Here is a 278,797-nt window from a genome sequence, read left to right as displayed (position 1 = left end):
TCTTTCTATACTTACCTACCCTGTCTGTGGCTGTCAGCGCCAAGCCAATTGGTTCCTATTGAAAATGTTGAAAACTGTTGTTGGACTATTTCAGATGAAATCACATTTGGTTCTCTAGAGTACTTTGGCCAGTATGTCTGTTATGGATACACACACTTTACTTGCTTGTAGATACAAAAAGATAGAATCTCACCAGAATCCTTGAATATTTTCGACCATTGAAGGTATTGTGTTTTTTTTATATATATATTTGACCTGCTTATTAAGGGATGTTAAAAATGACACCACTAAATAGTCCCTTGATGTTCACCATGAAGATGTTCAAGTGAATGCTGTTTTATGTGCAGTCATGGCCTAATGTCAGAATAACTCAAGCTAACCTTCTGACCTCCATCAGTAGGACTTAACACTGCACCTAAGTGGACCCTCTGGACAGAGCCTTTGCCAGTGCTGCCCTAACCCTCTGGAACTCCCTCCTTCCTATCAAACATCTCAGAGTAATTTAAAATTCAACTCAATACCCACCGTTACAAGAGAACCTATACAATACCTGATTTCCCCTCCAAACTTTGTATTATGTATGTGATGTGTCAAGTCTATATAAATCCAATCAATGAATCATTATTATTAAATGGATAGCCTAAATTTAAGTACTTAAATGATGATAGTGGTTCCTTGCAGCTCCTCGTCTTCTTGGTCCATGTGTGAGTCTAAGCGGGTGTGACCCCGCCCTCTAGAGCCCGCCAGCCAATGGGAGCTCTCTGTGGATTATCCTGCTATTATAAAGTCTGAGGCTGCAAAGAGCGCACCTAAACCAAAACCAAAGCATCCATCAAAGCCAACTGTAGGTGAGAAAGTGATTCAACAAGTTGTCAGCAGGCAGGTAACTGAGGGGAAGAGAGTAAAAAGAAATAATGGAGCACTCCAAACAGACACAGTTGTACAACTCCTCCAACAACGAGAAGACAGACAGTAGTGGGGACAGCGGTTCCGTGATGAATGGACACTTTGACGGGCTGGTGAAGCGGCCGGCCGGCGCTCCTCCCCAGCCTCCGGGCGCAGAGTCCGGCTCGCACCGGCAGAGCGCCTCGGTGATGGGCAGCTGGAGGGAGGAGAGAACCAGGAGCGTGGAGGACAACGAGATGAGCCTGCCGTCCCTGGCCGCCGCTTACACCACCATCCTGCGGGGGCTCGGGGAAGACCCACAGAGGCAGGGGCTCCTCAAAACCCCGTGGAGGGCCGCCACCGCCATGCAGTTCTTCACTAAGGGTTACCAGGAGAAAATTGTCGGTGAGTTCTTCTAATTGTTTTTTTTAATCCACCAAGCCGCTCAGACAGAGACGCTCGGGATTTTGTCCTGTTAGGTCAACAGGTGGCTGAGAGGAAACTTCCTAAAATTCACTCCAGAAAGCACTTTTTACAGTCTGATGATGTAACTGTAGATTAGGCAATATGACATTCATCAGAGCGAAGGGAGGACATAAGAGGAAAATGTGGGCTAATTAAAAAAAAGTATTAAAGCAGAAAAATTTACAATATGACTGCTCTTCTATTAGCCTATAGCCTATTATATCATTAGATTATTATTACTCATAATGTAAAAGCAGGATTCTACTGTCAAGGTGGATCTAATGTGTAACTATTTTGAATCAGACTGCAACTTATTATATTCATAATGGACTCTGCTGATTAGGTTATTTCCCCGTAAATCGATTGAATTTATGATTTGTTAAAAAGTCTCCTGTCACAATGAGGAGTGACACCAATCTTGTTGTGTCCAACCAACAGTCCACATCTTAACATGATTACATACACATTTTAATTATTCACATCATTCAAAGGAAAAGCAGCTGATCTCCACATGTGAGAAGCTCAACAAACTTCAAATGTTTTTACAGGAAAACTGAACCATTCAACCTTCACCAGAAGAGCTGTCATTCGACCGATCGTTTCAGCTCTACTTGTATAAATGGTTGAGTAGTTTAATTTATTTAAAAAAACTAAACTCCTTATATGTTTCCACATTCATGATGTCAAATAAATCAAGTAGAGGGAAAAGTACAGGATGTCCCTCTGATATGTAGTGGATTAGAAGTGATGTGGACTTAAGTACAGAACTTGAATAAATGTACATAGTCAAATACCGCAACTGTTTTTTTTCAAAACAGTTGATCAGTTTATAAAACATTGTGATATTTTAAATGACAAAAACATAAGTAGTTTAACTGATCCCCATCTCCACTGTCTACAGAATGAAAATGCTCCCTACACAGTATTAAGACACTATTATAGGCTACATATGAATGTTAACTGTGGGGTAGTTCTACTACAAAAGGAGCTATTTTTGGAAACGTTGAGACCCAGACTATAGCATTTAAAATGGAAACTTTGTGTGTTTGAACTGTTGTGAGAAATTGAGACGTAATGTACTGTTTTAAAGCAAAGTGTATTTAATCAAACAAACAGAAGCTTCATGCTCTTCAGGATCTCAGAACATTCCCAGTTCATTCCGATCCAGGCAGCATGGTTGCTTCCAGGGTGAGAATAGCAAAGTTCAGTCCAGCGCTGAGGTCTCTTATCCTGCAGTGTTTGGGTTGGCCCGTCCTGTGAGGGAGGAGGAGAGGGGGGGTGAGGCACCGAGACAAACTGAAGACACTGCAGGGGGGGTTTATGAATGTAAAGGAAAGGTATGATTTGTCAGAGTGCTTTGTGGAATACGCATTCTTCTTGTGGGGTGGGGGATTTGGGTGTGTTCGAAATGTAGCAGGACTTCAAGATAGATTTCAGTTTCAGTATTATACAAGAGAAATACAGTGTTTCTCATTACACTAATGAGCATTTGAGAAAGCTAACATTTCAGTCAGGAGACATACAATATGCAATATTTCTTATTACAGAACAGTTAATAAAGATGCAGCAGAGGTGAACAACATTATATATTCCCCTGCATATTAAACAGCTGTTTCATTGGATGAACAACTCTTCTAACAAACTCTTCAAAACAGCCTTTCGTTGTGTCTGATATAATTGGGCTAATAATAATCTAACAGTGCCTGTTGCTTCGAAAAAGGTTTTTCTTATTTGATGAGCGTCACAGAATTTGACATGATGGTGCTACTAACAATGAGAGCTGCTGTCAAAACCTGCCCCGCAACTCTTTGAAAAGAGTCAGATCTGTCACATTAATATCCAGTGTCTGTGTTGTTCCCACCATGTTTGATCCGGTCAAACAGACAGGGGCGGGGGGGCGGGGGGGCGAGCTGCTGGCTGCGGCTGCTCCAGAGTCACTTCTAGAGAGGGTTTTGATGAGTCACGTGGTGCAGGTGGGAGGGCTGGGGTGGGGGAGAGAGAAGCACCTGGAGAGAGGTTGATACGGCAGTGTCATGGATCACGTGGGACGGCTTCTCCACACTACGGCGCATTGGACTGGCTGTAGTCAGGGAGCTGCCCCCATCCAGAACTCCATCTGGAGGCAGTTTGGCTATCATGGTGGGAGTCGTTTTTTTTGTGTGTGGTGTGAGGCTGAAACGATGAAAGAAGGAATGCAGTGGAGGGGGGAGAAAAAAAAATGTGAAAGCAGTTAAAGGTGGAGTCAGTAATTCTGGATCATTCTTGTTGTCCAATCAAAATCAGTGAATATCTCCTCATGATCCGCTACCTGTCCATATTGTGTGTGCAGCGTACTGAAAAGAAATCCGGGGGTTAATACACAGCCTAGGCCCTGTAAACTGGTATGTAAAGAAAGGGGGCCCACCATAGTTAGCAACATGGAAGTTTACAAAGCCTATAGGCTGTGTATAAACACTGGGTTTTTTTTGTGCCACACACACACAGTACAAACAGGTAGTTGATCGTGAGGAGACATTCACTGATTTTGACAACAAGCGTTCTCCAAAATGACTGACACCACTTTTAAATTGTTAAAAGGTGGTGACAGTCATTCAATGTAGACCACAATGACCAGAACACTCTTCTTCTAAAAACTGAAGAGCAAAGGATGGATGGAGAGTGGTGAAGCTGAACATGTGTGTTGTTCTTCAGGCCCCTCTGTCTGTCTGCTGATTGGCTGTTACTGGAGACTCCCCTTTGACTTGTTGAGAACATAAAAAACACATGTTATTTTGGACGCATGCTGCACGTTTGTGGAGAGTTGAGGCCTTTTTAGTGACTGTTTGATCCGTGTGTTCACATGTGAGTGTGTGTGTGTGTGTGCAGGTCATGGGTTCAGCTTTCATCCCAACATGAGCCTAAAATCCTCTTGTTGTCGAGCACATGACCAATACCAAACAGCACTGAGGTAAAGTTAAGCAGGAATTCTTAGCTTGGGATTTGACAGGATCCGGCATTACAGATTAAAATGTGCTTCTGTTTAGTGCTGCAGAGGTATGCGTGAGGAAACTGCTCTCTTATTGGTCAGGAATTACATTTGGGAAAACTACCGGAAGTGAACCATGAAATAAACAGAAGAGCAGACTCCCGTACAGTTCCAATAATTGATTAAATTGATTGTGTGTGTTAAAAATTTCACAATGGATCTTAGTCCTGGTCTTTGTTCATAACATCGTTTGTATTTATCCCTTTAGCCAAATGATACAAATTGAAAAAGTGGCGGGCATTATTTCTACCGAACATGTGACATGGCCGAAGTGGAACCTCCAAAACAAGGGTCTGAGTCAGGTTGTTTTGGCCTGCTGCCGGGTGTGGTTGAGGGGTTCACATCGTCCAAAAAACAAACTGCATCACCAGAGTTAGGGCGCCAGGGCTCCAATCAACAAAACTAGACAAGGCAGGTGTAAAGAGACTTTTCAAACCGGTTTCCACAATTCATTCACTGATCAGTCTGGGACCGTCCATCAATATCCCGACAAACAGACCCAAACGCACACACGCACGCACGCATGCATGCAGGCTCACACACACACACACACACACACACACACACACACACACACACACACACACACACACACACACACACACACACACACACACACACACACACAATGCATATGTAGCCTCCAACCAAAAGGCAGAACAGAGCATCAGGGAGACTTCAGATTAAGTCAATAAATGTATTTTTCAATAAACAGAAACAATTTCCCGAGCCTCAGCATATCTAAAAATATATATATATAAAACGCTGTGAATATTGAATATTATTATATGGGAACTTGGAAGAGAATAAACTACTTGTTCCTTGAACACATATGGTGTTTGTCTCCATGTGAATTTAAAGGAGAGGGATGTACAGGGGTGACTCATAAATACATGCCCAGGGTTATGACTATGAAAAGGAAGTGTGTGTGTGTGTGTGTGTGTGTGTGTGTGTGTGTGTGTGTGTGTGTGTGTGTGTGTGTGTGTGTGTGTGTGTGTGTGTGTGTGTGTGTGTGTGTGTGTGTGTGTGTGTGTGTGTGTGTGTGTGTGTGTGTGTGTGTGTGTGTGTGTGTGTGTGTGTGTGTGTGCGTGTGTGTGTGCGCGCGCGCGCGGCACATCTGGCTGAACAAGAAAGAAAAACCCTTCTTTTTTTTGTCATTCACCTTTTCCTACTTCATTCAGTGCGTGTCAACATGTCCCCTCTTCACTCTGTGTGCGTTTGTGGGTGTGTCCCACCAACACACCCACCAACACACCCACAAACACACACACACACACACACACACACACACACACAGGAGGCAGCACTATTGAATGGAGAGCGCAGCGGATGATGAGTAACACTGTCATTACCTGATGCATGCCTCGTCTTTCTGTCACTCCGGGCATCTGAACCGGCAGTCCTCACCAGCTGCCCTCACCAGCTGGCCTTTATTTAGTTAACGGTATACACCCTCAGGATGTGTGTGTGTGTGTGTGTGTGTGTGTGTGTGTGTGTGTGTGTGTGTGTGTGTGTGTGTGTGTGTGTGTGATTTAACTTTTACCGTAACTGGTGGTGTAAAAAGCAGTAATGAGTGTTGTTGCAATTAAGTATCCCCTAAAGAACAATAACTGTTTAGTACAACAATTATTTTAGTGATGTCGGCCAACAAGGTCATCAGTAATAATGACAACCAATCAACATCACAATCAAATAGTTTCAGATCTGGGAAAATGATAGCATTGTTAAGATCCAGCAGGACAACAATTATGGCAATGTATTGATCAGATTGAAATAATACAAACACAAACTAAAATGTATTAGAAATAAAATAAAAAAAGCCAAAAGAGTAACAAACCCTGATTATTATTGAAATGATTACAGCGTTTTAAATGTGTTTTACAACCTGACTGCTCACATTTGTTGATCCTGTCAGAGTTGTTTGTAGCAATGTTGACGTGTCCGCAGATCTCAGCTGTTCACACTGTCTAGTTTTTACTTTGTTCTTGATTACAACACCCTTAAAGCAGAAGCATATCTTTATAACGGTGTCAACCTGAAGGCAAAGTGAACCCAGAATCAGTTTTTCCTGTTAGTGGTTCGATAAGGTTTAAAGTGTGTCCAGGAGCTGATTAAACTGTGGTGTAGATCCAATGAGCAACAGGCTTCACATAAATGCAACATTCAGTTGCTGTTCAGAATTAAAAAGGACTGTGGCAGAAAGAATTCCCCTCCTTTGGCTCTTTAGACCCTGTCACGTCAAGCTAGGTGCAGTAATACATCAACAGCTATAGGGCTGATTTATTGTGACATTTGCAGATATGCACGGTCTCTAGCAGATGAATCGCTACTCACCAAATATCTACCACAAGAATTGGAACAAAAAATTTGGTACAAACAGTCAAGGTTCCCAGAATCCCCCCCAAAAAGAATCCTGATGTATTTGGTGATTTTGATTTCCTGTGAGGTTGAAATTTGTGATTTTTAGTGACATGTTTCTACATCTATTACCATGAAAGTTAGTTCAGAGTTCAGACATTCATAATCCCCTCAGTGTGAATTAAAACAACTTTGGTGGCCATTCAGCTTTTTATTCAGGACAGCGTTATTCCACATGCATCATAATCAGACAAACAAAGACTGTTAAAGAAAAGAAAGAAAGAAAAGAGTGTAAGACTAATCTTCTCTCTAGACTACCTTACCCCGGACTGCCTGCTACCTGTTTACACTACACATATACTCAAACAATAATCAACAGACACTGAAGCAACAAGTCTGACCCCCCCCTAGTCCTACCCGCCCTTTCTCCCTCTAACAGATAGGCTGGCAGGAAATTAAAAAGTGCCACAGTGATGGCAAGAGGCGCCTGCGTCGTCACAAGCAGATAAAGCAGTTTATTGAACTCCCGGCAACTGAAAAATGCAATAAAGCAACAACAGGAAGGAGTGTATGGAAGCGGAGCTATAATTAGACGGCCATGTTTGCCAGGGAGAAACGGCAAAAGTCCAAGAGAAAGACAGCGGCAGGTGAGCAGACGAGGTCTATTGGGGCGTCACTGGTGGTTTCCATCCGTCTGTCTTCACAGGGACAGAGAGTGATGCGGGACCGATTTTGTACACATTAAAAAAAAATCCGTATTAGTGTTAAAATAAAGATATTTCAAACATACACAAAAATATGGCTTTATAATCATTAAATTAGAAAAAGGTTTATTGCCAAGTTTTTTCAAATACAAGGAATTTGTCTGGTAACAGTCACATACTTACTGCAAATAAAGTATCACAAATAGTAGTGAGAGATGTATGTTTAATGATGAAAATGAAGATAAAGGAATGTGTAAAATATTGAAGAAGGAATTGTTCAATTTTTTTTTTAGAGTGATAGATTCCGCTGTTTCATTTAATCTCTCCTATGTTCTTTTCTCTGCAGACGTGATGAATGATGCCATCTTTGACGAAGACCACGATGAGATGGTGATCGTCAAAGACATCGACATGTTCTCCATGTGTGAGCATCACCTGGTGCCCATCTTCGGCAGGGTGAGAGCAGCACAACACACCAACACACCAGGAGGAAACAACAAGATACACATTGTCCCCGTGAAGTCATGTCACAGTCTAGGGATGTACAATGCGTCTGATTTTAAAAGAAGTAAAAAAAAAAAAATCTGATCATCAAGCTACACTCAAGAGTATTTCAAATTTAATAAAAGAACATGGGAAGAGATGCGTATCTTCAAAACATTTCTCCCTCTGATGTTTATGTGGAGGCCGCTCGCTGCTTTTGAACAACAGAGAGACAGAGGACAAGAGAAACAATCAGATTACTTGCGATCTGTTTATCCCGTGTTTGTTTTTTAGCCTTCTAATTTTCGTTCTCCTCTTCCCTTATCCCTCCATCTTCGCCTGCAGGTGCGCATCGTTTAAGACAATAGGGGCTGGCAGCTGATCCTTTTCCACCGGTGTAAATGGGCTCTTATGACTGCAGTGAATCACACCAACTGTGTTTGTGTGTGTGTGTGTGTGTGTGTGTGTTTGTGTGTGTATGTGGTGGCCATCAGGTGGCTGTTTATGTCTCTAAACCCCCTCCCTCCCCTGGTCATCGTCAGCAGCGTTGCCACTTATCCAGCCTCTCTCATCTGTCCGTCTGTTGTGTCGCTCGGTGACTCACCACACAGAGAGAGAAGCTGCCTCTTACCCCACCTCCGTCTATTGTTGTTTAGACGGCGTGCAGGTAGCTGCTGGCAGTTGGATCAACTGTAACTACTGAGTAGTTTATTTCATGCTGTCATTAACTTTGAGATCAGCAGATACCAACTGTTTCTAGAACCTTTCAAGAGAATATACATTTGGTTTCATAGCCAGACGTTAAAGCTTCCGGTCTCATAACTTCGTCAACGTGATGTATTTTCTCTTTAAACCGTTCATTGGGATCAATCTTAGGTTCAGACACGACTCTGTCTATGTGAGTGTCCTTATAGACAATATGTTGGTCTCAGAACAATCAGAGCGAGCACTCTTTCAAAACCTGCATCATGTCATTGGGAAGAAGGTGCTAGCGACTTCCAGGAACAAGACGCTCAATGGCGCCCAAAGTGGTGTTTATGTTACTGGCTGTTTTGTGTCTGTAGGGGAAAAAAAGACAAAAAGGGAGAAAAACAACTGTGACCTTTCCTCCTTCTCACAGTACCACCTTGAGGCACTAGTGACATCATTCCTCTTACATTATTTTTTCTGTCTGGACGTCGTGAGGCATCGGTTGGCGTTCCCCAGGAATCACTAGACAAGATGATTGGGTTTTGGTCAGGTACCGTACAGGGTTGTTTATTTGAGCTTTATTGCTGAAAACAAGGTTTGACGAGACCCTTAAAACCAAAGCTATTTACTGAAAGAGGCTTTAAAAAGCTCAGTAGTGTATGGAGATGATGTAAGCACGTGTTGGTCCCCTGGGCATTTCAAACACAACATGTGGCCCTGATAAGGAAGCTCAGCCTTGCTTGGGGCATGCTCCACATATCCACCCACATAAAAGCACTGGTGATCACAGCCTCCCAAGTTATTCATCTCTGTTGCTGCTGTATAGCTCTAATTTTATTGCTCTTTTATTCCATTCTCAAATAGATCAACCAGATTTCCCTTTCCTATTTTGTGGCTTCGGACCACACACTAGTTCCCTATCCAAAATTGTTCCTGCGTGGCTACAGCAATCTAACAATCTCCTGGTGTTCCAGATGGCTGATGGCCTGGTCTACTGTTTTCATCGCTCTCCTGTAAGATAATGGATTTCAATGGAAGTCTCAGGTGTTTCTCCCAAACAGTGTCATGTTGGACAGTCATTGGTTCCCTGCTTGGCGTTTCATTGTGATGTCTTGAAATGAATGAATTTAATAAATGACTTTCCAGGACCTAGACTTAATACAGACCCAGAAAAACATCAAATGAAGACAATTTTCTACCACACATTGGTTGCTATTAACCTTGATGATTCCTTCTCACCTCATCGTCTCTCCCAGCATGTGCCAGTTAATATGAATAACGTGAGTGAGATAAGTGAAGAAAGGAGTGGTCACGGTCGGCGTATTTGATGTGGATATGTCAGGCCTGCTGCAGCACGGAACGGAAGGAGGAAAATGGAGGGATAGGAAGAAAAAGGAGATCTTTGCATGCTTGTTGCCGCTGCCCTTTCTCTCGTCTTGTCAACAAATTGCGTCTGACATTTGAGTGGTGTGTGTGTGTGTGTGTGTGTGTGTGTGTGTGTGTGTGTGTGTGTGTGTTTTAGTGTGTAAGAGAATTAGAGCCTGCAGACATCCACAGATTCTCCAGCGGAAGAGTTTGTCTCTTTCTCCTCTCGTCTGTTGCTCATCCACCTGTTCTGCCCGCGTCTTCGGCTTTTGTTTTTTGTGTTTTAGTTTTCTGTAAGCCCAATGTTGTTAAACTAACGTGTGTGGCAAACTCTTGGTTACAATACCTTTAAATTAAAGAACGTTTAAGGAAACACACTTGTTATATTTTAGTGGAATTTAAGTGGTGCTCCCTCGACCTAATGCTCCACCTGCCTCGCCATCAAGCCGTTTTACTGGTTAACATTTGAACTGAGTTTGGATCAGATGAGTTTTACAATTCCAGAGATCTGTTTGTCTGTCTTGTATTGATCTGGATTTTTTCTTTTTGCAGGTTCACATAGGTTACCTCCCAAACAAGAGAGTCCTGGGCCTCAGCAAGTTAGCCAGGTGAGTACATTTAGGCTAAGTGTGTGTGTGTGTGTGTGTGTGTGTGTGTGTGTGTGTGTGTGTGTGTGTGTGTGTGTGTGTGTGTGTGTGTGTGTGTGAGAGTGTGTGTGTGTGTGTGTGTGTGTGTGTGTGTTGTGTGTGTGTGTTTGTTTTTCCTGAGCAGTGTTTAATTGGACAGCTTAAAGAAGATGTGTAGTGTGTGTGTTTGTGAGTTTGTGAGCAATTTAAGCCGATTACTAAAATGTGTGTGTGTAGCGTAGAATCTGATCCCAATGACCCCAATACCTTGAGGCTTACCGCACTAACACCCCTTCCTATTCCATTACTGGACATACACTCTCACATTGTGCTGAGAAACAGCTCAACCATTCACATCTTCAAGAAAAAAATGAAGCGTGTGGGCTTGTGTATCTCATTGAAGCATTGGCTTATGCTGCACACAGGGTGGCGCTAATTAAAAAATTATCAAATTGTGGTTTCTGTGCAACATTCTTTGATTACCAAATTCTCCTTCCTTAGGTTGTAATCTTTGAGCTTTTGCTATTTTTCTCCTTCCTTCCCACTGTAGCATCTTGCTATTCCTTTAAGTGTGTATAGAACAGTACAGTATGTACTTCCGCTCCTCGTGCTGACCTTTTTAGTCTCTGACATTTCCTTGGAGCTGGCTAGGTTCGAATTTGTCCAAAGTGATTTTTCTCAGAGAAGAGCAACAGGTTGAAGGTTGAAGAAACAGGTTGTTTCCACAGCATTTGTCATTTTGTCAGACCAGACAATACATTTGAAGTTGTTTTTAATGTTGTTGTTTATTGCGACAGAATAGCTTAATGAAGTTGGTTAAGGAATCTGGTTATCCTTGTGGTCAACTGCTCATCTGATGTATCCACAATATGACCACTTGTAACGTTGCAATATTTTTTCATTGAATAAAAGAGTAGATTCATACTTTAAAAATGCTTAAAAACATCATATAACAACCTTAACCATCTGTGGTGTCTATTCCAAATGTACAAACAAAAAAACTTGTTAACGTCACAAAAGTCACTAGCTGACGTAAGTCTCGGCTGACTATACTGCCGTAACTATTATAAAAAAAGAAAAATGTCTCCAACAAATATTTTTTTACTACTGTTAATTCACTGTCTTTGCTCTGCATCACTAACACTTGTTATGTCTTTTCTCTACTTCAGGATTGTTGAAATCTACAGCCGTCGACTACAAGGTACAGAGGGAAAGAGTTTCTGCTTTTAATCCACATGTTCTCATTCTGAGTTCAGCGGGTTTTTATTTTATTTTACTCTGTCAGCCTGGTTGCTGTTTGTTCTGTGCTTCATGTTTGTCCATGTGTCTGTCTGTGTGTCCACAGTTCAGGAGAGGTTGACCAAACAGATTGCTGTGGCGATCACCGAGGCCCTGCAGCCCACCGGGGTCGGTGTTGTCATCGAGGCGACGTACGTATGACGTCTGAAAACACTCAACTTAAGTCATTCATTAAGCCTAAGTCATCTACTCTTTTTATTTGTCTTATTTTCTGCTGCGTCTCCTTTTTTTACCTCATCTTTCGCCCTCTGTCTGTTTCATTCTTTCTTTCTTTCAGATTCATTTATTTTGAAATAGTGACAGTGCATATTATTATTGAACACTTAAACTTGTACAATTTTAGCTAGTGGCTTATTTACATGCTTAGTCCCTTTGGCAGGTTGGTGTCAAATCAATCAAACCGATAGTAACAGTAAAATAGTACAATAAACAAACATACAAACAATAAACAATGTTGCTCACGACATACCAGAAATTGGGGGACCAAACAAATTTGGTGTTAAGTCTTTCTTTCTTTCTTTCTTTCTTTCTTTCTTTCTTTCTTTCTTTCTTTCTTTCTTTCTTTCTTTCTTTCTTTCTTTCTTTCTTTCTTTCTTTCTTTCTTTCTTTCTTTCTTTCTTTTTTTCTTTCTTTCACCACTTTGAATTGAAACTTTACAATTGTTCTGTTATTTTTAACTTCACTTCCTTTCCTTTGGTTTAAGTCTCCCTCTCTTCCTCTCTGCAGTCACATGTGCATGGTGATGCGAGGCGTTCAGAAGATGAACAGTAAAACCGTCACCAGCACCATGCTGGGAGTTTTCAGGGAAGATCCAAAGACCCGCGACGAGTTTCTGACACTCATCAGAAGCTGAGGACAGAGCTCCTCATCCTCTTTCTCCTCTTGATGCCTGTGTTGACCTCCGCAGACCTGGATGCATGTGTGTGTGTGTGTGTGTGTGTGTGTGTGTGTGTGTGTGTGTGTGTGTGTGTGTGTGTGTGCGCGTGTGTGCGTGTGTGTCTGTGTGTGTGTGTGTGTGTGTATTCTCACAAAAGGCAGTGACAGAGTGTTTCCTATTTTTTTTTTATCATTTACATTTCTGTGAAAGTGGGATTTGATAGAAAGCTATTACTTCCATGTTGTTTACTTTGAGGACAGACTTTACCCTCTTCCATCCACACACATGTTGAGAGCGTGCTCATTAATCAAATATCAGTCATTTCCCCTGAAATACAGAAGAATACATCAAACTACTTGTCCTTTGTATAACATGATGCAACTAGTTTAAAGGCACTTTAAATAAAGCAGTGTGTCACAGATAAAGACAGTGATGTGAAATATGAGCACAGGACAACACATTATGAGGTTGAAGGCAGATTAAGAGTTAATAGAAATGCAAAATGAAACAAAAAAATAAGGAGTTGACTTGTGATGTGATGTAAAAGTAATTCACATATTATTTTAGTGCTAAAACAACATTTGCAAAATCTGAAATGTAAGAATGTTCTGTTTTATATTATATGAAATGTAATATCTTTAAGTTTCTGACTGTTGGGACCGAACAAGCCTTTAGAAGACGTCGCTTGGGAAAAGGTGACAAAACAACAGAATCAATCAACGGAAGAAATTATTCAAAGATCAATCGATAATAGAAATGATCGTTAGTCACAGCCCTTTTTACCTTATACATTTTCTTCCGCCTTTGTGTCAATCTTTGAATCCTATTTCTGTGATAGTCAACACTCAAACACTCTGTCACACCTGAATACAGTTCACAAATCAGTTTACACACTTTCTTTACTTATCTTTTTTGTGTGTGCGTCAGCTGAAACATCAGTTGATTTGAAATTGGAATTGATAACATGACGTTTGTATTATTGAACATTTAAATGTGGAAAGAACATTTCAAACAACGTTTTAAATATCAAAGATTGGGGGAAATATACTCATTCTTACATTTAACTTTTCAACGTCTTATTATTATTATTATTATTATGGTCCTGTCTAAGGATCTGCCTGTATGTGCCGACTCGCCTGTCAACTTAAGAAAAAAAACTACTTCACAATGATGTGATGAAGCAAATGAAGTATGTGTGTTTGTGTGTGTGTGCGCTGTAGGGAAGATGAGCGCCAAACAAATGACTCTGATGTTGTTGTTTTTCGTGGCCTTGTTGAGAAGGACGGCCTGTTCTCTGGCCCCCCTCACCATCATTGTCACTTCATGTACTGTGTTCATTTCAAATACTTTTTAATTGAAAGAAATAAATCTCTATGTGACGGCGACGACAGTTTGTTTCTTCACAGCTGCACACACGACATGACATGTATGACCTCATTACAAATGGACCTGCTGTTCTATATATATATTCAAGTCAAAGTGAAATCAAATCAAATACAAACAAAGTTGAATCCACTGTATCGACTAAACTAGTATAAATACATGTGTTTTTTTTAGTCTTTGCAGTATAGGCTTTTGCAGTTTTGGAAATACTATTTGGATATTTAACATACGTTGAAATACTATAGTGTAAAAATAGTGTTAATATATGTGGACTATTTAATTATGATACATTTGATATTATTGGATTATCATTACTGACGCATTTATGTGTTCATCACATTAATGCGTCAGCCTATTTTACTTATGTTATAAACTTAATCTATAAGAACTGTACACATAATGTATTACCTGATATACATTTAGTTTCTATTAAAATCTAGCCATTTAAGATGTCAGATAACAAACGTAGTGCAGTAAAATCTACAATATTTGCGTTCAAATCATAATTGGTAGAAATATTAAGTAGCATTAAATGGAAAAAACTAAACTAAACGTACGGCAAAATTGCACTCAAGCACAGTCCTTTGTCGACACCTCTGTGGTTATTTACTTCAGATATAATCACCGTCTCAGAAAATGAAAAAAACTAGGAGGCTGAGGTGGACACTGAGGTTTTACCACTCGGCTGCTCATGATTGTGGTTTGAATGATTTGTCTGTCCTGTACACACACATGGTGACATTTAGTATGGAATGTTCTTTTGTCCTTTGCTCACAAAAACATGTTTATTGACACTTCCATCAACAGATAATAAATACAGTATGTGAGCAACAAGCTTGGAACACGTTGCACCACCACCTGTATATATGTACAGTGTGGATTAGCAAGTGAGGAGCTTCCTTATGGCTTTATGTTAAAAGGAGTTAACGTACTTTAACTGAGACGGGAATGATGTGACCTCTGCAACCATAAAGTGTAAGGTAAGACCTCCACAACCAAATGCAATACACTCACAGCTCTCTAAAAGGCACTCTGGGAAAATGTACCCAACACTGAAGTCAAGTTTATTGAAATAAACAGGAAAAAACGAGGGGCCCACAGCTGGTTTGAGCCCAATTCTTAGAGGGTTAAACTGGCCCCGAGCCCAGAGTGAACAGCAGATCTGGATGTCTGACAAGGGGCATGACTCAGCAACTCCAGCCGCAGTTTTATAACATCACATTCAGGCTTTTCCTATAACATCAAGGTCACAGCAGCGAGGGTCTGGACCTGGTCAGCTGATGACACTAATGACATAGGCCTACCACTAAACTACAGTTAGAGCCTTATAAAAAGTTATATATGATCAGCTTTAAAAAATTAAATCTGTCTCTAAAAGGAAGAGAAAAGTCGCCTCACCATCAAAGTTTAGGTTTAGTATGTTTATTACGCAAAAAGTGATTTGTTATTTAGTTTTTTTGTATTTAAAAATAAATAAATAACAAAGATTATGCTTAAAGCTACTGTGTAACTTTGGTGCCATCTAGAGGTTGCATACAACAGTGCCTCAACACTTCCCATAACTTTTTTTGAAGGAGAGCCTTAAAGCTAGCCCGGAAATCCAGACCCTGATATCAACAGGCGCAGCAAATTTAATTTGCCAGCGCCTAGTGGCAGGTCTGGGAATGCCAGGCTACCTTAAAGCTGATTTCAGAGAAGATTTCTACAGTTCCGAGCAGACAGCATCTTGGTGTTTACAATGTTTCTTACTCAAACAGTGTGGGCTCAAATAAAGCTGAAACAATGTGTGGATGTGTATCGCCCTTTGTAAACCTGTGGGATAACTTCCTGCCTGACAAATGTGTTCACAAAATGTTTTTGTTTAAAACCAGAGAACATATTGAAAGCAGACAAGTTACAATTATCAATGAATTTTTGTACCTTTAACATGTGCGTGCATGTGTCATTCTAGACTTTCTTGATCACAGTATTTGTTCTGACTTGATTTTTAACATATTTCTGCCGATAGTTTAGAATTAGAAGCTGTTCAAGGATGAATCAGTGGTTTGCAAAATTTTGGCAAAACATTCCTTGTTCGATTAAAAATCAGCCCATTAAAATACGTTTTTTGTTTTCATACGTATGACATCAGACCCTCGATGTAAAATGGTGACAAGAGAAATCTATCTCAAACCTGCACATTTCCACTGGCTGAGTTTAGTTGCAACATACAGTATAAATACACAACAGAAGTTAAACACAAGTTTGATAACACACACACACACAAGGACACAAACACTTGAGGAGTTACAACTTTTTTTTATGTATAACGGGGGCATGCCAAGTCACAGCATTCTGGTACGTCGCGAAAAAATTACAGCAAAGACACAATGAAAAACACTTGAATGTATTCACTCACACACACAAACATCCTCACTGCCACACAGCCATTCACACATTTACTCTCTTTTTTTGTACAGACCAGAATCATTTCATAACTTCATATCAGCATTAAGAAGTACCTACAAAGTACAGAAACAGACCACAGGCCACGTTCACACTGCTCGCCTCACTGACCAACAGTTGCATGATTTTTTAAATTAATTGGGATTCTAAACTCAGAATATCAGCAGATACAGATGACGTTCATCCATGTTTAGCACTAAATCTCAGAGATCACTGATCTCGTCTGATTTTGGATAATTGATACATCTCTCTGCCACTGTGTCAAAAAGCTCAAAATCGAGGAAGGTATTCGTTAAAATTTTGCAGTTTTGAATTAAACATCTGAGGTGTTTTTCAGGCAAAAAGACCAAACATTTAATGGTAATGGCTCCTCAAATGCAATATTAGCAACTCTTCCTTGTGTCTTTTATTATAAAGTCAGCATCTTTGAGTTTTGGACTGTTGGATGTTGTCATTTGAAATGTTTCACTATTTTAATGAAATTAATTAATACATTTTTAAGTTTTTAGAGATTTTTGTCAGCCTGGTAAATGTGACATAATACCAGCACCAATAATATGGTCACATGGCCGTATAAGTTTGAAGATTTATATTTTTAATTATTAGACCGTACAGTTTCTACATTGAAATATCTGAATCATGAAAGAATGGGGGAGAAATAACTTGACTTTGGAATTTGGACTCTTTCTTTCTGCAGTGTGAACGTGACCCAACTCAGCTAGTTTCATCCTGTAACGTGACAGTTTTTAAAGTCCATACAAACCATTTACATTTGGGGTGAATGTCTCGAGTACAAAAAAAGGCACTGCCATTTGTTATTCTAAATATGACTTTCCCAGCCTTGTGCATGCAGTTTTTAAAATATAAATTACACCTTTTTTTTCAATGTTTTCCTTTTCTTTTTGCTGCATTTTCATATTTTTTTTTGTCTTTTTTGTGTTTTTTTATTATTAAACATACAATATTCTTTTGTCAAATATATACGTAAGCCTGCAGTCAATACAGGACATCGGCTCTTTGATAAAATAAAACTAAATGAAACAAAAAGGCGCACAGTCAAGCGGTAACACTTTGTTACAGAATGGATGCTGCTGAATTTACAAAAGAAAAGAAAAAAGAAATCCCATACTGACATAAACTGACTAAACCGCAGAATCTATGACAAAAATAAAATATATAAAACAGCATATATGTCTCGACTTAAAGTACATTAAATGTTTTTTTTTGGAATATCAAGGCGTTATCTAACTGTTAATACTGCAGTGTGCACGGCATTAGAAGCACTCCTGGACAGCCACAGAGCTGATATGCAATTGGAAACAAATTAAAAATAAAAGCATTTGGTTTGAAGAGATGTGTAAAGATCCAGACCTCAGAGCTGAAAGCATCCAATGTCCCGACACAGGTGTTTTCTGATTTCACATAGACGTCTCTTTGAGCCAGACAGGGTTGAGTAGAAACTGGAGGCCTCTGGTGTCATTCTAACACTCTAAATATAACACATGTAACTTTACTTTGTTATGTCACCTTCAACACAAATAAAAAAAATAATCAGGTTATTTAAAATGCTGTAAATCAGTATTTCTATAACACGTGGCACAGACATATCTCCTGAACTTTGTAGCAACACCTTTACAACTCAAAAATGGCAAAGTGATATGAAAGTAGATACAAAAAATACTACAGTTTCAATAATCCCTTTGATTACATTACTGACTGTGCAGGTTTGATCATTTTAACAAGTGATGTAAAACATGTTCAACGGCTGAGTCTGGTGATATTCTCTACTTGAAGGTGAACAAATCCCAGAAACTATTGAAAAAACACATGAGTGAGCTAATCTGTTGCACTGGGTGACATGCTCCTTCATCACACACAAACACTGTAGTTTACTGTCCTGATGCCCCAAATACTCACTAGAGCACCACATGTGGATTCATCCGCCGGTGAAAATAGTCCCCGATTGACAAACTACAGGGAGCAGCTTTATAGGAAAATACTGAGCCTTTCTTTTTAGATATATGAAACTAAATATTTTGACCCATTTTTTTTTTTGTTTTAAAGATTTACATTTTCAGTAGGAACCAATGGGCTTGAGGCTTAGCGCCACAGACAGGAAAGGGAAGTTAGAATTGAATCTTTTCATGGGATTTGTCGACACATTCGGAAACGATAGAATAATGCCAGCTTTATCCTTTTAACATACACTGAAACCGACAGTATCTGCATCTCCCACTCACGACCAGAGTTAGGTGGTAATACGCCCACAGCACCATGTTCAGACTCCAAATCAGAATGGACCAGTCTACTTCCTGGCCTTTCCAAAGTCTACAACAACACCAAACTGCTGTTTTGTGTACTGTCAGCTCGTTCGACGTGAATTTTGTGACCGAACATGAATCGATGTGTCTGCTATGGACCAGCTCCTGCTCTCAAGCTTCACATACAACAATCTCAACATGACACTAATGGATACAGACAAGGTAACAGTTCAACAGCAACAAAAAAAGAAAAGAAAACAAATAGTCAAAAATAACTATGTTAATATTTGAGATGTACGTATGGTCACCAGCCATAACATGTTAATACAAATGGTACTTTAAATAAAAATACACCTAAATGAGTAAAAGTATCACCTCTGCAAAAATGATGAAACAAAAAATAAGAATAAATAAATTGTATCTACTTTAAGTACTGATTCATATGGCAGTGATACTGAAACAGTCGGATAACGATGAGATCCCAAAGCTGCTTCTCAGTGAGGAGCGTCAGAAAAACGAAACAAAAAGACGTCAAAAGGTGTGACATCCGTTTCCCCGTTCAGGATTAAAACGGGTTGATGTCACGTTGGTGCTTTGGTGGAGTCTTCATCTTCGCAAACAAACGTTTGATTGGCTCTCAAAGTTCAAAGAGCACAAAAACACACACACACACACACTTGAAACACGGGAAAATCTGAAGCGATACCAACACACACGCACGCACACACTTTATCTGTGGTGTGTGGACTATTTGTCTGAATGTGCTTGGACCAGAATTCCTGCATGTTTAAGACCCTTTAATACAGGTCAGTGAATGCATTACTGGTGGGTGTTTTTAGTGTAGGGTCGTAATGTAATGTGTATTCCAATCATAGTAAATGGACTAAAACATGCACAGACATTGGTATGGCCTTTTAAATGCATGGGATCATTCGGTCCAGGCTGAAGTGGGCTGACTAGAGAGAGTGATTTCAACTCCCAACGTCCACCATCAGACAAACAGAAATGATTTTGTGTCAACGAGAGGCGTCTGTCCACTGAGGCTGTGGCTCTGAAGTGGAGAGCGAGTGTCAATCTTGTCTCTTTAACATTTGGATCTTTTAGTGTATCACATTATCGTAGCAAGTGCAGGATACAAAAGGGAGTCCTATAGAATTGCAACAAACAAATGAAGAAACTAAACAATACTAATCAATCCCCCTCATTGCTGTCCTTTCAGGACTCTCAGAGGGGGAGTTTCCAAACCAGCTAATTTCAATATAAACCTATTCCTATAAAGTCTGTATTCCAGACACACAAAACAAACTCAGGATAAATATTAAGACACAGAATAACCATGATATTCAGAAAAGAATAACTCATTTCATGTCGGCCTGCATTGACGGAACAGACTGAAGACCAAATTACCCAGGCAACCTTTGAGGGAATCCCCGCAGGCAGCACTGATATTTCCCCAAAACTTTTGCCCTTACATGATTTTTCAATCATCTGCAGAGTGCCTGTGTCTCCATGGGCTTCAGCATCTGCCCCGCCATGACTGTGTTTGGCCAGCAGGTGGAGGTAAGCACTAAAGAGACAATCTCTGGGAAAACTACCCTTCATGGATTGACACTGTGTGATTTCTCCAATGTTGCAATCCTCCCGGCAACACAGTCCGAGTGGAAAAACAAATCCACCTCCTGTTTTTTTCCTTCTTTCTGCCGTCTATAATCTTCCTTTTCCTCCCAGAAAGATATTCAGTTGTAACATGCAGCTTAAGCACATCACCCTGCTTTAGAAAAAACGACTAAACCCAACATCTGAACATGCAGGCGGATCCCACTGACGGTACAGCTGTATAAATCTCCCATTTTACACGTATAAAAACAAACAAACTACATTTTCAATGTATTGTGCCAACAAAGGGTCTGAATTCAAAGAGTTCATACAGTACATGCTATGGATAAACAATATGTAACTGACCGGGGGGGCCAAATTCACTTCCTCCAACAGACTCACAGTATGATTAGACATGACATCATCTTCCTCCCATCATCTTCAGCCAATCAAAAGGTCCTGCCTCTGATGTGGCTCTCCTTTAAACATCCGCTTCCCTTTCCACTATCACTTCCAACTTGAGTCTTTCTTTCTACTATTACTTCCTGTGGCTTTCTCCACACCACCTCTTATCCCTCACGTCTGCCTTACTACCTCCTCTCTCCCTCTCTCTCTTCTTTCTTATTCTCTCTCTCAGTAAATGTTCAAGCCAACACGTGTTGCTTTGCTATTGGTTGCCAAATATAAAGTATAAGCACGTCGGTTGTAAACTAGCGTGATGGCTACTCGTGGGACATAAGCTGCTGCTAGACAGCCAGCCAAGGCTTTACAGAATAATACACAATTCATACCTGAAATTCATTAATGTTTCTGTACCCTTTGAAAGTAGCATCAATATGTAAACAATAAATACATACAATACAAATAAATGACTTTTTTTTTGCCACCCAATACTGAGCCTTCTTGAGCTCTACCAACCTCTTTCACTGGACACTCAAGTCCTCACTGAAAAACAGTCAAGGAAATCCCAAACTTCCTTCTAGTCTTGTCTCATCTTGTTGATTTGGGTCTGAGGTACTGTTATATAGAGTTGAAAGATGCCACGAGCTGTGGTGGATGTGCGGGGGGGACAAGAGGGTTTGTCAGAGAGGGAAAGGGCCCCTCAGCCTCACTGGGTCCTGATCCACAGGCCAGTGTCTCCCTCCTGCTGACTGGGGCTGACCAACCGGACGGACTGCAGTGCTGCTTCTGGCCTCCCTGAGAGAGGGGGGCGCTGTTCACACACACTGTCCAGGCCGTGTTTCAATGCGTATTCTCTCTCTCCTCACCCGGACTACACGCAGGTGACTGTGAGCATGCTGGCGGAGCAGGAAGTGTGTTTTTTTTCCGACCCGATTGGACGGTGCCAATGTGATAGCTTGTAGTTCGCCGTTTGATGATTGGCTCTCTCTCTTGTGTTTCTTGGATCCCACTCCAATCCTTTGGTTGAGCTCTTACCATTGGCTACAAGGGAGAGGGGACAGGAGGGCTCGGTTGACCTCGAGGTTGACATGTCGTGAGAGAGCCTCGTGAGCCTGCGCTGTCCTACTGCTCTCACTCAGGTCCTCAGTTCATATTGTCGATGTGCGGTCGGCACCGTCTGAAGAGGAACGGCAGACAGAGAGGAAAAGGGGTTAACTCAGTGAACATTTAGGGTTAGTTTCTATCACAATGAAACAGTGAGAAGGGCAGGCGTGAGCACTCTTTCACCAAGTGCATGCTGGGAGAGGCTCCAGCTTTCCTGTGACCCTGAATAGGAATAAGCTGGTGCAGAGAGGAATTTCCGATCTCGTAGCAGTCAAGCACCAACTTTTGTGTCCAATTGGCTTGTTCCATGTGAACCAAACAACTGCTTCAGGTGACCCTGTGCTGGCTCTAACTACTATGAGAGTGTAGAGGCAGCATTCAACTTCTATACCACTATCTCTACCTTTGAACAGATCTCTCAAATTTGCTACATGAATTCATTTTTCAATTAATAAACCAAAATCGACCACATTTCCCATTCACCTTACTTCTTACACTACTCATTCTCCTGTCTACTTCTCTTGTGTTGCTAGTTGTCTTGTTCCTGGCTTTCTTCATAATGGCTGTACATTGTCCCTAACCATGTTTGTGATGCTCTTTGGGCTACAGACTATTTGTTATAAGCTTCGTATGAAATAAATCACATGTAATTTGAGGCTTGGTCTTATCGTGCCATGAACTGATTTATAAAGAAGGCCTGAATCTCTTCTGACTTGGTGCACAGCGAGGGCCCAGGGCCCACAGTGTCATGGTGAGAGAACAACACATCTGTCAAAATACTGATAGAGCCTTTCATAGAAAAACAACAGTCTGACAGCTGTTGCCTTTGGTCTTGCTGAAGAGGAAAATGTTATCAGGCTACACACTGGTGGACATTTTTATTCCACAGAAATAAAGCCTCTATGTCCTACCCTGTTAATGTCATTGTGAGCTGTTGTTAAATAGCCCAGCTAAGTGCACTACATGTATGTGTAGTTAGTAGCAGGATACCTGCCAATTCAAAGAACTGATCAGAAAGAAGATTTTGTTTAGGTTGATTGCCCATTGCCCAATAATAAGTGAGCAAGAGCTTGTAAGTCACTGCAATATGGACCATTTCACGATTGGACTGCACTTTAACATTTGTCGGTATATTTTTCCATCTCAAGAGTTTAAGAATATACATGATCAAAAAATGTATATGAGCATCAATCCAAAAAACGGTTTATTTTGTTACACTTAGCTTCCAAAAACAACCAACTGCAGACTGTCAACATCCTTTTCCTTATACCCACGAAACATTGGTTTTTAAATAATTTCCTGTAGCTGGTTTTCGTATTTAGTTACCAAGTTATGTTTCTGAAGCTCACCACATACAGCTGTATGTTTTGGTGGCAAAGACTAGAAAAAGGCAAACCTCTGATTAAAAGACTTAGAAACACACTCCTTCGTTCTACTCGCCATCTTACACACGCACACACACACAAGCCCACACACATACACACACACACATACGGAAGTACAAACACATACACACACAAGCGTACACACACAAAGCAGCACTTGTCCAGCGTTCTGTGCCGAGCACTGAGGCCCACTGTCTTCACCTCGGTCAAGTTCTGGGATGGGGGGAGTTGGCACTGACTTGCACCCAGACTAAAACTCACTGTACATGGTAATATTCTACACAGCTCACGTCACCAACTGACTGACTGACTCGACTAAGGAAGTGTCCACTACATTATAACACTAACGGGGGCGTTTTCACAACTGTGGTCCGTTTAGCTAGTCTGAATCACATTGAAATTGGTTCTTTTGGTTCGTTTTATATTTAGTCTGGCTGGTTTCACAGTTTACAAACAAATACAACAATACCAACATTAATTTCAATCAAGCACTGAGATAAAAAAATTAAAAAATGTATTCATACTTTTTATTATTATTCAGCTCATTATGTATGTAGCATGTTCTATCAGGCCTAGATGTCAGGCAAACAAGTTAGTCCTCTCCCACTCATGTGGGTACTTCTCAAAAAGTGCCCGCACAGGCAGCAAATAATCCGCTAATGTAGGTTTACTTCCTGCAAACTGTTTGGTCGTTTCGGGTTCAAATTAAACGGACAAAATGTTGCCCTAAAATGTTTTATTTTATTTTATTCTTTTCATATTTGCATTAGGATTTTCAAGTCAGTTTCATAAAGTTTTTTAAACCACAGAAAAAGGCTTGCATCTGTTCTAGTGAGCAATTTTGTTTAATTACCGTGAATGCCGCATAACAGCATTGTTGCTGGTTTGATTTGACAACCTGCTTTCAACCTGTCCAATAAAAGGTGAAAATGCCCTCCAAAAATGATGAAAAATAATATCAATGGTTTAAAATGGAAATCAAAAACTAGATGATAAAATCTCACAGGCTGCTTTTTTTGTCATTCAAAAATGTTTCTCCATTTCTTCCTGTGAGTTCAACAAACAGCAGTTTGTATTTCCTCAGCAGACAGGCCATAATTCAACTTAGTTTACTTTCATATTACATCACTGCATGATAACGCAGTTTGAAGAACTTTGTATGAGATGTCTTTTACTCAATGTATAAGCCTCAAAACAAAGTTGTATAGCTGGTCATATCTATTGAAGTAAATTATACTGTATTTGTGAGAAAAAAGGTTTTGCTACAGCAACTTTTCTCCTCTGGTGCCTCTCGTTTTATTTCATCCTGGGGACAATCTTCCCTCGGCGGTTGCCATGCTCCAGTTTTGGACCGTATTGGCCAGACTGGACCGACCAACTACAACACGTCTGAAAAATCCTTGTTGGGCTCCAACAAGTCTGGAGTTATCAATGGGCCAAAATCTACAGACTTGGAGCTGTTCACACAACAGGATAATTGTGTGGATGTGAAAGGGCCAGCCAGCCTTAAGATCAGTATCAAGATCAATTTGCAAAATCAACTTAATGTGAACACAACTCAGTTACAGACTGATACGACTTTTGGACACTTTGGAGTTTGCATTTAGCATTAAACATAACATTGAAATTCTGCCTGCCTTTAGAGAAGTTTTTATAACTGAAACTAGGGCAATGGCAGCAGGAGCATGTATCCTGTATGTTTATGGACAGGTATGTTACTGTTGTTGCCTGTTACAGAAGAAAACTAGGTTAACACATGATACTGTGGCATATAAACACAACACAGGTTTCTGGTGGCTGCCTGCAACCTGTGTTATACTGCAAAACACCATCTGGAATGATATCATGCTAAAACCTTATGACCTTAACATTGTGCTGCAACAATACCATTCATTGGTTCAACAGTGGTTCCTGAAGTGGGTGCATCAGGCCTCTAGGGTGCTTTGAGGACAAGACCAGTTTGATTTGAGATTTGTGAAAAGTTTTTAAATGTACATATTTAATAAACTCTTTATAATAGTTTGGGAAACCCTGATCTAGAGTGACACTGGCTAAAATGTGGCGATTAGCTTTTCTTTTTGTTTAACATTTAACACTTGACTTCCATTCGTGACGACAAAATAAAAAAATCAAATATACAAACAAGGCCGTGGCATCCAGGAACCAAAGTGAGCTGAGATAATTGAATTGGTACAAGAAGAACAGAGAGTGCTCATTGCAGTGCTGTGTCTTGGATAAGATAATTGTCTGTCTGACATCCCTGCAAGACAGACAATGATCGTATTGTTCATGGTTCAGATGGCTATGTATAGATGGATAAGAATAACCACATTACTTTATGACTAGATTAAAATCACATCCTGAATATGATCGAGGACAGGATAAGACTAACAACCAGCATAGTAGTGTTCACGGAATAAATAGTCACAGACTAACGGTAGGCAAGACTAACATGTTTTTCAAACACGTGACACGAGACAGATGATTCTGGTTTGAAAATAATCCGTATGGATTAAAAACTGTGTGTTACCTTCCAGGGCGTGCTCTGTCATACTGAGACACAGAGACTCAAGGCGGTTGTTGATGTCTGGCTCGGTCACTGGTAACTGAAGATCTGTGAAAAAACAGATTTTAAGCAACGTTAGTATAAGAGAAAAAAGTATATTCATATGTCCTGATGATGGTCGCAATTTTTTTGTAGTTGTAGTTTGTAATGACTACAAACAATCTTAATTTGGGCTTTGATCGTTATTAAGCAGAATCACGATGATGCTTAAACTTTTAATAAAGCAATGTCAGCTGAGTTGGCAAAAAGGAATTCATTCATATCTGTCGACTAAGACAATGGTGTCCACTCAACCAGAGTGTAGCTTCAATAATCAGATTATACCACACTGTTAACTCCAGCACTGAGACACATGCTACATCAAAACAATGACCGCACGGCTACACATTGTGTGTGTTTGAGTCTGTGTTTGTTTGTGTACGCGAGATAATGGATTGGGGACAACATTTGTATTCACTAATTCAAAGGACATGTAACATGACATCATTTGACATTATAAAGACTAAATAATGAATCGATTATTTTGAGAAAATGTATGAAGGATGAATCAATACTGAAAACAATCCTGAATTGCAGCACTCACATCATCAAGCCAGCCGAAATGACTTAAGACATCAGACATACAACACATACTGGATTCATAGTGAGCCACTTCTGAGTTTCTGACAGCTTCCATTGCTAAATATAGCAACGTTAAAATATTATTATATCGTTACTAAACGCTCATCACATCAGGTGCTAACTGTGAAAGGCTTGTCCTCAACTGTCAGAAGAGTGGGGACTGTTGAGGGTTGGGTTAACATTGGAGGCAGGAGCATGTGTGTGTTAGGGGATGTAAGGGGGGTTTATTTGGGCCACAGCACAGCCTAGCAACCAATTCTAGCCGTTTATTCATTAGCTGAGTCTTCAACACAGACAGCGCAGTAAAACTGCCTTGTGGTCAGGGAGAAAAGTTGAGTTAGGCCCAGTAGTCCACACTGGGCTATTTATAGGCTTCAAATCCCCCCCCCCTGCCTCACACACCCCTCCACCCCCTGTACACACAGCCACAAACACACACGAAAGAAAACTGCACACATAGGCACACACTTGTTCCTTCATCTCCTCTCTTTCTATGTTGCGTCTCACTTAATAATTCTCTTTATCCATCTGTTGGCAGAGAGAAAGCATATAAACATAGGAGGACAGAGGAGTGTAGGGGGGAGGGTCTAGTCTTTCAATTCAGTTTTTCTGGCCCAGACCCAGCTTTAGCCACTCTAGAGGGGGACTGCTGCTACGAATGCATGACTCTGCATAGTTGTCAAAGGAGGAGAGCTGGAGAAATGAGAGAGAGAGAGAGAGAAGAGAGAGAGAGAGAGAGAGAGAGAGAGAGAGAGAGAGAGAGAGAGAGAGAGAGAGAGTGTGAGTGAGTGAGAGATGGGAAAGTTAAGAAAGAGAGTGAGTCGGGGAGAGAAGGAAAGGAAGGAAAGCTAGCCAGGGAGCCCTGTCCCCTCTGCACAAAGAGCCTCATTGTGAGACCCTTCTGACTCCTTCCTCCTAACTCTATCTTTTCCTCTCCCACATACAGTCTGCACTCAGCCTCCAACTTCCCTCCGGCTTTTTTTAAATCTGTTTTTCCTCTTCATTCTAAAAAGAGGTGTATGTGCGTGTGCGTGTGTGTGTGTGTGTGTGTGTGTGTGTTTGTGTGTGTTTCAGAACGGAGGAAGTCCCAGTTTGTCCTATTAATGTCCACCGCTTTCAGGACGCGTCCAGGCTTGAAGTTCATTTTAAATGAGTAAAATTTAAGTTAATGAAAATTCTATGCTAGAAAGTAATAATTCAATCATAATATGTAATAGTTAATTGTAAAATGAATCCTGAAATTGTGTCAGCAACGAGCGTAAAACATATCAATAATACCCACAGGTCTGACAAACAATTCAGACAAGAGGACAGGAACAATCACTGGATGTGTCTTGTTACAGAAAATGTCTGCACCGACAGTCAGTGACGTAATCCATTGATTATAATGACAGCAATATTCAATGCAAAATAAAAGACACCATGTACAAAGTATATTAACTGGTAAGGGCTCCATAAATACAGATACATCTGTCACATTATGCCAATGCTGTGTTTTCTCACCAGATTGTTGGAACATGACCATGGTCTGTGGCGTGGTGTGAACTGGCAGGGAGCGGGTCCTCTGCACGGAGCTGTGGGTCCGACTGGGCATGCTGTTGCTTCCTCCGGGGTTGGCAAACCACAGACCCTGAGGCTGAGCACAATATTTGAACACATTAAAACGGATTTCTTGAACACCTCTGCAGGAATAGTGTCAGATAGTGACGGTTGAAAACTCAGTCCAATAGTTTTTGGGATGCCTTGTTCAGAGACAGACGTTGACACAATTGTTTTTGTTTCTGCTGCCAAAATGCAGTGACTAAATTCAAACATAACATTCTAACTGTTGTAGAGAAGACTTAGACAGGATCCATACTTTTTAAGTTGAACTTTTTTAATTGATGTTAATTGATGTTTTTTTTTTTTTTTTTTTTAGTTTTGTGTTAAAATGACAGTGACATTGATAACAGACGGTTCCAATTTTTCCAACAGTATTTTAAGCTCAAAGATCCTCTTTTGCTTGTTTGCTCATTCCCTGCCACACTGATTTGTGACAGATTGTTACAACTTTCACTGATCAAAAGTGGTTTATGAAATGTGCAAGCTTTAAAAGAAGTTCTGTTTAAGATCAAGGCCACCGCTTCTTCAATGTTTTCACCAACCACACTCTTGTCTGGATGTCTGGCCCACACCTAATGACAGTCTCAGATGCTCACCACACAAATTCCTCACGGTAACCTGCCTATTATACCCTCAACACCACTACCACATGCCCCTCCCCTCACCTCTCTCTCCCTCTGACCCCCCCGCAGCCCTCCAGTGCCACGGGCCAGGGAAAACAGGAAATGCCTGTGTACTGTTCTCACTGCTTCTGACTGGCTCTCTTACTCTCCCCCTCTCTCATATAAACTCTCCCTCTTTCTCTCTCATGGCCCCTCCTCCTCCAACACCACAGCTACCTCTTCCAAACTATGACTCACATATTTCCCTCCCACCCTCGTTCTCTCTCTCTCTCTCTCTACACACATCCACACTACAGTCCCACTCAAGAAGGTCCAGCGTGTGGAGAAGGAACTGAGGTATTTCCTACCATTGTAAGGGATGAGAGACAGAGAGAGAAAGAGGGAGGGAGGGAGTGAGAGAGAGAGAGAGGGAAAGAGGTTCCCAGACTTAAAGTGTGCCAGGATGGGCTCCTCCTGTTTCAGTGTTCAGCACTGACGCAGGGCCTCTGGTATGTGGGGTGACCTGCCTACAAGTTCCATCCACCTCACTTCATTCACCAAACAGCACCGCTGCTCCTCATCCTCACCGCACATTTTATTTGTCATGGAATAAAAATCCTATCTTAGGCACAATACGTGCTGAAGAAGGAATTCTGCTGCCCAGGTTACTGTAAACGTCCTGGAATGTATTATTACTCATTTGCAAAAAATGTGCGTTTGTACACGACTGCCATTCAGGGTTCCAGTCACTATATATACGCAAACACACACGCAGGATAATAACAAACAATTGAGCTCTAGGTTTTTCTGTATTATATAACGTACCTCTTCGTGCTAAATGTAAAAACAAACCAAATAAAACAATGTTAACAGTTTGTTGAACATGTTGTGAACAAACCATTGACTTTAATCAATGAATCATTTAGGTTTAGTTGTTTAGTCATCAAACACACATTTTAAATATTTACTGATTGCAGCTTGTTCAATGTAAAGATTTGTGTTTTCTTTGAATTTTGGAACTTTAATCTGGTGGAAAATGCGATTTGAAGACTTTGAGCTCTGGGAAATTGTGATGGGCTGTTTTTTTTATATGAATGTCCATCATTTTAGAATCTAAATCTAAATTCATAATTATGGTAAAACCTTAGCCGACCCTCTCTTGTTTAACTCTGATGTATCTGCTTATAGTTTCACCCTCTCATCTGACTCCCTTGACTCTCTTTGTGTTTGCTGGTTTAAACATTCTGCTGGATTGCCTCACCTGTCTGCCCTGCTTGGGACCGGTGGGTGTGCTGCTGGAGCTGCGCGGTGTGGGTCCCAGCAGTCCCCCACTGCCCAGCACGCCCAGCCTGGCACCAGGCAAGCTCCTGGAGGGCATCTGGAACTGACGCAGGCTCCTTCGGGCCGACACGCTGCCCCCAACACAGCCAGTGGTGGGGAGAGAGTTGGACTGGCCAAAGCGACTGAAAGCAGGACCAGATACAAAAGTGAGATATTGAAAACACAGGCTGAGGTTTTCTGAGCACAGGGATGGCAACTGTAGTGTGGTCAGAGGTCCTTTGTTAACACATGTGTTAAGAAGGAGAAGTTTCGCAATTAAGACTTACAAATAATGTAAACTGAACCCCCAAAAAAGAGCAAGAACATTTAAATAAATATTCCAATCTGGCAATTTTCCCTTTTTAATGTTGCTGTAGTGCTGGGAAGACAGAGATAAATGTCTGTTACTAAATTGAAATTATAGTAACAAATTAAGGAATAAATCTGTAATCCTGTACTCGCTTCTCTGTTTGTCTAGATGCTTTTGAAATTGTTAATGTCAATCAAGGAAAAGAGGGGGGAATCACTGATCTTCATAAACAGTTTTGTAAATGCATTTTGCATAAATAAAGTGGTGGCCATTTAAATTGTTCCAGTTGTTTCCCACTCGATCTTTACTTATACTTATACTTTACTTTCTGGTTGTTTTATAAAAGTTAAAGTTTCATTTGAAGGCTTTTCATAATAGACAATAAAAGCCAGAAAATTAAAGCTACAGTACGTCTGTGCGTTTTACCTCCTCTGCGTTCTGTACCCTGCAATGTCAAGGAGGGTTTTCCTTGGAATGGACCGGAACAGCCTCTGGACCTGTTGTTTCCATGACAGCAGCCTCTTCTTCTGCGTCTCAGTGAAGGACTGACAGGGAGGGGGAGGGGGAGGGGAGAACAGAGAGACTGACAATCAGGGATGAAATGAAGCGTGACCGCTGCAGAGCATGGCTGAGGATTGTGTCGCAAACAAGTGACTACTAATCATAGGAATCTCTTGATACTGCACCATGTCAATTTTTACTAAAACATAATGGAACGGATATTCTCCTTACAGAGAGTGGTCTACATGAGAGCATTCCTCCCTAAACTAGCAGAACCTCTCCATGATCCATGGCAAATGATACCGTCACTTTACAGCCCCAATATACTTCCAACTCACATTTTTAAGTTGGTGAATAATTTACTGAATTTTCCCTCAAAGCTCTTTCTAGATTTTTTTTTTCAAATTCGGGAAAACTTTGCCTATGGTCATTCTCTCTAAATTGAGCAACACTGTATTTTAAAACACAAATCTGAAAGAAATTAAAGAAGGGAAGGATAAATTGCTATTAACGATTAAAGAATGTTATATTGATGATAGGCTTAATAGTGGCGGAAATGTAGGTTATTGGAAATTTAGATTCCCATTGACTGATATCTGCCCTAAACATTCTATGTTGTCTGTAACAGAATCTACACGAGGTGATGCGTTGTTTGTTTCAGACATGAAAAGTGTCTGAAATACATGAGTGTATTCCAGAGGGAGTGTTTATACCTCATGGATAAGGCACTTGTCGATGAGTTGTAGGTAGGAGCTGATGTTGTCTTCGTCTGACCTCGACACCAAGAGCTGGGTGCAAACTGAGGAGGAAGGCAGCAATGGAAAATAAGGTTAAAAAAAACAAAAAAAAAAACATAAAAAACCCATGGAAACCCATTTAGTCCGTGAAAAATCTCAACTGAGTGCAGGTGCATGCAGCTCACCTTTGCCCATGACCCGAGTGAACTGGCCAGGTAGATCCCCCTCTGCAATGACGCTTGTGCCTGACTCGGCCTCCCCTCCCCCACCCCCGCTCAGGTGGGAGCCGGGCGCGGCACTCTTGCCCTCTGGGCTCAGCAGGTGGCGCTGTAGGGAGGCCTCCTCTCCGCCACGGAAAGCCTTGATGGGCGTCATGATCATCTGGTGGAGCTCCTGCAGCGGGGCGCGCAGATTACTGCCCTCCAACACATCCTGGTGGTTGTAGAGGAGTGAGGGAAAGTACATGGAGAATAAGGGTGGGAGTCCATCAGCAAAAGTCAAAAGAATGACAAAACCTATAGCATAACATCTTGACATTGGTCAAAGTGACACACAAGAAAATAACCAATTGCCTCTAGTGGGATTAATACAGTTGTTTGAATTGAATTGAATAAAGAGATAGTTCAGTATCATTTAAGTGAGGTTGTATGAGGTACTTATGCATAGTATGTCTGTAACCCTATGAATATGCTCATCAGTGAAGTCACTTTGAGGAGGTGACTCGTTGCGGTAGTGGAAGTCAGCCTTGTACTGTTACTGTGCCCACTCCCGTAGCTCTGAGTACAACAGTTGGTTGGCAGAGTGATACGCTGCACTGCACTGGGCAAGTTGGCGTAGTAATACATGGCCGAACTACGCTTAAAAAAAGGGGGGAAATAAAAGGATGTCTGGCAGGAAACAAATGAAAACAATCCTACATTTAGCGTACAATTGAACAGATATTTATTTTTTAGGCAAGCATTTATATATGTGGCAGAAAAAACTTTCTGCTGGCCACTTCTGCAACAGTTCAAGGCTGACTTCCACTACAGCGACGTCTCTGACACACTTCTTTAAGTGACTGCACCGACAGACATCTCCATAAGGTAACGGACTAACTGAACATAAGTAGCTCATGCAACCCCACTTCAATAATACTGAACTATCCATTTAATATGAAGAGACACAGGCTAACACAGATGGGGGAGGGATCCCTGACCACACTGCCATGTGTTGAAGTGGAGTAGGCTAGTATCAAAGTAATACCAAAAATACATACATGCAGTTTTTCTTAACATGCATCCTATTAGACTCCCTCCCACCCTTCACAGAGCAGTGCCGTACATGAGTCTGTGTAAACCCAAAATACCAAGCAACAGGTGTCTGGTTTCCCCCAGCCCTACCAATGCAGCGGGAACAAATTTTAAAATGAAGCATTGGTGAAAAGGTTAAGTCTGAATTTAGCTGGCCCAAGAAGTCCCTCCTGCGGTGTGCCCTTGAGCGCCATTGTCTTGCTTTGAAGGCTGAATAGAGGGGTGGGGGAGGCAGGATTGGTTTAAATTCGGAGCCCAAAACTCTCCTTCCTGGATTAGGTGTTCCCTTAGCTGCCATCTCCGATATAACACCAGACTGAGAGTGGCCACCCTTATCACTCTCACAGACAATCGTACCGGAAAAGAGAGGCGTGCGTCCTGTGGTGTCTGCCACAAGTACAATCACTATTAACGTGTCTAAAAACAAAACAAGACTTCCATGTTGAAGTAATTCCCGGTAGGACTGGAAGCTTAATGAGAATGTTTTGTTTTGTGTGAAGTCAGTGGAAGAGGAGGAAGAGGAAGAGACTTGGATGTGGTTCACAGTTATTCTTACCTTTTCCAAGCTGCGAAGTAGGTTCTGTCTCTCTCGGAGCTTTAGAATGCTGATAACAATCTTGTGTCTTGCTCCTTTAGTGACCTTCTGTCAGGGAAAAGGTTTTGTGTCAAACACCCCCTTTTTCTTGTTAAAAAAGACACTGGTCCAAAATACTGATACAAATGAAGGGTGTTAATTATTTGGTTCTATTTTAACTAGATGGTTTGGGGGGAAATATAACGGCAGGATATGCAGCCAGCGAAGCTAGGAGAGATGTGATTTATATTCTCATTTATGGTTGGGAGGGCATAAAGGGCTTAGAACATCTCACATGTCCCATTAAGAACTGGCACTAACAGTCCACATATTTCCAGGTTATGACAAAATCAGTTTATTGAATCCATTGTCACACAGGACACCTCTTTGTCCTTTTGTTGGATTTCATGCATGTTTCAGTGTAGCTGTGCATTATCTGAGGCTCAGACAGAGAAAGAGTTAGCAGCACCTGGAGGAAGTATACAGCTTCCCGGTGAGCGATGTTAATTTTAGCTGCATCCTCCGTTTCAGAATAGACTCGTCAATGTCTTTAAGCACAAGCACAGCAATCGCTAAATTTGTCTTGTATCATTTACTATTAAAACTTAGTATTGAACTTATTTATCTGGCTGAAGCTAGTTCCACAATGACATTGACTTTCCAAGCTAAGATTGGATAAAACTGGTCAAATTAAGATCTGTCTTTTTATTTACAGCACAGAGCAGCACTGACATCTTTCTGCTCTTATTTATTTTCTGCGTGTGTGCGTGTGTGTTTGTGTAACCTGTGCCTCTAGTTGATCTTCAGTCAATGACATCATCTCATCGTAGGTCATTGTGGAGAATAGCGCAGCATACTTATGGAGACGGAGGCTCTTCAGCCAAGCAGGAACATCTGTGGAAGAACGCAAAACACACACACACACACTCTGTTGTTAGATTCTGTCTATTTGAAAATTCTCTTAGATTTGTTCACATTAACTTCTAATACCATCACTGTTGCAGAGAACTACCAACATTGTATTTATTTGAGTTCAATATAGATACTGTATATACTATGTTGGAAATGAAAAAACATTACAATACGGTATTGGTGTTACACACATTTAGTTCCCCCGATAAATGCTCACAAGTGGAGAAAATATAAAATACAACATTGAAACTAAAAAGGTATGTATTCAACATAGATGCAACAAAAACACATATTATTAAAGTATGACTGTAACATTCACATGGTCTACATGTCACTTTGGTTCAGAGCTGGACAAAGAAATGTGTACATGCATTCATCAGTTTAATATGTTTGTCATAGTAATATAATTTAAGAATACAATAGGAAAGAGATTACGATTTATTTTGGCAAATGTGTATGTGAGATTACATCAAACTCAAATATAAGCATTTAGACAGACACCTTTGCTGACCAGAAATGCTTAAGCTAATTGTTAGCTAATTGTTGAGACTTGTATGACAATCATGACCAATTTGGACAATAAACATCTCCTCCTATTGTTTCCTATCCCACATGATAACGCAAGTTTAAACCCAAGTCTGTGATGAAATGTAATCTAAATAAATCAATGCTCTGGAATTACAGCAGGTTATTCCACTACATGATACTTAACACCAAGCAGAGCCTTTTCTGGGAGCAACCGACTACTAAAAAAACATGTGAACATTTTCCTCTAAAGAAAAATGAACAGTATTTGTAAAAAGAAGAAAAACTAAAAAGACTGAGACTACTCTGAGTCAGGTCATCGGGGTCAGGGGCAGTTCTGGCCTCCACTTCACCTGACAAACTGCTTTGACTGGATCAACAACTTGCTAAAGCCTCTAGCCAAATGCTTGTAATGCACACACAGCGGACAGTCATATGTTTATACAGTGAACTGCTCGTGTCACACTCCCTGTTAACACCTAGATCTAGTAGGGATGCCTACAGTATATCTAGGTATGTCGTAGTGTAAACAAAGGGCATCACAAGGCATTTAAAAACTTTTTACAACTTCAAGTGTACATAATATCATCAATGCTAAATAATCTTGCACAAACATTACATTGTTAAGTTTAGTTATTACATAAGACAAAAAGTAGATTACTTGTAGTCTTTATATTGTGATAGTAGTGGTATAGTACAACGCAATAAAAGTAAAGCATCTACAGTCTACCATCACTGGACAAAAAGGTGTCTAAAAAGTCCCCAAATCCAGAGACAGTCATTTAAAAGGTGGAATCAGCGATCCTGGAGAACGCTTGTTAACAATATAATTGTTTGTCAAAATCAGTCAGTATCCCCTCACGCTCCGTTGCATTACCATACTGTGTGTGCGCTGAAAAAAATCTAATATTAATACATAGCCTAGGATCTGTAAACTAGTATCTAAACAGGGGAATGTCAACAAAGGGGGCCCACCATATCTAATAACATACCCGTTTACAGAGCTTAAGTTGTGCTTTAACACTGGACTTTTTCAGCGCACATACAGTACAGACAGGTAGCGGATTGTAAGGAGATATTCACTGATTTTGACAAAAAAAAAAAAAATCCCACAACAAGCATTCTCCAGAATCGCTGACTCCACCTTTACGTTCATTTGACACCACTGGTTTGGTTTAACCTGTTGTGCATGTACTTTACACCAGAGTGTGTATCAGTCAGTGGAATTCATATTATAGGCTACACCTCTTTCACAAGTGTGAACAAAAATATCAGAAGGTAAACTTTGTTTTCCTAGGAAGATATAATAATTAGTAAGTAGTGAATTGTGCTACTACGACTGTAATACGCACCCCTCATGCCACTGCCCTCCTCATGGAAGGAACTGCGGTGCAGACCTGAACCTCCTCCTAAACCAGCCTCCTCCAGATGCTCGCTGCCGCCGCTGCCTGAGGAGGCAATGCTGCTCTGGGGAGAGAGGGGTGCGTGGTCTGGGGCGGGGCCTCTAGCGGTCCGGAGGTCCTCCTGGGACAGCCAGACGTGGCCCAGGGGCTGGGTGCTGGGGCCGCTCATGGGAGGCGTGAGGGACACGGAGCGCTTCAAGGGACTGTGCTGCTGGCTGCCACCTCCACTCGTCAGGACTGCAGGACAACAGCGAGACTAGTCAGGAAGGTGCGGACTGATAGCGAAAGCTTGGCTAAGACTGGAAAAAACTTATTTTATGCCTTGCATGTGGTCACTGCACAATTGCTTATCCGTGACTGACACATCATCTCCACAGCAATACTTGTAAAACTGAATCACAAGTGAAATTATAACACAGTATTTGTATGTGACTTAAAGGTGGAGTCAGCGATTCTGGAGAATGCATGTGGAAAAAAATAACTTTTTGTCAAAATCAGTACATTTCTTCTCACGATACCTGTCCGTACTGTGTGGGCGCTGAAAAAAAATTCAGTTAATACACAGCCTAAGCTCTGTAAACTGGTATGTAAACAAAGGGGGCCCACCGTAGCTAGCAACATGCCCGTTTACAGAGCCAGGACTGGTTTATTTTTCAGCGCACACGTGTACGGGTAGGGCTGTGTATTGGCAAGAATCTGGCGATACAATAAGCATTCTGATACTGGGGTGACTATGTAATATATTGGTATCTACAAGCAATATGTCTCTGTATCATAAAAAAGGATAAAAAGCTTTAGAAACAAAAATTGTGTGTAAATTATGGCATGATAGCAAATTTAAATCCATGGCTTACCGGCGGCAGCGAAATACATAAGAAAAATTATGTATCGATATAGTATTACGAAGATAGGTATTGCAATATTTACATGTATCCATATTTTCCAACACCCATATGTACAAGTAGCGGATTGTAGGGAGATCTTCACCAATTTTCGACAAAAAGTAATTTTGTCAATAAGCAATATCCATAAATACAACTGACATCCACACCTTAAAAACTACACCTACCAAATGGACAGCATTTTGATATTCTAAGATATAGGACGACTGCAAAATGTCTGCTCCACGGTCAATTTATTACGTTTTTTACTCTATTAAGCAAGGTTCTTTTACGTACTGTATATGTTTTCTGCCGTTCATATTTACTTGGTCTAGATCTATATTCAAACTTGAAGCTACGTGCAAGTAGCCTGGAAATCTAGACCTGCCGCTAGTTGCCCTGTTGGTCGGGACACTCTCCATTGAAGCTCATTAAATATGTCAAGAAATCCTGAACTACCAATCAAATCGTTCTTTCTGATATGGGCGCGCCAGAGCCTTATGTTTGGTGCTCTGGGGCGGACGTAACCGGATGACGACAGTGCGCCGTCGAAGCCGTGATAGTAAACATCAAAGATGGCTGCGGATATATTGTTTGAGTTTGAAACGGCTTTGGCCTCGACCCTTTACAATTTGGAAGACGGCACCTCAAATCTTTAATTAGCAATTAAGGGGAATGTTCTGTTTTGCCCACCGACCACGGCAAAAGTTTAATGGGCTAACGTGCAAGCAAAAAATAAATAAAAAAATATCTTCATGATAAACCTCTCTTCTCCATCTTCTGTCACCACATGTGTCTATTCATAATTAAAATCTGTGCTCCACAGGGATAATTAATGATGCCTACTGTATTGGGGTCAAACCAATGTTTCTGATACTACTGAGCTCCTAATATTTGAAACCCAATAAAAGCGGCTCTAACATCACATAAGTTTTCCTGCTAAAGGAGGTGAACAGAATGAAAAGGTGGAGAGCCAAAGAGCTTTTTGTGTCGCCACTCTGACGGGGTAAACTGCCACCAATACTCCAGTCTCTCTCCTCCTCCTCCTATATGCGGTACTCTTACTGTTGGCGCTATGTATAGGTCTTCATGGGCCCCGTTTAAAATAGGTGCCCAGCTAACATTACAAGTTCCAGTCCCTAAATATTAGCCATTTTCCCTAAATACAGTCTCCCACAAAGGCTGCCTTACAAGGGAAAGGATGGGTGGTATGTGCTGCTGCGGCTTGGGCTAAGGCTGAGAGTATGGGTGTGGGGTCAACAAGATGTGGTATCAGTAGCACACAGGTTGATGTGATTGGACATGTATACTCCTGTTATCATCATCAGCATTACCATCATCATCATCATCATCTTGACCAGATGAGCACAGTATGTAGGGAGAGGGGGGAAGTTATAGGAATTAAGTCCCACACATCAGTTTCAGTTTACTTGTTGTTGTGTAGTTAAGAAAAGCATCTGCTCAGAGTGTCCACCAATTCCGTACTGGTAGGCCCGGGGTAACTCGAGTTTATCAGTTGTGAAATCCTGAGGTGTTTTGTGTGGGACTGAAGCTGCTAGCAGTCAAAAATACAAGAGGGTAGTTCTTGGAGCAGTGAGCAAGGGCTTTAAATGTATCTGTATTTATAAACCCTCAGCTGTTTCTTTCATCTCCCAGAAAAAAAAACACAGAGCCCTTGCATTCTTGTCTGGAAATATCCTGCTCTGACCATAGTTATGTTCAATTCCAACAGCCCTGCCCTCTGTATGTGTGTGTGTGTGTGTGTGTGTGTGTGTGTGTGTGTGTGTGTGTGTGTGTGTGTGTGTGTGTTGTTCAGAGTGCAGTTGGTCTCATTTGGTGTATTTATTGTTGAGTCAATTAACCGTATTCAGGGTGTATTTAGTAGGTTTGATGGGTACTTTGTGTCTTAAGAGCATCTTTAATAGAAGTAAAGTGAAATTGAATGATGACCTTTGTTGTGCTATATACAGATGTTTTTGTGCATAATGTCAATTATTAGGGGGCCAAGCCCGAGAAGGGCTGGGACCGCGTTTTGCAGAGCAACGCGGTTCCCAAGCCCTGCGGGGCAGGGAACCCTATTGTTTTTGCTGGGATTATTCTTTATTCTTTATTCTTTATTCTTATTCTTCCATGCGTAAAAGTGGTGCTGCAGCCCAAACCGTAAAGGGTTGGGACATGCCACTTGCATGGCTTATCCAGGTCCATGGTACGTACGCAGACAAAAAATTTAGACATCCCGGCCACTAGGTGGCGCTCCAACAGCAGAAAAACACGTTTGGGGCTATAACTTCCACACCGAAAGTCCGACAGTCAAAAACTCTATATCCACAGATGCCCACAAGTCAGCTGCATCTTTTGAGATAGGCCACGCCCATTTGCGTATATATACATTTTTCGCTACATCGCAAAAACTGTGTCAGTCACCAAAACATACTCCTCCTACAGTTTTCGCCCGATTTGGACCAAACCAAAAGCATTATGCTCTACCGACTCCCACGAGCAAAAGTTGGTCAAATAATTTTTCTACGACCATCGGAAGACCAAACGGTAGCGCTTTAAAGATTTGCGAAAATCCGTAAAAAAAAAAAAAAAGAGGGATTTTCTTGAAACTCAAGGGAGACTATCATGGGGCATATCTGAGCCTATGGCCAAAATATGGGCAAGAAATTCCTTCGTGGGCCGGACTTATTAAAAAAAAGAGTTTTTCAATTTCTTTGCCTGTTTTCGCCATTTCCTAAGTCTTTCGGCGGGAAAATGGGAAAATTCAAAAAAGTGTCTTTACAATGGAGAGGATGACAATTTGATTTTGCTATAACTCCCCAACCGAACATCGCACATTCAAAAACTTCACATCCACTTGTTTGGTACATTGAGCTGCATCTTTCTATCTAACGTAGTTTTGCGAATGTCATCCATAGGGGGCGCCAAAACCACAAAAAGCAAAGGAAACGCGTTTGGGGCTATAACTTCCACACCGAACATCCCACAGTCAAACACTTAATATCCACAGATGCCCACAAGTCAGCTGCATCTTTCTACATAACACAGTTTTGCGAATGTCATCCATAGGGGGCACCAAAACCGCAAAAAGCAAAGAAAACGCATTTGGGGCTATAACTCCCACACAGAACATCCCACAGTCAAAAACTTTACATCCCCGGATTCCGTGAAGCGAGGGGCCGGCGCCGCGGACGACGACGCCCGATCCCGAGTCGCGTGGGAGGCTTGGCCCCCGTTCACAACTGCTTGCAGTTCTAGTTATCATTACAATTATTATCCGATAAAGCACTGATACCAAAATAATTCACAACCATTTGATTTCAACTACAACATATAAAAACCTTTGTGATATAGCTGCTCACTGTAAAACCAGACCCTTCTTTCTGAAGACTAAATCTGCCTTGCTTGATCTGTTTGCCACATGAGTTAAAGTTTAGAGAGCCTAGTGTGAAATTGTGCCTGGGTGCGGGTGATCAAATGGCGACCCCAAACAGAAAGCCTATCATCAGGCCAGCCCACTGTAGGTGGCTGAGATCCGTAGGTGTAGTGGTTTTCACAAACTTGACTTTAGAAGTTACACAAGCCTGTCTGCGTTAAAATGAAGCCTGTCTCATATCTGAAAAAATAATCAATGGAATCTGCAGAAATAAAAAGTTGGGTAAAATAATGAATGCGAATTGTGGGTGTGTTTTCCAAAAAAGGCCATTTTGGAGACTACAAAGGACCCATAATAAACATGGTCACATAACCTAGCTAGGATAATATCTATGTGATAGAAAAAATCTGAATTTTTGTCACTAAAGAAAGCTGACACTATTATATCCTATATCAAGTTATTCTATCAGTAGGAACTGAAACATAAACACATTATAATACACTTGCATAAAAAGGTCAAAACAAGTGAAGGAACAGCTGTTTAAATAACACAGCAAGCTATTTACATTATTTATTTAACTTTTTGTTTGTTCTCTGGTGGTCTGTCAGAGGTGTTGATTGTACCTGCTGTTGTGATTGTATACTATATGGACAAAAGTATTGGAAAACCTACACATTTCACCTACAGGAACTTATATGACATCCCATTCTGAATCCAGGCATTGGTATGAAGTTGGTCCCTCCTTTGCAGCAATAACAGCTTGCAGTCTTCTGGAAGGCTTTCTACTAGATTTTGGAGTGTGTCTGTGGCAATGTTTGCCCATTTATCCAGAGGAGCATTTGTGAGGTCAGACATTTTTGTTAATTGCCTGGCTTCCAATCCCTGTTCTAGTTCATCCCAAAGGTGTTTGGTGGGGTTGAGGTCAGGGCTCTGTGTGGGGCAGTAATGCTCCTCTACACCACTGTTCCTCTGCTTGGTGATGGAAGGCTTCACATGCCGCTGCTACGCCATGGAATCCCATGCCATGAAGTGTTATACTATGCCCCTCAGCACTCGACGACCACACTCTGTTACTTCACATGTTCTGCCACTAAATGGCTGAGTTGCTGTGGATCACTTTGCAATAATACCACTCACAGTTGATTGTAGAATATCTAGGAGGGAAGACATTTCCTGACTTGTTGCAACAGTGGCATCCTATTACAGTAACATTCGCAAATTCAGTGAGCTGTTTACAACCCATTATTTTACAAATGTTTGTTTAGGCAGACTGCATGGCTAGGTGCTTTAGTTTTTACAAATGTGGCAATGGGACTGAATTGAACACCTGAACTCACTGATTAAGAGACTAGGCACAATACTTTTGTCCATGTAGTGTATCTTGAAATGGTTTGCATGGATTGAATCACAAGAATCACAGCTTTCAAAAGATATGTCACATGAGTACCCACTTAAACTTAGCAGTTGTGTACACAGCATAGTTTTGTACCAAACAGCTGAGAGCCTGTCTGCATAGTTACATATGCTGGTGCTCTTTTAATATTTATATAGGGGCAGATTATTACATAATAAATGTCTCACTGGTATTTTAAATTTAAAATTTTATAAAAGTTGTGTCTGTTATTTCAATCATACTATTTCAATACATTATTGTATTCAGCGAACCAACCACACACCCTGAGTTTATCTATGTGTGAAATGTTTAGGAATGGGCTGAACAAAGTACAAAGCCCACAGGAGGTCAGAAGAGATTTCACTTACTAGTATTACCGCCTCCGCCAGTTCCAACCGTGTTGATGGTTGTCGGCACAGAGGATGATGGGTAGAGAAGAAGGTGCCCGTTCTCACAGCCCTGCTGCTGCTGATGCCAGCCTCCACCCAGCCCGGAATCCCTGGGGCTCTGCCACCCATTCAGGCGGTCGTCAGAGCCGTAGCGCTGGTGTTGATGCAAGGAGAAGAGAGTGCCTGATGAGGAGGTGTTAGTGGAGGAGGAGGATCCTGTTGAGGATAGGGTGGATGGAGGTGTGTGGTGGTGGTGGTGGTGCGGCCCAGAAGGAGGAGGCCTTTCCAGTGAGTCTCCCCGGGCAGCGGCCCTCTCCTCCAGGTGGTTGAGCCAGAGTGCCAGGGCGGCGCGGTCTTCCAAAGAGGTGGCAGGGTGGATGAGGGCGTAGGACAGGAGCTGGCGAGATTCCTCCAGGTGATGGCCATGCTCAATGGTGTGGGCCAGGATGCGCGGCAGCAGGCGCATGTACTCGCCCTTGGCTTCGACGTTTCCGGGTTTGAGCAGCGGGAGATGGGTGAGGACAAGCGAGATGACACGTTCCTTTGATTCAGCTTGCCACTGGCTGATCACCCCTGTAGGTAGAAAAAAAACACAGAAAGCATTACAAACCCACCAGTTATTTAAACAAGGCAAGAGTATTCAAATGTTAGCAGGAAAGCCTATCATCAGTGACCTGATTACACCACAGCAATGAAGAGAACAATGCTTGATACGAAATCTAAGATTTGACAAGATAAATAGTGCTGATGATATCCAAGGTGGTAGCACTAAGAATAATGTAATGATAGATGGACAAATGGATTAGTATACACATATGGTGAAAAATGTAAGGCACTAGGATAGACCAATTAAAGGCTTTTGACATAATGGGCATCGGCTGATAACTGCGCTCAAGTAGCCGATAAAACAAAAAATTAAAAATGTCTGCAAGCATCAGTGTGGCTGCTGTTGAACAATGTTAGTGCTTTTTTAGTTTAACTCAAATATATTTTACCTTGGATTTTATTCTATTGTAATAATTACAGACGGCTGGACAGAAATCCAGAAGTCCCTTATAGCAACATTTTACAGACCCAACCCCAGGGGAAGGCCAAGCGGAATTGACAATGCAAATTTTTTAATTTTAAAATATTTTTCTGTCTAGATTAATTTCATTAGTTCAAGTACAATTGTGTTTCTCATTTGTTAATACTATTCAATATTTTATTATAACAACAACTATGTGATATCGGCATTATATTTATATATATATCGGCCATCTGCATATCGGTCGACAATTAAAAGACACTATCATGTGTGAAAGGGGCTCAAGATGAAGTCAGGGCCACTGCACTGTCATACTTCTATTTTATTCTTACTCTAAACACCCTGACAGTGGCTGTACTGCCCTATACATAACCTGGAGATCATGGAGCTCTATTGTTGTCAAAGTCAGTAGGCCATTGGGAGCTCATTCCTATCATCTTGGACCAGTGCTATAGATATGCACTGGTCGGGCCCAACAGCTTTGGACATCCACACAAATAGAGCGGGACACAGGTCAGCTTCACTTCCTGCTTAGGAGATGGGTCATTCTTAACCGTAACGGTGTCGTCTCTAAATCCGACATACAAAGTGAACCTAGAAAATACATCTGCTAGCCCTTCGTCCAAAGATATCTCAATGTCACAGTCTTCTACTTTGTGGTGATGTACAGCTCTGTCTGTCCTGTCGAGTGGACAGCTGCAGCTCCGACCAGGCCGGTGGAAGACCCCAGACCCTGAAGCCTTCCAATCAAGGTTCACATTAATTTCATCCAGTGAAAGATGACCAGCACAGAGATAATACATTATTGAGGCTTGAGCCTACTTACAGCACAAGTTTAACAGTGTTTTTATATTAGTATACCAAAAATCTACAGCTTCAGGCTTTGTGCTTGGTAAGCGTTGTGCTTTGTAGTTCAGGTCAAAATCAAGTTTGTATTATCTCTTAGAAAACCATGGAGAAAAAAATAACACCTGATCGCTGGTTCCCACAATTACAGAACATGTGAACCAGTCAACCCAAAAATCAAGAAGAGGAAGAAAATAAAAAAGTATTCTCCCACTTGAATGTTTTGCCCACTCATTTCATGTTCGCATTTTTTGAAAAAGGTTGTGTGTGCTGGATTAGCAAGGGCCAATTTCACACAGTCTGGCTTCCAACAAAACAGGCACTTCCTTTGAAGGAAAGAACAGATCCATGTCAGATAATGTGAATGGGTGACATGAAGGGAACAGACGGAGTGAACTAGGCCAGGCTGTCCCAAAGCTCAGCAGACAGCCTACACTATATAAGAGTGACATGGAGCACAAGGAGAGAAGGGGTAGGGGAAGAATGAGTAAGAGAAGAGTCCGCGAAGGAGAAGGAGCGAGGTGTGTAAGGGTAGCCAGGGAGTTACTCCAATCTGCTCCAGGGATGATGTAATCCATCATTCCTCTGAATGAGGCAAGCCTTGCTCCATCCAAGAACAGGAATTGTTCCATGATTAAAACTAATTTATTTCCAAATGACTGGAAAACATTAAGATGTAACACATGAACTCTTAGAAATATTCTCTAAATCAGCTTACAGAAGCAGTGGTGCACCGCCAACTATTGAAACCAAACAGTGAAACAAAAAAAGTATTTTATCCAATAATGCGGTGTGTGCGTGTACACGCAGCGGCCCCTCTCTGTCCCGACCATCAACGGTGCCGCAGTGAAGAGAGTGAGCAGCACCAAAATACTGGGGGTACACATCAGTGAGAACATCCTCTGGACAACCAACAACACATCACTGGCCAGCTGTGCCTCTTTCTTCCTCCACAAGCTGAAGAGAACAAGAGCCCCCCCAACCCATCATGTTCTCCTTCTACCAGAGCACCACCAAGAGCATCCTGACCAGCTGCATCAATGTGTTGTAAGGGAGCTGCACCGACTCCAACCGCAAGATGCGGCGACGCATAGTGAATGCAGCTTGACGGATCATTGGTGTTCCACTCCCAGCACAAGGAAAAGTTAAAGCAGTGCTCTGTTGATTTGATTTTGTGTAAAGTTTTGGTACAATATTTTTATTTATATTTTTCTTTGTGGAAATGCATTGACTTCAGGTTAATACTGAGGATACATTTTTTATGCAAAGATTTGTACATTAGCAGGAATATTGCATAGTCGATCACATGGATATGAAAGCTGTGTTATGTTTACGTGACAATCCAATACAAATATTCTACTCACTAAAATTACTGAATAATTGTGGTAAAATATTGTGATATCAATATTGACCAAAACAATCGTGATAATCATGTGCAGCCCTAGCCAAAAGCAAGTGGTGTATTCCTTGAATAAGACATAATTTAAAAAATCTAAATTTAGAAGTGAATGGCAGTAGAAAGGTATGAAAACACCTAGATGTCAGGAAGCTACTTCAGGCTCATTGACCTCTTACTCAAAGATGAAAAGGTCAAGGAGGCAGCCTCGGAGCAGTTCCTCCCAGTGAACAAACACGCAGCTTCTATTAACCCTCAAAGAGGGGTCACAGTAGTCACACCCAGCATTGGTTAAAGGTCAACTGATGGGAGAAACATTGGGTTACCTATTACACAAATGGAATAGACTCTACCCAGCAAGACAGAGACAGAGATATAGATTAACTGTGCAGGTGTGAAACCAACTAACCCTGGGTAAAGAAATGTACAATTACAAGAAAATCCAGCAAACTCACAACCGAAGAAGCTGTAAACTGGTTATTTGTGTTCTGTATTAACACAATACAGCAAGCCAAAATAAATTAAAAGTGGACACTGAACAGGATGACAAAGACTTACGAAGCATGTCAGACTTTTTCCTTCCCTATTCTCCTAGCATGGCCACAGTGGGCCTTGAGGGGAAAGTGATTACTTCATCCAACTGGAGTGAAAAGGGAGGGGAGGAGGAATGAGGACAGCAATGGTTAAACTGAGATGACTAACATGATGGAGGAGACAAACACTTTAAACAATAGGAATACCTCCTTACACAGTGATACCAAGACCTCCTTTCCTGCTTCATTCTTTGTCATTTCTGACTCCGATTTACAACATGAACTTCATGTGAACTACTGTGTGGAACAACTGTCGCTCTGTTGAAATCATCTGCCTCTGCATTCCACAGAAAGAGGCCAGTTCATTTGTCATATTTTCATTCAACAATGTGGAGTAAATTTGGTCAAAATTAAAGTGTGACATGATCAATAAAAACAAAAAAAATAGCTATTATAAGAGAAAGCTAATTTGAAGTATTCAATGAGACAAGAAGTTAAGTTTCCTCTTGAGTGCCAGACATTGCGAAAGAGGGGCATGCTGGGAACTGATGAATCATATCAGCATCAAGAAGACACACAGTGAAAAAGAAAGTCTGACATGCAAAAACCAAAACCTCAGACACAGAGTCATTTGTTAAGGGGCTGACACAGCATTTCCCTGTTGTGGACAATGTCTGCCGGTGAACTCTGTGCCACCCTGGCACTGCCCTCTGACACCCTCACTGGCACTAAGACAAGGGTGTTACTATTAACAGAGCGTTGACTCTCCAAGTAGAATTCTTACCCTGTCAGCCTCACATGAAACTGCCCACATTTCTTTCACAAACTTGCCACTTTGTGGACAGATAGGGAAGTCGTGGCTCGCTGTGTATTTACACTTATGATAACTAAAAGCAAGGCAAGGCAAGGCAAGGCAAGGCAAGGCAAGGCAAGGCAAGGCAAGGCAAGGCAAGGGAACTTATTTGTACAGCACAATTCATACACAAATAAAGTCCTTATATTAGAAAAGGGACCAATTCAGATCCAATACTGGTATTAGATCCGATATTGCTGCAATTTAGTCTTCAGATATCGGACTGACACAAACCCAGATATCGCAAACCCAGATATTAGATCGGAACTGAAAAATAGTGGATCGGCGCATCTCTACCTAATATTATCCATTTGTTGATCTGCAGCTCCTGAAGTCAAGGAAACTTCACTTGAATTTAATTATTAGCAGAAACAGGTCAGGAATGATCTGACATTTGATTCTCTTACTTCAGAGGACTGGGAAACCTTTCGAAATGGGAGGGTTTGCTGAGTTTACTTTATGAACATCTGGTGACTTGTGGAAGATACTCAGTGATCACATTGGTGTAATCAAGCCCCAACCTCCGCAATTTTTACCAGCATCCAATAAGGAAGTGACCACAACTGTAGTAACCGGAAGTGCCACTAGGGGGGTGGTGCCAAGACCGAGCAGGTTTTCTTTGACTCACTTGTTAGACAGGCCGTCTTATTAAACCTATTTACAGCCTGGGCCACAAAACCATGTTAGTCTGTATGTTTAGGTCATATCTCCATGACAACACTGAGGGGGGTAAATTTTTTTCGGACTACGCTAGTTTTTATTTTATCGGAGGTTAAAATGTATTGGCGCGATCTCTAGAGTGACAGCTCTCCGCCCGTTGTCCCTCACTTTGCCTCGGAGGTATACGTCAGCTATCTCCCTCCCCCTCACAAAATGGCAATGTGCACAAACCAGGATTATTGGATGCCGTGTGAATAACTGAGGTCAGCCCGGATGCTACATCCATATTATTTACTATCTATGGGTGTAATACACACACACAGATCTGCTAACCCTCCTCTCGGAGGGCATCTTAAAAATATGGCATGGCAATGATTAAACTCAGTTTATATCTAAAGTTTGCTTTTCATGGTTATTCTAGAATCTAAGGTCTCTGCATGTTTATTTGTTGGAGTTTTAATAGTAATGGGGCAATGTTTGAGTTTTGGGTAAGGGGTGTGAGTCATGTGACTCATTTCTTCCTGTGCGTTGTACAAGTAGGTGGACACTGTTACATTGATAAATATTGCTGAGCAAGATGATCTAAGTTTTAGCTGAATGCCACAAGTTCACTCTCGTTCACTGAGGGTTGTTTAACCCCATTCGGGGAAGCATTGATGTAGAACTGAAGTATTCAAACAACTGAAAAATCTTGTAATAAACAATCACATAACATCTTCAAGTAAAATGAGCCCCTATCATGTAAAGACCCAGGAGCCTGAGAGCAGATGTTATGGATTGGCTTGAACTTTGAACCTGAGCTGAGTCACATGTGGCTCTGTGATCACAAGACACAAGTGACAGCAGTGGAAACAATGTGATTGTTTTAGCTCATTTGTACAAACAGACGCACACCAATAGAGAGAGAGACACACACACACACACAAACTTGGGAAGACTGTTAGTTTGACACATGATTCCTCTCATTCTAAATATAGACGGGTCAACAGCACACAAAGCCACAACAAGGCTGCTAGCACAACAGATAAGACACACCAGTGTGTGTGTGTGTGTGTGTGTGTGTGTGTGTGTGTGTGTGTGTGTGTGTGAGGAAGACAGACAAAATGAGTAAATGTATGTGGATGAGTGTGTGAGTAAAGATTTGTAAGATATGTAAACTTGACCCCAAACATCGAAGGGTTTCTGAGCATTCAGTAGATTGATTACACTTTGGTTAGTGTTAAGATAAAGCTTAGGCTGTAGTGTAACCAAGGAGGGATACGGTTAATGGCTGACTCTAGTCCATGGAAAATCCTTACAAGTCTGTGTGAGTGTGTCCTCTAAATCTCTGTCCTGTGCTTCTCCTGTTAACAAAACAAACATGAGGCTGGCTCACTTTGTCCCACTACCGCCAACTCGCTAAAGCTGTTGTTGATTCAACACCATGTCCGACACAGCGTTTTCCCTTTACCAACATGAGAGAAACCCCAGCGCAAGCTAAAGAGAGCTGACTGACAATACACAGATCCAAGAAAGGACCTGACATGGACAGTTAGCTTGTCAGTTATTACGAACTAACTGAAAAACCCAAAGAGAGAGAGAGAGAGAGAGAGAGAAACTGGCAGGGAGAAAATACAGAGATACAAGGTGAATTAAATGTATGTTTGAGAAATTCTGGAATTGATTGTGTAACCATAGACACATTCCAGCACAGATTCACATAAAGTACATAAAACAATACTTAATGGTTTAGACAAAGGCCCAGACTTTGTGGGGGAAGGAATTTTGACAAATAGTTTAGACAACTACAAGATAGGGTCCGGTTGGTGAGTTGAACAAAGTCAAGACAGAGAGTAGTAGAAAGGTGGAGTGAGGGGTGGGAGGGGGTAGAAAGGAAAAGTTCCCGCTCCTGCTTTCCGAGTGGATTCTCCAGCTCAGCAGTGGGGAATGTGCTGGCATACCACAGAGCCTGCTGCTGAAGAATGCAGTGATTCCTAACGGATCCACAGCCGAGCTAATACACACACACACACACACACACACACACACACACACACACACACACACACACACACACACACACACACACACACGGACCAAGCCCTAGTTCTATCCCTACTCTGTACTAAAGTTCTATATAACAGTATGCAAGGCGGGTCTTTTTAACACCACACGTAATAAGCTACAATATCACAATGTCCAATCGTTTTAACACTATACACTGGCATGGGATTCAGGTCAGGAATAACGGTATAAATGAGTGGTCGATGTAGGCTACTTGTCACCTGAGCTATTAGTAGTTTTGGTTTAAACTGGAAGAGTGAAAAAGCAGATTAAAACACAGTATAACAAAGTCAAACAAAAAAACATATGAAAAAAATGTCTTCTGTTCAACTTCTCATGAAGAGTAACCACGGTAGTTTTATGCAGAAATGCTATATAATAGCACAAATCCCTCGTGCCATTCATAGCACCAATCGTACATAATACTCAAGGGAGTGTAAAGCCTAAGTAGCAGGCAATGGAATGCAACTATGATACTTCGATGCTGGATATTGTGAAATATAAAGTACTTGTGGAGAATGCTTAAGGGCGTCTTCACACCTGATAGTCAGCTTCTAGTTTACTTACTTGGTCTGCACTAAATGCAAGAATGATACATTGTTTAGTTTTTCACCAGGTTCAGTTCCTACACCCATCGTTTCCTGTGATCCGATGAGTTGGTGAAGAGATGCTGCAGCATAAGCCACGTGAGAAAGTTCTTTTCACTCAATGGTCAGATGTGTCTGGGGCGGGAGCAATACTGTAGTTCATGAACTGCTTTACAATTGGTCAGAAGCCGGTCACGTTCTCACCATACGGTCCTTACCAGAGTTTGTTTGGAAACATACCGATACAACCTCTTCAGTTAGGTCTCCGTCAAATTGTTTGCACCTGAGTAAGATTGCTGTGTTGTCACCTGCGCAAACGAACAGCAGCAAACGGTGGAAACTAACTCAGGTTAATTTCAATCGGACCAAACAAGGCAGGTAGGAAAGCGCCATGAGTGTCCCATTAATTTGTTTGCCGAATAAAGTGAAGGGGAATTCTATTGTATTTCTATTTGCATTGTACAACTTATTTCAATGCGTGTGCAGTTGAGTTTCAATAGAAACAGTCCGTGACAACACCCGAAAAAGTGAGTCAGAAAAGAGAAAGTGAGGGCAGTGTATATACTGCATACACAGTGGAAGAGGTGTGGTACAAAAAATATATGATCTAATGCTATACGCTGCATTGCCCCACCCAGAGAGAGAGAGAGAAATTGAAGAAGTCCATGTCCTGACAAGAAGTGCAGGCAGGCTCCCACAGGCCCCAACACAAGCTTTGGGGCCCTGTACTTGCACACACACACACACACACACACACACACACACACACGCACGCACGCACGCACGCACACACAGGGGAAGGGGGTGGATACAAGATACCGAGAAACAGACAGGAGAGTTCACTAGTGTCAACAGGTTTTAACTGAAGGGAGAGAAAAGAGAGAGAGAGGGAAGACTGCAAAATAAACAAGACGGGCGATCAGACGTGCAATAAACAAGAGGGGAGGAAACAAAACCAAATAGCCAAGAGTGAAAACGAAAGATAAACAGAGAGAGAGAAAAGAGAACGAGAGGGGGAAACAGTGTAGTGGAATCACCCTGACCTTGGCCTCAGCCTGACCTACTGACACACAACCGATCTGAAGAGCCAAGACAAGGAGGAGGTGTGCTGTTTACTCCTGTCAATTTCTTTTTTTCTTTTTGCCATTTCCGAGAACGTCTTTTAACTATTCAGATTCAGAAAACTTTATTGTCATGACAGACAATCGTCCTGGAAGTAGCTTACCATAACACCTATGGTGCAAAACAAACTGACATGTGTTCCTAAAAATTTTTTTCCATAGGATTAAATTTACAATATATGTGTACAAAGTGGCATAGTGTTTTTGTGGGTGTGTGGATCATTACCTTTTATTTAAGATGTTTATGGTAGTGGGATAGAAGAAGATTTTGTAAGAGTTCTTGGCTCTTTATAGCGGTGGACTGATGTTACTAACTGGAAAGACTCATTCATGGGATCCAAAGGGATACATCTGTATTCATCTGATATTTGTAAAACTACTAACTGGGACAACATCTGCTATCAATCTCCATCACAGCATTGTTACAAATTTAAAGTTGGCATCACTCAAAAAGGAAAATGCACTACCATACAACAAAATGTACTATAAAAGACTATGTAGGTAGGTAGGTACGTACAATGAATTAATAAGTCCTAAAAGTAGAGCTGTTAGTATGGATGATTCTTTGCTGGTCGGCTTTAGTTTCAGAAGTTAATACAAGGAGATATGGCATGGATCTAAATTATGATGTGTCCGCTAGAAGAGTGGTGAAACTGCAGAAGGAGGAGAGCAGTCCATCTAAATAATGTGTGTCAGTCATTGTGTCAGACAGGTGGAGCTGAGTGAGAGGAAACAGGCAGTCAAGCTGTCAGGAACCCAGTCAGCAGGTGATTTACACTGGCTCTCACGGGCCGACTCTCTCATGCACACATGCTGCTCTGATCTTCATATTTGTAGACCGTTTTAAAACAAGCGTGGCCGACTTTGTGTTAATATGCAGTGCAGTAACCAGGTTTCTTAAACCTTAAATGAGAAACCTGGTTGCCATTAATCAAAAGAGACAAAATATATATTCCAGCTACAATACCTGTATTTATGTTTTATATGCTAGTTCTGCCCGGGATCCATGAGTGTGAAGGTATAGATAGTTGGCCTGTTGACATTGCCAGCAGTGGTGAGAAGCAATCACTCTCCTGTCAAATTATTATTTATAGTTTGTCAGTCACTTTTGGAAGTATGTCTAGTGGGAGGATATATTCACATACATCTTACAAGTTAAAAACGTTAAACTCAAGGTTTAGTGTATTATATCATCATTTGGGATGTTAAAACATTGAAAACAGTCAAATTAATTTAAGTGCCTGATCCTAGTTAGCAGACAAGGGCACAAACCATCATCCCATTTCCAATGAAAAAGCAAAACAATTGTATATTTCTTTCTGTGTTTAGAACATAGGAGTAACTTTTGCTGAATCAGTGAATTCCTTTTTTTCATCCCATAATAGAACAAGAAGAGGAACACCTTTTCATTGCAATATTGCATCATCACAGCCAGCACATCTGGTCAATTTATAGAACATAATATAAAGCAAAGCTCTCATATGGTTTTCACATAGTGTGTGAGTCTGTGTGTGTGCACATGCAGCAGTGCTGGTTTACAATAGGTGTAAGGTAGGTATTTTCCTGTTTATACAGTTGAACTTTTTTAACAGTGGCCAAGATGAGAGTGAGTGTATATGTGTGTGCAAACACGTGGACACTTCTAAAGTGGGAAGCACCTGCCTTATGATGAGTTCAACATGTTTGCCAGTGTGCGCATGTCTGCCTCTCACAGGAAAAGGAAAAGCATTATCAGAGCTACTGTACGCGCCAGCATCCAGCTTTACTGGCTTCTTCAAAGTGGAATGCTCCTCACAATGTCTGACATCATTTCACATCCACTCTGAGTCTCATTCAAACCAGGTCAGCCAAGTCAAGAAATCCAGGTGTTGCTCCATTCACAGCAAAGTCTGTGTCAGTGTTTCCCCTCATCATTAAAAAAGGGTTCATAATTCAGAGGAGAATCGTGACAAATATTGATACATTTGGGTGACTAATTTAAAAATGTGGAAGAAAATAATATTTATTCCAAATCACCACATGTTTTCAGGTCTTAAGCCATTTTCCCAAATTGGCAACCTTTCTGAACTTGTCAAAGGCCCATGGAAACCCAGCACACGTCATCGTACTTCACCTGGACATCACCCAACAGTTTTAGCACTAACCTTATCAAAAGAAGATAATTATTTTATTTTTTTTAGATGGTCATATTGGTTCACGGGTGCAAATTTATCCCTGCCCTAAAAATAAATTACCCTGTTTCCTTAAATATTTAATGTAAAATACTATACTTTTTTATAATTATTAAATAATAGGTGCTCGATCTGTACCACAATTATTTCTGTCTTCTTGTACTTCCTGGACCACTTGTTTTAGGCCGCTATCCTAATGTGTGTCTTTTACGTGAGCAAGACAGTTTTTCATTGTCTCATCTTTTCGCCAGCCGTGTGGGAGGTTTTCCTAGCAGAAGGACACGGCTGCTGTATGAATGGAGAACAATTCCTTGGTATGCATTACTCCAACCCCCCTCGGTTCCCACTTCCTCTTGAGTCTTTCATCAACATCCCCTCTTCTCCCCTGCTGCAATGGTAACTGGTGGTCTGGAGGAAGCAGGGTGGGGGCTGAAAGCAGGGGGGAATGATTTGCTCTGCAGTCTACCTGTGGAAGTGTACGTAGCGCTCCAGTGTTGGGGTTAAGCTCTGAATGTGGCAGTCGCAGCTATGCCGGGAATGTGAGCCTACGCTCTGCCAGGGCTGGACCGGAGAAGCCCACAACTCTATTTAAGGAAATGGCAGTCAGGGGCCTATCAGCCGCCCTCTCTGCCTCTCCAGTTCTCTGTCTGTCTGTCGCTCACTCAGCTCAAAGCCCGCTTTCTTCCTTATAAAACAATGATAATTATTTTTACTTTGTGAAAAAAAAAGGTTTATATCCGTACCTGCCTGGAAGAAGGAGAATACAAACAAGAAGGTGTGCGCTTAGACACAGCAGTGGATCACTGGTTGTCTGGTTTGGTTTGGGAAATCATTTCCGGTACATTTGTGAGCTTATTAGGGATTTGTCTTTGTAAACTGCTTTAATGCTGTGGTCTGCCAAATAACAACGACAAGAACATCAACAACAAGCCAGTTAAAGAGAAGGGAAGTTTAAAAGAAAGTGAAAGTAAGCAGCACTGACCTGGCCTTTGTACCAAATAATATAAAGACAAAACGCTATAACATAAGGGTTGGAAATCAGGCTTGCACTACATATGTGTTGCTGTCTGATATCAACTTTGTCCACTTATTATGATTGGGAATTGGGAATGGTCCTATTACAACAATTAGTTCATGCCTTTAAAATTCTAAACATACAGACTAGTGATGAAACATTAATCTCGGTTTTATACTGGCCTTCCAAATTTGGTGTATGGATTATAAACATTTGATCTCACACACATATGATTGTTGTGGGCAGCACTGCAGCTCAGCGTGTGCTAACAACATAGCACATACAGTATCTAACTGGTTTGACCACTTCAGTCTGCCTAAGTCTAAAGCCCAGTCAGCCCTTGTTTCTGCTCAGGGGCCATTGATAAGGTAAAGCGTGTTTTTCATTGTAGATTTTGATGTACTTTAACTTTTGCGTTTGCATCAGGATGTAAAACCATGTGAGTAGATAGAGTCCAAGACACACAGAGGCCCTTTCAGAAAAAAAAACACACCTGCACAACAGCCTGAGGCTACGAGAGCTCTACTCTGTATTCACTAGGGTCGATCAGTGGTTAAAGATGGCAGCCGGCGGGTTGACCACATTACACTATTCTCTGAAATATCAAACTAGAAAAAAAAAAATGGTTTTCACAAGAGAAAAAGCATAGCGACCTGCAAGCAAACGTGATGGAGGTCAGTTGACCGAAACATTGCCTTTCTTTGAATACATTTCCAGCGAGAAATGAGACAGTGTGCTGGAGGTTTTTATCTATTATAAACTTATAAGAATTAAATTTAGATGAGGAAACTCCAAGGTATCCAATAGATAATATTTCAATACCAAATTCATATGTAGGTGTATGTAGAGTGGGACAAAAGTAAAACATTTTAAATTAATTTATCAATAAAGTTTGAGATTAATCTTTTATTTTATTTTATACTTAAACCTGCAGTGTGTAGAATTTTGGGTTTTATTTCCTATCAGATTTTGTAGAAAGTAATTTTAATATCCATAAGTACATTTAATTTAGTGCATAATAGCTGAAATTTTTTTTTTTATTATTATTTTTTCCCTTAGAAAGGGTCTCATATATGTCCATATTTCTGCATATTTTGGACCAAGGCCTAGTGCCGCCATCTTGAAAGTGTCATAGTTGGAATGTCATCAGGTGCATTGTTTAAAATGTAGAATTGTTCTTGTCCTTGAAGGCCACTGTAGCTTCTGTTATTATTCGAAAGGGTTGGGGTTACCCAGGGAGTGTTGCATTCTAGAACTTTCTAGAACTTTCTTGATGATGTCATATTACACACTGCACCTTTAAATCAGTTCACCATCAGGACAGAACATAAACACAGGTTTAGGTGATTTGGGTAAATGCAACAGGGGAGAAATCTGAAAAGTAATAATTAATCATTTTAGCTCATGGAGCATGTAAGCAGGAGCAGAATTACAATAATTGATTAGTTGATATTTTAAAAAAGGTATACAGACATAGAATATCACTTTATTGTAATGTGTTTTTTCTCTACAATAAGTACATAGTCAATTCCTCGGTGAGTATGGAATCAGACAGTGAACACAGCTTCCTGGATTAGTTTGGTTTTTGGGTGAGATCATTTCCACCCACTGGGGATTCAAAGACTGCTGTTGTATGGCCGTCACGGCAACCGTTGCCCTGGGACTCTCTTACCGACTGGTTCAGCTGATGTCACTCTGGTTTGTCGTGGCCAACAGCTTGTCAACCAATCAGAAGTAAATGAGTGTGGTCGGCGGCGCCTTGCTGTGTCTCCACTGTCACCCACCATTCATGTGAGGACAGAGAGACAGTCAGAGACACAGTGCAGGCTGTCTCATATTAAGGTTTTGGCTCAGCTGCAGTGGGCTGGCAAATGTATAAAAAAAAACCCTGCCTAACTTTTTCAACAGTAGCCCTTCTAAAATAAAGATGTCCTTTTTCAAATGACTATTTTCTAAAAAAGTTAGAATGAATGTTTAAAGAGGTGGAGTGAGCGATTCTTGAGAACGCTGTTGTCGTTGTTGTTGTTGTTGTCAAAATTAGTGAATATCTCCTCTGCTACTGTATGTATTGTTCCTGTACAGAGATACAAATGTTGAGTTTTGATTGACACTGTCAAGGATTTAAAGGTGCAGTGTGTAATATGACATCATCAAGAAAGTTCTACAAAGTTCTAGAATGCAACACTCCCTGGGTAACCCCAACCCTTTCGAATAATAACAGAAGCTACAGTGGCCTTCAAGGACAAGAACAATTCTAAATTTTAAACAATGCTCCTGATGACATTCCAACTATGACACTTTCAAGATGGCGGCACTAGGCCTTGGTCCAAAATATGCAGAAATATGGACATATATGAGACCCTTTCTAAGGGAAAAAATTAAAAAAAAAAAATGTCAGCTATTATGCACTAAATTAAATGTACTTATGGATATTATAATTACTTTCTACAAAATTCTACACACTGCAGGTTTAAATTGATTTACTTTAGTTTATTATTGAGGTTTGATGTCAGCAGTTGTTTCATACTTTGTGTGAGCTGCAGGTGTAAACTTTGGACCTATTGATCATAGAGCACAGCTTGTGATAACTAGATTTTTGGGTGACACACAGTATAATATTAGGTCCTGCATAAAAGGTGTACCTTATGTTACATAACTTAAGCTGTTTTGGGTATACAGATCAACCTGTCTGTTGGAACTGGATGGCTCCAGAGCTTAAACAGCCTTTGTACACAAGAAGTGTACTGTATAGCACAGCCAGCTGCCTGAGAGCTGCGTGGGGATGGGGAAGGGCTGGGGGGCTATGTGGGGAAACATTATACGCCTGTATGTCTGGTCAGGACCAGACTGACTGGTCATCTATGACACAGACTGGGATCCTTCACCTGTTCTCACCCTCTCTCATTCTCTATTACACACTCTCTTTCACAAACACACGTGTACACACACACACACTGTGGGGTGACTGTACTATGGCTGACCCTGGGCTATGACCCCCTCCGAAGTGGAAAACTTGAGAGGGGATATGCCAAAGACAAATTTCAATGTGCACTGATTAGAATTGACAAACTTGACACGCGCACACACACACACACACACACACACACACACACACACACACACACACACTTCATTCTAAATACAATTCAAACTGTTTTCTGTCTGTTTGAAACACTTCCTTATCGCTAGTAGACTGGCAACTCAATCAAAACTGATGATAGTGGGGGCCTCTACGGATTCTCTTTTTTACATAGGAAATTTCCTTTCCTATCGAGATGACCCGGAAGTACTCGGCGGATAGGTGATTCGAATTCTCAAAATGCTCAGGAAAGGCATAGGAAAGGAGCCTCGATTCATCCTTTAACCCTCCTGTAGCATAGGTTACTCCGGACCAACCTATGCGAAAGGAAAGGAGATAGTGGTATCCCACAATCCTTTACGGCGGCAAGATTTAAAGCAATAGGCCACCGCCGGAGTTTACCGACTCTACACAAATACAAACAAGAGGTAAAACAGAAGAGAGGAGAAGAGAAGAGAGGAAGATTTAACTCGGCTAAAACAAAATACCCCCCCCCCCCCCCCCCCCACCACATAAAGATAATAAAGAACTCATAAAAGACCAGCATCATAATAGTTATTTTCGTAGCACATCATTTACACCATAAGAAAATAAAATACCAACTTCACATCTAATGAAGTTACTGGGGGCAGTTAATTTCAACATCAACATAAGTGTAGCCTCTTTTTATTCCACATGTGAATTGGGATATATTCCCCTTGGCCAAGTCCGATCTAAGTGATTCTCACTCTGTTGGCGACAACTTGATTAAAATCAATGTGAAAAGAACGCATGGATCAAACGAGCGCTTGTTGTAGTCCATTTTCGGAGAATAGTGTAGTTTCACGCTAGTGACTCACGTCAGCAATACCCGCCGTCGCGCAATGACGTCGGTTAGGAAAAGTGGAGTCGAATTCATTTGAAACAGTACTGTCTTTTCCTACGTTTGATAAGAAGCACCTATTCATCTCTCCTTAACCCCGATGACGTTTGGGGTTAAGGCATAGGAAAGGAGGTTTATAGGTTAGGAGATTGGACTATTCGTAGAGGCCCCGGGTCTTTTGCTTTGCTGCTTGGTGTTAACATACACAGATACAGCGTGGTGCACTATTCCAACTAACTGGGAAAAGCAAAGCTGAGATCAAAGTTATAAAGAAGCACAGAAGGGTCGAGTGAGAAACTAAACCTCAAGGATTTATGAAGCGCTAGATTGCATAATCCCTGCTATCAGTGATATGTGGTCCGCCTCGCTCAGAGACCATATCAAGAACCTGTCATGTCTGAGGCTTCGAGTAGCTTCCATCAGCGTGGAGACCTTTTGGCAGCTCGTCCTAAGCCCCAGTTATTGTCCATCCTTGTGTTTTCTCACACAGAAACACATACACAAAATTAGAATCAGAATCACACACACACACACACACACACACACACACACACACACCAACTGGAAGCAAGAATTCAAAAGTAAAAAGCCTTTGCTTTACAGCCGGAGAGGAAAAGAAGAGCTTTATTTCGTTTTCCCCTCTGGTCGTTTTGGCAGGTCGTCTGTCCCCATTCCTGAGGTTCAGTACAAGTTCACAGAACGCGCCGTCAACTTCCAGAAATAAACTGTTTGCTCATGCGTGGGTGCGATGAAATAGTTTGGACAAGACAGAGTTTGGACAGAGACAAGAGTTTTCTCTCCGTCTCTCTTTGACAAAATTAGATGGACACAAAGGATGTTGACAAACAGAGCTTGAGTGAATGTCTGAAAAAGGTTATCAGATCACTTCCATTTTAAACTGTGTATATTTATAGATATTCCCTTGGCGGGGAAGTCAACTACACATGCATTCAAGTTAAAGGGTGATACCTGAGTTTATTTTTGAAATTAGTAATCTAGTTAAACTTTCTGCTGATCACCTGACCCCTCACTGGTCTCCTCAAGGAAAAAAAGAATCTCATGTTTGTAAAATGTTTTAGATTCTGTCTTATATTAGTTGTTGTTTAGGACAGCTGATCATTTAAAGCTAGTTTTGACACCATCAAATCTGCACTAAAACAACTTGGGGAAAGTTAAAGGCAGAGAAAATGGTGAATGAGTTTCAGCTGTAAATGGCAGCAGTATTCTCTCAAGTCTTCATCTTTTCCCTTCTTGGCCCCACCCGTCCCTCCTCCCTCTTCCATAATCCTACTGTGTACTCAGGAGACCTTAGCTCCACTGAAGGTGGAATCACTTTTCCTTTTCCACTGTGTCTTTTCCCCCCACGCTGGAAAAGCCCCACGTCCAACTCTCGCTGAGTTGCCTAACTGAACTCAAGTGTGCTGAGCTCCGACGTGCCCAAATTCCTAGACAGTATCCCCAACACCGGAACCTTTTACCGCCTCAGCCGGGAATGCTGATTTCCAGTCCAGGCTTTCATCGGACCTAGTTTAGGCAGAGAGAGCAACAGGAATTCACTGAGTAATACTAGCCATTATACAACGCAGACTTTCCCTCCATGTCAGTCATCATACGCACAGACAAATGCACAAGTATGCTTTTTTTCTCTCTCTCTCGCTCTCTCCCTCTCTCTACAATATAGAAGCAATGCTAGTGCCAGTGGCTAGTAGCTCCTATGAAAAGTGATTATTTAGCTGGAAGTCATATTTTGACCTAGATTCAAACAGCTTTTCAAATTCAAATTCTCGACTCAGGGTAAACCTCCCCAGCAACCCTTGTATAATCCTGGCATTTCTGAGGATCTGGTGCTTCCAGATCTTAAGAAAAGGTGTTTTTCCATAGACATGCTTTGGAAAATCCTTTCATTATGACACAAAACAATAGAGCATTCAGGTTGAGCTGTCAGAGACTCATCTTGTTCTCATTTCCAGTTCACACTGTTGTTTTTCACTGGTTGAACATACAAAGAGCACATTTGATGTGCAGACAATGACTGCTTGAAATAATCTTATGTACAGTATGACGTTATGTTCCACAAAAGTTCATTGAACACTTCTAAATGCATTTCATTCACTCCTTTTCCTTGACTGGAACATCCTGAACAAATGACTATGCAAAAATAGCTTGCTTCAAAAGTTTAACTACAAGACACAAAATGTCTCCTAAAGTCCATTCTCATTGTATGCAAACTGGAGGCTTCAAGTTTCCACATTACAAAGATCCAAGTGGAGTAACACTAACCAAAACACATTTTTTAGTGGATGGGAACTTCAAAAATAGTTACTTTACTAGCAGCAGTCTGATTACAAGAAGTTAATCAACAATACATTGATATCTTATTTAATTTAAGGAACTTGTGCCCTGCTGATTTTAGTTCTTACTACCTACAGTATACTATATTATGCTGTATATGGTTTTTCACCACAGCAAAAACTCTTCAAGCAACACAAGACAGAGACCAATTCGAACAATGTGCGGGATTACCACGCTGAAATTAAGGAACTTTCAATTACACAGTGACATATATTATTGCAACTCATCCCAGACACACATAACTCTTTATCTGTCACCCAACACAGCTGTTTGTACATATTGAATCCATGTCTGCCTCTTTCCAGCTCAAACAGTGGTGCAGGCCAGGTCAGCAGTACACCACACCACACCAAAATGAAGTTAGTCATTCAGAACACCAGGCCCACTGTCCTGCCCTAACCCCACCCCTTACACTAACCCTACACCCTGTGAGAGAGAGAGAGTGTGTGTGTGTGTGTGTTTGTCCTTCAGACAGTATACGATGCTTGCTATTCATGTCCTCTCAACTTGATCTGATATTGTCCCTCTTGGGATTGTCTCAAAACGATCTCGACGTCATTGTAAATGAGGGTCACCCCTCAATTGGTCTCTCGAGGATAAATAAAAGTTAAATAAATAAATAAAATAAAAATAAGTGTTGTTCTCCTCAAAGACGAAAAACAGGAAGTTACATTCCTTAATAACCACAACTGAAATGCTACATGCCACCCGTCAAAAATCACAGAAGAAAACCAGGATGCTATCTCCTTCTGTGGTTTCTCCGTTAAAAACAGTCAACCCTGTGGGGTGATTAGCTAGGGGATGATTAGTGATTCCATCTCCTTGTTGACTTAGGGTTAGATCTGACCTGAAAACATCTGTAATTTGCTGTACAGATATACTATAATACTGGGGCTTATAAATGCACAACCTCTTAACAAAATTAGACACAGGAGTCAAGGAAATCATGACAATCTGAAAATAACATAAGAGAGTATGATAAAAATAAAAATCCGTCTGATGTTACTCCATCCGTATTTCAGTCAGAGAGTGACCCTGTGGACTAATATGATTGCCTCTCAAGTAGCAAATAAAGTCACATCACTTGCCGGGTCCCTAAAACAAGGCAGCTTCTCAGCCGCTCGGAGAAGTAGGTCACTGAGGATTCCATTCATTTGTACAACGCTTTCCAAATAGTTGCGCTTTTCCACTCAGCTCAAGACTTCCAGCTGCATGTTAACCCTTTAACAGCCTGCGGTCTCATTTCTGTAGCAGCAACAAATCACAATGCACTCATTACTAATTGATTGGTAAACTAACAATTGTGAATGTGGGGCTCGTGGTCTGAGAAAAGGTTTTTTCAACCTGTTAGCAAGTTGTTCCTAAACTGAATGAGGTTATGGTGATACGCAGGATTTTTAATAGCTATTTTTAGACAAACATTACTAATATTGGGATTCTTTTAAGTAATCAAAATACAGGGATTTAGTGTTTTATTCTGATGTGTGTAGCTGTGAAGAAACCAATGACAAACATTCTATAATCAATACAAGATTATTATTGGCTTAGTAAAATGGGAGAGCGATACATCTGCCTTACTCTGACTCATACTCACTCAAACAAGCTACCACAGCATACCAGAAGGATCATGTAACCAGACAACCTTCTCAATCTCCCTCTTTTTGAGCAACATGTGTCCTTACATTAGGTCTACAGCGCTGGAACAGGTCGGCTGATTCCACCTTACTTAGCTGAATCAGCGGACAGGAAGGGACCACAGGCTGACACAGGTGGGAGAAAACTTAAGGGTGTGGCCCCAAAATGTCCTCTAGAGGTAAAGAAAACGCATCAAAATCTCCTTAAGTGTGATTTCAACCGGACAAAGGTTGCTTTTATTTGGTCTTGACTTATGCTGAAATGACACATTCTTGTTCACTCTCTCCAACAGTGCACAATACATCATCTGTGCAAGTAAACATAAACTAAAGGGAATAATATTTATAAAATAGAAAAAAGTGTCTTTACATGACAGAAATATTTTTTTTCACTCCATTTCTATGTTATTTAGTCATTACAGTATGAGTGGACAGTAGAACTGTGTACTGTCTTTCACTAAGAATACTTTTAGAAACACATATTGATGTGTCCCAGTCTAGAGGAAGAGCAAGAGGAAAGCAGCCGCACTGTACAGAATTACTATATTATAGTAGTATATAATGACCTTACCTAAATTGATCAAATTGAAGCATTACCACATTTTTTTTTAAATAAATGTTTCTGGAGTTCTGACTTCCAAGTATTAGTGTTGATGTAAATGTAGTCGGCCATTGTAAAGGTTACCTCACATTGCAAATCCCTGACCTGATGACACAGAGATAGCTGGCCGGCATTAAGTCTGTTCAGAGACACAGAGCCTCAACCAGGAAATCTTCAATGATGTCATTTTCTCAGGTTAAACTCTTCCTACTGCTACAGCTCATTCTTGACTGACAATAACACCAGCCCTGATGCTGAATCAGAGTATTTTTAAGACAATGGATGAATTGAATAGGAAAATGTTCTGCATTGTTTCTTTGGGAATAATCTGGCTTCAGCAAACATGATTTATAGTAAAACATATGTATTAACAGGTAAAAAAGTATTTTTTTGTAAAAAGGAATTTGGGTCGCCATGATAATTACAATTTGTTCACAGAATGTGCTGAGTGTACAGCAGAAAGGAAAAAGCTCCGGTGGCCTAGCGGATAGAGCGCGTACCATATTGGCCCCGGCCTTCGTTGCAGTGTTCGCGGGTTCAAATCCGACCCGTGGACCTTTACTGAAGGTCATCCCCCTCTCTCTCTGTCTCCCCATTTAAACTCTGTACTATCTAATAAAGCTTGAAAATGCCAAAAAATTAATATTAATAACATTTACTCAGGGCCGCCGCTCCCTATACGCAGAGTGCGTGGGGTACCTGCCCCGTCAAAAAGCTTACATTACAGTAAATGTGCCAAAAGCAGTCGCACAAATCTTGCAAGGGCACGCGACCATATTGGTTACTTCTATCAGCCCACCTTAATCTGACTGGCTAGAACCAGCCCCGATGGCAAGTAAGAGACACCATGAATCTGCTGCTAAAAAACGAAAGAAGAGAAAACTGAGAGATGGCACCTGTGCATCCATTGCTAATAACATCGTGTTAAAAAAGCAATTCTGGAAAATCAAATTAAAAATACAAGGAAATTATTCTTCAACTCACAGACCTTTTCTCAATGTTTTTTTACACTATCGTCCAAAACGATGTCCATTCCATCCGTGGGCACACTTCCTTCAGTGACTTATTCCCACCTAATAAATCAGAGTCTTGCTAACTGGGAAAAGAAGATTCACAGAGTATAAGAGTGAAATACGTCTGTGACTCAAGTATCACCACAAAGATCACACAATACGGCATCTCTTTGACTCACACATGATGCACTGTATCCTGAAAAATCTAAAAAGACAGCTAAACCTTTTGTTGAGTTGTAAGAAGATGTCCCCCCCCCCCCTCTCTCTCCCCATGTCATCCATCTTTCTTTGATCTTTGACAGTATGAACCAGCTTGACTATGGGAGGGGTCCACTGAGGAAACTTTATATAGTAAATGTACTTTGATGTCTCCAGCTTCACATTAAACATTAACAAAGACCAACTTGCATTATTAACTGCAGCCACTGCCCATTGTAAACTCTTAATGGAAACTCTGTGTAATATGTGTGAGTGTGAGTGCAGGGAGGGGGCCATTATGTCACCCCAGTGTGTAAGCCATCAGATGTGTTAGCGCATACAGATGTTGCCATAGGTACACACAGACGCTGACTGCTCCCCATCGCAGCAGCAGAAGCCCTTCTTACTATTTTTCATGAGCCCAGTTGGTTGCCAGGGTTTTTGTTTCCATGACCACGCTGCAGTCTGATGCAACAAAACCTAGCCAGAAAGGCCCTTGGGTGCCCTGGCGCTATACCAGGGAGTTCTACAGCAGTGCTATAGGCTGGCACATTGACTGACTGACATGCCACAGTGCCAGCTGAGCTAACACTATACACAAACCCTCCTTCCACAATCACTTACTGACTCGCTACAGTTTGCCGTTTCATAACATCAATGATTCAGCTCTTTCTTTCTCTTTATGAATCTGCAGGAAGGTTTTGCACAGGAAATGTCCTCTAATGCCTGTGTGTGTGCAGCTTGTATGTGTGTGTGTGTTTGTTCCAGGGTCAGGGACTAGAAAAAGCCTCTAGGGGAACGTGTCCATGAAAACTAAAAAAAGAACTTTGAAAATGTGCGTGTGAGAAAATAGAAAAAAAGTAGACAGATTTGAATATGACTACTACTGTCACTATCTTTCAGATCAAAAAAGAAGTAAAGTGAAGCAGAAGTAATGTAAAAGCAGTTGTATCAACAATGACAATCATAAAAAACTTACTAAATTTAACTAAATACAAGAGGAATAATATCAGTTATATCGTTTCTGATACAAATGCTGCCAGTTCCCAGCAGTCTGAAATATGTTATAATATATGTTCAATGAACAGAATAAAGCTATAGTGTGTAACTTTTTCATATAAATGAATTTAAGTTACATTCAAGCCATTGCCAAATGTTGACACAAACAAAGTTGATTAAGCGTATCAGCTCAACAAAACTCTCTCTGTATTTCTCAGTATGGCATCATTTACAAACTGATATCGCCATATGAATTTGCCATATGAAGTGGAAATGTAGTGTCTTTAAGAGATCAACCTATTTATCATGCCAAATAATGTCATTTTGAGATAATTGGCATTGGCGGATATCTGTTCTCATGAGGTTGAATAAAAACATTTGTCTGCAGACACTGCAGGCAGTCTTGTCAGTGTGGCTGCCTTTGAGCAGTGTAAGCGCATACCGTTGGACAGAAATCCAGAAGTCCTTTATGGCAATATTTTACAAATCCAAAACCAAGCCCAATAGTGCAATAGACAATGCACTTTTTTTTTTTTTTTTTTTCTGTGTCTAGATTTATTTAATGAATTTTAATTAAAGATCAATTTGTTTTTTCATTTGTTATTATTAAAGTTTCTGTATTTTATCAAGTGCAAAAATAAATATAACAGCGTCATATCAGCATTATATCGGCCGACCTGCTCTCTAACTATCGGCATCAACCGATAACCAACTAATGAATATCATAAAAACTCCACTGCTGAAGTATAGAAGATGTTTTGCTTAAAAGGCAAGAAAAAGGAATAATACCGGCTTTATCACATTCTGTAACAATTACTGCCAGTTCCCAGCAGTCTGAAATATGTTATAATAAATCCATGAGGAACACATCAAGTGTTTATTTGCTAATTTGAAGTGTAAATACTATCCAATAGTTCATTGCCCTAATAAGAAGACCAGCATGAGGTCGTTGTAGGAGTGAAATGCAGAAACCATTGAAAGACTCTAAATGTGTCTTTATCACGTGTCAGTTGGGTTTTGTAGCGGATTTACAGTGCGTGTGTGCGGTCCTACCTGGGTTGTTGGCCTCTCCCTCCAGGACCTGCAGTTCGGTGCACTCGGCGAGGGAATGCTCCAGACACAGCTGCAGGAAGCGGGCCTGGGTCCGGCTCACGCGCTTCAGCAGGGACAGCAGAGCCACCGTCTGCTCGCACTCGTTCCACCCCTTGAACCAGCTGGCCAGCACGCCCACCTGGTCGCGAAACATCATGGTCTGCAAGGAGGCGCGTGGTGTGGGCGGACTGACTGTGGCGGTGGTGCCTGTGCTTGGGTAGTGACTCGGAGAAAGCGCGACCTCCACCAAACTTTATACTGATCTTTATTGGTTTTGGGTTAAAAAAACGGGTGGAGGGGTGGCGGTGATGTTATCGGCTGATGGCTGATATTTGTAGGTGGGTCAGTCAGTCAGTCAGTCGCTGTGGTTCAGCTGAAGTACTGAGATGCCATTCTTAGCTTTTGTCATGAGGACAAGAGTCACTGTTCGCCTTCTGGTGCCCAAAATCTTCTTCACTCGCAGACAGTGCTTGAGGGGGGATTCTGCACCTTCTTCCCCTGTCTGATAATCTCCTTTGTTGAGGGGGGGGGGTCAGGGTGGATGCGGGGTGGGATGTAAGGTGCTCTTCTAGCTAGGCATTAGGTGATACAAGCTGCTTCTCTGCTGCTTACGTCGCTCCCAGGGGATTTGATATTTGATGAGTCAGCGTTCTCCCAGTCACATCAGCTTTAGCATCACTGGCATTTTTTTCTTCAGGGAATCCCTCATAAGCCTGCAAGAGGATGTGAGAAGTTAGGGAGGGGTACATTAAAACATATCTTACAGACAGTGCAGCTATGTGGCTCTCTGTACTGTACACGTCTCCCTCGCTTTCATACATAAATATGCTATGACATGGTGACTACAGTTGCACTGTAGAAGACAGCCTCACTGGAAATGCGACAGTGTCCCTGTTGCTTCAGCTCTGCAGACTTTGTGCTGCTGCAATAGGAAGAAAAAAGAAGAAAAAAACAGCCTTCAAAAACCCCATACATGCATTTATAGGTTGCCTCCTTGCCGTCGCCTGTACGCATAGGCTTGTGGCATTCACCGCCCGAGACAAAAATAAATAATTTTCGTTTTTGGTATCCACCCATTCCTAAAAATACAGCTGTCGGTACTACTGGCGCTGCATCCCGGGAAATTTCCAAAGGGAAGGACGCCGGGTTACCGACGGCGGCGACCGTTAGTAAAAGGCTAAGTGTTGTAGAGACGTTAGAGACGACTTCCTCTCCATTATTTTAATGACAGGTTCGTCTTATAAAGATGTATTTCAAAGCTAGAGCAGGCTGTAGCCGTGAGTTTCAGCCAGAGAAACGGCGAAGAGTAAGCTAGGAGCTGAGCGTTAGCCTCTGTCTAAAACTGTCACTTTGCTTCATCAGCACACAGGGACTGACCGTAGGCGGATACGTTCTCTCTGAGTGAGCAGTCAGTAGAAGAAAAACGAATAATATAACTATCTCTATTGCTTTAAAGTGCTATGTTACTGGGACTTTAACGTAAGTTAATGTTGGCAAAGTTACAATTCCCTGCACCGTTAGCAAGAAGACTATAAACTACCAATCAGGTCTATAATAGTTCCCAGTGACCGTGGCCATTAACTCAAATGAAAAGCGTTTGCTAGTTAACTGGTTAAATGGTGCGAATTCAATGTGAAGGCTGCTTCTGATAGAATAGATTCCGTTAGCATTTTCTTCTTGGGTACATATTCAAGCCGAAAAGGAAAGTGGACAAAATAACGACATAAAAAGATTTTTGGAAACTTCAGTTTTGAAATATTTGAATAGTCGGAGAAACGGTTAGATGTAATTAACTTCGTGGTTCTTACCTGCTGGCGCAGTTTGCATCGTTAGGTTTGTCTCAGGTCGGGCGACAGGCTCAGCTTTTCGGGGAGCGGTGCCCCTTCACTCCGGGTCTGCGGGATTTGCCATCTTGACTAACTTTTCCTCTGTCTCTCCCCGGCAGACGGGCTGCTCGCCTTCTCTGGTCTAAACCAACGCGGTCAAGCTAGACGGAATGCAGTGCGTAACATCCTGTGTGAAAGCTTTCAAAATAAATCCTGAAGAGAGGCGCGTATTCCCTGACACCTATACATTATTGTGAAACATTTCGAATTTCTCTGTCTGTACTGTTGTTTTCAGTACCAAAACGAAATATATATATATATATATATATATATATATATATATATATATATATGTAGCCTACTAAACAGGAAAGACGGCTAATATAATAAAGATGCAAATATATAGAAATAAATAAAACTAGAACTATACACAATGCCAGGAAAATGAACATGATACAGTATTTCAAACTACTATCGATGACAGTTGGATTGATTATAGTAATCATATTTTACTTCACACTTTTGTGAAATTATTAAATTAAATTGTAGCGTTAGAGCAAATTATTTACAACATTACATACAGTCACAAATATTATTTAAAAATCAGTGAGTAGAACTTTAAATTCTCTTAGAATGTAATGGGTTTCTAACGTCAATTAGTTTTATAATCGTTTTAGTATGGAGCAAGAAAAACGTATCAGCACAGTTCAGACTTATTAAGTAACGTAAGTTCCAAAAAACTGTCCTCATGAAATGTGTTTTTATGTCCACATTTAATTAGAATCAGCTTTAAAGGCCAAATCTATCTAAACATACAAGACATTTCAAGTTGTTCTCAATGTTCTTACACACAGAACAATTTACAGGAAGATTTAAATACACCTGAGAACAAAGCTGAAGACGACATGAAAAAATAAACATATAGGCCTAGCCTAACTCTACTATGATTATTCTACACACTGCAGACACACAAGCAGGACCTGTTAACATGAATTTTAATGTATGGAGAGATGTCAGAGCGAGGCAGGCCCATTTGCCCACCCGAGCAGTTAGGGGTTCAGGGTCTTGCTCAAAGACCCAGGAGGTGAACTAGCACCTCTCCAGCAACCAGCCCACACTCCGTGATACTAACTGAGCTACTGCCACTTTCTTATAGGCCAATAGGCCAACCAAAACTAAAATAAACTGGTATTTTATGATGTGTATCTCTATTTTCCTCCAGCAACAGTTTGACTAACACCAACGCTCTTATTTTGAAGATGAGACCAACCAACTTCCGGCCGAGTTTCGGCCGCTTTGACGAAGGGAGGCTCGCGCTGCTCGTTTCCACATGCTAATCATTAACAGCGGAGCATTACGTCAGGGGCTTGGCAGCGCGAGGAAGCACCAAAATAGAGAGAGAGCGAGCGAGAGTGGGATCCTGGGACAGAGGGGCGTCCAGCCAACAGAGTAAAAGAGAGTAGGGCGACTAGCGACGAAACTAAATGAAAATGTAAGAAAACAAAACCCTTTCCACAGATAGCCTAATAAAGTTCAATTCCTAACAATGAGGAAGATCACTGTTCAAACAAAAGCCTACTGTGCTAAGAAGAGTATGCTAGCCTACACTTTCGAAGTTAACTTTCACTTTTTTTTTCTCCAATTTCTGCTTTTTGACATTTCTACTTCACTACATTCCAATTATAGCCTATATATTAGGCTAGTATCTTACCAAACTATGTTTTTTTCCTAGCTAAATTAAGAAGGTAAGGCCTATTTGTACATTACGCCTTTAAGTTTACCTAAAAGAAAACAAGTGATGAATTGTAAAGGATGTAGTCCCCCTCCTCTCAAGAATGTTTGGCTTTGATACAATGGTGGTAGAGGAAGCCTTCTCAGATCCTTTACTCTGGTTGAAGTAGCCTATTAATAGGCTACTTCACTGTGAATTAATGGTGTGGATTAATGGATAAGTAAGAACTAATTCCATAATATTTAAAAACATATATAGTATAGTAATAATAATAACATAAATATAGGCGTATGAGCATGAAAACTATCATTATGCAAGTTTACCACTAATACTGCTGAATAATTATACTTTTAGTAGTAACATATTTTAATGGTGTTGTACTTTAACTCAGGTTATAGATGAGATGATATTAGTTAAGAGCCAATTCAACTTTATTGTCACGGAGTACGGGTAGCCTAATACAACAATTAAATGCAACTGGCATCTAACCAGAATATTTAAGAGGGTGCTTTGAATATGAAATATAACTTTTTAATTCTATATCAGATAACTAGGCTTTAAGGCACTCTTCAGATAAAGCTTTTACTTACAGATTTGGTCACTTGGATTATTATCATTATTTTTTATTTATTTTACAAAAGCACAGTTAATGCATATAGGCCAATGCACTTCTTAGAAGGCCATTTTTCTGCTAACAGCTATATACTTCTGCGCTTTATTATACATTTTACCAATTATAATCTGCATAACCCACTCAGTACCAGTTCTTCTTTCAGTATCACTGGAAGTGTCCAAATAATCCAAAACAAATAATATAAATAATGGCCTCATTCTTATTGACATGGGATGGAGCCTTATAATAGGTACGTGGATGGAGCACAGCAAATTTTGGAGAAAAAAAAACAAGTTGAAGTTCAACACACAACATTTTCAAAAAAGAAAAGAAAAAAGGAGCCTTCTTTCAGGGAGTTTCAATGCAGCTAGTGTGTTTCCCCATCAACCCACTTGTTAGTGGGTCCTGGTTATTCAGTCAGAGTGAATTCCCTCCAGCAGAGAGCGCTAGCTGTCTGGGGTGGTCCCCAGTCAAAGAGATAAAGATTTCTAGCAAATCCCAAAGATGTAGAATGAGATAATAAATGGAATACAACCTTATGGGATCTGGACACAGTCACAGAGGATGCTTCCCGGATCACTTAGGCACTACATTACTGGTATCCTAATAGCAAGATTTCAGTTTAGATTGACTATTAGCATCAGCCCTACAACTATACACACCAAAGGATTTGATTATAGGATGAAGAGAAATAGATTTTCATAACCCTAAGTCAACCCTAACCCTGGGCTATTTACATTGACCTCCACTCATTTCCTGAAGAGCTAGGGTTAGGCTAAGGTTGCTATCTCCCACTAGGAAAGTACATACACGAAACTTACCCCACCTATGAGCCCGGGGGCAATTGTAACACTTTATGGTTTTAGTGTCATTGCTCAAAAACCTCTTGAACTATTTAGATAATTTGTTTTAATTGGGCAATCTGTATCTGTACTCCTTGTGAACATTAATAATTTTCTTTTACAGGCAATGTTACATTCACAATATCGATCTAGAAATTGCAAGTCAAACGTAACAATCGTCCCTTGGTGCGGGGGCAATTGTAACAACAGACCTCATAGCTTCATATAAAAATTAAGGACCACAAAAATCTTCCTATTAATGCTGGGAAATATAGGGGAAACTATTTATTATCAATTGGAAAATTGATTTCATATCAAAACAATAAATATTAGACATCGACAAAGTGCATGTAAAGAATTAACTTTACTGGAAATGCTTATTTCATTATATTCGTAATACATGCTTAAAAAACAACAAACAGTTAAAAACAAACCAACTTCAAACCATAACTTCAAAATTAACAATCAGATAGCTTTCCTATTACAATATATATACAGTCATATGAAAAAGTTTGGGAACCCCTCTCAGCCGGCATTATAATTGACTCTGCTTTCTCAAAAAAAATATAAAAGTGGTATGTCTTTAATTGACCAGGAACAGCTAAGTACTGGGATGTTTTCCAAACAAAGATTTTTTGAAAAGCAGTATTTGGTTGTATGAAATAAAATAAAATGTGAAAAACTGGCTGTGCAAAAATATAGGAACCCTTGTGGTTTTGTTGATTTTAATGCCTGTAACAGCATGTAAAACTGATGACTTTAAACACAAAGTTGGTTGGATTATGTTGTTAAGCCTTGAACCTCATAGAAATGTCTGTTTAATCATGAGAAAATGTATTTTAGGTGCCTAAATGCAAGTTGCACTTCTCTTTGACTCTCTGCTGAAGTGAGACAGAATGGGATCATCAAAACAGCTCCCAAAAGATCTGAAAAACAAAGATTGTTCATTGTCATGGTGACAATTGAAACCTTTGGGAAAGCTTCTTGTAGCCTTCCCCTAAACCATGACAATGAATAATCTTTGTTTTTAAGATCTTTTGGGAGCTGTTTTGATGATCGCAGTCTGTCTCACTTCTGCAGAGAGTCAAAGAGAAGTAGAACTTGCATTTAGGCACCTAAAATACCTTGTATCATGATTAAACAGACCTTTATATGAGGTTCAAGGCTTAACAACATAATCCAACCAATTTTGTGTTTAAAGTCCTCAGTTTTACATGCTGTTACATGCATTAAAATCAGCAAGACCACAAGGGTTCCCATATTTTTGCACAGCCAGTTTTTCACATTTTATTTAATTTCATAAAACTAAATACTGCTTTTCAAAAAATCTTTGTTTGGAAAACATCCCAGCACTTAGCTGTTCCTGGTAAATTAAAGACATACCACTTTTATCTTTTTTGTGTGAAAGCAGAGTCAATTATAATGCCGGCTGAGAGGGGTTCCCAAACTTTTTCATATGACTGTATATATATTTTTGTATTTTAATGTATAGCATTTATAGGGTTGGGGGCAATTGTAACACAGTGTACAATTGCTATAACAACTTAACACAAACTACCCTGGTGGCTAGAAACAATGGAGCTAATGTTTTACAAATTAGTCATATCTTACACAATAGTAATGTCATCAAAACAAAACAGAATTAATTTAATTGAAATAAAATGTTAAGACTGTATGAGAAAAATACTGTAGATTCCTTTCGTACCTCAGAAACGTGTTTTTTCTGAAAAAATATTTTTAAAAGGGAATATCAATTTTCCCGTTGTTATGCAGAGAGACATCATCAAAATACATGTGCAAAATAAATGTTGTGTATCTACTTTATTTCTTATTGGTGCAATTTGATGTGTTACAATTGCCCCCAGTTACAGTTGCCCCCGGTCTCCCCTATTGTTTACATTGGAAATATTTATTTATTTAGATTTATTTTTATCTTTCACTGTTCAGTAGGCTACTGTCAATAATGCTATGAATAATTTCTTATATGTTTATATTTAAATATTTTAAATGTGATGTTAAATTAAGTCCAATGCAGGTATTTAAAAAAGCCAATTTATGCAAAAATAAATAAATAGGAAAACTAAAAATCATATATTTTATTTTTTTTAAATACCGATTTATATTTGTTTGTTTTCATAAACCTGGACTAGCCTGGCACCGCCCGCCTACCTACTTCCGCTTAATTTTCAGTACAAATGAAATAAAGTAAGATGGTCTGGTACCATGCTAAACCTGGACGACACACTCCCTAGAAAACTTTAATTTGAGCGGAATGTCCCTTTAAGTGTGAAGGCCCTTTAGCTCCACTGTGTGGGCTAATTTTTACATCACATAGAATGAACCTAATGTATAACTGATCTGCCTTGAACAAATCACATTTCAATTATCTTAAAACAGAAGAAAATTGACAAAAAATTGTCGACGTGTTTGTGGATATTTTTGTCAAGAAAATGCTATTCATTAAAAAAATATATAGGCCTATATATAATAACATCCGTTTGGATAAAACAATACACATTTACATTTACATTCTAAGATATAGTTATGGGTATTTCTTCAATGAATACATTCTACCAAAGTCTTCTATAGTCCACTGAATGGCGAAGGTAGGCTATTAATGCCAGTGGAGATATGTTGGACATAGTGAAGGTTTTAGTCGGATTGTTTTACGAGCGAACAGGGCAACAACAACAACAATGCACTTCAAGTTTAAGATAGAGAAAAAAAAGCTAAACTAAGATTGTTGGGGCAATGGGTTATCTGTTGAAAACTGAGTGACTTCACTGTAAGAGATGACGAGATCTGAGTCACTGTAAAGCTGCGATCGACCAGTCACGTAGTACACGCACGTAGCGGATTGACAGGAAGCAAGTATCAGGAAGCAACCACTACTCTAAACCGCCTCCACCACGCAGCCTCTCCTATTACCTACTGGAGAAGTGCGTTTCATCAGATACGTACAGCCAGACGTAGGATATAAAGTGCGCTACAGTTTTCAAGCATCAAGGATCGTGAAAAGTGTCGAGCGAGGTCGTAATGAAGCTGGTGGTCTTCCTGTTCCTCCTCCTCCAGGCGTCTAGGTCCGCAGACAGCAGGTGCTTCTGTCAGGTGAGCCACTGTCACTGACTGACACCAAAATAAACATCCTCTTTGTATTTATTTAGCTTTATCTAATATGCTGCGGGGCGTGGAAGCTGTAAAAGTAGCCTACAAATACCACACTGTAAAAAATAGTCCACTACAAGTAGGCTACAACTCCTGCATTCAAAACCTGAATTGTATGATAATATTATCAACAAAATGTACCTTGAGAATTAAAGTAAAAACACTAATAGTGCAGTAAAATGGTAGCCTATCTGTCAGTGTTTTACTTGTTTCTGCATTTGTATTCCTGCTGTATGGATGTGCATTGATGTTGCATTTTACAATCATAGATGTTTATCCTTGAGTACATTTGAATTATACTGTTTGGTCGGGTAGTTTAATCATATAAATCGTAGTTTAATAATATAAAGGGAACACAACGTCATCCTTCAGTTTATCACAGACATCTGGAGATAAATGGTTTCCCTAGGCAGGAAGAGGATGAAAAACTGTACATTTGTAAAAAGTAACTTTTTTTTTAAAACTTTTATTTTGATGATTTTCTTGCATTTTTTTTTACATACAAACATAAAACAAACAAAAACAAAAGACAGACTAAATAAACACATGGACATTGGACATTGTCTACTAAAAACAAAAATAAATCTCAAAACGACCAATCGATTATCAAAATGGTTGGCGACCATTTCAATGATCAACCAATAATCAATTAATCGAGAAACAATTGACAAATCACTCGATTAACAAAATAATCGTTAGTTGCAGTCTTACATACAATACATACACCCCTCCCTCACATAAACAGAAGTGAAATAAATAAATAAGACAAAATTAGTAAGAAAATAAACTGTAAAAAAAAAAAGTAACTTTTAGCAGAAATAAAGCTGCCTTGAGTCTGAGATGTGTAGTTTAGTATAAAACTGCATTTAAATGGACAAAGTACTATGAAAGAGGGAGAAACTTTACCTTACATGAGTAAATCTTCCTAAGCATAAGCAGCTGTTTGGGTTTTGCATCTAACAAAGGTTACTGGTGACCTGGATGACTGTACCTGTGACGTGGAGACCATCGATGGCTTTAACAACGACAAGCTTTTCCCCAAACTTCAAACTCTTCTGGAGTCTGACTACTTCAGGTTTTACAAGGTGAGATGAATTGAGGGGCAACACAGTAAAACAGACACACACACACACACACACACACACACACACACACACACACACACACACACACACACACACACACACACACACACACACAGTTTAACCGTTGTTCTTTTTTACATTTTATTAACCTTTATTTAACCAGGAATATTATTCAATTGTTATTTTATTATTATTACTAATATAGTTTTGGAACTTTTGCAGGTGAACCTGAATAAGCCCTGTCCGTTCTGGACGTCCAGCAGTCACTGTGGTCTGAGGGATTGTGCTGTGAAGCCCTGTTCTCCTGTGAGTTCCTCCGCTCATCTACCTCCTGTAAACAAACCAGCCTCATGTATTCCAATCACACTGACTCAAACTCTGTCTGCTCATAGAACGAGGTGCCAGAGGGGATCCGATCATCGTCCCCCCACAACAAGGTGAGTCCATCAGGGTAAGCTTGAGGCAAAACAAAAATGGCTGATTTGGGTCTCAAAAACCAACTGATGTGGACTCTCTTTTACTTCTGTGTTACTAAGTAGTTGAAGAAAGATGTCCTAATGGCTTATTTAGGAGGTTCTTCAACACATTTGGTGTTTGTGACATGCAGATGTTGGGCTTGTTATGAATAATGTAGGGATCATAGGTAGAGATATAAATGTGGCCCTAGTGCACACATATCTCTCGTGAGTGAAAATTCGTAATATGGAATTATACATTTTAATGTGTGTGTGTTCAGTATTCAGCGGAAGCAAACGAGCAGCAGTCTGAGTGTGAGCAGGCGGAGCATCTTGGAGCTGTAGATGGCTTTTTAAGGTGAGTCTTGTCAAACAACATAACGCAAGGTCACTGTATGCAAACATTAAAGTCATTACAGCAGTGGTGGAATAAGAACTCAGATCTTTCACTTAATTAAAATGAGCAACACTGAAGTGTAAAACATATTCTGTTACAAGAAAAGTTCTGCCTTCCAAAAGTAAAAAAGAAAAGAAAAAAGTAAATAAATTCATGCAGCAGTATAACCAATTTTAGAATGAAATACATACGTAAAATAATTCTCTGCAATGTACTAGTAACAACAGTTTACAACAGTAACATAGTAACAAAAGTTATCAATTGAATAGAGTTGAGTAATTAGTGTAAGTAAATATTTTTCCTTATCTTTCCACCACTGCAATATACACATGAATACTTTAAAATAATTCATTAAAATACAGGGTCATATAAGGTTCATGTGTTATTCATTATAGTTCCCAGGCCCAGCAACTTAAAAGGATGTTTTTACTTGCAGCTGGAATCAGATCGGACTCAGCTGTGAACACAAAACAACTGAGTCGCAGACGATTTTTACACTGACTGTTTTCCTTGTGTGACCTTTGCACTTAGTGGTGCACACTTTTCTTTTGCTCTGTTTTTTATTTCCAGTGACAAAACCAAAGAGGCTCTGCTCAACTGGAGCAAACATGATGACGAGTCAGAGCGTTTCTGCGTGGTTGATGGTAAAATCTAATCTATCAGCAGAGGAAATGATTGACTGAATGAATAAAGCACTTATATGTCTATTGATTGCTATCACTTCGCCACTTCACAGTTATACAAGCAAAGTAAAACCTTATTATGTTGATTGACACATGGCACCCTCATTCCCAAAATAAATCTTCTATGTTTGGTTTTGATTTTTAATCAGAATACCAGTTTGGGAAAGTTTATCCAATATAAATGTATTTTTAAAGAAAATAGCCTATTTTCTGTGGGATTTGATAGTAAAAATGCCTAATATTTTGGGTAACACAATTTTATTCATTTTAATTTTGTACAAACGACATTTTCCAGACGAAGAGTCACCGGACTCGGAGCATGTGGATCTGCTGCTAAACCCGGAGCGCTACACGGGCTACAAAGGACCAGAGGCCTGGCAGATCTGGAACAGCATCTATGAGGAGAACTGCTTCAAGTAAACACTCACAATATAAAACACTTGCAGATTAGTGGATACCACTATCTTTATATAAACCTTTTACCTTGAAACACGAGACATGCTGCAACACGCTGTCAGAATAAGTGCTAGAAGAAGCCATACAGGCAGAGAAATAACAACTCTTTAATCTGCATTCATTGCCTTGATCAAAATAAAAAAAACAATTCACTGATCCTTGCAACCATAGTTTCCGTGGTTTCAGGCACAGCTGAGGCGGGTCTAAATGTAATTAGTTCTGCAGATTTCTGGTCATGAACAAAAGCATCTGGCATACTGAAATGTTGAAAGGAATCTCAAAAAACATTAAGATTTATTCACTGGGAATGTACAACATTACATGGCTATCAGCCCAATAGTTGTTCAAATGTTTACATCAGTGTTGCACAGACCAGATCACCATCCTTGGATCCACTGTGCCACCATGGCTTTAAGCCAAAGTGTGTGTGTGGTTAAGCCAGGAGAAAAAATATTAATAACCTGACAACCTAACTCAGCTCAGAAGCCCTGTACACTACTGCTTACATGTCTAATCCAATCTGAGAAATGTAGGACTTCATAAATGATGAGTCACCACTTTTCACTTCCTGCCCACAGGCCATACACTATAAAGCTTCCACTTAAACCCAACTCATTCCAGAGCAGCTCAGGAACTGAAGGTGAGAGCTCTTTACTTTGACATCGCTCAATACTTATGGACTGAGAGTTTCCTCTGCTAACTGACAACAATGGGTTTATCTGTTACAGCTAAGATCTTCTATAGCTGGCTGGAAGGTAAGCCTACAATATCTTAAGATAATGGTTGATTGAGGACAGACAGAAATGCTATTTTGGAAATTTTTATTAATTTATTGTGTCTGTTTGTCTCTCTCAGGTCAGTGTGTGGAGAAGAGAGCTTTCTACCGGCTCATCTCCGGCCTCCACTCCAGTATCAACATACACCTGAGCGCCCGATACCTGATGGATGGTGAGACACGCCAGCACTGGCACAAACTGACTCATAAAGCAACATTTACGCTCGAGTGGAGAGTCCAAATTTTTATTAAGGCGAGACACGTCAGGCAAAAACATTGTTTTTTTCAAGCACAGGTTCATGTTAAGATTCTTGGCTATATTGCTTACATAACATGTTTTCTTTCATACTAGTGTAATGTTTATTTCACCAAACCTTGTCTGTTTGCATCTGTCTATTTCTCCCATACAACCATCTTTAACGGCCATTATCTCAACAAGATGCAAACGTACACATAACAAGTTAGATATTGCCAAATTTGCACATTTATTCGAACATGTACGAAAAAAATTGTGATACAAAAAATAATTGTTTTAAAGTAATTAATCAACTGGCATATTTTCATGATTCATATCTGTAAATGAAATATTTTCCCCTTTTCACCTGCAGTGTCTCTGTTAACCCCTTTTGTACTTTCAGATGGCTTGTTCCAGCAGAAGTGGGGCCACAACGTGTCAGAGTTCAGGCAGCGTTTCGATTGGGAGCTGACATCAGGCGAGGGGCCCAAGAGGCTGCGTAACCTCTACTTCCTGTACCTGATAGAGCTACGTGCGCTGGCCAAAGCGCTGCCCTTCTTCCAGCAGCCGTCCTTCAGGCTGTACACAGGCCGACCAGAGGAGGACCAGAGACACAAAGAGCTGCTGATAAACATACTGCAGCTGGCTAGGTCAGTCTCAGGCAGGACACTCACGTCAGAATGGGTTCTCACAAGCTCTAAATATAACAAATTTGAATCCGAACCGTGGTCAGCTTTCTGCATGTCATTCCCCTCTCTGCCCCATTAGATTTCTGTCTCTCTGCACTATCAATAAAGCCTTGAAAAGCCCAAATAATGTAAATAAATAAATAATATTCAGGCAATCTTAGTGTTTAATTTTATTTTTTATTCATGCTGTTCTTTAATTTTATTTTCAAGTACAGTCAGCAATATATAAAACAAATAGATATTTTGTTCATGTATGCTATTATTACTTTTTTCACTTTAATTTTCACACATACAGTATCTCACAAAAGTGAGTACACCCCTCACATTTCTTCACATTTTTCTTTATATCTTTCCATGGGACAACACTGAATAAATGACACTTTGATACAATGTAAAGTAGTCAGTGTACAGCTTGTATAACAGTGTAAATTTACTGTCCCCTCAAAATAACTCGACACACAGCCATTAATGTCTAAACTTTTGGCAACAAAAGTGAGTACACCCCTTAGAAAAAATTTACAAATTGGGCCCAAAGTGTAAATATTTTGTGTGGCCACCATTATTTTCCAGCACTGCCTTAACCCTCTTGGGCATGTAGTTCACTAGAGCTTCACAGGTTGCAACTGGAACCCTCTTCCACCCATTTATGACAGCATCACAGAGCTGGTGGATATTAAAGACCTTGCGCTCCTCCACCTTCTGTTTGAGGATGCCCCAAAGATGCTCAATAGGGTTTAGGTCTGGAGACAGGCTTGGCCAGGCCATAACCTTTACCCTCAGCTTTTTCAGCAAGCCACTGGTCATCTTGGAGGTGTGTTTGGGGTCGTTATCATGTTGCAATACCACCCTGCGGCCCAGTTTATGAAGGTTGAGTGCACGTGGTCAGCGTCGTACACAGAGGTTGGCTTTGGAAAATAGACGTATGAGTGCTGCCAGCATTGCTGAAGGGCTTGAAGGGGTGGGGGGTCAACCTGTCAGTGCTCAGACCATACGCCACACTCTGCATCATACTGGTCTGCATGGCTGTCATCCCAGAAGAAAACCTATTCTAAAGATGATGCACAAGAAACCCCACAAAAAGTTTGCTGAAGACAAACAGACTACGGACATGGATTACTGCAACCATGTCCTGTGGTCTGATGAGACCAAAATAAATGTATTTGGTTCAGATGGTGTTAAGAGTGTGGAGCGGCAACCAGGTGAGGAGTACAAAGACAAGTGTGTCTTGCCTAGAGTCAAGCATGGTGGTTGGAGTGTCATGGTCTGGGGCTGCATGAGTGCTGCCAGCACTGGGGATCTACAGTTCATTGAATTCTAACATGTACTGTGACATACTGAAGCAGAGCATGATCCCCTCCCTTCATAAACTGGGCCGCAGGGCAGTACTGCAACATGATAACGACCCCAAACACCCCTCCGAACGACCACTGGCTTGCTAAAGAAGCTGAGGGTAAAGGTTATGGACTGGCCAAGCATGTCTCCAGTCTTAAACCCTATTGAGCATCTTTGGGGCATCCTCAAACGGGAGATGGAGGAGCGCAAGGACTCTAATATCCACCAGCTCCTTGATGTCGTCATGAATGGGTAGAAGAGGGTTCCAGTTGCAACCTGTGAAGCTCTAGTGAACTACATGCCCAAGAGGGTTAAGGCAGTGCTAGAAAATAATGATGGCAAAACAAAATATTGACACTTTGGGCCCAATTTGGACATTTTTTCTTAGGGGTGTACTCATTTTTGTTGCCAACAGTTTAGACATTAATGGCTGTGTGTCGAGTTATTTTGAGGGGACAGTAAATTTACAAGCTGTACACTGACTACTTGACATTGTATCAAAGTGTCATTTATTCAGTGTTGTCGCATGGAAAGATATAATGAAATATTTGAAGAAATGTTAGGGGTGTACTCACTTTTGTGAGATACTGTAAATAACTAGCTAAAATAATTTTTACATTTTTGTCCCACTAGTTTTATATATCACATCTTTTATATTTTACTATATTCTCTTTTCAGTGCAATAGTTATTTCTCTCTTTCTTTGCAACAGCGTTTCATTTTAGTTATAGTTTCCTGTTAAGTCCTTGTTCCACAGATCATTTTCTTACCATAGGTTACATCCAATGACATTTACATTTTTCCACTTGTCATTTGAAGGTTTCTTTTGATGATGTCATATTTCTTCCCTCTCAGGTCTTTCCCTCTGCACTTTAACGAGACGTCTCTGTTTGCTGGGAATGAAAAGGAAGCAGCCTTACTGAAGGTCAGCTGCCGATTGAAAACTTTGAGAAGGACAGAAGGCCTTAGTGGACATGACATGACAACCATGTTTAAGCTCTTAATAAACCAATAATCCCATCCACAAGTCTTAGTAGATATAATTATTTTAATCACAACATTCGCTAAAGAGTTGAGGGATATATCTTCCTTGCTTGGTTCTGTTAATATAAAATACGACTTCATAACTTCACACATTTTATTCAAACTGTTTTTGAAAATTGACTCAAGTAGCAGTGAATCATGGAAAGAATTTGAGTTTAACTTTAATGTAACACAGATAAGATGATATTGATCAAGAAAAAGGGTAAAGTGACAAAGTGCAGCCCAGCCTCAGTTTTCTTTCTTTCGTCAAAGTGAAACGTGCGTGTGCGTGTGCGTGTGCGTGTGTGCGTGTGTGTATGTGTATGTGTATGTGTATGTGTATGTGTGTGTGTGTGTGTGTGTGTGTGTGTGTGTGTGTGTGTGTGTGTGTGTGTTGCCATCAGGAGGACGTCAGACTGGCCTTCCTCAACATCTCCAGGATCATGGACTGTGTGGGCTGCTTCAAATGTCGACTGTGGGGGAAAGTGCAGGCAAGAACAATTTTGACTACAGTTCTATTTATGAATTTAAGCATGGGGAAATGATATGACTTGATGTGTGTGGTTAATGCTGAATGATGATCATGGAACCATTATATGCATATAGAAGGTTTAGTAGAATTGCATTGTGATTTTCTGCCCCTGACTCTCGTCATCAGACTCAGGGTTTGGGAACATCGCTGAAGATTTTGTTTTCAGAGCGACAGATCGAGGCTCTGCCAACGTCCAGCCACCAGCGACCCGCCTTCCAGCTCAGCAGACAGGAGATCGTCTCCCTGTTCAACGCCTTTGGACGGTGAGATTTTGCTTTCAAAGAAACTCATATACACACGCACTCAACATACAAAAAGTTGCACTTATTGCACCAGCAATGGATGGATGTGTCCATCTAGTATCACTTTTACTATTGGAAAATGATTTAAATATTTATAAGGTGAACATGTGGTTGGTTAATGTGTTCAGCATAGTAAAGAGGTACAGTAGAAATACTCTTGCAGTACAAAATAAGTACAAAAGTATTAGCGTCAAAATACCAAATTTAAAACTACTCATAATGCAGTATGGCCCATTTCAGAAGTATATATAGTATAGTACAATACATATATATATATATATATATATATATATATATATATATATATATATATATATATATATACAGTAACTCAACGTCATTGTAAATGAGGGTCACCCTTCAATTGGTCTCAAGGATAAATAAAAGTTAAATGAAAAATGAAATACATACAGTATATATATATACCTGTGTGTGTGTGTGTGTGTGTGTGTGTGTGTGTGTGTGTGTGTGTGTGTATATATATATTAATGCATACTAATGTAATATTAAACAAAAAAGCCAAAGCTTACCAAAGCTTACAAATACAAAAGAATTCTAATCCTCATTTCTCTGTACTACACAGGATTTCCACAAGCATCAGAGAGTTGAAAAACTTCCGATCGCTGCTAGCAGAGGAGCAATGACCATGTTGGAAGGAGGTGCACTCCTGTGCTTTAGTCCTGCTGAAATATCACTGTTAAAAGTCATATTCCTCTGAGAGGTTAACGATGTGTTATGAAAAAACTTCCAGATGAGGTTTAATACCATCTTCAAAGTACCAAAACATACAGACTAATTTCAAATCATCCATGTCATGATCTGGATAATGCACTTATCCATGTCTGAAGAATGGGACCCTGCTGTTATTAGTTGAACAGACAGAGACTCTTCAGTTTATTTTGACTGAAAGGAATTAAGTCTTTAAAAAAAATTGCACACTCCTTTTTCCAGGTGCCTGTTATTACCATTAAACTCTGTTAAAAACCAACAGGTCACGTGGCTACGTCCACACAGTCTATGATTATTACGATTGTGGTTTAGAGTATCTACTATCAAAAGTGCTTTTTGTATAAGGGAGGTAGGGTTTGCACATTGCACACATTACAGTGCAGTTTCCAGTTGCACAGTGCTTTTTTGATTATGTCCTGAGGGTGGCGCAGTTTGTAAAGAAAACAGATTTCTACTGCTAAATGTAATTGCATTTTGAAAATCTTAATTTACTGTAAAAAACAAAACACATGAAATGTGTCAATGTGAAGAACTGTATGGGAAATAAATTAATAAAAGTGAAAAAAAAATATTTATAACTATCATACATTGTCATAAGAACATGACCTCCTCCTTAACCAGTGTGTGTGTGTGTGTGTGTGTGTGTGTGTGTGTGTGTGTGTGTGTGTGTGTGTGTGTGTGTGTGTGTGTGTGTGTGTGTGTGTGTGTGTGTGTGTGTGTGTGTGTGTGTGTGTGTGTGTGTGTGTGTGTGTGTGTGTGTGTGTGTGTGTGTGTGTGTGTGTGTGTGTGTGTGTGTGTGTGTGTGTGTGTGTGTGTGTGTGTGTGTGTGTGTGTGTGTGTGTGTGTGTGCCTGTGTGTGCCTGTGTGTCCCTGTGCCTGTCATTAACCCAGTTTTATCAGTGGGTCTAGGGTTAATGGGGCCTTTATACACCCTCAGATTAAGACATTCTATATTTTGCTTGTTGCTTGACATTTATTAACTTGTTTATGTGCTTTTGTTACTTGCCAGCAGAAAATGTGACTGTTTTAATAAAATGTCAATTATTATATTCCAGTGAGGCACATTACATTTCTTGGCCAACTTTCCAAAAGTGACAAATATCATCACTGGGCTCTCTGTTGAATCTAGAAAATATGATAAGGACATTATTTCTTCTTTTTTTAATATAAATAATTTTTATATTTATATTTAACAACTGTACTGTAGAAAAGTAATTTTTTTTGAATGTCTAATGAACAATTTAATGGCTTGTAAAATAGGCCATGCTAAAATGTCCACTATCAAGAATATTTTTAACTGTCCGGATGTTTATTTTGTATGTATTTATAACAAAACCATGTATCTTACAATCAAAAGATAGTAAAAAAATAAATAAAAAAGGGTTAGGGTAATTTTTGTTTAACCCTTTCATGCATAGTGGTCAGTCACTATGTGGACAGCTATTCAAATGCTGTTTTCTTGAATATGCATGGGTGTAGATCGCCTAGTTGCATATCAGCCACTACAGTGGACTCTTTTGTGTCATCCAATGCATTGCCAACCAGTGGCCAACCTTTGTAAGAGCAGCAGCCACAATTAGTCAAAACCAAGATGGCCGACAGGGAGCAGAAAAGTTGAGCAGCTCAGGAATATCCTGTAAATACTTCTAAAATAGGAGAGCCTGGCAGGTAAAAAAAATATGGCAACATCAAGTAACATCTTAGGAGTCATATAGTTGTTAAAATGTCCAATTATTGATTTTACATTGGGAGGAAATTATGTTTAATCACCTGTCCACTAAATTGGACATCATGCGCACCGACTTCAATAAATACGAAGACTGCATATGTGTTGTGCTTGAAAAAGCTTACTTTGCTGTAACTTTTTGGTTTTAAATCAATTGATTTATGTTATTAGTATGTTATTAGTATTTTTTTTTCCAGATTATTCCATTATGTGTAAAACAGTTGGTGTCACTATGATGCCAATTTTCATATAAAAAAAAGAAAGAAATTGGAGAATCAAGGAAAAAGTTGTCTGTTATTTTCATAGAAAATTTGGATTGAAAAAATTATTCCACGCTTTTGCATTAGATTGAAGTATTTGAATATGTTAATATATGTGAACAGGCATTGAAAATATATATAAATTGTTTTCAGATAATATATCATTTTTTTCACTGTTTTGTTAAGTAAATAAGTGCAAAGTTGAGAAGTCAAAACGCATGGAGTCCACCCGAGTGGACATGTGTAAAACTCTGAAAAATGTGTGTTAAAAAAAATTAAGTTATATTTTTTTCTTTGCATGCCTAAATAAGTATAAAATCACTTGAGAAAAAAATCCGGACTAAGGATATCATTATTCATGCATGAAAGGGTTAAAAAAAATCAACAATTAGGAATACTTTTTTTGTATTAAAATCTTACTATGCTTATTTATGTAGGCTATTCAGTTCATCAGACTTGTTTACATTAATGTTCATGTGAGGAGGGACTGCCAGCAGATTTGGTTCTTCCTACGGTCCTGGAAGGCAGCATAAAGCCTGCAGACAGTGAAGGGTTAAACTCTGTAATAGGATGAATGGATATTGTGGTGAGCAGCATCTGATTACACAGACGCCAGTAGGCTTCGGAGGGGGGAAGAAGAAGAAACATTATTATCTATCAGCTAAAAGTGCCCTTCGTTTCGCCTTCGAGGGAAACAAATTTACTTATACGTTGATCCAGTTCACCCAGGAAATACAAGAAAACTTTCTCAGCGAGGAGTAGCCTACGCTACGGACGCGGTGTTGTCTTGTTGGAGAGTAGAGGGGGCTGCGGGTCGGATCTTCTCATGGTGTAAATGGCTGAGGGGGAACTAGGGAGGATAACTTGCAACATGTCGCAGCTCGTGGAGGCTTAAACAAGGAATAACCGCTGTATTTATTCACTATATCTGTGTTTAAAGAAGATCCAAATCGGAGTGTTAATCTGTGAGTGAGAGAGGAGAGCGGCTGCAGCAGCACCGGGGAGGACTGTGCCTTTTAGTTGGTTCCTCCGGATCGGAGCGAAACAGGTAAGAGCTCACCTGTCTGCAGCCAGCCAGACAGCACATGTTTACACCCAGCGGGCTTGTAACCCTGTTTTGTTTTAGGCTATAAAGGCCTATATTTATATAATAGGCATATTGCGTGTGTTACATCAGTAGCCTACTTTTACTAACTCAACTGTGTCTTAGCACCAAGTAGCCTAGGCTATAGCCGATCGTTAAACTGCCAAATCCGTATGCATCCAGATTCGGGTCAAGTTATTTGATATAATCGCCATGTTGATAACATATTTGTTGATTTCAACCTCTTTTTTAATATTAAAGGCTTGTTATAACATGTCTGGCTCGAACACTAGCCTAGCCCTCAATCATCACATTGATGCTTTAGCCTACCTGATAGTTGCTCAACACTTTAAAGCTGCTCTGAGTGATTTTTGACCAGTAGGGGGCCAAAGTTGTGTCTAGAAGTGGGCATACACTTGCATGTAGTGCACTGTGTTCACCGTATTTGAATGGTGCACTCATTTCTACAGGTAGGCCTATTGTCTCAAACAGTGTCAATCACATAGCCTACCTGAAATGACAATTGCATTTGACAGCTGTTCATCTTCTGCATAGTTTAAACTGCAACAGTCATCGCCTAAGTTTGTCAAACAATTATAACGTGCGAAAATATCTGCTGGTACACCCTTGACTTCAACTGTTGCCTGCATTGACATATGAAGTTGTAGGACTGCATGTGTGTTTCTAACAAGCAGTAGTCAAAAATACACTTACGTTTGTACAGCACGTATATGTTTTGACAGTGTTAAACATTTTCTCCGCTGCCATTTAACAAAGTTTGAAATGTATTGGTGGTCCATCGTTGCACACTTAACTTTTTTGACAGTTTTGAGTGCACCATCCAAATACTTACAGTGCGCAACTGTTCGCTTATCCAGTTGTTATGGCTATGTCGACAGTATTTACAAATCTAGCGTACATGGAGCAACTTTCTGACCCCGTAGGCCTTTTCCACAGCAGACTTACCTTTCCATAGTAGAAAAAGCACAGGCGTAGTAGACGTTGGCAGCTTTGAAGAGGCCGCTATAGCTTAATTAGGCTGTAGGCTATACAGAGTGCAATTCACTTTTCTATTATCAAAATACACCTTTAAAAAGACAATGCCACACTCTCATTAAGTAGCCTCTACAACATTTGCATTAACTACGGTATTACTACTGCTTTATTTTCCCATCTTCCACCAGATGTTCTATTTCCCTTACATAAATAGAAGTTTTAAATAACCTTGTCAACTTTGTGTGATTCATCAAAGTTAGTGTCAAAGCGACCTCATCATTTTGTGGCAATGTATTAACACTTCCCCTTAATCTACGGACGATTATTATGCCGTAAGAGTTGTTATTATATCATGAAGGCAGCTCAAAACTACAGAATAAGAGAAAGTTTTCCCTCTTTTCCATATGAAAGTAATGGGAAATGTCCATGATTGTGGCCACTCAAAAAAACCCTCTGATGTGTTTTAAATGTGGGTCTGCCGTTATTAATCATGGTTTCGGTTTTGCATCATTATGGTAACATAATGTTATGATGGTTCATTAAAAACACATTTGCAGGTTTTGAAACAGTGACATTTTCTCATGACTTTAACTTTGCAAAGCACGCACTTTACAGACCTGAAACCTTAAGAAAATCAATTCAAACTGCTTTTGTGAACCGGACACATCAAGATAGAAAAGGAGAAGGATCACCCCTGAGCAATTTCTGTCATGCTTTGTCTGAGGGTTGAATGGAAACAATCTCCACTACATTATCTCTAACTATTAAAGGTTTCATCAGAAATCCTAAACCTGCCTGTTGGCCAATAGGAATAGGATCTATAAAGGGGCGGGGCAGGTAGATGGGCATAAACCTCCCCCCAAGCTTCAGGTTTTCAAATCCTGCCAAGCAAGTGGAATTTCATAGAAACAAGAAATATGTCCATGCAGAACGTGAACTCCCACCCCCAGTCTGTCAATCTCTCCTCTGGTTGGCTGGCTCACTTGTCTGCTCGTGCTTCCTTTTAAATCAAAACTTTAAAAAAGTAACACCAGAAGTCAAACACTGAAGAGTGCAGGTCATTTTGGGACACAAGGATTAGTAAATTATAGGTGGCAACTAGGCTACCTCACCTCACATAAACCAGCTGAATGGTGTAGGAGCCTTTTTAACAAAACAAGTTCCCTATCAGAATCTTCTACTTTCTTTAAATCTGTTTATCAAACACAAGTTTAAATGGTTTGCCATTAGGTATTGAATATTACTTAAGGAGTTTTTTATGTTTTAGTTGGACCTACATTGAACCGAAAGAGTAAATGAAGTGACAGTGTATACTACTCAAGTTAAAACATTTTTAAATGATGTACTTGTGTAAAAAAAAATATATATACCTGTGTATATACAGTATATTAAATCTTATACGTTATTTTGAGCTTAAAAAGAATATTACATGAAAAGTATGAAAAATTGAGCCTAGAACTGTATTTACTTAACATTTTAATTTTTTTAAAGGGTTTACTTCAATCTATACATAGATGTTTGGCATTTTTGCTTGAAAAATTACATAAAATCCTATAAAAATAGTGGCCAATTAATGGCAATATTTTTGTTAAAGAATCAGAATCAGGTTTATTGTTAAGTTTTCACATACAAGGAATTTGCCTTGGCATATTGGTATGGTAATTCAGAAGATAAGAAGTAAAGCTTTTGTCAGAGAACAAGTCCTAGTTGTTTGAGTGTTTTCTTTTGTTGACAGCAAGGCTTAATGCGGTCACACTATATCCAGTCAAATGTGAACAGCAGGCAGACTAGGTTCTGGGTTAATCTTTTGCAGTGTTTCCTCTGGCAAAGTGCAGCAGATTGTGCCAGGCTGGCCTCAGCACTGCAGTCTGTACGGAGGGCGGTTCTGGCCCAACATGGCAAACACTGATGTGGTTATGGTTTAGAGATGGGCTGGTTAAGTGTGTGTATGTGTGTGTGTGTGTGTGTGGGAACAAGGCTGACTTGTCCTTTTCTTTCTCTGGTCGCCCGTACTCCTCCTCCATCTGATGATCTGCTTTCGTTTTGTTTTCTTGCCTGGCCTCCACCAGACAACCGTTTGTTGTCGGTTACATTCATAGAGAGTGTGAAATGTTTGACATAGTTGCCCAAGACCTGCAATTACATGTGATTCACAACTTAAGAGATCCTTGCAAGGTCGAGTTTCACTACATTGTTTCAATGTTTGAATACCGTGATGGGGAGAATTAGTCATGCTTTCATTGGATATTAATAAGAAACATGAAGGCTTTAAGTTTAAGTAAATTACAAGAATCACTTAATGGCTGTGATGTATTCAAAATCAGGGAAAGATTGCTTTAAATATCAGTTGATAAAGCTGCCAAGATACCTTTTCCTTACATTGATTTTTGATCATATAACGCTGTTTCTGTTTGGCAAACAAGAATTCAAGACCAGTGTTTTCCCAAGTTGTAAATCATGACTGTAAGTTTTACTCTCATAGAATTACATAGACCAAACACCTGATATTCTTCTGATCTTTTATGTTCATTTTGTTTAGTTTTGAAGCCGGATCGAGTCACTCTTTGTTTTTAGATAGTTGCGGTGTAGGGATCATAATGAATCCTCGTCGTTTACAAACAACTCCTCCCCCGCAGTGACTGGAGCATTAAAATGAATGACAAATGAAGTGAATAGATGTTCTGCTTCTGGTTTATTTTTCATGGAGCAGGCCTATCTTTGTTGCACGCTTCACCTGCGCTCTCTCACTGTTTTCTAAATATCTAACCCCCTCATGTCGCGGAGCAGCTGGTATATTGGTTTTTCCATTGTTTTATTTCATGTTCACACTACTAACCAGTTGCATTCAGTGTATGCAAAGAAGGAGGTTTCTCGGCTCTGGCTCGTGAACCCAATGTCAGGTCAGAAGTTACACAATCATCATAATGGGAGGCGCTCAGAGAAGCTGTCCTTCTTTTACATGAGGATGGCACCTGTTTTAATTCCAAGTTAGCTGAAGAGAACAAGATTAGATCATATTTTGCATTTTAATCCTGTTTATTTACAAATTATACCAACTTCAACTACTGACTTCCTTTCCTATCTTCCAAGCAGATGTTGGCTTTCCCGGCTTACTTGAACAGCATTTTAAAATTGACTTGTCAACTCTGTGTGATTCATCACAATTAGTGTCAAACCGACCTTATAATTGTGTGGCAATGTAGTTGTAACATTTCCCCTGGATCTACTGAATTTTAATCATGTTTTGAGTCCCTAAAAAGGAAGGAAATATTCAGCAAAATGGGTGAATACAAAATAACTGGTGTGGTCTTTATAAAAAAATCTGACACACCCTTCCCAACTCATCGTTAAGGCAGGTAATTTTAGAGGTGCGAGCTAACTGCTCTGACCTCCTCTTGAAGGGGGCCGCTGGTCTCTAGCTGTTTCATTAGCCCTCCACTACCTGGCTCCATGTGTGGCATTTCACCACGTCTCCCAGAATGTGCCACCTTCCAGCCCACACCGCGCCTTATAACGGGGCCGCCCGTCCAGCCCTGCCCGAACACTGTTTGTCTGCTGGGGGAACTAACCGCATGCTGCTTGACTGTCTAACAAACCTCTCTGTGTTTTTCCTTTGCTACCGCATCTGCTCCTGACGGGGATCCTCCATCTTTCTGTCTCTCAGGCCCTCAGGAGACAGAAAGGCTGTCTTCTGTTTGGACATCTGTCCATCCCTGTTTTCATCTCTAATAAGGTAAGTTCTGGGCTCTGTACCATTCAACAGGGCCTGCGTTGTTTGTGTGCTGTGTCTGTTGTTTATACACTGCTCATTATTAAGCTTCTGTGCTCCACTCATACATTAACATAACAGTAATATTTAACACGCTTCATTTGGGATTCGAGGAATTGCTTTCTGTGTTTTGGACCCGATGTTGACATCCACACAGCTTTCTGCCTGCCCCTGCTACCAGATAATCCTCTCCTTATCCTGATTTGTTGAGTATGTTTTGTTGAGTATGTTGTTGATGGTATCTTTTTGTAGTTGTGTCAAACCAGATTATATCTCCTGACATACTTTGAAAAGTAATTGAGCCTGACCATGTTCTTATCAGACCGATTCCATCAAGTAAGAGGATTTTCTACCCAAAAACTCATATCGCCACCTATCAAAACCATTTAAACGTAACATTAAAGAGATAGAAATAAGGAATTACTCCCCATTTCTCACTTAACATTCCTTCAGTAACTGATTTTGATTGATGGTTTAAGAGATTCCATTCTCCCCCGAACTGAATTCCCAAAGTAACTCTTGGCATAAAGCCAATGATTGTATATTTCCCGAAATGTCAAACTATTCCTTTAAACATCTTCAAACGAACTAGGCTTCTGAAGGATGCTTTTTTTTTTAACTATGTAAGACCTCTGAACGTGTTATCGAATGCCATGGATGGCATTTAACGTGTGCAAGCAAAAGTTACACCTTTTGTGTGTCTTAACGGATCAGATTTATTTAAAAGTGTGATCCGATTTGTCGGATCACACTTTGTGTCACAAAGTGTGACACAAAGTGCTGTTTCGTCATAGCACGAAACAGCACTTTGTGCTGTTTCTGGATACAGTATCACAGCCCTATAGAATTCAGCCGTTTGGTTGCATTGCTGTATTCAAAAAGACAGCTTGACAACATTGAACAGTTGAACTTTTAGTTTAGAGTGTGTTGCTGGCATAACATTTGAGGCTGGTTGGAGGGACTTCTGCCTTCTCATTGTTTACCCTCTTCACTCTTGTCTTGTGTGCACTTACTTGGCAGTTGTGTTGCACTGGGGGCGGTAGGAGCAATGACACTCAACTCCTCCTCATGGAAATTTTAGTGAAGCTACAGCCGCTACTGCTAGCGCTAGGCCACACACTGCTGTGGTCTGTAACATGGAAACAACAACTAATAAAACAGCATGTTGGTGAAGGCTCATCCAAGAAGGGACTCACTCACAAACATTTGAATACAATATCTCTTACATAAGTTGCCATTTCGAGGCGAAAATAGTTGTTAATCAAAACAACGCATTATAACTATCATAGATGTTACCCATAATGTAGTTTAGTTTTGCCCCCTGGTAAGAGCATGGTTATAATTTTCTTCCTTTTTATACACCGAATCTCTCTTCTTGGAAAGGGACACAGCAGCTTTCTGGTCCACAGCTGGTTCTCAGGCTCTGATATACAGCCAGCTGTTGGCAGAGGAACTACAGCATACAAAAAAAAATCTTAGAACGCTTCTGTTTATAGATGTTTTGCAGTCTCCAGGCCCTGGTGTGTGACATGTACGCCACATACCCTTCCAAACTGCTGGAATGCAGGCGTACTGAAAGCAAGAGGAGCTTATAGACTTATACTGGTGTCGTCCCTCCACGTGCTCGCTATGTAGATCTACCATATAGACCGAGGCTGGCTGCTAGGGGAAACTGGTGGTGTACATTAATCAGATTAATGAGCGTGGGTTTTCCAGTGAAGCTTAGGAGGTCTGGACCAGCCAGCCCCCCTCTCTCTCTCTCTCTCTCTCTCTCTCTCTCTCTCTCTCTCTCTCTCTCTCTCTCTCTCTCTCTCTCTCTCTCTCTCTCTCTCTCTCTCTCTCTCTCTCTCTCTCTCTCTCTCTCTCTCTCTCTCTCTCTCTCTCTCTCTCTATCCGTCCCTCCCCTTCCTCCTCCTCCCCCTACAATGGCTTGACCCATTTCTCTATAAACCAACAGCTAGAATCCTCTTCTGTCTGGCCATGACCCTGTCACCCACCTCTTTATCAGGGCCTGTACTGAAAGCTGATATTTGTACTGTCGATTCCCTGACCACTGAATATCACTTCTCTGATCCTCTGTGCGCTTGTGAGCAAAGATGTCATTTTTTTGTCTGGTTGTAAATCTTCCTTGAATGTGAAACGAGAAATGTCTGAGTGTGTTTATTGTCATTTAACTGTTAGGAGAATCAAAGCCAGCGGTTTTGTATTGGGAACAGTAAAATGGTGCTGTTTGCTGTGGTAGTCTGGGTTGCAGATCTACAGCTGTAGCACTGACTTGCAGCGGTAACCGCCTATTTCAAAATGTCTGAGCTCCAAAAATAGTTTTGAAGTTGTTTTTGCTAGTAGAACCGTTATAAAAATTAAACATCGTTTAAAGAAACACTGCACTGAAAGTCTGTATTTTGAATTCCTCTCTCTCTGTCTCTCTCTCTCTCTCTCTCTCTCTCTCTCTCTCTCTCCCCTTAATAAAATGTCATAGAAACTTCTCAAAGCCACAGAATAAACCCTTTCCCCAATGTTAAAATATCTGCAGAACTAATTACATGCAGATCAGCCTCAGCTGTGCTCTCTTGTCCAGTTGCCAATAATAATTAGTGCTGACACAGAAACTGTGCTTGCTAGGATCAGTGAACAAAGAAGTACTATTATTTTTCTAAATTGACCCATATATGGCTTCTCGTAGCACTTATTTGATCAGCATTTTTCTGGCAAACGATTTTTTTTTTTCAATTATGGGAACGAGCCATAAAATGTTTGTAATGTGAACAGCGACCATGTTTCTGATACCAGGTTCGTGTTTGATACCCAAAAAGACCAGTTTTCGGTTTGAGCATTTCTTTAAAACCCAGGCCTACAAGATATAATGACTGGTGCTTAAGTCACACCTCAGTTCAGAATCACAAAGAGAAATGGAGGTGTACAATTCTGTCATTTGATATCTGATTTATTTCTTTTGTTGGCGTGGCTTCATTAGTGTTTAGTTCATACAGCTTCCTCCTTTATTCGTCTGAGCATGACACAGCAGCTCCACTTGGCCTTTTAAAAGTTGTATCTGTGTCATTCTGTAACAGAAACCACATCAACAAATGCTGCTGTGTTGTTGTGCCATTAGACCCCCATTCCTCCTAAGGTATCTTTTCAACTCTTCATTTTTCTCAAAAGAGTCAGTGAAAAAGAGTTTGTGTTCTACCACACTTCCCTTGTGTCTCATTGCTTGTCTGTCAAAATCTTTGCTCTTTCGTTTCCTTAAGCCTCATTCCTTCCATCACTGTTACCCTGAGTCTTTCAACAGTCCTCCTGTTCTCTGTCGCTCAGGCTTGACAGTCTGCTGCCCTGCTCTGGATCAGGGACAAACCTGTATGTCTTCAGATGGTTAAGTGATCAGTGAAAAATAAACCAGATGTCATATTGACACAAACATCCATTTTTGAAGAAAGTTTTTAATTACTTGGTGCGGTTGAAAACATTGAGTTGATATGCTTGAAGGAAAGGTTTGACACTTGGAGATATGCTGCTTATTCACTTTTACCAGAGAGTTGGATGCAAAGGTTGATCAATACTCGCATCAATTAACTCTGTATGGTAGCCTGCATATAAATCCACTGCCAGCAGCCAGTTGGTTTAGCTTAGCGTAAAGACTGGAACATCTAGCCTTGCTCCTTTCAAAGGTAATGCTATATGCATTCCAACATGTCTTAAGCTCGATAATTAGCATGGTGTCACTCATTTGGTCAATACTTATAAAACAGAGGCGTACATGAGCATGTAAGAGACTGCTTCTTGGCCAGTAAATAGTCTTGTACATGGCCACCCATAACATTAGAAATTGGCCCTGATGTGTGTGTTTTTAAACTGAGGGGACTGAACCCAAGTTCATGATCAGTGGTTGTGGAATGTAAACATCCTCAAAGAACAAACATACAGAGAAAAACTCAGATCCATAGGGGATGTTGGCTGTCTGATGGACTCCACATAAACCGCACTTGACCATAAAAATGACCATATTTCATATCTTAACCTCATGCCAGTGTTCCATGGTGGAATCAAAGGCATTTTACAGCACACTATTTAATTGAGATTGTGTAATAATAACATTATTTGCAAAGTTTACCATGCTTAACTAAGATTGTGAACATTATTCTCAGCATGGTAGTATTGTCATTGTAAGCATGTTAGCATGCTGCTATGTTAATTTAGCTACAGTCTCACACAGATGGTATAAAGGCTATAGACAATTACTCTTGTATTCTAAAGTGCTAAAATAATATATTAACTGATCAGAATGAGTATGAATTTCTGTAAAACATTTTTTACAATGTACACACATGCCCACACACACATACCGTATTTTTTTTTAAATTAAATACTGGAAATTTTGTGATTTGTAATTTAGCGCAGTAGATGTTTGTTTAACTTTCATGGTCTGCGTCTGCACACCTCCAACGGGTATAGAAATAATAGCTACTGGCTCTCAATGAGCCGCACCCAGATACTCACACACACCACACACCACACACCACACACACACACACACACACACACACACACACACACACACACACACACACACACACACACACACACACACACGGAAACAAACATACACACGGAAACAAACACAATGCTGTCCTTTAGGAAATAGGAGCAGTAATTAGCGATCCGTGGCAAAGTCAGTTTTCTCATACTCACTCATGTTCCAGCATGCTGGTGGCAGATACCTCTACTGCTAGCATACTTGCCATTCACTTGTGACACACACACACACACACACACACACACACACACACACACACACACACACACACACACACACACACACACACACACAAACACACACACACCTCAGTCTTTCCTCTGATCTGTTGCCTCTACCTGTGATGTACAGACTATACCATGTGCAGAGAATATTAGAGTCCAGCTGTCTGAAGGGGATTACCTATAGTGTCTGAGGGATGTGATGTTGATGAACGTCACTGGTTTCGGCTAATCTTGAACGTCACTTGAACGCAACACACCAACAGCCCACGGACACACCTACAGCACCTACATTAAACCTGTTAGTATGGAGCACAAGTAGGTGCATGCTCCTTCTCCTGCCTCATAGCTAACTGCAGAGTTTATTTAGACTCACTCCCACATTGTTCCCTGCAGATATCACCAAGGCTACATCTAATTTACCACCGGCTTGCTCGCAGTGCAGTGCACAAGATCTACTGCTGTTATTTTGGGAGGCAACTAGTTGTTTACAGCGAGCGGGAGAGCAGGCAGGAGGAAAAATAGCAAGGAACTTCTCACAGTCCTGTCATGTCAAGCCTTGTTTTAGAGCACAATCTCATAAAGGAGATATTAATAGCGCTTTACAGTTATATAACTGTCAAAACTCTTCACAACACAGGAGTAGTCTTGTCTGCTCTATTCGGCACTTCTAACTGTTCCGGAAGAATCCATCTTGAATACTTTAAAGACTCTTCTATACATTTTCCTCCATATAAATTACACGTTTAGATGTTTAGAGAGATTTTAAATGATATCCAATAAAAAGTTGTCTCTCATTATACTGTCTATGCCATTTTTTTATTCAAACATGACTGGTGTAAACTTTTCCTTCACAACCCACATTTCCAGCAACTACTTTCTGCACCCACAGTAGCACATTGACCAAAATGCACTGCAAAAAGCTTAACCCCTGGCTCATTTCAAAGTGAGTCTGACAGGAGACTAGACTTCAGTAGGGTCCTGGTTTATTGCAGACTGAGAATCAGTGCACACAGCCAGGGCTTGGATAGTGGCATGTTGTTGAGGTCGGGTCACCGTGAGCTATTGACAGGCTTCATCAGCAGATTCACTCCAGAGCTGCACAGCTGAAGGAGACACCAACCTTCAGGTCACTTTGGTGTGTGACTGAAATTCAATTGTATGTTATTCTGTAGATTGCATCCTGTGATCTATATTGAGGACAAAGTAGTACGCTAAAGGTAGAATGTAGTTGTTTTTTAGGCAGACTTATGAAAAGAAAAAAACTAAAAGAAAACAATATGAGGAATATGGCAACCAAGAGGGGTCCAGATGATAGGAACTGCTGCTTTAAATGATACTTTAATATTAACAGTACATGTAACAATAATTTCTTGCTTGGATTTCTTACTGCAAAAATTCATAATTTTTCGTAATTTCCAGCGCCATTGTACATGTTTTACTATGTGGAGTGGATCTCCATCATTAGAAAACGTGTGAGCCGAGTTTTAAAATCATTCATAGTGATGAGTTCCTATTCCAATTTGAGTGTTTTTTGAAGAGTGTTCCAGGCGGAGGGAGCAGAGTACAAAGTTTAAAACACGTTAGAGGAAGGAAAATAATTCCACACATTTGTTAGAGCTCAAGGATAGACAGGATGACTAACACTGAATGTAAACATACCTTTTGTTTGTTTACAAGAGTACTCCACAGGGCATCCTTTTAAAAGTGCAGTACAGGTGGTGTAATCCGCAGGCCCAATCCTACTGTCGTTGCATGGAAGTTATTTGTGTCTGCAAGTTATTATCAGAGATGATTCTCTACAAATGTGTTTTCATCTTTTCTCTCTGATGAATGAGTTCTATTGTGGATGAACAGGCCTGGCCGGCACAGATTCCTGTGAAACGGATGTGTGAGACAGGGCATCAGTGTTTGTCGAACACACACACACACACACACACACACACACACACACACACACACACACACACACGGAGCTGCAGTATGCCACAGGCTGGAAACTGGAAAGCTAACAGTGGAGCAGTTAGACTGTTAAGGCATTAAACTCGTGACCTTTCAGAGGACATGATTTCTCTTGCAGTTGTCTTCTAGGCATATCATACAAGCCCCATGACTTCCCAAATACCATGCATGTTATTCAACGTTTATATCACATTTACTATTTTTATTTTTGTATTATCAGCTTTTTTTAAACGGTCTTTTAAAATGTGACATTTTCACATCAGTTTACTAGTAATGGTGAGTACTTAAACAGTTTGATTTCCCCTGAGGCTTGAGAGAAGCTTTGTCAACTCAGAAGAGAAAATCCTCTCAACAAACAGGTCCTGTTATTAGCTGTCTTGGAGCTGTCCATCATATCACATCCTCAGCAACAGAAGTCTTGGGATTTGTAAATGTTTAAAAATGTCTCCTCCATGTGCACTCAAAACATGTATATTTTCCCTTTCCCTCTCTCTGCAGTTTTCTCTCTAGCCGCCATCATTCTGTGCTGTAAGGAAGACCCCAAAATGTCTTCCAATGGGGACCTCAGCGACCTGGGGAGCTCTGACAGCTTCTGGGAGGTACAGCAGCAACACACACCACGCAAACACACACACATGCACACACACACACACTTCTGACACTGAGAGGAAACAAAGATGGCTTATTAAACCATTAGATTATACACTGGACTGGTAATACTTGTTCACATATTAATAGCAATTTAATCCAAATAACGTTACAGTTTACACACACACACACACACACAGATGGCTTTGTAAGTGAGAATGTGTTTTTAATAACTCCCTTGCCTGTAGAAATAAAGGATTAAAAAGAAAAGAAAATATGGTAATAAGCTACCTTGGTGCTAGCTATGCTAACATGCTGGTATCAGCCTCAATGGTCTTGGTACTTTAATTATTTAACGAGACTAAATGTATATGTACGAGCCGAGGCTATCGGAGCACATGCGATGAGTGGCGGAAGGTGGAAGCATAAGGCAGCAGCGTGTCGGCCTGTGGTGTTTAGATAGAGACACAGACAACATAATGAGTCCCTGCTGACTGACTGCCGGCTTCACAGCCCTCCATCTGGAAAAACTTCATGGCTCCGACTCCACTCACTCACTCTCTGTTGGGTCCGTACATCATCACTAGTCCGCTAAACATCCTGCCGTCGTGTTAACATGCTAATGTACTGCCAACCCAATATAACATGCATTAAACTGACGGACCAAGTCATGTAACAGCAGAACAGGGACTATCAATGCCCTGAACCAGTTCAGTCTTAGTCATGGCTTGTGTTGGCTTCCTCTGCAGCCGGGGAACTTCAAACGGACGGTGAAGCGGATAGACGATGGTAACCGGCTGTGTAACGAGCTGGTCAGCTGCTTCCAGGAGAGAGCAAAGATAGAGAAGAGCTACGCCGTGCAGCTGAGTGACTGGGCCAAGAGGTGGAGGGGCGTCGTGGAGAAAGGTAAGTTAAAATCAAGTTAGCAGCAGAACATCTGTTAATTGAAAAATACACTGCCAGGGTCTGCAAACAGGTCATTTAATCTAACTGCAAAGCTTTGAGGTGTTGCTGCAACTCATTTCATGAAATGATAAACGTTTTGCTGGACCTCCGTGGACATAATTTAAACAAATGCTTGCTGCTTGGCATCATTGATTTGCCGTGTAATTAGCAAGAACCCTAAAAAAAACATCTGTTGTGTTGGAATGAACAAACCTTGAGTGCTCAACATTAACTTGAAATGTGGCTAAAGGAAGTGAACTTTCATGTTTAAATCACCTAAGTTAACATTATCTCCTCTGCCTTGTCCCTCAGGTCCTCAGTATGGGACTCTGGAGAAAGCGTGGCACGCCTTCATGCAGGCGGCCGATCGGCTGAGCGAGCTGCATCTGGAGATGAGGGAGCGTCTGGCGGGCGAGGACAGTGAGAAGGTCGGCAAATGGCAGAAGGATGCCTTCCACAAGCAGCTGATGGGAGGCTTCAAGGAGACCAAGGATGCCGACGACGGCTTCCGCAAAGCACAGAAACCCTGGGTCCGCAAACTGAAAGAGGTGAGAACCTGTTTCTGAGTTTCTGTCTGTCAGTAGTATTTGCTTTATGCCCATTATGAGCCAACTTTGTAATTTGCGAAGGGAGTTTACTTGAATAAAGCCACGCGCTGCCAAAGGTCATTATATCTGACATAATACCATGAAGAGTGTTTGTGAGTGAATCAAGTCTCTAATATTAGAGCTCAAATGTGCTGATGAGGAAACTACACAGCCTTTTTTTTTAGAAACATCATGAATGTGTGTGAGATGTTGATTAAAACAGGAAATTAAAGTGTGTGTGTGTGTGTGTGTGTGTGTGTCTGTCTGTCTGTCTGTCTGTCTGTCTGTCTGTCTGTCTGTGTGTGTGTGTGTCTGTGTGTGTGTTATTGTGTGCGTTATTATGTGTGTGTCAAGGTGGAGTCCAGTAGGAAAGGCTACCATCAGGCCAAAAAGGAGGAGTGGACGGCACTTAACAGGGAAACACACGCCAAGGCCGACACGACCAAGTCACAGGAGGAAGTCCGCAAATACAGTGTCCGGGCTGAGCGCTGCACCCAGGAGTCTGAGAAAGTACGAAGCTTACACACACAGGGCCACACACTCACATACACTCTAGATCTGTACTAATATGGGTGTGTCAGTGACTCCAGGAAAACATACCTGTATGTCAGTTCTTTACTTTTTAAACAGGACCTGGCTTGTCTGCAGAGGATTAGCTCCAGGTCCTGAATAGGTAAATGATCAACTCAAAACTGGGAAATCCTGAGTTAAACTCAGGATAAGTCAATAAATAGTGTGTGTCTGTGTCAGGCAACTCTATAGGGCTCTTTAATTATTGTCCAGAAAATTAGATCCAGTATCTTGAATCATTTTTACAGTTTGGAGGTGGAAAAAAAGCCCTGAAAAACATTTGACACCAACACGTGGATCTTTATTTAACCTTCTCTCTTTCTTTGTGTCGTTAAGGGGTAAACGCAAGTAACTTTAACTGATAGCTTCATTTTCACCTGAACGCCCTATGTCACTGCTAATTCAAATCAATCACTCCCTGCCTTGTCCGTTAGTGAATCACATGGAGGCTTTGTGCTGGAGCAGCTGCAAAAAATATGTCTGATGTCAGTGCAAACTCTAGTTGGCAATAACTTTGTGTAATTAATAAGCTTTTACGGCAATGGTCTCTAGTTTTCTACATTGTAGGGAGTGAACAGTAGAAAAAAAGGCAGCATCAGCAAACAGGCTGTATAAAAGCTGCAGACGACAGGCTCACGCTACCAACCATCACATCTATTAACACGTCATCAGTGTAAACAGCGCTTAGCATGACATCCTGTTTGATGGAAAACCTTGCATGATACAACCGTCCCAATCCTGGAAAGATTGTTACGTAAACGTGGCACTGCAACATTAATGCGGTTTGTCAGTATCTAGTAGTCTTCAGCACACATTGACACAGGAGCACATACTCAAAAAATGTGGTTGAGGGAATTTAGAAAAAAATTCTGTTTTAAGATAGAGATATTAATTCCTGGGGCACCACGCTATTCAACACCTCTCAGCTGCAGCTGTATTAAAGTGACACTCCAGCTAAGAGGCTCACAGTGTGTAGACTGTTCACCAAGAGAGAAGTGATAAATCCTTAGGCTCAATGTTTGAACACTTGGACTCCTTCCTAAATGCTGAAACATAGGCACATTTGCTTCTCTTCATTTCAGTGTTGGCTGATAAAGGGACGTACAGTAGCTCAGTATATCCTCTCTCTCTGTGCGTGCGTGTGTGTGTGTGTGTGTGTGTTCGTTTGTGTGTGTATGTGTGTGCGGCAGGTAAAGGAGCGCTACACAAAGGCCCTGGAGGAGCTGAATCGCTGTAACCCTCGCTACATGGAGGACATGGAGCAGGTGTTTGACCTTACCCAGGAGGCCGAGCGCAACAGGCTGCTCTTCTTTAAAGAGGTCATGCTGGACCTCCATACACACCTCGACCTGTCTGTCAGAGACGGGTAGGACACACACACACACACACACACACACACACACACACACACACACACACACGCACACACACACACACACACACACACATCCTTAGGGAAAATAGGGTGATTAAGTGATTTATGATCCATGACCCTGAACGAAGGCATGCAGAGCTGTCTAAGTTTTAAAATGTGTGTGTGTGAACATGTGTGTGTGTGTGTACACAGGAGTTAATGGAAAACTCCAGTGTTGTCCATTAACTATTGGCCTTTCATGCTGTTTAAACAAGCCACTGTTACCATGGTGACCTAGATTGGTAAAGAAGACCAACAAGGTCTTTGTGTCCAAATATTGAACAGAAATTCATCTTTGATTACAGTTACTCTGTGAAGCGCAAGTCATCCAGTGATTTTAGGTTTATATTAAAGGCAGAGTTCAAAGTAAAAATGCATTTAGCTGATCGACTACTCCTGTCCAGGCCCAGCTAATGAAAGACCACCTGCCCCTTTACAGTGACCTCTCCCCAAACCCCTCCAGACTCACACACTTACTTCTCTCACAATCCTTAGTCTTTCATTACCTGAAGTAAATGATCACGCATGAAAGCGATCCTAAACACAGGATCCCAGCCAAATAAAGGTTAGTTTCTTATCTTTTCAAGTCCGTCTTAAAACAATAATCCCATGCCCATAAGTACATTTAAACAGTTTTTGTTCACTCTGGTTATCCCACTTCAATGTGATTCCAATGTAACTGCCTAGGAAAGAATAGTCGTTGTAATAAAAAATTTAAAAAACGCTCTACATGCTAAATTACAACTCGACAGTCAACTTAAGTCTATAAAGACTTTAAGGAAATACTGTCCTGGGAAACGCAAAGAGGAATGTTCGTATTAAGTAGTAAGGTTTTAACTTTGTCAAATAACCTCCAGACCTGTGCAAAATCATGAGTCAACGGGATCGGAAAACACTTCTTTTTAAATGTGTTGTATAATGTATAAAGAATAGTCCTCCTTTGTCTGTTGATTAGTTAACATGATACCAGAGTTCATACAGTCTTCAAACAGCCCTCGGGCATTTACCTGCAGCATCTAAATTGATCCTGGTTTTTCCATTATTCACTGTAAACAAACCAGCACAGAGCTGATAATGAAGATATGCACAGGAGTGTACATAATAGTCTTATCTGGAACTTCAATAGAGGCTTCAGGATTTTAGAGGCCCAGCCCTCAGAATACCGGATGTACTCGGGTACCTACTGCAGTCATTTGAATGCATAGTATACCGTTTAATCTTGATTAAAAGTGTAACATCTTGCCTTTTAGCTGTCTTTTAAAGATTCACTGATTGTTATTTTTAATGATAAATAATCAAATGGCTGTGTGTAATTTGACACACTGCCATTTTATTGTTTAACATAAAAAACATAGCTGTTTTAATTGTGTCCTACAAACATTATAGGACACAAAGTCATAAAATATAAATGATGAAGTGCAGACTGCTGTTAATGTTTTAAATCAACACCTGTCAACACATTTTGACTGAATTTAACATCTCTAATAATGACAGAACCTAAAGAAGGAGGGAAGTGTAGTTGTGATGATTGACAGTCACTTTGTCCAATAGGTTCAAAAGCCTGCACCGAGACCTGGGTCAGACCATCCAGGCAGCCAATGACACGGAGGATCTCAGATGGTGGAGGAACACCCACGGACCGGGCATGAGCATGAACTGGCCCCAGTTTGAGGTGTGGACAGACAGACGGACACACACACACACACACACACACACACACACACACACACACACACACACACACACACACACACACACACACACACACACACACACACACACACACACACACACACACACACACACACACACACACACACACACACACACACACACACACACTGGTCACTGTATTCACACTTGGGGATTATTTAGACTACGTTCATTCATTCAAGTTTTTTTTCTTCAAACGTCTGGAGTACAAGACTCTACAAAGAACAGTACAGTGCAGCACTGGAGTTGTTGTTGTAGTGTGTGTGTGTGTGTCTGTGTGTGTCTGTGTCTGTGTGTGCAGACATTCCTGACCCCACTCAGAGCTCTCAGTCACACAACAAGACTTTCACTAGTGGCCTGATTAATATTCAGTCTGAAACTCTCAAACATACACACACACACACACACACACACACACACACACACACACACACACACACACACACACACACACACACACACACACACACACACACACACACACACACACACACACACACACACACACACACACACACAGATGCTGGTTTATTTAGTTGTTTGTGGAAATCTACGGATTTCCCCTCAGCTCTGCAGACCAGGCCACTGAAGACAAACAAATATTTATAAATGTGGAAAAAAATAGACAACGGATTCTGGGAAGCAGAAGTACAAATATTTCCTGTCCTCTGTCTCCCCACTTACACATTGTTCTTTTAAGCTCAACAATTTTTTTTTTAAAAGGCTCTTATTTTATTATCAGTGGACACCATGTGTACATATTTTAACATATTTATTTACCTGTGGTACCAGCTATAGGTACTTTTCCTTCATCTGCAAAATTACAACAGTATAACTACAAAATACATTGCTTAATAAGCATGCTCAGCAAACTGAAAACACAAAGTGTGTTTGCACTGTTTAAGTGAATAGTTAAAATCACTTGTGGCTACTTTGCCTTCACAGAGTCACTCTTATCTCGGAGTTGAATAATAAGAGATGTCTATTTCTGCTGAGCGCCAGTTCTTCCCTAATCCAAGTTCTTTGTGAACTCTGCCTGAGGATGATTCAGCTGATTGTGATCAGGTAGACGTAGGAATGTCCACACCCTCTTCTCCCTGTTCCTGATCCACAAAGAGGGAATCTTTGTTTCGTCTTATTTTCTGTGTGTGAAAAGATCTACTGTACGGACCCAATTGTCAAGTCATAATAGAGATACAATAACCTGGATTCCTGCCTCCCACTCAACTTCTATTTTTGGCAGCTAACACACTAACACAGTGTACAGTGTACTGTGCCTGCACTGGATCCTTGGATTTCATATCATACAAAAGAGTTAAAATATAATACTTATAAGATATAAAATTCAGCAACTGGACCACGGAACGTCTCTTTGAAGACTTTAAGATGAAAACTCTCTGTTCTCTGCTTTTCTTTTTTTTTTTAAATCAAATGTCAGATGAACTAAGGAATGTTTGCTGCATTGGTAAAAAAATGTGTTGGCCATGTTCAAACAAATCCTGTCAAGTGGTAGCGCGTCTGATCAGAGTTGTTCATTTAAGGTGAACCACATGCCATCAAAGATCCCAAAAGACAAGGTTATATTGGCCCTTAATAATGAGGCACTCCTCTTTTCAAAGCTAAGCAGAAAAAACAGAAGCCTGGATTGATTCACATATTCTCTTTGTTTTCTTTATCAAGAGGACTGCATAACATATACCAGTGTTGGTAGACCAAATGTAATAAAAAAACATTTTGTACAAACAAACATTTAAGCAGAAGCCCAAACTACATAAGATGCAGGTGTATTTTTGGCTTCTTTGCTTGTTATGTTAGATGGATATTTGGTCAAGTCACCACTGACTAAAGCTTTGGCCACACTTCTGAGTGTTCGCTCTGATTCGCGACATTGTAAACAAAGGTACCCCTAACCACTCCTCCAGGAATCTGATAAGCCGATTTGAAAAGCATGTTTCTTAAAGGATCTTATGAATTCAAAACCTCCCTTTGATATCCATTCCTATTCTTCAGTTACTCAATTTCATGCGTAATGTATAATGGAATGTGTCAACTATTAGAACTACTTTTATGAAGACATCTTCTATTTCTATGTTTTACTAAAGTCATTTATTATGTTTATACACTTATGGTGGAGGCTGTTGGTGCTTCACAGCAGGAGTTATACGTGTTAACATTAATAACCACTTATATCTACTTACAATTAAATTATAGTGTTTATAAACCATTTATCAAAATGTATACACAACTTAATGGATTCTAATTATGGGGATTTAAAGTGTTACTATTTTTGGTATCATTGCCATCTAAACAGTGACAGCTTAGGCTCATACAGTATGTACTATACTGAACTTCTATAGGCGCAATTTTACGTTTGCTGAAAAGGTAATTGAGCAGTTTTTTTTTGTTTTTTTTTATTTACAGAGCACAGATCAGGAAGCATGTATTTTAAGAGTTTGTTGTTTTTTCAACTTTTCCACAGACTGTTAAATACACATCATTTTCTTCACTTTTAAAGTAGATTTGGCATTTGGAAATGTATTGAGATATTTCCTTCAGTGCAGTCAACGGTGAGATTCCTTCCTGTAATCACAAAGTGAGCTCTATTCAGCTTGGCCAGTTCACCCTAAATTGGAAAATAAGAGAGAGAGAGAGAGAGAGATGTTGGCAGAAAGAAATGAATCTCTTCTGTCCTCTGAGGAATCTCCTGGCGTTCCCACAGCGCTGCTGACACGCAAACAGAGAGCCTTTGTCCCAACACACACATGCACACACACACACACACACACACACACACACACGCATATGCATACATTTGGCTCGCTTTGTGGACTATAATCATTCATTACTATAACCTTAACTCCAATGCTTCATTTTACCCCTTAAAATTGTTAAAGGCTTAAGTAGTAAAATGTTTGTTTAATCCTCATTTTTCAGAGGTATGTAATGGTAATTCTATACCTGGTGAGGATATTTGCTACACACACACACACACACACACACACACAAGCACGCACACACACACACACACACACACACACCCACACACACACACACACACACACACACACTCCCCCGCACACACCTCCTGCAGTGCTGATAGTTTTGAGGTTCTTCTGTGCTCCACTTTGACTGTAAATACCAGTAACTCTATCCCCTGCCACCTATAGTTCTTCTGTCAGCACCCTGTTATTATGGCAAAAGTGTCTGTTTTTGTTATTGTCTGCATCCGATCTGATCACACTCTGATTTTATTAACCACAAAGCAACGGCCTTCAATAACTGGCAGCCAAGACAAAATATTTACCTTATTGTCAGAACAGCATATTCTGAGACGAGGGCCCACATCAAAATGTGTTGGATGATAAGGAGGAATCCATTTTGTGTTTTTTTTATAAGATATTTTTATACATTTTTTGTGATAAAAGACCCCAAATGCCAAGTTTTACAAAAAATCCTTACTGATTTAAAAAATCTAGTGTGTCTAATTGTGTGTGTGTGTGTGTGTGTGTGTGTGTGTGTGTGTGTGTGTGTGTGTGTGTGTGTGTGTGTGTGTGTGTGTGTGTGTGTGTGTGTGTGTGTGTGTGTGTGTGTGTGTGTGTGTGTGTGTGTGTGTGTGTGTGTGTGTGTGTGTGTGTGTGTGTGTGTGTGTGTGTGTGTGTGTGTGTGTGTGTGTGTGCAGGAGTGGTCTCCAGAGGCGAGTCGCTCCATCAGCAAGAAGGTCCGAAGTGCTCAATCGGAGGACAACGTGGTCACACTCACCAACATCGTCCCCTCAAGTAGACAAGACGCCCCGCCAAGCCCAAGTCCTATCACCCTGGACACTGGCAGGTAGGACAGGAGGGCTCTGTCTGCAGACAACAAACAACAATCATCCCTATATTACTGTGTTTGGTCGTAGGGCTGGGTTTGCATTATCCATCTGATGGACTTTCTTAACAAAATGCTAAATCACGCTGATTTCTATGTGGCAGGCTATGCTAGTTTTCGAAAGTACTAGCATAACACTAATTAATAGCACTCAAGAGGTTTCTAGTGGATGTGCTAATTTTACCCTAAATATTGTGTAGTCTGCATATACGACGCTGGTTTTCATGGAAGTCTGTCTGTCTCCCGTCTCCTCTCTCAGGGTGAAAGATTACTCGTCAGACTGGTCAGACGAGGAGAGCCCCAAGAAGCAGAACGGTGTGGGGGAGGCGGAGGAGGAGGATCAGGTAGAGGCAGTGCGAGTCCGAGCGCTCTATGATTACGTGGGCCAGGAGGCCGATGAGCTCAGCTTTAAAGCAGGTATTAACACCTACTAATGCTAATACATCGAGGCATCACAGGGGAGAGTGCTGATTTTTGGTCTGATTCCTTCAACTTTTATGACATCACATACAATGTGAAAAATGGACAAAATTAATAAATAAAATAGACCTCAGGGTGTTAGTGGAGTGATATATTTGTCTTCCTAAAGGGTTATAGTGTGGCATATTACCTGTCTGTAAAACCAATATGTACAATCAAATCCAATTAAGACTAACAGCCCTGCAGCATTTCCTGAAGGGATTAATGTTCAGTGTTTGTTGACTCTTGAGTCAGAGAGCTGTTGGTTCAACTGGATGCTAACTTTTAAGTCTATAATGAGGACTTTGAACCCATTTAATAGGCCTTTTATCTCAAGACCACCACTTAATCACATGTTAACCAATTGAAATGTTGACATAATGAGATAAGTAATTACCTCTGGATCACAGTACCACAGAAACGTAATACAGAAAAAGTCATAAAAATACTTTGCTCTGGACTTTTATCAACGGATTGTGTGTATTTATGAAATAAGATACATCCATATAAATTAATGTTAGCAACAAACAGTCTGCCCCGCAGTCTTCGTTGTAATATATTTCATAATCAAATTCGGAGCAATACAACTTAATGGACAAAAACATTACAGGCACCTAAGTACATTAGTATTAATACTTTGTGGGGTTGCATTGCAATATTTTCTCCATAATATGTCCACCTCTGTCTTTTTAAAAATCTTTCTTATGGTGCTTTTAATGTTCAAAATATAATCTTTATTTACTAAGTATTTCAGTTTATCCCATGCAACCCTCTGTTTAAAATAAATAAGCCTGAATATATTTATTAGAATATCAGAGTATATCCAATATGACATGCTTCTTTTTAGGAACAAATTTGCACATTTTAATTTGTTTTTACAGTGTCTATACACGTCCTAGTAGACACTTTTCAGTGCGCCAGTGATGCCTCGTTTTAACACATTTACACAAGCTCATGTCAAGCATATTGTTTCAGACATGAGAACTGATGATCTAATGCAGTAAGACTGTAATCTAATTGGGACACAGCCATTACATCTAACCTCAGTCTGCATGTGAGTCCCTGCTGTGACCTGCTCCAGCCAGGTCAAGTAAGTTCATGAATCCATTTGAGTCACATGGACACTTTTAAGATTTGGTAAAAATGAAAATTTAAATAGAAGTTAAACTGTCAAGATTTTTTTTTACCTTTGGTAGATTCATACGTTTTATTTTCTTAAAATGGCCACTGGAAATAAAATCAGCTTCCTCATTTGGTCACCATCTGTGTTTAGAAGTAGTAATGGACATAGCAACTAGTTTAAAGGAATAAATTTAACTTGGAAACAGAAAGAAGATATGTTTCTCAATCTCTTTGAGTTTTTTTTTTGTTAAGGTATAAAAAAAATCTGTGACTCAACTTAGATCATTATTGCAAAAGTTTCCAATGTCAAATGACAACAAGGGGAGACCTGTGTTTGCTGCTCCTCCCTGCATGGTGTGTGCGGCTGTGACGGTAGTTAACGTACTACTTAATTTAGCTGTCATCTGGCAGAACTGATGCTTTTATGTGCTGCTCTTTGAGTTGACAACTAAACACTTGCATTTATTAAATACTTAACAGTTAAGTATTTATTATTATGCATAATTATTTTTAGGAGTGTGAGGGGTTAAAACTTAACCCCTCACACACCTAAAAACCTGGTTATTCTTGATGGAAATGAAACCTATTTGTGAATGGTTTTATCTTCCTGATTTACTGGATGTTTTTAACATCTATCTAAATACCGAGAATGTGATTTGCATGTTGTATTCTAATTTAAGGGATTATCATTGAATAATCCAATTCCATGCTTGTCTGTCAGGTAAATCGAGTTAAGTTTTAGTTAATTACAAAAGGACTTAACATGCACAACACAGTTGATTAAAGTGATGAAAGTGAATACAGTTTGGTGAAAATACAGACTAAGCCAATAGTGTATCAACATCATTTGTTTGTCTGATCAATTTATGTCATTGAATATAAAATCTTCACTGTATAGACATGTAGTATTTACTGTTAACTGATAACTGTTTTTCCTGTCAAATTAGCTCAAATGTAGTCTTTGTGCACTATGTATTCTGAAGCATGTATGAAATATACTTACTGTGTAGTTCCTCTTTAACTACTTTAGCTTAGTTTGCCCCCCAAGCAGCAGAGATGCTCTGAAAATTCATCCCTACTGACCTTGATGACTTTACTGGGGTTTGAAGTCCATCTATAAAAGGAGGGGCAAATATTGGGGGGATGACAAAGCTCTGTATTGATTGTAGTGACTCTCATTAGATGATCTTACCGGAAGAAAATTAACCCCAACTCTAAAAGAGGTTAAAAAGCTGTTTGATGATAGGTTCCTCTATGAACTGGGCTCGCTGCATGAGGTACCATTGCCCTGGTTGGACGAGGTTAAACAGGCCAGGCTGCTTTGTGGAGCTTTAGTCCGTACTCAGCGGGTGGTGATGTTAGGCCGGTTGTTTGAGGTACAACAAGTTAATGGGACGTGATGGGATCTCTGGGGGAGAGACATTAGCTCTGCTTAGCCTGAATCCGGAACAGCTGACTGATAAACTGATTAAGCCTTTCTCCTCCAGGTTGAATATCTTCATCATTAATGCTTCCTTCTACTTTCAGTGCCCTATTCAAGGTGGAGGCAGCGATTCTGGAGAAACGCTTGTTGACTAAATCACTTTTTTTTCACAATCAGGGAATATCTCCTCACCATCCACTACCTGTCCGTATTGTGTGTGCATTGAAAAATTTGGTGTTAATACACAGCCTAGGCTCTGTAAACTGGTGTGTAAACAATGGGTATGCAATCAAAGAGGGCCACCGTAGCTAGCAACATGCCTGTTTACAGAGCCTAGGCTGTGTATTACCACTGGATTTTTTTCAGCATACACACAGTAGGGACTAGTTGTGGATCATTAAGGAGATATTTACAGATTTTGACAAAAGAAATGTTTCTGACAACAAGCGTTCTCCAGGATTGCTGTCTCCAATTTCTGATAGAGAAGTAACTTTTTCATCCCATTCGTCCCAGGCGAAGAGCTGCTGAAGATGGGAGAGGAGGACGAGCAGGGCTGGTGTAAAGGACAGCTGAGCAACGGCCAGGTCGGCCTCTACCCCGCCAACTACGTCCAGAGCGTTGCATCCTGATGGCGTCCCGTTCACCCTCCATATGGTACAACAACATTCAATAAGCCAGGACCAATCCAAAAGCTATTTCTGCTGACTTGTAGACATGCCATCTGTGACCGTTTTTTGGTAACTGACTGAAAACATTTGTTTTTTTCTCTATTCTGAGAGCTACTTTTTTTTTCTTAAAAAAAAGCCCACTTGTTGTGAAAGGCTGTTTACTCGGCCTGAGGTCAAAGACATTGTTTGAATGAAGTTTACAGGCAACGAGAAGTCTCCCACAGCCTGTCGACATGAACAGGCAGTTCACTGGAGGTCACCCATCGATATCTGACCAGGCATGTCATCAAACTCTCGGTTTCCTGTTTTCCAGAAAATCCACACAAGGCCTGGTAGGAGCTGAGCAGTAATGAGCAACCACCACGGCTGTTTGGCTGAAACATTTGACAGTCAAACACACTCCCAAAAATATGTTTCTTCCTAAAGAAATAGATAAATAATAATTAAGCAAAATACTAATATAAGAATAAAGCAAGCAGCCGCTTAGCTTAGCTTAGCATAAAGAATTGAGGTTTTACAGACTTTTTGCTGAAGTAACAAGGTGATGTACATTAAAAAAAAAATGGGTATTAAGAATCACCCAACTTGATATTCTGACGTTCAATACTGACGCCAGTTAGAACGCTAAAGATAACCGTTTTGAGAAAGCTAGGATTGCTTAGGTTGAGAAAGAGCTAGGCTAGCAGTTTCCCAATGTTTTCAGTCTTTATGCTAAACTAAGCTAACCAGATGATTGCTGAAGTCCTGTATGAGACATGAGAGGAAAACAATCTTCACTGAGAAATTTGTGTTTTTTATTTTTAAGCCTCAGTATTCTCATCAAATAATAAATCAGTTCATTAATTCAAGAGAAAACGATTTTAGAAATTTAATTTCGATCCTTGCACCCATGTGTTGGTTGCTGCTTGAATAGAAGATATGAAAAATAAACCCAATGAAAGACTGTCAGTGCCTTAATGATGAGGCCAGAAAAATATATGGCGGTGCCCTGCTGGTGACTTCAAGTCTGATCTTAGTAAAAACCAGATGTTCTGTTACCTGGACTTTACAATGTTTAAACTACTTGTTTAGCTTGACAACAGTATGCTTTGGTTACTTTGTAGATTTTCTGGTGTGACACTGAATTCACTTTCTTTCCATTTCTGATTTATTTTCTTCTTTTAAATGTGATAGCTGTATGTGTTTATTTTAACTCAAATGATTTTGATTATGGGCGGTGAGAACGGTTGCGACCTTTTTCTTTAAACTTTTTTAAGCATAGCATTTTTACAGTCAACTTACTTTTTAATTTGTTTTCCTCTTTCATTTACCAATCATTCCTTCCTTTTAGACTGACTGAGGCAGAAAGAGTAAAGTTGAGTTGTGAGCTTTGTGTCAATTAACCTGCGGAAGGTGCTTTGCTGGTTTGTCTTGAGATCACGAGTTACACGCACCTCAAACATCTAAAATAAGTGATCATATTTTGTCGGTTTTCATGTTTAAGTTTTATGGTTTTGTAAGGGAGCCTCCTCTGTCCTGCCGACCTGAGCATCGCTTCAGCTAACCCACGTAGAGGTCAAAATAATAAGAGAGAATTAATAATACTGAGTTGCTTCTTTGATTCTTTTCCTTTACAAAATTGTATCATGTACAGTTCATAAAGTGGGAAGCAATAATAAAGGGCTTTCTGCAGTGGGAAGATTTACAGACCTTCTTTTGTCTTCTTTACTTTCAGACAGTAATAATTGACATTGTATCCAGCATACATGTAAAGTATTTTACAGATTTGGGAAGTCGGAGGAAATATTTCACATGACAGCTGCTGAAAGTAAAATTCTCCTTAGTTTATTCCAAAGAAAATGTATCTTATCCCACAGTTGGTGCACTTTTAGGACTTGGATTATCACAGAATCTGCTTTAGAAAAAATCTGGTTCTTTCGTATGATAAAACCAAGTTAAATAAGTTGTGAAACTTCTGTACTGATTATTCAACCGGGAGAGTTTCATGCCGAGTTGAGCAATAAAAGCTGAACTGCGAGTCAATCTAGAACATGTTAAAAAAAAAGACAAAATCCCAATTTAAGGGGCGAAAAAGTATTGCTTGCTGTGACTTTCATGTTTGTGTTTGTGTGTGGGGTTTGAATGACCATAGTGCCATCTGTTGGAATAAAGTTGTTAGTAGTCAAAACATGAATATTTAAAAAGACTGGTTGAGCCAAATATATGAAAATCTGCAGACAGTTTTATTAAATTGACAAATTTTATCTGTACAGCAAAATCAAATCTCACAATGATAAATCTGTTACGTCTTCATATTACATGGCATCATTTCAAAAGAAAAAAAAAACTGCACACCGATAAAGTTTCTACACGTAGAGACTTACATACAAAACCTTGTTATGATATTATCTTTATTTCTTGTTGAATCGCTTCGGATTCAACCCCTGACTTCAGCAGACACATTCAGAAACATAAAGATCGTTGTTGAAGAGCTCGAAGCAGCGACACGTCAGTTCCTATCTGACCATGGATCGGCTCGGCTTTCAGGTAGAGGATGTTTCTTTTTGCTAAAAAGAAAGGTGTGGTTACTTTTAGAAATATTTTTTTACAAACGGATGAGATGAATGCGACTTGTCTTATTGTCAGCAAACAAAGCAACAAGCACTTTGATGCAATGCAGTACATCAGGTTAAAGTGCAAAATTAAACGTGTATCAATGAGAAAAAATGTTTTGCATCTTATTAGTTACAAATAATTAATTTGCCTGAAAAACAATAACATGTTTATGGCTTGAATGCTTGAATACTGAGCGAGTGATTTTACCATCTGGGGTTCCAACAATGATTCATGGGATTTTGTGGTAATGTCAGCATAAAGCCAAACATCATTTGAAACTTTCATTTCTTTCTTCAATATAATTATCATTTGATGCATCTGAAATTTAGCAGGTGATTTTTTAGATAAGAAAGCCTTTTAAACATTTAACTTAATCTGGTAAAAGTGACCCAGTACAGATATTTTGCACATTTACGTAGTGTAACAATTACAATTTACAACTGATATTTGTCAAGCATAAGATGTTCAACGTACATAGAAATACATCTGAATTATCTGCATCAGGCATTTGCAACTCTAAACACATTGATCAGATTATTCCCGCCAATTAAAGCTGCTTTAATAGAGTTTTGGCCACTAGAGGGCAGCAGAACTAGAGTGGGAGCAGGGAGGCGCTTAGCTTAGTTTAGCATAAATACTGAACGCTGGGGGAAACAGCTAGCCTGGCTGACTCCATCCAAAGGAGAAAAACATTGTTACAGTACAAAACTGCTTGTGAAAACACAAATGGTTGTCTCTACATTTCTGGTTGTGTACAGATAAAATAAAAAGGTTAATTGTTGAGCTTTAGAGTTGCCAAGCTAGCTGTTCCCCCCTCTGCCTTCTTACAAAGCTAGGCTAATAGCCTAAGAAGGCTATTCTCTTTCGACCCTGTGCGTTAGTGTGTGGTGTTTTAAATGGTGTTTTGAATACTGAAATGATTACCTCTGGCTTGTATGTGCTAATTCCAGACGACATTTTGAATCATGTCTGCAGTTCATCTACTGTTTGTACACATGCAGGTTGATTTGAGTTTAAATGCACTTTAAAGGTAGGTGGAAATACACATACAAAAAACAAAAGATCAAAATCAAAATGTAAAACAAGGCCTGAAGGGAAAGCGTCTCGATGGTTTAGTACGCATTATATATAGTGTGGTCTGACCTGTAGCATGCCATCGATACATATATTAAATTAAAAAAGGAACTTCATATGCAGAGAAAAAACAGCAGTTTTAGACATGTCTCATGTTTCTACAATATATCCATATTAATCCCTCACAAAACAAAGAAAACTGCACTGACATTTATAGAATGAAGCAGCTGTGTGTTACATGACAGATGTTGTTGTTTCATTAAAAGGCAATAGAGAACAGGGATTGGGGGACAACACAGCAGGTCACGGTGAAATTATCCCCCCAAAGAAATCTTGAAGGTGGCTGAACTGTTCCAAATGTAGACAGTTGTACGTACATAGCGAGAAGGATGAAATCCAGTGTGAAGGGGTGAAGCTAACGGGACTTCATGACCAATTAGAAAAGGTTTTAAAGCAACGGGAACATCTCAGAATTCCAAACCCCCAAAGTTTTCTTTGAGATTTTAAGTTGCTTTGTGTGCGATTCAGGCAGCCGCAGTCACTTACAAAGAAACAATATCCTGTTGCTCTACATGCTTCAGTCTCTATTAAATATCACAAAAAGCATCAGGACTCAACGAGTGGAAAGCAATCCTAACATCAGAAGCAGCAGCCCTCAGTCACTTCATGAACAGCGCTTTTTTCACAACTTAAAAAAAATGCCGGGCGACCTTGCATCCGACCGAAAAAACAAAGTCCTCGGCAAAAGCAGATTTGTTAGGAGCAAAAATATGATCATCAAAGGGGGAAAAAAACTTTTTTTTTTGTGAGAGACGGGGGAAGTTTTGCATTTGATGCAAATATTCAGCAGCAGCAGCCAATCAACAAAGGAGTTCCAGATGTGGGGCACTGGTGTTGGCACTGTGCAGGTTGGCTGGTTACAGACCGGGGGAGAGGAGAGGAGAGGAGAGGAGAGGAGAGGAGAGGAGAGGAGAGGAGAGGAGAAGAGAGGAGAGGAGAGGAGAGGAGAGGAGAGGTGCGAGGAGTCATTCTTTTTTCCAAAGTGCTAGAGCGCTCCGTCTCTACCGGTCCTTCAGTTCTCTGGTCACTCGCTTGGTGATGCGGCCGCACAGCAGCCCGACCAGGAAGAGCACGCACACGCTCAGTGCGATCATGAGCAGGATGTAGTTCTTGGAGGGCGATGTCATCACCTGCACAGCCAGGTCTGAGAAGCCCTCTGCCGGCGCCACCTACAGGACAGAGGGGGAGAGTTACTGATGCAGCAATGTAAAACAAGGGCTCGCGATGATTTTCAGTCTGTTGTTGTTGCCCTACACTTGGAACTAGAACTGAAATATCTTTACAATCGTTAAATGGATTACTGTGACCAACATGTTTTGTAGATTATATATCTTAGTGACTATGTTCCCTAGTGAAATCAGCAAGCTATCATTGGGGTTGTAAGTGAAATATCTAAACCTGGATAGATTGCCATGAAAAGTGGTCCAGACACTCAAGATGTATTTAAATAACTTTGTTGATCTCTTAATTTTTCCTCTGGTGTCATCATCATCAGATCCAACATTTTTATTTTGTCTAATTCTTTGGTTTATGATACACCTGCAAAACTAGGGACATGCTAATTCATAAATCTTAGCATGCTAATATACTAAACAAAGTTAGAATTTGGCTGAATGCACACCTGTGCCTTTGACTCAAATCTACCTCATGGAATTTGCTGCTTCGCAATTTAAGTTTGACCTAAAAGAATAACAATAAAAACAGTCTAATATTTTTTTTAAGGCTGCCTGCTGTTTACCTTTGCGGCGTAGCTCCACATGTCGATGCGGTCTTGAAGTCTTTTCTTACACTCGGGCTGCAGGCGGACTCTCTTGTCCTGTAAGGCCTCCAACAAACATGACATCTCTGGATGGAGAGAGGGAACAACACATGAAGACAATCAAACACTCGCATCATGAAATTCCTCCATCTCTATGAAAAAGCTCTGGAAAAGCTCTGCACAAATAGAAAAAGATATGGTGTTAGAGAAGCACCCACGTCTTCCTCTGCCGGGCGTGATGGCAGCACAGTGGTGTTTCAGGTCCAGAGCGCAGGCTGTGTGGAGGACCGGGTCCACAAATATGTCCGCCTTACTCTCCTTCAGCATGTTCAGGACTTCCTGTAAACAAGAACAACAAAGAAAGGACGAAGATGCAGAAATAAAAGGTGAGTTTCCATCAACAAATCCATTCAGACCACAAGGAATTATAATGCGTAATGAAGAACGGGTGGGGTCCAGTCTAGCCAGTCAAGATGAGCTGAAACTACACTATACATTTGCTTTGGAGAGTTTGTGACATCATCACTGAAGTCCTAGGAGATTTTGAGAGACTAACAAAACAATGTCTAAGACTCAAGCAGGAGATCAAACGATCCCCAACCCGTCCACATACTGTCTGAGGATTTTCAATAAAACATCAAGATAAAAGTCACAGTTGGCAATACTTTTTGACTTATGTTTGCACTGAACACAACAATAATAGTAAGTCATATACCTTCTTACAGCCCTCTTGTTTGATTTTCAGCAGGTTGACTTTCAGACACTCTTCCACCTGACCGGTTTGCTCCTGAGCAGCCGCCTCCTCCGCACACAACCTGGAGATCTGAAGGAGAGCAGAGGAGCAAGACACAGGAAAATAATAACAACCATTAGAAGTACAAACTGGGGAAAAAGAAGAGAGTTGATTTGATGCAGAGACAGAGATACAAAGATCCACAATATACTATAGGGTTGTGTGTGTGTGTGTGTACCTCATCTGAACAGTGTATCTGCAGCTGTGGGTCCAGTCTGTAGTCGAGCGCCGACTCCTGCAGGATAACTCTGATCTGGTCTTCACAGTCTGGAGACAACCTCTAAACCAAACCCCAGCCAGAAAAGACCAAATTTAAGCAAACAACCATCAATGTATCATCAGAATTAATTATCTTATTATTGCCTATGTATGTATGTATGGCTTAGAGAAGAAACAAATAACCTTATTGTACAGTACTAGATAGAAAGGCACTTTTGCCTGTACCAGAAATTGATTTGATTTTGATTTGATCCCCATCGTCTTGAGACGGGCAGAGGGGACAGTGAGGTGAACAGAGGAGGAGGAGCGGAGCGGTTCTAGTGATGATTCTTGCTGCAGAGTTTTGAACCAGTTGTAGTTTATGGAGGGTTTTTTGGGGGAGACCGAAGAGGAGGGAGTTGCAGTAGTCTAGTCTTGAGGTGACTAGATTGTGGACCAGGATGGCAGAGGGGTGAGGGAGGGCCGGAGACGGTTGATATTTTGCGGAGGTGGAAATAGGCAGTGCGGGTGATATTGTTTATGTGTGATTGAAAAGACAGTGTGCTATCGAGGATGACACCCAGACTCTTAACCTGAGGGGAGGGGAAAACGAGTATTATTGATTGGGATAGAGAAGCTGCTGAGTTTGGCGAGTGTGGATTTGGTACCAGTGAGAAGAAACTCAGTTTTATTGCAGTTGAGTTGCAGGAAATTGGAGGAAAACCAGGTTTTTAAATCGGAGAGACACTGAGAGAGGTGTGATGGTGGAAGGGCGGAGAAATAATCATTTACATTGCTTAAGAAAGACAAAGCTACTACCCTAGTTTGTTTAGGAAGCCAGCAGCTGAGGGAACAAATGATTTTAGATTTCTGTTTGTTTTGTTTTGGGATTGTTAGAAGGATTGTGCAAATCCTTCAGGTTGACTAGGCCTCTATCCCTAATCTCTATCAGGCTCCTTGTACTACTGTAGGTGTTAGAAAGCTGATGGTGATGTAGCATTGGACTGACCTGGTCAGCGTATTTGAGTTTGAGGCAGCCGACGACCTGTCCCTCCAGCTCACTGTCCTCGCTGGCCTTGTTCAGGATGGGCTGGCAGAACTTTGGGATGTCGGCTCGACAAGCTTTCCTCAACACAGGGTTCAGCCTGTAGTCTGGAGGAGAAGGAGGAGGAGGAGGAGGAGGAGGAGGAGAAGGAGAAGGAGGATGAGGTGTGTCACGTAGGGGTGGTGAAAACAATTGATTCATGTAAAAATCGCGATTCCGATCTCCTGTCATTTTACATCGATTCATAATTTGCCAAAATCTATTAAGAAAAAAAATATGTTATTATTATTTTTTTAAATATGTATTTTGCTGTCGCCGGTAATGTTGACTTGCCTTAAAATCACATGCATTACAAGCTTCAGGGATTCCAAAAACCTCACAGCCCTATGTGTCAGTGAGGGGACCGCGTTGAGTCAGATCAATTTAAACCCTTTGACTGACCTGTGTTCTGTGTGATCTGCCTCTTGGTGATCATCTGTTTGCACTTGGGATCCATCAGCTCGCTGTTCTTGTTCTGTTTCAGACATTGAAGGACGTTCCTGGCATCTGCATCAGGACAGAACCGCTGCAGGAAAGAGATTGTACATGCATCAGCCATTAAACTACTTTTAAAAAGGTACAGTGTGTAATTAGCAGTATTTAGCCACATCTAGTGGCGAGATTCTAGATCTCCTTTCTCATAGAATTTACAAAAGCTACAGAACCACTGGAATAAAAGTAAAAGTAGCTCCACCTTAATAAGTTTGAAAATAATTGTTTTATTTCGGGGTGGGGTGGGGGGGGGGGGGGGGTGGTAAAATATAAGTACATCCAGTTTTAATACTTTAAGAAAATGTATCCGATAATACTCACTACTTTTTAAGTGTAATCTTCTTACATTGTTGTTTTGGTGCACACACACAAAATGAAAGGCTCCAAAATATAGTGATAATGATATCCTTTAAGTTTCTTTAATCCTCCTCACCTTAATCATCTGCTTACAGACCCTCATGAGCTGGTAGTCCAGCTCTGGGTCTGTCATCTCCGTCTCCTGCAGTCTGAAGATCCTCTGGTGGCAGCGCTGACTCAGCTGCTTCTTCTGCTCCTTCAGACACTCGACCATCTGAGTGGAGAGCAAGGAGAGGGGTACAGGAAAAAAGGGTTATATATTTTGATTTTTTGATGATGTTTTTAATGTTTGTGATTATTTTCCAGTTGATTCCATGGTGTCTGGTGCTCCTTACCTGAGCGTTCCCAAAGGCCACGTTGGGACACAGACGGCTGATGTCGGACTTACAGGGATCGTACAACTCTGGCTCCAAGCGAATATCCTCTGACTGAGCACAGAACAGAAGAGAGGGAACTGAGTTAGTTGCATCCTACAAATGTGTGTGTGTGTGTCAGAGAGAGTCTGTGAGAGTGTATTACCATCTCCAGCTCCTCCACCCGCAGCTGTTTACGACATTTCAGTGAAACCCGCTGTTCCTTGGCCTCCTGCAGCGTGTCGTTCTTCACTGTGGTGCTGAGACAGATGACCACATCCACCCTGCCCAGAGAAAGACATGGAAAGTGTGAACTGTGTCCAATTTCTATCAGATTTAACTGGATCAATAAAACGGTTTGAACTTACTGCTGGCTTACACAGTGTTTCAACAAAGAACAGAACAAACGGATGAAGTGCGGTGTTCCAGTCTCCTGGATGTTTTTGGACTCACTTTTTCTTGATGTTCGGACACAGGCGGAGAACGTCCTCCTTACAGGCCATCTTGAATTTATAGGAGAACCGGAAATCCTTCATTTGGATCTGAAAGGTTGAGCAAAGAGTGTGAGAAAAAAGTATAAGTCTTCACAATAAAAACGAGAAAAACATAATTAACGAAGCAGGAAAGATAAAGAGTGTACAGAAAAGACAGAGAAACAGATGATAACCAACCAGCTGGAAGTGTGTGACTCCCACTGCACACTTGTCGTTCATCTCCTTCTGGTGCTTGTTCTGCACCAAACACTCCATGAGGTCACCTGTATCGATCTGGTTGTCAGCTACATCCTACACACATGCGCACACACATGCACACACACACACACACACACACACACACACACAGATTAACTATCCGAAACATTATCATTCACGGTACTAAATGTCAACTAAACGTAAATATGTAAAGTTCCTGATTCACAAATTTAGGATCAATTACACAGCTTCTATATTTTTCCTGCAATAGATCACCAGTTATTTTGCTTTTTATTTTGTGCGTGCCCCCCCCCCCCCCCCCTACATGTTTTTTGTGCATGCACTCACATGGCAGTGGGCCTGGGTGACAGGCTCACAAGCTCTGATGAGCAGAGCGTCAATCTGGATGTCCTGCAGCAAACAGGGAGACACAGAGAGGAAGATGAAAATGTGCAAAACTCGGAACAAAGAACGAATTCTAGTTCCCACTTTAATATGAATGACCTCTAACCTCTGACTCCAGCTCCGTCAGGTTTCCCACAACCTCCCTGCAGGCAGCCACCAAATCCTCCAAATGATCCTGCAGACACTCTAGCTCCTGGACACAGACACAGACACAGACACACAGACACACAGACACACAGACACACACACAGACACACACACACACACACACACACACACACACACACAGTATACACCATTAGTATTAAAAAAAATCTGACATGCAAAACCTCACCTAAGGTTTTCACTGTAAACAAAAACAATTAGCTGTAATAAGAGCCGCTACAACGAGCCAAACCACCAACAGAGGGCGCTCAAGCAACAATCACTGGCTCAGAGTAAACAATGAAGTAGGGACTGTTTTTCTTGGTTTCACCTGTCCAGTGTCAGTCTTCTCACTGCACCACTTGCCCAGGTCGGTCATGCAGCGTTTCTGCATGTCAGGGTCCAACTTCACATCCAGCGCCCTCTGGTGGAGAATCCTCTGAACTTCCACCTTGCAGTCCCGAGATAACTGCAAACACACACACAAACACATGCACACATACAGTATATATAAGCTTGTACAGGGGGGCCTAGTGGTACTGCATTGATAAGGCCGATACCAATATTGATATTAGAAACCTTAATACAAAAGCATGGGATGATAACAGTTTAACACATGGGAACATTTTAAATAAGGATCCCTTAAATGTGTCAGTGCTAAAGGGTCAGGCCCAATGGTGACACAAAAATAGTTTTCACCAACATTTTCTTGTTACTTATCAGCCATACGTATGTGCCAATACTGTTATACTTGAAAGAAGTGGACACAAGCTGATAATATTTGCTGTAGTTTTTATCTATCTATTAGTGAGGACATTCAACAGTTCACCCAGCCCCCAATGCCCCATACACACACAGTTACTATAATTACCAGTTTAATTAGCATAAATGCCATCATTTATGTCATACTGAATTTACGGCAGCTCTGATTCATGCACTTTTGCACATAATAATAATAATAATAATAATAATAATAATAATAATAATAATAATAATAATAATAATAATAATAATAATAATAATAATAATAATAATAATAATAATACAGAGGTGCCTGAAAAGTTAACTTTATGAAAGTTCATCCAATTATCTTTATTTTCTCAAACAATAATTTTTGCAATTACTCTCGGTCATGACATCTCACATTTTTCTTTATTTAAAGTAAACATCTTAAAAAGCATTCTCTTGTCTTCAAACTTGACTGGAGGGTCTGAACACACACACACACACACACACACACAAACACACACACAACGATTACTGAGGCCACATAATCATATCAAATCAAGCCGTGAAGGGTTCTCTGACTGAGTGTAATTACTAACATCAGGGCCAAGTGGAGCTTCTTACTCATTGTCTTTCGAGGAGAGACACATGGGTTACATGATTACATGGAAATCACGGCCAAGCGGGTTTCATCATTACAGTTATTTGGCAGATGCTTTAGTCCAAAGTCTATATTTTCCAAAACAAAAAAGATGTTCTGTGGGGTGTATGCTGAAAAGGTGCAGTAATTGTCAAGAGGCAGAGCAGACGCATTGTGGTGTCTTGTTCGGTTGTCTAAGTTTTGACAGTGACTTGAAGGTAGGAATGCACAGTCGGGGATGTGAGCTGCAGCGGGGAGCAAGGGACCTGTCACCTGAATCAAGAAGTGAGGTGTGGGACAGCCAGCGGCTACAGATGTCTGTTGCCGACAAGTATCAGATGACTCTTTGTTGTTGTGTGTGCAGACATTCAATATACATCCTAATAATTTCCAATCTCTTTCAAAACACTGCTGCCAGATTTTTAACTGGTAAAAAGCAAAGAGCTCACATCACTCTGACTGAATATAAAAGGCCCTGCATTGGCTTACAGTCACATTTTAACATTCTTCTTCTTGTCTATCATTTTGTTCGTGGACTTACCCCTGATTACTTGGTTGATAAACTGCACAGATACACTGTGCCATAAGAAAAATGACAATGTGCCAAGCTGCATTGTGTAAGTCTGGAGGAGAGCAACATCTTTTTTATGCATTATGTGCCTGTTTAAAACAAATGTTTAGTCTTGCTTTTACTTAGAATATGGTCTTCTAGAAGTATACATTTACATTTTTTATTTTATGCAGAACATCAAGCTGCATTTGTGTATGTACGTTGTGATATAAATATTACATTTTATTATCATTGCTATAATAACTTTGTTGATCCCCTATGTTTTCTCTATCTTAAGGTTGACTTAAAGGCCTACTTCACCGGTTTGAATATGAAGGTGTATTGAATTATGAGATCCTATGTAGTATAAATGTGCAAAAAAAAAAAAATCAGTTCATCCTAGCCTGAGAAAAGGCCGAAAGAGTGTTTTTTTTAACCCTATATTAATCTTACTGTGACATCACAGTAAGATAAATATAGGGTTAAAAAAAAAACTTACTTTGTAAATATTACTGTGATGTCACAGTAGGAGAAATCACAGTAATATTTACAAAGTAAGGTTTTTTTTAACCCTATATTTATCTTACTGTGATGTCACAGTAAGATTAATATAGGGTTAAAAAAACACTCTTTCGGCCTTTTCTCAGGCTAGGATGAACCAATTTCAATTTTTTTTGCACATGAATACTACATAGGATCTCAGAATTCAATACACCTTCATATTCAAACCGGTGAAGTAGGCCTTTAAGTGTTTACTTGTTTTTTTAAGTGAACAAAACTTTGGTTTCTGACGGAATACCTGCCCCAAAATTGTTCGCAATTTCATTGTAAGCGTGTTAGCATTTTAGCAGCTCTACAGAACTTCTAGCATGGCTGTGGACTGGAAATAACGAAGCCTGTTGTTAATGATAAGGCTACAACATGCACCAATTACGTTCACGGTTTAATACATTTCCACCAGAATTAAACAAGTGATTAAACCTGCTGTTGCTTATACTGTTACTGTACATTCAAGCAGACAAAGTGACAAACGGGCTCTGAAGTCTCATAAACACAACACAGCAAATCACCACGGCCTTTCAGTGATCGACACATAAAGATTAAATCACAGCCATCATTGTCATCAATTTAACCCTTCACCAGGATCGATACTGATTGATTGAGGTGGACAACCAACCACTTACCTGCTGGTCAGCCTTTACCTGTTAAATTTAAAAAACATTAGAGTTACACCTGCGGATGAAGTCCATGATACTGACGAATTTTAGAAAAACTAATCAAAGGCTCTCCACTTAAAGGAATCATTGTGTGTGTGTGTGTGTGTGTGTGTGTGTGTGTGTGTGTGTGTGTGTGTGTGTGTGTGTGTGTGTGTGTGTGTGTGTGTGTGTGTATGTGTGTGTGTGTGTGTTTGTGTGTGTGTGTAGCTTCATCTTACCCTGCGTCCCTGCTCCTCAGTGCGGTAGGCGTGGCGGTAGAGGCAGGAGAAGACGGCTCCTGGCGGCATCAGCTCGCTGGTCTCGTTCCAGCCGTGTGTGTGACACAGCCGAGCAGCGTCGCCCTGACACTTCTTATACAGGATGGGGTCCAGTCTGGGGGGACAAAGAGAGGGAGCCCATTTGTGTTCAATCACTGCCATGAGAGCAAAGTCAAAATTATTAATGAATATTAGCAAAATGATTATAGTCTGAAGAAACAATAGCTATATGTATTTATTATTATTTATTTATTTTCAAAATCTTTTAAAATACTTTTTTTTTATTTTTTTTACATGGCCCTAATACTCGGGATGTGATGAATTGTCTTTCATTCCTGGGGAGTGGTAAGCTTGCTCCTGTCACCAATTGATTATCACAACAACACATCACAACTGACTTCATCATATTTTAAACTCAAAATGTGCTTGAATAAAAAGTTGATGAAGATGGCGTAAGTGGGCCCTGAGTGAATAATCAAACTACTGTTTCAGAGGTCAAATATGAACCATCAGGTTCAGTGATAAAATATGTTTGTATTGTTGTTCTTGTTGTTCCAGTGCAGACTCACTTCCAGTCTCTGGATATGAAATACTGCAGCTCCAACAGCCGGTGTTCACAGTCCTCCACCATCTTCTCTGTGTACAGGTGCTCCATCAGACACGACAGGATCCTGTGTACGTACACACACACACACACACACACACACACACACACTGAACCAGTTTCTATTATGGACACAAACACTATCAATGTTAATGAGGTTAAAGAGAAAAAAAGTTAGTTGTTAGTATTGTTAGTTGTCCACACAGCATGTACATGGACTGTGTGTGTGTGTGTGTGTGTGTGTGTGTGTGTGTGTGTGTGTGTGTGTGTGTGTAACCAGCTCACATTGGGTCCCCGTTGCGGATGTGTTTGCAGGCTGTCTGGATGACAGACTCGCAGGCCTCATTCAGCGCTCTGTCGATCCTGTAGTCTGCTCCGGGGTCGGCAGACTGGATCAACGTCTGCAGCTGCAGCCGGGACAAGATTAAGAAAATATCAACATCAGCAGCTGGATCATATCTTCATATATTATTTATATGAATAAAGAACCTATCAAATCCCCACTGCCACGCAGCCTGTCACATCGTGTTCATGATGTATGATAAACTGGGATATATTGTTTTTCGAAAAAACATTTTTACTTTCATTCTAAAATAAATTTCAAAATAATATATCCCATAAATCATAGGTAATTCTGCTGTCACACAGTCTACTACACACTGAAAATCTCCATTTAAAAAAAAGCTGTTGAAGCTTTAAATTTAGTTTATTGGGAAGACTTCACACAGCCGAATGAGTCTTTCAGATTGTTTATTCATGAGAACATTTCTATGTGAATTATTTAGAAACGAAAGTTCCCCATTTAGCTTTGTCAGACCACAAACAAATAGCAAAGCTGCATTTCGTTCTGGTTTGTTGACACTAATGTCTCCCTTCTAAAACCACAGTACTCAGTGACCTCTCCAGCCACAGTCCTGCCTCTCAGCTCTTTCTATCTCTTCTAACACTGGTGTTTCACAGTCACAGTAACAGGTCTGTGGTCTTACAGCGCTCTGGCAGACACTGTCCACAGTAGCACTGCGGTCTCCTCGTCCTATCCTCATGAGGCAGTGCAGTGTGCGTCCTTTGCGGTGCAGGCCGGAGCAGTGAGCCTCGATCTCTGTCCGGCAGTGCAGCACGATCTCTGGGCTCAGAGAGAAATCCTCCATCAGCATCCGCCGGTAGTCCAGCATCTCGCCCTGACACTCCCCACTCACCGGACGACCTGCACAACACAAGATACAATTATTACTCACACAAGTAAGTCCTTTCGAAGTATTATTTGGAGTATATTTACATTTTGTGAAAGGTGCAGTGAAAAAGATGTATTTTTTAAAATCTCATCTATAGTACTTCTTCTTAGTCTTCCAATGGGTGCATTTCCACCAGACACCCACTATATTTAACAACACGTATTGCCGTTAAGTTATACCAATACCTTCTACACACTGCATCTTTTTTTTTTTTTTTTAGATATTTTTTGGCATTTTTCATGCTTTAGTAATAGATTGAAGAGACAGAGGTGAAATGGGGCAGAGAGGGGAGTGACATGCAGAGAACGACCGCGGGCGGGAATCGAACCCGGGTCTGCTTCTGGGCCCGGCCCGGGGGGGGGCGCCCTACCAACTGAGCTAAGGGCGCCCCCTCACACACTGCATCTTTAATAGCTAAAATACCTCTGGATTACCCTGCTTTGTCCCCTACATAAAACCGACAGAGATAACTACCCCCCTTCCACTCACCGCGGTGCACAGCAGCCTCCAGACACAGCAGTAGGTATGACAGCCGGGCCTCGCGGGCTCGGGGCAGGTTGGTGTCCAGGCTGCAGCGCTGCTTCCTCAGGTCCAGCTTACAGGCTTTAGCCAGAGAGTAACTGACCCGGTAGTCCTGAGAGATCAGCTTCTGACGGGTGGTCAGAGCGTCACGGCACTGTGGAGGGGGAATGAGGGAGTATTAGTGAGAGGATGTAGCACATGTATGCCCTACGGTGACATATAGGAGTTATTCCTACCTTTTCTGACATGGCTTCTTCAAACTTGTGATTGAACAGACACTTGTAGACTTTCCCTTCTCCTGCCTGGGTCTGTGGAGAGGAGACATCAACGTAAGGGCTTTCGGTTTGTTAGTTCAAAAGAAGAAACCTAAACATATGTATTTGTAAGCCGGTTGGCCAAGGATCCAGATTTGTTTTTAAACGATTCCTTAACACTGAAAGACGGGGGATTTATGTTTCTACATTTTCACAATTTTCTCATGTAATGCTGCATTACTTGAAGGTTAATCTGTCCGTCACTATATTTATTTTTATGCAGATACACTTTTCTACAATTAAAACCACAAATTCAGATTATAGAACACAATGCAATCTCAGAGTACTTTCTAGTTGATGCTTACAGACAAAAGTTAGTGTGAATGAAAATGAAAAAAAAAATGTATTTGTTTCTTTTTAACGTACAAATTTGGATGAAAACCAAAAAGCCAATGTGTGATACTGATTTTGAATCCTGATTGCGTGTCATTTCGATTAGTTTTTTGTCCTTACGTTCTGACAGAATCTCTCGCGGTCGTCTCGGCAGGAGAAGTAGAGGTGTCGGTCCAGGTGAAAGTCGTCTGACGACAGCTCGGCCACCCTCAGGATGGATCTCTTGCACTCCTCTCTGATTGGCCGAACGTGATCCTGCTGCTCCGCCTCCCTCACCAGGGCCTTCTCCAGACAGGAGATCACCTCGCCCTGGGAGTGCACGTCCTGAAGTGTGATAGGAGGAGACAAATAGAGAGGGTGAACAACATGGACCCCGGAAGACTGAGGCTGTGTTCGAAAAGCCATACTCACGTCCTCGCTCCTACATACTCAACATGTATATACTACATACTGTCTACCTAACGATCGATAATGTATGCGAGGTTCGTCGGACCGATTGCACTGAAGTATGCAGAAGCAATAAAGAATGAAAAAAAAAAACGTCCATGTCGTTTGAAAAGACGAAATGCATTGTGGGTCGGTTGAGTAGGAAAAGTAATTTATCAATCCATACACAAAATCTTCCCGGTAAAAGTAATCATCCGGGTATTTCTCGCCTACACAAACTCGCATACACAACCACAACATACTCAAATTGACGTCAAAATTGGTATGAGTAGGACATTGGTATGGCTTTTCGAACACAGCCTGATACACACACACACACACACACACACACACACACACACACACACACACACACACACACACACACACACACACACACACACACACACACACACACACACACACACACACACAACACACAAACACACCTTTTGTCCTACGTTGATGCTGCCACAGTGCAGGGTGTTGATGTCTTCTTTACATTTGTCCATGAAGCCACAGATGAGTCTGTAGTCACTGAAGATGATGCTGGTCATCTTGGTGATGTACTGGTTACACTGGTACTCGCTGATGTTGCCACGGTGATCCACCAGGCAGGACACCAGGTATCCCCTCCCTCTCTCCTCCTCGTTGCATTCCTTTATCTGAAGGGGACATGCCAAAAGGTACAGAAAGGATTGAACTAAAGTTATTAAAAAAAACTCTCTAGACAAACCAACTGTCTCAGTGATTGCTGTTGAAAATATATGGTTTTTAAAGCGATATTAAGTTTTAACAGATGCACATAATTATTTTGTTTCGGAAGCGAGTGAAAGAGAGACAACAGGATGCATCGCGATGAGGTAATGTATTTACAGTATATGTGACTATGTAACAATCATAATGGTTTAATAACAATGGTGAAGCAAAGTGAACTTTGATTTAGTAATGTTTGGAAAACACAGGATGTTTGGTTCTGCCTGTCGGACATTTTTTTCACCTGAGTTGGCGGGATTTGGACCCGAGCAAAGGCATTAATAATAATAACTACATTATTTTCACTGATGGTCTCGTTTGTTGTTATGTGTCATTTATAATCATCAATGGAAAAAATAGACTGTTACTGTACATTTAACAGTTCCTTGTCGTCTCTTTAAGGGAGAGAACTGCTGCTCCTTCACATTAAAAGGAGCCAGTTTGGGCATGTGATCAGGCTGCCTCTTGGGTGCCTTCATGAGGAAGTATTCTGGGAGCGTCCCACCCCTCCCCTGGAGCCAGACCCAGAACAGGCTACAGGGATTATATATCCCATCTGGGCTGGGAATCACTTCAGTATCCAGGAGGAGTTCAAGGACTTGGCTGGGGTTAAGTGCATCTGTGCTCTCTTCCCTTTGCCTGCTATCATTGCAATCAGCAGAAAATGGATGAACGGAAAGATGTAACTAAATTATTACATTAGGCCAAAATCAATGTTAATGCTCCTTGTCAATACAATGACTGAGTCGAATAATAAATAATAAAAATATAGTCGAAAACCAGTTTATATTCTGTAAATTCCCAAATAAAAGCTGGTATAACAGTTACTTCTACTCTACTAAGATTTCATTATATCTAATTGAACAATTCCTGTAGATGTTTTTAATTGAATGCCTGCCAGTAACATGACAGATAATGCAACCTTTGAGCTGTTGTGTTGAGTCCAAAAAAGCAAAATGGAAGAGACTGGAAAAAAGGCATTGAATTTAAAAAAGTAGTTTTGTTACTAAAATAGAAAGGGAAAGCAGTAAAGTGCTGAGTGTGGGGGCGCCTTTAGCTCAGTTGGTAAGGCGTCCCCCTCCCGGGCCGGGCCCAGCAGCAGACCCGGGTTCGATTCCCACCCGCGGTCGTCCTCTGCATGTCACTCCCCTCTCTGCCCCATTTCACCTCTGTCTCTCTGCACTGTCAATAAAGCATACAAATGCCAAAAAAAAATCTTAAAAAAAAAAAAAAAAAGTGCTGAGTGTGAAATAACTGTCTTTTGGAGAGTACTTCATAGTGAATGTATCAAGCCATGTCAAAGTGTAAGAGGTGTTGAGCTCATATAAACAGCAACGGTCCAAAAACAGGCATGTTGCCAACTAAAATATCTTAAATTAAATATACTGTGCAGTATGATGGTGTTGACCTGACTTAAACCGTATTGAAATGAATACACTGACTATCTACATCAGTACTGTAATGTATCAAGTCAGTCCTTTAGCCAAAACACACTGTTGCTACTCTACACACAACTATGAGGCATGTTAATTTATTCTCTAATAAATTAATAAAATTAGCAGTGAAACCCTGAGCCTCCGGCGGTGCACACTGACCTCAGCGATGGTGCTCTTGCAGACCTCAGTGGCCACCGACTCAAACTTAGAATCTTTGGTCAGATTGAGTTTATAGTTCCACAGGAGCTGAAGGGACAGAAAAATACATTTACATGTTCAGAATCAAGTATCTAAACACAAGCAAGCGATGTGACTCCTGTTTCAAGTTCCTTTCAATGCACAGACATAGAGCTACTGCTTAAACAATGTAGGTAAACAATGCTGGACAAAATTAGTAAAAATAAACGTTTATTATACATTATATTTGTTTCCACACCAATTATTAATGTATTTATGGACATTGATCTACTACAAATCACAATTGCTTGCCCGCTGCTGCTTCAGTGTTGACAAATGACCCAACTTTTCAAATCTAAGCAGATACAGACCGTGAACAGCATCACTAAAACTAACAGTCATTTTGGATTTGCTTATCGGTGTAAAGGAGTTTCCAAATGTCTCTTGGTATTTATATTATTTTCCCTTCTCTCTTTCTGTCCGATTTGTTATTTGTGATAATTGTTTCCCTGTCAGTGAAGCTCAAGCTGCAGCAGCCACAGATAACAGTGTGTGTGTGTGTGTGTGTGTGTGTGTGTGTGTGTGTGTGTGTGTGTGTGTGTGTGTGTGTCATGTTAATTTGCAGCCCCTTGCCACTTTCTAGTGCTGTCGTAAAGACAGTCCAAGTGGTCCATTAACCTTGTGGCGTTTTATAAACCTGTCTGTCGTTAACCGCTTTGAACTCTGAACACTGAAAGTTTATCATCCAGGACACACTCAGGTGAGGGAAGGTCCTACTAAAACTGGGGATTCTTTAAAGCTCTTTTTACTTTAGAGTGCAAACAGCAACAGTTAATGGGACATTATTAATGTCCAATAGAAAAAGAATATCACCATAGAGTAACTCAGCAGTAGAAGAAGTACCCTGATGTTTCACTTTAGTAAAAGCAGCAATAACGACAGTGTTTGTGTTAAATGTAAAAGGTCAATCTGTCTTTTAATTATTGATGTCTAACAAAGACACTGAATGTGATCTATAGCCATGCTAGCAGCTCTGTGAGGCTGTGAGCTGCATGCTCAGCAGCTTGCTAACCTGCATACGTTTAGCATGTTTCAATGTTCGCCTTCTTAGCCAAGAGAGATGGCATCTCAACATTAGCTAATTACGGCGTAAGTACAGCTTAGCTAGATGGGAATGTCATATGTTTTGTAGGTATTTTATCATAAACCAAAGTTTTGGACTAATCACGAATTTGAACTGATTGTGGCCCTAAAGGATGCACCAACATTGAAGTCTCAACCCATTTTCTGTCTTTATAATGAAATGTCTTATAAATAATAAAATGGCTGTGTGCATGCTAGTGCGTGGCTCTACTTACATGGTTACAGTCAGGAGCAATCTCAGGTTCCTGCAGAAAGACAGAGAGAGAAAATAAGTCAATGACTGAGTGGATTAGAACATTTAAGAACAAACAAACACAGCTGTAAAAAAAAACTTCTTGATTGAATGAGAAGTTTGATTAGATTCCTCATCAGAGGATGAGTATTCTTGAATTGTGCTCTGGCTTATCAGACCAGCACACACATCTGACAGTTAAACCCCAAATTACATCTGGTATTAAAGGAGTAGTTCAACACTTATTTGCTCCCTATTTTTGAGAGTCAGATGAGAAAAGATTGACACCACTCTCATGTCTGAATATATAACATGTACTTGGAGTCAGGAGGTGGTTAGCCTAGGTTAGCACAGAGGTCATTACAAACGTATAACTACAGCAGCAGGTGTTGACTGTGTGCTCCTTTCAGAAGTCCTGCGGTCACGACAAGGTACTAGGTTTACTACTATCGATGTGCAGACACCAAAACTAAAAACCTGTCCTCACAAACTGTATCTGGTAAGTGGCGGTGTAGTCTGATGCACTGCACTGAAGTACTGTGCCTAAGACTCATATTTTTAACATGATTAAACTAGATCAAACAAGATATAAAAGGTTTAATAAGAGAGTCAGCAACTCCAGTACATCTGTGAGATGAATGAAAGACAGCATTTATAGTCTGAACATTTCAGAAATATCAATTCTGATTTGATGAGGTGTGATCTTATTATTGATCATTGCTCAAAAGGTATTTTTTAAATAAACAAACTTCCAGTTTCGGATAGTCAAATAAAATAAACACAAATCGAGCACTATGCGAGTTTATGTGCATATGAGATAATAAAAGAGACAGAGTGAGTGAATTGGGGCGACTGTGGCTCAGGTGGTTAAGCGGGTTGGCCAACGATCCAAGGGTTGGCGGTTCGATCCCCGCCTGGCCACCTGTGTCATGGTTGTTGTGTCCTTGGGCAAGACACTTCACCCACCTTGCCTTGTGTGAATGTGTATGATTGCTGTATGTTTGAGGTGGTGGTCGGAGGGGCCGTTGGCGCTGAATGGCAGCCACGCTTCCGTCAGTCTGCCCCAGGGCAGCTGTGGCTACTCTCGTAGTTTACCACCACCGGTATGACTGTGTGTGAACGAATTGAACCAGGAACCCTGTAAAGCATCTTTGAGTGCCTAGGCAATAAAGCGCTATATAAAACCTATCAATTATTATAATCCCACAGAATAGATATCAGTCTATGTGTAACCATTTTAAGATGGCAAATTTAGTAAGTGAATTTCCCGGACTATTCCTTTTAGTTTGCATAAAAAAACAAGGCCAAACTGCCTTTGCTGCCTGGGTGTGCAATGATAACAGTACAGATATCAAACCAAATTGATGCTTTTCTCGAAGCGGCAACAGTTTAGTTGGAACAAACAGCAGAATCTCTTCACAGACATCCTTGAAGATCAGCAGGAGAAGCTTCAAAACACTCTGCAGTAACAAGAAATGAAAGCGTGTCTCATGTTAACTAGACACAAAGAGCCTCCTCTGTGACTTTAAACTGTCACTTACACTAACTGTTCCAAAGACAGAGGAACAAGTGAAATGAAGGAAGAGGCCCTCAGTGGCCCCCTAGATAAAAAATTACCAATTAGTAAGACTATGACTTATTAATTAATGAAGAGCTCTCACATTTACATCAAAGGCTTTTTGAAAACAAAGCAGATTAATCAACGAGGCGGATCAAACTGAAGCAGTAACAGAGACGAATCGTGCCTGTGTAAAAGGAGTGGGGGTAGAATGTGACAAAACTCTGTTTATATCATAGAAAACCCCTGGGCTAGGGCTAGTATATTAATAACACTCCAGACCAAATGTCAGGCACTTGTGTGAAACCGAGCTCTGCATGTTTAGGTTAACAAGGAGCTTTATTGTGGGTTTACTGTAACACAGTTGCTGGTTGTACAAAAGGTTCTTGGTGGCCTGCAGCACCAGACCGTACCAACTTTATTTCAATGTGAATAGAAGTCAATTGAATGACTATTGACTATTATGTTGAAGGAGTTTCGAGCAGTGACCAACAACAGCCACATAATTAGCTACAAATCTACAGCGCTACGGGAATTTGTGGCCTCTTCTGGTTCATTGTTGTGGTTTTACGGCACTGCTTTTGTATGTTATTACATATGATTTGCATAATTACATCATGATTGTATTATAATGTTTTTGTCATTTTGGAATTGCTGTTGATGAGTGTTTACATCCAAACGTAACAATCTGAGGCTTCATCAGTCTTCTGGTCTGAAGGGGGCAAACTGAAAAACATTTTAAGAAGGAATATGCAATGTTTAGGTTCATGATTTTATGTGAAGCAGGATTTTGATCAGAATCTGATAGAAATAAAAGCAGAATAGTCATTGACGAGTTCCGAGGATACAGTGATTGGCCAAGTGCATGCTGGGATGAATCAGAATTGGCATTGAAACATTAGCTTAGTTTTTTCTTTGTCAATGTATATCCATTGCGAATTTTTTTTCACTTTTTCATGTTTTTTTTTTTTAATTTAGTTTTACATCAAGAAAACCCACTTCCAGTTTGGGGACCGCTCACATAGACGGCAAAATTGTGATTAAAAAGCTGAACAAAATCCCAGCCGGCATCTGTGTGGCTAGTGAAAGAATCACAGTCAATCAAGAGAGAGAGAGATGCTGGCAACTGAGCTGCAGTGATGGGAAGCAGCCCTGCAGGCACCAAACTGCTCCACAGTCCACACACACAGCATCCTGTCACGCTGTCAATCCACACACACAAAGTGACAGACTGACTCAGTGACCGCAACTGGAAACGTCCACGTGCCAGTTTGTTTCTGTGGCAAAGTGACTTCCTGTCCAGCAGTTAGTCTGTGACTGCGGTGCTGTTTCTCAGAAGTCTCACAAGGGGTCGGATTTCGGGGGGCTAAGACCGCCACAAATAAATACTGAAATACTGCACTATAACCAGATGCTGCCTCACTGACACCGCTGCTGCTTGTGTGTTAGTGTGTTAGTGTGTGTGTGTGTGTGTGTGTGTGTGTGTGTGTGTGTGTGTGTGTGTGTGTGTGTTGGGGAAACGTGTGTGTCATTCTCTGGAGAACAGGCAGATTTATAAGAGCCATTACCTCTTCAGGAGGCCACAGCTGTTATTGAGCTAGAGCAATGTAATTATCTCAGTAAAGAGGACATCGCTCAGGCCTGCAACTTGACCATTTTTTTGTATATTGAATGCCTGACACCTACATTTCTTTCTCTGCGTGTGTGAACACCGCCAAAAATATAGTAAAACAAAATAAACGCAGATTGATGAATAATTCAACTCTGTTAATGAGTGTCTGTATGTATGTATGTGTGTGTGTGTGTGTGTGTGTGTGTGTGTGTGTGTGTGTGTGTGTGAGAGAGAGAGAGAGAGAGAACCCTGGACAGCCGTTTAAACTGGGTCACCAGACTTTTCATCAACACATCTGATGTCTTCCTCTAATAGATCAGTCAAAAACTCGTTCTTACAACACCCTCAAGACCATTAATTTAGACAAGGTGCCCCCACCTCCGAACAATGTCATTCTCAAGCAGATCAACAGAGGAATTGAGGGGAAATGGCATAATTTTAATATGGAAAATCAGGGTTGACACATTATTAGACAAAGATTATAGAAAAAAAATAACCAGCAATGTTAACGATAAACCAAGCTATCTGTCAATAGTCTGTGCCGTGACCTGGCCGGGTTGTTAAACTGCATTGACTGAAATAATTGCTGTCCATCGATTCATCAAATAACCAAAACAGATCGTTTCAGCTGTGGTTGAATAATGTGCCGCACCCTCTACTGTTCGGTGAGCATCAGTTTATACACACAAACACACTCGGTCTTGAGCTAAGTCAAATGTAGCCATACAAAAACACTCCTCAAACTCACTCCCCAAAATGAATCTGAGCATGTGGAAAGAGATTGTGAAAGGTGTGAAGAAAATATTTAGTTGTATGTTTTCATCTTCTCAAAATGAAACAAAAGCAGGAGAGTCCTGTGGTTTAACTTAACTCCACGAGTCATGTGACGGCTGGATGACTACGTACGTACGCACACACACACACACACACACACACACACACACACACACACACACACACACACACACACACACACACACACACACACACACACACACACACACACACACACACACACACACACACACACACACACACACACACACACACACACACACACACACACACACACACACACCTTACTCAGGTTGATAATTACCTTACATAGGTCGCAGTGCAATTTGCAGGCCGGAAAACCTCAGACCACATCAAACTTTTAGCCTTAAACTAATCTTGGACTTTAAAATGCATACCAGTTGCATGCATGGGGTGGAAGAAACTTCTGCTTTTAGGCCAAAAAGAGAATTCTAATCATGGCACTTACGAAGATTTTTGATTATGGATCAAACCCTATTCTTTTTCCACTATAGTCAATTAATCATTTGGTTTATAAAATGTCAAGAAATAGTGCAAACTGCTGATCACAAGTTCCTAGAGGTAATGTCTTCCAATCTGGCTTGTTTTGTTCGACCAACGGTTCTAAACAAAACAGTATTATTCAGGCATTGGCCAAGCCTGGGCTCAGCTCTGTCAGGTTCTCATCCACACTCTGGAGACATTGGAGGGCATCTTTGTATACTGCAAGTGTTGTATGCTGATCTCTTATTTTATTTTTATTTTATTTCTTTTTAATCTGCATGCATTGGTGTGCTTTTTGTTGTTATTTATGTATTGACTCTATTTTTTATACATTGTACTATGGATCTTCATGTGTCCTGAATAAAATCATATATATATATATATATAAACCTAGACAATTAATTTAAAACTAAACTAAAACTAAATAAAAGCAGCCAAATCCTTTTTTGAGAAGCTGCAAGCTTTTGGCATTATGGCTCGGTAAATGACTTAAATAATGCATTGATCATCAAACATGTTCATCAACTAATATACGAATTGTTTCTCCAGTTTATTTATTTTTTATCCTGGCAGAGTGGAAACATTCAGACCTTCTTGTTAGGAATTTAAAATGTACTTAAGAATAAATAAAACTAATAATAATCGCATTTGGGTAAACTGATGACAGGTATTTTCATGCATGGAGTAGTAAACGATTTTTCTGTTTACATTTTTTTAAATACCAATGGCTTTTGTCACTATTTAAACAAGATAGCCTAATCTACTACTCTTTGATTAGGCCTACATACAATAGGCCTAGGCCTATGTGACCATAGGCAACGATTAACAAATATAGGCTACCTTTTACATCTGGCTATTGTATATTAATGGCCTAACATAATATATTGTGGCATGTTCTTAATGAAGCCATATTTTGCAAATTGACAACAGTTGTTTCTGTCAAATACATAGGGTGGATTATAAGTAGCCCTACAGATGCATCAAACAATGTAAACATAGGCTAATGCATCTGTGACATAGGCTATATTTTTTTATTTATCACGTGTCTTTTATATGCTCAAAGAATAACAGGCTCTCTGATATGTCAGACAAGTATAAAATCAGGAGAAATATACGGACTTCTGGTGCCTGAAATCAAGGAAGTCGGCCTAAACGAGGCTGATGCAGGGTTACATATCCACCTCTCCATCATCAGCTGTTCACCTCTGCATCATTGTCCCGCTGACAGCAGGTGTGGATCTCCCCTCACACTGGGGCGACACACCCAGCTGATGCCCATCATCACCTGATGGGACACCGGCGTGAACCCTGCCAGGGGGTCGCTTACCTCTCTGCGGTCCTGTAGGCACTCCAGCACGGCCAGGTTGTTGGTCCAGGTGTGTTTGGGGCAGAGGCGGGTCAGGTCCTCCCGGCAGGCCTCCTCCTCCGACAGCTTCCAGCCCGTCGCCCTTCGAGGCGGTGAGGCCCCAGCAGCAGCAGCGGCAGCAGCAGCTGCGGCGGCGGCGGCGGCAGCAGGTGCATCTTTAACCGGGGGATCTGCGGCTCTAAGGACGGGCGGGTTGGGCGGCTCGGCCGGGCCGCTGGCTGTCTTCAAGCCGAGGACAGAGCCGAAGCCGCAGAGACACACGGACAATAATAGCAGCAGCAGCCGAGTGCGACTGTAAGCCGCCATCTTCACACCACTGTCAAGCTATACCTAATGACTTCACTTCCGGTCAATAGGTTCACAATAAAAGCTTTATTGGCCTCATTAAATAAACAACATCCGGTCATTTTTCGGTCCTATTATTATTATTATTATTATTATTAGGCCTATTATTATCATGTAGGCTAAATTCATATGAAATAGATCAGCTTTTTTCACTTTGTATTTTTTCACACTGATCGATTGCAATTGAATAGGCTTAGGCCTACATCAAAAAGAAATTGGGAATTTGATTTCACATCCAATATTATGCTTATTTTGAGTGGTGGATAATACTGGGATAATGATAGGCTTCTTGAGCCAAGATCAAACGGAGTTTAACAAAACAATTTGAATGCTTTAGTTGATGCCGCAGACAGTGTAAAAACATTAAAACTATTTGCCTGCAAGTCCTGTGGGTGGGGGTTGGGTTGGGGGGTAGTAGGTCTGTCTCATGTCTTGATTGTTGTTGTGTGTAGGCTATGTAGCCTATGTTAAAAATCAATAAAAATGTATTAGCAGAAAATAAATAGGCTAATTTAGCCAATATAAGTCAGGTAGCCTTTGCTATTTGTAGGCTACTTTACTTGGGTGGTGTGGTAACACGTTTTCCACCACTAGGAAAAGGCACACACTGACTGATCACATGATATTCATGAGCAAATAATATTTTCCACAATCAAATTTTGTAATAGCCTAATACTAATCAATACAATAGTTCATAGTTGACCTTTAAGTAGCATTACGTGGCCTGTCCAGGAAAGCCATATCAATAACAGGTTTAACAGTGTAATAGTGGACATGGGTCAAAGATCTGCCCAAAACTGCAGTTGAAAAAGGCTGGGGGTAGATATTCTGATCCAGAGGATTTTATTTTATAGTGTTATTTTTGAATGAGTTTTCTTTCATGTGGTTTTGATGAACACATTTAGTGTGTGTGTGTGTGTGTGTGTGTATGTGCTGTGTGGGGCTGTTTTCATGTCCTTCCCTCCCAGGGTGTTTGAGCAACTGATGGGAACCAGTAAGAGCAATAAATCCTCCCAGTTTAGATCTGACAGCTGAAATGTTTTTTCTGGTTCACCTCCAGCAACACATGTCAAGGTATCACATGTTTTATTTTGTTTTTGTTTTGCCCACAAACTAGTGACTGGATAACATCATCACAAAACTCTCTGTAAACAGTTTAAGCATTTATTTTTTTTGCTTCAGAGAAACTGTTCATGTATAGATCCTGAGTAATCAGGGTATCATCTCTGGAAAAACACAAGCACAACTCAACTTTGACAACATGATGAAAATTGGCAGTTTAAATTGTGATGGTTGTCTTTTTCTTTTACACGCGTGAGGGGTTAGTGTCTTTACTTTTACCCAGCTATGGATTAATCTATACTAAATTTCTAAATTGTTCAATAATAGAAAGGAAACAAACACAAGGAGAGATGGAAGGAGCAGTCAGCTGTCACAGACTACAGCTGAGCTGACTCAGAGGAAACCAAGGACAACAGGAAAAAAATTCCACCCCAGTTTGGGAAAGTTTATTCCCTTATTATAAGATTCAGCTTTTTCTCGACTTTGTCTGTGATAAGTTATCTTCAGTCTACTGGCTTTATAATATACTGTATTTCATTTATATTAATTACAGAACACTATTACAGTAAGACATGGTTCTCTTAACTCTTTGAAACCAGCACAAAAATATATAAAGTTTCGTATTTCAAAAAGTGTCAGTAATTTACTAAAACAGCTGCTCACTGTAATTTTCATCAAACAAACAAGAGGAAATAATCCATTTGAAAGGGACTATTTTCAGCGGCAGATGAATACACATTTGGTGCTGTAGTGAGTATTAAGGGCAGCAGGACGGTGTATGAGGTATTGAGTCAGAATACACGGTGTGTGTCCATGGTGATGAAAGAACATGTCACCGAGTGCAACAGTGTGGATTATTGAAGTGTTTTTAATGGAGCTCTATGGCTTAGAGGAAGAATATAAAGGCTTTGGAAGCACACACAAAACTTACATTTTGTAAACATAGAATACTGACAACCTTATCCTGTTACCACATAGAGTCCTTGTCCTATATTGTTTTAAAAAAAATCCTGAAGCATTTGTTCCCTTCACAGCTGCTGCTCTCGAGCCCTCAGTCTAGAATTAAACCGACAGCAACTGAAGACAACTGTTACTGGTCCATCTCACACACGCACATGCACGCACACAAACACACACACACACACACACACTTTTAAAGAGACCAGAAAGCTGTGGTATTTCCATTCAACTCTTGTCTCCTCTCTTGGCTGCAGGCAGGAATCAGCTGCTGGTCAGGATGGCAGAGTAAGTCCTGATCTGAACTCTATACTATATTATGGAAATCTACATCACTTACATAATTACTCTAATACTTCCTTCTTCTTTCATTCTGTTTCTCTAAAGGAAAAAGATGTCGTTGAGTCGGAAGAATCAACTCAAGGTAAACTAAGATTTTGTTGATGAAGGCCTGAGGTTCTGTTGGTTTTGTTTGAAAAAAATGACCATGTATGTGAGAAATCCTGTATCAACCCCATCATGAATGTACCGATGAAGCAGCTACTATGTGTTCTTTGATAAATTATGAAAACAATATACTGTAGAGTAGACTGTAGAGTAACAGCAAGATACTTGAAGTGAAATCCTTTGAATGACAAACCCAAACATGACAAAATTGAAAATATAATTTTGATAAAAGATCATGTTTTACTTTTGGATTTCTGCACCTATATGGTGACGTAAGTCATCAATTACACTTTTTCCTGTTTCATTTGAACTATATTGAGAGGCCTTTAAAAAGTAATTCACCAGGAAATTAGAGGAATTTTGTCATGACCCCTTCACATAAGCCTGCCACCACTTGGGGTGTCCCAGCCCTGTGTTGGGAACTACTTGACAGTTGATTTAGTCTCTCCAAAACATAAGTCCAGATCAAGATATCAAAAAAGTTGGTCTAAACGTCCATAACCCTCAGATGATTATTTCTAATGTTTTCTGGTTGAAATAAAGGGTTATGTCTTCTTAACTCTGTCCTTCTCTTGCTCTCAGAGCTTGCTGGTGCAGATTGGTGAGGCGCTGCTGGAGGAAGAGGCTCAGGAAGCTGAGAGGGAGGAGTTGACATACATGGAGGAGAACTGCCCTGGCCTCTCCATCCCAGGCTCCATGCAGGAGCTTCAGGTAAACCTCCACCACGGTAGCCACAAATTGTTTGGTAAAGCTTTCACACAAACATGGCTAATTTTAAAAGTCTTAATCTTTAGAGAACCTGTCTGGGAACCAACTGTGGCCTTGGGCAATAATGCATTTGTTTAATTCCTGGTATGCAACATTCAAACACAATGATGACAGTATAGGAGATGACAGGAAATTGGCTTTGTTACATTTCATATTGAGGAAAAGGATCCCCTGCTTAGTATATCTGTGTGTCTGTACCAGGAGCTGTGCCGCAAACTTAACAAGGAGATTGATTTGGTGGACGAGGAGAGATACGACGTGAACATCAAAGTGTTGAATTCCAACAAAGACGTAAGTTTATTTATTTTCCAGTTTGACTTCCTGCCACATGTTTTCTCAACCAATGTTATTTTTATGTTCAAGTGCAAGCCCATTGGTTTCACTAACCAATAACTTCAGCGAATACAGTTTTAACCATCCAAATAGGACTATTGCCTTAAATGTGATCATTTGAATTATCTGTCAGAGCCCCCACTTATTGCCTCATTCTCAAATGTATTATACTGGGTATCATTTTGTTTATTTCACCCCTGTCATTGTCTTCAGAAACAATGCATAAGAATATGCAATTATTTGCCTTGTAAACAAATGTAAATGGTTCCTCAAGTCATTTCCCACTTAAGCAGGCCGTAGATTTGTAAATATACACACAGGTCTGAGTAAGTCTTCTCTGTCAGGTCGACAACCTGAAGTTGACGGTTCATGATCTGAAGGGGAAGTTTAAGAAGCCGGTCCTGAGGAGGGTTCGGATGTCAGCCGAGGCCATGCTAACCGCTCTGCTGGGCTCCAAACATAAAGTGTCCATGGACCTAAGAGCAAACCTGAAGCATTGCAAGAAGGAGGTGAAAGAGGAGGTACGTGCTATACACTCTATATCAGACACTGATTACAATTGCATTAGTGCCTTTTTAATTTGATTCTGTTTATCCTTTGTGTTCCTCTAGTATCAGAAGTCCAATTTAAGATCACTCAACAACAAACCAACAGAGAGCATTTTAGATTATATAAAGCAATATAAACAGCAAAAGACAGAAGAGAATTCTTCATAATATGAGACTCTTCACTATCTTTTATTATGAATTATAATCTGTGATTCTGAGTGCTTCTTTTCTTTGTATTTGTTTCTCTCAGGATAAGCAAATAGGTGACTGGAGGAAGAACATTGAAGGCAAGGCTGGGATGGGTGGCAGGATGAAGATGTTTGAGACAGATTCTTAAACATGCTATTTTGCTGGTTACCATCATTATTAATTTCTGCGTGGTATATGTGTATTTTACGTGGTAAATTTTAATAAATTATAAAAGGAATACATCTTGAGGTGCTTTTGTATGTGACATGGTGAAATTTGACAAATCATGAATTTTATGAGAGTGCAACAGAACGCTGTGGGTACTATCCGTGGGTAAATTAATAGCCTAATCATTCATCAGCACTACAAATGGCAACAATTAGAGAAGTACATTAATGTGAATGTGTATGACTGCTGTATGTTTGAGGTGGTGGTCGGAGGGGCCGTTGGCGCTGAATGGCAGCCACGCTTCCGTCAGTCTGCCCCAGGGCAGCTGTGGCTACTATCGTAGTTTACCATCACCGGTATGACTGTGTGTGAACTAATTGAACCTGGAACCCTGTAAAGCGCTTTGAGTCACAGAGAAATAAAGCGCTATATAAATCCAATCAATTATTATTATTATTATTATTATTATTATTATTATTATTATTATTATTATTATTAATGCAATTAAAACCACAACAGGGAAATTGAATAAAATGCAACAAAATAAAGGTCAAAAGAATACATGAAACAAAGAAAACACTTATACAATGGCTGGGCATTGCTCATTGCTTATTTAATTTAGCAACTTGAGGAAAACTATAAAATGCAGAAAAGATATTTTTCTATTGCACAAAAATTATAGGCTACTATCAATTCTGTATTTGTTTATTTACTAACAAAAAATTAAAGAACACAGATAGTAGTTAAATAAGTAACAGTCAATTGAAATACTTGAACAAGTGTAGCCTATAGTGAACCAACAGATTGTGCACAGTTTAACAAATAAAAATATTGTGAAGTGGTATTGCACATGGTGAACATTGAACTGTGATCTTATTTAATACATATTTTATCCAGGTTTTTTATTGAATAAAAGAAAATAAAACAAAAATTATATGTCACAGATGCTGTTTCAAGATTTTAAAGTTGCAATAAAGTTTTTTATTTTTTTTCATAAAACTTCTTTTCCGGTCACGTGAGACAGCGTGACGTCATATGAAGACCCTGTGATACGCTGCTGGTGGTTTCGACTCTCCCATCGACTACAACAGCAAGAGGAAACGATTGGCAAAACTTTAAAGATAGGCTCCCGTTAATTTCCATGGACATATAAAGAAAGTTAATTTCTCTCTTTGAGGTGTAAGACAAAGCGCTTGCTTAAGGTCGTGCTGCTGGCCGCTGGTTTCCGCCACGAAGAGCCAAAATGACGGCGTCGGTGTTTTTCGGCTGCACCTTCATCGCTTTCGGCCCTGCCATCGCTCTGTTCCTGTTTACCATCGCCAGGGATCCGCTCAGAGTAATTTTCCTCATAGCGGGGTGAGAGTTAATATAAATACTCCGTAGTGGGGATATAATAAACATATTTTCACCACAACAGCCTGAAACCGACACTACTGTCGTGTTTCATTTGTGTTAACCCGGTGTTAACCAAAGCTAGCTTGCTAGCTAACATACCGCCGCACTAGCTTGCTGCTGTTAGCTTCCATTGTTTGACATACTGATATTCTTCTTCTTCTTTTTGTTTTTCACCCGTATACAAGTAGACCTCACACACAAACACAAAAGGGACTATACCTCAAAAATATCTTGCTATAGAGTCCAAACTTCTTCTGAGCGTAGTATTCAAACAAAGACAAAGCTTACTTACTGCCTCACGAGATGCCTATGTGCTATACACCTATATATCTGTTGGCATTGTTAATATGCGGAGAGCCTTATTCAGTGTACAGTTATTTTGGAGAGAAGGAAAAGTGATGTCGGGAAAAGGGACAAACATGATTAACTGCAGGTGACAATATATCTGTAATGGAGCATATCATGTGCTAGACTGATTGTCTATTATCCATCACTTTCAACAGGCTGCACAAACGGAACTAAACTCAACAACTTGAGTGGTTTCAGGGCAGCTTTGACATTTAGCCACCATAATATTCATATCTTCCGCTTTTTTTTTGGTTTTAGTGAAGTTGTGCCAAGGAGAAAACGGTTACGCTACATAAGTGTTGTCCAACTTTATGGCTGATCAGGCCTTTTGCATGTATTGTTAGGTAAGAAGATGTCACTTTGGGCTCTGGAGAGTTGATACATTTGCTAAAAAACATGAAAAAGGCAACATAGACATTAGGCAACATCTGGGAATGTACATATATTTGACTACCGTCTCATTCATGTTTTTTTTCCATATAGACTAACCAACTGTGCGTGTGTTTGTCATTTCCCCTTGCAGAGCGTTCTTCTGGCTGGTGTCTCTGCTGCTGGCCTCTCTGGTATGGTTCATCTCAGTACAGATCAGTAATAAGGACAGCGCGGCGCAGCAGAAAGGCCTCCTCATCTTCGGTGTGGTGCTTTCCGTCCTGCTGCAGGAAATCTTCCGCTTCGCTTACTACAAGCTGCTGAAGTAAGTCGCTGCCATGGTGTTCAGCTGTCCGCCATAATGATTATCAGATATCAATCATGTTGTTCATTGTAGAGTTGTATGTATTGGCAATGATTTACTTGCAGGAAATTTCAAAAATCAAGAGTATAAAGTACAGTGCAAACATTCGAAACCTGCTCAGATTATGGAAGTGGTTTTTAATTTAGACAGGGCTAATATGTGAGTACCAGTAGCCACAAGAGGCCACTGATGTTTTATAATATGTCTGTTATCCTGCAGTGAAGTCACTGGCCAGGCATGCGTTTTAACGGTTTTACCATATAAGATTATCAATTCATTGGTTGATCAATGAAATAGAAAGGAATTGTGAGGAATGGCCAACCAAATTTACACAGAACTCAAGGTGATGTCTTGAAATGTCTTTTCATATTCTAAAACCAAAAAAAAAAGTAGTTTACTATCAAGGTGGTTGTTGGCTGGTGATACCTTTTCTGTTCTTATAATTTAAACTCTAAAAATGTCTGACCTTTGTAATTAAAAGGTCCGATATACAAAGGTATTAGTCAGAAAAACAGTAAATTCTGCATGAAAGAACATCTTCATACCCACAACGCCCAATCGCCCATAGTTTCCCAGCCTTAGTGTCTTTGCTGGTGTCCCAGTTTCCCTCCTTTTCATATCTGAGGTCAGAGGCTCATTGTTGCAGCTTGTATCATCTTCCACTATGTGACATCTATTGTTGTTGTTTGAAGTGCACATTGAAACTTAAGGGCTAAAACACTGGTGTGTTTTTGTGTGTTTTCTCCTGCAGGAAAGCCAATGAAGGCCTTCTCACACTCAGCCAGGAGGAAACCATGCCGATCTCCATACAGCAGCTGGCCTACGGTACTGCCAGTCTGCAATTCACATCACTCTCTGTTTTTGCTATATTACTCTGACATCTTTGATCATAAAATAATATAATAACATTTCTGTTTTTTAGGAGGCACTTCAATGGATTTTAGTTATCAAATTTTGTTTTGCTTGTCATGGTAGTACTTGTAGTACTCAGCCGGTAAAACAAGTTGTTTTCAGATTTTTTTGTGGTTCTGAAATGTTTAATGGGAAGCCATTTATTTTAATATCAGTCTCAATTCCTTTAAATCATAGAAGCACAATGCTAACTTGCTTGAGTACATGAAGTCATTTTAGAGTTAAAAGATAAATGTCTCCGTGCTCAGTTTCTCTTTCTAAATGATCTTAAACACAGAGCAATTACTTGTATCTTGACTTGATCAAAATCAGCTTATCTGTCAGTCAAATTCTGGTGCAAAATGAAGCGGTGGAATAAAACACTCGCTCTGTTTCAGTTTCCGGCCTCGGCTTTGGCTTCATGAGTGGAGCGTTCTCAGTGGTGAACATCCTGGCTGACTCTGTGGGACCAGGAACTGTGGGGATCCACGGAGACTCACAGCACTACTTCCTGTCCTCAGGTACCAGTGCACACACTGACATTTTAACAGCTCTTAGACTAAAACAAATTCAACAGCTATTACCTCAAGTGTGTCTAATCCATTTTGATGTATGTGTCTTTGATGACATAATGTTAAGTCTGTAAACTGATTTGGCGTTCTCTCCTTATTCAAAATGAATGCTTCAGCCTTCATGACCATGGCCATCATCCTGCTTCACATGTTCTGGGGCGTGATCTTCTTTGATGCCTGTGAGAAGCAGCGCTGGTGGGCAGTGGCTGCTGTCGTCCTCAGCCACCTCCTCGTTTCCTGTCTGGTGAGTGCTGCCGTGTGTGTGTGTGTGTGTGTGTGTGTGTGTGTGTGTGTGTGTGTGTGTGTGTGTGTGTGTGTGTGGGCTCATGTGTGTTTTTTCTGTGAGGTGAGAAACTTAAAGGTAGTTCACTTTTCATGTGTTTGTGTTGATATCTGTTCCTCCTCTTCTCATACAGACCTTCCAGAACCCAGAGTACGTTGGCAGTCTGGTTCCCACCTATGTCATCTTGTTCCTGATGGGCATCTGGGCATTTTACGCCGCAGGCGGTACACTGAGGAACCTCAAACTCTGCCTCACCTGTAAAGACAAGGACTTTCTGCTGGCCAACCACCGGACCAGATAACGCAGCACACCAGGCAGTGTGCAGAACTGTATCCAAAGATCACCGAGTTCACACACGGAACACACGCACATTCACATGTTAACCCTCTGTTAATCTGATGGTTCACCTAAGAAGTGTTTCATCATCTTAAGTTTAAAAACAGAATTTTCTGCATTGAAAGAACAAAGATGGCAGGTGATTATTATTTTTGACCAGTTTAGTGCATTTTCTATTGATTTAATTTGACATCTAATGATATGATCAGGATCTCTCAAATAATACAAAATATCATTTTCTAGTTGGTAGTTTTCCCTGTTTGTTGCCTGTTGCTCTTAAAGAAACAACAGATTAAAAAAAAACCTACAGAAGGTTGTTTAATATCGCGACACTCTTTACATTCTGTACATATTCTAATGTTTTCAACTTTTCTGATTGATATCATCTTTCAAATGTGTCAAATCTTTCAAAGGATGAATTTATCATTCATGGGAAAAAAAACTCCATGTGTATATAGTTATGCATTTTTAATTCCCTGATGTGTAGATAATGAGAAGTTTTAAAAAATGTTTTCAAGATGTGATCACTTGGTTTGTGTAAGAATTTGCCTTTGATTTGAAATGAACCTAGATTCACAGAAGCTGAGAGGAGATGTGACTCATATTTATTTGTTTAATCCCAGTCATTTTGAGGTCACAACTCCCTTTCCTCCTTTGGACATAGAGATTAGAACTTTGGTTCCAAACTGTGTTATGATTCAACACAGAGGCGAGCGGCTCAAACTCAGAGCGAAGGTTTATAAACTGGAATTAGAAAATCTTAATTGAATCAGAGAAAAAGCTCTGCTACATTTCAGTTAATGTTTAATATGACCAAGTTACCAGATCCTGAAGTCCTTACCTGAAGGGTCAAATAAATACTCTCAGCTTCCATACAGATTGGATGTTGATCACGGTACACTTTATTGCTCACACACAATTACAAATTGATAAATGACGTTGGCTCATTGATATTTGAATGTTCAATCTCTTTGTTGCCTTTAGGTTTTTTTTTTATGTTCATGTGTTTGCGAGGAAGTGCAGGAGTTAACATGGGCTGCGTCCGACATTTAGAAATTCCAAACAATGTATGTGTTCCTTTTTTTGATTTACTTGTACAGTTTAAATTGTTAGTTAGGCTACAGTCTGCTGTGTTAAATGAGACTACGATGGATGTCAGCAACTGCATAAAGATGTAAATGGTACCCGTTTGCAATCAGCTTGTTGCTTTCCTACTTTGTGCTGGCACTTTTTTTTTTCTTTTTTTTTTAAGGATATTTTTTTTGGCAATTTTAAGCTTTATTGATAGTGTAGAGACAGAGTTGAAATGGGGCAGAGAGGGGAGGTGACATGCAGAGAACGACCGCGGGCTGGAATCTAACCCGGGTCCGCTGCTGGCCGAGGCCCATGGGGGGGCGGGCGCCCTACCAACTGAGCTAAGGGCGCTCCCTTGTGCTGGCACTTTACCCCAGATAGATTTGAATTTTGCTTGTTAACACAGCTAATTGAAGGGCCGCTCACTCGGAATCCAGTTTATTAGGTACACCTTGATAAATCTAATGCAGGCTAAGACAACCGACCTGCAATAAATCCTTCCTTTATTGATATAAGTTATGATCAGTTTGGAGGCTACGGTTTATTGTTATGTATATATGTATTGCTTTAAACTGACCTTTCTTTCAGTCATTTAGCCCAGCCTTCATTATATGAACGAGGTGGACAATATCATAGAAACGCCTTTCAGAACAATTTAACTGCAACATAAACAATATCTCCTTCAGGATGAATTGTAATAACGTTCCGATCTCAGTACCTTATATCTTTCTTGCGCCATTTTCCAGTTAAAATAAAAATGTGTTTCTTACTTTGTTTATAACTAAATACTTTTCAAAACTAATGACACTCCCATCAGTCTCAGTCCTACTTTGTGGTGATTGCTAATTAGCAAGTGTTGGCATGCTACGACATTAGGGTGAACATGGTAAACGCTACACCTGCTGCCAAACATCTGTATTTTAGCATGGAGATATTAGCATTAAGCCCAAAGCACTGCATGCTATGCAAGTTGATCACCACCCACAGAGCTGTAATTTTTTTACAGAAACATGAATATACAGAAAACAATCAGTCATTTCATTGGACCTTTAATGAGCAGTCTGCAAGGGTACAAAGCAGGCGCCAGTTTTCAGTACAGTGCATGTGTGTGAGTTCGATGGGGGAGGCTTGTGTGCTTCAGAGGGATGCTTCAGTTGTCATCTCTGTTAGGCCGAGGAGCTGCAGGTGTGTGTGAGAGAGAGATTAAAAAAGACCAACATACAAACCAGAATTCACTCAAACATTTTTGTTTAATGTTCCCTTTCAAAACCTTCCTCCATCCTGCTTCCCCCCTTTTATCCTGGTCCTGATTCCATTTATGAAAGCAGACACCTCTTTGGCTGGGCAGCACAAAGCCTGTTGGGGGTCTCTGAGGGCTCCAGTCAGTCAAAGGCCTTTTTGACCCAGACAGCAGACGGACAGACAGACGCAGGAAGCTTTTCCTCTGCCAAAAACCAGACTTTCACATGCTAATGCAAGTCTGTGCAGCCGGTGACACTGGGGTCACCACTGCAACATTTAAAAGGATTGAGTTTCATGTCAGGTGTCAGCAGGTCCACAACAGGTCGTCGCGGACTGAGCAGTGACCAAAGAAATGGACATCCAACCCAAATAAAAACTTCTCTCCCCTGTTCTGGAAAATCCCCTCAATGGCCAATAAAAGCAAGTTTTTGTTACATCTCCAATGCAAATGTTGGGTTTGTATTAAAGGCAGAGTCAGCAATTCTGGAGAACACTTCTTGCCAAAATCACTTTCTGTGAATATCTCCTCACGATCTGCTTACCTGACTGTAGCCTACTGTGTATGTGTGCTGAAGAGAATTTAAGTAGGCCTTGACTAATTTAGTTAAAGAACACTTTTGCTGTGCTTCCGTCAGTCCTCCAGCACATCTGATTGTATGATGATTTCCACAAAGGGGCACTGTTCTCATGGCTCTAGTTCAGTATCAATACAGCACTAAATAAAACTAATAGTTAAAGCTGTCAGTGTCCTCTTTGTTCTTTTTTTCATAAAGGCTCATGAGGTTTATAATTATCGGCAATGATTCCTGTTCCATTGAAGTTATGTGGTTGCATGTTGGTAGGAAAGTATCGACCGTATGATGTCTACTCAACTTCATTTGTACACACCCAATTGCTTACTAAAATAGCTATTGGTATTTGTAGCATTACATGGATTATGGAAAATACTGTGTTTATTGGGAGTTTATTACAACCCTCAAGCCCAATTTATCTGATGTTTTTTTATACCTTTAATAAAGAATATGCCACCTATTCATCTCTAGAATATGCATATATCCTGACCAAAACCTTTACAATAAGGTACACAACATTGTAGTTACTCCTGCATTGTTATGCATTACCTACTACTACATAGTTTTTTTTAGTAACTACTACATAGATATGCATTAACTACAACATAGGTATTTTTACTTTTTTTTAATAACTACCACAGTGTTTTTAATTTGTTTTAGTAACTACTACATAGTTATGCATACGAAAGAGGAGTTGGGCCACACCTTGAGGTTTGACTTTATTCTAAGAATTCTGACTTTAAACTCAGAATTCTGACTTTAATCTCAGAATTCTGACTTTAATCTCAGCATCCTTATGACCAGGAAAACTTTTTGTATTTCAATCTGTGGTGTAAGACTATGCAACAGGTTGAATGCAGAGATAAAGCAATGTCCAAACATGAAACAGTTTAAAATGAAATATAAAGAAATGATTTTCAGATGGCAGAGGTTATTCAATGGTGCTTACAGGGGTTACTGTTCATTTTTGCATCTGATTTCTCAATAATATTATTACCTTTGTTTATCTTTTTCTTGAATGTATACAATGTAAATAATAATGTATATTTGTATTTATTTGTTTAGGGTGTGTGTGTGTTGGTAAATGTAAATATATTTATACAATATCTTGAATGCATAATTAAATATTGTATATTAGATGTATCTATTTTATGTCATATTATATTGTATATTGTATATTTTATATGATAATATACCCATATAAAAAATAAAATAGATGGTCATAAGTTTTACTTTTAGGCTACTCTGAAAATCTTTAAATTCATGACGAAATCAGTTTCTAACCTTGATAGCATGGTTATTGTTGTAGCCGATCTGTCTAACCCATGCCATGGTGCTGGGTAAGAATGTTTGTTTGGTTATACATATGTCTTAAGGAGTCAGTCAATTGATGACATGCTCAACTGTTCTTATCTGTTTCCGTGTGCATTTTTTAGTGTTTTTTATTCTTCTAGTCTTTTGTGGTCATTTTAACATCTTGCCGAAGGACTGCAGTTGAAAATTAGCCTGCTGGCTAACACTGGCACATTTACAGAAATGTTGATCAATGTGCACTGTCCTTTAAATAAATAAAATTAAATGCAAAAACGCTGCCGTAATGAGAAATACAGAGAGTTTTTTTTAAGCTGATAGGCTTTTTCAACTTTTTGGTCAACCCATTTGGTGATAGCATAAATGTTTGGCCCATATGAAAAAGTTACACACTATAGCTTTAATGTGTAAACAGAATTGGTTTCCACTTCGATCATAGAGTATGAAATCCTCTACAGAGCACCTGGATGCTTGGCCCCGCCCAGATGCATATATTATGCTAATGAGCAGGTGCAGCGGCTCTAGAGGCGCGCGCTGGGCCGCTCCCGGATGAGCCGGATGGAGCAGCGCAGGGAGCAGCGGGAGTCCAGCCGGAGGGTTTTCACCAGGTGATGCTGTCCAAACCCGACTGACGGCGGATCCGCGAAACACGAATGGATCCTTATTTAAGACGTAGCTGGAAAAGGCTTTTTCACTTATCATCTTTGTATTGTATCCTAATTTATCAAGGTGAGTGACTCTGATCTGCTGTTTGCAGCGCAGGGAAATGATGGAGTGTGTTTCTTGAATGAAAGAGGGATATGTGGTTCCTTTTCTTGTGATAAGAGTTTAGAATAAAGGAGGAACTCAAATGTCAGCGGGGTTATCTTCCATCTTTCTTATTAGCTCAGTGGCTACTCTGCAGTTTAAATGTTTTCACTTCATTTATTCAGACTCTATTTATCTTGATTTCAGTGCACCTGTCCTCGGGTGTTGAGCGACTGAACAGTTCTAACTGGGATCAATTTAATAAGTAAGTTAATTGCTCATTTTGAAATAGCAATGCATGGTTTTTATTATGTTATCATAATTTTGTATGTTTTTGATGTTATTTGCATTGCACACACAAACAAACACACACACACACACACACACACACACACACACACACACACACACACACACACACACTCACACAAACTAAGTATAACACTTACGCTATTTGTTGTTATTGATTGGATGATCATATCATTTGTAGGACAGACACTTTATTCATAATTTATTCAATTATTTCTAATTGGCAAAAGTCATTACTTCTTGTTCAGAACTCATAAGTGAATATTTGCTGTGTTTTTTGTCTTAACATGAGAGTAAAGGGGGAAATTGCGATGTGCATTTGAAAAAAACACAATTTTCTGACATTTTACTGTAAATTCCAACAGTTTGATTAATTGTTTGAAAAAAATTATTCGCAGATCAAAATTAGTTGCAGCCCAACTTGTAACTTTAATTTTTGTGACCCTTTGTCAGATGGTTATGATTGTTTTTTTTTGTATTAGTTTTTTGGGATGTTTTATGTTTTTTTGGTGGTTTGGTTGCTGGTGGATTTGTGGTGTGAGGGGGAACACTGCAACAGGAACAAACCTCTCCTTGTTCTCTCTGTCCCCTCAGCGAGAGCAGCAGCATAAAGCAGCAGAAATGGGACACCGCTTCCCAGGGAGGGCAGGTAGGCTGCCGCATTGATCATTGATGCTGATGGAGCTGCTTTTGTATTAATTTATACTCAGTGTTCCAATATTTCAAGTATTAACTTCCAATGTGTTCAGTATTTGCTGACAGATGTGGCTTCTCAAACAATGTATGTATTTGGGAATAGGATGGAAAGTAAAATATACATACAATGTAATTCATATAGGATGGTATACAATGCAGAATGTAAATACCAGTATCCTAATGGTTGTATCATTATGGGGCAAGCCATTATTTTACAGATGCCTACGATTAGATTTAAATTAAGTTTCAATTCAATTTAAAAAATGTCTCGTCAACCACAGTATTTTTTGTGGTTTTATTCTGGTATTTAATGTGTTGTTTTCATTATTCATTGTTACACTATTATACACTATTATTCATAAGAGTACACTTGCTGCGCCAACCATTCTGCATTTGGTCATCAAACTAAAATACATGTGTTTTAAAAACAGGTATTTCTGTCCAAAAAATGTACATGATATCAGGCTGAAACAGCTAGACGAGGGAAAGTTTCAGGCTAGATGTAGAGATAGTCTAGATGTAAGGATATTAACTGATAATGCACATATGTCCCCACTGACTTGCACTTGAACATGTAAAAGAAAGAATCCTCCACAGTGACATGTGTTCCTCTGAAACAAACATGAGGGGGGTCCCAGCAGGGATATACGGTAGCTGGCCTGTTGTCTTTCTCGTGGCGTATCAGAGCCGCCATCAACCTGAATGCGGTCGCTCCTTTTGTCCGGCTTCCCTTTGGCATAGACAGGCGTGAGAATCCGGTCCAAACTAAAGGGGTTAGCTAACCAACAACGCAATTAGTAGCACAGGTTGTACGTCAGAGAGCAGATATATCTCGTGTCTGATCTCTGAGTGCACGAAAGCTTTAACTTCACTCATTGTTCAATCAATGCATCAGGTTTGACCTGCTTAGTCCGGACATGTTCATATACTGATCAGTGATCAATAATTCACAGTCACACACCCCTCATAGACCCCTACCCTTCACAATTGCCATCTGCTCTTTGAAATGAAAGCCTTGGTTGGAGAGCTCAGGTATCCAGGGAGGCTCAAAGTGTAGAAACACTGTTTAACAGATTTTCAATGAGTTTCTGAATGCCACTAGTTGCTTTTTTTCCCTAGATGTTATTTTTTAAATCAAAATCTTTTTATTTGGTTTAATGGTATTACAAAGTGCCAGGTTGTTATTTTGTTACATATAGTTGAAATTAAAAGAATAGATGAAGAACAACTTCAAAACAAACAATAAAATAAAAAAAACATCAAAATACCCAAAAAGAATCCCTCCCAAGTCACTGCCAGTTCACAAAGACTGGAACGAGCCTAAAAAAGGTCCCCATGCTTTCCGAAATCCCGCTTCCTAGATATTCTTTAGGCATTTTTTACTTGATAGTGGTTTAGAGAAGTGGACAGGAAATGAGGGGAGAGAGAGGGGGAATGACATGCATCACAGGTCGCAGGCTGGACTCAAACGGTCAATGTTGCCATTCAAAGGCATGAGCAGAAACCATTTGGCTACCAACAAGCTCCCTGAATGACACTAGTTCAAATACAAAGCTTCTGTCAATGTATAGTTTCAGTTCAATATCTGACCATCAAAATCTGACAATCTTCATGCCAAAATATTGAATAGTTTTGCTTTTCTACAGCAGTTTACAACACCCGCTCTATCAAATTGCAGGAAATCTGCATGGTAAACGGTTAAGCCTGGAAATCTGTTGGGATGGAGAATTCACATTTAAGTTAATTACACTTCTCAATTAAATTCCCCTGGCAGCATATCTCATGAAGCAAATATATTTTTAAAATGGTAAAACACTCAGGAGAGGAAGTGGGGTTGTGGACCTGGATGGAAAAGGCTGGATGACAGCTCTTTTCTCTGAAGTATTTTCTTTCACCAACGCTGTTTGGTTCCATCCTCACCAGTTGTTGCCAAACCACCCTGGTTTGGTCTGGCAACAATCAGTGTAATTCTGGGAGGAATTTTTGCCTCAACAAAACACATAATTGTAAAAGCTTTGGGTGTCTTACATTTTAATCAAATCTTCATTAATCTTTCACCTGAGACCTCAGCTCGTTTTCAGGTTTACTTTGATCTTATATTAAACTCATGGAGGTAATTAGAAGAATCAGACCGCGCAACAAGGATCTCATTTTAGTTTGCTGAAACTAGGTCCATGCTCTCTTTGCCAAAGTTAATATATAAGGTTGGAAGAGGCTTTAAAACCTTTGTTAGGTAGAGGATCAGATTATGGCTGTATGACTGAATGGTTACAACTGTGGCATGGAATATCTGTACATAAAGTTTCTCTCCTTGAAGGACCTCCAGACGACAGCTGCTGCGTCAGAAACCAACACTCCTCCCTCAAGACATCCATTGGCTGGCCGGACGTCCAACCAGATATCCTCCAACCTCACGTCCTCCAGCATAGGGAGGACACCCACATCCTCACGGACCCTCATCTCTGACCAATCCTCTACAACCACTGCACCATCTAGTCAAACACCTTCCAGAACAGTATCACACAGCAAATCACAGGACAGCAAAGCAAAAACCAGCCAATCGCCGACTAGCACAACACTGGCCAGTCAATCTGCAACCACTACAGAATCTTCCAGCCAAACTCAAACTAGTCGAGCACCAAACAGCCAATCAGAAACTAGACCAATACATTTAAATCAATTACCAGCCACCGCAGCATCAACGAGCCAATCACAAGGCAGCACAACACCAGGTAGCCAATCATCAACTAGCACAACGCAATCGAGTCGGTTACCGACCAGCACAGCACCAGATAGCCAATCTCTAGACAGTTCAACACCATCCATTCAACCTCAAACAGAGATAAGACACCCAAGCCAATTAACAAGCAGGACAAAACCACCCAGCCCCTCAACAATCAGCAAAGTATCTGCTAGACAATCGTTAGATAGCACAACAGAAACCAGCCAGACACCAACCAGTACAGTACCAGCTAGCCAATCGACAACAAAGAAGGCACCTCCTAGCCAGTCATCAACTAGCGCAGCAAAATTCAGCCAATCCCCATCCAACTCAGCAGCAGCCAGTAAATCAACAATCAGCAATGCACCAATCAAGACATTTTTCGACAGTTCAGCAGGGAGGGCTGCAGAGCCTAGCCAATCCTCATCCAGCCAAACACCAAAGAGCCAATCACCATCCATCTCAAAAACATCAAACCAATCGTCACCCACAACATCTTCCAATCCTTTACCAACAACTTTAAAACCAGCTGATCAATATATAAACAGCTCAAACGCATTACATCACACACCGTCCAGCTTAGCGTCACATAAACAATCACGGTCCAATTCGACAACGTCTGACGAATCCCTGACCAGCTCAGTACCTTCAAACCATTCATCTTCTGGTTCAGCATCAACGGGAAACTCGGTGAGTGGAGCCTTTCCACCTGATGAGCGTCCAGTTAATATCTCACAGCTCACCAGGCAGGCCAAAGAAGCCCTAAAGTCAGCGCTTCGTAGGGTTCCAGGTAGGTTCAGAAAGGTTGTATGGATGTTGAATATGTGTAGTGGGGATTTGGATTCATTCTTGCAGTCAGGGAGGGCTCTACATGTTACAGTCTATATGCCTCAGATTTCAAACCTAAAGCTTCAGAATTCATTGTAGTATTCTGCTGGCATACATTTCAGGAGAGAATCCTGGTGAAAACCGTTGCAGTCTGTCTGTGTATTTGAACCAGGGGAAAATAGCTAATTTGGCTCGGTCCAAAGTTACAAAAATAAATATTCATCTCAACACATCTACAGTTCATAAATGCTTTGAATTGGATGTGTTTAATCTGTACATCAACATATATAAAAAACAAACCTTTGCCCTTACCGTATATACTTGTGGCGCCCATTACTGTTGGTCACTGAGAAATAGTACAGCCCATATATCCCCCTAAAATCAAGACAATTTGTTGTATTTAGATGGTGTACAGATGAATACATTTTCAACTTTGGACAAAGCCAGTCCAGCTGTTCTTCCCTGCTTCCAGTGTTAATTCTTTTTTGTCTAAAGTTAATTTTTTGGCGTTTCTTCGCTTTAATAGATAGATTTGGAGAGACAGAGTTGAAATGGGGCAAAGAGGGGAAGACATGCAGAGAACTGACCATGGGTTGGACCCAAACCGGGTCTGCTGCCATGGGGGACGCTCTAATCACTACACCACCAGTGACCCCTCCAGTGTTTATTTTTCGCTAGGATAGATAAGGTCCTGGCTCTGTCTCCATACCTAGCACACAGATGTGAGAGTTGTATTGACCTGTCATCCAACTCTTGGCAATAAGAAATGTAAATCCTAAAATATCGAAAAACTTCCCGATGAAAAAGAAAAAATATTATATAGACGAAAAACTAGCCAACATTAATTGTATGTCTGAGATGGTATGCAAGACCAGTCTATGCCAGTAAGACGATATGAAACCCAGCCATGACTTGTATTGTCAACATGCCTCATAAACTGCACACCTGCACTGGCACTGAATGTTTGGCATAAATTCTTTGTTCTTTCTACTGTATGTTTTGTAGAAACATAGAATATGGGTCATTGAGCAGAACTAAAACATATGCATTTTCAAATGTCCAGATGCCATTTTTGCAGCACCAGAAAATTGTGCAATAGCTTTAAATAGAGCAACAAGTAGGCCTTCTTTGAACAGAAGTCAAATAGGAAACATACCCCGCACAAAACCTTCTATGGAACCTACCTGTGCTTGTGTGGGACGTGGCTGACTGGATACACGAGCGGTAAGCCCACTGAGCAGATGGTGTCACTGCAGGATGAGGAGCCATCGGTGGGTGTTTGGTGGTGCGTTCAGTGACTGGAACATTTGTTTGGGCCCCACAGCTCCATACGAGTATTGACGTTAGGGGCAGGGCAGATGGTTGTCAAATCTTTCTTAAAAGTTGTGACCTGCAGATACACAAAAAGTTATTTCCTGGTGGTTCCTAGTAAGGCTATACAGAGACAAGTTTGCAGCAGTTTACATACTTTTTAATGGGACACTTTTCAACCTCAGAAATATTTAGAAACCAGAAATCCTGCACAGTGTCTGTAATTTGTACTTTCTTTACTCAGTTATCATTTAAAAAATTAGCATAAAACCATCAATGATAAAACAGATTAAATTCGTATCTATCTAAAAACCTGGATATTATTTCTCCATCAGTGTGCTTAGTCTTTCTTCATGTGTCTTTTCAGACGAGCAGCATTGTAATTGTTTGTTTGTTTGTTTCCTCTCAGCAGAGCCATGTGTCGTGCCCTGTCTGAATGGAGGACTGTGCGTTCAGTCAGAGTCATGTGACTGCAGCTTGTATCAGGCCACTGGGCACAGATGTCAGACAGGTAAAAACACACACCAAACATCCTCCTATTTCAGTTAATTTAAATGTTTTAGGAGATGAAAGCTAGAGTCAAATTAAAACATGCACTTGCTCAATGGTAGCTAATTCATTATTTGCACCTGTTCAGACACTTAACATTACTGGTCTTATTTCAAAGGAACAGGTGTTACTACAAACTTTTAAATTTGATTTTAAAAACTCAACTCAAATATAGTAGTAATAATAGTTTAACACTTTAAATCTGTGATCTGGCCCATTACATCAGTTATACAATCTTAACTTTGTAAAACAGGCCAAAACCATAGTGAAATAATTTAAACAAAAATACAAATCAACTTTATTGTAATTTAGTGCAGTAATATACTGTATTGTCATCTGGTTTAAAAAATTTGCAAAAATCAACTCCATGTTTTAGTTTTACAGTTTGGTTCAGTCTCTGCCCCTTCATTAGCCCAATTTCCAGCATCAGATGGCAGAAAGACAAAGTAAGATACTAGCTGCTGAAAAAAGTGGGACAACTCAGCAGCTAAGCAACCATATATTTATTTTCTAAGAAATAATCAAAATTGCTGAAGACCAGAGAAATCAAAATCAAAATAAATGAATAAACAAACAAACAAACAAACAAACAAACAAACAAACAAACAAACAAACAAACAAACAAACAAACAATCAAATACATATATAAATCAATAATATATAAGGGTGAATATTGAACATAAAAACAGCATTAATATGATAACTTTAGGGCTGTTATGGCTAAACATTGAATTAATAAAACTATGAAATTAAAACGTTGCATGGAATCTAGATGTTTTTAAAGTAACATTTCCCTTCTGTGAAGTAAATTACCTTAAAACCGGATTCTAATTTTTTTCCCAACACTTATACGTATTTATGTCTCCAAATAACATTAGTGATGGGAAATCCAATTCATAATTGTGTCTTTTTCTTTCCCTTTTCTTCGGCCCAGTACCAAATCCTGGCTTTGAGAGGGAGATGACGTGTAGGACGTGGGGTCAGTACAACTTTGAGACCTTTGACGGTCTCTACTACTACTTCCCCGGCCGCTGCACTTACACTCTACTGAGGGACTGTGAGGAGAACACCCAGGCCAGCATCGTAGTCCAGGTCAGTTCAGACTCAAATGAACCGGGAACGAAATAAATCCTCTAGACTAGAGGCTGGCCAGGAGGTTTCGGTTCAGCGCCTGCTTCTACTTGAGAAAAGTTTGGACATCTCCTCCAAAACACACTCTCCTTACTGACTCCTGCTAGGCTCAGTCTCAGCCCGAGGAGAAGATTTTCTCCGAAGATTAGTGAAAGCTATCTGGTTATTAGAGTCAATTACCATTAAATACTGCAATTACCCACAATGCCTTGAAAGTATCTGCAACAGACCGAGACTTTGTTCCCCTGAAAAGGCAGCAGATACAGTATCTGTATATGGGAAAACGAATCAAAGAGGGAAAATTAACATTTATAAATATTGATTGTACATTAATATCAGTACTTGATAATGAGTAATGATTAAGACAACAAAAACATGACATAACTCAAAAATAAAGGTGATTAAATGTTGACAGGTTTATTTTTGTTTTTACTATTTGCAGGTCCACAATGACCCGGGCTGCAGCTCTGCCCCTTACACCTGCCAACGCTCAGTTAGCATTTTCCTCCCCTGGGAGGGCGAGGTTCGGCTGCACGCCACTACCGTGACTTTCAAAGGCCAAAGGTCAGCAGTCTAATACAAGACACAACAGAACATCTTGATATACTCAGGGGAGAACGGGGAATGTGAGCCATCGGGTAATGTGAGACACCCCCTGTATCTAGGCAATGGAAAACATTTTTGGTCATGTGAGATATATGTTTTCAAGCCCCTCTCATTTCCCATTGGCCATGAAAGAGAGGACCTCATGGTGATGTTGTCAGCATGTTTTTTTCACAAAAATGTATTTTTTGCATGTAAAAGTACATTTTCTTGCTGTCAACTTAATCGATTGTTGTGCTAAAACAAATTGATTCAGGTAGAAAAACTTACATCATACATGTTGATGAACTGCCAACATATGAAACCATGTGATGATGATAACTGAAGATTAGCCTGATTTGCGATATAGTTTATATAGTTATAGATTTGCGAGGTAGTTTTTTCTCAAATTGTGGCAGTGGGGTAAAGTGAGACAAATGCTGTGGGGTAAAGTGAGACAGTGTCTGTGCCCTCTTTTAATGAATCCATTATATTTGAGGTAGCAAGGAGACTAGTTTGAATAAGACAAAAGACAATGAGGGCTGGAGGTGGGAGTTGATGGTTGAAGGGGTGTCAGCAAGGGCATGGTTTGGCACGTATGTATGTGGGGGACAGGAGAGTGACCTTTAACACCAATAGACTCTATGTCTTTAATCAATGAATGATCCCAATAAAACATATGCAGAAAATATTAATCAAATACTCAAAAGATGACAACTGGGATTAGGAAAAGCTTCAGGCAGTTGGACACTTGTTTTGTTTTCAAAATGTAAAAACAAATTGACTCTGCTTTTGTCCAACATCTAGATTTTGGGGCTTTGCAGATATGCAAATTTACCCAACATTAGTAAGATATTGATGATTTTTCATATTTATTAAAACTTTTTGGAAAATACTGTAATACAAAAAGTTGTTGTTTTAATGTCAGTAATCAACTTGCAAAGTTTCATAATGATATCTATAAGTTCAAAAAATTCCCTATTAGCCCATCCCCATTCACTTAAACAGTGGTTCTGATTGATTGACTATCGGCCCGCTGTAGCTTTCCAGCAACTAGTTGACCAGGTTGTCCACCCAGGTTGGGATCCTTGAAGGTCCTCGATATAATTTCTGGTGAACAACCTTTTACAACGCTCCATGTCTGTTTTTTTTAAAAAAGGGGTTTTGCCCTTTTCTAGGAAACATCCTGAATTAACGGGAAATGTGTAAATTTAACTGATAAATCATTCTAGCTCCCTTGGATGGGAGCAAATGTAAAAAGTGTCTCACATTACCCCGTTCTCCCCTACATGTGTTTATTAATTCTATTTCCACCTTTATATCAGGATTATTATTTATTAAAATTTGTCGAAGTCTGATTGCTCTCTACATGTTTTATTTGACATGAATAAAAGAGTGAATTTATGTATATGTTTTTGTATTATGGCAGATTTAAGATAATATGTCTAAATTTGTTAAAGGATATGAAGGTAATTATTTAAATTTGTTGCTGTAAATAGTTATTGTAATTGTATACATCTTATTCTGTATTCAGTTTGCAGCTGCCCCATCACATTCATGACCTGCAGCTGGAGCAGATCTCTCAGTATGTTCTGGTGACACAGCAGCACGGCTTCACGCTGGCCTGGGAGGGACGCAGCGGCTCCGTCTACATCAAACTCAGCCCGGAGTTTGTGGGCCGAACCTGCGGCCTGTGTGGGAACTTCAACGCTGACGTCCAAGACGACCTGAAGACCAGTTATGGTACGAGTAATAGACTATTCAATTCAGCTGTACTTTGATAAACTGTTGGGTAGTTTAATTTATAGCTAAAAATCATATTTTATAAACTCTAAATTTTGTTTGTGAAAATCTTTATTTGAAGAGTAACTAGTAAGCTGAACTAAAGCCGTCAAATAACTGAAGTGTAGTAAAAAGCACTATATTTCCCTCTGAAATTTGGTTGAGTTGATGTAGAAAGTGGCACGAAAAACTATACACATTTAAATGTAGCAAGAGTCCCAGCAAGTAACTTAACCATGTTATCTTGTAAAATGTGACCGTGGGGCGTGAGAGCAGCTCAGCTTGTTTCAAAGCCTCAGAGGATCAGATTATCATCACTTAACCACAAACACAAGCAGACAGATAGTAATCTGATCAATCTGACCATCTGAGGACACATTTTTACAACACCGACAAAAGAAAACATTAGTGCAACAAATGCAGTAGAAGTGTAGTGAGTATGATGACTTTAAAAGCTGTCCATACACCACACAAAACATACCACATTCGACAAAAAATACACAGTGGTGTAATGGATTATCTGACTTAAGTCTTTACAAGCTGATTTTAACAGTGCACTAAAATGAACTGAAAATATTGGCTGCCCGCATTGTAGGAAGAAAAAAAAAATGGATTGTATGCCATAAATAATAGTCTGTGATGATGTTAACTAGGCGCAATTTGATTTTCTAAACAGGCAAACAAGTGGCCTGGTCATCATCCTCTCACTTCATTTCAGCAGACCAGGTCTTTATTAAACAGTCTCTTCTCTCCCAGGTGTGCTGACTCATGATATAGAAATGTTTGGGAACAGCTGGGTTGAGGCAGAGCCACATCAGGCCCGATGTCCCTTGGTGCCTTCTGGCTTCTCTTCACCCTGTGCTGCAGTAGAGGCCCACGTCCTGCTGGTAAGGCGTTAGATAAAAAAGATTCCTCTACAGCAAATACACTAACACTCATGAGTGTAGATTTGTGACAAAATGCGCTTGTTTGTGTTTTGTGGCCGCAGAAAGTGGAGGAGGTGTGTGCAATGTTGCTGGACCCGCCATTTCAGAGCTGCCACGAATTTGTCAGCCCGTTCTCCTACATGGCCAGCTGCTCCAACGACCTCTGCAAGTAAGAACACCAGAATCAGGTGATGGCAGGCGAAACGTCATGATGTTGGCCAAATCATCAATCATCATGGTTGAAAAGCCTGCAACAAATTTGATTGGTCTTAAGCTTAAGTAATTTGACAAATGCTATAATCACATAAATATATTGGTATTGTAAATCTTCAATTCAACAAATAAGGTTAGCTTTGCAGCCTCGTTCCACTTGTTCTCGGCTGACGGCTCTGAAGGTTGAAGCAGTGTTGAAATTGAATGGGTATATTTTCACGATAATGTTAGGTTCAGGTATTTTTGGTCATCACTCTTACCCAAGATGTGTTTTGAGAGATATTTTGTCAATGTCCACAAAGAATACTGCGGGCCATTCTAGTTTAAAGTGATCCCACTTACATCTTTCTCACAGTTGTGTCTTTTCGTGGCTAAGGTCCATGATCCTGAATGCTCCCTCCTTCTGTGGGTAACATAAGCCCTGGCACGCTGTCGCTGTTAACTGTTAAGTGATTTAGAACAGAGACTTGTGCTATAGACAAAACAGGATACTGTTTTCAGAGGCATGGATTCAATTTGACTGAGAATATTACAGATACTACAACAAAGCGTTCTTTCCATTTAAAGCCATTTGGAATATCTACTCATTAAAGGTGGAGTCAGCGATTCTGGAGATGGCTTGTTGACAAATTATTATTTATTTTCTTAAATATATTTTTTGGGCAGTTTTATGCTTTATTGATAGTGCAGAGAGACAGAGGTGAAATGGGGCAGAGAGGGGATCGACATGCAGAGAATGACCACGGGCGGGAATCGAACCCGGGTCTGCTGCTGGGCCCGGCCCGGCCCGGCGGGGGCGGGGGGGGGGGGGGGGGGGGAGACGCCCTACCAACTGAGCTAAGGGCGCCCAACAAATTATTTTATCAAAATCAGAGAATATCTCCCCATGATCCGCTACGTACGTACTGTGTGTGTGCTGAAAAAAAATCAAGTGTGAATACACAGCCTAGCCTCTGTAAACTGGCATTTTGCTAGCTACAGTGGGCCGCCTTTGTTTAAATACCAGTTTATAGAGCTTAGGCTGTGTATTAACTTGTGATTTCTTTTAAGCGTGCACACAGTAGTAGTACGGACAGATATCGCATCGTGAGGAGATATTCACAGATTTTTACAAAAAGTGATTTTTGTCATCAAGCATTCTCCAAAATGGCTGACTCCACCTTTAACCAACAGTTCTTGAGTTTCCACCAATGATAGACACACAGCTGGTGGGTGGTTATTTGTTTGAGCTACCTGTCTCCGTGGCCACTCCTCCCTCCTGGCCCTGCTCAAAGGCTCCTTCTCTCAGTTTGTTTCTCTGTTGAAGGTCGGGTCCCAACGGTGATGTGGTATGCCAGGTGTTCAGCCAGTACGCCCGGGCCTGCGCCCATGCCGACCACCCACTGCACGACTGGAGGCAGCACATTCCTCACTGTGGTACGTTTCTCCAGGTGTTTTAAACCGTCCACTGTCCACAGAGAGAGGACAAAACAAGGTGCAGATCTCAGTTCAACCTCTATGGAAACTCATCTCTGTTTAAAAAAACAAAAAAAACAGGGTGTATTTGAATTGTCAACATACATGAAGCACAATTCGATTTATTAGAAATAGAAAATAATGTCTATGTTTATTAAAGTTGATTGGCTTATTTTTTTTAAATTATCCAGTCCAGGTTAATTTTATGTGTATTTCAATGTGAAGCAATTGCTTCATGTCATTGTCTCATTGTAAATCACTTAAGCTGCATTTCTTATTTGAAAGGTGCTGTACAAATAAAATGTATTATCATCATTATTATTACTGACCGTCAAAGCTCAGCTGATGCACAATATGAATTATATATTAAAAATAGCAGACTTACAGACAAGCAACACAGCTTGTTTTCGATCAAGTCCATTGTACAAACAGTACATATCTTGGATTAGCTGGAGTGTGTTGTTAAAGCTGTCTATTGTTTGTCTGATTTGTCTGCTGCATGGGAAACCCCTATTGTGTCATTCATCTCAGTAGATAGTTTTGTGTTTTTGACATCAATGTTGTTTTTAATTTTTTTGCGACCAGCGAAGCAGTGTCCCCTAGGTCTGCATTACAGGGAATGCATCAGCTGCTGCCCCGAATCCTGCACCCTGGAGCGGACGTGTATCGACAGCAAGCTGGCCTGCCTGGATGGATGCTACTGTCCCGATGGTGAGTGGCTGCGTTGCATAAAATACTTTGCATGTCATAGAACAAAACTATGTTGGATCCAATCGAGGAAGCAGCATATGAAATATATACACAAACACCAACACACACTCGCACAAGCACCCATACTCCAGACAACATACCTGTATTAATAAAATAGAATGGAGAGTCTGTCCATGGCTCTGTGGAAAACACTTTGTGGCGGTCTGTTTGTGCGTGTGGTGGGGGTTCTCTCTGGCCGTAACGTCTTTTTAATAATATCTAAACTTTTATTAAAGTGATTACCAGTTTTCAGTTTGTGTTAATTCTAGCGACCCCTTTGGACAGTAGCGGTAGTGTTTTTACAACGCCAGCTCTTGTTCGCTGTTACATGTAATATGTGACCACCAGGAATCATGAGGAAAAATGAGACCGTTTCAGAAATGATTGAAAAGTTCCTCGTACCTACTGTAAGTAAAGAGACATGATAGAAAGATCCTGCATCTTGCATCTTGTCTCTATTCTGATGTTTGTTTTTTTAACTCCAGAAGATATGAAGCTGGGATCCTTTGTCTGTTGTCTCTCCTCAGGTCTGATCTATGAGGACGGAGGCTGTGTGACACCCTCTGACTGTCCCTGTGAATACCACGGCATGTTTTATCCTTCAGGACAGACACTGCAGGAGGAATGCAACAACTGGTGAGCATTGTTTACTGTGTCTCTGTCACCTCCTGCGCTATTAGCACAAGACTGTGAATGCAGCCGCTGGATAACAGCTTTGATTTACACTACTCTACGGTTCTTTCATCCCATGATACACGTTTGAAAGAGCGGGGAGTAGCCTAGCAGCCTCATGCTTTTTTCAGTATTCAAGCCAAGTAAAGTCAATTAAATATACTCTGGCAGCCCTCTTCGACTTGACTCCTCTTTTGTTTTCCCTTAACTTCCCATAACTTCAATTTGCTCCCTTTGGATCTTAAAGATATATTGCGTAACTTTTTCGTATAAAATGAATTTTCGTTACATTCAAGCCATCGCCAAACAAGTTGACACAAAGTTGCTTAAGGGTATCAGCGTCAGAAAACTGTATCTCTCAGCATGGCAGCGTTTTACAAACTCGTGTCACCCCTTGTCACTGGTCAAGGAGCTCCAATAAATGTTTCATTTGTTGTTTCTACTGCTAAGAAAAAACCTAGACATACAGCCAAAGGTATGAAAGCCATGCACTATCACCAAAGGCCTACCTCATAGTTGCGCCGACAGTGTTGTTGCTGTTATTCCGCACAATTCCTCATAAGGGCAACAGAAGTTACCCACTATAGCTTTAAATAACCCTGACAGCAATCTTTGACTTGACTCGTCTTTTGTTTTCCCTTATAACTTTCGTTTGCTCCCTTTTGGATCTTGAAATGAACCCTATATGGACACCTGACAGACCATATGAGACCATGTTTCATTACATATCATCATCATCATGTATAAAAGTAAACAGCATATTGTCCTGCTGGCTCCATACAGTAGTTTTAATCTTCTCAGATTTGACCACCTGGCCTGGGTGTGTCCAGTTTCTATCAGTGATCCTGCTGATTAGCTCTGCTCTCTGTTTCAGCACATGCGTGGGTGGAGTGTGGAACTGCACCGACTACAGCTGTCCAGGTGTGTGCCTTGCTCCGTGGGTGGTTGCAATTTTTATACTCAAACCGAACTGCAGGTCACATTCATCAAAGCACTGTGATGGGAGGTGGTTATTTTATTTCAACCCAAAGAGGTTCTAAGTGAAGAAAAGAAAGGAGGAACAATTGTGAGAAATGCCAAGGACAGAAAGTGTCTTTGGGAGCCAAGGAGACGAAAGTCCCTTGGAAAGGCTGGGAAGTACAAGGCTTTCTAATTAGGGGAACAAAAAAAGGAGCAAGAGTCATAATGAATTATTGTCTGTTATGTTCTCATATACAAGGAATTTGCATTGGCCTAACATAAAAGGCATCGAAATTAATATAGGTATAATATTTACAATATAATATAAAGAGGAAGCTTTCCAGTTTTAGAGAGCATGGAAAAAACAAGCTTTTGAATTAGGGAGGACATTTAGGTGAAGGTGTGTGTTTTGAACAAGGGAAAGAAAGAAAATAACTGTCTAGATAGGAAGAAAGGCAGGAGTGGGGCTTCTAAAGTAAGGAATCCAGGAAAGGAGATAGGCAGTGTCATGACAGTAAAGATGTATTCTCCAGGAGATCAAAACAGTTAAAAGGGCTTTTTTTAGTGTGCTGTCGAAGGGCTGTTGAGTAAGCAGAGTTAACTTGGATGAATGAAAGAAATAAGTTAAGAAAATAAAGTGTATCCCTCTTTCTGCAGGCGAGTGCTCGGTGACTGGCGATATGTATTTTCAATCCTTTGACGGGCGGCTCTTCACCTTCCCTGCAACATGTCAGTACGTCCTCGCCAAAAGTCGCAGCTCGGGGAAGTTCACGGTCACTGTCCAGAACGCCCCCTGTGGAGCTGTGAGTTTGCATGTTATGAATTGATTTTGTTTAGTTAAAAAAGCGTTCTTGTTGAGTTTTTATCTTACACACCTATCCCTCTGTATAGCCTCTGCAATCAAACCATTCTGCTGTGTCAGCTTAAATGTTGACACAATGTGTCTGTCATGTAGATCGTATCGTAGTTAAAGTGCCTAATAATCCCTGTAGTACACGTAACTTTTGTTCCAGAGCCACGCTTTGACAAAGAGCAATAACAGCCTCAAGTTAATCTCTTGATCAAACTGTGGTAGATAATGACATGAAAACAAAAAAAAGACAGAGGGGCTTCTTCTCCTCTCCCCTCCCTAAGTCGTCAGTTTCCCAGCAGCCTTTGGGGGACGATGATATAAAATGTCCCACTCATCAGAGCAGAGGCCCGAGAACCTCTAACAGCCAACTGAACAGGATTACCTTATCTGGCCTGAGTGACAGAGCTGCGGACGGCTTTGTAGTGAGGAAGGGAGGTGAAGAGAGGCGCTGGATGGGCTGGGGGATCTGGACAGAGAGAAGGTTATGCAGAAAACAGGAGGTGAATGATGGGAAGAGTAGAGGGAGGAGGGGGTTAGCTTAAACCTTTGGGCGATGGGGCTTATGAAAGAGACGATTCATAGGGGCAGATTACTTACTGTCAGCGACGCGCAGGATTTCTCACTTTAGAAATATCAGAGCGGCAGTGGAACTTTTTGTCCTTTAACTAAAGTGATTTTAAAGTGAGTTTTGATGTACTCACGAGTCAGACAACAGTTTTTTTTAAATCTTTTTGCTCTGATAATGGTTGACCTATGGATGGCCAATATTTGTCAGTCTGATTGCTGGTAGTTTTTTAAAAATGTTCGTATGCATTTTCCAAAATGGCCCATTTGGACTTTTCCTGAATTTTCTCATGCACAGTTTCTTAATTATCACGTACAGTATATGAATGTATGTAACATAACTTACTTGTTTATGATTAGGTTAGATAAGCTTCAAGTAGCTATAATTAATATTTCTATATCAAAAATGGATCACATGATCATTTCACATAATTATGAACCTGCAGAGAATGATCACCCGACTCTGCAGCTTGCAACCGGCTGTTTTCAGCAAAAGCTCTTAATCCTGTACATTATCTGTGAAGCGACAAACAGAGACAAAGTGCAATAGAAGCTAGAGAACATAGTGAGTTAATTAAAACTAAAAGCTAAAATGAGCATGACATGTTTGACATTATGTTAGTGATATGTTCACAGCTTTTGTTTCCGCTGCCTCGAAGTGGCCTTAAAAAATCTGTTATTGCAGACTGATAGGAGACAGAATAGGTAACAATATCTCCGGTAGCACATGCTTTGTAAACAAAACAAGGCCTCGTTAACAATAGCACTACATGGGAAAAAACAACCTCCTCATTCATTTCAATGAGACTACTACATTCCTGTGTGTTATCAAAACATATACCAAAAAAAAATTACCTGGGTCAACTTTTGTTGCAATGCCATGTGCCAAATATCTATGATGCATCAATCAATCAACCAATCAACCAATCAATCAACCAACCAATCAATCAATCAATCAATCAATCAATCAATCAATCAATCAATCAATCAATCAATCAATCAATCAATTCCATGGACACGCATATATTTCTGGTGAATAACTTCGTAACGTGAACTGCAAATTTCTACTGTTTACCTTGTTGTGACAAAGGTGAAGGAGAAAATGACAGTTGCCTAGAGTAGTAAGATCCCATCTCAAAATCTTATAAACCTCTGCAAAGGGCTTTGGTGTTTGATACACTTTCAGAATATTAATCAAACTTGACTACTGCCAGAATTTTAAATCAATCTTGTTTCAATTGCAGAATTTGGATGGGGCCTGCATCCAATCAGTTAACCTGGTCATCGATGAGGATCCAAGAAGCGAGATCACACTGAGTCACGTTGGAGAGGTGTTCATGGGTGGACAGTACCGCATCTCCCTCCCTTATTCAGACGGTAACTCCCTCATCTTTTATTACCTTTCAACATTGTTCACATCCAGCGCAGCAAATTTCTTTCAGGGGATGTATTGATCGATATGATTGATTTATTGCATACTTGTCCAAAAAAACTATAAAAATAATTATTATTTGCAGCCCTGTTAAAAAAAACAATAAAAGTTCACGTCTGAACTTTTTCTTAATATAAATATTATTTTTAGCATGTTTTAGCTTTGTAAGACAGATTTGGAGAGACAGAGATGAGATGGGGCAGAGAGGGGAATGACATGCAGAGAACGACCCGCGTCGGATTCGGGACTCTTACCACACTACAAGCCCCCATATATATATATATAATAGTTAATGTCTGAGTAACTGAATAACTGAGTGAATAGATATTTCAAATAACGTTAGATATTTCTATCAGCTTCACTGAAGTTCAAAAGCATACACATTTTCACTGACAAAAACAGGGAAGAAGACAATTGGTGGTTTCTGAAAATGGATATAAACAATGTAGGCTTTAAAATAAAAACCTTGCAAATGTTTCATGCACATGTGGATGCATATTTTCTTATCTCAACCTAACCTCATCCATTAATGTCCTCTTCCCACATCTCCCCCGCAGACATGTTCCACATCCAGGAGCTGTCGTCCATGTTCCTCCAGGTGCAGACAGTGTTTGGCCTGCGTCTGCAGTACAGCTGGAAGGAGTTCCGCCTCTACCTGCAGGCCGAGGAGCGGTGGAAGGAGGATACAGTGGGCCTGTGCGGCACCTTCAACGGCAACATTCAAGATGACTTCCTGTAAGTGTGTTCTCTGGCTGCCCTTTAACCCCTCCCGCGCCCCATGTTAACCCTCCCTCCACTGAGAGAGCATGCTCCTGTTTCAGAAGCAGAGAGGGAGGTGATGGTGAAGTGTTCTCTCTCTCTCTCTCTCTCTCTCTCTCTCTCTCTCTCTGTAATGCACACTGGCCTGGTGGCTCGGCATCAAAAGCCCTCGCTCTCTGATCAGCTCTTTTAGGCGGGCCAGATGAGCGCCCAACTGGACACGCCACTTCAACAAGGAATTTACTGTTAGTGGAATAGGGGCTCCACTGTACCGTAGCGTAATGGCCGACCATAAAGGGCGGATGTTGTCTTAACACCTGTAAATGGATATACATCACGGTTGGCGACTGAAGTGGTCATAAGCTACAAGAAAGGAAAACCACTTCACTTTTCTGCAACCTTCTCCATAAGGGACTAAATTAATGCATGATTGTAATTTTCAACACCTGTGACAGGATGGTACCTCAGTTATCTAATTTTGAGAAGAATGGCCATGCTTTTAAAGCTTGTTTTGATTCTGGGGGGAATTGAAGACCGGTTAAGGAGGTTAAAAAGACATTAGTAATGAATGAGCTATATTCCATTCCTGAACACTAAAATGTAGCATGTCAAAGAAATATAATACACTGGTTACTGCAATTGCATTTGTCAAAAAACTGTATTCATATAGCAGAAGGCCTACATCTGTTACACTGAAATACCAAAACACATTAGAAACTAAACAGATTTTATTTGGTGCACCTGCTAGTGTCTCGGTGGCACTAGCTGTCATCCGGCTTGGCAGCTTCACAGGAAGGTCTTTTATTTTAAAAAAAGACACTGCTTTGTGACATTGTAATAAATGTGTGCTCTGGTTTTTCATTCAGATCTCCATCAGGTATGATAGAGAGCACTCCTCAGCTGTTTGGAAACGCCTGGAGAGTCTCTTCAGCCTGTTCTTCCAGCCTGAGCTCGCCTCAGCTCGACCCCTGTGACACACACCAGCAGGCCGGTCAGTCTCTCCTCTCCTTTTAGCTTTTTCTGTTTCGGGAGTGAAAAAGAAGACAATATCAGTGTGATGCCCATGTTCAGCATCTTTAGATTGTAATCTGTTTATTTTAAATTTATTGTATATAATTGTATATAAAATATGCATCAGAGGAGTTTTGGGTGATACATATATTTACCCTGGCTCTGATTGTAGTCACTTATGTATGAATCAGTTTGGTCCTACTCTGTAAGTTGTAGACATATCCCTGTACATCAAACAAGGTCCTCAAAAAACATAGTAGACATATTGAAGAGAAAAGGCAAATTTTGTACAATATTTTATTTTAAGCAAAAGATTAGAGCTTAAATCACACATACCTCTGTACATTTTCAGGACTTAAGAATTATTGCCCTTGAAATAAAAACTTACCATCTTTCAATGCGTCTATATGTTTGTTGACCTGCTCCTTCCCCCTGCTCAGTGACCTATGCCTCAGAGATGTGTGACGTACTGAACCAGGATCTGTTCTCCGCCTGTCACGAGTACCTCAGTCCCTCATCCTTCCATCAGCAGTGTCACTCAGACACCTGTAAGTGTGGCACGCCTTGCCTCTGCTCTGCCCTCGCCCACTACGCTCGCCACTGCAGGAGGTTCTCTGTCATCATCGACTTTCGATCGCAGATACCAGACTGTGGTGAGTCTACAGCTTATTCACATTCTGCCATATGGACACATTTTTTCACAGCGTGCCATCCTTGAAATCTGACTGGCAAACCATGTTCCTTCTCAGACTTTTTTTTCTCTCTTTTCTTGTCGTTTAAGCACCCAATATCAAATCAAAAATCACAAACTCTCCTCCCCACTCTGTGTCAATGCCAAGAGCAGGGTTTCAAGAGCATACACATTTAGGTGGAAGGGGAACTCCACCGAATTGACAGATCATATTCTATTTACAGATGTCTACTGCATAAATATTACTGCATGTATGAAATGTTTTGTTTAACTGCACAACTACCCAACATATCACTAATTGCAGAATGAGTAGCTTCCCGCTCTGTAGAAATTATGATACAATTAAAAATCTTGCTTTAAGTCCCAAACACTCTCTCTTTGTAGCGGTCACCTGTCCTGCCACCATGCAGTATGGCACCTGTGTGTCGTCATGCCAGCGCCGTTGCTCCGCCCTGTCTGTCCCGCAGCACTGTGGGGAAGAGTGTGAGGAGGGCTGCGTCTGCCCTCAGGGATCCTTCTACAACCACAGAACACTCACCTGTGTGCACAGGTAAGGCTGAGGGGGTGGCGGCTTAAATAAGTTAATCAAGATAAAATAATCAAATCAACTCCATTTATCTTTTTTTTCATATGCAACACAAAAAGAGTGGTCTAATAATGATCACTTTTACAGGGACTTTTTGGCGACCAAGTGTCTTTGTGGGCAGTTGCAGCTGTGCCTGCTGCTGTTTTCGGGAAGGTTTAGAAGCCCCAGTAAACGGCCACCTGGCTGGAGTGACTCCACCAAAGAAATCCTCTCAAAGTGATATTTGTATCTGCTCTGAAGTTTAGGTCAGCCCTTAAGTGGAAAACCTTGTATTTCTCCTGCAGACGTTAGTTATAAAGCCAGAAGACCTCAGTAATTGTGCTCTCCCTTTCAGCCTGCTCTGCCCTAGAAGACATGCAGCTTAATTCCTCTTAAATGTCCCAGCTTTTTTACATCCTAGTGCCGCACGGAGCCTTACTTACCATGTGATAGGGTTACATCGAGGAATTCACCGTGAAACCCCCCTTTCATTCCCACTCGGGCTGGGGACGACACAGATATCTGATAACCAGTGAGAAAGAATTTGTAGTACAGAGGCCGATGTGTGGCGCTGCCCTATATGTTACAAGGCTTTCAGCCTCTGCTAAACACAGTTTATCAGAATGTATACACTGTCATTTTTGATTTTATAGAATGGATATAGAAGTTTTTTAAAGAGGATTTGTTTGGGATTTACAACACTTTCACCTCCTAAATCCTGTTGATCTGTCCCCTATCCACTTACCTGTAATACTCTGTTTAAGGTAATACAAAGCCCTCTTTAACATTATCCTCTACACAATAATGGACAATTTGAGCAGTGTCTGGTTTACATAACCTGATGTACAGTATGTGTGTTTCTGATGCCTGGACATCTGATTAAATCTATCAATGATCTGAGCTATGAGTATGTGTGTGTGTTTTCAGGAGCCAGTGTCCCTGCAGTTTCCTCGGAGCAGATTATGAACCGGGAGATGTGATCATGACGTCAGCAGGTGTACAGTAAGATCCTTTCCTCCATCTCTGTCTTCTTAATATTACACTTTAAAATTTCAGATTTTGCAATTTTTTCCCATACAGTGAATCCATACTTAATGTTTTTCTAGATCTTTCTATTATTGATTGATTGATTAGAAAAATGTTTCACTGACTTCAGTAAACAGTTCGGGACAGCAAAGTAAACAGGTGGAGGCTGTAATTCAGTTAGTAACGTAAAATGGTCTATGACTGTGAATGAGAAGCTACATCAGGACAGACACAAAGCCTGTTAGTTTATGGTTAATATATGATTGAATTTCCTCATGTGTCTTAAAAAAAAGCTTTGTGGTTGCATTAGGTTCCTTATGCTGACAGTCAAAACCCAGACAGGCAGACAAAGTGAGATAAAGAATAATGAAAAAAATTTAAGAAAAAAAAACAAGAAATGAGCAGAAACATCCTCACCCTGTCTCCTCTGTGTTCCCCTGCAGACTCTGTGTGAACGGTAAACTCGTGTCCCAAACAACAGACAGTGGTAAGTCACTTGTCAATCAAAAATGTTTTTCAGTTCATTCTTGCCATCTTTTCAGCTGATTTAAAGTGGGCAGCCGCTTTGTTTGACATGCCACATTAATATGTATACTTCTGTAATCATCTGTACTTGTACGTGTGCGTCTGAGTGGCTCAGTTGGTGAAAGTGGCAACTTTGTGAACAGAGGCACATCAAACCTGCAAGTCAACATTGTCCTCCAACTCTCTCCAAGACTTACACCATGGATAGGCACAATCACAGAAATAAACACAACCATGTACAAATTATGATATTTTAGTTTATTTAGTCTATTTAGCTGATAATTATTACAAGAAGCCCAGACTTGTGAAACACAAAATAATGGGATGTAAGAGGATTAAAGAGATAATACTTCTCTTGATCATTGATTATTGACTGAAAATCACTTTTGGCCCCCAATTCTTCACCTCTTACAGACAGGTTGTGTCCAGCCGGTCAGCTCTACCAGAACTGCTCGGAGGGTGAGGACGGCCCCCTGTCGGTGAGGGGCGTGTCCTGTGAACACACCTGTGAATCCTACCTGCTCAACCTCACCTGCTCCACACATGAGCCCTGCGTGGCCGGATGTACCTGCCCTCCTGGGTGAGTCATGCATGGCACAAATGAGTTTCGATGGTAAAGCACTGAACAGTTTGGTATGGAAGCTCACAACTGCCAATTCTACAATGCAAAAAAACTGAGAAATCCTAGATTTGCGATTTTTGGCGCAAATGATGTTTGACAAAAGAAAACATCAACATTAAAACTCACACTGACAGATATGTTTTAGTTTACACCCAACCATACAAGTGAAATGGACTTACTAATTGAAAATAGAAACTGGTCCAAAATGTTCCATTTTAAATGTAATCTCTAAAATATTTTTTTATTTTTACACAATCTAATGCAGTGCAGAATTTCATTATCACATTCATATCGCCTTAGAAATAACATTCATCACACACTCCTTCTACATAGTGTAGCCTTCCTTCATGTTGACTGGCTCAGAAGTTGATTTTTGTCTCAGAGCTGACTTGTTTGTGAGAGTTAGTCACAATGTGACAGTGAGTGAAACATTGCTGGTTTGAGTCCTCACAGGACCAGGGTCTTACTGCTACTGTTGTCTTGGTGTGAAGGTGTGTGATCATGGATGAAGGTGACTCAGGGGGTTTCTGGAAAAGAGAGTGACCTTTTCCTTGATATACTGTATAAAGGCTAAGAAATGAGTGTAGGTTTTTGTGAAAGCTAAAGCTCTGAGTGTACCAGGCTGACTGTGACACTTAGGCTGGGGTCAACAGGGTTTCCAGGTGCAGGCTGCTTTAAGACTCTCTAAACATGCCACATGAGCCAGGAATAATCCTCCCCCCTCCCTCCTGCTGCCTCTGCTGCCTGTAGGATTGTACTAGGTTAAAAAATACATTTGGAAAAAACCCTATAAACGGTGACACTGGATACCCTAGGGGAGGTGGAGTTCTTCATTTGGTCTTGACTCAATTTAATCTTCTGCAAATACAAAGAGCCATGTTGAAGTTTTCGTAAATCACAACAACAACACAAATCTGTGTTTTACTGCTATGCCTTTTCCTTTTCTCTTTATCTATATTTTATCTACGTATATAATGTAAAACTTTCTTTCATAGTCTGATGATCACAATGATACAAAGTTTGTCAGGCTCTTCCCTTGAGAAAACATGTCGGGCCAAAAGTAATTTGATCTATAGATTGAGAGAATGTTGAAAGTTCACTTGACTTGAGGTGAGATTGTACAGTTTATGTTGAGTTTAGATAATACAACTCCCTTTGTCTTGTAAGGCAATGGCAGTGATGCTCTGTACAGCTAGCAGACCTGGTTTTCTGCAAGTCTTAGATCATCTATATTAGACAAAAGTCCTTACAACAAGCAGATGAGGTTGACAGACATCATGGAGTAGATTGCAGTCATCTGATCCCAATAATCCCCTCTATGGCTGTCGGCCTGAAAGGAGGGTTAAGTGGTTTCATTCTGTGACATCAACCAAGAGTCATCCTGATAACAATATGCACAGTCAGGGGTCAGTTTAAACATGTCCTAGTTTATGACCATTTTTCACTGATTATATAGCTGATACATGGCAGCGCTTAACCTGACAACAACAAAAAAAAAATACAAAATGTAGAACTCATAGAAGCGTAACAACAAGAGCTGTACATAATTGAGAAATCAAAATGATTGATCTATATTGAAGTATTTACCTCTCTTTCAACATCTCATGACACATAATAAGTTAATATACAGTATATTTATAATATACTTATGATAAATAAATAATAATTGTTAATTTAAAATAAAATCTATGAAAGCTACGTCTATCTAATAAGAAGATGTGTAAGTTTAGCGATGTTTGCCTCTAAACCAGAGTGAAATGCTTAAAGTAAAACCTTTTAGCACAAAAGAAACAACCAATTACATTGATAGATAAAACAGTTGAGCATCGTGCAAAAAGGTTGATATTATATCTATTAATTAAAATGCTTAAATATGAATTTGATTATTAATTTCCTATGGTCAAATAAACTCCATTAAACACCTTAAATAAGCTTCCCCCTTTCTCATGTCCTCCTACTACAGTTTCTACCCAGTGCAGTGTACAGAGAAACCCTGTAGTCATGTTGATGCTGTGTCACTCCTGTTGACCTTCCCACTATGATTAATTGATTCCTTCTCGCTACTTAAAGCAAGATGACCTTATTGCTGACTACATCTCATGCACTGTAAATCCCATTCTCAGACTAGCCCGTCATGGTTCAAGTGTTTAATAATTATCTTCCTGGAACCCGATAGTTTGGGATCTAATTTAGTGGTAAATATGGACACAAAGAGATCTCATTCAGCTGCCTGATATTAATAAGTGCAGTGATCAGGAGACAATTTAAAAGTACAGCCAGGAGTTTGATCTTTAGAAACTTGTTTTGAACAGCTATGAGGAAATATCAGGGGATGTTATTATCTTAAAGAAGGACTATTGTCTTCCTCAGTCACTCTAATGCTTTGGGAATGTTTTCGCCAGCAACAGGAAGTCTGGTTTTTAATCACAACTTGATAGAAAGCGCTTTGACCATTTATAGAAATAGATAACGTGATATCTGTAAACTGATACTGTATATCTAAGGGTTTGACCTGCTCAGTTTCTATCAGTACCATTGACCTTTTCTTATGAAAAGTTCCTGTAAGGAACATAACAGGATTATTGCACCTTATTCTTCTCATGAGCATTAGCAAAAGACCACGACCACGATCACAAAATATAAAGACTTCAACGAGCATTCCTCCTTGTTTTAAATTTACGTTTTTCTTTTGTTTGACCCATTTTTGGCATGACACAAACCAGACACATATCTTCAACTTGTTGGCCCTTTATTTCCTTTTCCTAGACATCTGTTGATAAGCAGGTGTTCCTCATGTCATATCAAAACCACACTTTGATGATTATCATGAAAACACCGGGAAAAGTCCCAACTTGAAGTCAACTGCAAGGTATTCATCTGCAGCAGAACTTACACACGTCTTTTGGGAAATAATTAGTTGAGGTGCTGACAGAAGAATTCATTGTGTTTTCATTCACAAAGGCACACTTTGTTTATTATCAAAATGCAGACCATTCATTCATTCCTCATTCTGTGAAAATTAGCCCAGCTGAACTCATATGAACCTGGACTTTCAGGTGCAACACAGAACTATGTAGCATAATTTGGTTTTGGTTACAGTACGCACATGTTTACAACTGTAGAAAACAGTTCTTGGCCTGTTGACTATCCTGGAGAGGGCTGGGGGTGTTATGAATAAATACCGGTTTCTTGATCAGATTTCCAATGAATAACTAAATTCAAAGTTTTTTAGCACATAGGTTTGGAGCTAGTGCCTGATGGGAATGTTTTTTTGCATGTTTTTTTGTTCAATCCATCTATTGTGCTTGAAACTGACTGGGCATTTTCCACGCCGCACCTCCTATTCCCATGGCCAGCAGCAACCTTTACTAAGACATTTCCTGGGGGGTACAGAGATCCCTTGTGATCCGTGATAATGTAGGTTACAAATGTAGGCTGATTGTTAAAGCATATTACTGAAAAACAAAGTTAGGGATTTGGAGTTATGAACTGACTCGCCTGCCGTCACTCTACGGGACTACATCTTCCTCGGTCACTTTTACATTGTCTGATAGAATTCAATTCAAAATGAGGGCCGTGTTTATGAAGATTTATTCATAATATGCGCGTAGGTCGAGAGAATGAACTATTTCGGAATCTTTGATCGTGGTAATTGATACGGCAGCTTGGCGGGCAGATAAAGGAAGCTGTTAACACCGTTTTATCTGCGCTGTAACTCTACTCAGATGAACCTGAGGTTTGTGGCTGGACCATTCAGTATGTCACATCACTGTCCGCAGCCTCGACAGTGGATATAGCTCAACCCTGGATATTACAAGATACTTATCAGCCTCGTCTTGCCGAGTGCAAAGCAAATGGAGGCATCCAGACAAAGACTGTTTCTCTCTCTATCTCTGAGAATCCTAATTGTCTGGTTTTCTCATGTAGCTAACGAGTGTTACCGCTTTTCATCCACAGTCACTCACCCCTGAAAATCTCTCCCTCTTGTTTCATGGCAATCTCTCCCCTCTGGAAGCCAACCTGCTTTGGCTCTGCCTCTATCATTCTCTTAGCAAAGGAAGGTTTTCATATCTTGGTTAGAGATGAACACGGGAGCTCCAAATGATGATTATGTCATAACATGATAGCATTCTGTTCTTCAATAATAACCAACAGCATATTTTTACACTGATTGGCTTTTCATTGCAGATTTTTAGGTGATGTAGTGTTGCAGGCAGACCGGAACATCCTGTGTTTATGAATGGTACTAAATCAAAGATTACTTTGCTTCACCATCGTCATATTACCATTATTAAGCTTACAAAGTCATATATGAAAACCTTACCTCATCGCGATGCATCCTGCAGTATCTCTTTCACTCGCTTCCGAAACAAATGCATCACCACTGGCATGTGCTAGCAAAGCTCTTTACATGGTCAGACAAAGCAAAACATTTGAACTTTTGGGCTCCGGGAAATTGCGATGGGCAATTTTAAATATATTGTCACCACACCAATTGGTTGCATTCAGTGTGGAGACATTTTGCACTAGTTAAAAGGTTATTCTCTAATGTTCAGTGAGACACTTTGGAAAGCCCCAATGGTTTTCTTATTCATTTTTAGTCAGTTCAATCTAATAATCCGTAATTTTAGATCAGGCCAGTTAATATAATAATAAACGAAAAGATAAATAAGATATTACATTTTTTGTTTTAGGTAGTTCCCTGTTTAGGCTCCCTGTAGTTGGTCTGATTAAGTCCTTGCTACAGTTCTGTTGTTACAGTTGGCGTTTTGGAGCTGGTTATTGGTGAAAGTCATAATTCTCAGTGGACCATTCAGGCAAATTCAAATGAGAATTTTGTTTATGGGTGTTTGAACAGGAAACATTTTGCCAAATTTCTTGTTTTCCCCCAGATTGCTGAAACATGGCGACGAGTGCTTTGAACCTGCATCCTGCCCCTGTCTATGGAAAGGAAAAGAGTATTTCCCTGGTGACAGAGTCTCCTCCCCTTGCCATCAGTGGTGAGGTCATGCATTTCTTCATGCAGATTTCTATAAAACTTTGTTAAGTGAAATAAAGTGTGTGGTGTTTTCACATGATCTTATGCTTTCAATTTCATTCCCTCAGTGGGTGTTCATCCATTTTGTCATGGCTTACAAATTTGTATTACCTTCACCAATCACCCGCAGACAATATCTGTCAGTTTTAAGACAAATCTCCTACAACATCGCTAATTTTTCAAAGTCAGATTCAGCTTGAAAGCATTCAGGCCTGAGATTAACGGAGCAGCGAAAGTGGCCACCTGATATCCATAATTCTCTGTTATCACGGCACAGAAAGAGGCCTTGAAAACAGAGCCAGCCCTTGTATGACTCTTTGATTCCCTCTGCTTCGGACCGTTCATAAGTGGTGAAAGGAAACACTCTCCCAGTGATCTCAGCCATTCTCCCATCCTACCATTTCTTCTTCAGGCCATAGCCGGGGGGAAGAAGACGTAGATGACAGCCTAATAGCGCAATAAGCGCTGATTCAGCCTTTGACAATTCACTGGCCACTTTTCTGCCTGCTGTAAATCTGAGGTCTTCGACAAAAAGGAGGCCATTAGATGAGAAAAAAATGTCCAGGTACCAAGTGGGAACAAGTTGATGCTGAATCACTGGAGCTTTGCTGTCTTTGTAGTGTTTGCCAGCATGGAACGTTCCAGTGTGAATTTCATCCGTGTCCGTCCATGTGCATGGCTTATGGTGATCGCCACTACAGGACGTTTGATGGACTGCCGTTCGACTACGTTGGTGCATGCAAAGTCTATCTTGTAAAGGTATTGAACATATTGGTTTATTGTAACCCACTCACTATTCATCTGTAGTGTTGGGTGGTTGGTTATCAGATGTTAGGACTATAACAGATTTAACCTGGACTGCATTTCCCAACGCAACCAAAAGTTTTTCACTGTAGTTTAGAAGTAAAGAAGGCTGCTCATAAAATAATTTAGAAAATAAAAGATTCATTTGGGAAGAAATGCAAGTTAGCAATGCTCAATAAACGGTTTAACATATCTCAATTGTTCCTTTATTTTTTTACTGTATCATTGATTTGTCTTATCCACTTTTCACCTGTTTTTTGATTTTTACAATACATTGTAAAACAAATAAAGTAATAAACCAACAAAAAGTTCTTTACAAATAGGAGACAAATTAACTTTCCATTAGAAGCATAAAAGTAAATTTTCTTAAAATACTTTTTTTTATAATGCATTGTTTATTTGCTTGTTAACTTTTGATATGTTACCATCATCTGTAGGTCAGTAGAATCTGATAAAAAAGATAAACAAAAAGAGGATGCGCTAATAGAAAAACAGGTCCAAAGTCCTACTAGAGGTAAACAACTTTAACCCTTAACCAACTTCTCAAATTTAGATAAATGCCCGTCTACTATCATTTATTTATTTACATATATATACCATGATATATACAGTTCTCTGTTTGGTTCAGTGTCAGCAACATTTCTCTGATGTGAAGACTTTGTTAGCTTCTGTGATTGTGTTTTCTCTCCTCCACAGAGCAGCGCTGACGTGATGCTCAGTGTAGCAGCTGAGAACGTAGACTGTTACGACAGTGGAGTCATCTGTAGGAAATCCCTCCTCGTTAACATCGGCCGATCCTTCATAGCATTCGATGATGACACTGGGAAGCCAGTAAGAGTCACTTTGAATATATTTGTTAAAAAATAATGCAGGGGACCAGAATGAATTGTGGGAAAACATTTCTTTCATTGTCACTTCTGTGACTAATGTTGTTGACTCATTCTATAGATTATTTCACATTATATAAATGACCCTCTTCCTCACAGAATCCATCCAGTGTGATTGACAGGAAGCAAAGCATGTACATCTGGCCAGCCGGTTACTTCACAGTGGTTCATTTCCCTGGGGAAGATGTCACCATCCTTTGGGACCGTAAGACCACCATCCACATCCAGGTCGGACCTCGCTGGCAGGTAGGATTCTGCTTGAGTACCTTTTTTGACCCAGAAGAGGATTGTGATTTAGGAGAGGATTTAGCAGATGCTCCAATCTAAATGCTAATATATAGGCTATACATTTCAATGTTAATTCATTGTCATTCAATAAAAGTTAGCACATGAATGGAACAAACCTTAAGACTACATTTACCATCAGCCATGTTGCTTACAGAGGTTCCTGTCTCCCCTTGTCCTCCCTGAAAAGCATGAATAATATATGAAGTTGAGCTTGACAGTTCATTCTTAACTTTGGAAACAGGACGAAATAAGTGTGGTATTTTTGAAAGCTATGGAACAAGGAGAAGGTGGACCCTGAGTTGAGATTGTTCTGTCAAATATTTGAGTGGTTTGCTGTGCGCTTTTATGACGAGCATCGGAGCATTCACAATGACAGTATAATTTTGAGTATATGAATGTATGAAGAAGATATAAACGTGTTAAAAATAAAGGTTAAAGACAGAGGTATGGTGATGTGTTCAGGGGAAGCTCAGTGGACTGTGTGGGAACTTTGACATGAAGACAGTGAACGAGATGCGGACACCCGACAACATCGACTCCCCGACGCCACAGGACTTTGGAAACAGCTGGACTGCAGCAGAGGTGAGTAGGAGTCGGCCGTATAATCATCAAGCATGTGAAGCCTTTTACTTACTAACTTATTCAACCAGCAAATTACATGAGATGAGACTATTCCTAACCTTACTACTTAACCTCTTAAGATAAGTTGAAATTAAACACTACTGTGTATGTGTGTGTGTGTGTGTTCAGTGTGTGAACAGTCCAGATATCAGACACCCATGCAGCCTCAGTCCACTCCGAGAGCCCTTTGCAAAGCGACAGTGTGCGGTCCTGCTCAGTGAGGTCTTCCAGGCCTGCCACCCTGTGGTGAGTTACAATACAACCGCATCCTTTAGTAGCTCTCTTACTTCTCTCTTTAAGCTCCAAAAATTCTCATGTCAAAGGATCTAGATAATAGGTATGTGACTTTCAAACTCATAGCATCAAACATTCTTCCCCTAGGCATAGTATAGGCAAATTAGAAGAAATAGATAATGAAATAGTTTGTCAAGTTCTCATTTTTAAACTTGATATATATTGATTTTAAAGTGTTTGTTTTTCTTCGTGTTAAGGTGGACGTTACCTGGTTCTACATGAACTGCCTGGCAGACACATGTGCCTGCAGTCGTGGAGGCGACTGTGAGTGTTTCTGCACCAGTGTGGCGGCATACGCCCAGCGCTGCTGCCACCAGGGCGTGGCCGTTGACTGGCGCTCACCGTCTCTGTGCCGTAAGTCAGACTGCAGGGAGTGAGAAGCCTGCTTTATTTTTTTCAATCTATTTGATCTCTGTTTAAATAAAATAATGTTTGCCTTGACAAAAAGTATTTCCTATTTGTCTTGATTATGATGAAAATATATTATTATTATCAATATTATTGTTAACAACTGTCTCTGTGCTTCTCTCTACAGCTTATGATTGTGAATTCTACAACAAAGGTATGACTGTCTCTCCACTGACCTTTAGGTTATCAGAAATACATCACACACCCAACTACTCACACAAGGGCACCTCTGGTTTCAGAGGAAATTGGGGAATGATTTATTTTGAGTTTCATCAAAGCCATTCAGAAAAACATTGGGGGTATTGTTTTTCTACAGGCATTTTAATTAAGGTTTAAAAATCACTGTGATTGGGGGAATTACAGGAGTGAGTCTATGCCTTGTCGAAAGTTCAACAGGATTGTGTGATACTGCAGTGAAGTATTGGGGATGTTATATGAGCAAAACATGCATAAACACTATGAAGCAATATTCACTACTGCCCTCACATTGCCTCCTATTCTACAGTCTTGGGTAAAGGTCCCTTCAGTTTGATACCCTTCAGAGATCGCAACATGCTGTTGGCAGCTAGCAGGTCCAGTGGCTCTGTGTTCCTGCAGCAGGTTGACCTCAGCCCCACCGCGGCCCCTGGACTCATCTCACAGTTCATGATGACACCGGGCCTCAGCAGAGCACGACCGCACGGTGAGTTACTAGTGTTCAGACTGCAGGGGTCAGCTTGTCTGTACCGCCTTTTTTTTTTTTTTTACTTTTTTTTTTCAGCTGTCAGAATTCACAACTATTTATCTGAGAATAAAATAATACTCCTTAAATATTTAAATGTTCCTTAAAGTTCCTAACTACTGAAAGAGTACACTCAATATCCTAATGACCACAAGATGTTGCTCAAATACATCTTTGGAGCAGGACAACAGAACAAGCTGAAGACAAAACACTGACCTATGGTATATTATCTGCATGACTTTGTAATGGTTTGCAAACAGTATGTTATTCTTTACACATAAAGGTAGTTATCACTTATATACACTAAATTACACAACATAAAAATGTCTGCAGTCGAGAAAAAGGTGTCGGCTGAAGCTTAAAGTGACGTTTTCCTCCTGTTTGCCATATGCTCTTCCTCTGTCCACACCATCTGTCCTCCTTCAGCTAATCTGAGAATCCTAGATCCTGTTTCTCCTGCATTCAACAGTGTTGGGGATGATTTAAGCGTCTCAGTGAAAACAGTGATGGAGGAGATGGACTTCCATTCACTTTCAGAGGCAGGAGGGTTCAGAGATCGGATTGCCAAATGCTAATATGGCAACCTGAGCTGCAGGCTGGTCTGTAAGCCAAGACAAGAACAAGCTGCTCTCACTGTGTTCGGCATGTGCGCTGCAGTTCCGATGTATTTTGTATCCTCATCAACACTATTTAAATGTTTGCTTTTATGTTTTCTTTGTTACTACAAGAGGACTCTGAAATGCTCTTTATGTTGTTGATGGTATGCATTGCCAGCACACATGAGGGGTCAACAAGCCACTTTCAATGAATGAAGAGTTTCCCCAGTAAGACTGTATGGTGTACTGACAAAAATGTTTTTCCCGTCCACACAGACACATCGCGTGTTTCCTTCGAGGCAGCCGATAGACCTAACTACTTCCTGTACGCGAGCCCCAGCGGCCAGGTGAGGCTGTCCAAGTGGCAGGAGAGAGATGCATTCTGGGACGGAGCCACCTTCGTCCTCCACAGGAACACCTGGATCCCCGGCTTCGACTCGCTGGAGTCCCAGGCCAAACCCGGCTTCTTCCTGCAAGCCACGCTACCCCGCCTCCACCTGCTCAAATACAGACACACAGACAGCTTTCGCAAGGCCACGCTGTTCAGACTGACAGGTCAGTAGCAGCACTGAAATGACCAGCATGCAGCGAACACATCACACTCTCACAAAAAGTCAGGGTTTAAAGGTGGTCCGAGGAACTTTCAGTTTTTGTTCATTCTTGCATCACCATTCTTGGACAAAGCGGTAGTGTCTTTACTACGCCATCTGTAGTTCCAGGGTGAGGGACCCATGACAATGGCATTAAGAACAACTATATAAAAATAGCATTCTTTGCACTGATGGTCTCGTTTGCTGTAACATGTCATTTATGATTATCAGAGGAAAAACTGAGACTGTTTCAGAAATATTTAAAAGTTCCTTGTATCACCTTTAATCTCAGCTATTGACTTGTGCACAGTGTTGTCATGACAGTTAGAATTGATGGATAAAAGTACAAGTTCATTTGCTGTTGCATGTTTGCTTTGATCACGTATACTTCAATCAATCAATCAATATCCTTTATTTAACCAGGTAAAATTCATTGAGATTAAAATCTCTTTTTCAAGAATGACCTGGCCAAGAAGGCAGCACCATTATAAAATAAGACAATCAACCACAATTCTCATACACCACATTCAACGTCAGGTAAAGTACAATACAAGATCAGGGACAAGACTATATGAAAATTGAAATGAATACAGTTAAAAATTAAATAAATAAACTGGTGACAGATGAATGAATAAACCTGGCCGTTATCAGAAAATAGCTTTACAAACAATTGCATTGACCAAGAGAACTATCTTCTCTGTCCTTCAGGATTCCTTTGAATTCTCCCAAGGTGACCAGCTCCGGCAGCTTCAGCTGCTTTTGCACAGTGTTCCAGGCAGAAGGCGCAGCATATTTAAAGGCCTTTTTCCCTAACTCAGTTCTAGCTCTGGGTACCAACATCTGTAACACATCCCTAGAACGCAAACCATAGCTACATTTGTTTGTGGACATGTAAACACATAGATATGAAGGGATACTTGGTCCCAGGTTGTTACCATCTAAATGTAATTCCAAAAGAAATGGCCTTCAGACGCCATCAGCATTTTTAATGAGCCACAAAAACGTATCTCATTGTTAATTTTGACACGCCGGCAGTAAAATAACCTTTAACTTTTCTTGATGTTGAGGTACTAGTTAATTTAGGAAAACGTTGCACAGGGTTTGGATGGTCACCTGCGTTTCTCTCTGGGGTCAAAGGTCAAGACCAGTGAATTCCCTGCTTGCATACTCTGCTTAGAGAACAGCTGAGCTAATCACTGATGCTAAAAATACAGCAGCATTTGTTAGTTAGTTAATGGAAAAGACATCGCGCCAATAGCAGATTGGATTTCCTGCTGACAGCATTGAATGCCGCACACATCCAGGGCGAGACATGATATTAGACGGTTGCTAATGGCTTTCTAAGTTCATTGCATTACTTGTTTGCAAAAACATTTGCGGAAGCCGGTCTAGATTAGTAACAGCATATTCTTTTCCTACACAACTTTGCCATGCAGCATTAGGGTGATTTTTATTCCATATAAAATGCAACCACTGATGGGTCCATTGTTATACACTCATGAATTATTGCACAGAACTTTATTTTGAATTTATCAAGTTCATGAAGTCACATCCAGCATATTTCCATTGAATGTAAAGGTGCAACGATTAAAACCAATCTGGCCTTGCAAAATTGTACTTGATGTAAACAAACAGATTTGGTATTGTAATATAGAAAATGTTTTTTTATTTTCTTTGCTGAGCGTTGATGACAACATTTAAGGGGAGTTCAGCGGTTCAATAAGTACACTTCAGAAGTTTTTCCCCTAACCTATTGTATTTTATGGGATATCCCTCCTCAGATTAGTTTGTTTTTAAAGTTGTTTTCAGTTTTTAAACCAAAATTACGCTTGTTTGATTCTTCTTTTCTCACAACAGTTGCAAAGGGCTGGTCTTATAAATTGCTTAACAAGACAAATTCTTCAGACATAACAGTCTTGTGATCTTGCAGTAAAACAATTGAGTGTTGTGTGTTGATTATCAGTCTCGAGCTTGGACGCCCTGCCTGCTCCTGGGTGTCAGTGGAGGTATGATTCCTGCTTCGTCCCATGCTTCAAGACCTGCAGCGACCCGTCCGCTGAAGCCTGTGTCACCATCCCACAGTGAGACCCTTGACCTTTTCAACACAACTACAACTGTTTTATAGACTTGTACCGCTGGACTATATCAGGCCTGTGCTGACCTTAAATTAAATATCTGATGTCATCCATCTCTGATCCAACGGAGCTTCATTTACCATTTAGATACTCAAATTAGCAATGTTAAGTGCAGGGAGGATTTTGTTATGAGGTCAAAATAACAACAAGGTCACAGTTATAAGTGAATAACTATATATAGGAAAACTGTTCTTTTGCACAGTTCTAAAATAGAATATGTCTGAGATAAGCAACATTCTTGCTCACCAAAATATTCAATATTTATTGTAATTTGTCTGTTTTACTTTCTCTATATGTTCTCAAAAGATGTAGAGGTAATGTTTGAGATAATTAAAACCTGTGATTAATAAATCCAGTCTCTCTCTGATTCACACAAAACCAATATGTTCCTTAACTCAATGTAAGAATTAGCCCAACACATAAATATTCATCTAAAACAGAACATACACTAGATCTTCCCATCATGGATTGGGTTTTACAGTATTGTTTGACTTAGACAGTTTGCTGTGTTTTTTGTTCATGTCTGTGTGCTGCTCTCTGTACAGGGTGGAGGGCTGCCTTCCTGTCTGCCCCCCACACATGGTCCTTGATGAGGTGACCCGTCGATGTGTTTATGTTGAAGACTGTGAGTACCCCTAATCAATTCCAGAGGTGTCAGTAGCAGTTGAGAATATGTATTAATATGGGTTAGGTTGCATATTTGAAGCATGTTAGCCCATTTGAACTATTGAGGTTTGACTCTTCTTTCTTCACTATGGAAACCTGGCAACGATGGGGGGCACATCTTCATACAAAACAATACATTTTGATTCCGCCAAATCATTTAGTTTACATCACTACTGACCCAAAGTATATCTAATGGAAGCTGTATGCGTTCCTCTCAGTCACAAACTGTATATTTACACACTTGTCTCTGTTTGGGTTCAGGCATTAAAGTCCCAGTTGCTGTGAAGCCTGTAACACCATCCACTACTCAGCTGACCTCTGCAACTATCACTTCTGCAACCGCCACAAGCACTTCTGCCTCCACCACTCCACTCATGACCACCACCACCACCATCACCTCCACCACAGCATCCCCCACCTTTCCACTCATTGGTTCTACAAGTACAATCCTCACGACTACTCCTTCCTTAAGCACACAGACAACTTCTTCTAAGGCACCGCCCGCCCTTGACCAGCTAACCCGTCCAGTCACCATCTCTCCTTCTGCTGCTCCTGAACATCCCAGAACAACAGGACCGCCATCTCCCCCGACGCCCCATCCTGTCAGACCAGAGGTGGACGAGCCGATGTCTACTGTCAGAGTGACTGAGGCCTCACCCTCCACTGTAACCGGTACAACAACATGGACGACTACAGCTGTAAGCTCTACTATCGAGCCCTTTGGACCCACCACGTCCAGGACAAGCAGCGTTCCATTTGCCATCACTGCTCTGTTCTGGATCACCTCCTCCCACAAGCCCACAGAAGTTATTCACCCGCTCTACACAACTACTGCCACGACCCTAAAACATTCCACTACTGAAGAACCAACCACAAGCTCTATTGAAGGGCCAACCACCAGCAGCACCCCTCCTCTTGTCATCGTGCACACAACCAAAGAGACAACAGAGGCTACAACCCATTCAGCAGCCGCCACCACGATTGCAACTGCTACAAGTCCAAGCCCTGCTCCAGTCTCGGGGACGTCTATAGTTACACACAGGACTACTGTACCCAGTACAGCTCCCAGTGCATACACAGTCACCAGCACGCAGCCTGTACCAGTGGAGCATCCTCCGCCAACAGCAACTACAGCCATCCCTCCTGGTTCGCCAAGCACGACTTCCACAACCTCTTCACCTCTCCCGACTTCACCTCCCGTTGAAACAGGAACTTTGACGGGGCCCACGGTAACTTCAGTTAAAACCACAGAATCAGTCACTCCAGTTGCACCTTTCACCACCAGAAAAACAACACCATACATCGGCCCAGAGACATCAACAGAACCTGTTACCACAAAGAAGCACACCACTCCCGAACTGACCACTTCTGCAATAATTCCTTCTCCCCCAATTGATGCAGCACCAACTACAGCGAAGCCGTCTGCTCCTACCTCAGTTACTACAGACTGGAGAACAACAACAAAGAAGGTGACCATACTAGAATCCACTGTGTCTGGAGTACCCTCAGTTACCACAAGAACAGCTGCATCTCCACCTCTTAAGATTACAGAAACCACAACTTCTCCTTCGTCCACCACCATTACCTATTCTGAGAGAACCTCCTGGTCTGCTGACGTCCCAACAACAGAGAAAACCACTCAGACCACAACTTCACGACATCCAGAGGCTCCAAGAACATCCATCTTGTCCACAAGTCCTACTGCCACAACACAGACAACTGTTCCACCACTGTCTCTAACAGGAACCACCACTGTACCACTTCTACCGACAACAGAGAGTTCCACTTATCCTCCATCTCCTGTACACACCTTGGAGCCATGGGGTCCTTCTCATTGGGAGACGTCATCCACCCTGGGCTACAGCCCCACAGTGAAAACTACACCAGAGGTCATTGTCGTCGATGAAGTCACTTCCACTAAAACTACTGAAGTGCCTAGCCTTTCTTTAACATCAAAGCCAGTTGTCACCTCTGCAACGTCAACTGCTTCCACTACCACCGCCAAAGCCACAACGTTCCCCGAAATATCAACTCCAGAAATCGAATCTACAACAACCAAGAAACTAGTAACGCCCCCGCTTCCACCTGCCCCTGGTATTTCTGACACAACTCTTACCACGGTTGCCTCCACAGCTCCAGCAGGTGTTGCTACCACGACCCTCAGAACTGTCGTTGTACAGCCGATTACAGAGGCGACCCATCCGATGACTGGCAGGGTGGAGTTGTCAACGAGAGCTACAACCACCACACCGCCTCTTGATTGGTCTCAGCTGCACACAACTACTACCACCACTGCTCCAAGCTCGACAACTGCCCTGGACAAAGTCACCACCCGGCTGGTGTCTACTCCGAGAGCTACACCTACTACAGTAACTACCACCACTACACGGACGGCCACCATCAGAACGACACCAAGAACGCTTCCTGTGACCACAAGAGTTACACCCAGATTCACGTCGACTCAGAGGTCAACCATCAGACCAGTCACTGCCAGGGTTACAATACCAACAATACCCCCAGCTGTAACCACCAGATCAACCACTCTCGGCCCACCAGCCGTCATCACTCCACGCCCAGGCATGACAACCATGTCAGGAGTGCCGCCTACAACCATTGCGACGTCAACGGCTACAGCAATAACGACTGAACGTGTGGACACAACCGCAGCAGTTCCCAGCCCGACCACTATGACCACGCCAGTGCCCGTTCCCACTCTAACAATGGGTCCAGTATCCACAACTGTCCATGTGACAACCACCAGAGAGTTAGCCACATCCTGGAAAACTCCACTGTCAACCAAAGAGACTGACGTCTCTCCATCCACATCTCAACCAACCACGCTTCCACCCGACACACTGATCTCCACCAAGAGGCCCAGTATTCCCACTTCCACTACGGCTTCACTGCCAGCAGCCACCTCCCTACAAACTCCTGAGCAGGGGGATCAAACCAGTTCAGGTTCAACAACGCCACCTACACCGACTTTGTCTTCCACACCAGTTGATACCACCAGACACACAACTGAAGAGACAACGTCTATAGCTGTATCACCTACACGGACGTGCACTGTAAGTTCAGTTATTATTAACAATTATAATATTAAACATATTCCTAGAAGGACTAGTTCCATACTTACTTTATTTCCATTTTCTATATGTTGTCCATCTCTTTAAAGTAAATTGACTGATTAACATTTTATTTGTGTACCCAAAAATCTCACACAGGAACACTTTGAAAGCTCTTAAAAAAGCTAGTAATAAAAGTCTTGAATTTACAACATTTTATCACAGATGTATGTGAATGAATCTCCACACTCATTAATCAGTTTGTCTAATCAGAAATCAAGTAATCATTCTCCAAGACATACAAGTTTTCTTTTCTGCTTACAAATGTATCTGTGATCTTTTTCTTCATATATGTTTCTGTCCAGCCTCCGTATGCAGAGATTGTTGATGAGTGCACAAAGTACATCTGCGTTGGCAACCAGCTCATCCTTTTCAACAAATCCCAGAGCTGCCCTTTTACTTCTGATCCTCCGAACTGCGGCCTGCTAGGCTTTGCCATACTGGTCAATGGAGACAAGTGCTGCCCTCAGTGGGACTGTCCATGTAAGGAAAACTGACAACAGATTTACATTATGTTTAATTTGTGAAATTATCATTTTGAGACACTTAAGATACCCCCCCCCCTTTCAGTTTGAGACTGTCCACCACTCCACTTTTTGTATTTAACTGGACTATATGATGATGAACAGCTCTTGTTTTTGCATTTCTCCATTCCTGTGATTCTCTTAGATCAGTGGTTCTCAAAGTGCGGCCCGCGGGCCAATGGCGGCCCGCGGAAGCATATCTGGCGGCCCGCGGCCCGCATTGAATTATGAATTATTAAAAAAAAAAATATATATATATAGGGGAAGGTGGGGTGATTTGTGCAACTTTTTACTCAAAGTGATTTTAAAGTGAGGCCTTGACAGTTATGTCTCCAACTCAAATATGTACATATATTTCAGGATGTTGTGCATCCCTGGCAATAAAAACTTTGGATCTGGAATAAACTGTTTAAGAAATATAGCTTTCGGAAAAAAAGTTGTCTTGTCGCACAAATCACCCCACGTAGTGGGGTGATTTGTGCGTCATTGTGTCACAATGACAAAGTCACCATCATCATCTTTCTGGCCATCTGAACTCTCATCAGTGGTGTCGTTAAGTGGAATTGAGATGTCACTCTCTCCTGAGCTACTGTAGACTATCACTTTCTTTTGGTGACCAGCGTATACAGCCATGCCACTGGCACAACTCTCAGAAATGTACTTTGCACTAGTTGCTCCGTGCTTGTGGAACCAACTGCCACCTGACAAATGTGATTCCCCCTACATTTCTGCCTTTAAATCAAGGCTCAAAACCCATATGTACACCCTGGTGTTTCCTCCCCATTAACCTCTGCACTACTTACTTACCTCTGCACTACTATCTGTGTTTATGTGGATGTATGGGCTTTACGTCTTTTATTTTGGTTATTGTTATTTTACCTTCATTGTTTACCTACTGAATGCACTATGTACAGCACTTTGGACAGTGCAAACTGTCATAAATGTGCTTTTATAAATACATTTTACTTACTTACTTACTTATAACTCACCCAGGCCCTTGCGCACAAATCACCCCATCCCCAGAATTTTGGATAATAGGCATGATGCAGCAATTTAGGGTTGACATTGTGCTAACTATATAGACTCAAAGTGTAGCATACCAAAGCACTAAAACATGTGTCAAATGTTTTCAAACGTGTCTATAATTGTTCAGACACAATAATCAAAAAACCTTGATCATGGAAATTTTACTTTGAAAGGCAAAACACAGTTTTTTGAGCTTAAATGTGCTTATATCTTATTCCTTGTGTCTCCCTTCTTTACAGGATGAGTCAAATGGATGGCTCTTCTTAAATATGTGGTCACATTTCCAATTTCTTCCACGGTTTTCTAGAAACAAGGGGTTTTGCAACTTCCAAAATGCACAAATCACCCCACCTTCCCCTATATATAATATAATATAATTTTTTTTTTTTTTTTTTTATTGAAACGCACGGAGGGGATGCGTCCCCCGTAACAGTAAAAACAGTACAGGGGTCGAAACACTTAAATATCCCTCCTAATTGTTTGTATTCATTCCCCACTTATTAAACTTGCGAAGTTCGGCTGGCCTCTGCCTCTCGTTGCAGACGGCTGGTCAGCCTCCCGCAGTACAGCAGGCAGTGTAGTGGTCCCAATGTAAGTTGTTAGATAGTGAGCTTGTCAAGCCCAATACGATGCACTTTCTCACATTCAAGGTGAATTAGATTAGGTCAAGTGTCTAAGGATGGATGCTAACATCTGGTTTCTAACTCTTTTGCCTAAAGTTTAGCTAACAAACTAACGTTAGCTAGCTGCTGATAGCCATGGAACTATCTGCATAGTTGACTGCTGATAGCCCACCCTGTTTATTTCCAATGTATAGTGTCATAATAGTTAACACTGCTGCTGCATCATGAGTAGTGAGTCCTACAAAAAAACACTCCAAAAGGTGATACGTTTTCAATGTGTAGAAAGTTTTGAACAATAAAGTAGAATAAATATTTGAATGCAATACAGAATGCCTCAGTGCCTTGATTTATATTCCATTAGATGTGTGTCAATGGGAGCGAGTTGTCTTTTCCTTAACATTTCCACCATAAATAAATACAGAAGACACAAATTACTGCATAAAAATTAACCAAAATGCACAAAATGAAGTGTTCGAACCTCAAATTTTTCTGGGGGACAACCCCCAGACCCCCGCTTTTAATGTGTGTTCCCCAATGTTGAAATGAGACCTAGCCCTTCATTTATTACTTTAAATGCGTTAATTACACAGTATTGGATGCTGACCAATACATGTAAACTGTAAAGACACAAAGACGCTGGCCATTGAAATTATTTCAGTTTTATATATTTTTTTCCTTCGTCGGCCCTCGGTCCAATGTTGGGTTCCTAAATTGGCCCTCAGCTATCAAAAGTTTGAGAACCCCTGTCTTAGATATATGGATGTGGCAGATCTTTGTCTTCAGCTGTTTTCACTAATTTCTTCTGTGTGTTCCAGGTCGCTGCTCGATGTTTCCTGATCTGAATGTGATCACATTTGATGGGAACAGCGTCGCCATCTACAAGGCTGCCTCATACATCGTGACCCAGCTGCCCAACGAAACCGTCAGTGTTCTGGTTCAGGAGTGTCCAGCTGATTCAGAGTCCCCAGTGAGTAAATATCACACTAGGCTGTTTCCATTTGAGCGATTTGAATGTAAGTCACTGATTTGTTTCGTCATTGATTTGGGCCTGATTTTCATTTCTTCCTTTCCCTAGCTTCTCTGGAATTTTACCAACCTGTGTCTAGTTGCTCTCAACATCACCCACAATTCCAACCACATCATCATCAACAGGCTGCAGAGGAGGGTAAGAGGCGCTCCATCCCTGGCCTGACCTTTTTATTTGTCACATCAACCAATTTAGGCTCAATGTTGATTTCTAACACTGCTACAATCTATCTGATACAATGCACTCTTTTTTTCTCTTTCAGCTCTACGTCAACTCGCGGTACGCCAGGCCCCGATTCAAGAAGTTTGGCTTTGAGATCTACGACACAGGCAACATGTACCTGATCCGCAGCCCGGCCGGTCTCAAGCTGCAGTGGTACCACAGCACCGGCATGATGGTGATCGACACAGACAGCTTCAGCAACAAGCTTCCCACCATGGGCCTCTGTGGTAAGAGCAGTCTTACTCCTGCAGTAGTTCTCCATGCACATTGTACATTGTATTAGGTCGCTATGAAACCTTCCTTGCTTGTATGCTGTGAAAGTGTTGCACAGTTTGCTTATAGTAGGATGATCGCCCAGAAACAGGTTGCAAAACAACATTTCCCATGATGTCATGATGATGGGCATATCCTGAAAATGTGGTGACCTTCACCTTGTAGGCTCAAGAATTGACAAACTTCACAGATCTTAAGTAGTTACAGCGACCACATATGGCAGACAGATCAATTTTTTCCACTTCAGGGATACAGTTGTCATGACTGAAGTACATTTTGTGTTTTTGTGAATCCCCTTTCAAAACCCACCTCAGGTTTCTGTGATGGAGACCCTACAAATGACCTGACTATGGCCAATGGCACCACAGTGGGTGTAAATGAGGATCCAGCTCTGTTCATCGACAGCTGGCAGGTTCCCAACACCACTAGCTACATCAGCCACAGCCGCCGCCGTGAACACAACTGCTCCACTAGTGACTGCTCCAGCTGCCTGGTCATGCTGCAGAACCCCGCCTTTTCCCCCTGCCATGCCTTTGTACGTCAATCCATCTGTGAATTATCTAGGGCCAATGCATAAGAAGTTGCCTAACTGCAATATGAACCAGTTATCAAAATCCTACTGATGTATTTAATATAATGTAAAAATACATCTCTTCTTAGTACTCGTGAAGCACCAGAGGGTGAACTGCTAACACATTTCTTTAATAGAAATTATTTGATTGTTTTTATTTCCAGGTCCCTCCGAGCACATTTTGCGAGGTTTGGGTTCGAGATGCCGAATACGTCAACAACCAGTGTGTGGCTCTGGCTGCCTACGTGGCTTCTTGTCACAAATTCAACATCTGCATTGAGTGGAGGAGTCCAGACCACTGCCGTAAGATTTCTTACTGTTAAAACAATGAAATGCTGACAGCTCCATAGTGGGCAGACTGGGGCTCATCTTCATTTCCAATGAAATTCATTGGAAATGTCACTGACTCCTTAAACCTAAGTATACTCTAAAACACGTTGCAATTGGTGCATTTACAAAGCCAAATTGTGGGTCTGAGAAAAAAAAACAAAGCTCTGCATTTGGTGTAGCCAAAGCTGTCTAAATGTATGAAAAGCCTCATTCACTTGCCCAAACATGCCATGAATGTCAATTGACTCCCCTGCGACTCAAGCATCTCCAAAGGCCATTTTCACAACAGACATTTTAACAGAGAAAAGGGACAGGGATTACTGTGTGGTAGCAGATTTTGATATCTCTGGACTCAAATGTTGGAATATCTTGTATAGACCTTAGTGCAATGATATATATATATATTGAATGTGTTTTCCAACAAACCACTCAGACGGGCCTCTCTCTCTCCCCCCCCCCCCCACCATCCCTCCTCAATCTCCCGTGTGGAGAGTAGCCAGCCTGACTATACATTTGAAAGGTGACAATGTTCCTGCAGACAGCCTCCTGCTGTTCTAGGTCAGCCTGCCCCACCCACGATTATAATATGAATGTATATCTCAAACCTGTCTGCCTCCCAACCTGTCTCCCCCTCCTTCCCCCACCCAGCCTTACCTGTCTCCTTCCTGTCCCTACGATGTCCTTAAATAGCTCATGATTTAAGGGACATGTTGTCACTCCTTGTAACATACCCACGTGTGTTGGAACTAGTGACCACTCCGGAGTCTTCTTGCTATCTTGATTGAAAATAAACCTGATGCTATACAACATATCACTGTTTGCTTGATTTTCTCACTGCAACTGATAACATTAACAATGGTTCAGCTAACAACTGCTTTTCATACTGGGACAATGTCAAAATGTCACAATATGAAAGGGAACGTTTGAGACCGTACTGTAGTAATCACATCTGTAGTGTATTTTTATCTAATTTTACAAAATCACATCATGAAGGTAGAAAGTTACACAAATGTATGTTTAAATGTTTGTGTCTCTCCCTGCAGCCTTTGTGTGTCCTGACTCTCTGCAGTATCAGGCTTGTCTACCGGTCTGCACGTCGCAGTCCTGCCCCAACCACGACTACGACTCGGACCCAGACCAGTGTTCAGGCCTTACTGAGGGCTGCGTGTGCCCTCAGGGAACACTCCTCCACCGGCCCTACTCCGCCCTCTGCATCTCACCTGAGAAGTGTGGTAAGAAGACGCCAGGAATTGAACTAAATTTCACATTGTGAGAAGTCGTACAGTGGTATTGGGTCATTTAGGGAATCTGTAAAACCCATTACTTAATTATCATGTCTTAAATCATTTTCATTAATGCTTTTAAGGTTTTTTAATGTTTGAATAACTGATTCATTCACAAACTAGTGTTACTACAGAAATCTTACTTTGACATTGTACTGTCATCAGCTCATCAGCAATGAACTATGAACCATGTGTGTGTATGTGTGTCTGCAGCCTGCACTGACAGCTCCGGTGCCCCCCGTGCGCACGGTGAACTGTGGAAAGCCTCAAAGGACGCCTGCTGCATGTATCGCTGTGACAACGACAGCATCGTCCCAGTGGAGTACAACTGCTCCAACATGGCGGTGCCGCTGTGCCGCAGAGAAGGGGAGGTGATCATCAGCCTGGCCGACGACACCAGCTGCTGTCCACACAAAGTCTGCGGTGAGGCCTGGAGCAATAAAAAAATAAATTGAAACCAGAAAGAAAATGTGAGAATATCAGATAAACCATTTGATGATCTTATTTGTGAATCTGCAGTGTGTAACCAGAGCCTGTGTGACCTGGTCCCTCCTGAGTGTAAATACGGAGAGAAGCTGGTGTCGTACTACAGACAGGACTCCTGCTGTCCAAACTACGTGTGTGGTGAGTTTCCTCTCTGATTGAATTGAATTGAATTGAAAAAGGTTTTATTTCGAACAAGTAAACAATAAAAAACAAAAAAGCAATAATAAACAATAAAATAAATTAAACAAGTGGACAGTTACATTAAAGTAATATTTACACACAGTGAAAACCACAAATGAAAATAAACTGTCTTGCACTTGCTTTACCTGTTCGAAAAGGGGTGAGAAGAAGAAAACTTATTTAATCTCACCCCTTCTCCCTGATTTATATATCTATAATGACTATTGGCTTCCTTATTAATGATATAATAATAATCGAAAAAAAAATAGTACATATTAATATATATTAATTTTCAATATGATACAATTTGTTACCAATTGCATATTTATCTAATAATATTGTTGGATTTATCTTATAATATTGTCAAGTAATCTTATAATAATATCTAATTAAACATTCAATATTATATAAATACCGTCAAATATATACAAATATACATACATGTAAACATATACACTATGTTAAACACCTTCTTCATCCCTGTACCTTGTGAAAATAAATTCTTTGTATTTTATTTTAAACTGGTTAATGTTTGGACATTCCTTGATCTCCCCACTCAAACTGTTCCATAGTCTCACACCACATATTGAAATGCAAAACGTTTTCCTGGTCGTACGGACACTGTTCACTTTGAAATTAAATTTTCCCCTTAAATTATATCCCCCCTCACGATCATTGAATAATTTTTGTATGTTTAAGGGTAATATGTTGATTCTAGCCTTAAACATTATCTGTGCAGTTTTAAATTCCACCAGATGTGTGAATTTTAATAATTTTGACCGTATGAATAATGGGTTAGTGTGATCCAGATATCTCACATTGTGAATAATGCGGATTGCTTTTTTTAGAAGAATAGTGAGTGAACGTAATGATGTTTTGTACGTGTTGCCCCAGACTTCTGTACAGTAACTGAGGTATGGTATGACTAGTGAACAGTAGAGAATACGGAGTGATTTTTGATCTAGAACCTGTTTTACTTTGTTTAATACATAAATGCTTCTTGATAGTTTTGATTGTACGTGTGTAATATGTGATTTCCAACTTAATCTCTCATCTATTATAACCCCAAGAAATTTATTTTCGGAAACTCTTTCAATTTCAACTCCATTTATATTGATATTTATTTCCGTGTTCATTCTACAGTTACCAAATAACATTATTTTTGTTTTGCTTAAGTTTAATGATAGTTTGTTTTTATCAAACCATGTTTTTACTTTGCTCATTTCCTTATTGATGATTTCTTCCAGTTGTTTTAAATTCTCCCCAGAACAGAAAATATTAGTGTCATCAGCAAATAGAACCATCCTCAATACATTTGAAACATTACATATATCATTAATATACATGATAAACAGTTTCGGACCCAGCACTGACCCCTGGGGTACGCCACATGGAATGTCCAAACATGATGACGAACAGTCGCCCAACTTCACAAACTGCTTCCTTTTGCTTAAATAGCTTTTTATCCACTCCAATACTATCCCCCTTATTCCATATCTTTCCAGTTTATTGAATAAAATGTTATGATTGATTGTGTCGAAAGCTTTTCTGATATCAATAAATACTCCTACTGCATATTTTTTCTGTTCAATAGCATTTATAATTTCTTCAACTGACTCTATTAATGCAAGTGATGTTGATCTCGGGATGCACTGTGCGTCATTTTTTGCCTTTATCCAATAACATTACCAACATTATGTATCAACTGGTACAAGATTGTGTCTTTTTGCCACTAGTTTTATGGGGTCACATAACAACTCTATTAATCGACAACTTGTTATTTTTAGTTATGTGTTATAAACTCATGTGTACATATTTAGTGAGCTTAAGAGACGCCTTTGGACAGAGCCAGGCTTGCCATTTACTTGTATTTCTAGTCTTTATGCTAAACTAAGTAAACCGTCTCTTGGAAGTAATTTAATGTCCAACATAGAGATACGAGAGTATCAATCATCGTATATCATTTTTGATAAGACCGCGATTAAGCACATTTTTCCAAATGTTGGAACTGTTGCTTAAATGTATCTGCGTGTATGTGTGTGTGTTGCAGAGTGTGATCCTGAACTCTGTGAGTCGGACGTTCCCACCTGCAGAGAAGACCAAACTCTGATCGCCACCAGAGCTGACGGCAGCTGCTGTCTCGCTCACATCTGCAGTCAGTTCATAAATTAACCAAATGAACTTCTGTCTTCCATGTTTTGAGCAAGTATCAGCAGGTTACCTTGAATGACATATGTCTCTTTCTGCAGTGTGTTCGTCCTGTCCTGAGACGCCACCGCTTTGTGTGGACGGCGAGGTGCTGACGGTGGACAGTAACACCACGGACCACTGCTGCCCTGCCTACCAATGTGGTAAGAGCACACACACACACACACACACACACTTTGTTTCCACCCCTAACCCCCCCCCTCCCCCCGTTACCAATGTAGGCTACCTTGCACTTATTTATCTGTTATGCTTTAATGCAGACAGCGAAAAACAGCTATGAATAAGTTAATGATTGGCATGTTTTGTTTGTGTATGTGTGCTTTTGTGTGTGTGTGTGTGTGTGTGTGTGTGTGTGTGTGTGTGTGTGCGCGCGAGTGCAGTGTGTGAGCCCTACAGGTGTACTCAGCTTAGTTGTCCTGTTGGGATGTCAGTCGTGTCCGTGTCCAGTCCGGGTCGCTGCTGTCCCAACCAAACTTGCGGTACAACTCACAAACATTTTGAAATGAATTCAAAGGCACAGCTCAATCAGTATAAGATCAACATCCATTTCAACATACAAAAAGGGTTCTAATTTCGATTTAGGATGATACATAGTGTTGTTTGGTGTTCTCAGTGCACTGTGAGCTTAAAGCACAACCTAAATGTGAAGATGAATCATGTTTTTTGTTGTTTTCAGAGTGTTCCTGTGAAAAGATCTCCTCCCCAAAATGTGGCTTGGTGCGTCATGATTTTTAATATTCAATGCTACCAAAATTACTACTCTACTATTTTAACCCTGGTAGTCTTCTGTGCATTCTCTGTGTATTTTCGGTGACATTATGTGACCCCTTCGGTTTGATTCTATCTGCAGGGAGAGGCCGCCCAACTGGACCGGGCCTTCCTGTCCGACCCCCAGAACCAATGTGCCTGCAAAAGATACAAGTGTGGTGAGTCTCTTACGGTTTAGCTCAGACAGGGGACTTTGACAGGTTATACGTATATACTGCATCAGCTACTGCATATAGTTTATCATATTAGCAATAATAATGTAAGGAAATTAACATCGTAAAAAAAAAAAAGTTTAATCAAGCAAGATTTTTTTTTAATTTTGCCAATTTTTTCAGAAACTATAAAGTTCATCAGTACACTGCGACATCTGACCTAAACTCTGTGTGTGTGTGTGTGTGTGTGTGTGTGTGTGTGTGTGTGTGTGTTCAGTGCGCGAGGCGGTGTGTGTGTTTGGCGAGCGAGGCGTGTTGCGGCCGGGTCAGACACTGGTGGAGCACAACGACAACGGCTTGTGTCAGAGCAGGCAGTGCAGCCGCAGCCTGGATCCTGCCAGTGGCTTCCACCTGCTCCGTACCAACAGCCTCAACTGCTCCGTTCACTGCCAACAAGTAAGATCCTGACACAAGACCAGTATACCTAAACAGTTCATCAACACAAGATTACCCTTTGTGATAAATGATTCATTATTTAAAAAAAATAGCTGAATCTATGGTCTTTACATTTAGTTTCTGTTTTTGTTTAATCCCAATGTTCAGAAATGGTTTTTCTAATATAACTGATTTCACAACGTGATGTCATGTTTGACCTTGATTCACATAGACAACAATGAAAGGCAATATACAGTATGTGACTCTTAACAATAGCACTCATACTAGCCTGTAGTTGGGTAAATATTTAAATCTTTGGTTCCTTCTCTCTTTTTTGTAATCTGAGATTTTTTTATCCTTTCACAAACCAATCTTAAATGTTTGTGTGTTTCAGAATCAGATCTACGTCCCCCCGAGGGATCAATCGACATGCTGTGGTGTTTGTAAGAATATTTCCTGCCTCCACGAACATGAGAATGGGACGACACTTCTCTATAAGGTAGGTATACATTATAGGATGATTTCATATTTTCAGTAATCGTGAATAGTTTCCATACATTTTTTACAACTAATAAAACCTTTAGCTTTAGCCAAGCTGCCGTGCCAAAGTGGTCAAAGTACATGTTACTCAGGGTCCAATTTAAATTTTATTTTGGTTTAGATGCAATGTGCAATGCATTTAGTATCAAGGACGATCTTGGTTAAACAAGTCTCAGTTGATCCCTTAAAGTAGTGTTGGTATAACTCAGTGAATTACATAAGCGTCACATTAGCGAACAAGCTTATGTAGTTTGGCAGTTAAAATTGTTGATGCTGCCGATGTGTTCTCAGCCGGGGAGGTCCTGGGTATCCAACTGCATGAAGTTCGACTGCACGGACACTCTGTCCGGTCCCACTCTCATCTCCTACTCCTTCAGCTGCCCACCGTTCAACGAAACAGAGTGTATGAAGGTCAGTTTGAAGCAACACATGCACGCACGCACACATGCACGCACGCACGCACGCACGCACGCACGCACGCACGCACGCACACACACACACACACACACACACACATTGAAATTAGTATAAGCTTATGATACTGTTTTTGTTTCAAGACTCAAACATTGAGTTTAATAATCAACCTTAAAAGCCACACAGGCTAAAGAATGAGGGTGACATAAAAAGGGATTTCTCAAATTTCAAACTTAAAATTTTTTCTCTGCACTCAGATTGGTGGGACCATCGTAAGTTACATGGAAGGATGCTGCAAGACATGTGAGTATCTGATCTGAGCGTAGCAGCAGTTCTGTAGTTAGCATAGAGCTGTAGGCTACAGATGACACTGAAGAGCACCTTCACCTGCCGCTCAACATGTTCCCAACATGTTTGCCCTTCAGTTTGTCCAATTCAGTCCAAAATCTTCAACCACATTGTCTCAATTGGCTCGTGTCTGGATCCCAGCTGTTTTTCTCCGTTACATTTGTCTTCTGTTCATTCAGATTAGAGAGATCTGTCAGTGTGCTTTTCAGTGAACTCAGGTTTTTCAGTAAAAATGGCAACAGGTAACGCTTTCCAAGTGTCACTGAAAAGCATCTGATCACATGAAAGTGGGTTTGTGGTTTATGTGCTGCAGCTTACCATCATGTACCAATCCCACCAGGTACTGGATCCCCTCTGTTCCCTTTTCCCGTTAGCCCCTTGAGACCCACAGTTAACACAAACTGTGAACGAGGTACATAAAAACAACAAGGCTTGTCAGTGCCATTGTTGATATTCAACAATGTACTCCCTCCAAAACAAAAACATAACAATAAAATACACAGGAACCCTCGAAGTATGACTGCAACATAATCTCTCTGCAGAACGGTCCTCTCAAATGCTGTCTCATTTCAGGTCTCTGCAAAATAAAAACTGTTGAAATGACATGCAACAAAACGAAAACATGCTACCAAAATCAAAAACATTTACATGGATTATTATGTTGCATTCTCTAAATTCAGAGTCTTGCTTGTAAGTTCCCTTGTGTTGTACGTTTCCTTAAAAACCTTTCTTAAAAAGATGTCATATCAATGTAACATATTTATATATACACACATACTATTAATGAATAGGAATTTGCAGCATAAAAGAAGGCGGGGAGTCGGGGACACAATCCTTTGTGTAGGCCAAAAGTGATGTCACACTTGAGAGGACAGTAATAAGTATCCACCCCCGCCCCTCCCCGTGGATCACGTACATGTATACGACAGCTAAACTCTTTCCCCATTTAGCACTGTCTGGGCAGTGCATTGTTGATTGCCAACAATGTACTGTTGGTAGTGGCCCAGTAGTCGGGCTTAGACGTCTGCATGTGTCTGTAGATTCTGATGTGGGCTGGTGTCTGGGCTCTTCCCTCGGACATGTAGCTGCTGTAGAAGATCTGCATGCTCTTGCATCACAGCTGCTGTGCCACTTGGCCACTAAGGGGAGCTGTGTGGAAAACTGAAGTTGCTGTGTGAGGCATTTTCACCATTACATTACTTTCCTGTACATTTATTTAGAAAGCAAAATGTTTGAGCAACCAGAGTAAAGACAATCAATGCATAGACAATCTGTGACTCAAGGCGGTGGAATTAGAATATGAATTATTCTAAAATGAAACAATAATAGTTGAGTTGCTGCTTTGGACCAACCAAAGGGCTAATTTGTCACATGCGAAAACGACTATATGCCGCACACATGAGCTTCATGTCTTTTTATTTTTGTTATTTTAAAAAAAATTTAAGCCAAATTGGGAAAATGTTGTAGGAGCATGTTTATGGAAACAGTTGTTTTGTTGCATGCACTTCATTTATTTACACACCTTTTGAAGTACACATTTTGTGTGTGTGTTGTGTGCAGTATGAATGAAGGATGTCATCATCTCTCTCAGTTTTTGTTTTGTCCTATTTGGAAGAAGCTTTGTACCTGCTCACTTCATCCTCTGTTGCCTTCTAACTATTAAGCTTTTCTAATATAATTCCTTTCTAACTCATCATCCACCAAAACCACTTGACAGCATGATCTCCAGCCTTTGTGCTTCTGCAGACTCTTTCCCCTTCAACAGCCTTGTCTCCTTCCTGGTGTTTTGATGTGTTCTCTACATGCAGCCTGGCAGAGGTTTTGTTCAGCAGTTCTCATGTTAACTGTATTACAACTTATTTTGGCTTATTGTCGTATGAACAGGCAAAGAAGATGGGAAGTCATGTCAAAAGGTGACGGTGAGGATGACTATCAGGAAGAACGACTGTCGCAGCAACCGACCGGTATGTTTTGTGTCTGTTGTGTTTGAAGGACCTGAACTTTGTAAAGATTTCTTAAGGAGGAAAATAAAACAATCTGATAGGTCCAAACAGGGCCGCTGCTACGCTTTTGGGTGCCCTAAGCAGAAATTGTCAGTGATGCCCCCCCCAAAAAAAAACACCCTGAAGGTCGCGTCCGCAGGGCGCGAGCGAAATTTTTTTGCCATTGCAAGATCTCTGCGACTGCTTTTTGGCACATTTGCCAGCATTTACTAACAGAAAGAACAGCTTAACTTGTGAAAAAACTGCCTTTGCAAAGGAATTGAGTGATAGGATCATAGACTGATTATGAGATAATGGGCCCCTGGGCTTACACTCTTAAAGGGCCCCCCACTTGTCCCTATCCAGTCAGGTACACTGAATTTTCTACACGGATACATACAATTAATGGCAAAAACATATTAAGGAAGTCAGTGTTTCCCACAGGATCTTGGGGTATTGTTGGAGGGTGGGTGGAATTTTTTTTTACCTTTTTAAAGTAAAATGCATCAATCTGGTGCACTTTGTGAGGAAATTTTAGAGACTAGAGAGATATCAAATCCTGAGATGCAGAAGGAACATTATTTTTCAGATTTTTCTTAAACAGGCAGCACTCTTTACTCTGCAACTGTAAAAACAGTAGATTGGTCTGCAGACCCATGTTCTATGATGGAGAGGCCCATTTCAACAGATAAAGGGTGGATATGAACAATTTAGAATTCACACATATAAAGTTTATTTGTGTATGTGTGAGGGGGCCTTCAACCCCCTTAGACAGAGCTACTAATGCTGTTGTTTTTAACTTGCTTTTGTATTTCTCCCCTACTAGTTGAGGGGCCCATGATGATTTCTATCTTGTTACATTTTAATGAGTACTTATATTTAGGCTATTCCTTTTTGGACCCTGTTATTGACATCAGTGACTGAGCTCTTTGACTATGCAACATGAAAAGTTACTATCAGTATCTCTGGCTAAGGGCCCCCCTGAGCCCTTGGGCCTGTGCCCGGTGTGCCTGTGCAGTAATCCACCCCTGGATAGGTTACACAATTAAGAAAAAACAACGATGGGCCTGTTCATAACTAATTTATATATTTTTTGTAATGTAATGATTATCATGAACTTTAACAAAAAATAAACTATTTTGGGGGGCCCCCAGACCATCTCTTTTTCCTTTTTAATTAAAAAAAAAAAAAAAAAATTATAATTGTAATTTTTTTTTTTTGGGGTGCCCCCCCCAGGAACTTGGTGCCCTACGCAGTCTGCGTACTCTGCGTATAGGGAGCGGCGGCCCTGGGTCCAAAGGATACACCATGAACATGCCAAAAGGAATGACTAATTGAAGAAAGTTATTGAGGAACAGTAGTATATCATCCATCTACTCAATGGCCTTTTGATTATACCCTTGAATATAGACATTTTCAGTTTTTCCATCAGCGCCAATATGGCAAACATAAAAAAACTAAAACAGGCAGTGAATTTAGAATCACCCTTGAGGATTTAAAAGTTGGCTATTTTAAACAGAATAACTATTATAAATCAAGTTTGCTGCTTTTTGTATTCAGCCCTGCTACCTGATGTACTGACTCTGTGATACCTATAGGTGAACATCGTGTCATGTGATGGGAAGTGTCCGTCCGCCAGCATCTACAACTACAACATCAACACGTACGCTCGCTTCTGCAAGTGCTGCAGGGAGACGGGGCTGCAGAGGCGCTCTGTGCAACTCTACTGCAGCGGCAACGCAACCTGGGTCAGCTACTCCATCCAGGAGCCCACAGACTGCTCCTGCCAGTGGTCCTAAACATGCCAACAAACGCATGCACACACACATACCACACACACACACACACCCGCACGCACGCACACACACACACGCACGCACGCACGCACGCACACACACACACACACACGCACGCACGCACACACACACACACACACACACACACACACACACACACACACACAGATCTAAATCCTCTAAAACCACTAGACATAGAAGAAGAGGATGAAGAAGAAGAAGACACCTCAGCCATGTTGTTTTCGGATGTTGAGAGAGTGGAATACTGAGCTGTGATTGGCAGGACACAAGGACTGACTGGCTATTGCTCTTGCAGTTAGCTGTGCCGGTGCCCCTGCTGGCAGGTAGGTGGTACTGCAGCACTGCCAGGCAGGTTGTTTGCCTAAACAGGCAGCTGCCAACTTCAAGGCATGAAGGTGACCGTTGACCGCTGATATTTACCTCCTCAGGTAAAAAAGAAATAAAAAAGAAAGTGTTATAAAACGACATGTATTCATAAGCAAGTCACTTAATACAAACAGCACTGTCTGGTATCCTGGTGGTGAAGTCTCTCAGCATTTTTTTTAAATGTCAAGAAAAAACTTAATTAAGATTATTTGGCTGATCTTAGTCTTATATTTGTTTTTCCATGAGCAAATTCTCATGATATTTATTTGTAAAAATAAATTATAAGCACACATATTTAGGAAATTACAGGAAATGTTAACATTTTGTTTTGCTAATAGAAAGTGAATCAAATTGTATTATTTCACTTGGTGTTTTTTTCTGTCTGCTCTTTCCCGGTTTTGATTATATAATTAATATCAAAATGTAACATGCAAGCTTTAAATGGCTGCAAATGGCTAAAACGGTTTGCCTTACTGCTGTGCCACCTCCCTGCCAGCCAACAGAGAAAAGAAAAATGTTCAGGAAAGGAAAAAGTAGGTTGGTTTTTTGTGTTTGAGTGGGAACTTTTTTTTTATGCTCATCTTCTCAGAGCGCCTCTCTGCTGCCATGGCTGAGAGTAGTAAAATATTTTTAAAATATAAAAAGAAACAGTTTTTAAAAAGAGGTTCTGAAACAGAACATTTGGAAATGTTGTGGTCATCATTACTTTTTTGTTGTTGTAAATAACTCAGTTTCCTTATCTTAAAAAATGATTTGCAATATCAAATTCCTAGATAATTCACTTTTAGAAGACAGCAATAAACTGTATATTCAGTGATGTGAAATTGACTTTATATAACCAGCACTAGTGAGTTGAATTAACTGACTTAAATCCAGCTGTATGTGGAGCACTTTATTTATTTATTGGAGTTTGATAGAGCACAGCCATTCTTTTTTTGTGAACTGCAACACAAAGAAAAAATAAAAATTAGCCCACATTGGCGAACAAACGAAACCCAACAGGACCCGAAACTTTGATTTGGTTTAATTCCGATTGACAGAAATTAGTAGGAGAGCGTGTTAGTTCCTCATGTCTCTCTGTGGACTAAAGTCTTGATGTGTTTCTTTATATCAAACAGACTCACCTGGATAGTTGAGTTGAAGAGGATTTGTATCATACATGTGTACATTTTTCGTTTAAGTTTTCAATAAATATTTCCTTTGGAAAAACTTAACTTGGGTTTTGATCCGTTCATTATACAACAAGGCAGTTTGCAGTAGAGGTGATGAGTCTAAACCTGTGTTACTCGGAACTGTTAACTAAACTATTACCTGATGATTTGTTTTCTTATTTGATCAACAACAAAACCTGAATGCATTTGTCTTTGAGTAATGGAAACATAGAAACAGTTTCTAGCAGAGACAGTAATTACAAATTTGAACCTTTATGTGAATTATAGTAATACAGTATGTTACCTTCAAAGAAGCCAGTGTCTGCACTTGTGGTAGGTTTGCCCACTTATTACTTACTCTACTGCGTTAAACTTCTGTCTCAGCTTTTATGTCAAAACTGTAACACGTTGAAAGCTTTATTCTAACTTTGCTGTTTGGTGTGTCGAGACAGACTCATGACCAGACAGGAGAGAGCAACATTTGGGATTGTTCGGAACATGTGAAAACATTGCAGTCGCTGCTGTAATTTCAGGGACTCAGTGTCCAGTATCAATCAACTACTAAACCAGATGTGTGAGGATGGATATTCAGAGGAAGTCAGACCAGTAAATCTGCTCCTCCTATCGTAATCTCAGGTTCCAGACTGGCTGGCTGGTCTGGACACACGGCTGATTACATGCTGCAGCACGTTGGCATGGGCAGTCGGGAAAACGATACTCAGCTGTGAACCAAGAAAATCCAGGGATTTTTAGCAGACATGTTAAGCCGGGCCAACACTGTTTGTACCCGATTCTGTCCTGAGACAGAGGAGATCACACAGCTCAGATGGTGGAGTGATGTCAGGAACAGTGCTGAGCTGTGGTTACAAGCAAAACTGTAGTGAAACTCAAATCACCTTAGCCGTCAGTTTACATTCATTTGCTAATATTTACAAAATATATTTGCTTTTTTGTGCCAACAGGATTGAACCTAGATGCAGGTCTCATTAAGACTGACAGGATAATTACAATTTTGTGTCAACTCCTCCTAAACCAGACATGCAAAGTCAAACAGGCAGAACAAAAGACAGTAAAGCTAAGGCAGAAGCCCAACAGACAATATGGCAAAAAGTGAATAGGATGGTATATTGTAAATCAAAATCAAATCAAATCAGTTTTATTTGTATAGCCCAATATCACAAATAGACATTTGCCTCAGTGGGCTTTACATTCCATACAATATGATACAATATGACCCTCTGCCCTTACACCCTTAGCTCAGCTGAGAAAAAACTCCTAGTCAAAAACCCTTTGGCGGGATTACATTTTTTTCTGAAGAAATCTCAGGGAGAGTCGACAAAGTCAGGGATCCCTCTCCCAGGATGGACATACTGCAATAGATGTCATAAGTAGAGAAAAATCATGAAGGAATTTGATCATTGACCAGATGTTTACATGGTAATACTAAAGTAAAGTGTGAATAGTGTGGATGCAGGAGGACTTCAGATGCTGCCAGAGGGGCGACCGGATCCACACCGTCTCGTCTCCACCAGGGAAAACTAAGGTTTCCAGCGCCGGGATTACATCCCACGTCTCCAGGCGGCGTCCTTAACCACTGCAACATCTTCCGCGTTGATGATCCATTCTCAGAAGCTGCCAGAGGGGGGACCGGATCCACACCGTCTCATCACCACCAGGGAAAACTGGAAGAGGACTGACAGACAACCAATGAGCGACGGAAAAATTAACTTAAAGATTGAACAAGCATGTGAGTAGAAAGAGTACTATCCTGATGGACGGTGAATCAGTGCTGATGTGAGGTAATAGCAGGCGGGGAGCATCCGTTCTTAGGACGGCTGATTCCGCACAGAACTCGGAGTCAGTCGAGTAGCATGGAGAGTGCTTGGTAGACACAGGGAGAGAACCCCTCTGGGCATCGCTCAGACAATCATGGAAGATAGACAAAGGAGCACAAATGTTAGAGAAATGGTATCAGATATGCGTTTTGCGTCGGCAGGAACAATTTTCAGTGGGAGAACAACCGGTACTCAGGCCCAGACAAACCGAGACCGAGGCAGCTCCTCAGGCTGTTACTAATAACGCTATAAACAATGTTAAACAATATGAATACAATTAACATTAATTTACATTATATTGTACATACTGCAGAGCTGAATAGTGGGAACAGGTGAGCAGGTAGTCAGCTAAGGTTAAGGGACATGGAACGATTGGAAAAGGAGTTACTGGAGGGTACAATGCATTGGTCTGAAATGTCTCGGGAGCTGTTGTATGGCAGGAAAACAAAGCAAAAAAGAAAATGTGCGACTGCAAGTTGGCTGGTGTTGTGACACCTCTCCTGTAAGCCTGCACCAAGGGACTGAGAAGGGCACATAGTGATCATCTGATCAGGCTAAGCCGACTGGACTGCAGCCTGAAAAACTTGCTGATGTCACCAAAACATGTAAACGAGTGCCAAGTTGGCATATGCCACAGCAAAGCACCCTGAGGCACGTGTGTTCTGTCAGTTACATGAAGATACTGGTAATGGGAGGGGGGATCCCTCCTCTGTTGCTCTCTCTGAGGTTTCTTTACCCCCCCCCCCTCCTGTTTAAGGTTTTCTTTTGGAGTTGTTCTTCAGTCGAGTTGAGGGTCCAAGGACAAAAAGTGTCATATTACTCTACAGATTGTAAAACCCATTGAGGCAAATGGCTATTTGTGATATTGGGCTATATAGAGTAAATAAAACTGATTTGATACTGCTGCTTTGAAACAGTGTCTTGTTAATACAGCTGGTGCTGCCTGAATTCTTCCATCAAGTCATGTTTTGTTTTTGTCTCTATATTCTCACACACTATCCAACAGTTTAACTCTGGACATGTTAATTAAAGAAAAACAGTTGTCTGATCTCCAGTTAAACTTCAATTATCAAAGGAAAGATCTCACTGAGGGAAGATATAGACCTATGGGGACTACAAAGTGCAGAAAAATGACTTAAAACAACTTAAGTACAACTGAATAAACTGTACCTGATGAGACAGAGGAATATTTCATCCCTACAGACGGTGCTTTCAGGTGCTGCTGATGCCCATTCAGAAAGTGTGTTGTGTTTTAGGAGAAGGGTGAGAGGCTTCGAAAGGTCATAACGTCATGGTAATCCTGCTTCAACAGCTGCACTGTCCTTGTCCTCATTTAGTAATACATAATAGATAATAATATCATTTATTAATTATGATAATAATAATCTGAATGTATTTATATAATTTACTATAATTTCCATGGATTGCCATTAGGCATGATGGCCTATCAGCAGACTCTTGAAAGTTGCAAGAATTGTCTAATCCAGAACAATGAAAATCCGGTTTGTGTTTATTTTTCACCAAATTTGCTATATTATTATGAGGTTGTGTAATGCATGCTTGTTATATCAGTCAAATGCATTACCAGACATCACTCACGGAACTTTGACAGCAATAGATTGAGGCTTCACTTTAATTATCATGGATTACACAACTCAAACAACTTTCAACAGTCTATTTTTGACATACACATTTTAATAGAAGCCAATGGGTGCCCTGAACAAATTCATAAATTTGGCATCTTTTCAAAAACAAGGCAGTTCAAAGTGCTTTACAGAACATATGAAGAAAAAGGGATTAAAGAAACACGAAGAAACATTCATATAGATGTAAAGGAATATGATAATATGATTGAATGTATTTTAAATTGGAGCTAAAAAGATAGAAAGAAGCTAAAATGGAATAAAAAATAAATTAAAATAAAAAAGTTACGTGGTTACAGGGAAAGTATGAAACATAACCCCTTATTTAATTTGAATGAAGGCAGGGCACAGACAAACCAATACTAAAATAAACATATCAAATCAAACAAAACAAAGTCAAATAGAGTTTCAAATGCAAGAAAAAGAACATTGTAAATAAGTCATGATAACACATTGAAAAAGGCTTAACATATTTAAGGCACATAATGATCTCTGGAATGAACATGATCTTTAGACCCAATTAAATTAGAGGGATATGTTCCTGCCAACATGCCCAGTTGGGATGCCCATTAGCCCCCCTCATAGCTCCAAACTTCTTCCCAGCACAGGAGTGAGTTGTCCAGTAGAATCCCTGCCAGAGAGAAATGCATTGTGGGTGAAGGGCTCACAGTGACATCACTGGCATCAGCCTGAAAAAGTGACTGTCAGCTTGACAAGCTCGAAGCAGCTGCAGAAACACACACACACACACACACACACACACACACACACACACACACACACACACACACACACACACACACACACACACACACACACACACACACACACACACACACACACACACACACACACACACACACACACACACACACACACACACACGGTTTTGAAAGTGCAAGTGGGACATGAGGTGCAAAGGGGGCAACACACTCTTACTACAAACTGATTTTCCATCATCTTCATGCTCTTCATTGCCATCAGAAGATCCAGTGTTTTTTTTGTTTTTTTTGCATTTCTGATTACATTTACTGTAAGCTTACAGTAAAGGACCACTGTTTTTATCCTTTTACTACAAAACATATAGACTTCCAGTTATATCTAATCATCTCGATAATAATGCAGCTTTGGATTTATGGGTGTATTGTTTCAGGCATGCATTGGCTTCAAGTTTTTTAACAATATGCCTGACAATTTAGGACTTTAAACTGTATTCCTATTGCTCTGGACATCCATTGGTTTCTACTAATTTGTGTATGTTAAATCTAATTGCATACTCTTAAAACCTTTCTCAGAGTATAATGGTAGATCACAGTGCACATCAAGTCTGCTTTCATTATTTGTCAAAGTTACATTAGTGGTGCTTGATAATTTTTCTGTTTAATTTGTTTTAGTGTAGTACCCTATGTGTGTTTGGCCCCACTGGCTGTACACACTGTAGCTGTACACACACTGACTGCTGAGTATGAACACTACAGTCATATGATATGTGGCCTACAGTGACTGAAATGAATCTGAATGAGAATTCCTACCATCACATGGAGTCACGTGTTCTGTATCCACGTTCCAAGGATTTTGACATGTGTAGGATGAACTTCAGAGTTGCATTCATATAATTGGTTTACTTAAAGTGCTGAAAGGGCATTTATGGTACTATTTATTCAAAATTAGGAAGTAGTCAAGGGGAGTTTTTTTAAAATCTTTTTACAATTCCAATTTTATTTGGTTGAATTGAATTGAATTGATTATTAAGATTTTAAAACTTAAAGAAAAATATATGAAAATATGTCCAAGATTCAGCTATCGTAGATAAAGTCAAGTCATCAAGAATTTTATTCTAGTCATTTATTAAACTTTGTCTGAAGGAAAACAAACCAAAAAAAACACAGATTTTGACTTGGACATGCTGATGATGAGTCTATTCGTCCTTCCTGTTTCGGGTCAGAAGCTCATAAAACATGTCAGCACTGTTCCCGCTTCAATCACGGCCCCTTTTGTCCCCACGTCTTTGAACAGGACTGCAGTGTCGTTCTGATTTACATTCAGGAGGAATTAAAAAAAAACATCCTGACGTCATAGGCAGCTGATGACAAGGACAGACCCTGACGTCCTGGGACAGCGGTGCACATTTGGCCCCTCTACAGGAAGTGACCTGATGGCTTTGTCACAGCAGGAGCAGATAGAGAGAGCAGGTTGAATTGATTTAACCTCTGACCCCCGGAGAGGAGTGAGGACAGTGCTAGACCTGATCTGTTCTCAAGACCAAAACACAATGGAAAGAAATGGGGGCAGTAAGGTAGAAATGATGCTGCTTCTTCATAACTGCAGATCAATTTAAATGACAATACGATGTTCGGTATCAGTGGAAGAAGATTTCAGATTGTCTACTTTAAAGTAAAGTTACTAGGCTTATACACCACTATAAAAACAGTTTGAAGTCAACATCTACGTAAATATTACCAAACAAAATGTACTGAAGAAAATAAATCAACATAATTGAAGTAAAGTACAAATTGTACTAAGTAAATGTACTTCTGCCTCTAATTCTGCTGAAAGAATTAAATATTAAGATAACGACTCTTTCTCCCTTGTATCTTTCCTGAGAGTCAGTTTCAAAGTCGGCACAGACTGACCAAAATCTGAGTGACAAAGAGAAATAAAAAATGTCTGTGGTTTTCCCTCTGCTGTGATGATTCACCACTCCTGTGTTGTTTCATAACAAAAGGGGAAGACTGTGAGAATGATCACGAACAATGACAGAAAAGTCAGTTTTGGTGAATCTTAATACAGTTAAGTGTAGTTGTGTTTCCAGGAAAAATCCAACTTACTAATATTGTTGAGGTTCTTACATACACTGACGTGTAAACCCTATCTCCTCAAGGTACTGTATATGGTATGAAATTGATTAAGGTCCCACCAAAACATACTCTTAGGGATGGCAGTGTCATTAAGTTGATCATGCACCACTTTGGTGAAATGGTAATGATGGATGTTTGCCATATAATTTAAAACTATGTATGAATACACAGTACATAGTATGAAATTCTAACAAGATGAACCCTAGTGACTTTGGTGTTCCTCTGACTTTTCATCTATTGCCATCTTCATGTCAAAAACAAATCACACTCTCATTAGCTTTTTGTTAATCGCTAGTTAGCAAATGTAAGCCCCTTTGCAGAAATGCGACTGACAGCCCCAGAGAGCCGCTGGCATGGATGTACACCAAGATAAAAAGTTCTGTTTATACACTCATTTGCATTGGCCAATACGTTTAGCAGGAGGTGTTAAACACTTACTGCTACTAAACAATTTAGAAAAAAATGTAATTCAACATATAAGTAAATGTTTAAATTGAATGCAAATGCTGTTATATATCCATCCTATCACCTATTTTTTTGTAGTATGTTTGGATGCGTTCAATACAGACAGATTTCTTTATGAACTGGGCGTGATGGCATGGTAACTATTCTGTGTGTGTGTGTGTGTGTGTGTGTGTGTGTGCTCGTGCATCCCAGCAGGCCACTTACATCCTATTAGATCAGTTAGTCGCTGCGATCACAGTGTGTCCAGAGGTCAACTGCCTTGACAGGCAACAGGAAGCAGTAATTCAAAGTCAGCCAGTGGTGACGTGACAGAGAAGCTGCACACCTCCACCTCCTCTCTCTCATCACTACGACACACAGCAGCTGCCTGTTGAAGCTGCCTGAATTTTTGCTTTAGTCTAGTGACTCTTAAATCTCTCAAAACTGATCTAAATGTGGACGCTTTAGAATAATTTTGTCTTTACCTGCAGTCTTGTCTATCCAACATTTCCTTGTGTAGAGAACTAATTGCTTAACACGCTTTTAGGGTTGACCTCACTCTTTTTTACATAGTTTATTGAATGGCCATTATTCACCTGAGTTTCCTCCATTTGACTTTGATGTGCAAATTATAAATGCACTTTTAGAGAGTGGTGAGACACGATGATCACAGCTTGTACAAAATATTGAACTTGGTTTCTAATGTGATTGAAACAATATATAATGCCAGAAGGAGAGATTAAGAGAGACACTTCTATATGACTTGCGATCACTTACTTTGTTTGAAGCCTTTTTTGAACTTGTAGTGTTGTGTCTGCTCTCCAATTAGAAACAGTAGGAGAAAGAGTAAAGCAGCAAGAAAGCTGCTGAGAATCAAGAAGGGTGACACAACTCATTAGCCAGACGACGGTCAGTTTGCTTTGTTAACAGGAGTCGTAAAACTGAGGAGGGGGTACAGTAGTGTGTGTGTGTGTGTGTGTGTGTGTGTGTGTGTGTGTGTGTGTGTGTGTGTGTGTGTGTGTGTGTGTGTGTGTGTTGTGTTTGTGTGTTGTATGTTTAGGGAGTGCTTCGATCCATCTGGAATCTACATCCAGGTCCAGCAGGCTGTCACATTGTCCTGTCCTGCCTGTCCCAACATGTCCACCGTTCACAGCACTACACAGTTCTGATTGAGGTTTCATGGTTTCCTCGTTAGAGCTTTGATGGTGACGTTGACGACAGCTGACAGGACCCAAGATTCACTGGTTTGTTTGCATTAGAAGTTAAAACAACAGTAGCACTTGACAAAGGCAGACTTTAACAAAACATCTGAGCCGACAATGACTAGTCTACATCAGTGATGTCGAGCAGGACCAAATTAATCCAACAAGTACATTTAATTTACTCAATTATCAAGTATACAGGTAAATACCAGTTACAGCCACAATAGAGTACAGATTTGGATGACGTTTTAACTCTGGAAACTGCCGTTGCAATAAAACGAAATGAGAAAATGGGGTTATAGGGATTGATAGAATACAGAATTGATATACAAACCAAGAAGAACAAATCTAAGCTAAATTGCAACAAACATTTTGTAAAATAAAATGTAATACACAAGCCACACACAACAGCATACAAGTCTACCCCCTTAAGCACACACACATGCACACCCACCCCTGAAAAGCCTAGTAAAAATATCTTCACCTGGTACCCAACGCTATAAACTGCTCTGGCATCAGTCCCTGGTGGGATGTGGAGGGTCCTTATGAAATTTGACACGTTTGCTGTAACACAGCAGACGGAAATGGGATTAAAGGCTTTGACCAAACTAAAAAAGCAGATACAATCTGGATTGAGGATGGATGGTGCAATAATACAGCCATCTGGGAAAAGACTGTCACTGTTTCTCTTTTTGTTCAGAAAATTCTCTTCTTAAACTGGATTTCCACCTTGTGAGAGTGGGTCCTGTAGCTGATTGGTTTACAGGCATCCATTTCTATTTTAGTGATATTGAGTAGCCAGATAAACGTTCACTAAAGATGTTTTCACCAACAGATTTTTTTTCATTGTGCGGCTTCAAATGGTTCTACTAGATTTTTAACCTGTTTTGAAAGTTGCGCCTCGGTTTATCAAATTAAAACATTGAAACAAAGTTGCCAGCTATCTGGATAGGATATAAACAATTCTGAAAAGACTATATGAAAAAAGCATTATATTAATAAATGTTTTTGTTTTTGTTTTTTTAAGTAACTACTATTATGCACCTATTACTAAGGATTTTTTTAATTATTTTTTTAGTAACTACTAAATCTGAACCAGCTAATAACATGAATATGCAGCACCTGGGCAATTATGCATTACCTACGCCATGCATAACTATGTAGAAGTTACTCAATAATAAAAATAAAATCAAAACCTTTATAGTAGGTAATGCATCACTACGTAGTAGTTACTACAATTTGGTGTACCTTATTGTTAAGTGTTATCAATATGTTTTATGTTTTCTCTGTGACCAAAATGTATGATAATAAATAAAAGGCACACATTGTATTGTTTTCTCTTGTTTCAGCATTAGCTGAAGTTAAGTAGCATATGTCTGTTAGCTGATGTTTGCAACTAGCAAGCCAACATTTTGAAAAAAATCATACAGTGATTACATCATGTTGAGCTTGCTGATGTGTACCTGTCAGTGTAATTAGCTGGTTCAAATTTAAGAGGTTTCACTACAAGACTGAACTCTTGAACTTACATTTTGTTGACAATGTTCACAATGATTATTGTCACGCATCTAGTATCAAAAGAAGTGTATGGCTTATGCGAGTGGTGTGTAAGGAGGTAAGGAGGAGGATGGTAGTTAGTGTTTCCAGGCATCACACTCATACATGATTCATATCATGTGGAATCGGGGAGGGATGATGTGGTCGTAATTCAACAATACTTAGACGCAAATATTTTCTGTATTAATCAGTAAAAGAAAAAGAACAAAAAAAAAACACCACAAGATCATTCGTGAATCAGTATTCAACAGTATTACGACACAATACAGTAATAAACAGCAGGACATGAAGTGTCAAAGGGTTTACATTCAGAGGATATAAGGGAAAATTAAATAAAAAAGAGAATATAGAGAATATAAAGAGAATATATAGAATATAAAAATGTAAATTAAAAATTAAAATACATTTGTATAAAATTGGTTCATCCCACCAAAAGAAGAGAACAGCAATAATCTCATCAAAGTAAATGCAAGTATAAACAATGATCATCAAAGGAATAACAAATGGCAAACATGAACAAAAACGTATTTAGTGCTATGTAACTTGATTATGTGTGTGTATGTGTTTGTCTTTGTGAAGGTGTTTGTGTGTGTGGATAGCTGATGTAAATTACCTTTGATACACATCTTTGTATATAAACGTATACACAACAGTGTACGCAGTTCTAAACTTGTACGTTCATGTATGTTTATCCAATGTATTGTTTTATAGGTATTACAAGGTTCTGACAGCTGCCACACATTCAAAATGTCTGGGCTTCAACCTGTTTTGTTGCTGGACTGGGATTGGTCTCCGCTTGGCCCTTATCTGGACTCTGATTGGCTGATGGCTCAGATGTCTCTACAGTCCCTTGGATTTGGGCAAAGGTCCAGCTGCAAAAAGTCAGGTCTGGCGCCGGTTGCCTTACAGTCGCTTCAGAGGTTTTAATATCTCACTCTAATGCAGGATTATAACAGCGGCCTGTAATGTTTTGATATTACACTGCTGGATTAGTACTGAGCACTGTCTGAGGCAATGATCAAACACAACTATGCCCTGTACCTTTTAAACTGAAACCAGACACTCTTTTACTATTAAATACAATTAAAGAAGAAGTCTGGAGACATTATGTATGTTTCTTACAGTAAAATATATCCAGCGAAAAGACCAAAGCATACAATGAATTCACCCTCCTAACAAGTTTTTAGTGTCTATCACAGCCTGCTATATCTTTTTTCCACTGAGCCATGCAGGTCAGACAGAGCGCCATTAAAAAACCATCAGTGAGCCACACTGTTTGGCTGGATGACATGTTCCTTCATCACCATGAACACACAGAGTGTAGTTTATCTTGACACAATCCCTCATACACCGTCCTGCTGCTATACTCAATAGAGCACCAAATGTGGATTATTTCACCATTGAAAATATGGAGTATTAATCCACCATTTAAAATAAGATAAGAAGGTATGCTTTATTGTCCCATAAAATAGTCCCCAACAAATGCACCATTTCCCCCTGTTTGAGTCAAGTGTGTTAACAATACAGTCATACTGTTTTATGAAATGACTGAACCTTTAAAAAACAAACAAAAAACCTAGAAGACAGTGAAGGAAAGTCTCCTAGATAATCACATTGCTGGTATTGGCTTTTTTCATGGGATTTGTTAACAATAAGCTAGATATTTCCCTTATGTCTATTTTTTACTGATTTAAGAACAGCGTAAATCACAGCAGTCTTGAATGAGATACACGGTGACCTCAACAAAAACCTGCCTGAATGAGTTCTAGCAAATGCTGGACAAAGAAGGAAAAAATTAATGTCTCACTGTGGCTCAATAATAGATTCCCAAACTGAGCACGAAGTGTCCCCAGCAGCATAACATTACGTAACATGTACTGTATATTGTGTTGCAAAAATCAATAGAATGAGCACATTAAACTCTTATGTTTGAAACCATATTAAAAATTGCACTTTCATAACACCTGGCAGAGGACATGCATGTACAAATGTTAACTTTTTGATATTTTTTGAGAGAATTTTACAACACAAGATATTATTTAATTGTTAGCTTATTTTTTTCATTTAAACAGTGTCTACTACATCTGAGTATTTAAAGGCAAAACTTCTGAATTATGCCAAGGCCGACACTGTTATCTCTGCAGGCAGGTTCATGTTCTTTTGGTTTATCTGAATGTGTCCTAAGAAAAGCAGAGGGTGTGAGAGTCCGGGGAATCTGACAAAATGATACCAGCCCCAGTTAAAAGGGCACTTGTCTTGGATTTCATGAGCTGCTAAATTTAACATGCTGCCTTCCCATCAAGCTGCGAGAAGTCTGTGATGTGAGCTGGTCTGTCGCACACCTCCACTTTATGTCTCTGTGAAGCTGTGAAAAATCTCACATTTACAAGGCAACAAGTCAACACAAAACAGAAACAAATATCCAAACAAAGGAACTGTTAAATCAGTGTCAAACGTGATTCAGATTTGATCAAACCAAAGATACCATCATGGCTTTTGCTCCAAAACACAACAAACAAACACATATTCTATCAAAAGCAATTTGCATTATATTTTGTAACTGCACTTTAATTTTTATGGTTAATGTTAGATCAAATAAGTTCGTTAAAGTTATTTTAGGTGAAGTTAAGTTTTGTCAGTTTGTAAGTTGTCGAGTGTCCTGCAATTAATTGAATAATAAAAACTAAACCTAGCTAGTTAACTTCACACATTTCATTTCCTTTCACCAAAACATGCTATTTATTTCCTCAGATCATGCTCTGTTAAATACACTTATACACTGTTGGCATAAGACCACTGTGCATTACAGATGCACCCTTTTGTAAATGCAATAAATCAAAATCTACAAGACACTAAAGCAGACGACAACTTCAAACAACATAAGAATTGACAAATAAGGACAAATTGTCTTAAACTGTTGTCCAGTGATGACACACCTTCCTTCCCTTTCTCTCTTCCTCTCTCTCTCTCTCTCTCTCCCCACACACACACACACACACACACACACACACACACACACACACACACACACACACACACACACACACACACACACACACACACACACACACACACACACACACACACACACACACACACACACACACACACACACACAATTTGAGGGGGATGAGCCTCGTCCTCTTCAGATCAGAGGCCTGACAACTGTGTGACACTATGACATTATGACCTCCTCAGCAGGACAGCAGACTGAAGAACACATGAGTCACATCATTGGACAGAAGTGTTCCACAAATATGGATATTACATCTCAGCTTCTACAGTGTTATTGGTGAATTGACATTTGTGTTTATTTTAATGTCGTAATGGTGGTGTAATTTTGATAAAAAGAGAGAAGGCTGCACACACTGTTTCGTCTTGCAAAACTAACTGACTTCATATAAGTGTGTTCGATTCTTGCAAGCTGAAACATTGTCCGGGTTCTTGTGTCTTTTTTGTGTGTGCAGGGGTACTTTTTCAAAGGTGTTATTCCGGAAAGTTTCAGTCTGGCATGTTCCACTTGACAACTTCTAGGGATCTGACTTTTTAGAATAATCTATAGAAATAAAATGAAGTAGGCTAAACTTATAATAACTGGATTGTTCAACAATGGATTTTGCAGTTACAACATGATTTTCACAATTAGAGACAATAAAACACCTGAAAATCATATAGAGTCAACAGTCAAATATATGCATGGTGTGATAGATTGGGCCAACAAAAAAAAAATTAAATAAATGAATGATAATAAAAACATTGAAATATATGTGATCGCACAGGATTTTCAACACAAATATTTCCAAAATAAGCACAAAAAGATGGTGTTTGTTTTTGTGTTTCAAGTCCTCACGTTATATATGATTTTCTCTTTTGCTGTTCTATCAATGGTTGTTATATCCTATTATTATTCTTAATGACTATTATGATACGTATTCACAGGCTGCTGTAAACAGAAGTTCAGTTCCTTATAATGTAAGTTGTTTCCACTTAGAAATACAACCTTTCACATGCCATTTTGGATAACAACTTTATATACGTAAGTTCCACCTGAAAAACTTTGACTAAACTTTTTCATACAGTCATGTTACAAAACTATGACAAAAAGTTTGATTGCGAGTACAAAACTGACAGAACTGCACTGTAATATGTTCATCTTAAAAAAGATATTGTAGTAGAACTGAAAAAGGAACATTAACTAACACACATCAGAAACATCAGACTCAACAACAAACTGAATGATTTGTTAAGATGGACTGCATCGCTTTTTTATTGCTTCCTTTTTGTTGCTGAGCTTCACCTTGGTGACCTTCCTCACACACACACACACACACACACACACACACACACACACACACACACACACACACACACACACACACACACACACACACACACACACACACACACACACACACACACACACACACACACACACATTCACCCCCACCACCACCACACCACACCCCTCAGACCATTGGTCACTCACACCACAGCCCCGCCTACACACTGACTCCCTTATAAAGACTAACCTAGACAAGGGAGTTGAGGTTACACAGACTGGCCCTTTAAAAACACACATCTCCTTTGCACACAGTTTCTACTTTTCTCAGCAGGTCCTGATTTTGACAGGAGACTTTGCTGTTCTTTTATAGGCTTTATACGCTAGTATAAAATATATGGTTCGACAAATAAAATAGACTTGGTGGAGCATTTCTTTCTCAGTGATCAGAGGAACTTGTCAGGGGACTATATTTCCTCCTCTAATCCCTTAAGGGAATCTTCCTCAGAGTCCGATGGATCTCTCTGACCTTCCCTTCCCTCTCTCCTCTGCTGAAGACCTATACGATGACCCCTGCTTCAGCACCAGCGACATGAACTTTTTTGACGACCTGGACGCCCGGCTGATGCTGAAGTCAGAAGACCATCTCCACCACCATCACCACCACCACGTGCCCAATGCAGAGGAGGAGGAGGATGAGCATGTGAGGGCCCCCGGGGGCCTGCACCAAGCGGGCCACTGCCTGCTCTGGGCCTGCAAAGCCTGCAAGAGAAAGACAACACACGCAGACCGCAGGAAAGCAGCAACCATGAGGGAGAGACGACGGCTCAGTAAGGTCAACGACGCCTTTGAGACCCTGAAGCGCTGCACGGCGGCGTCCAACCCAAACCAGCGGCTGCCCAAAGTGGACATCCTGCGCAACGCAATCAGCTACATCGAGTCCCTGCAGTCACTGCTGAGGGGCGGCCGCGACGAAGGCTTCTACCCAGCGCTGGAGCACTACAGCGGGGACTCAGACGCCTCCAGCCCCCGCTCCAACTGCTCCGATGGCATGGTGAGTCCAAGAACAGCTGAGCAGTCCATGTGCTGCCCTGCCCGCATGCAATGTTTGGAATGCGTTTGAGACATTTATTTTGGTCTCACAACTTCAATACACTTTCAATGAGGGGGACCTTTAAAATTAACTTTAGAATCTCGTTCCAGACTCAACTTTTACTGTTTTTCCCGTAACCACGCTATGTGCACTTATACTGTTGAAAGTCGGTCAGGTTCAAAGACTTGAATTGAACATTTGCGACAGATTTGAAAGGCCAATGTTGCTTCTCATTTGGAAGCATGTGCTCAAGTTTGAAAGTTTGTAGACAGTTACCAAGCTCCTTGATCCTTATGATATGAAATATGTGGATAACATTCTAAAGGAAGTACTGTTATGATAGAACTGATTAAATGTCTCTATTGTTTGAACATGAGAGGAGAACAAACAAACACATACTGTTCTTTTTTCCACCTAATTTATACAAAATTAAAAAAATAATATCACAATATCAAATCTGTGGGTATCCTTGCTATCCTCAAACACCATGCCTATTCATTGATCATTGATGTTGACTATAATCGTTTTCTTGGATCTCTCTTTGCAGATGGATTTCATCTCTCCGTGTTCGGACAGAAGTGAAAACAGTGATGGCTCCTACTGCAGCCCGACAGCAGACGGTCAGTTTCAAATGTTTACTCCATTTATTATCATTTGTTTCTACTTTATCAGGAGTTTGTTGTTTCTTATGATCAGTTTCACTTCCTGTTATAATGCAACAATCAAGAAAACTTCTTTCAGATGAGCTATTAGTCCATGAAACATTCTTCCCATATATGACTTATATCACCCCATGAACATAACTGATTTATCTTTTATTTTGTCTCTCATTAAATCCAGTCGAAGTCTTACCATTTAACATGTTTTCTCTTTAAATATATATATCCCATTAAAATACCTCATATATGACTGGATTCCCTTTTAAAGTGCCCCCACTAGTAGAATGACAGATATGTAATTTAATACAACTCGTCTTCAGTCCTCAAACATGAACATATACTCTTGTAATGTGATATTTACTTCAATACAACCTTAACTTTGACCAAATGCGACCCAGTAATTTTCATATTAAAATTTGAAAAAACTAAATTTTGTCATTTTCTCTTTTTTTTTTTACAGATTCCAGCAGCAACAAACGGTCGCTCATTTCCAGTTTGGCCTGTCTGTCCAGCATCGTAGAGCGGATCAGCACAGATCCAGTTGTGGCACCCCCTGGTGACAGTGTGGTCCCCCGGGGCCCTGGATCTCCTCAGAGCAGCCCTGCAGACACCAGCTCCTCCACTGAACCCAACAGCATCTACGAGCCGCTCTGAACATGACTGAGGACTCATATTCCACATGAAGCAAAGACCGACCCGGAAGATTGAGTTTCTTCAGACTGCTGCTGCAGTTTTTAGCCTCCTAACTGAAGACTGTTGTTGGTTTCCATTCATCTCAGCCAAAAAAAAGGAGAGGACAATGTTCTTACTTGTTCCTGCTGCATATATGAGGACCATTTTGTACATTCTGTAAATAAGAGCTGTTTGTTCGTAGTAACCAAACACACATTTCACACACACAAGGAATACTTGAATTGTTGATATGTTTATATATATTATTTATGAGTGAATGACATTTTAATAAAGAGATATTTATATTCTGCCTTTTTCTCCCCAGTGAAATAATTTAATCGCTCCAATGCAGTATCAAATGTTTTCATTATACATGTATATATAAACTGAAATCCTTCTTTACTTAAAGAAACAACTTCTTGCATTAAGAGTTTGATTTCAATTTGAGTATATTCTAAATATTTTCTTCCTTTGCTACTTTGTTATGCTGCTAAACTCTATTTAAATGCGCAACACTGACAAATCTTTGCCTTTTAAGATGTTGAACTACAGTTAGAAAGTATTTGTTCGTTTTCATATCCTGCATACACAGAGCAACATTAGCGTCACTCTAAAAGCGTTTGTAAACGAGTGTTTCTAGCCCCCTGAAGAACATAATTCTCACATTGACTCTCCTTTGGACTCATGTTTGAATATCCGGCTCTTTAGATGCTTTTTTCTCCAATGTATTCACCATTGGTCTATCATTTGTTGGGTTGATGACATCGGCTAACTGCAGTGTCTGAAAGCTACGCTGATAAGAGTGTTGAGAATGAAACACAACAGTGAGGTAGCAGAAAATAAATAAAAGTGAGCTGAAGGATGTTGAAATAAAATGTACTCCATTGAGCTGAGAGGAACTTTGGAGTCTAATGATATTCCTGTGGGTTCATTCAGGCTGAATATCAGATATAAAGGAAGTCCATCACTTAAATGGATTTGTTTCACCTTTTGACAACGATAATCCAAAATTAAGCCTGACAAGATAACAATATCTTAATATTTAATAAAACTTAGTGATAAGAAGTGGTGATTATTTATCTGGTGGTTATTGTTCTCCATGATGAAAGGAGCTGTAAATTGGGACTCTTGTTCTCAAATTATTTGTACACTTCTGATAAAAAGTTAAAATAGTGATCTTTGTTTAGAGTCCAAGCTGTTTGAGTTAAATCAGATTTTTTCACCCATTTAGGCCTATTTCATTTCTAAAAAGGTTCAGAAAGAGAGAATTGATTCATTGTTGTGTTATAATAAAGAATATATAATATCGATTTCACATTTTTTTTTAAATGAACTTTGTCAGCATCATTTATTTAATCAGGCTGACACATATAAATGTAAGACATGCAGGCTGGACTAATACGAATGGATAATTCTGGCATATTTATGGAATCTTGTTACATAAACACAGCGATGAGATTTTAAAAATTTCTTTATTTGGAGCTCAAATCATCCATAAATCCATTTTACTCAAACAGACACTAGCAGTAAGACCGTGGCCAGTTGTTGCGTGTGTCAGCGGTCTCTGGGTGGCAGGTGTGGCCGAGGGGCGGAGCCTCCTGTCCGGGCTGACTGTCTCTCAGGAGTCGCTCACTTTCTGCGACGTGAGGCGGCTCCCTTCTTGCTGCTGCAAAGCGCAAAGTGCAAAAAACAGAGTGAGATCTGTACAGAGGGCCTTCATGGTGGGGGCATTGGGTTTGATGGATATATACCAGACGTAATGTGTTGAGCACAGGAAGAAAAATTAAAATAAACATCGCCCTCTAGTGTCCAGACATATGCTTACATTACAAGTTAAAAGCATGTGCCTAAAATGGGCTGATTACATTATTGATAACATAACAATCATATATTTCAGTAAAAATTTAATCATATGGCTGACCAGGTAAATGAACCTTAACTCAGCTACAACCAGGACCAATCACAGTAACAAACTGATGTAAAACAAGTCAATAATTTATTATAAGTGGTGTAACTAACTACATATATACTCCCCTTATGAACACTATTGGGGTACTTATTCACCTAACTAATAATTCCATTTCATGCTACTTTATACTTCCACTCTAGTACAATTTGAAGGGAAAAGTTGTGCTTCATACTCATACTAGTATATTTATTTGATAAAATAGTTACTTTTCAGATTGAGATTAATAATAGAAAATATAAATGGACAGATGCATTATGATGTATTATTATAGATGAAACTACCTAGCATAAAGTAGTAAACTATATATAAGCTCCACCTTGACCATCTGCAACAATAAGCTTGATGTGTTTTGTTTTTTCCCCCAGTGTAAACAATATACAGTATGTGCACAAGACAGAATAACTAGGCACTTTTTGTTGATGGTTTTACCACTTTGTTTATGTTACTGGGAGTTACTTACTGTTTCTGCAGCTCATCGATGCGGTTTCTGAGAGAGATCACCTGAAAGACAAACGGCTCTGTTTAAAGCTGCAACGGGCAACTTCTTTCCATAATAAAATATCAGCAATTAAACCAAATACAAGTATAGTATTTCCCGCCCAAATCTCGTATCTCCCTTAAACTGTGTGTGCCCTGTCCTGGATTATTTCACAAGAGGAGCAACAGAAATATCCAACTCCCCACTGTCGAGATAAACGCATACATACAAGAGTACTCACATTTTCATGAATAGAAAATCGTGCATTCAAGAAAAAGTCGTACCCGAGATTTTTTAATCTCAAAGAATAAAATTTGGTATTTCAAACCTCAGATGAAAAATACAACACTGCGATTTTTTTTTTGTTGCAGCATGGAAAAAAAAATCCAGTACAACCCTTCCTCACTGACCTCATATCTCTGTCTCTTGAGTGACTCGGAGTGGTCGTATTTAATCTCCTCCAGCTTCATCTTCCAGTCCCACAGCTCCTTGGCCTTTGCCCTGTCAAACACACACCAGAAACCAAACATTCAGAGGGCATAATTCTAAGGCAGCTGAAACATGGCAATCAGAAAGATCTAAATTTCAAACAATCTTTTGCTTTTCTGTCAAAATTATATCAGTTGAGCATGATGACAGCACATATCTTTTAGGAAAAAAAATTTCACGCAATGACAATGAGTTAGCCAGGCCACGCCTAATACTATTCTGCATTATGTTCCTATTTGCGGAATAATGAGGGAGTTAAAAAGGACCCCAAAACAATATCAGATACTGTTTGCCATGTCATCAGTGTATTAACTATGCTGTATTAACTGTGACTTGTCCTTGATGCCTCTTGCGGTTTACCTCAGCTTGTCCTCGCTGAAATTGTCGACGTCCAGTGGTTTGCATCTGTCTGCCATGATCTTCTTTTTCTTTTCTCTTTCAGTCTGCTTCTTGCCCCTCTTCTGCTCAATCTAGAACAAAACCCAACCAGTTTAAGCTCCATGTCTTCACAAACACACAACATGTTGCTGTCTGTTTTGTATGAGTTTCAAGCAAAGATCTGAAATCACAACATCAACAAAAAAAAAATAAAAAAATAAAAAAAGAGACTTACCTTTGACAGGCTGCTGCAGAAGCCTGATCCCATGCTGCTCAAGGCGTTCTTCTTTTTGGCTTCATCTTCAGCCTTCCTGTGCATATCCGCATCCTCCCTTGCCTGCCTCTCAGCCTGTAAAATGATTTTTAAATATCCAGAAATGAAAACATAACAACTGGAAAGACAACCTCTCACTTTGTTGTTAAATGAACTGGCGTATGTCAAAAGAAAATCTTTTTTTTGGTGACCTCCATGCAGTGACCAATCACATTGTTGCAGTACTGAAGAAATGTACTGCAGTTAACACTGCTTTTCTGACTTGTGTTTCGTTACTCTTAATAGTCAATTACTGTAAATGACCATGATGGGTATTTGAGAAGTTGATTTCATTTTGAGTATCTTAAGAAGTGATCTGTTTAGATGAACAGAAGGTGCTTACCTCCCGCCTGGCCTGCGTCTCTTTATCCTTCTCAGCACGAATCCTCTGCTGCTCGGCTCGTTCAGCGCGGCGCTTATCCTGAAAACACAAATGGAAAGACAGTGCTGCTGCTTTCTGTCATGTGCACAAATGAAGCTAATTCTCCAAAAATGATCCTGATAAAGAGAAGACATGCAGAAATGCCAGTTCAGCACTTTGATTTGGTTTAAATCTCACAATTCTGTCCTTGAGAGCGAGGAGCTCCTCTTCCTCCTTTTTCCTGTGTTCAAAGTGAGCGTCGATCATCGACTGCAGTTCACCCAGGTCTTTGTTTTGACGTTTCTTCTGGATGTCCTGTGAGATATAGACAGGAGACGACAGTGACTTAAGTGTCTGGAGATGAAGAACTTAGTTTTCTGCACAAGGTTTAAGGTTAATTATCCCTTTTTTGTTGTGACATTTTTGTCATAAACATGAAAAAAAGGTCTGTATACTATTTGGTTTTTACGCATTGGTAATCACACACCAATGGCAATATGCTGCCATGACCTTCGACTGCAATTTTGAGTTAATTGTCTTGTGACACGTGGACAGGAGTTGGGGATCCAACCACTACACCTCTGATTAGTGGCAATGAGCATGTCCTGCTGTCTCACTGCCATAGCAAGCTGGAGGTGCCGTCAAAGACATGTCAAATCTCCATATCGTAATTACTGTATAAAGCACACATATATAATCTTTGGTGAACATCACAACATCTGTGAAAATACTAATTCCACATGACACCGGTGCTAATTGTTTGATAATATGTTGGCACTGATTCATCTTCACGTCTTTCCTGGTCCCAGTTCAGTTCTTCCAGACCAGCTTTGCTTATGTGACCTTTGACCAGGTTCAATGTAGTTTAAAGGGATTTTATTTTGAGGTTTATGTCTTTATTCGAAATTTCAATTCCTTGAATCGCAGTGATTTCCATTTATAAGTTTAAAACTTGAAAACATTTGGGAGATACAGAGCTCGTCTTAGTTTGGGATGCACAAACAGTTTGCAGTCATTTTCTACTGTTGTAAAAAAAATCCTGTTATAGATCCTCTGAGGCCTGCAGCCATTTCTGGTCCTTCTGGATTTAAGTCTTGACATAAGCCCCCTTCACACATGCACTGTGGCTCTGCAGTATATCAAGGTTAGCTATTTGTGTGAACAAAAATGTTCGGATTATTCAACCTGGACCTCGCCCAACTGGCGGCTCCCTAGTAATAAATCTGGGTGAGCCTCATGAGTGAACAGCTAGATCCTAACAGATTATCTAGATATTGTCTGGATGTCCTGTTTGAAAGGTGCAATGCACTCCCTTACAAAAGGTCAGGTGTACTGCTATTCACACAAATAACTATTTGTCTGAATTCAATCAACCCCACTGTCCTCTATACCTATACTATTTTATCTTTCCCCAAATATCAGCCATCAAAAATATCTTACATCAAAGTCCACTTTCTCGCCATCAGGGATCTTTGGGGCAGCAGCAGCGGGTCTGTTGACGTAAATAACATTCAAATTGTACAAGGAACACATTGACGGTGCCCAAAATGTGAAAACTGGATGTATCTGCCACAGATGAAAGTACTCACTTGAACTTTGGCTTTTCCTCTGGTGTTTTCAGTGACAAAAAAAGCATCATGGAGAGAAGAGAGAGAACAAACAGTTACACACACCAATGTGGAAAGAGACAAAGACTAAAAGGCTGCTGGTTAATCAGGGGGAAGATCCATGTGGACAAGCTGAGTTACATCTGAGGGCTACAAGTTGTTTTTGGTTACAAGATCATATTTGAGTGAGTTTCAATGCAGCAACACGTTTCATGATCAGTGGTCCAATTCCTGTTTGTTAGCGTCTGTTTTAAGTGCTGTCAGTTGTTCAGTTTGGTTGTGCATTAGTGTGTCAATCAAACCTATATAGTCTGAGACATGTGAAGTGCTAATCAGGATCAGTATAGGCTGTGTGCCATATATCACCACATGAATTATTTTAATAGTGTCATTTTCTGAACATACTTCATTGCACACTTTTCACAACAGGGAGTTTAACAGTGTAATTACTGTTAATGGAGGATGTGCAAGGACCACGTTTGTGATTAGCTTTAGGTTTTTGTTTTACGGGACCCCTTACACTAAACATAAGACAAAACAACACAGGAAGAAAATGCAGGCAAAGCAACAGCGACTGGACAGCTGAAAATACAAACTACCATCTTGATCTTCCTCGTCCCCTGGCAGGACAGATTCATGCAAAAAAGAGAAGAAGCAGAGATGAGCAGTGGGGCCCGTAACCATGACGCAGCATTTCTGAACCCTGTTCCTCCACGTCACCTCTGTCGGCTGACACAGGAGACTAAAGAGAACAGGTTCAATCTGCCTTTCCCAATCAATGAAGATCAATAAAACAAGCCAATGAACACAGTATGAATTATGTGAGAAAGTGTCCCTGGCCGACAGGGAGAACGGGAACTGGTCCACTCAGAAGAACAGAGAAGAATACAAATCAACATACCTTCCTCTTCATAGCCGTCTGCATGCAGCAAGCGTCCAAAGCAAGAGCAGAACAGAAATCATTAGTGGTCAGACTGGGCAGCCTGTTCCTGTCCTCCTTACGGTGCACAGCTTATGAAGCGCATTTACCAAATCGGGGTGTTCATATTCTTTGTGTTTCGGTCTTGGCAGACACTGCAGAAGTCCCATGTTAAGCATTAATCCTGCATTCCAACCTCAGGCAGCCCTTACTTTCCTAACCTCCCTGAGGTTTAGACCATGGTTTAGATCTTAGAGGAAACTGTGTCTTTCTTTAAAAAACATCAATGTTTATTTTGAATGGCCTTGTGTTTCAAGCTCCTCATTTCGGTGATGGATCATCTTTACCAACCATATTAAAAGGCCATTTTATATTCTGTGTAGACTGTCCGGGAGAAAATGATCATTTTGCAGATTTTACACCACAGATGTGTGACCAAGACACATCCAGGAAGAGTTATTGTGAGATTAAAAATTCTGACTCATTAAGAGGTTTATTTGATGCTGTCATTAGTTTAATAAAGTAGGGCAAGGGAGCTTTCTCTTTTTGAAAAGGAGGCTTATCATCAATCCCTAAATGCATTGGCAGGGTTATGCTGCTCTCTGCTGGATAACACTGAAATGCAATATACCTCTTCACTTTATTTTCTACTTGTTGAGTTATTAAGGCATAAGGCAAATTCATTTTTCTTTGTACATATTTTTCTATTGAACTCATGGCACAGTTATTGTATAAATAAAAGGGAATTACACATCACAATGTGTATCTCATAATATTTTCTTTTCTTGTTTGATTTGTTTTAATTTAGGCATCATACACCTTCCACACATGATTGCAGAGTGCAGAGTTATCATCTTATCAATTGTTCTTTCCTGAAACTGAGCAAAAGTTTGTCTTAACTGATCATGCTGAGGCATCAAAATGAGCAAGAGCACAGTAAAGCCTGGGACTTCTGCAGTCACGCCATCTGTTTTAAACAGTTTGCACAGATTATAGAAGCATTCGAACCAACTTGAATCTAGCGTTGATTTTTTTTGCATCACTGCACCCCAATGTAAATGCTTACCTGATGCTTACGAGCAGTTTGCTAGTTTTACTCTTTATCTATACACAAAGGTTGGTGCTAAACATGGACAGAAGGGGGGCAGAAATGTGTCTTTTACATAACTGAAATTACCCAGCATCCTTTCTGCTACAGCCTTCAAGATGGACACACGAGTTTTCCAAAATGCAATAGACGTTAACAACAAAATGAGACGTAAACATGGATAGAAGGCAACGGATGAAACAGGGCATTTGATTTATGTAAAGGCAGCTGATTTTCTTCTCCCTTTCAACATTTATATGCAAAGCTCATATTCAAAACACACACTGAGCAATAATGCTGCAAACAGGACAAAATGTTTTGTTTTGATTGCGTGTCAGTTGACACTGATGGTGATGTGATGTAATAACTGTGGACAATTTTTGAAGGAAAGCATTAATGTTTTCCTGTTGTGCACTTTTAGAAAAAGGGTTTCTGGGGAGGGGGATTTGAGAAGCTCAGAGACAAAATAAGGCACATTTGGATTTAGGATTTTCATTAGAACACACACTGGCTTTGTCATACTAATCTTGGAACATATGTGATAAAACCTCTGGTTTTCTGAAGAGTTTATACGAGTTGATGCTAGGGAATAGGGCAGTATCTAAGTGTCATACGCTGGTGATGTGTTTTGCCTCACTAGTGGCTCCTGGTGGCTGCAATGTTTATGAATTGTTGAACGTATCGATTCTTTTACTATTGTTTGTCAGCAGTGGGGCTAGAAATATTTTCACGGTGGCGTTATTCAAATCAAAATTATTTGTCATGTGGAAAACATCGTGTGACGACAAATGGCTCATGCCAACTGGTTACATAGATATCTAAAGGTCATTGGATGAAAATGGAAAGGCCTGCACCTCTGGGGAGATCCCTTAATCCTTATTACTTTTTATAGTTCATGGTTCCAATGAATCCTAGTGTTGTGGCATTTGAAGTTGGGAGAGGCTATGGATCAACAGATGATGATTGAAAGAGACAGACGCTGCACCTAGATCTGCAGAATGAACTGTCATCTCCATGATTTCCTAGTCCATGATGTCTCTCTTTACTGTAAGGCTGTGATGTCTTGTTCTCGTGCTCAAACACACATTTTAAGTGAGCAAGCCAGGCTCCCAGTGACCTGAATAAACTCGTATCTGAGATATCTGAGTATCCTTTCTGCTTATCTTCTTTGGTGTGAACATGGGTTTCTCAAAAAAATAAAGACTTAAAACCTACTATGGCGTTAATTACTGATGGAAGATGTACTCAGATCCTTTATTTAAATAATAGTAGACATAACAAAGTCTTCAAATCCTGAGTTTGAAATGGTACTCTATTCAAACTAGTTAAAATATTATCAGCAAACTGACTCGATGTATCAAAGGTAAAATTACTCATAATGCAGATCATGTTGAGGAATATTATATTAGTCATTCAGTTTTTGTCACTTATGTAGGAGTATTTTAATATCGTAGCTTGTTAATGTGGAGCCACTTTTAGATACTTTTTATACTAATAGGTAGACTAATAAAATAGTACTGCATCATATCATACAAGCATTACATCTGTTTGTTTGTTTGTATTGTATGTAATATTAGATTAGTAACTATAAGTGTCAAATGCAGATAGTGGTTTTTGAAAAAATCCTGTCAATCATACATCTTGACACTTAACTCACAGATTTATGTATTTTGTTATGAAGAGGAGGTATCTCTAGTGAAAAGGTCTGTAGGGAGTGGTGAACTGCAAAAACAGCATGAGTAACTTCATTAAAAGCAATTATTTGTATGTGTAAAGTTCTATTTCAAAGTCTAAAAGCACCATCTTGCTGCTATTGTTGTACCAAACAGTGACAGCGTCACTGGGCACCAATTCAAATCTATTTCAACTTGTAACTGTAAGGTTCTATCTTCATTTATTTTTCGACAGCCAGACATTAAGAATGCAATGAAAAAAATATGTTGAGTAAGGTACATTTAAATGTCCAGATACTTGTACCAAAGCTTCAATTTAACGTTACTAATATTGTGCGGGAAAGGTTATTTTTGCTAATATATTTTCAAATGTAGAATAAACATGGGAATGATGTAGAAATTAAAAAAGGCACAAACTCAAATAATGCCTATCAGTGCTTTAAGACCCAATAATTTGACTTTATAGGCCCGGATATGTTTTGCAGCGTGTTGATGTGAACACTAGGACTGTCCATGACTCAATGTCCTGCAGGAGAAGGGTGAACAGACTGCCCGTGTCACGTACCTTCCTCGTCATGAACCACCTCCTCTGGCTCAGGCTCTGGTTCAGGTTCAGGTTCTGGTTCAGCCTCTACCTCTGGCTCTGCTTCTACCTGGGCCTCCGCCTCAGGGGCTACTTCTACTTCTACTACCTCCTCCTGGGCTACGGGCACGCAGCATGCACCGAACCGCCGGGAAGGTGTCGGAGAAGGCCGTTAATGAAGACCACAGACATGACAGAGCCATTAGAAACCAAAAGTGGAGAGATTACTTTAGTTATATACAGAGGATGGATGGGTGAGCGAAGGACAGAACTGCTGGAGAGAGAGAAACACATGATGAGAAGAAGTCAGTTGACCTTTCACACCCAAGCCATATTGAACTGTCGAGGTCGAAAACTACCGGAAGAGTAGCCATGTTGAGACCCTTAACTCTAGGTATTCAAATAATTTTCTCATTTAATTTTACCTAAACTTAAAGTAAAAGGCACTCAAAGTCACTTAAACTTTGGTATTTTATTAGACTTAAATGAATATGTTTCTTAGAGAAACAAAAAGAATCAGGTCATCGGTATAAAACCCATTCCAATAATTCACTGCTAAAAGCTTATACTTTGAACTAACATTTTTCAAAAGAATGCTCTCTGCTGTAGGCAATATGTCAAGATCTAAATGTCTAAATGTGTTGTTTGTCATGTGTATCTGTTTAAAGGGATAGTTCAGTAACTGTAAAGTTAAAAAAGATGATGTTAGAATAATTGTTGGATATCGAGGATATCCTTGGGAGAAAATGTTTACAATGACATCTAGGCAAAACATTATGGAAGGTATAGTTTCTTTTAAATGTTAGCAACTGTTGCTAGCCTTGTTAAATTAATTAAAGATTGAAGAAGATGTTACTTAATCTTAGAACATTGATAGTAAACAAATGTAAATTATTCGATTTAAATGTACAGAATGACCAATGATAGGAAACCCACAATAAAAGAGTTCATTACATTATAATCAAGCAGAACTGCTGATAGACCGCTAACTAACAGGTTGGTAACCAAAAGACTTATTGCAGCTATAGCTAACTTCTTAATGTGTAATGATGTGACTGTCCAACACAGAGTTTGCTGCGAGTTTGTCTGTTGTGATTTTTCCAGGTAGTTTTCTACGTCCACTGTTGAAAATATGGCCTTTGAGTGAATGAGGTCAATGACAGATGAAAGTTGCACTGATGTGAGATCAACAGATGACAACGTAAATATGTCACATGCCAAGAAAATAAATGTAGAGAGCAAAGAAGCTCGATCACATTTTTTTCTCAAGCAAGTGATTCAAGACATCACCCAGTCAGAAAAGATCACCCTTACCTTGGAAGTGTTTGACTAACAACTAAGTGTTAGCGCTATCTACATACCAGAAAACAAACACCCTATGCCTCTTTCGTACAATTAAACATTTTACAAAATGTTTCCCCATACAAATATACAATAAAAATCTACAATGCTAATTTTATTACAATGTAAGCTAAGCAAGGACTCAACGGAAAGTCTGATCTTTTCAAAGTTTATCACCCATTACATCAATATGAGGTTGCACATTTCCACTAACTGTGCAAATGTATGTCCTGTATAAAGAGCAGGTGTCAGGTGTTTGTGTGTGTCTGTGTGTCAAACACTTCAAAATAAGGGTGAAATCAGGCAGCTGACAAATTAGTGCAGTAGAGAAAGGTATAAAATATAGATATGATTCAGTCGTCTTTACCTTCCTCTTCTTCGGGTTTGGAAAAAAAGGTGGGACAACAGAAAACAAAATTACATTAATTTAATAATTACATTCATATCATAATAATGACAAAAGGATTTGAAAAAAGCAACGAGTCATATAGTTTCATAGTTGTGTTATACTGTATATAACATACATCTATAAGAAATAAAACAAAACTGAGAGGTGTCACTTACCCTCGTACTGATCTCTGTAACACAAAAGGTAAGACATTCAAAAATCAATCAAACATAAAATCCCAGAAGGCTTCTCTACATTGTTTGGTGTCCGTGTGAGATTAACTTACACTTCTTCAGTGTCAGACATGGTGACAGCCAAATTCACACCTGATGGAGAAGACAAAGAGCCTGGTGAGTCTACAGGGTTTAAATAACAGCAGGGAGTTATGTGGATATGATTAAGGTTAAGAATTTGATCCACAGAGCCATCTGAAATACCCAACTTCACCTGTTCCAGTTTTCTCTTCATTTTAAAATAATAAATCTGCTTCTTTGATTATAAGGTTCAAGACTGCGTACCCAAAAATACTAAAGAAAATGTGCTTATTCAATTTTTTTGCTAAGGGTTGGATGAGAAGATTGATACCACTCTCATGGGCATGGATGTACAGTAAATATAAAGCTACGGTCAACCGCCAGTTAGCTTAGCTTAGCATAAAGGCTGAAGGTAAAAAAGTCTGCTTACCAGCACCTCACCTATTTTTTATTTGATTATTCCATACAAAAACCTAAGTTAAAAACATAGAAAAAACTAAAAACGTTTGTGGTTTTCTGGAGAATAATGTACTGGGTTTTCTTAAAGTTTGCAGCCTTGTGCTAACTAAGCTAAGCTAATTGCCTACATTAAGACTCAGACATTTGAGTGGTATAAACCTTCTTTTCTAACACTCAGTAAGAAAAATAATTGTGTATTTCATGAAATATGTTTCTTTACCTAAATCTAATCATTATTCTATAAAAGATTTAACTATAAATGTTTTCCTACTATCTCTGGGATACTTTTGAATGAACTATGATGACCATGTTACATTTAGAAATATTTAAGCTATCGTTGGAGATTCATAAAATGCTTCTTCATAATGAGGAAAAAGTCTTCCTGGATGCGGATCCAGCAGGGGTGGAATGCATGAGAAAAAAAGTATTTTTTTCTAATTTGGCTGAACCCAAACCCCCTTAACATAAAAAAACTCAATTATTTACTTCAAACATACTGTACTGTAGAGAGCACATCAAACACATATTTTAATGTTGGTATGACTGCTTTCCAGGATTCAACACCAGCTCTCGCAGTTCATAAAAATTCCAAACTCCGGGAGATACCCCTCTAAATACAATATCAATTTAAAGTGTGAAAATGTTCTTAAAGACCCGATGAAGCTAGCTGAAGTCCCAACAGCACTTCAGTCCCAAGACAGGCTTGGAGCCTCTATGTTGGATCCAGTGATGGAGGATTTCTACTAACTTACTATTCTCTACGCAACTTATTTGATATATATAAAGTGTCTCTGGATGACTCCTTCACACTTAGCAATGGGCACAGCTGCAGAGGACTATGAGGATTAGTTCTGGATCATATTTCTACCCATCAGCTGGGGAACGGTGTCCAAATAGCTGCTTTAATCCTTGGGCTCAGTCTGGCGGGAGGATACTCTGCTCTCACACAGCCAATCGGCATCATCCTCCTACAAACGAGCCCTTTGATCGACTTATAGTTGACAGCAGCCTCACCTCTGTGCTTCCAGCATTCACTCAGTACATACCAACACTTCAACGCTCTGTATATTTAGTGGATGGTTACTTCGTTTCTCAAGAATGAGAACACCAAATGCTGAGAAGTGTTCATGAGTCTTTCTGAAACTAAAAACTCTGTGCTGAAACTGACAGACTGATTAAATAGGTGAGATGTTAGAGGAACGTCACATACTTAGCCATTTGAGAAGCAGATTGAAATATAAGGTGAATTTATAGATCCAGCACATCCTTCTGACCCGGAGAGATGAAGGATGTGTATTTTGCATTTGACACCAAACAGACCTCACATGTCTAAAATGGCTCCCAGGTCGACAACAGCCCATGTGAGTGTTTAAAGTTCAAAACACTGACAAAAGGTTACAGGAGGATAATATTTCAGTTTCCGTATTTAAAATGTCAATGAAATGATGATAAAATGAAAATGCATACAATTAAAAACAAGAGGTGCTAACTATAGCGTACTGGAGAGCCAAAATTCAGATACCCCACAATTCAACCGAATCAGATATTCAACGATTCAACAACTATACTCATTTAAAATCTTAAGCAAGATTCTGGCAGATATTCAAATAGCCTATTAATATAATTTTCAAAAAAAGAAAATATGCAGGAGACATAGAGATAAGAAATACACATTTCAACCAGAAACTGTAACTATCATTATACAAGTAAATTAGGAAACAATCATTTTGTGTTGTTTTAGGTTTTGCTTTTCAAGGAAGCCCCATTTCTCTGAGGCATAGCAGGGATTTGGAGCTGTGTTTTTTTTTTGGCATGCCAACTGTCCCCCTGTAAGCCTTTCAGGGCTTAGAGCACTGTATCCGCTGGAATTACGTTTATATTGGACTATTCAAAAGATCCCAGTTTTATTTCCAGTCAAATATCCAGCCGTCCTTCAGTGCGATCGATCAAGCATGTTATTTGAAAGTGAATGATAGTGTAACTCGACTTAAAAAAAATTAAAGATGAGGCTGGTGTGTAGCTTAGCCAGGATGAAATAGATTAAAGAGTTATAAAATATAAAAACTACATTCTGACATCACAAAAAATGATGTTCAAAGTGTTCTAATTTCACTGAACCCTTTTCAGTACCTCATAGAAATGTAAATACATTTGATTGCTTACATACATTTGTATCTATTTCCCTCCCCAGCTCGTAAGTTTTCCTCCATTATTTGAAACAAATTACATTTTTATGAACCTGTTAAATCAATGTGTCACCAGGAAACTGGACTCCTGCTGTGAACAGTCTCAGACATAAACTAGACATGTCTGACATGTAGTAGAACATGTTTACGTCTGAGGTTACAGCCTGCAGTGTTGAAGGACAGATCATGTGTTTCCCCTTTGTCTTACAAAACCTGAGGCTCCTTTTTCCTGGTGCACACAAATGTAGTAAAAACACAAATCTACAATCAGAAGATTTTGGTTTAAATGGAAAGTTATATTCAGGATTATGTATCTGACATAGTAATGACAAGTGACTTCAGGGACACTGCCTGTTAGTGGTGGTCTTACCTCAGAGAGGAAGAGAAGCTCCTCCGGCAAAGAAGATGAAGGTCTGTTAGAACCTACAGGCTCCACTCAGAGAATAAGTCCTTGTGTTATAGTGATACTTGAGCTCATCAGGCCCGTTTTGGCTGTGGGATTAGAGAGAAGCGAGTGTGTGTGTGTGTGTGTGTGTGTGTGTGTGTGTGTGTGTGTGTGTGTGTGTGTGTGGCATTTATGTAAATGTGAAGAAAAGGTGGGGAAAGGCGAGTAAGGGGGGTGGGCAGTCATGACCCTGGAGAAGGAGATGGATGAAATACTGTGGATGGAAGAGGAGGGCTCAGGTTTTGGAAAGGAGCAGCTGAGAAGCTTCTGTTGCTAAAATTACAGTGATAGAAGGCTGAGAGGAGGGGGTTACACATCAGGCTGGCATCCAGACAATGGAGCGAAACAGTGTGTGTGTGTGGGGGGTGGGGTGAGGCCAACCACTTTATCAACCAGTCAGTGTATTGGTCAGACAATCAGTCGGTGCAGAGTAACAGAATAATAATATAATAATGTAACTGGACTGAAAAGAATGCTTACTATCAATAAGTATTTTTTTATGTGTTTTAATACGGTTTACCTTTTCCCCCAGATAAACCTGTGCTAGCTTGTTAGATTGTTGGTTTGTAGCTAACAAGTCGGATTGTTTATTCATTTAAAGAGCAATAAATAAAAAACAACAACAGAACAGACAAGAAAAACAATGTTTATCTGGAGTGTATCATACCTGATTTGTCTCACATTTAGCAGTACAGCTGGGCTCAGTCTGATTGGGTGAGTAGTGTAGTAGTGGGGGCCAGTGTCAGGTCTCAGTTTTAGGCCCATGCGTAACTAATAATAACTAATACACCCAATGAGATTACCTTTACTCCAGCAAAGGGCATTGCAACCAGACTGCAGTTTTTTTTAAATGTTTTGTGTTAAAGTGTATTATGCTTTTATTATTAGAAAAAGCATACCATCACAGATCTGTCGCTAAGAAATTAGGTATGTATTCTGTTCAACAGCACTTACATTTTGTGAGAAACATTATGCAAATGTACTTTTTTTATCAACAACATAACATAAACATGCACACTAAACAAATCTCTTAAATGTAGCATGACAATGTATTTCAACAACGTGCAATCCGCCATTGCTTAACTATTTTGTTTTATTTTTGTCACCATTGTTTATAATGTATTGCTATTGGTTTCCCACCGGGACTAATGTGCAGCAGGAGCACCATCTACTGAGCACATACAGACCTGAGGGGTACACAACATACTGTCACCAGTCTGATATATTGTGTCCATGTGCAATTATTGGATTTTATTGAAGTCTGCTGTGTGAAGCCTAATTTAATCTGTTATCGCCAGGACAAGTGTCATGTTGGTGCTAAATTTGACACTGCGGGTATGTTGTTTCATTAAAGAGAGAGAGAGAGAGAGAGAGAGAGAGAGAGAGAGAGAGAGAGAGAGAGAGAGAGAGAGAGAGAGAGAGAGAGACAGAGAAAGAGAAAGAGAAATAGAAAGAGAAAGAGAAAGAAAGGGAGCACAACAGCTACACATGCAACATCCACTTGAGAAACATAATAGCAACGGCATGATTCATTGTTATGGTTATTTTTAGACACTAAAAGCACTTGGTGAAGCTTGGGGAGAGATGGTGGTCTCTTATAAAAAGAAAAGTTGCAGTAGAGGCATGTTGCTAGCTACGGCGGGCCCCCTTTGTTAACATACCCTTTCTTTGCATACCCATTTACAGAGCCTTGGCTGTGTATTAACTGCAGATTTTATTTTATCGTGCACACATTGTACAGATCATGAGGAGATATTCGCAGATTTAGACAAAAAGTGATTTTGGCAACAAGCATTCTCCAGAATCGCGGACTCCACTTCTCATTGATGAGCATTTCACCAAAAAAGTTGTGCTTTTGCTGCCCAATTTAAACCACATGTGGGGTGCAGCCTCCTGTGCTCTCACTGAATCCAAGCAGCAACATGGATGAAAGAGCTACAGTAATCATCACCATTAGGCACATCATCAAAAGTAATAGTAAGAGTGTCGGGTGATAACGGCAAAGCTCGACCCCTGAATAAATATGATATGTTGTCACTAGTCAACTGCTGGCCAAGTAGTAGTTAAGTCAATGAATCAATAATGTTGAAGCATGAACAGAGAAGCCGATTTTAAAACGTTGATGAAATACGTACTTCAGTGTTCCATTGTGTCAATTATTTTCAAGTAGGCCTACCACCAACCCAAAAAATAATAATAACTTACTCTGACCCGTATGTTAAACTTGCTTTCACACCAGTGAAATACCCTTGTACCCTGTTTCAATTATTAGTCCGAAAGAAAATCCTGAACTTTTTTTGGTGATCTGGAATTTGTTGCTGAGCTAAATGGTAAACTGAGCCACGACCTCATTCGCCGACAGCTATAGCTTACCCATAAACAGTTAAGGGGAGGGTTCTTGAATGGCTGGAGAGCTGCTGATCAATTCTTTACAATACTGTCACCTGTGGTCGGAGGCTTTAGTTTAGTGCAACAAAACTGGCATATCTATGTAGGTGCTGTATGTAGGTGCTGTATGTATGTATGTATGTATGTATGTATGTATGTATGTATGTATGTATGTATGTATGTATGTATGTATGTATGTATGTATGTATGTATGTATGTATGTATGTAATGGTTAGTTAACCCTTATTAAGCATTAACTAACCATTAATTAATGTACCCTTATTGTAAAGTCTTACCTATGTAGGTATGTATGTTATATTGAATTGACATTACATTCCATACATTCCTTGTCTAAAGGCAGATCAGCAAGCTACAAAGCAGCAAGCAGCTAGTTCCTGGCCCACGTCTTCAGCCGGGCTCATAGAAATACATTTAACAAGAGGACGTTCATTTTTATGAGGTAAAGTGACACCTGATTTACAGAACAAGCACTGCATGGAAACACTTGGTAGTCTGTAGCAACAGTTGACAGAAGCTACAACAGTAGTCAAATTACAACCAGACACAATTTGAGAAGTCAGATAAGAGAGCTTTACAATTTTTACCTCAAACCATAAAACTAAAATTAATTCACCATCAATTTGGGTTTTTTGTTTGTTTCACAATTGAATCAGGCAATTGTTTCATCCGTTTTGAAAAAGGGCCTTCTGCTGGGTATATCAGGATTATTGATAGTGACCAGCACAGTGCTGGAAGCAGACATTTGAATGAATTAAGGTTAGTCAAAGCTGAGAAAACAAATGTTATGTGTCCATTGTTTTGTTAGAACTTTACCAGCTTTTTCTTTGTGTAAATTAAGCTTTATCACATTTTTTGAAGGCCTGAACAAGCAAGCTGAACAAGCTGGTGGAAGTAATTTCCCAAAAAGCAACAATCTTAATTGAGTCTACTATGTAAACAATACTTTAATCTGGGCTAGGTTAAAAATAAAACTGCCCTCATTGATGTCAGGTTAAGGCCACACGTCTTGTGTAAAAACCTGATTTCACCCCGCTGGTTTGCTGAGGAGACAAAAACGACCACCTTCACTCAGGTGGAGGTGTCAGCTGACTGCCTGTAGGGGCTGCACCTCAGCCATCTCAGGTGGCCTGGAAACCCCCATCTGTCTCTTCAACACACTGAGGGCAACGGTTTTATTTTTGGAGTGTTCCCGGGCACTGTGGCTCAGTCCCTAAGGCTCCAGTTCACTTCAGGATGAGTGTGTGGCACCCTGAGCCGGGATTAACAAGCAGAGAGCAGTTTGTCCCAACAGTCGTTCGCCGAAGGTAAACCAGTCAAACTCAGTGATTGTTGATTGACAAGCTGGTGGTACTGCAGTGTGGGCCTGACCTGTGGCAAGGTGCTAACTTGCAAATGGTGCATAGGATTTGATAGAAGCACGTGCACAATCTGAAATTCCAACGCATGATGCAGCCATTATATCCTTGACAGGAAGAGCTTGCAATGCTTTTTTTTCCATGTTGTATGTTTATGCACAATTTTGTTGCCATGGCAGATAAATCTAAGCATTTTAAGTTATTAACTATTGTATCTGTTTTAAGAGGCTTTTGTCGCTTATCAGGCCGCCATTGTAAATATGAACTTATTTTTAATGACTTGCTTGTATAAATAAAGGTGAAATAAATACAATATAAAAAAAGTTAACACAACATGCACACACACATATTATAATGTAAATGTAATCATTTATTTGGACCTTTTCTACCCTCTGTTAATCGGTATGTTGTGTATAAAGTATGTCTGTGCCTGCCTTCTTAGGGTTAGCTTGCAGCCTGTGAAGCAAAACACTAGCAAAACCCTTTTCTGCTTCAGCTGATTCATTAAGGTGATGGTTAATGAAGTGCTAACCCTCAATTTTGTTTAATTAAGTCTATTAAAAGTAGATTGATTGCGATGAGTGCACAGATTTATCTCAAAGGTAATATTATACCTTCCTCTGTTGAGCAACTCCAGTGGAAGCCTCCCAGTTATTCAACCCCTCAGCCTTAAATGGGGGACTTCTCATGTTTCAGCTGGCCTCTTTGTCACCGTCACTGCCTAAGTCAATTTATCAACAGGGGATTCCTGTTAAAAAAATGTGGCCAAAACCAGCCAAACATCGCTTTAAGTCAGGATTCTCTATTCTAAATGCTACTATACCTTAACTATTCAAGTCAGAAAAGGTCAAACTTCCTGATATATCTTTATTGGGTATGAATGCTCTAATTATCTATGTGACAAGACATAAATAAAAATTTAAGATAATCCTCACTCCAAGACTCAAGGCTGAGCTCACAGTTGGAGCAGCTCTGAGAGGATTTGGTTCATAGATTGATTTCCAGCAGACTGAAGCTGTCTGTGTGAGTGCAGGATGGCAGGCAGCAGGTGCTTGGTGTCAGGACGTTTGCTCTTATTTCCCTCAGTCTAAATATAGACCGTGCTTTTTCCACTCATCCAAAGATACTTCAAAATTCAGAAAGAAAGAAAGCAATCCATCTCATGTTGCCCCTAGTGAGAACCATGTCATTATATATTATATCGTATACAAAGCCAAATATCGAGAAATGTGGGTCAACTTTGAATATTCATTATATAATATGTAACTCAAAATTGCTGCAGTTTCACCCATTTCCTCTGTGAACACATCTTCTTCTAATATCATCCTGGGTGCATAAGAATGTATGTCCCATTTATAGTTATTATTGCTTCTGGCCTTTGAATGTCTTCTTACTGTTTGCTTCTAATGTCAATGACAGAGGAATTTATACCAAATTTACTGCTACTCATGTTTTTAAGTTTATTTGGTTATGGACAGTAGCTAAATGCTGCCACCCCTCCTCCCTTCATAAACCTGGTCACCCTCCTGTATGTGTCAATCATCTTCCTTTGAGTTTACTTTTATTTCCTGCAGAGGTCATTTTTAAATCCGACAGTCTCCTTGAGAGACTATTTTCACAAGTAGTTTGTCATCATTTCAAAGTAGCCTTGCCGTTAGCAACAGCTGCCTTTCTATTTCCAATAGTGACGCTTCTTGTAGCCATGCAGCATCTTCAAGACCCAATTAAGAGTTTTGAAACCTGCTAATGAGCCTGTTGTCACGGGAGATTATACTTTTCTAAATCCAGCTGCACACTTGTCTCAGTCGTTAGCAGGGGTTCAAAACAGTTAGCAGGGGTTCGGAACAGTTGGTAGGCAGCGGAATACATCATAATGAGAATACAGTAGAGTAGAATGAGGTCACCATAGCAACAAATGACAAAGTATTCAAAGACAGACACTTTAATTGAAGTTGTAGCATTGTATTAAAAGATTTACTCCAGTTGAAATATCTTCGGATTATTTTTCAAAGGAAAGTTATCATGAACAGCCTTTAAGTGCATTTCCAACCTAATGCTTGAAAGAAAGAATTTGGTGAGGTGAATTAAATGTGTGCAGTATCCATTTTTTTTCCATAATCCCAAATTCTTCAAAGTCCAGTTTGAGTTTCACAAATCTTCATAGTACTGTCCAGCTGAAAAAGATGAAAGACAACTCAAATGTAAATACAATCAATCACCTAAAACAAATATCTATTAGATCTCTAATTCATAATATCAAACTCTGGCATTCAATAATACCTTATGGCCCAACTCTGTATTGATAAAACAAACAATTACTAACTGCTAAGTGATTGAGCATGTTACACCATGCAACCGTCATCCCATCAAATGTTTATGTTCTGAAAGCAATGCCAAGGTGGTGACCTCCTAAGACATTTTAGCCTCTTTTACATAGAGCAGTACAGTTTAGTTTGGTACAGTACAGTTTGGTATCAATAACAATAACCCTAGATCTGGCTTGCATTTCCATTGCCAGCAGAACCTTAACTGGGTAGGTTGGATATATGCCAGATGGCCAGTGTCGATGATGGCAGCTACGTAACTATCGTGACACCATAGCAGCGGGACACAGTGCAGCCAGCCAATAAAATGTATGAAAAGGAAGTACACAACACAGTAAACAGAGTTGTGCACCGAAATCTTTCTCAAAAAACAAGATTATTCACTATTGCAGAGGAGATTACACATGGCTGGTATTGTGTTTGTCATTTTAATCCCCCTGTTGCATGGAATGACAATACTTTCGACGGAATGCAGTGTGTAGCTCTACCCTCTTGGGACCCTTTGTGACCGCTTGATCCCAATGAAAGGGTTACCAAAATAGGTTTGGTACTGTACGTTTATTTTGGTACCCTTTCCAACTTTTAATATTGGAAACAACGCAAATAAATGCTTACCACACTGAATTGTACCACTCAGTAGAATCAAAGCTTTAGTTTTTTGACGAATAAGTATTGACTAATCAGTGATTCTTGAGAAGTGGGACAAAACAGGGTGCAATGTTGAAAAAATACAAACCCTATGTTTAGGTAAATTAAATTACATGTATGTATCCAACATATACTAAGCTACTGAGCTAAGCTTTGACACAACCTCCCAGCTTTTGTCCTTGTTATCAAAATGGGCTTTTTACCTTGCCATTCCTCATTTTGTGTCAACACCGTCAGACACCAAAAACACAAATAAATGTTCCCTTTATGCTAGACCCATGAGATGTATAGTGATCACAAATATTCACCAAGACTGACAGAGGCCACAAAAAATATTTAAAAAATGTATATGAATATACATTTTTTCTGAAATCTGACGGTGTTGACATATCTAACGTTTCTTAAACAGAACAAATTGAGTTTTTCTAGTAGCCATTTGGTTTTTCTGTTGATGATAGGTGCTAGTATGAACTGCTTCAGGAAAATAAAATGATTGAAAAATTTCAAATAACTTCTTCAGAAATTGTAAGTCGGTGTTGACGTATCATGGTTGTGACGCAGGACTTTCAAGATTTGGAATGTAAAATATTCTAAAACTACAACACTTATCAGAGCCTGTCTGACTCTAATGTACTCTGCAGATGTGGAATGTGACAAGAGGTCCTTCATAGTGACAGCTGCCCCTTATTTTGGCTTATTTTATTACATTTTAATGGATTGTCTGACGGTGGTGACAAAAAGTGTCACACCACTTTGAAACCATATAAAACATTAAATGCTCATGTGTTGAAGAAAAACAGTTTTTATTGATATGATGAAAAATAACTTTTTAATCATTAAAGTACATTTATAATAGGTTTTATTGCATATGAAAGATTGAAACCCTCTCTGTGGACACACTGTTTTGGTGTCATATATTTGACATAATAATGATACAATTAAATTTAAGGGGATGATTGTGCTCCAGACATTCTATTCTTAATCCATAATAACATCTACAATTTGAAATATTTTAATTTTTAAAGATAACAGCAATTACATATGGAAGACAGCCTTTTGTCCCGGTTCTCAAGAATCACTGTAATAATATTTGAAATGTTTATCTTTTATCAAGCAATTATGATGAAACCAACTTTTACATTAATGGCCTCTTAATGATTAATTTAACCGCTTAGTTTCTGGCTTGCTGCTTTTATACAGTCGTCATTTGTTTTGTATAAGATATTTAGACTGATGTGTCTTGTCTGTCTTACAGGAGTCTGAAATGCTGATGGAGGTCGGCTACAGTAACGGGCTGGATCCTGACCCTTCCCTGCAGTATCCTCCGGCCATACTACCAAAACCAGGCAAAGACAATGCAAGACTTCAGAAACTCAAGAAAAAGAGATCCAAGAGAAAAGGCAGCCTCTCTCAGACGCCCGTCCCCTTTCGCTCCTGTTTATCCCCTGTCAACGAAGCAAGCACAGACCTCGAGCACAGTGACCAGTCAAGCCCACCAAGGACACCAGATTCAGTATACATTGCAGAATCTTCAGGTTTAAACTTCCCCCATGGCCCCCTCTTTGATTACTCTGCACCTTCATTCCCTGGTTCTCGGAGCAGCCCCTATGGCCAAACTGGAAGCTTCCCCCCTCAGTCCTATTTCAGCACTACTGAAGACCTGGATGCTCCACTTTACGAGTGCTCCTCTTTTTTATTTGATGACGAGACTCCTTTCAGGATGCCACCTTTGGCTTTACCATACCCATCACCACCTGAACAGGTTCCAGTACCACCTCTTCCTTCAGCTTTAAATTTTAACACGACACCAACATCCCATGGGTCCACCACAACACTCAGTACTGTCCCTGTGTCACAATCCAGCCCTAAAATATCAACTCACAGTTTGACCCTATCCCTAGCCGCCCCCAACTGTGGCCCAAGCCCGGCACCTTCTCAAGTTGCAGACCTACCTCCTGTTCCATTGCTGCTATCAGTTTCAAACACTCAGACTCAACCTTTTATTCACAGACAGAGGGAGACAAACGCCAGTTCAAAAGACATCCATCAGAGTCAGAGGGCAACTCAGACTGCCAGACCGACGAGTAATGGCAACTTTGTTCCAAACCAGATGTCACCTGAGATAACTGCCTCGAAAATATCAATAGTTGAAGCAGTGAAAGAAAGGCATGATGCTGAACAAACCAAAATCTATACATCAAAGGCAACATTTTATGAGATCTCTAAACCTCCTTCCATCCAGGACCTCACGGTAATAAACCCAGCCTACCAGAATGAATCGTTATCTGCAGCGTACAAGGATTCAACGGTGAACACTAATAAGAAACCGTCTCTGTCCTGGTCCCAATGTGGAAGAAGTAAGACTCCCTCTTGCACAACAACTCGAGTATCCACGCCCTTTATTGAAATATCCAAGCCTAACCCACTTTTATTTGCTGCAAGTCCAGCTTTCAACTCCTCAAAAAATTTAGCGGCTCCTGCAATATCCAATGAGGCTCGAAGGAACAAATCAGTGATTCAAACTGCTGGAAAAAGTCTAGCTGCCACAGAAGAATTAAAACAGACTGATGTTAACCACATTACTTCAATCAAACAAACCAGCAATCACAAAGACATAGAGATTCAACATACATCAAGGAGTACAATAAAGAGTGAGGTGTGCACCAGAGAGAATTTGGCATCCAGTAAGACTGCACCTGTTGTGGTCAAACCAACACGAAGAGAGCCAGTTGTCCCAAGACTGCAAATAGACCAAGATTCTGAAAGTGATTATTCATGTTTGCCAAAGGTTCCATTATTTTTCTCTACTGTACCAAATACTTCAAATATAAGCCCCAAGCCAGCGCCACCAAGTCCAAGTCCCTTGTCGTCCACTTATCGACCTCCTGTTGTTGATGCGCGCAAGTCTTTGACATCACTATTGGAGACTCAAATGTCATTAGCAACATCAAAACCCAAATCACGATCAATGTATTATGGGCTTACTCCATCTCAGTATGCTGCCTATGGTGGGATTAGGACTATTACATCACCTCACAGCCCCGTGCCACCCCAGGTCAATGAAACCTCTACAAATATAACTCAGTCAGATGTAGATGGATCACACATCTGTAAGTCTGATGCAACCAAACAACTCGATGGAAATCAAGTTATTCCCTCTTCCAAGGAGGTTTCTGCTGCTCACATTTTAGAATCTTTGTCAACTCCAGAGGATTCTGAGCTTCCAGCTGAAAGGATCATCATACCTAGCAGAGATGTGGTTGAGGACAATCAGACTGAAGCTCACATTGATGGAATAAAGTCACTTAAAACATCTAGTGTGGACCCAATAAAACCTGAGCTTCCTCTTGGCTTGGCACAGAAAACAATGCAACAATCCACAAATGATGTATCAACACCAAAAGCCTCATACTCTGAGGCTTCAATACCAATACTTAAAGCAGGTGAGGTACACCAACAACGTGTGGAACTAATTTCTATAGAGGCAGTCCAAAATATGACTCCATGCTTGGCTAACAGGAATGGACTGCTGAGTAATTCCTCACCCTTAGTGAAAGTAGATTCAGAGGCAGAAACACAGCATAGTGCATACAATATCATAGATAAAGGTGACAATCTTGAGAAAACATCAACAAAAGGAGGAGCCAAGGTCACAAATGCAAAGCAGCAGTCAGGACAAGCAGACATAGCTCAGATTCAGTCTAACCAAAGTAATGGTGGAGTCAGTCCATCAACAGTCAATTGTCTCAATGCCAAGCTTAAAGACCTAGCTGACCATAAAAAAGTGGCTGTTCAGTCTCCTACCACAGAATTCAAGCCCAAATTCTCAGGGAGAGCCATTAGTGGTGCATTCATCTTAGGAAAACAACATGCCACCAAAATGGTTGCAGAAACACGACCGCCCTGTACAATGTTTACTGAAGCTATTTTACAAAAACAAGGAGAAGAGATTAATCAGCATATACAGGCAAGCAGCAAGGTTCATCTACCCAATAAAAGAAACATCTGGAACATTTTGCCTTCCATGGCTGCTAATACAGAACACATCCCAGACAAAAAAGACATTGAGTCCCAGTTCTCAAACAAATTATCTAAAGAATCGATTATTGCTACCACAGGATCCATTTTGCAACATGATCCTGTCACATCATCTGTATGTTCTGCACAGTACAATAACTGCACAGTATCTGCAACTGTCCAAAGCACAAAAATCTCTCATCAACACAGCGTTGAAACAAAAAATTGCAGAAATAATAAAACACTAGAAAACAATATTAATTTGCCAAGAGAAGGACTGACTTTCAAATCTAAATCAGACAGTCTACCAAATAAACCTTCTGTTGATATTAACCTAGTCCTCAAACCTACCACCAAACTACCTGACCTTCCTATCACTGCTCCGAAATCACCCAACATTGTGGACATTAAATTACCTTTAGATATAACGTTCAGTGGGCCCACAAAACAGCCCCCCATGCTACGCAAAACTAATGAGAATGTGCTTCTAAACACACAACATAGCATGGGATCCAATGGCCAAGAAATAGGAGCAAGTTTCTATGCAAACTCAAGCAGCACTACAGATGAGACCACACAAGCAACCAACATTTGTTTTTACAGTCCTGCCAAAAATGCAATTCTGTTGAGCCAAGTTAATAAAGTAAACAAACTACCCACTAATAATAATATTGACACTAACAGAGTAAGAAACTCAAAAGCAGACACAGAAGTGCATCTACAACATACTAATGGTTTATTGACTAGGAATAAACCAACAGAGTATAATCCCACTTTATCGATTACAGCAGAAAAGGTTCAAACTAAATTTGATATTGAAACAAAACCAGCTTCTAATCTTTCAATAGGAAACACAGGACTAGACATACCCAGCAGTGAAGCCAAGCTAGCCAACAAACCATCAGTAGCATTGTTAACTATCAGCAAGTCTTCCACAGAAACGGTCTTATCTGGACTGCAAGCAGGTGTAGAGGCAATTCAACATGGCAGACATGCTGCAGAAACTACTCAGTTAAATAAATCCCATCTGGGCAGCAATGTTCTTGGATTCCCTGCTTCTGAAAGCAAAGTTCAAAACAAATTTCAAACAGAAGCTATTTTAATGACAGACCCAGCAGTGAGCAATGCACTTTCTTTTGGTACTTTGCAGGATAGTAAAACCAATGTGCCTTCCAGCCCTTCCTTGAGGCATGTCCCACCAAAAAGTCCTCACCTGAGATCAGACAGACCCCATAGTCGATCTGCATCTACAACAAAGCCAGCCAATGATGCAAAACTAAATTCCGGCTCTGTTGCTCAACCAAAACCAGCTTCTAATCTTTTAAAAGGAAACACAGGACTAGACATACCCAGCAGTGAAGCCAAGCTAGCCAACAAACCATCTGTAGCATTGTTAACTATCAGCAAGTCTTCCACAGAAACGGTCTTATCTGGACTACCAGAAGGTGTAGAGGCAATTCAACATGGCAGACCTGCTGCAGAAACTACTCAGTTAAATAAATCCCATCTAAGCAGCAATGTTCATGGATTCCCTGCTTCTGAAAGCAAAGTTCAAAACAAGTTTCAAACAGAAGCTATTTTAATGACAGACCCAGCAGTGAGCAATGCATTTTCTTATAGTACTTTGCATGATAGTAAAACTAATGTGCCGTCTAGCCCTTCCTTGAGGCATGTCACACCAAAAAGTCCTCAGCTGAGATCAGACAGACCCCATAGTCGATCTGCATCTACAACAAAGCCAGCCAATGATGCAAAACTAAATTCCGGCTCTGTTGCTCAACCAAAACCAGCTTCTAATCTTTTAAAAGGAAACACAGGACTAGACATACCCAGCAGTGAAGCCAAGCTAGCCAACAAACCATCTGTAGCATTGTTAACTATCAGCAAGTCTTCCACAGAAACGGTCTTATCTGGACTACCAGAAAGTGTAGAGGCAATTCAACATGGCAGACCTGCTGCAGAAACTACTCAGTTAAATAAATCCCATCTGGACAGCAATGTTCATGGATTCCCTGCCTCTGAAAGGAAAGTTCAAAACAAGTTTCAAACAGAAGCTATTTTAATGACAGACCCAACAGTGAGCAATGCACTTTCTTTTGGTACTTTGCAGGATATTAAAACCGATATGTCGTCTAGCCCTTCCTTGAGGCATGCCACACCGAAAAGTCCTCAGCTGAGATCAGACAGACCACATAGTCGATCTGCATCTACAACAAAGCCAGCCGATGACGCAAAACTAAATTCTGGCTCCTTTGCTCAACCAAAACCAAGAATCTACAGCAACTCAAAAGCAGATGACGAACAGATTCTTGCTAAACCTACATCATCTGAGACAGCAGCACCACAATTTACTGCTGAAACCATCGTAAAAGAACAATACACTTTAGCCAAAACCTTTCAGCCAATTATAATCAATAAATCTTTAGCAAGTCCCCAAACACAAAATACCAATTTTGTAACATCCAAGTCAGAGACAACAACACTTTGCCCTTCTCCTGGTTATGTCATGGCGAACATGTCCAGTATCTGTGTAGAACAGCAAACTATTTCAAGACCAACTCAAATATTCGATGTACAAACCTCTGTTAATTCAGTAAACTCTCAGACTACATTAAAACAGTCCAGGCAATCTATCAATGAAACAAAGAAAACCAATGAAATTAGCATACACAATGTAAAAACTGAAACCGTCTCACACAGTGTTGTAAATAACTTTGCTGCTACAAATATTCAACCCCTTGCTGAAGCCACCAGATATGATAAAGCCTCACTTAGCCCTCCTACAGCAATTAAATGTTGGCCTGCAACAAGAGCCTCTCCTTTACTAGAGCCAAGAGTGCGTAATTCACCTATTCGAACATATACTCCAACCTTCACCCGATCTTCTCCAACTCCTGTCTCTTTCAACCATGCTTCAGAAACCAAACCCTTGGCAGTCATTATTAAAGACCAGACAAACCCTACCATGGCACCTCTTCAAAATAATAAACCTCCTACCCCTGTTCAACCCTTTGCTAAATCAATCACAGAGAATATATCAAAACCAGAAGTAAAACCATACACAAATAAGGACACTGCCGTCCTTGCTGACAGTGCTGAAACTAAAGTACATTCCCAAATGCACAAGATAGAAACGATCTCGGCAACAAATTTGAGTAAGGAAGAAAAAGTCTCCTTAGTGAACACTGACATTAGAGCCCCCATTCATTATGCCAATTCTGTTTCAACCAGTAAACCTACTTTGATAGTACAGCCTACCATTAAGCAGGTAGAATCGAGACCATCCTCTGCCACTGTAGAAATTAAACCCTCAGTTGGAATTAACATTTCCCCAAAGTCTCCCCCTGATCCATTACCGATTAACTCGCTCACAAGTAATGTTCAGCTTTCGACAGATCCATCCGTAGAGAACAATTCCCCTGCAAAGCCAGCCACAGATACTATCATGAAACCGTCAATAGTTAAAGCTGCTGTGATTGACTCTGCAACTCCTGCCCCTCTGCCTCAGGCCTCAGTCTCAGTCAAAGCTCCATCCCCAAACAGAGGAACGTCACCGCCATCTCAGCAAAACAATGGGCTCAAGGACAAGGACGTTCTGAGGACCAAAACGACTGCGGCACCGACAGAAGCCCCGGAAGTCAAACCCTCCACGAAGTCAGCGACATCAACTGCATCTTCAACTACTGACAAGAAGATTGTCAAAGCAGAGACAGCTCCTCTAGCCACTGAGCCCAAAGCAGTTCAGAAGCTAAAAGGCCTTAAGGGTAAGCTTAGCGGCTGGACTAGGCTCAAGAAACACATGGTCGTTGAGCCAGAAGAGCCCGAGTTTCCACAGCCTGATACCAAATCTCAGGTTGATTCCAGAGACAGCAATGAAAAAACAGATCATGATGGTAATGATAAATTGTCAGAAGAGCAATGTTCCAACCAGGAGGCGCTTCAGAACAACGACGGTCCCAAGGCGTTGAAGATGTGGGATGCACTCCTCTTTCAGATGTTCTCAACCAAAGACCGTATCATCCAGCAGATCAATGCCTCAAAGAAAGATTCAGAAGAGAAAAAGGCCTCTAAAGACAATAAAGCAGAAGTTCCTTCTTTTGTCAACCGTTTGCCAATTTTGCTGTACAGCCCCCGTTTCGATGCCAGGAAGCTTAAAGAGGCTGCTGAAAAGCCGCTTTCAAAAATATCAGCAGTATTTGAAAGGGGGCTGATTAAACGCAAATCTCGGGTAGATGAACAAAAGGACTTCAACACAAAAGCCAGAGGTTTTGGTTCGTCAAAAACTAAAGCGATTTAACTTGAACTGATGCAAAAGTATTTGCGGGACTGATATAACTGATTTCTGTGTGGTTTCGTCTTTAATGCAAAGTGTATTTAATCACAAAATGAAAAGATGCAAGGATTTAAAGAAGGACGAGGAGCCTTAGAGAAAAGGTACCATACAAAGACAATTTGACAATAAAATCATTTGTGGAGTTCTGCAATAAAATAGCTGATATGAATCTGTATGAAATTGTTATTGTTTACTTTGTGTTAACCATTTGCTTGAGTCAGTACTGGAGCAAGAACCTTACTATGGTATTTGAACATAAAATTAAATAATATTAAGTTCTGGTTATTTAGCATTTTTAGGTTTCTGTTAAAACTTTTGAAGGTAAAAATAGCAGAGGTAATACAGTATGGCATCTTTGCACTTTGAATGAAATCAAATAAGGATCTGACGAAAACAGAAACATTTTAAGGCAAGAAGGAAAGGAGCATTGTATACTCTGAAAACCGTCTTGGTTAGTGTTATATGTAGCATTAAATGCCTGTTCTGTAGATACTTTGATGAATAAAATACTGTTTTATTTGTCACTACATTTGTGACTACATTTTTCTATTTTTCTAAACAAAGGCTTTTAGTGTAAACCGCTGGTAGGCAGTTTTTTTTTTCTTTTTTTCCCTCTGTGACGAATAGGGTTTTTACATTCCTGGAACAACAGGGCAGATGGATTTTTGAAAGATGGAAATATAAGATGGAAGATGGAGGAAGGTTAGAAAACAGATTTAGGTTTCTGTAAGTCAGGTATTGATGTCCGGGCTTTTGATCGGGGAAAGAAACTACAACCACACAAGCTGGTACATCTTGGGTTTAGTTACAGGGTGGATAGTAATTACTTGCTTTTTGGTTGATCATCCAGGAATTTTTAACAATATTACTGAGTTTCTACTGTTACTTGGATGTTTAAGTGATAGTATCAATGAACAATGATGATGTTGAGGTCTGTTGAAGGAAGAAGGGCTTTGAAAGAAAAGAAAATTGAGTGATGGCTGAAGCAGTGGGAAAGATAAGAGATGATGTGTGTGGTGTTTCTCTGGAGTATTTTGTTGGTACTGTAGCAGGTTGTTGTAGTTATTTTGACCCTTTTTTGTCTCTATAGCCTATTGGAGTTAAAAAAAAAGATGTTTGTAAGATGTGAAATTTATTTTAGTTGAGGGGGACTTAACCCCCCCCCCCCCCATAAGCTAACCACAGGCCCAGTTATTACACTGATGCTTAAACTATGACACATTTTTGTTAACTGTGTGATTGATTCTGAAAAATACATAAAATTGAATGTGAAACTCTCGTGTAATTTTTCCTCACAGTTCTGAAAAATAGGAAAATCAAGTAGCAATACAATTTGTTTCAAATTAAGGTTTCAAAGGCAACATAGCGAAGCTGACAAGTCCTAGTCCATGTTTATTCTAAATATTTTGTTATTGTCAATAATTCCATGAAAAGACAAATAATGTTTGTCCATCCCCTCAATTCTCTCTGACTTCCCATTCCTGTCTGTGTGGCATGTATTTTCCCAAGGCCAGTTGCTCGTAATTTTCTCAAACAGCTAATCACCGTAGTTTTTAGCAAACTTTACTTCAAACAGGAGGAAATAGCCAATTTGTTGGTGACTATTTTAAGCTGTGGAGGAATCCACATTTGGTGCTTAAGAGAGTATTTTTGGCAACAAGACATTGTATCTGGGACTGATTCAAAAGAGGAATAATTCAACCAGTGGAAGAGTGGGAATTATTTACTAAAGGATTTATTATTATTATTATTATTATTATTATTATTATTATTATTATTATTATTATTATTATTATTATTATTATTATTATTAATAATAATAATAATAATAATAATAATAATAATAATAATAATAATAATAATAATAATAATAATAATAATAATAATAATAATAATAATAATAATAATAATGATAATAATACAAGTATGCATACAAATACAGCTTGAAGGGATGGAAAAAAAGTAACAATTTAAAACAAATAATTGAAACAACAGGTAGATATCTAACATCACTACAGCCCATCTTTTGTCATTTTCCTACAGAGAGAAGGGGGATGGAGGGACTTTCTTACCTGACTGGCAGTCCGCATCTTCACTGCAGTTGTCAGGAACATATACCTTCTCATACTTGCCATGACCTGCTACCACAAACTTATACCTTTTACCAGGAGAGTTTTCCTGAAATTCAATTGATAAAACAGTATTTATCAGATACAGATTCAAAGACATTTATGCTCTAATATGTAAGAAGGTCCTGACCACAGTCATGCCAACAATACACAACTTTACCTTTAACATCCAGAGTGATTTCAGGTTTTGCTCATGGCCTTATTTGTATTTCATTATTTCTTTTCATCTTCTTTGTAGTAAATATTGGGGACATTGTAAAATGTTGGGAAGTACTGCCCTAGTGGGTCTGCTCCACAGATAAGGGACTACAGATTTTGGTCTATGAATTTGTGTACCCTCCTTTCCCCTCAAGAAGATAACATATCACCAAGACTCCCAAATACATATTTAAAAAACAACAACAGGTTTCATTTGCTGCAAGTCAAGCAGCATACAATGGACAGTTTCTGATCTGTGCCTGGATAACCTCCTTGTGTATGATTCAATTGATGCTCCTGCAGCCACAGGGGGGCAGCCTTTTACTGACTGCTCATTCAAACTGAGTAAAGATGATTTACACTGAATGACATGAGGCAGGGTGTGGTTGCATAAAGCAGGGAGGAACAGGGAATAATGCTGATTCAAAAGAAACAAAACTAAGATCATATAGTGATCTCAGTTTTCAAGTCAAGTAACTTCTTGGACAGAGAGTTGTTCACCTAAAAAGGATATACAAAAACACAGCAAGCTAGTTTCATACGATCCCGGTCATTCAGGGTCAAATTGTGACTTACTGCTGGTTTGGAGGGAGAGCTGCATCTGCTTCCATCTTCATTTCCTCTCACCCACTGATTGATGAGATCAGCCACACCCACTTTTAAACCGTCTGCATCCTGAGAGAGAGAGAGAAATATTAATTTGTGTGAAAAAACAATTACATGGCTTTATGTGTGTCAGCAATGTCCACATGTAACAACAATTGCAATATTTGAATTGTCTTAGCTTCTTATTTTTAAATATTTTTGTCAAGTCTGCATTTATACTTTTGAGCCTTTAAACCCTTGGTCCAGCACTATCAGTTTTCCCTTTTTAGTTATCTGGTATGATAGTAATCTCCTTACACCCATTTGGTTTTCTTTTTGTGTGGATATTTTCTTCTTAACAGTTTCCAAATTCCCCCCGCTAAGTTCAGAAATACCCACTGCTGTACAAATACCCCCTATTGGGAATCATTGGGTTGAGGCAAATTCAGACAGTAGCAGACTGCAGCTGTGACTTGCTACTGATTCGGACACCTTAAATACAGGTCACAGATGATGTGCAGTTAAGCTCTACAAATGTTCTATGCATGTTCTCGATAGAAATAATGAGGACTTAACTTGTAAAATTTCTTTCAAGTGGACGATTACCATTAAATATACATATGGTGTAGTAGAAAGTCAGATTTCATAACTGATCAATTAAACTTTATTATTAACCTTAGATTGTGTGACTGAGACAGCGTTGTGGTTCCATGCTTCTCTGGCCTCAAACAAGTTCTTCTTGGAGGCAACGGGTTCAGTTTGACTGGTCAGGTCTGGCAGCACCTGGCTGCCTGATCTGCTTTCCTTTGAGGAGACCTTTAAAAGATAAAGTGAAATTCAGTCAATAAAGATTAGATTTTTTCTTTATCACACTGAAGTTCAATGTGATGCATTTACATTGAATGATTAAGCCTTTGGATGCAACATTTGAAACCACATCCTATTTGACTAAACACAAGTCTCTTCTCCTTCTCATTAATTTGGGAGAATTTGTTCATTAGAGTAGTTTGCGGGGATGCACTAGTTATCAATTGAAGTATTTTTTTAAGAGCCAAACAAGCATGTACGAGTTAGTCAAATGATCTTAAAGGAAGTAAAATGGCAGTTGGCAGAAGATGTAGGCTACTGTCATGGTTTACAAAACAATTATCCGAAAAATCCTTGCTTATTGTTGGAGTCCTATAATACAAAAAAAGGGGTAAGTTGTTGTGGTTTTACCTCAAGAGCATGTGCGTACTGCTCCAGTTTCTTGTCAATCTTTGAGACAGGAACAGGTGGCAGCGTCTTCTTTATGCTACTGGTGCTTTACAAGGATTGATCAATGTTCAGGTCATTAATGGTGGTAGTATATTTTTGTTACAAATCAAAGTACAGATACAGCTGTTGAGCAAGCATTCATTTTTGCTGCACATAAGCCTAATGACATGAGAGGAAACGTTTGGATATAACATGTGATGCTTTATTTAAGCAGCTTGTCTTTTTAGGAGAAACAATAATGTATTTAGAACTCCATTGCACTTAATCTTTGTACCGGCAACTAAAGCAAATTTGTATACCTATGAACATTTTTAAGAGATGGAGAAGCACTTTCTCAATGCTTGATTTCAAACCAATAGAGGAAGAACACATTTCTCATGTGCTGACAAACACAGACTCACCTTTTCTTCAGGGACTCAGTTCTCTCTATGATCTGAGGAAAGCATTAAGACAATCAATGATTAAAACTTCACCGGAATTATCTTCATAACAAACACACACACACACACACACACACACACACACACACACACACACACACACACACACACACACACACACACACACACACACACACACACACACACACAAACACACACTCTTAGGAAAAGACCAACAGCAATTCAGACTTTGTATTTAAGCAGAGCAGTAGACAGGACCTGCTACATATACTCACCTTGCATTTCCCTTCTGTTGAGACTCTGCTGTTGACTTCGTCCTGTAAAGAGAGACAGTGTGCTGAGATACAGATTACCTCAGATTTCCAATGACTTCACAAAGTACAACACTGACATGCATTACGTCAATCCTGTTTAAAACATTAAAATCAGTCCAGCATTCAAACTTACCCCTCCCATCTTAATGTAAACAGTCATGCATAGGACTTACTGGGTAAAACTGAATGAGGAGTTTCTGTTGGAACAGCAGGGAGCATGGAAGAGACAAAACGTGTTGGTGGTTAACATGACACAACACTTAATAATTTTACTATCAGCAATTCATCACTTTTATCTTGAAGCACAAGTGACACCATTGATTTGATGACCAGCAGCCTCTGAGTCTGATCGACAATCCCTGACCCGACACATTGGTCAAAAGCTGCACAGCTGCTTTACAACACAAAATGGGAAGAAGGTGCTATTCATCCATAGCTGAGTGCCAACAGGAAACAAGCAGGTTTATGGGAAATGCAGTTTCAGAGGGAACATTCTTCACTTCCTAACTGCACTGAAATCCAAGTGTGCCCTTAGCAACTGTTTTATCATGTAAAATACAGATATCAGATTGGGACTTTGTGCTTAATGTTTGACTACATCAGTCAGTCATTTTCCAGTGTTAATATTTCGGCCGCTGAATTTTGCTCATATTGAACAACTCCCTTTTCAAAGGAAGAGCAACGGTTTATCAGGTGAGATAATTGGATTTCTCTAGCAGCTTTACCAGATGTTTTATGCACTGCAATTTTTCTTTTAAGTTGGGGAAACAAAAGCATCAATAATACCAACACAGAGACTGTCAGGATGGCTGTCATAGTTACTGATGAAAGTGTTGATAAATAGAACCTATCTGACATTCTATTTCACCCTGTAAAACACTATTGTACAGATCACTTTGGCTTTTGATGAGATACCTTGAATGTGGGGCTCATGGGACCGTAGCAGTTTAACTCCTCTCCTTCATTGCTGCACAGAGAGACTGTAGATCTTCTGCCTACGTCCTCACTCCTCCCGCCCTCCACTGAGCTCTAAGACAACATCAACAAACACATATCAATGAATGCTATCATCTTATAAGGAAAAGTCTGTTCAAATCAGAAATATAGTGAACAGTTAGTATTAACAGTATTTTATTTATGTTATCTAGTTTGTTTAATTGATATTTTTCAAGAGTATAATGTCAAGAACTGTTTTTCCTCCCTCATCTTTCTCTAAAAATAATTGGCTGAATAATGCTTAAAATGTCTCAATGCTGCTCTCCCATACAGTGTTTTCTGGTGGCAAAAGAAACACTGGTGTTTAAAGTAGGACTTTCTTTCAACAACTTACATCATTGTTGCTTTCTTCAGGCTACACACCCCATTTCTACACCCGTCCCTGTGAGCCAAAGCCGCATTCTTTCACTTTATTACTTTTAGATTTGAAGCCAAATTCTATCAACTGTGAGTTTGCTTACAACATACGTTTTAGTGATCCAGACATGGAGGCGAAATAGGAAAGTTTGTCCAGATGGTGGCACCTGGATGATGCCAAGTGAGCATTATAGATAGCCTGTGAAGTGTATTAACACTGGTACTGCTATGGAGCAGTGTTTACAAGAGTGGATCTCCTTTTGATTAGTATAGTGACGTGATACACATTCCTGCCAAGGCAGGGAAGAGACAGACTGCCTGCCAGTAAACATGGATATAAATAATGTGATTTCAAACTTTGAAGACAAATCTGCATTGCAAATGTTTCAGTAGACATGAGTGTTTTTGAGAATACACACAGTGAGTTTTGGTGGGGAACAAAAGGTATATTGTTTGGGAGTATGATTGTTCTCAATAAATATCATGGCAATCTGCTAAAAAAAAGATTATAAGAAATCTTCAGAGCAGAATTTTAGCCTGAAGTATTTTAGAACTTGTGGGGTGATTGTGGTGCAAGAGGAAAGGTCATCAATTCATTAGTGTCAAGAATCTTGCCATGGACTTAAGTGAACATTTTGACCCGAATCTCCAAAATAATTGGACTCATCATCCTGCGACTATGAATATCCACAGCACATTCCATGACAATCTGGATGGCAGTTCACCACACATCTTTGGGCTGAATACGTTGATGGCTGATGAAAAGGCCCTCTATGAGGGTATAAAAAATACGGTCACTAGAAATAGTAGCAGCAGAGGTAGTTCCAGTCATCGCAATAGTATTGGAAAGCCAACCTTGTCTTGCATCCTGTTAGCTTCAATCTCTTCCTCCTTTCTCAAGTCTTCTTTCTCTTCATGTGTGAAGCTCAGTTCTTCTTCCTCCTGATCATCTTCATCTCCGGGTCTCCCTCTGGTTCCTGCTGACCTGCACTCTCTCCTTTGGGCTAGGGTTATAGCAACCTGCTCCTCTTCCAACTGCTCCTCCTGCTCCTCTTCCCCATCCGCACTGCAGGCCGCCCCACTATGGACGACATGAATTAGCGGGTCAATGAAGTGGAGAAGTTATTGATAAGAGAAATTGGTCTTTTAAGATCCCATCATCTTATTACACAATGGACTGAACCATGAGGGAAAATCATATTCATGAGTTAAAGACATGTACTAAAAAAGAAGAGGAGATAAAACCAGACCGTGAGTGGAGAACACACCGTGGGCTCATCTTCCCTGCCGCCAGGTAAGACGTTCTATCCGGCAGCCTTTGTCCTGCGTCCTGTGGCAGGAGCACTGTTGAGCTGAATGACGTTTGGGCTTCCTTTCCTATACTGGACATCTAAAATGAACCATAAGCAAACCTTACTTTACAGTGATGATAATAATATGCAAGTATTGTTCACATCCTTTTTTTACGTAAAAGTACAAACATCAGGGTAACAAAATACTCTGTTACTTGTTGCAGTCCTGCCTTCAAAATGTTATTGGAGTAAAAGTATATTAGACTAACCGGGAAAATGTATACTAAAACTATTAAAAGAAGAAAAATGGTTCTGTGACTGTCACACTATAAGTAGAACTTATTCATAACTCTCTAGATAGTAGAAACAGAAAAATGAGATTTGGACAGTCCTACGGGGAAAATGTTACACAAGGTAAAGTATGTGACAGATGTAATCCAGTGACACTTCAAGGGTTAGTTTGCTTGAATTTGTAAAACAATATTCTGCAGCATGCCAGAAAGAGTTTTACTGAGTGAGATTTATTACAATATCATCTGGAAACTAACTGGGGAAGCCAGATTTGAAAAACACTGTAGTAGAACATCAGACATCAAGAATAATAAAGACTGCTACGCTATCTGTTACACAATAGCAAGCTACACCTGAAATAATTGATTGGATTTATATAGCGCTTTATTTCTCTGTGACTCAAAGCCCTTTACAGGGTTCCAGGTTCAATTCATTCACACACAGTCATACTGGTGGTGGCAGACTGACAGAAGCGTGGCTGCCATTCAGCGCCAAAGGCCCCTCCGACCACCACCTCAAACATACAGCAATCATACACATTCACACAAGGCAAGGTGGGTGCCCAAGGACACAACAACCATGACACCGGGCGTAGATCGAACCGCCAACCCTTGGATCGTTGGCCAACCCGCTTAACCACCTGAGCCACAGTCGCCCCAGTATTGACTGTATTGATCTGTTAGGCAGTGTACCTTCTCCGGAGGTCTTGTTGAAGCTTTCTGGAACCGACAGCTTGGTTCTGGCTCACACCCCTCCTCCTCCTCTTCTTCATGGTGTGGCTGTTTCTCCGCTTCAGGCTCTGCTTTGTGCTGTGCTGCTGGTGTAGGTCTCTGGGCCTGGGCCTTGCAGTAAGTCCTCACCTGCTGATCATTACGATTCTCCAACCGGTGACTCCAGTCACTGAAGCCCTCGTCCTCCTCTAGAACCAAGCGGCAGATGGGTTTCAGCTCCTCGTCCATCATTGGACCACGTGGAGAACCGTTCAATCTAATCAAATCAAATCAGTTTTATTAATAATATCAATATCACAAATAGCCTTTTGCCTTAGTGGGCTTCACAGTCCGTACACACATTTCCAGGACATTTTGGGGTGGCCAAGGTGGGACACGGACCTAGAGTGGGGTGGCCATCGCAAACCTGAAGGAATGGCATGTGATGCTGTATAACATATGCAAAGATGATTTATAATCCCAAATCCCCAAATCATGTTGGTATCCATTGTAATGTTTGTTTTCAAGATTGCCTTGAAACTACCAGAAGAGTGCTAATATGCAGTTAATATACTATCAGCCTCCCCCCCCCCCTAAAATCGCCACTGCGTACACAATATGACACCCTCTGCCCTTAGACCCTAAACTCGACTGAGGAAAAAATCCCAGCAAAAAAAACTTTAACGGAGGAAATAATTGAGAAAGTCATGAATTCGGTTTGTGTTGACCGACACCCTGAGATCAATTTAAGTTGATCAGTTGATTGAAAGAGGACTGTAAGAAGTCTTATTTTTTCAAGCATGTCTGCTTTCGTCAGACCCACGTCGCCACTGTTTGCTCTCCTCCATTTCGTTGGCACAAGCTAAACAGAGCCAGGCAGCAGATGTCAGACAGAGCTGCAGCTTCATGCTTCATGACAACAGAGACCGTGCCCATGGAAACAATAAACAGAGGGGTGCTGCAGCCCACTGTTGCAGGTCAGCTCACATCAGCAGACTGGACCACCTCAGCACTGAATAGCTTAATGTTTTGTATCAAATAACTTTACAAAAAACTATTCCTTAAAGGCATAACAATAGCAATAATACATTTGTTAACCTTTAATAAGCCATTAGTTCCACTTTATGACCCTTATAAAAACTACTCTAGTAAAAAGTTATGGCAAAATAAAAGTCCCACAGTGCTAACATTTTAGATTCATTTCAGAACAGTTTCAAATTATTTTGTTTGTTTTTATTTATTTAAACTGAATCCTCTTATTTAAGCTGAGAGTTAAAAAAAACATTTATTCATGATTCCAAGGTCTTTTGTTCGAGAAATGCCCGGATGAGTACTTACTTCCGGGAAGATTTTGTGTATGGATGGATAGGTTACTTTCCCTACTCAACCGCCCCACAATGCATTGCATCTTTTCAAACTACACAGCATTTTTTTTTAAAGTTTCTGTATACTTCACTGTAAACGGTCCGACGAACCTCGCACACACAATTGATCGTTAAGTAGACAGTATGTAGTATATACATATATGTACGTTGAATATGCAGGAGGGAGAACGTTAGTAAGCCGTTTCGAACACAGCCCAACAGTTTGCTGCACTCACTCTCTGTTGTTTGAAGGCTGGTTGTGTTGGGGAGGGTCTGCGCAGGAAGGGCTCCCCTCCCCTCTCTGCTGCTCCCTGGATCTCCTTCTTTGTTCACGTTCCACCTCCTCAGCATCCTCCTGGCTCCGCTGGGCTGTCACCCTGCAACCAAAATGGATACCATGTGGTTTGTCACACTTGTACACTTCCAAAAACACTCATGGTTCATTGAACAACCCATAGGAACCAGTTAACATCTTGGTGCTCGAACACTCAAATTAAAATATTCCCTGAAAAAACGCGTCTATGTAAAGGGTTGGCACCAGGGCTTACAAAGACAGTTACATACAGCACAGAGCTTGTTGCAGCTGTTCACTGAAGCTAATTTATGTTTGCAATTATTCAAATCGTTAAATCTAAGTTCAAACCCCACAGCATTTTTACCATTCAAATTTTTTTGTTTGTTTTGTTTGACCAATGTTTGCCTGCACAGAATGAGCCGTTTTGCAGGTAATTTCTTCATACACAAGCCTCCAATAGGCTGAGAATCATGCATAAGAAAAAACCTATATACAGAATAGGAATAATTTGTTAATACAGCTTTCATCAGTTGGACGCTAGAACTTGATCACTTGCTGTTGAAGAGATGTTAGGTGTGCTGACTGAAATGATAAAGTTGGTTTCCCCTCCACCTCCCTGCTTGGTGGATAGCTGTCCCGAATCCCTCAATCCCCAGGCTCCTGATGCACTACATGGCTAAAAGTATGCTGACAACTGAACTTTACACACATACAGAATGTCATTGATGAAAATGTCACGTAAAATCCTCCGATATATTCTGCAGCTATAACTCCCTCCACACATCTGGTTTCAGGTTTAACAGCAGATGTTCGAACCAGACTACAGAGATGTTCTCCCATTCAGAGAGATGAGCATTAGTGATGTCAAACACTAAATTAAGGTGATAAGATCTGGTTTGTTCCAGTTCATCCCAAAGGCGTTGGCTGAGGTTGAGGTCAGGGCTTTGTGCAGGTCAGTCAAGTTCTTCCACACCAAACTGGGGAAACCATTTCTTTATGGACCTGACTTTGTGCACGTCATTTTAAAGAGCGTGAAACACAGCTGTTGACGCAAAGGTCCTGCAGCTGTGGCTAAGACACATGGTTGTCTAAAATATATCTGTATACTGAAGCATCACAACTTCTTATTATTAGAGATAATAGGCCTGAACCATGAGAAATGACCCCAGACAAGAAGTACACAACATTTTGTGGAAAGAGGCGTATATATCCAAGGTTGATTATGATATGTTACTTATTTTGTTGTGCATTACGTATATGATACGTTCACGAAGAACCATTTTTAAAACCCTGATATCTGCTCAATCGACGCTTTGACACCCAGCAACACATAATTCACACTCCTACTTGTTATTTTAAGGTATAGTGGGTAACCACTGTCGCCCCCCTGAGGAATTCTGAGCAAGTACAAAAACACTATCGGCACATCTACATAATGTAAGCATTTGGTGACCGAGTATGGATTTTACACCTCGTGTACGTCCAAGTTTTTTCTTAGCAGTAGCATCAACAACTTCTTCTTGGGATTTGTCTGAGATCATGCACCAGTGTCTATGGTCGACACCAGTTTGTAACGCTGCTATACTGTGAGATATACAGAAAGAGTTTCGTAGAGCTGATTGACTGCTTAATCAACTTTGTGTTAACTCATTTGGCAGAGGCTTGAATGTAACTGCCTATCATTTTTATGAAAAAGTTACACACTAACGCTACAACAGTGAAGGTAACTATGGAACAGTGTATGCATGAGGATTTTCTTGTGTAAGTGGAATTAAAGATCATAGAAAAATGTAGCTTCTCTTGTCTTTCATAGTACGCTCATTCAGTTCTTCTGTCCGATCGGTTTGAGTTTCCAGTGGGTGGGACTTGATAACAATAACTCTTTTTATTGTCCAAGCACATCTGGTGGAGCTTAAGCCAGCTGCTGTGCTGTTTCACTTAATTTCAATCTCTGGAGAGAAACAAAGACAGGGAGAGAAGGAGGTGAGGAGATGGAGGGGGAGCGGCAGAGAGACATTAATCCTGCGTACCCAGGACTACATCGCGTCATACATATGTATGTCTGGAGAACATCTTGCAACAAAATTGGAATAACAAGAACTTTGGAAACATTCAGTCAGCCATTTGATTGTTTGTCCGTTTGAAGAGACAATTTGGAATTTGGTTTTGTACAAACTAGTTTTCAAAAGGAATATTTAATTAGTTTTAAAGGATAATTAATGCAACTTGGAAGTTGTATTTTCAGATAATATTTTAGAGAATTGTCCAAAATAACCTGCACACCAAAGTAATCGCTGAGAACCAAAATTATTTGGTGCCCTTTCTGAAACTCCTCAAAACTTGGCCGGAGAAAAAACACAAAGGCTGGTAAAATAATTATCCAAATTGTCTTGTTTAAACATCAATCACAGCTCTACCTTGTTGATTTTTCAGATCAATTTATCTGGGTTTTATTATATCTGAATTATGTTGGTCAGTTTTAAGTGTCTAGATTTGGATTAGCACTGGAGCACTTTAATTATTTTACCTACTGTATGTAACTGTCCCATTTGTGTTTGTGTGTATGTGATGTCCTAACTGTGTGACGGAAGCTCACTTTTAAACTTCAACACAAGTTTACCGGGTACGAATAAAGTAACCTGAACCTGAACCTTCTTCTTCAACTTTGACCTAGAGTATTGTAGTTATTCACATGCAGTTTTCCTCTGGAATTATGGATTATTATCAACATTTTCAGGTACACACCTTTAGTTTTACGTTAAAATAAAAGGGTTTAGATTATTTGGCTACATTGTTAACATGCAACTGTTACAACTGTCTGAGTGATCAAGTGCCCTAACTCTTCAATTTAACAGGAATAATCATTGTAATAACCAAAATTAAACTTTCCAATTCAGCTATTCCTATTGTTCATGCAAAACATTAAAAGATCTTTCCAATGGAAATCAAAATCCACAGTCTTTGTTCTGGGCAATACAAAGCTTTAGCAGTCTAGCAAGTAAAACAATCAAGAGGATCATCCAAGGTGTAGTCCTTTTTAGCTAAGATAACCTTTAGAACCCATCTTTGCGCAAAACAAGAACTGGTAGAAATCTACTTAATTAGTTCTAAATTATCTTGAAAACACCAAAAGGAGTCACGTCAGAAAAACAGGCCAACGCGTTGAGGATCTTGGTTCTCATGAAATGACATAATGCAGACCATTTGGCTTTGTTTGGAGTTAAGGTTGTTTCAGTTTTAGTCCAAGTCACTTCACAGGCAAGTCTATAATTGATTTTCGAATCATAGTTAACCTAATGATTGATCAAACATTTGGCTTGTCATACTGTAATTATGGAAATAAATCAATTTAAAAATATAAAAGGCTGATTCAAAAGTTGTTTTGGCTATGGCTATTGGTGAGGACACTGGCTATGAAGGGTTGTGAGTCAAACATGCTGCCATCATTATTATGTGGGAAAATGTTCCTACATGTGATCATACTCACTAGAGTTGCAGTGGGAGTAATATTGGCAAGAGTCGGGCTTTAGTTCACTGTAAATCAATTTGATATGTGATCGGGCTGCTTTGGCTTTTCAGTCAGGCCATTTCTTGTTGGAGAAATAGGTCAACAGGGGATAAGGTTTTACTGTTTGGACCTCAGTGCTGTCTGAAATGGAACAAGGGAAAGATGTATGAAATCCTTAAAGAAAAATGTGTTGGTGATCTTTAAAATTTGTAGCCTATGTCTACAATTCACATGCACTTTACTTCTATTGTCAAATAATCAACTGGCGGCTATTTACAGTCCACACAACACGTTATCTTATGTGAACATGATGTAGCCTATCTCATATATTGTTTGCCTTATATTGTCAGCTATTGTCTTATATAGAGATTGTGTGCAAAGTTAAAAGCTTTGCATGCCCTGCATTAACCCAAACCACCTTCCTGTAACTCAAGGGAAGTAGATACATTTAGCTTTTCATATATTCAACGAGCCTAACAGTAATCCAAGCAGCGATTTTTGACAGCAGGATATTATTTGATTAACAATTAAGTACTATATTTACAGAAGTTCCAGGATACAGGGTTTCTTTTGTGCATAAGATAAAAAAAAATCTCTTTGAAGATTTTGGGAGGTAAATATTTTACCGATGACAGATGAGATATTAAACCCACAGCTGGAGGCAAACCAGTCGCTGCTCTTTCTCAAAAAGTTTTTATCGGAAGTGTAGGAAATCAGTAACTGCAGTAGATGTAGGCCTAGATGATGCATGTCTGCTGTGCTTTGTTCACTGCTGCTACAGGCCTGTCTCTGGAGGGAAGTTTGTGCACATGTAGGTATCTTCAGAGTCGGCCGGGGACATTAAAGACGACGTTGCAAAGCCCTAAATGTGAAACGAGCAAATTATGGAGCAAATCTGTCTGATACGCATCACTTTTTCCACCATTTACACAATGAGGCAATGGAGGCCTGGGGGACGGCATTTTCTTTGTGTGTACGCGTGTGTGGGGGATTGTGTGTATGTGTGTAGTTGAGCAGGAGGGGGTTCAGGAGTCAGCCAGATGATGTCATGGCCATTAAGGAAGTTGCAGCTATAAAAGAATCCATTGAACTCAAAGTTCAGTGTCATTTTCAGTGACACTGAGCACACAGCAATGTTCCAGCAATCAGATCACATCAGGAGAGTGGAGTTAATAACAAAAACAACACACGGAATCAGGCTCTTCTGCTTATTGGACCGTTATGGAAGAAGTTTTTAGCAATACCTCGGTATATAAATAGTCCAGTACAAATTAAAGTAAAAGTAAAAGTAAAGTAAAAAAAGGTATTAGAATCAAAGTACCAAAAGAAACAGAACTTGTAATGCATAACGGCCCCTTTCGTAATAATCCAATAATATAATATATTATATTGTTGGATTATAATCACAGATACATGCACGTATGTGTATCACTTTAATGGTGCAGCTGGTTAAATTGGAGCTAATTTGAATAACTTTTCATATTTCTATGATAATAAAGTAGCCTATAAAATGATTAATAAATAAAGAGACCAAGTGCCTCTGGTTTTTAATAATTACAGGAAGGAATGTGCTTGAGTAAAATGAACTCTGTTGTTTTATTCTATACTACTGACAAGATTTCTCTCCAAAATTCTAAATAAAAATATGGTAATTTATGTTGAAAAGTATTCCATTATTTTTTCTAAGGAGAAGTAGCCCTAACTGTTTGTAAACATTTGTCAGTGGATTGATATGGCAGAAAGTGATCCTTCAAAACAATGACATAGGCCCTTGGCAACCGCCATTCTTTGACAGCAGTAATTAGTTGGAAAAAAATGACCGTAGAATACCGTGATTGACCTATCAAAACACAGGATTCATCAGTGCCATGTAATAAAATGGAGTAATACGTTCAATATTTTCCTCTAGAATGTAATGGAGTAAAATGACAAAAGTTACATACAGTAGAATAACTAATTACACAAGTCTAAGTACCTCACAACTGCACTTAAGTACAATGCTTTAGTAGGCCAAATGCACTTAGTGACTTTGCACCACTGGTAGTAGCAGTGGAGCTTAATCAGAATAGACAAGATCAAGTGGCCAAAATAGGATAATGGAGAACTCAATTGTAACAGAATAATACAAAAAAGGAACAACAGGATACTGTTCAGTGGCGGCTCGCCCATAGAGGGCGATAGGGCGCCGCCCTCCTTGAGCCATATCAGCAAAAAACGAAAATATAATAATTAATAATAATGATGTTTTTTTTTTTTTTTGTATTTATAATCATAATTTATGATTTCAATACAGTTTTTACCTGCATCTAAGTCTGAATATCATTGTACAATCAGCGTCTGTGCTCTGTACCGTCACTCTGGGGCGATGTCGGGCTGGTTGAAAATCGCCCCCAGCGCTCTCATAGACATCAATGTAAAACTTTTTTTTTTCAAACTGCAAGCCTCCCCATGCAAGCCCAAGCCTCGCAATGCAATCTCTATGGGTTCCGGGGGTGCTCGCCCTAACGTGTTGTCGTCATACGTACAGTAAACAATAAACCAATTACAGTGACTAATACAGTCACATGTCCAGTATGCAGCCCAGAGCGGTCATATTCAAGACCAACACAACTTTATATCAACTCAGGCTAGGCTGGCAAGCTACTTACTTGATCGGACTCGGACTAGGTCTTTCCCAGACAAAATGTAACCATCAAGCAAGTATCTACCAAGATGGATTGGGGGATCTTATAAACGCGGATTTTCACGGGGCTCGTTTGAACGGCTAACGAGGCTAGCAGGATGCTAATGCGCTAACGCTCTGTCCTGCTGCCGCTGCATGATGATATGGACTGTATAGAGACAGTGCATAACGCGTCATAATCTGAGGCCACGCCCATCGTGGGGGAAAACAATTCACAGCGCTCTGTTCACTTTCTATTGAATGACACTCGTATTCGGCAAACAAACTTAATAAAAACGTAATACGACATGCCTTTCACAAATACACGTTACATACTCTAAAGCCACGACTCTTGTCTGTCTATACGAGCTGTTTTTGTGAAAATTGATTGAGTAATTTTCCATATCGAGACAAAACTCTTAACTAATGTATGCTTTATGCTAGGCTAATGTTAGCCTTCTGCTGTAGGCTAGCCAGGTCGGACGGGAAAAAACACCTCAATATCTAAAATTACTCAATCATTTTTCACAAAAACAGCTCGTATGGATAGACAAAAGTCGTGGCTTTAAAGAAAGTAACGTGTTTTTGTTAAATGGATGTTTGAATAAGTTTTAATTACGTGTGTTTGCAGAAGACGGGTCTCCTTCAATACAAAGTGAACGTAACGGTGTTCAACGGTTTCCCCCACGATGGGTCCGACCGGACAAAAACACCTCAATATTGAAAATTACTCAATTATTTTTCACAAAAACAGCTCGTATAGACAGACAAGAGTCGTGGCTTTCAAGAAAGTAAAGTTTTTTCGTTAAATGGATGTTTGATTAAGTTTTAATTAAGTTTGTTTGCAGAAGACAGGTCTCCTTCAATACAAAGTGAACGGAACGCTGTTCAATGTTTTCCCCCACGATGGGCGTGGTCATGGGCGTGGCCTATTTCATGCACTGTCTCTATACTGGCTTTTTATCCATCCTGATGGCAGCACAGAGACCGCATGGATATGGGTGTCACCCCTATGCATCATCTCTCAGAAAAGGTAAAACAAACATTAAACATCAATCTGCATATACGAGCCAGCGCCGTTCAACAGCTGATCGGCTATTGAACGGCGATCAGCTGTTGATCGTCGTTTAGCTGACAGCTGCTTTCACCGTCCGACATAAACCCGCCTACCAAGTGCTGTAGACAGTAGTAACCCAAACCAATATGATGATTAGCACTGTTAATGTTGCACATGCTATGCCAGCATCCATTTTTGTCTCCTAACTTTTAAAGGAAGCCTATCTGAGGAGCACACTGGTAGATGACAAGTTATCTGTGATGGCCACAGCCGGATAATTAAATCATTTTAGAGCTAAAATAATTTTATTCAAGAAATTAACTAACTTAATTTCCAAAAATACTGTACAGTGCAATGCTTGTCTAATGTTGCCAGAGTGGTTATGCCAGATGAACAGGAAAAACAAACAGTTAAATGCAATATGACATTGTCATATGCTATCTGATTTAGGTTAATTTTGGGTCATATTTCCCATCATGGCAACAATTGCCCCCCCTGAGATTATTGTCAGGAGCCGCCACTGATACTGTTAAAGGTGCTTGAATTAAAATGGATTTCAATCAAATGAGAAAAAGATGCACAGGAAACCAAACGGTCCAACTGCTACAGGTTTTTGCAGTTGGAGATGTTATTTTAGAATGAAGCTGATTATTCTAACGGCTTTGTCTTTTTGACATGATTAGTTTGCACCATTGAAGCAAGCCTTTATTGACTGACCCTAGAGCTGATGGGCTAAACTATTGACATGATTATATGATTTTTCTGACTCAGGTGTTTAATTAGTTGGTCCTTAAATAAACCACAACAACTTGTTTCTTAAAGGTTGGAAAAGACTTCACATTTGGTGAAAACAAATCGTATCATCTTACTTTCATAAACTCAGGTCATCTTTGTCTTTGTTATTTGCTCATGTTCTATCTGGTATTTTTGTTTTGGGTCCCTTGCTGTTGTACATCTTCTGAGAACACAGTATATTTTTACCATTGATCGGCAAACTTTTTATGCTAAGGAAGAAGTCAATACAAGAATACATTTTATTCGGCTCCAAGAAGCTAATTTTAATTATTATAATGCATGTCATGATGGAGATTTCCAAATGTAACCGTTGTTCTGAGATGTTAAGTGTTAAGGAGAAGTATGTCTGTCTCAGCCTGACACACTCCTGTCAAGGTTGCCACATTTAATAAATTAAATATGGTTGACATAACAGACACCAATGTGACGTTTCCTGCAGTGCGATGCCTCTGGCTCAACATAGATCAACAGTCTCTCATGCCATTAAACTGTTAGGAGCTAATGATGAGTCAGCTGATGACTGGAGCTTCACATCATATTAGTGCATTGTTTTCACCAAGGCTGGATGATGATGGCTGAAAGTATTCTAAGAGGTATGTTATTCTGTCACCAATGATCAAGCATTGATTTATGGGAGCTTGTGTGGAATTTTGGCATAGTATTTAACACATTTCAATGTTTTGTGTTAAAGTTTGTCCTGTGTTTTAATCTGGCTGTTTAAATCTCATAATAACAACAACAACAATAATAATAATAATAATAATAATAATAATAATAATAATAATAATAATAATAATAATAATAATAATAATAATAATAATAATAATAATAATAATAATAATAATAATAATAATAATAATAATAAGCCCCACTTACCCCCACGCATTCTCCTTGTTATATATTTATTTCTCCTAAATTCAATAATTTTCAACCAGGACACACATTACAAGAAGTGCGAAGGTATTGACAAGGTTTTTCCTACATTGTGTTTTTGTAAACATAAACTCTTTTTTTTCTTTGTGGATTCCAGATGTTGAATATTAGTATCAATATAATTTATCTTTACAATGTTAGTACTCAGTCAAAGCTTTACTTCAGTAAAAGTATCAGTAGTTTAAAAAGTGAAAGGAAGAAGGAGATAAAATGCAAACGCAGCAAGATAAAGAAGACAATTTGTTTCATAAGAAAAGTATGGTGGAGGAGTTTTCAGAAAAATGTAAACATAAGTATTAATTACTATATTAACATATAAACCAACTTATTAAAATCAATCAAGTGGAGATATTTGAATACTTTATATTCAGCTTGGTCTGCTGTGCTCATAGGTTTTTAAAGATCTAGTCGAAACTGAAACTATAAATATAGATTTGGTGGAGAGAAATGTAGAACAAAAGTAAAACCGGAATACTAAAGTCAAAAACAAACTCCTCAGAATTGTTCATGAATACAGTACTTGAGTAAATGTTATTTTCCACCACTGGTTTATAAATGTTCTATTACTTTATTATGACTGCATGAAAAATGTAAATTACCTTCTTCTCTACAACTACACAGAAGTCACTTTTAGAAAAATGACTGATTTCATTCTGCAGGTGCGACTTAAAAAATAAAGCTGTGTGTTTGTTGTGTGTTGAAAAACATTTGTCTCACCTGATGAGGTTCTGCAGGAGCTGTCTGCTGGAGCTCTTTCTCCTGAGGGACTCTGACATGGTGGACTGGACTGGTCCGTAGTCTGGTTCTGATTGTTGTTAAGCCTCTGGTTCCTGGACCCCGATCTTGGTTCTGGGTTCTGCAACCTTAGATCTTTCTTACAGCTGCTCTCTTGTTCTTCGTCTGTCTCCGCGGCTCATGTTGGCCTCTCTCTCTCTCTCTCTCTCTCTCTCCTTCTCTGTTTAGGCACAGCTCTCTCCTCCCTTCATGTGGTTTTCATTGAAGCATTTTGACCCCCCCTCTCCCACCCTAACAAGGGTCACGTGACACTCCCAAGACCTAGAGTAAGATGATATCATCACAATGGATCGGTGATAATATGATACGATTTATACTGTACATATTCATGCTGTGAGGGGAGGGTCACAGTAGGAGGCAGCGAGTCAGCAGCTCTGCACATGGAAAAGTATAATTCAGTCAAAATCAAGTCAATCTTTATTCATTTTTTAAAAGAAAACAAAAAACAAAACAAAAATTAATAATTCAATAGTGTAATATGCTTTGCATGACAGCTATAATATAATTCAACCTCTTTTCTATAGGAATATCCCAAAATTCAAACACAAATGTGCAGGAATCATAAGTAATTCCAAATTCAACTTCTTTTATCTTTATGTAACTGCAGTGCAACATTGAGTCTTGTAAACTCAAAATAAAATAAAAACATAATTACATTATCTATAAAGAGTATAGATAATACTGCGTGCATGAAACCATAATAAACAAAAAAGAATCTCCTGAAATGATCCGAAGTTTAGATCAGGGGGAAAATGTCTTTGTTCGTACTTCGTAAAGCTCAAATGTTAGCAGCATCCTGAGTACGAGGATGAAGGATTAATGAGTGTGTTGGATCTGGTTACTGTCCTGCAGGTTATGAATAAGACATGGCAGCTCAGAACAGGAGCAGCTGCTGGAGGTGACGAGCTCGGAACACTGTCAGAGCATCAGGGCTGTTTGTTTGTTGTGTTTAGGAACCATACGATGAAACGCTCTGCTCTCTGCTTCTCAACACAAAGACAGAAGTGGAATTTTTTCTCTTTAAAAACTTTCTCCGTCTATCAGTCCAACACCCACAGATGTGCATTAGGTCACCCAGGCATTTCCAGCCAACACTGACTTTTACACACACACACACACACTGTAGCTCGCCCTGCCTACCCCCAAAATCCCAAAGGAGTTTGAACTACTCACAAACACTCCACAAAACGGTTGCTACGGCTACAACTCCGGCAGCATGACTGCTGTAGCAGCTCGTTTTGAGGCCAATGGTGAACTTGGGGCCAACTTCAACACTTTCTTAAACATTCCCCCAAAGGAGGAGTTTATTTTTCAGAATTACACACACAGCACATAGACTGTTGATACTGTCCTGTGAAAAGCCTTGTGGCTCGCAGCTCTGTGGTCAACATGTCTAGTCCTCATGTCTTTCTTCAATAAGTTGATTATTGTGGCTACCTGTCTTATCTTGTATATTTGTCAATCTGTTTATGTATATGGAGTTGAATATTGTACATACCAATATTAACCCAGAATAGACAGTTGAGAGATGATAGCATGTAAGAATATAAAATATGTCCATGAGGAGTTAAAATTGGTGAGAAATGCAGGACATTTATAAATATAAACATACTGTACAATAGCCTACTTACAACTAGTGTCAAAAACTAATGAAATGTTTGTGTACTGCTTAAAAATACTAAAGGAAGAAGTTAAATTGACATGTTACCTATTTCATCAATAAATCCTCCCTTTTATAAATGTAAAATTCAATATAAATATTGTATTTAATTTAAAAACAGGATCAGTTTGAACATGTGTATACCTCTTGGAAACCGTCAAATTGGCTTTTGATGTTCTTAGGTCATGCAAATCTTTTGCTGGAAGGTGATTTTTTTTTTTTACAGTGGTGTGCAAAGGGGGGAGGGCTGGGTCAACCACCCTGGCCATTTTGTGAATAAGTGCCCTTTCAAATCTTTATTCAAACCATTATATTTAACAAGTGGGCTACTGGGACATCCACACTTGAAACCCACATTTGCTCACGTGGATGAGGTGCCCTTTTTTAATTTTTTGCCCCTGCCCCTTATAAGGTATGTGCTCACCACTGCTGGAACATATGCATATTCTCATTTAGGGTCACCAGGAGTGAACCTGCGACTGCTCTCACTGACTTTGTTTGCTTTCACGCCACCTTTTGCATTGCAATCATTGTGAAATTGAATATCTTATTGTTCTTTTAAAAGGTTATTTGTTTATGTTGTAGTAGTAGTTTTGTTGACAGGCATGCCATTGTTTAATAAGTTTACTGTACAATTTTGACAATTTCCTTCACTCCGGCTGGGTTCCCTCCTCTGGGTCAAAACATCCTGTCAGTTGCTCTCAATGCGCTAAATGTTGCCAGCTGTCCCATAAAGACGGCGTCACGAGCAGGAACGATCCGCTCCAGACAGATGAGGGAATGGATTCAAGATGAGTGATGTCATGAAGAAGCATTCAACAGCTCATCCGTCTAAAAGTTAAAATTGAAGCTGGGACACATCTTGAAAGAAAAAAAAAACAGCCTCCAGAGAATGTCTTTGCTCTAATGTAGCAACTTATTAATGTATTACAGACTCAGGCTTTCATTAAATTTACTACAGGAAAAGTGTGGAAAATAAGAGCTCATAAGATGGAAGGCAATCTATGTAGCAACATTAAGGGGTGTCACCAATCTAAGAGTCCTGCAGCAAAGACTTTAATGGAAGTACATTTTTTTACCAGCTCCCTCAACGACTTCCAATTTTCCAGTTAACTCCAAATCCTTTTTAATCTCCCCTTGACACAGATCATTTGTATTTATCTGCGTAAGAAAGCTTTAAACTAAAATGTAACTTTTTGTGTATTTAGGTTGGACTGTTTTTGGTAAGAAAAACACAAATGCTAAATCAGTGGAGAAGTAAAAATAAAAATCTAAGTAGTTTTTCAGAAACTTACCAGACGTAAACTGTAAATATGTCAGATGGGAAAGCGTACTAATGAATCATTTTTGTAGCGGTCACTTGTTTTGAGCGGAAAGTTACATAAGACTTGTTTGTAAAAGGTTAAATTCTTGCTTTTTCATTAATTTAGTTTTATGAAGTGCTGTTTTTTTATTGCACCTCAGGAACAACAGTTTGCTCCATGTTCAGAAAAACATTCATACAAAATCAGAAAGGAGGGGAGAGTGGGTTTTGCGAAGACTTTGCTCAAGAGAATGGTTTCCATCGCTTCCTCAAAATGAGCACGACATCTGCGAAACATTTATGACTGAATTGCTGCCAACTTCATTGAGCACAGTGAGGGATAAAAGGTAAAACACATTAATATAACTAACTCAAATATCCTTCATCCAGTGCTTAATACCTTCCAGATATCATGAACTGTGCTTCATTAATAATTCAACAATTTTATAAATTAAAGTAAGTCTTTTTTACTCCCTAGACAGCTTCTTAGCACTGACACTTCTGTTATACTGGACCTAGTGTTTTTTGTGTGCGTGTGCGTGTGTGTGGGCGTGCCAACAGTGACACTAATTCTTCCAGCTGACTACAGTGATTTACAGAGTATGTTTCTCTGCATAGCAACACTGATCAGTGAAAGGATTCAGTTTCAGCTCCAGTGTTTCCATTACAACAGGGACATGGTTCATAGTATGTTATGAACGAGTCCTTGGAGTGGCCTGTTTCCATGTTAAAGAACTTCATCCATTTTTTGCTTTGCCTAACAGTGTCAAAAGTGCACAGTGGACATATAAATGAAAAATCACACAGTTTGTATTATTATAATATATATTTTATATTTGTATGGAGTACATTTTTCCCAGCAAATGAAAAGTTGTTTAAATATTTAATAACAAAAACCACCAATAGCTTTTACACAAAGGAAAAGATAAAAACAAAGCATGCATAGGTGCAAATGCAATTTATATTCAACATTGCAATTGAAAAAGTCCTCCTAAGATTGCTCTCCTATTGTTTTATATGAGTATTCGAGCAGTAGCAATCTCTAAAAGTTGAAATATAAAAACCTGCTAACCTATTCCTATCTTGATTCATGTTGCGTATCAAATTTAAAGGATGTGATAAACCTGTTGGATGCAAAGGGGATCTAGTATCGGTCGTGATCACATTACTACGAGTAACACATGAAGTTCCTTTTCTCCGAACAGTCTCTGACCTCCACTCTGCCCTTGTCATTCTTGGAGAAGGCTCCACAGTGCTGACCCTCCTTCGGGCAGACGGGCAGGTCAGAGTACAACACATCTGCCCCGTTCACCCACAGCCAATCACCAGCCAGGAAACGGAGGCCTGTCCACACCTAAGGAGAGGAAACAACTAATGAACCTCTTTAGATTCATTAAGAAAAATCACTTGTCCGTTATGTTGAAAGGAAACTTCCACCTCTAAAGTCAGCTATAACTCTTTGTATTATTATTTTTTACAAACCATTAAGGGTTAATATTTGTACCTTGCAAAATCAAATGAAAGCTATTTTATGTGCATGATGTAATTTCAATGTAAAGTTTATGGCCTGGTATGGTTGGCACAAGGACAGAGATACTAATGAGCATATGCAGTGGGCCGCACACCACAGGGGAAACCCAAAGCCTTTTTGTGCTGGGTTAGAAGCATTCATTTATATAGATAGGCACCATCTTAGAGTATTGGTAATCAGTGCCTGTAATTCAAATTTCGAAAAAAACAATTGAACTACAGTCTGGCTGTTATATGCCTCCGTGAGGCATACAATTGCAAAAACAGTTAAGTACAGTGGTGGTAGCACTGGTAGGGAATGCTTTAAAGACAGTAAAGCTCCTAAGAAAC

At 40.1% G+C, this 278,797-nt stretch overlaps 11 protein-coding genes, 1 long non-coding RNA gene and 1 pseudogene across 16 annotated transcripts; 8 read left to right on the top strand and 5 right to left on the bottom strand.

The window, feature by feature from the left end:
- Positions 1 to 820: 820 nt before the first annotated feature.
- Positions 821 to 14,160, top strand: gch1 (GTP cyclohydrolase 1). The gene is made up of 6 exons (XM_080033593.1): positions 821 to 1,290; positions 7,784 to 7,893; positions 10,528 to 10,583; positions 11,771 to 11,802; positions 11,947 to 12,031; positions 12,627 to 14,160. Exons 1-6 carry the CDS (start codon positions 915 to 917, stop codon positions 12,751 to 12,753), a joined length of 786 nt encoding a protein of 261 aa, XP_079889719.1. The 5' UTR covers positions 821 to 914; the 3' UTR covers positions 12,754 to 14,160.
- A 2,291-nt stretch (positions 14,161 to 16,451) lies between these two features.
- samd4a (sterile alpha motif domain containing 4A) lies at positions 16,452 to 68,366 on the bottom strand. Of its 3 annotated transcripts, none has more exons than XM_080030252.1 (13): positions 68,248 to 68,366; positions 66,401 to 67,152; positions 42,337 to 42,930; positions 36,268 to 36,555; positions 34,263 to 34,372; positions 33,461 to 33,547; positions 31,798 to 32,044; positions 31,589 to 31,674; positions 30,801 to 30,919; positions 30,006 to 30,207; positions 28,044 to 28,176; positions 25,884 to 25,967; positions 16,452 to 22,041 (listed from the first exon to the last, which is right to left on the bottom strand). In XM_080030252.1, exons 2-13 carry the CDS (start codon positions 66,594 to 66,596, stop codon positions 22,013 to 22,015), a joined length of 2,175 nt encoding a protein of 724 aa, XP_079886378.1. In that variant the 5' UTR covers positions 66,597 to 67,152; positions 68,248 to 68,366; the 3' UTR covers positions 16,452 to 22,012. The 3 variants fall into 3 exon arrangements, with proteins under 3 accessions (XP_079886378.1, XP_079886379.1, XP_079886380.1); XM_080030253.1 differs by having other exon boundaries at positions 33,461 to 33,544; XM_080030254.1 differs by lacking the exon at positions 36,268 to 36,555.
- Positions 68,367 to 74,368: 6,002 nt separating this feature from the next.
- ero1a (endoplasmic reticulum oxidoreductase 1 alpha) lies at positions 74,369 to 83,930 on the top strand. The gene is made up of 15 exons (XM_080030980.1): positions 74,369 to 74,560; positions 75,583 to 75,702; positions 75,925 to 76,008; positions 76,095 to 76,139; positions 76,439 to 76,515; positions 77,125 to 77,198; positions 77,533 to 77,653; positions 78,272 to 78,333; positions 78,422 to 78,448; positions 78,549 to 78,641; positions 79,107 to 79,353; positions 81,579 to 81,648; positions 82,151 to 82,237; positions 82,405 to 82,541; positions 83,164 to 83,930. The coding sequence occupies exons 1-15, from the start codon at positions 74,489 to 74,491 to the stop codon at positions 83,222 to 83,224; spliced, it is 1,377 nt and encodes a 458-aa protein (XP_079887106.1). The 5' UTR covers positions 74,369 to 74,488; the 3' UTR covers positions 83,225 to 83,930.
- A 1,961-nt stretch (positions 83,931 to 85,891) lies between these two features.
- pacsin3 (protein kinase C and casein kinase substrate in neurons 3) lies at positions 85,892 to 112,898 on the top strand. Its single transcript, XM_080032991.1, has 10 exons — positions 85,892 to 86,343; positions 98,360 to 98,460; positions 99,199 to 99,355; positions 99,707 to 99,942; positions 100,336 to 100,491; positions 101,742 to 101,917; positions 103,517 to 103,637; positions 107,358 to 107,506; positions 107,805 to 107,962; positions 111,063 to 112,898. The coding sequence occupies exons 2-10, from the start codon at positions 98,407 to 98,409 to the stop codon at positions 111,176 to 111,178; spliced, it is 1,323 nt and encodes a 440-aa protein (XP_079889117.1). The 5' UTR covers positions 85,892 to 86,343; positions 98,360 to 98,406; the 3' UTR covers positions 111,179 to 112,898.
- A 2,980-nt stretch (positions 112,899 to 115,878) lies between these two features.
- Positions 115,879 to 137,929, bottom strand: LOC307254411 (Golgi apparatus protein 1-like; the record flags this gene model as incomplete). The annotated part of the gene is made up of 26 exons (XM_080032800.1): positions 115,879 to 116,115; positions 116,685 to 116,791; positions 116,924 to 117,044; positions 117,421 to 117,528; positions 117,677 to 117,778; positions 118,706 to 118,848; positions 119,183 to 119,306; positions 119,706 to 119,843; positions 119,965 to 120,057; positions 120,149 to 120,266; positions 120,436 to 120,524; positions 120,654 to 120,767; positions 121,023 to 121,085; positions 121,186 to 121,272; positions 121,555 to 121,692; positions 124,575 to 124,728; positions 125,183 to 125,284; positions 125,503 to 125,624; positions 126,204 to 126,421; positions 126,939 to 127,125; positions 127,208 to 127,279; positions 127,739 to 127,942; positions 128,494 to 128,709; positions 130,396 to 130,482; positions 131,772 to 131,801; positions 137,585 to 137,929. 26 exons carry the CDS (start codon positions 137,927 to 137,929, stop codon positions 115,948 to 115,950), a joined length of 3,450 nt encoding a protein of 1,149 aa, XP_079888926.1. The 3' UTR covers positions 115,879 to 115,947.
- A 2,338-nt stretch (positions 137,930 to 140,267) lies between these two features.
- On the top strand, positions 140,268 to 142,420 carry LOC307251520 (troponin I, fast skeletal muscle-like; the record flags this gene model as incomplete). Its single annotated transcript, XM_080028888.1, has 6 exons — positions 140,268 to 140,275; positions 140,375 to 140,411; positions 141,017 to 141,145; positions 141,404 to 141,493; positions 141,880 to 142,056; positions 142,334 to 142,420. 6 exons carry the CDS (start codon positions 140,268 to 140,270, stop codon positions 142,418 to 142,420), a joined length of 528 nt encoding a protein of 175 aa, XP_079885014.1.
- Positions 142,421 to 143,493: 1,073 nt separating this feature from the next.
- aph1b (APH1B gamma secretase subunit) lies at positions 143,494 to 148,182 on the top strand. The gene is made up of 6 exons (XM_080033829.1): positions 143,494 to 143,796; positions 144,707 to 144,877; positions 145,668 to 145,741; positions 146,206 to 146,328; positions 146,496 to 146,623; positions 146,796 to 148,182. Exons 1-6 carry the CDS (start codon positions 143,684 to 143,686, stop codon positions 146,961 to 146,963), a joined length of 777 nt encoding a protein of 258 aa, XP_079889955.1. The 5' UTR covers positions 143,494 to 143,683; the 3' UTR covers positions 146,964 to 148,182.
- A 3,564-nt stretch (positions 148,183 to 151,746) lies between these two features.
- Positions 151,747 to 206,242, top strand: otog (otogelin; the record flags this gene model as incomplete). Its single annotated transcript, XM_080028877.1, has 57 exons — positions 151,747 to 151,805; positions 152,848 to 152,902; positions 155,267 to 155,534; positions 156,345 to 156,461; positions 158,220 to 158,321; positions 159,294 to 159,451; positions 159,933 to 160,054; positions 161,607 to 161,815; positions 162,611 to 162,741; positions 162,843 to 162,949; positions 164,300 to 164,409; positions 165,034 to 165,159; positions 165,726 to 165,834; positions 166,745 to 166,791; positions 167,488 to 167,633; positions 169,492 to 169,624; positions 170,237 to 170,414; positions 171,305 to 171,429; positions 171,890 to 172,102; positions 172,525 to 172,690; positions 173,633 to 173,707; positions 174,175 to 174,218; positions 174,671 to 174,836; positions 179,771 to 179,878; positions 180,537 to 180,675; positions 181,417 to 181,551; positions 181,707 to 181,853; positions 182,358 to 182,477; positions 182,646 to 182,762; positions 183,008 to 183,164; positions 183,346 to 183,372; positions 183,724 to 183,900; positions 184,812 to 185,090; positions 187,089 to 187,206; positions 187,806 to 187,885; positions 188,188 to 190,994; positions 191,357 to 191,534; positions 194,040 to 194,191; positions 194,300 to 194,389; positions 194,514 to 194,700; positions 195,061 to 195,281; positions 195,482 to 195,620; positions 196,691 to 196,879; positions 197,144 to 197,353; positions 197,450 to 197,554; positions 199,647 to 199,751; positions 199,846 to 199,947; positions 200,185 to 200,283; positions 200,481 to 200,521; positions 200,655 to 200,730; positions 201,002 to 201,180; positions 201,554 to 201,658; positions 201,991 to 202,110; positions 202,371 to 202,416; positions 202,802 to 202,873; positions 204,346 to 204,425; positions 206,042 to 206,242. The coding sequence occupies 57 exons, from the start codon at positions 151,747 to 151,749 to the stop codon at positions 206,240 to 206,242; spliced, it is 10,074 nt and encodes a 3,357-aa protein (XP_079885003.1).
- Positions 206,243 to 222,109: 15,867 nt separating this feature from the next.
- LOC307267580 (myoblast determination protein 1 homolog 1-like) lies at positions 222,110 to 224,001 on the top strand (the record flags this gene model as incomplete). Its single annotated transcript, XM_080049939.1, has 3 exons — positions 222,110 to 222,649; positions 223,236 to 223,308; positions 223,808 to 224,001. The coding sequence occupies 3 exons, from the start codon at positions 222,110 to 222,112 to the stop codon at positions 223,999 to 224,001; spliced, it is 807 nt and encodes a 268-aa protein (XP_079906065.1).
- A 1,471-nt stretch (positions 224,002 to 225,472) lies between these two features.
- On the bottom strand, positions 225,473 to 234,068 carry LOC307254095 (troponin T, fast skeletal muscle isoforms-like; annotated as a pseudogene). The gene is made up of 12 exons (XR_013845629.1): positions 233,859 to 234,068; positions 230,516 to 230,533; positions 230,214 to 230,234; positions 229,597 to 229,615; positions 229,448 to 229,499; positions 228,206 to 228,322; positions 227,990 to 228,067; positions 227,569 to 227,682; positions 227,316 to 227,425; positions 226,877 to 226,967; positions 226,449 to 226,489; positions 225,473 to 225,685 (listed from the first exon to the last, which is right to left on the bottom strand). The product of XR_013845629.1 is annotated as a troponin T, fast skeletal muscle isoforms-like (transcript).
- Positions 234,069 to 235,781: 1,713 nt separating this feature from the next.
- LOC307248599 lies at positions 235,782 to 239,002 on the bottom strand. The gene is made up of 3 exons (XR_013844795.1): positions 238,875 to 239,002; positions 235,892 to 235,931; positions 235,782 to 235,795 (listed from the first exon to the last, which is right to left on the bottom strand). It is a non-coding gene; the product is annotated as an uncharacterized lncRNA (long non-coding RNA).
- Positions 239,003 to 244,645: 5,643 nt separating this feature from the next.
- On the bottom strand, positions 244,646 to 274,159 carry LOC307271188 (uncharacterized protein). 2 transcript variants are annotated; one of them, XM_080053578.1, is made up of 14 exons: positions 273,897 to 274,159; positions 264,166 to 264,306; positions 262,548 to 262,842; positions 261,523 to 261,662; positions 261,128 to 261,353; positions 259,835 to 259,948; positions 259,093 to 259,116; positions 258,881 to 258,922; positions 258,606 to 258,637; positions 258,166 to 258,250; positions 257,623 to 257,763; positions 256,939 to 257,037; positions 256,108 to 256,213; positions 244,646 to 244,887 (listed from the first exon to the last, which is right to left on the bottom strand). In XM_080053578.1, exons 1-14 carry the CDS (start codon positions 273,953 to 273,955, stop codon positions 244,862 to 244,864), a joined length of 1,530 nt encoding a protein of 509 aa, XP_079909704.1. In that variant the 5' UTR covers positions 273,956 to 274,159; the 3' UTR covers positions 244,646 to 244,861. The 2 variants fall into 2 exon arrangements, with proteins under 2 accessions (XP_079909704.1, XP_079909705.1); XM_080053579.1 differs by having other exon boundaries at positions 261,541 to 261,662.
- On the top strand, positions 252,109 to 254,253 carry LOC307255255 (uncharacterized protein). Its single transcript, XM_080033914.1, has one exon. It carries the CDS (start codon positions 252,209 to 252,211, stop codon positions 253,997 to 253,999), a length of 1,791 nt encoding a protein of 596 aa, XP_079890040.1. The 5' UTR covers positions 252,109 to 252,208; the 3' UTR covers positions 254,000 to 254,253.
- Positions 274,160 to 278,797: the final 4,638 nt, after the last annotated feature.

The sequence above is a fragment of the Ammodytes marinus genome (assembly GCF_949987685.1).
Source record: "Ammodytes marinus genome assembly, chromosome: 1".
Lineage (NCBI taxonomy): Eukaryota > Metazoa > Chordata > Actinopteri > Uranoscopiformes > Ammodytidae > Ammodytes > Ammodytes marinus.
The sequence above is the reverse complement of the archived record's forward strand: the minus strand, read 5'-3'. Positions and strand labels throughout refer to the sequence as shown.

Coding starts and splice junctions, on each gene's coding strand:
- ero1a (XM_080030980.1), top strand. CDS start 74,489: ATGAAGCTGGTGGTCTTCCTGTTCCTCCTCCTCCAGGCGTCTAGGTCC. Junction 76,516..77,124: donor GCTGTAGATGGCTTTTTAAG/GTGAGTCTTGTC, acceptor TTTTATTTCCAG/TGACAAAACCAAAGAGGCTC. Junction 77,654..78,271: donor TATGAGGAGAACTGCTTCAA/GTAAACACTCAC, acceptor TCCTGCCCACAG/GCCATACACTATAAAGCTTC.
- pacsin3 (XM_080032991.1), top strand. CDS start 98,407: ATGTCTTCCAATGGGGACCTCAGCGACCTGGGGAGCTCTGACAGCTTC. Junction 98,461..99,198: donor GCTCTGACAGCTTCTGGGAG/GTACAGCAGCAA, acceptor CTTCCTCTGCAG/CCGGGGAACTTCAAACGGAC. Junction 99,943..100,335: donor GGGTCCGCAAACTGAAAGAG/GTGAGAACCTGT, acceptor GTGTGTGTCAAG/GTGGAGTCCAGTAGGAAAGG.
- gch1 (XM_080033593.1), top strand. CDS start 915: ATGGAGCACTCCAAACAGACACAGTTGTACAACTCCTCCAACAACGAG. Junction 1,291..7,783: donor TTACCAGGAGAAAATTGTCG/GTGAGTTCTTCT, acceptor TTTTCTCTGCAG/ACGTGATGAATGATGCCATC. Junction 10,584..11,770: donor GGCCTCAGCAAGTTAGCCAG/GTGAGTACATTT, acceptor TCTCTACTTCAG/GATTGTTGAAATCTACAGCC.
- LOC307271188 (XM_080053578.1), bottom strand. CDS start 273,955: ATGTCAGAGTCCCTCAGGAGAAAGAGCTCCAGCAGACAGCTCCTGCAG. Junction 261,354..261,522: donor CGGTGTGTTCTCCACTCACG/GTCTGGTTTTAT, acceptor TGTCGTCCATAG/TGGGGCGGCCTGCAGTGCGG. Junction 258,251..258,605: donor ACTGAGTCCCTGAAGAAAAG/GTGAGTCTGTGT, acceptor ATCCTTGTAAAG/CACCAGTAGCATAAAGAAGA.
- LOC307255255 (XM_080033914.1), top strand. CDS start 252,209: ATGGCGAACATGTCCAGTATCTGTGTAGAACAGCAAACTATTTCAAGA.
- samd4a (XM_080030252.1), bottom strand. CDS start 66,596: ATGATGTTTCGCGACCAGGTGGGCGTGCTGGCCAGCTGGTTCAAGGGG. Junction 36,556..42,336: donor TGGCGGAGGCGGTAATACTA/GTAAGTGAAATC, acceptor GTTGTCCTGCAG/TCCTGACGAGTGGAGGTGGC. Junction 34,373..36,267: donor GGAGGGCAGTGGCATGAGGG/GTGCGTATTACA, acceptor GTTCTTCCACAG/ATGTTCCTGCTTGGCTGAAG.
- aph1b (XM_080033829.1), top strand. CDS start 143,684: ATGACGGCGTCGGTGTTTTTCGGCTGCACCTTCATCGCTTTCGGCCCT. Junction 144,878..145,667: donor GCTTACTACAAGCTGCTGAA/GTAAGTCGCTGC, acceptor TTTCTCCTGCAG/GAAAGCCAATGAAGGCCTTC. Junction 146,624..146,795: donor ACCTCCTCGTTTCCTGTCTG/GTGAGTGCTGCC, acceptor CTTCTCATACAG/ACCTTCCAGAACCCAGAGTA.